Source organism: Odontesthes bonariensis, chromosome 19 (genome assembly GCF_027942865.1).
Source record: "Odontesthes bonariensis isolate fOdoBon6 chromosome 19, fOdoBon6.hap1, whole genome shotgun sequence".
NCBI classification, from domain to species: Eukaryota; Metazoa; Chordata; class Actinopteri; order Atheriniformes; family Atherinopsidae; genus Odontesthes; species Odontesthes bonariensis.
The window spans coordinates 32835103-33098179 of record NC_134524.1 but is presented as its reverse complement, the minus strand read 5'-3'; the positions used below and the strand labels follow the sequence as shown (position 1 = coordinate 33098179).

At 42.9% G+C, this 263077-nt stretch overlaps 3 protein-coding genes and 1 non-coding gene across 8 annotated transcripts; 2 read left to right on the top strand and 2 right to left on the bottom strand.

Moving 5' to 3' along the window:
• Positions 1 to 36406: 36406 nt before the first annotated feature.
• Positions 36407 to 90881, top strand: mtmr1a (myotubularin related protein 1a). Of its 3 annotated transcripts, none has more exons than XM_075450951.1 (19): positions 36407 to 36961; positions 64083 to 64185; positions 67077 to 67100; positions 70142 to 70207; positions 72296 to 72383; positions 72511 to 72605; positions 72719 to 72829; positions 72990 to 73088; positions 76765 to 76848; positions 78621 to 78770; positions 79182 to 79370; positions 79512 to 79697; positions 79810 to 79968; positions 81781 to 81828; positions 82543 to 82635; positions 86377 to 86490; positions 87172 to 87215; positions 87298 to 87430; positions 88385 to 90881. In XM_075450951.1, exons 1-19 carry the CDS (start codon positions 36819 to 36821, stop codon positions 88550 to 88552), a joined length of 2097 nt encoding a protein of 698 aa, XP_075307066.1. In that variant the 5' UTR covers positions 36407 to 36818; the 3' UTR covers positions 88553 to 90881. The 3 variants fall into 3 exon arrangements, with proteins under 3 accessions (XP_075307066.1, XP_075307065.1, XP_075307067.1); XM_075450950.1 differs by having other exon boundaries at positions 70139 to 70207; XM_075450952.1 differs by lacking the exon at positions 70142 to 70207.
• Positions 90882 to 91763: 882 nt separating this feature from the next.
• cd99l2 (CD99 molecule-like 2) lies at positions 91764 to 119817 on the bottom strand. 3 transcript variants are annotated; one of them, XM_075450955.1, is made up of 10 exons: positions 112727 to 112847; positions 112115 to 112179; positions 110220 to 110267; positions 109811 to 109915; positions 100824 to 100904; positions 98511 to 98579; positions 98370 to 98423; positions 98156 to 98275; positions 94536 to 94601; positions 91764 to 94204 (listed from the first exon to the last, which is right to left on the bottom strand). In XM_075450955.1, the coding sequence occupies exons 4-10, from the start codon at positions 109890 to 109892 to the stop codon at positions 94143 to 94145; spliced, it is 534 nt and encodes a 177-aa protein (XP_075307070.1). In that variant the 5' UTR covers positions 109893 to 109915; positions 110220 to 110267; positions 112115 to 112179; positions 112727 to 112847; the 3' UTR covers positions 91764 to 94142. The 3 variants fall into 3 exon arrangements, with proteins under 3 accessions (XP_075307070.1, XP_075307068.1, XP_075307069.1); XM_075450953.1 differs by lacking the exons at positions 112115 to 112179; positions 112727 to 112847 and adding an exon at positions 119586 to 119817; XM_075450954.1 differs by lacking the exon at positions 112115 to 112179.
• A 4724-nt stretch (positions 119818 to 124541) lies between these two features.
• LOC142368768 (peroxisomal acyl-coenzyme A oxidase 3-like) lies at positions 124542 to 195500 on the bottom strand. The gene is made up of 16 exons (XM_075450942.1): positions 195381 to 195500; positions 193548 to 193613; positions 193255 to 193416; positions 192229 to 193034; positions 173706 to 173819; positions 171675 to 171771; positions 168618 to 168800; positions 142552 to 142691; positions 142380 to 142486; positions 142166 to 142288; positions 136209 to 136322; positions 135318 to 135433; positions 129991 to 130165; positions 129840 to 129907; positions 128773 to 128859; positions 124542 to 125233 (listed from the first exon to the last, which is right to left on the bottom strand). Exons 1-16 carry the CDS (start codon positions 195498 to 195500, stop codon positions 125114 to 125116), a joined length of 2598 nt encoding a protein of 865 aa, XP_075307057.1. The 3' UTR covers positions 124542 to 125113.
• trnah-gug (transfer RNA histidin (anticodon GUG)) lies at positions 187702 to 187773 on the top strand. The gene has a single exon. It is a non-coding gene; the product is annotated as a tRNA-His (tRNA).
• Positions 195501 to 263077: the final 67577 nt, after the last annotated feature.

Below are 263077 nucleotides of genomic sequence, written 5' to 3'. Positions count from 1 at the left end.
TTTCCTTTTCTTTGTTCATCCATTTTTTTAAGTCGGCAGCACTCTGATCCCATCACCTTTGTTCAGACGGTGTCTGAGCAACATGCTCAGACGATACGCCGGTCAGAGAAATGCTTCAGGTCATGTCTACATCTGTGCCTTGTTGTTGTGAGAATCACCTTCACCTCCACTGAGACCAACCAGTCCTGAGAGGAACGGCTCTGTAGTTCAGGGGGCTGCGTTTGTTTGTGTGAAGCAGCCAGCTTAAAGGAGGAGGGTGGTCTCCTCAGACATTCCTCACATAACTGCAGACAGTACGTTGCTCTATGTAAAGCACTTTCTGTTGCATTACAGATAAAGCCATATTTATTCCAATCTGATGAAAACAGATCAGCTGGCATAATAACTGTAGAAACACACCTTTACTGCTCCTGTTCACAAAGCTTTCGGTAAGATAATAAGTCAGCTCTGATGTTAGTTTCATCGCTGCGCAGTCCAGGAGTTCTGTGGCAGGTTTCACCTGGCCTGCATTCAGACTTCCAGCTTTGCTTCTTTTGTTATGCATTGGATGGCCTCGCCTGATTCACTGATAAACTTTGCACATGCAACTGGCTCAAGCGTGACCAGATACAGTTCCTAATGAGTTCTGATTTAATGCGGTAAAACAAAAGCACCTGCTGAGTATTAAACTGATACATGGAGCGCAGTTTGAACTCCTTTACCCTCTAAAATGTGCCTGGGCGCTCATCAGAGAATAGTCGGATTCAGTTAAAAGCAACTCTGCTCCTGTTGCTCCCATCCTTTTAGAAAGTGTTACCCAGGTAACACCCAGTAATCATATCAACTAAGCTAGGATGAGGAACAGAAAACTGAGCTGTGTCTCGGTGTTGAAGTTTAGGAGCCGACGGGTCGCACCAGAACATTTTCAAGTGTTCTGTCCTGTCCATCCAAACGTAGAAGCATAATCACGCCACATCTGTCCAAGTGAAGGACCCTCCTGAAGCAGCCCATATCTGCCTTCAGTCCAAGCAGGTGTGCTGTGGTGCCTCATCAGTGTGGACATCAGATTAGCAGCGCTGTGGCTCAGTGCAGGTTATCTCCTCACACTCAGACATTCAGCGTGCTCTGCAGCGTGCTCTGCAGCGTGCTCTGCAGCGTGCTCTGCTGCGTGCTCTGCAGCGTGCTCTGCTGCGTGCTCTGCTGCGTGCTCTGCAGCGTGCTCTGCAGCGTGCTCTGCAGCGTGCTCTGCAGCGTGCTCTGCAGCGTGCTCTGCAGCGTGCTCTGCAGCGTGCTGTGCTGCGTGCTCTGCAGCGTGCTGTGCTGCGTGCTCTGCAGCGTGCTCTGCTGCGTGCTCTGCTGCGTGCTCTGCAGCGTGCTCTGCAGCGTGCTCTGCAGCGTGCTCTGCAGCGTGCTCTGCAGCGTGCTCTGCAGCGTGCTCTGCTGCGTGCTCTGCAGCGTGCTCTGCTGCGTGCTCTGCTGCGTGCTCTGCAGCGTGCTCTGCAGCGTGCTCTGCAGCGTGCTCTGCAGCGTGCTCTGCTGCGTGCTCTGCAGCGTGCTCTGCTGCGTGCTGTGCTGCGTGCTCTGCTGCGTGCTCTGCTGCGTGCTCTGCTGCGTGCTCTGCTGCGTGCTCTGCAGCGTGCTGTGCAGCGTGCTGTGCAGCGTGCTCTGCTGCGTGCTCTGCTGCGTGCTCTGCTGCGTGCTCTGCAGCGTGCTGTGCAGCGTGCTGTGCAGCGTGCTCTGCAGCGTGCTGTGCTGCGTGCTCTGCTGCGTGCTCTGCAGCGTGCTGTGCAGCGTGCTGTGCAGCGTGCTCTGCTGCGTGCTCTGCTGCGTGCTCTGCTGCGTGCTCTGCAGCGTGCTGTGCAGCGTGCTGTGCTGCGTGCTCTGCTGCGTGCTCTGCAGCGTGCTGTGCAGCGTGCTGTGCAGCGTGCTCTGCTGCGTGCTCTGCTGCGTGCTCTGCTGCGTGCTGTGCTGCGTGCTCTGCTGCGTGCTCTGCAGCGTGCTGTGCAGCGTGCTCTGCAGCGTGCTGTGCTGCGTGCTCTGCTGCGTGCTCTGCAGCGTGCTGTGCAGCGTGCTCTGCAGCGTGCTCTGCTGCGTGCTCTGCTGCGTGCTCTGCTGCGTGCTCTGCTGCGTGCTCTGCTGCGTGCTCTGCTGCGTGCTCTGCTGCGTGCTCTGCTGCGTGCTCTGAGTCAGACACTGGACCTCCATTGGCCAACAGCAGGTTGCATTATTATTATTACCTGAAGAAGTGGGAACAGTGCAGGATTTCCTGCAGCAGACACCATTGAGTTTTTGCATGAAATGGAATTTGAAAAGAGATTTTTGGAGTGGAATCCTTTTTTATGTGTGTCCGGGTCAGAGGACGGATAGAAGGATCCAAACATGCGCAGACAAATGCAAACCCAGGCTCAGCCACATGGACGCTTGCTCTCAGTGAGGTTTGAAGGTGAAACAGTTGGCCAACAGAAAATGTGTGGCAGCAACAGAAAATGTGTGCTCCGAGGAGTTGGTTCTATTTTTAGGGCAAAAAGGTGAAAAAAATGTATTTTTTTTCTTTTCTAAACTTTGTACAAGTACCATGATGTGGTTACCTCAATCCAAACGTATTTTACTGTCCCAAGTTCTCTGGTGTAAAATCTTGCTATTTTCTAAAGAAGCAAACTATTGATGAGAAATTGTTGGTATAAATTTTGGATTTCTTGCTCAGTAGTTAAGTGTTGTGTTTTCTAAATGAGGGCATTTTTTGGTTTGTACTGACGAAGGTGAAATAAAAGGAGATGACAGAAGCCTGCAACCTGTTCAGCCGTGACATTTCTCTGTCCTTACTTTGTACTTAGCTTTGGGATCCAGCCTGGCTCTGCAGGGGCGGCTCTGAGAAGCTCCGTCACTGCTCATTTCACTTCCAAAGGGATTGTGCCAGTTATATCCTGCTTTTTAATAAATGCACATTAAATGTGTTTCAATCTTTTGGGTATTAAGAAAAAGGTGAAATGGGAATACATTTTGAATGTATCTCTTTGTCAAGTTATATCCTCTACACGGTTTGTTGAATGCTCCTTTTCTGTAAATATTCCTGAAATTAATGAATTAAATTAATTTAAGGATTTCTGACTTCCTGACTTCTGTGATTATTTATTTTTTTCGATGTGAACCTGGTCTATGCATCAACACTTTATTGTCTTAACTTAAAGGGAACGTGTGTTCTGATGACAACTTGAAGGGAATCCCTGTGTCATTGAAAACACTTCATACCTTACAGTCCCTGATCGGGGATTAATTTGTTCATGATTTCAGTTTTTCATCGTTCACAAATTAAAAAGCACAAATGAGAACTGACACCTTTGGGAGTGTGCTGATAGTTTAGTAAAGCTGCAACCAGCTCATTCACCAAAGCAAGAAACTGAGCCGTCGATAATCCAGAGCCTGTATTTCACCAACGGCTCGGGTGCCGCTCGTTTCCTGTTTCAGCACACGGCATCACAGGATGACATTACCTGTACATGTAAAATATTTAATGGGCTTTTGGCTGAGAACTTGTTGGGTCTATTTTAAGGAATCAGCGCCTTCATGAGCATGATACTTGATCAGGATCATTCTGCTGTTCAGAGGAGTGAAGAACTCCACCAGCGAGCCGTCAGCGCTGTAACACCATTCAGAGGATACCTGTTGGAACAGGGAAACACGAGTTAATGACCACAATAATGTCACATATACATAATATCATTTGAGAAATTAAACGGGGGGGAAAAGAGAGTAAAGTGAGGAAAGGTGTGACAGATGAGGCCCCCCAGCAGTCTGGGCCTATAGCAGCTTAACTATGGGATGTTTCAGGATCACCTGAGCCATCCCTAACTATAAGCTTTATCAAAAAGGAAAGTTTTAAGCCTGGTCTTAAAGGTAGAGTCTAAGTCTGGTTTAGACACTATTCCTTTGATTCTGGCAATGTTTTTTAGATGGTAAAAAGCTGCTGATGTTACAGATTTAATGTCCAATATTAAATCTGATTTAATCTCCAATATTACCCCGAGATTTCTGAGTGTCATCTGCATAATTGTGGTAGGACACATTATAGCTGCGTATTAGCTGGCCTAGTGGAAGCATGTACAGATTGAACAATACGGGTCCCAGGATTGACCCCTGGGGAACCCCACAGGTCATAGCCATTTGGTCTGAGACACAGTTACCGATTTCAACAAAATATTTCCTGTCCTCCAGATAGGACTTGAACCAGTTTAAAGCACGACCAGAGATTCCCACCCAGTCTTCTAACCTCTGTAATAAGATCGCATGGTCAACTGTGTCAAAGGCAGCACTCAGGTCCAGCAGAACTAAGACTGTGACTCTACTTGCATCTGTGTTCAGGCGGATGTCATTTGTCACCTTGATCAGAGCTGTCTCAGTGCTGTGGTGGGGCCTAAAGCCTGATTGGAAAGTATCAAAAGCATTGTTAGACAGGAGAAAGTCACTAAGCTGTTGGTATACAACTTTTTCTAGGACTTTGCCTAAGAATGGCAGGTTTGATATGGGCCGGTAGTTGTTCAGTACTGTGGCATCAAGATTGCTCTTCTTTAGAAGAGGCTTAATGACAGCGGTTTTTAAGGCCTTTGGAAATGTTCCAGTCTGGAGTGAGATGTTGACTAGATGAGCGAGTTGTGGTAACAAACTGCTCAGCACAGACTTTAGGAATCTAGTGGGCAACTCATCAAGGCAGCGAGTTGATGAACTCAGACTGCAGATGGTCTCTGACTGTTTTGTCAGTAACAGGTGTGAAATGTGTCAGCTCTAGGTGTCTAGCTGGCTGCAGAGTAGTTATTTGTGTTGTGGAAATTATTGCATTTTTAATGCCTTGAACTTTGTCATTAAAGAATATTGCAAACTCATCACACTTGGATGTAGAAATGAGTTCTAAAGGCAGTGAAACTGGAGGGTTTGTTAATCTGTTTACTGTAGCAAACAGGACACGAGAGTTGTTACTGCAGTTTTTGATGATTTCAGAAAAAAAACTCTCCCTTGTTCTACGCAAAGTCTGGTTGAACACACATAGCTTTTCTTTGTTAGTCTCATAATGAACCTGGAGCTTTGACTTGCGCCATTTCCGTTCGGCTCTCCGGCACTCCCTTTTCTGTGCCCTGACCGACTCTTCTTTCCTCCATGGCGCCCTTTGCCTACTTTTAACCATTCTAACCTTGACAGGAGCAATGGTATCCAAAACATTTAAGAGACTTGATGTGTAAGAGTTCAACAGATCATCAACATCAGAACACAGGGTTTTCTCAAACCTAATCATTTCCACAAACTGTGTCCCTGTTCTGTCATTTATGAGTCTTCCCCGAACAACTGCAGACCCAGCTGCTGGTTTGGGTGTAACAGATAGGTCGAAGAAAACACAGAAATGATCAGATAAAACAACATCAACGACATTCACGTTTGAAATAACAACACCCCTTGAAATGAGCACATCTAGAGTGTGCCCCCTGCTGTGGGTGGGCTCAGTCACATGCTGAGTTAGACCAAACATTTCAAGGACAGCAGTGAGCTCTTTAGCTTGCTTGTTATGCGCTACGTCCACATGCACATTCAGGTCCCCTGTTATGACTAAACAGTCAAAAGCAGTGCACACAATTGAAAGTAGTTCAGTAAAATCATCAATAAAACAATTCTGTGGTGGTTTATAAATGGTGATATAAAGTATGGAAGATTGTTTTATCTCCATTTTGAATGACACATACTCAAATGATGAAAAAAACCCAAATGACAACTTGTGGGTGGGTATATTGTCCCTGAACATGGCACAAACACCCCCACCCTCTGGTTTTCTCGTGTTTCAGACACAAAATTGAAGTGAGGTGGACTAGACTCAATCAGGACTGCATTTGCTGTGTTTTTGTCGAGCCACGTCTCAGTTAAAAACATAAAATCAAGATTGTGAGAGGAAATAAAACTATTAATTAAGAATGATTTGTTACTTAAAGATCTGACATTGAGTACTGCGTGTTTGAGATTAGTTATAGTTGAACTGGATGCTGTGTTCTTGCAAGGGATATGGATAAGATTTCTCTGATTGGACAGTCTGATTGTCCCTCTCTTCACTCCATCCTTGGACCTCTGGTTGAGATGGTGTTTACCAACACAGAGGCCCTTAGTGTCCTAGACAACAGCATTGACGCTGTTGGAAATGACAGCTGTGGGCACCGGTGGTGGGGGCCAAGCTGGGGGGGCTTTGGTCGATGGAGTTTGCTGGGTCCTTGGGTGGCGAGGCAGGAGCTCTTGTCTGGCTCGTCTTCTCTCTCTGTGGCAGCACAGGACCCGGCCCTGGCCCTGGCCCTGGCCCCTTCTGATGCCTCAGAGCGTGGAGAAGATTATCCGTCAGTCGTCTCACTCCACCTCTGTTCAGGTGTGGGCCTTTTCTTTGAAAGAGATCATCTCTTTGCCAGAAAAGATTAAAGTTCTCGATGAAATGAGGTCCTCTGGACTCACAGACTTTGGACAGCCATGTGTTCAACTGAAGCAGCCGGCTGAATTTGTTGATCCTCCTGTCGATGTTTGGGAGAGGTCCACTTATGAATGTTGGTATTGTCACTTTATCAAGACTCTCAAACAGTTTCTCAAAGTCTTTTTTTAAGATTTCAGACTGATTCTCTCTGATGTCCACTGCACCCACGTGCACAATCAGCTGTTTCACCCCTTGGTGTTTTGCCAGTACCTCTGGTAGTAATCTTGTGATGTCAGAGACAGTGGCACTTGGATAGCTGCATGTAACCATTCTGTTTATGTTTATATTAGATATGGCTCCGTCTCTAAGCACAAGAGTATCTTTGACCTTGACACTCGGCACAGTTTCTCTGTCCATCTGCTTCTTTGTACCGTCTCTCTGTCTGTTACACTCAGTCACATTTGGCTCTGACAGTGGTAAAAATCTGTTTGTTAACTTTATTCCGGGTGATGTTACATATTCTCTGTTGATACCAACAGTTTGACGATTCTTTGGCTTTGCACCAAGTCCATCATACGTGCCTTTACAGAGTCTTGGAAAAGACACAGTATCATTTTGCTTTAAGTTGGAGGTAGCAGTTTTTTCACCCTTTCCTTTGGAAGTAAATGTGGACTTCTTACCACTGGATTCCATTGGGAGCGTTTCATGAAGTCCCATTTCAGTTTCTAAGGCAAAAATCCTTTCTTGTAGCGCCCAAATTTCTTGTTGATATATTCGACAGCTTTCACAGGGCATGTTGAAAGGATTGTAGTCGCTGGCTTGTCAGATAAGATGTAAAAAGAATAAAAATGATTTTAAAAAGTCTTGGTTCACTTAAAAGAAAAAGAATAAAATTATATCCAAGACTTGTGGAAAGAAGTAAAATTATTTAAAAGCAAATAAAGCGATAAGCAGCAGGAGGAAGCAGAGACACGTCTGCACTCTTCAGAAGCAGGAAGCCAAAATAGGCAGGTTGTGGTCTTGACTGGTAAATTCAATTCAATTCATTTTTATTTATATAGCGCCAAATACAACAAATGTCATCTCAAGGCACTTAGATAGTAAGTCCAATTCAAGCCAATTGGAATTCAATTAATAAATGTACATCGAACAACCAGAAGGTTATAAGAAAAAGTCAAAAACTGGTGATAAGCTAATGTGCAAGTTAAAGAAACCTCTCAATGGTCTTAAGCAATCTGGGAGAAAAGTTCTATGCACAACACAAAGGTGAGAAGGTAGTCCTGATCATATGGGCTGACGACTTTATCATAGCAGCTAACTATGAGAGAATGGGCCTCATGCAAGAACATTTTCGTATTTTTATTCTAAATTTATCTCACTTTTCTCGTAAGAAGGTCTCGTACGAACACGCCACGTCAGATTCAACAAACGCTCTTAACTTCAGAAAAAGTGTGTAAACGACCTGCGTAAATGATGAATCCCACTCGTGCGTATCTAAGTTCACGTGCACGAGGATAGTTAATTTGCATACTCCACGCCCAAAATGATACCATATAAGGCTGTGCTTCCTCTCTCCTGTGCCAGGAAGTGTTGAGTGTTGAGTCATGAGAATGGCATCAAGGCACAAAAAGAACAACTTTAGGAGCTCTGAGACTGAATTCCGCTTTTAGAGATCCAGAAAAGAAGATATGTCATTTTCAGCAGTGTCAGCAGTGGAATTACGGGACCTGCTAAAGCCAAGAAATGGGAAGTTATTACGAGTGCTGTTAATTCTGTGTCACCTGTAGTTCGTAATGTCACCGAAATAAAGAAGAGCATACAGAAATTGTCTCCATACAGAAATTAATTTCTGTATGGAGACACACCCACCTGGCCTTCAGCTCAGTGCGCTCCACAACAGCACGGGTGCTCTGATGTGTACATGTGTGCAGTCTATTGCTCCGATTATGTTTGGCAGTCCAGCCACGGCATGAAAGTCCCTCTTAATATGTACTTGTTGGACAGCGGTGTATGGGAATCTGATGTACCATGGGTGATAAACTGATGAGAGCTTTGATGACCAAGGGGAGCGCACGACTCACAGAGGACTGGGACACCCCCGATCTGTCTCCAATCTCCCTCTGAAAGGTTCCAGTGGCCAAAAATCCAAGGGTGGTGATGACCTGGACGTGTGGTGGAACTGGGTTTGATCGGCATGTTTCTCTCTGGAGTTGTGGCTCCAGCAAGCTGCTCCCCGCGCTCTGGTGTTTCAGAGTCCTTTTTGAAGGGAAACATCCACCCACATCCGGCTACCTGGCCTGCTTGCCAATCAGTCTGTGAGCCAGCTGCAGCAGCCGATTGGTTGGTGCAGCTCCTGGTCAGAGGATGCATTTGCTGCCTAAAAATCATAATTGGCCATTCCAAAACATGCATGTTTTGGAATTGAAACGAAAACGAGACATTGAGAGAGAATTGGCCCAGTTGCAAGCAAAGAAGGAGGAGCTAGAATTACAAACAGCTATTGATGCAGCAAATGCTAAACTTGAAGTGCTTGGTTTGCATGAGTCTGAAGTGCAGGAACAAGAACAAGTGAGGCCTCCTGAGGTGAGAAATTTGCATGCTGAATTGGCATTCTCTGAAGATGAAGAGGAAGGTGAGGAAGGTGATGTGGCTTTTCCTGAACAACCTCCAACAAGGCAGCCTCCTCAACCAAGGCCACATTACTATGTGAGTAGAAGCCAAAATGCACACAGCAATGTTTCATCTCCCCCACGTTCACGTGCTGACAGTGGTGCTTATGTTGGTGGAAGACAACGTGACAACATGCAGATTAGAGACCTGCTTGGTGTTATGAAGCATCAGAATGATATCACTGAGCTACTTGTGAAACAGCAAACGTTGTTATCCTTACCATCAGTGGACATTCCTGTTTTTAGTGGTGACCCAACTGAATACAGATTTTTCACTAAAGCCTTTGAGCATGGAATTGAAGACAGAACCTCCAGTAGTAAAGACCGTTTATACTTTCTGGAGCAGTACACAAGCGGTCAACCCAAAGTGCTCGTACGAAGTTGCCAGCACATGCATCCTGACATAGGGTTCAAGGAGGCCAAAAGGCTATTGCACCAGCATTACAGCAACGAATACACCATTGCTATGGCGTATGTGGAGAAGGCTTTGAAGTGGCCTGTCTTAAAATCAGATGATGGAGCATCATTGACTGAATTGGCTATTTTCCTCACAAGCTGTCTTAATACAGTGGAAGGAATGGAGTTTAAAGAAGAAATGGATAGTCCAACTAACATGCGTGCAATTATTGCAAAACTCCCTTTCAGGTTGAGAGAAAGATGGAGGGGATTCGCGTGTGACATACAAGAAAGGACCGGCGTCAGAGCCAGGTTTGAAGATCTGGTGTACTTTGTGGAGAGACAGGCAAGAATAGCTACTGATCCATTATTTGGCAACATTCAAGAGCCTGCGAGTTCAAAGGACAAAGGCATTGCTAAACCTGGCAACCCGCAATGGTCCAAAGAAAAGAAAAGCACATTTGCAACAAGTGCTGAACAGGCAAATGACTTGAGTTCCTCCAGTGATAAATGTCATTTCTGTCAGAAAGAACACAAGCTGGCATATAGTAAGTCAATTGTGCAGAAACCTCACAAAGAGAAGCTTGAATTTCTGAAGTCCAAAGGCTTGTGAGAGAGTAATATACACCACCTTGTGTCAAAAAAAAGATTTATGGGGGTAATAAAGTGTGATTTATGACAGGTGACCTTTTGACCTCCGTATGTCCTGTCACATCAAAGGGTTAGCTCACATCAAAGGGTTAGCGATAACAAGTGGCCAGTGGTGGGGGTTAGGGGTGGGTGTTAGGGGGTTCAATATGTTTGAGTAGTAACAGTATTGACAATCAAATCAAATTTATTTGTATAACACATTTCGTGTACAAAACAATTCAAAGTACTTCACATAAAATAAAAGCAAATCAAGTCAAGTCTTTTGTTGTTAGATACACAGAACAACAGAGTCGGGCACTGAAATTCATGACATAAACAGGCAATATAGATACTATAAAATATACATTTTACGTTAATTACTAGTGCTATACTGAACATATAATACACATAATAACCTATGCTAATCTAAGACCTATACTTACCTAGAAACCCAAGATAAAAATACAATAAAAGGGATGCATTTACGCAGGGAGTGTAAGAAGCATTAAAATATATAAAGAGAAACAAATAAAATAATTCAAATGAATTTAAAAACAAACAAATGTCCAGATAAATTAAAATATATCGTGCAGATTCCATGCATAGACACATGAGAAAAGTAATGTTTTTAACCCGGATTTAAAAAATGTCTCCATTTGGTGAAAGTTTAATCTCCACTGGCAGTTTGTTCCACTTGTTTGCAGCATAACAGCTAAATGCTGCTTCTCTGTGTTTTATAAATAAAAAGGTTTAATGGTTAATAGGAATGCAGACAGGCTGTAGATAGTTTAAATGCTAATATGTTAAAGTTTACATAAGACTGTCAGACGTTTCAAATGGCATTGAGGCAAATCAAGGAGTGAGTTTCCACAGCAGGGGTCCACGGGAACCTGTCAAAATGGGTGGTTTCAGGGTAAGTGATGCATACAGTAAACAGGTTGAGTTTTCAGTCTCATCCCGTAAGGTGACTTGGGGGATGTTGGAGGTGTGATAAGAATCCAGGGGACAGTCAGTTGATAATTAACATATCAGGAAGAGACCGTGGCAGAACCCCCCATACATCTCGGTCTGTGACTTTCCACAGTTGGCATGGCGAGAACCTGACGAAATGGGTGGTTCAGTGTTAGTCATGAATACCCTATTTCTCTCAGTTCAAGTAAACAAGGTGAATAATCACTAATTATCCCTAGGAAAAAAGTGAACATTGTCAGGAAAACATTGTTAAAGCAAACAGACTACGGTATTCCTTCAAATTTCAATTTACCAATGACATACAAATTGATTTGATAAAAGAACAATTATAGCTACTTACAGATCTGATCAGTGATGCGCAGGTAAGTTGTCAGTTAGGAAGGGTCACAGTGTTTCCTTTACACTTCAGCATTCTTTTCTCTTCATCGTGTGTGTTGTGAAAGATTGCAGGCGTCGCAGGTCTAAGAGACAAGACAACCACAGGTGGGAAAAGTCTTATGCAAACATACCTGAAGATATAGAAACATTCAGTTGAATAAGACAATGAAAGTATGCCTACTCTTCTTTTTCTTTATTCATTTTTTTAACATCCAGCTAATTATGAGATTTTGGTTCATATGAGATAAGGAACATAGTGAGAAAAAACAAACAAACAAACAAACAAAAAAAAACTCACTGATATGACAGAACAATGTGATAATTTCACCCCGTTTCTTACAGAAACAAGGTAATTATGTAAAAATGTCAAAAAAAAAAAAAAAAAAAGATTATTCAAGAAAAGCTGTTAATGTAACCTCACACCAACAGTATATCTGCATCCGCACCGGACAAGAATAACTCAATAAACTGGCTTATGTTACCCCTCATACTTTATATTACTTTGCTGCTAAAATATTTATTTATCTCCAGTTGAGCAGTGTAAAGAACATTTACGCAACATTTAATTAGCTATATTCAATATGATCTGTTGTATTCATTGCAATTCATTATTAATAAAGGTAATCACACATGGCCAAAGACAATCAACTAAGTTTTCAGGAGTGCTGACAGTTTTCTATGCGTTAAATCTCAGGGAAACTTCATCTGAGAGCAAATACTAAACCAGACAGATTTGTCAGCCTTCTTCAGGTAGACTACTTCTAAATAGGAGTCTGCACACCTATTAACTAACCCGGGGTTAAAAGCTTACAAAAAACAAACCAAAAAAAAAAAAAAAAAAAAAAAAAACTTACTGATTCTATCTTTTATTCTGAGATCTTGTGAATTTCCAGTTAAACATTTATATCAGATATGTGTAACAGATAGTTAGATGTACAAGTCATATCCTGCATTTACTGTTACAATGTTAACTCAAATGTGAACTAAATCTACATGGAGAGTTGTTCGATTTGATGAGTGAATACTGGAACAAGTGAGCATGCAAAGAAAACATACTGATCTCCTGGAGACTCAGAATTAAATATAATAAAAAATGATCAAAGTCTAAAAAAGACAGAAAAATGAAAATAAGTTCAAACATCAAGTCAATATCCACCATTTCCTGAAAAAATATAGGCAACTTTTCGCATGTGTTTTCCTACTATATGGTAATGATGATATAGTAATATTTTACTACATTATTCTGTTTTATTGTTGCTTTCCTGTTCCCTGATCATTATAGATGATGATAAATAGACAAAAAGAAAAAAAAAAGTTTTAAAAAACAAGTTCATAATCACTCAATTCCAATATTTCCTGAACATAATGAGATTCAAAATGGATGCCACCTGATTACGTCATAATATGCAAATTAGATCAATAATTTCATACCCCACATAAACTATGGATCATGGGCAACATTTTTCTAATGTACAGTAGGCATCTATCTTTAACCCCCTTTCAGCCACCAGCTTTTGAAATATTAATGTCAAAATCCAGTATTTTCAAAAAAACAATCTTGGTGCCTAAAGGCTTAATATTGCAACATTCCAAAATAATGGACCTGAATCCGACTTAGCGTCTGATTGTAGTATTATAAGATAACCTAAGTGTATTTAAGATGTTAACCAGCAAACAAGGCCTGAGTTCATTCAGCCTTAAAGACTTCAGACTCTGCTTAATCCATCCTTCATTTGAAATCAAAACACGATAACCTCAACTGAGATGGCTTTGATGTAAGATTCAAACATGGAGAGTTGTTCGATTTGATTAGTAAATACTGGAACAAGTGAGCATGCAAAGAAAACATACTGATCTCCTGGATACTCAGAATTAAATATAATAAAAAATGATCAAAGTCTAATCTTTCTTGAATTGTTTAAAACATTGGTTACTGCTTCAGCTCCGTTTTGTGTTGTTTTTCTGATAGTTTAAGCCCCACGAAAGAATTGATTAAGCTGAAATTAAAACTCCATGCTTTAGTTTTGCATAAAGACCTCATAAATGTACACTTTATGCCCACCAAACTCTTGTATGCTCTTAGATTTTACATGAATGTAACCTTAAAACCAATACTAATATTATTCTTAAGCTTGATTTGTAAAATATTTTGAACATGAACAACTTTTCTTGATCTTATGTACTAGTAATTTGTAGATCTTAAATCAACTTAAGCTGAAGGCGCTAGCCAAATTCTTTAACTCCATTTCCCCACCTTGGTTTATTTAAGACAACTACGTATTTATCTTAAACAGAATACCGGCACACAACCGGTTCTAGTCTGGAATAGCTACTGTAGTGGATTTTTTTTTTTTATCAAGTGAGTAAGAAGACTACTCAGATAATAACAAGACAAAATCCAGATTTTGTCTTTCCTTATATTTATTCAAAGGCAGAATATAGCATCAAAGAACAAATAAGGCTCCTCTGTTCTATATCTAAGATAAGATAGGTGTCTCTTTATAACCCCCTAGAGTTAATCTCCCCAGAAAGTATCAACCATAAACCCCCCTCTGTCTTCCCTCACTGACCACTGAAGACAGGCAACACAGGCCACTCTGTAAAATCAATATTAAAGGTGATATTTAAAAAGCGAAACGTTATTTCATTTAACTAAAAGAGGGCAGGAGGGTTAAATTAACCACACAATATTAAATATTCTGCATCTAATGATTAATTTCTCACATCTTTGAATTACTACTCGTGCGAACATTTCATGACACAGAAAATGTATCCTAAATTGTACATCCAACCAACATGAAAATTCCATCCACTGTAGATGATGGCAGCAATAACCAGTGTTTCAATCTTATTCTACTTTTTATTACCATTATTTTATAACCAAAGACAAACTATGCCTTTCAACAAATTTAAAAACTAGACTGGATACAAATTAGCACGTTCACCAAATGCAGTCTAACACAACAATCAAAGAGATGATAGATTAATTTCAGAAGTTGGGTATAGGGAGACTTTCCAATAAAGAATATCAATTTGCTATTTGGAGGGACCAACATTGGATATAAATCAGTTAATTTACATGTTGAGGGTCGACTAAGATAAAAGAATCCTAGTTTTTCCCCGTTGTTCTTAATATCTGACCATCCCACACCTGGACTCAAAATAGTGTAACATGATGTGGAAAGTTTGAAATGCAATGAAATTACACACAAACTGTTAGACTGGTATTCAGCATCCGAGCCAATGTCCCACAGTTAGACCTTGTGAGGGTTCTAACCAGAGATGTATAGTAACGAAGTAGAACTACTTCACTACTCTACTTAAGTACTAAAGGACACCAGATGGAAATTAGCATTTGTGCTAAAATCTGGCACATTTACATGTATGTATACTATGTATATGTTCATTAATGTGCAATGTCCTGAAAAAAGAAAAAAAAAGAAAAAGAAAAAGAAAAAATGCTGTATCTATACTCTACTGGAGTATTATTTTTTTCTCCTACTTCCACTTTTACTTCAGTACATATTTTAAAAGAGTTTAGTACTTTTACTCCGATACATTTCTATGTGCTGCATCGTTACTCGTTATTATAAACGCACACACACACACACACACACATAAAAACGTACACTCATTCATGCACAAACACACCCACATGCATACAAACACGCAAATATGCATATAAAAACACACACAGAGAGACACACAAGCATGCACATAGTTTAAGAAGGGGAAAAGTTGTAGAGAAAAAAAAGCACACCGATTTCTTTATTAACTACACTACACAATAATTTTACTTTTACTTTCAGTACTTGAGTAGTAATTTTAAAAATAAACTACTTGCAATACAAAACATGTTTAATACTTTAGTACTTCCACTTAAATACAGTGCTTAAAGAGTACTTCTACTTCTACTCAAGTCTGAATCGTTTGTACTTTATACATGTATGGTTCTAACACTATTCTTTTCCTGAAATAGTTGAAAAGATCGATTCAAATGACTAGTTATTTAGGAAGCTGCAGTTTGGGGTGCTGTTAAACTTTACAGCGTACTTTTATCGCCCAGCAAAAACATCTAGCGTGTTCATGAATGATGGACTGACTCTGCGTCAGTACTATTAGCCTAAGCTGCGTTAGAGCGCAAAGGTGATCCGTTTAAATGTCAAATGCTATCTTCTTGTAGCCTGCACCTTTAACTGAACATTGTCAACTACATCTACACTAACCCAGTTATCAAAAAGCCCAGGTTTCTTTACACTGTTTCTTGGTAGTCAGTCAAGATCAGCTGTAAATCATCCCCACACAGAGCCGTAGTTACACAGCAGCTGAGCAGTTAAAGAAATCTACCCGGAGTCCAGGAGGCTGGAGCCGGTTTGGAAGAGACATTTATATATATATTTATTTACATAACTACCCAGTAAAACAGTCAGGAGACCATCTTATGTAGGCAGCACTTAATATAGAGGAATTACAATGATATGTTTAAAGAAAGAAAAGAAAAAAATAATACGCACATAATTTACAACTTTAAGGACTGCTGCTATTGCGAACAGCGTCAGCCGTGACATTTTCAGTCTCACCTGCTTTTTTTTTTTGCTGCACCAACCGATCAACCGGTCTGGTCTGTAGGTAGTTTAGGGGCCCCGCAACGCTTTAGACCGAAAATGTGTGGAGAGAGAGCGGCGAGGACCGAAAGAGTTTTCCGTGGCACGTGCATGCAGGGACAATCTGACCAGGCCTCAGTAGGACATCAAAGACCCCTCCCACCCACCCCCCGCAGTCACGGAAGATTTTACTCTACTCCCCCCAAAAACAGCCACATTCCACAGCAGCTTCATCAACCGCGCTAAAAATATCAGTGAAGCAGCTTCACCGGGGGATGCTCAGGTAACCTCATCATCACCCTCGAACGTGTCTCCAGAACCCCCATGTGGCTGTTTTCCTGACAATGTTCACTGTTTTCCTAGGGATAATTAGTGATTATTCACCTTGTTTACTTGAACTGAGAGAAATAGGGTATTCATGACTAACACTGAACCACCCATTTCGTCAGGTTCTCGCCATGCCAACTGTGGAAAGTCACAGCCCGAGATGTATGGGGGGTTCTGCCACGGTCTCTTCCTGATATGTTAATTATCAACTGACTGTCCCTTGGATTCTTATCACACCTCCAACATCCCCCAAGTCACCTTACGGGATGAGACTGAGGCTGCGGCTACACGAAAACGTTTTTCACTGTAAACGATACTTTTTCTTATCGTTTTTCTTATCGCCTACCTGAAGAAGGCTGACAAATCTGTCTGGTTTAGTATTTGCTCTCAGATGAAGTTTCCCTGAGATTTAACGCATAGAAAACTGTCAGCACTCCTGAAAACTTAGTTGATTGTCTTTGGCCATGTGTGATTACCTTTATTAATAATGAATTGCAATGAATACAACAGATCATATTGAATATAGCTAATTAAATGTTGCGTAAATGTTCTTTACACTGCTCAACTGGAGATAAATAAATATTTTAGCAGCAAAGTAATATAAAGTATGAGGGGTAACATAAGCCAGTTTATTGAGTTATTCTTGTCCGGTGCGGATGCAGATATACTGTTGGTGTGAGGTTACATTAACAGCTTTTCTTGAATAATCTTTTTTTTTTTTTTTTTTTGACATTTTTACATAATTACCTTGTTTCTGTAAGAAACGGGGTGAAATTATCACATTGTTCTGTCATATCAGTGAGTTTTTTTTTGTTTGTTTGTTTGTTTGTTTTTTCTCACTATGTTCCTTATCTCATATGAACCAAAATCTCATAATTAGCTGGATGTTAAAAAAATGAATAAAGAAAAAGAAGAGTAGGCATACTTTCATTGTCTTATTCAACTGAATGTTTCTATATCTTCAGGTATGTTTGCATAAGACTTTTCCCACCTGTGGTTGTCTTGTCTCTTAGACCTGCGACGCCTGCAATCTTTCACAACACACACGATGAAGAGAAAAGAATGCTGAAGTGTAAAGGAAACACTGTGACCCTTCCTAACTGACAACTTACCTCCGCATCACTGATCAGATCTGTAAGTAGCTATAATTGTTCTTTTATCAAATCAATTTGTATGTCATTGGTAAATTGAAATTTGAAGGAATACCGTAGTCTGTTTGCTTTAACAATGTTTTCCTGACAATGTTCACTTTTTTCCTAGGGATAATTAGTGATTATTCACCTTGTTTACTTGAACTGAGAGAAATAGGGTATTCATGACTAACACTGAACCACCCATTTCGTCAGGTTCTCGCCATGCCAACTGTGGAAAGTCACAGCCCGAGATGTATGGGGGGGTTCTGCCACGGTCTCTTCCTGATATGTTAATTATCAACTGACTGTCCCCTGGATTCTTATCACACCTCCAACATCCCCCAAGTCACCTTACGGGATGAGACTGAGGCTGCGGCTACACGAAAACGTTTTTCACTGTAAACGATACTTTTTCTTATCGTTTCGCTGTCGCGGCCACACGGAGCCGGCGTTCCCACTACCCCAAAACGATAGTTTTTGAAAACGGGTTCCAGAGTGGGAAAGTTTGAAAACGGCCTCGTTTCGTTTCCATTGTTACAGCTAAAACGTTTTTGCGTCAGTCACACGTTGACGCTGTGAGCCAATTTTAACACTTCTCTATTGTTTCACAGCGTGGCGTGACACAGTGGCGTGTTTACTGCATCGTTTCATCGTTTTCATCCGTTTTCGTCTGGACAGCAGCGCGTTTCCATGTGGTCGCAAGAATTTTCGTACCCGTTTTCAAAAAAAACCTCGTTTCGTTTCCGTGTAGCCGTAGCCTGAAAACTCAACCTGTTTACTGTATGCATCACTTACCCTGAAACCACCCATTTTGACAGGTTCCCATGGACCCCTGCTGTGGAAACTCACTCCTTGATTTGCCTCAATGCCATTTGAAACGTCTGACAGTCTTGTGTAAACTTTAACATATTAGCATTTAAACTATCTACAGCCTGTCTGCATTCCTATTAACCATTAAATCTTTTTATTTATAAAACACAGAGAAGCAGCATTTAGCTGTTATGCTGCAAACAAGTGGAACAAACTGCCAGTGGAGATTAAACTTTCACCAAATGGAGACATTTTTTAAATCCGGGTTAAAAACATTACTTTTCTCATGTGTCTATGCATGGAATCTGCACGATATATTTTAATTTATCTGGACATTTGTTTGTTTTTAAATTCATTTGAATTATTTTATTTGTTTCTCTTTATATATTTTAATGCTTCTTACACTCCCTGCGTAAATGCATCCCTTTTATTGTATTTTTATCTTGGGTTTCTAGGTAAGTATAGGTCTTAGATTAGCATAGGTTATTATGTGTATTATATGTTCAGTATAGCACTAGTAATTAACGTAAAATGTATATTTTATAGTATCTATATTGCCTGTTTATGTCATGAATTTCAGTGCCCGACTCTGTTGTTCTGTGTATCTAACAACAAAAGACTTGACTTGATTTGCTTTTATTTTATGTGAAGTACTTTGAATTGTTTTGTACACGAAATGTGTTATACAAATAAATTTGATTTGATTGTCAATACTGTTACTACTCAAACATATTGAACCCCCTAACACCCACCCCTAACCCCCACCACTGGCCACTTGTTATCGCTAACCCTTTGATGTGAGCTAACCCTTTGATGTGACAGGACATACGGAGGTCAAAAGGTCACCTGTCATAAATCACACTTTATTACCCCCATAAATCTTTTTTTTTTACACAAGGTGGTGTATATTACTCTTTCTTATGCTTTGGTTGCCTGTCACCAGGGCATTTGAGCAAAACTTGTGAGCAGAAACTAACATTCAAGGAGTGCTCATTGAAACATCCCACTATTCTGCACATAGCCAGCAGGCCTACTGGCCAAACTGAGAATAGCAAGACAGTGACTGACAGCAGTCTACCATCATTGGATAAGGAAACTTGTGGTTGCACTGGGGCCGGGGAAGAAAACTGTGCCCTAGCTGTGGTTCCAGTGAAAGTGAAGTCTGTGAAAGGAACACATGTTGTGCAGACCTACGCATTTTTAGATTCAGGCAGTTCAGCTTGTTTCTGTTCTGAAGACTTGATGCGTGATCTCAATGTGACTGGAAGAAAGACCAACATCTTACTTCGCACGATGGGACGAGAAACACCTGTTAGCACACATGTTGTCACAGGACTGGAGATTTGTGGATTGGAAGGTGATTCCTATATGTCACTTCCCCAGGTGTATTCACAAAAGGAGATTCCTGTCAAGGATGACTGCATTCCTAGACAGGAAGATGTGGATAAATGGCCACACCTGAAGGAAATCCATGTCCAGGAGATTGAGGCTGGCGTAGGATTACTAATAGGAACCAATGTGCCGAAGGCTTTGGAGCCATGGAAGGTTGTTAATAGCGCAGGTAATGGGCCTTATGCTATCAGAACAGTCCTTGGATGGGTTGTAAATGGCCCACTGCAGAAAGAGAGCCATAAGGAGAAGGACGAGGAATGGCCAGAAGTATCAGCGAACAGAATTTCTGGGGCATGCCTTGATGATCTCATTCATCACCAGATGAAGCTTGACTTTCCTGAAGCTCAGCAAGCAGAGAAAATGGAAATGTCTGTAGAAGACAGACGATTCATGGATTCTGTGTCTAAGACAGTATAGTTGGCCGACGGACACTTTAGCATTGGTCTTCCCCTGAAAGCGGTGGATGGCAAGTTTCCGAACAACCGCGTGAGTGCTGTGCAAAGGGCGGAGCACCTGCGAAGGAGATTCATGAGGAATGAGCAGTTCTGTCAGGATTATGTCAAGTTCATGAGTGACATGCTTGAGAAGGGCCATGCAGAGAAAATTCCTGAAGACGAGGTCAACAACAACGAAGATGAAGCCAGGACATGGTACATCCCACATCACGGGGTCTACCACCCTACCAAGCATAAGATCAGGGTAGTATTCGATTGTGCAGCCAAGTTCCAAGGAATTTCTCTGAACTCACGGTTACTTCAAGGGCCAGACTTAACCAACTCCTTGATTGGTGTCTTGTTGAGGTTCAGGCAAGAACCAGTAGCCTTCATGTCCGATATAAAAGGCATGTTCCATCAGGTACGGGTCCCTGCCAAAGATGTGAATCTTTTGAGATTCCTGTAGTGGCCACAGGGGGACCACAGCCAAGAATTGGAGGAACATAGGATGGTTGTGCACTTATTTGGGGCAACCTCATCCCCAAGTTGTGCCAACTATGCACTCAGGCAGTGTGCTGAAAACTTCCAAGATCACTTCAGTGCAGAGGCATCCAAGACAGTGATGCGACACTTTTATGTCGACGACTGCCTCCGTTCAGTTGCATCGGAGGATGAAGCAGTGGCACTGATACAGGAAGTAAGAGCTCTGTGTGCTTTGGGCGGATTTAGAGTGACCAAGTGGACCTCTAATAGTCGCAAAGTCCTGGCATCCGTTCCAGAAGAGGAAAGGGCCTCAGGGGTCCGAAATTTGGATTTGGACAAAGACTTGCTTCCTCTTGAAAGGGCTCTAGGAGTCCAATGGTGCATTGAATCAGATGCCTTGAAGTTCAAAGTAACCATTCAGAGGAAAGTGCTCACAAGACGAGGTTTGTTGTCCATGGTTAGCTCCATCTACGACCCTCTAGGGATTCTCTCTCCCATAATCCTCCCAGTGAAATGTATACTGCAGGAATTGTGTGTGAGGAAACATGGATGGGATGATGACATGCCAGAACCCCTAGTGAAGCAGTGGGAACAATGGATAACTCACCTGCACAAATTGTCAGAGCTGGAAGTGAGACGATGCGTCAAGACACATGACTTTGGAACAGCTACAGAAGCCAGACTGCATCATTTCTCCGATGCTAGTGAGCGAGGTTATGGCACTTGTACTTACCTGGTCTTGAAAAATGAGAAGCATGAAGAACAGTGTTCTTTCATAATGGGAAAGGCAAGAGTTGCGCCTCTAAAGCCAGTCACGATCCCCAGGCTGGAGCTCACTGCTGCGACAGTAGCTGCGAAGATGGACATCATGATACGAGCCGAGCTGGATATGGACTTGGAGGAATCAATGTTCTAGACTGATAGTACCACAATCCTTAGGTACATCCAGAATGAGTCAGCAAGGTTTCGTACGTTTGTTGCCAACCGGATTACAACGATCAGAGAACAGTCCAAAGTAAGCCAATGGAGATATGTGGAATCTTTCAACAATCCAGCGGACCACGCTTCCAGAGGTTGCACAGTGGAAGCATTCCTGAAGGCCAATATCTGGTTATCGGGGCCGGAATTCTTGCTGCGACCTGAGGTTGCATGGCCTACCTTTCCAGACAGTTTCAATCAGTCTCTGGTGAAGGATCCTGAAGTGAAGGAAGCTGCGGTATTCACCGTGACCACTGAGAACGCAGGGGACATAGTCCTAAAGTTCATTGAGCATTACTCAGATTGGCATCGCCTGAAGCGGGCAGTTGCGTGGTTGATCAAGCTTAAGAACACCCTGAAGCTTCTAAGTCAAAAACGAAAGGAATTTTTCATCAGCCTTGAAAGAAGGAAGTGATGGTCATGGAAAGGATAAGAAGAACGTGGAAAGAAGGATGGCTGAACTGAAGGCTTCTTTGTGTGTCAGTCCTCCGTCCTTGGATGACATCGTGGAGGCTGAGTCAGAGATTGTACGAATCAGTCAGCAGCGCGCATTCTCCAGAGAAATAGCTGCAATGGAAAAAGAGAAAATGGTCTCAAAGAGCAGCCCCCTCTACAGGTTGTCACCTGTCCTGCAGGACAACATTGTGAGAGTGGGTGGCAGACTGAATAGAGCAAGCTTACCTGAAGAGTCAAAGTACCCGGCTATCTTGTCAAAGGATATACACATTGTAGTGGCTATTTCTTTGTCCTATTGATAGCCACTGGTGGCCGAGCTGGAGAGGCTGACTCAAACATCCAAGTTGAAAATAATATCCAGAAGAAAAGGTTGTCTGAAAATATTGAGGGGTTTAATGAAAATAACAGATGATACAAAACTTAGAAGATATATAATGTCCATATGAAGCAGGATTAATAAGATAAACTTGCCCACTTGTGTATTGATCAAGAAAGTACAGCCTATCTGCACTATTGTCAGTTTTAAGCTATATCATATGCTCAAAAGCTCTGATGAATGGCCTATACGACAAAACATCTCCGCTGAAGACTGGGACTTCTCTTTGAGGGAGTTTTGACTGTTGTTGTTGCTTTACAAGAATGGATGTTATGTCATTTTGACGCTGTAGAATATTTGCAAGTCCATCATTAACATCATGCCTTGGAGGTGCTACGAGTTGGTTAGACATGCTTGTTGTGTTAGAGGGGTCGCTCTTTCTAAGTGAATCAAGAGGACTTGAGGTGGTCTTTTTAATGTTTAAACTCTCTCCCTCTCCTACCAAGACAGACTGAAAGTGAACGCCATCCTTTGGGCGAACACTTGGGGTTTGCATTATTGAGAGGGCTTGGGCAACTTTATCTAAAGAGAGAAACTCACTCTCTGATGTAGCACTTTTCATTGACATTTCAGCAAGGTAAGCATTCATTTGATCTTTACCTTCACTCTGCAGTGTTTCATCTGGTAGCTTCACTTGCGTGCCTGGTGCTTGTGTGACTGAGGTTGGATCCCTTGGCATCTCCTCACTTGGTAGTTCCACTGTTGGACTGGACAGCAAGGCTCTTTGTTGTTGCTCAGCAGACTTGAGAACTGCAAGTTTGGATGATGAGGCAGCCAACTGCGTTTTCAGCTCAAGAGCCTCACGTTTCTGCTTTAATGCTCGCATCTCTTTCTGTAATGCACTCTCCAGTTCCTCCAATTCATGCATTTCCTTCAGTGCTGCAGCCTTGGCCTCGAGTCCAGCTCTTTCAGCCTCTGCAACTACTCTGGCTGATACTACTGAAGATGTCCTGGACCCACGTGACCTGTGAGAGACTTGAGAGATGCTGTCCTTTGCGGTCACCTCCACTTCCTCCTCCTTCTCTTCTTCAGGTTTAGGATTAGTAGTCTTAGATGCACCAAAAAGCCACTCAGACACAAGAGAAAGAAAATGATCAATTTCAGCCATTTTGGGTTTAAACCATTCGCATTCATCTTTGTTCATTGCATCTTCACTCAGTTGCCCCTGGTACTCTCTATGTACAGACTTAAACTCTGCACGAAGTTGCATGTACTTTTGAAGATTTTCTTTTACTTCCTGTATGCCAGTCACATCTTCCATTAATTCAAGCATTAAATTCTTCCTTTTAGTCAACTGACTAAGTTTTCCTTTTCTAACATTTTTCAATTTAGGTTCATGTTCACCATCTTCCATTTCCTTTCCTGAGTTTGAGGCACTATTAGCTACTCCCTCCATCACATTTGTTTCCATTTGATCAGCCATGTTTGTTTCAGTCCTTATTTATCCAGTCATCCAAACAATATAGTAGTCCACTCCAATAGCAGAAAACTTTACAACTGGGCAAATTCCGTATAATCCACTCCAATAGTAGACTTCCTTAATTGAATCTTCAACTTCAACATCAAACACGTCTTCTTAAATGTACTAGAGGGAGTACATACCATGCTCTCAAACAATCAGCTCCATGTGCACCATAGCTTCCATCCATTTCTCCTTTTCCATCTTGAATCCACAGTTTGTTGTTTCAAGTTGGCTCACTGGATGGCATCCATCAGTTTGGAACAGGTCTTTGACTTTGTAGTGGCTATTTCTTTGTCCTATTGATAGCCACTGGTGGCCGAGCTGGAGAGGCTGACTCAAACATCCAAGTTGAAAATAATATCCAGAAGAAAAGGTTGTCTGAAAATATTGAGGGGTTTAATGAAAATAACAGATGATACAAAACTTAGAAGATATATAATGTCCATATGAAGCAGGATTAATAAGATAAACTAAGGATTCTTTTGCTTAGGTTTTGCTTGGTTGTTAGGTCAAAGACCATCACTTCCTGCTCCGGCCACGCCTTCTCAGGTAACATCACCTGTTGATATAGGAAAGGTGGATGGCCCCTTTGGCCACAAGAGGGAGACAGGAATGGGCTTGCACAACACAAAAAAGGGAGATGTAAGAAAAAACTCAAATGTGCATTTTGGCTCCTACACACATTACATTGCTTATCCTAAGAGCAGTCCATAAGGAAGTTGGAGACAGTGGTCGCAATTACGTCCTGTCGAAACTGAGGGAAAAGTATTGGCTACCTAGACCTCATGCTGTAATTAGGAACATGCTGTCTCAGTGCGTCATCTGTAGACGCCAGCACGGAACTGCAAGAAGTCAGATTATGGCCGACCTTCCAAAAGACAGAGTCTTACCTGACGAGCCGCCATTTACTAATGTCGGTGTCGATTATTTTGGCCCATTCGAAAAACTACTTTGAAGAGATATGGAGTGCTTTTTACGTGTCTCGCAGTAAGAGCAGTTCATCTCGAGGTTGCAAGTTTGCTTGATACAGACTCCTGTATTCATGCCCTACGAAGATTTGTTGCTAGAAGGGGTCAAGTCAAAGTGATCAGATCGGACAATGGCACAAACTTCATCGGTGCAGAACGTGAGCTGCGACAGGCAGTACAGGAGTTGAATAAGGAACAGATTGAAGCTGAAATGGCACAAAGGAATATTAAGTGGATCTTTAACCCCCCAACAGCATCCCACCATGGCGGGGTGTGGGAACGCCAGATAAGATCAGTGCGGAAGATTCTGAATTCTGTCGTGAAGCAGCAGACTTTGGATGAGGAGGGTCTGCAAACACTTATGTGCGAGGTCGAGGCCGTCATCAATAGCCGCCCTCTCACGAAAGTGTCGGATGATCCTAACGACTTGGAGGCAATTACCCCGAACCATCTTCTTTTGATGAAGACTAAACCTTTCATACCTCCAGGTATTTTCAATGCCAAGGATATCTACTCCAGACGCAGATGGCGCCAAGTCCAGTACATGGCAGAGCTATTTTGGAAACGCTGGACTAAGGAGTATTTGCCAGACCTGCAGCAAAGGCAAAAGTGGCTGCACCCAAGGCGTAATGTTGCAGTTGGTGACATCTTACTTCTGATTGATGATTCAGCTCCCAGAAGTTCCTGGATCATGCGTCGAGTCATCGAGACGATCCCGGACAGTAAGGGAAGAGTTCGTCAAGTTCGACAGAAGACCAGCACGAATCTTCTCCTGAGACCAGTCACGAAGCTGTGTCTCTTACTTGAAGCTGATATGTAGCATATTGCATGCTGCATGAGACAGTGGTAAAGACTGATCTCCAACAGTGAGTCATGTGCTAGGAACCTCTGGCTCCATGTTGTTCCAGTTCATGAAGACATATTGGACATTAATAGAGACTAAACTTTGAACATTCCTTTTTTGAAAACATTCTAAAAAAAAAAAAAAGGGAAGATTGTACAGAATTTGGTTGTTTTCAACTGTTTATGCAAAAAATTGTTTACTGCTATTTTGTCTTTAGGAATTATATAGTTTAGTGTTTATGATAATTGTTTGTTTATTTACAAGACAATTAGGGGCTGGATATGTAAGTGCCAGTATTAATATAAGACTAATGGTATCAGAAATGTGTGTTTCCACTAGGCGCCTCTAGGTGGCAGTAGTCATTTAGATTTGGTGAATTACTGCGTATTTGAAGGTCTTTAATAACAGGCACGTTCAGGAGACAAGATATGCAGTTTTCGGTGATGGAGCCTCACCTTTTCTGACTGCAGTTTTAGGACTTAAGAATAAGCAACATGAAGATAAGAAAATAATTTTCAGTTTATAAACATTTGGATCGTTTTGTTCAGTTTTGTTGTGCCTTCTTGAAGAAATAAATCTTTTGGTTTGGAAACCTAAAACGCGAGTTTGGAATGTGACTCAACACCGACCGTGTGGATCTACAATGGTCAAACAAAAGTGTATGAGGACAACAGGGGTACCATTGCTCTAGCCAGAGACCCGGTACGCTAAGTACCACTGTATAAGGGAAACTGTAAAAAGTGGTAAGATAATTCTACAATATGAGCAATACACTGACCAAATGGTTGCTGATGTAATGACAAAACCCAGCTACTAAGTTAAAAGTGAAAAGTTTTCACAGGGAATGTTTGGCACTTAAAAGTGCAAAAGGTGTTTACTCTGTCATGTTATTTTGCTGTCTGGACGTGCAATTTGAAGAGCTAAGAATGAGTGGGGGGGTTAAGAGACCTCAGTATGCTACTCCGTGCTATCCGCCAATCCGACTTTGTGGTCACGCAGAGGCTATTAAACCTTTCGAAGTTCTCCGTCGAGATGTCGGACATACAGGGCAATTCACCTCCCGATCAGTAGGCGTTGCTACGCTAGACCAGTGGTTCCCAAACTAACTTAACTGCTAGTGAGCCAATGCTTCTGCATCGAACTACCCAAGCATCTCCCACCACGCGATTGAGCAACTTCTTCTTTTCCCCACTACCTCCCTGTGTGAGTTGGCGTTCTCTGCTCTGGTTCACACGAAGAACAACAGGAGGTCACGGCTCTCTGATGAACAGGACTTGCGAGTGGCCCTCTGCTCAGTGCCACAGAGGATTAAAGGAATCTGCTCGCCCCGACAGGCACATGTATCTCACTAATTTGTAAGTAGGCAAAATATTTACAATAGCACATGTTTCCATTCTGATTGCTGAAATGTTGCATTGATAATTTATAATTTAGGACCATGGACAATGAAGCTTCCTTGCATTGACAGTTCTCTCTGCTGAATTTCCTTTGCCCCATGTTTAAATTTTTGTGCCCTGTCTGGTTTAAATGAGTATGTTGCTGCTTTGGTGAAGCCTAATTTGATAAAGTTTCAAATTCATTTTTGAAATATTTCGTTAATAAATATTTCACGAGTAATATAGTTGTCTTTGTCACATTGTATTTGGCATTAGTAAATAATTATGCACATTTACATATATTTTACATGATATGAGTGATAACACATGTTATAAGGGCTATTTTGCACAATAGGTGTGCCTTGAGATTTTTACTTGTCCTTTGGTGTGCCTTGAGCACAAAAAGTTTGGGAACCACTGGGCTAGATGACCTAATCTCGCAACGTCTATGGTGAAAGTGGTTGATTGGTTGATCAGCTTCCGGCTCCGTTCCACTCCTCACAGTGAACGATGGCGACCGAGAGAGAAAGGCTGTTGTTGGAGTTGGAGCTTATTGATGTTGAAATGCAAATCATTTTGACCAAATGTTGCCCGGCACACAGTAAACTCTTTCAAAAATGTCGGTGTTGTTGTTCTGAGAGGAAGGAGCTAAACTGAAAAAGTGAATGTTGTTAGTCGACCAATCACAACCCTTGCGGTCTCCGCGAGTCTCCGTCTCCTCGACGGATAGATAATTAATCATTTTAATAATAATCTTGCCGACGCACGCAAGCAACGGAGAGCATCTCTGGGAGGGTCTCCGGAGCATTTCCCGGACGACTGTAAATCATATTTATGTGATCATACTCTTACTCTTATTAGGTTAGAGACTGTTGGGGTTTTATAGATGATCTGGTAAGGACATCATCACGTTCTGAAGTGGTCCTGTGCCGCTGCTGATGTGATGAACGATGACGTGTTAGAAGAGCAAGATCCACACAAGTGTTCTGTTCACAGAAAAACATTGCTTAGAGAAGACTTAAGAGAGAACGGACCAATATCCAGCCACACACAGGAAATACTCAAGAGGCTTTCTGTTGGTTGGCACGGAGAAGCTTTGGACAGATTGAGTTTTCTCTGGATACATTTTAACTCCATCCGCAGACACAACATGACCCGGAAATGTCAGGGAGGTCCAGAAGAATTGACTTTTTGTCACATGTACATTGAAACCTGCTTGTCCAAACTATTCCATAATGGCTTGGACATTATGTTATCATATCATCCAGGTATACAAGTGCAGTTGAGATCTTTGAGCTTGCCTAAACCCATGTCCATAAGCCTCTTTAAGGTAGCAGGGGCTTTTTTCAAGTTCAAGGGTATTATCTGAAATTGATAGAGCTTCTATGGAAAAACAAACGCAATTTCGCCTTGAGAATCTGGCTCCATCTTCATTTACTAGTAGACACTGTTAAGATCAACAGCTGTGAACCCTGTGGCTCCAGCAGGGACTCCAAACCTCCTGGGTGGTAGGAATGAGGTAAGCATCAGTTTGTGTCTTGGCATTGGTCTTGTAGTCCACACAGAACCTGGGTTTACCAGTTTTCTTGGGTACAATCACAAGTGGAGATTACCTAGCTGACGAAGGTTCAGTTACGATGCTGTCCAACATCTCATCCTCATTTAACACCTTCTGCTTAGGTGCAGAAGGTGTGTACAGTTCTTGTTTTTTGTTATTGGCACATCATCAGTTAGAAATATCTGGCGTTTGAGAGGACTCATACGACCCACCCTGGTTTTGTAGACATTGTAGCATCTCAAAAAGGCAGTTCTCCTCTCTCTTTACTTTTGTTATGAGCTTCTTTCACTGGTCATATTGTGTTTGGCTCTGTTTATCTTTCTCCAGCTCTTGCCCCAATCTGACCAGCTCGTCTACTGTGGACACTCTACCTTGCAGTTGGCTGGCAATCCAGGGATTGATGTTTCTCAAGAGGAGTTTTATGATAGTCTCCTCTGTAATGGCCTCAAGTGGCAACATAGACAACAGTACATGTAGGCAAAATCTTTCCTCCCATCAATCCCTGTCTGGACCATACAGCACATTCCTGACAGTGACCGTTAACTCCTCGTCGGACAGACCCTTCAACTCTCCTCCATTCTACCAAACATGGGGAACTCTAGTTTTAGTGGACATTTTCCCATGAACCTCTGTCCTAGGTCCCCTGAAATGAAATAATCATTGGGAGAAGACAAAAGACCATCTGTGAGTCCAACAATCAGAATCAGAATCAGAATCAGAAAAGGTTTTATTGCCAAGTAATTGTACATCACAAGGAATTTGGCCTGGTCTATTTGGTGCCATAAGAACAAGACAAAAAAAATATAATAATAATAGAATAAAGTAATAATAAATGTAAAAGAATTTATTTATTTATTTATTTTTTTTAAATATGTGCAAAGTATTTTTAAGAAGAGTGCGTTAATGTAACGCACTCTGTACTGACAGAAAGACAAGACAGAACGTTAATATAACGTCAATATATAAAGTGTCAGTGGGGATAAGGGGTCATGTCAGTGGGGGGGTACAGCGGGCCTTGTTGGTGAGGCCAACTGCAGAGGGGAAGAAGCTGTTCTTGTGGCGGGAGGTTTTGGTCCTGATGGACCGCAGCCTCCTGCCAGAGGGGAGTGCCTCAAAAAGTTTGTGTCCGGGGTGGGAGGGGTCGGCCACAATCTTGCCTGCACGCCTCAGCGTCCTGGAGGCGTACAGGTCCTGCAGAGATGGCAGATTGCAGCCGATCACCCTCTCCGCAGAGTGGATGACACGCTGCAGCCTGCCCTTGTCCTTGGCGGTGGCAGCAGCGTACCAGATGGTGATGGACGAGGTGAGGATGGACTCGATGATGGAGGTGTAGAAGTGCACCATCATTGTCTTTGGCAGGTTGAGTTTCTTCAGCTGCCGCAGGAAGTACATCCTCTGTTGGGCTTTCTTGGTGAGGGAGCTGATGTTCAGCTCCCACTTGAGGTCCTGGGAAATGATGCTGCCCAGGAAGCGGAAGGACTCCACAGTGTGGACTGGGGAGTCTGTCAGGGTGATGGGGGTGAGTGGGGCTGGGCTCTTCCTGTAGTCCACCACCATCTCCACTGTCTTCACAGCGTTGAGCTCCAGGTTGTTCAGCCCACACCAGGTCACCAGATGGTCAATCTCCCACCTGTAGGCGGACTCATCCCCACCAGAGATGAGTCCAATGAGGGTGGTGTCGTCCGCGAACTTCAGGAGTTTGACAGACTGGTGACTGGAGGAGCAGCTGTTGGTGTACAGGGAGAAGAGCAGAGGGGAAAGAACACAGCCTTGAGGGGAACCGGTGCTGATGGTCCGGGAGTCTGAGACCTGTTTTCCCAGCCTCACGTGCTGCTTCCTGTCAGAAAGTCTGTGATCCACCTGCAGGTGGAGTCAGGCACGTTCAGCTGGGAGAGCTTGTCCTGTAGCAGAGCCGGGATGATTGTGTTGAAGGCAGAGCTGAAATCCACAAACAGGATCCTGGCGTAGGTTCCTGAGGAGTCCAGGTGCTGGAGGATGAAGTGGAGGGCCATGTTGACTGCGTCGTCTACAGACCTGTTGGCTCTGTAGGCGAACTGCAGGGGGTCCAGGAGAGGGTCCGTGATGGCTTTCAGGTGTGAAAGCACAAGGCGCTCAAATGACTTCATCACCACAGAGGTCAGGGCGACGGGTCTGTAGTCATTAAGTCCTGTGATCCTTGGCTTTTTTGGGACTGGGATAATGGTGGAGGTCTTGAGGCAGGATGGTACGTGGCATGTCTCCAGTGAGGTGTTGAAGATGCCTGTGAACACCGGGGACAGCTGATCAGCGCAGTGCTTCAGGGTGGAGGGAGAGACAGAGTCTGGCCCAGCTGCTTTGCGGGGGTTCTGCCTCTTAAAGAGCTTGTTGACATCTCTCTCTAGGATGGAGAGAGTCGTTGCTGTGGTGGGGGGGGGGGGGGGGAGGGGCTGGTGGGCTGGGGTTGGGATATGGTGTCACGGGGGATGGTGTCAGGACTGTCCCATTGTCTCTCGAAACGACAGTAAAACTCATTCAGGCTGTTGGCAAGGTCAAGATTATCCAGGGAGTGGGGGGTTTTCGGCTTGTAGTTGGTCAGATGCCTGAGCCCTCTCCAGACAGAGGCAGAGTCGTTGGCTGAGAACTGTTTTTGGATTTTCTCAGAGTACAGTCGTTTAGCTTCTCTCACCCCCTTGCTAAACCTGTACTTGGCCTCTTTAAGGCTACGGCTACACGGAAACGAAACGAGGTTTTTTTTGAAAACGGGTACGAAAATTCTTGCGACCACATGGCAACGCGCTGCTGTAAAGACTCAGGTCCAGACGAAAACGGATGAAAACGATGAAACGATGCAGTACACACGCCACTGTGTCACGCCACGCTGTGAGACAATAGAGAAGTGTTCAAATTGGCTCACAGCGTCAACGTTTGACTGACGCAAAAACGTTTTAGCTGTAACAATGGAAACGAAACGAGGCCGTTTTCAAACTTTCCCACTCTGGAACCCGTTCTCAAAAACTATCGTTTTGGGGTAGTGGGAACGCCGGCTCCGTGTGGCCGCGACAGCGAAACGATAAGAAAAAGTATCGTTTACAGTGAAAAACGTTTTCGTGTAGCCGCAGCCTCAATCTGGCTCTGTCTCCACTCCTGAACGCCTCCTCCTTCACCAACCTTAGCTGTCTGAGCTTCGCTGTGAACCAAGGCTTGTCGTTGTTGTACCTCACCGTGGTGCGTGATGGTACACAGCTGTCCTCACAGAAACTGATGTAGGACGTGACAGCCTCAGTAAACTCGTCCAGACTGTTGGAAGTAGCCCTGAAAATGTCCCAGTCGGTGCAGTCCAGACACGCCTGAAGATCTCCCACAGCTTCACTGGTCCACTTCTTGGATGTCCTCACAACAGGTTTAGAGAGCTTTAACTTCTGCCTGTATGCAGGAATCAGGTGGACCATGGCGTGGTCAGCATAGTTAACTGCAAGAATTGTTGCTTCGGGAGGATTGGCTGATTAACTATGGGATTTGTGTGAACTGAAACATCTGCCAAGATAGACTTACGAAGACTGTGATTTTTAATTGTGGTCATGTCCCTGACCATGTCATCAAAATGCAAAGAGCATTTTTCCCCCTCAGTTCTCAAACACTGTGAAACACTGTGAAACACAGTGAACCAAAATAAAAAAGCTGGACAAAGTCTGGCTAGCCTTGATATTTATTGAAAAAATATCTATAATTGAGGAAGATTTTCCTTCTCTTCAGATATAATGATGAACCTTTTCATATGGAAACAAATTTAAGTTTTGCTTAAACATTGAATCAAAGATATACTATATAACTGTAAACATGTGAAATCAAATGTCAAATAAAAGACACATCTGTGGCATTCATTTCTTAAATAAAATGTTTCTAAAAGTATTATGCCCCCTTCTCCATTTGTAGCCTTCCTTGTAGAGTTAAATTTAAATGGTAACCTTCTTTCACAGGCTAACAATAATAATAATATAATTTTTTGTGAACAGATATTCTGCTTTCCATCTGTCCAGAAAGCTCCTGTTTTCCACCTTTCCTTTGGTCATTTTGGGAGGGGTGTCCCGATGCGACTGGGAGCATGAGGTTGCTAATGAACGTCAACAGAGGAGGGGACATTTGTGGGTCCTGATTAACGTAGCAACGCACCAGCAAAGCATTCTGGGATTTGTAGTATTAGCGGTGTAGGCCGGCTCTCATAGACATCTGGTAATATCTTGCAGGCCAAATCCAAGTAGACTGCAGTCCAGATTTGGCTTGAGTCCTTCTTTATGGTTGCTCTGTTCCAAAGCAAGTAACTGGATTTCCTTCTCTAAATCTAAATACTCAGACTCTTGTGCTGATTGTCTGAGTATTGGAGAAGACCCCTCAGCTGGAGTAACTGCACCTTCTTGTAGCAGAACAAGCAGACGCCATGCACGATCAGGGTGTCCACAGATATTCATGTCCAACAAGGAGAAACTGTTTTTTGGTGTATCAAAGATTATGAGTCCTGTACAGTACTTTTCATTGCTTTTTCGTGCCCTTTTGTGGATTTATTCAAGCATTCCTGCAGCATAGAAGGCATACTCTGTGCATCCGGAAATTATTCACAGCTCCACTTTTTCCACAATATCTTGTTACAGCCTTATTCCCAAATAGATTAGTTCATCTTTTACGTCAGAACTCTACACACAATGCCCCATAATGACAGATTGTTTGAAAATTTATTAAAAATAAAACATTTACATTTGTAGGCTATTCCCAGCGTTTGCTCAATTCTTTGTTGAAGCACCTTTGGCAGCAACTACAGCCTCCAGTCTTTTTGAGCATGATGCTACAAGCTTGGCACCTATTTTTGGGCAGTTTCCCTCCATTCTTTGTTGCAGAACCTCTCAGGCTCCATCAGGTTGGATGGGGAGCGTCGGTGCACAGCCATTTTCAGATCTCTCCAGAGATATTCAATCAGGTTCAACTCTGGGCTCTGGCTGGGCCACTCAAAGACATTCACAGAGTTCTGAAGCCACTGCTTTGTTATCTTGGTTGTGTGCTTTGGGTCGTTGTCCTGTTGGAAGATGAATCTTTGTCCTGGTCCGAGGTCTAGAGCGTTTTGAAGCAGGTTATCATCAAGGATGTCTCTGTACATTGCTGCATTCATTGTCATCTCGCCGGCGTCACTCCCCGCTTGTGAAGAAATTTCAGATTGGTAGAAGTGCTCTGCTGAAGTGCTCTGCTGCTTGTGGGGAGTCGAAAGTGTGCCGCAGTGATGGCCAGGGCCGCAGGATGGTAAAGCTGTATTCAATCTTCTCCTCCCGGAGCTTATCTCCGCCGGCAAATCAGGGTGGATATGTACACAGCCGTACGATAATGGGTCTTGGACAGGTTCCTTTTTTGGGTTTCAGCCAGTTTGGAAAAATGCTCTGCCCCCAAAATTTCAGGGATGAGCGCTTCAGCTCCTTTGCTTTCGACTCGTCGTGTTGCTCTAACTGTTGAATTCGGTCAAGAGACTCGGAGAGAGTGTGCGCCATGTCAACCTGCTCGGTTGTGGCCTGGGCACGATCCTAGCGGAGTCGGTTTATCTCCTCTCCCAATTCGTGGCGCAGACCTTGAAAACTTGTCGTAGTCTCCGAACGCGTGGCCTCGCTTTCTTGCCTCAGTTCTGTACGCAGAGTAGACGTTTCTGCTCTGAAGTCTGTCACGATAGCTTCACGGGAAAGTTGAGGTTCTTCCCGAAGAAGTGTCTCAGTTAGTTGGCCACCCTTCGCCATCTTGACTCAATCTTTAGCTTAGCCGTGTAACTGTCGTTCACTATTGTCGCCTTAGTATTATTTCTTTATTGGCCCGAGCTCCGTGTCCGAGTTAAGTTAATTGGGCTATGAATTTTTCAGCTTCACTTCGAAATAATCAAACTTTGGTCATAGAAATGTGTTAATTAAGTGAAAAATAACGGGAGCCTGCAAGATCTACGTCTGCTCCATACCAGGGTCAAACCGCTTGACATCTTAAATTTGATACAACTTACAAGATTTATCATGTATTAATAGTTAAGAAAATAGAGAATTTCTCCATGGAACAACATTGCCATCTGGTGGTTATAACCTGTGAACAATCATGTTGTTAGAAGTACCAAAAATGTTTTTCCCCAAGCACGAGTTACATCATTCTCAAAGGGGGGAATAATTAAGCTCTATTTTCAGAAATGTGTTTTCTTTATGTTTTTCTTTCTTTATCCCTTTTAATATATTAAAATGTATCTCAGCATTACAGCTTGATAAATATTGTGAGATTATGTGTGGTTCAAAACTTGGTACTGGAAATGCTGCTGGTAATGCTATGGAGTGCACCAAGATATGACACAAATCTATAACTCTGAATATATGTGAAGACGAAGAGAAAAAAAAAAATTGGATGTATTTTTTCTTTCTTTGTGAAGTGGAACATAAAATTGTGCCGCGCTCCAATGATCCCAAATGATTGAAAATGAGGCCTCAGGCCTATACAACAGAGAGCTCCACTCCTCTTTCTGCGTGACCTCTGTTTGGTTCTCATTTATGGTTTTTCTTTCTTGTCTCAATTTGGTTTCTCCTATTCTGTTCTGGCAGCACTTCAACTCTGGTCATGTTTTTTCCAGGGCTCCAAGTGGAGCGTCTGTATTGTATCTTTCTCCCATTACTTCTGGTTGACCACATAAGTTTGGCTTCTATTTTTATTCTTCTTGTGGCACCTAATTGTTAGCAGCAGTTTCACACCCTTAAACGTAGTTCACAGAGCATTTGGCACTATTTTGTCTCTTATTACCAATCTGTGTGGAGCCTGAACCAGACTACCTTACGAGATTTGCTCCGGGGATTGCTGAACTAATGAACCAACTCTCCAACTTTTGAAAGTGCCTTTGTGAGGACCCCTTTTGGTCAGTTGTGACACAACACCTGGGACACCAGCTGTGCCACCGTTTGAGTTTTCCATTCTCTGACATCTTCACCCTCTGGTTAATTCATTTCATCCCTTCATGAACATATTCCTGCAATAATCTGAGTGCGGGTAAATACACCCCAAGTCTATTGACCAGTGTGCTGTGTTTGGAGTGATAATAATTAAAAAAATATATAAATGGCTTTAACTGGTCATTGTTCAATGTTTACAATTCAAGCAAGGACTATTAACTGGGATTATGAAGTAGTGTCATGATACTGATTCATATCAGTTCCAGTTGTATTCCTTCAGAGGGAAGGTGATTCCCAGAGGTGTTATTAAATAGTGATTACGTTACAGTTGGAACAGAGGTGTGTTTTTGTGAAACGTTAATACTGTGACGGATGAGTAACAAGCGCAGTCAGAGGTTTGCATCATAATCATGAATGATATCTAATCATGTTGCAGCTTTATCATATGTTATGCAAACAGACATATTTATATGCCTCAGGCTTGTTTGTGTGAATGTACAGCACAATTATCATGTGGGATGTGTTGATGATTTATTCAAAAAGAGTTTTCAATGATTTTACGTTCATGTCTGTGGATTATCTAACTGCTTTGCCATAGATTATTATAAATGAAGCCATTCAATGTTGTGATATCATCAAAGATACACCTAAATCCATACAGTTGACTCTTTCCGTCTGTACTCCCTTCCTGAATTGAAGCTTCACATAATAAATTAAATAAAAAATATGCAATTGTCTGCTCGTCTCGTCTGTAAAATATTCTCTCATCCGCGCGCATCTCTGCGAGCGGCTTGTACGGGGGGGCGGAGCTTCAGAGCAAGGAAGCAAGGCCAGTGAGAAAGGAAGCACGACTGAGATGAAACCGCAACATCCGCCTGAGAGCTTCTAACACATTCCACGGCCACATTTGACAGATAGGCGCGCAGAACGAGCTAAATATAAACGGAGGAGCTGAATGTAAACGAAAGAGCTGGATGTAAACGAAAGAGCTGAATGTAAACGAAGGAGCTGAATGTAAACGAAAGAGCTGGATGTAAACGAAAGAGCTGAATGTAAACGAAGGAGCTGAACGTAAACGAAGGAGCTGAATGTAAACGAAAGAGCTGGATGTAAACGAAAGAGCTGAATGTAAACGAAGGAGCTGAACGTAAACGGAGGATCCATTTGATCAGCATCCAGGCCTGCGTGGAGGAAGTCGCCCCGCCCCGACTGATCCAAAAAGTAAACAGTTGCCTGAAAGATGGAGAAACAGGCAGGGCCTGCCGGCGCTACGGCCGGAGCTACGGCCGGAACTACGGCCGGATCTACGGACGGAGCTGGGCCCAACCGGAGTCCCTGGGGCTCGCCGACGTGCTCACCACCTGCCGGTGACTCCCCGGACAGGTTAGTGGGGTCGCGTCAGGAACCTGTCCGGTGTCCATGTCAAACTTCAATCCCATGAAGAATTACTTCCTTAATTACGGTTATCTTGTGTTTAATTCAATATAGCCTATATTTAAACAATAATGATGCGATTGTTTCACAAATAATACGATTTTGAAAAGTGTCCAAAGTCTTCAGAAATAGCGATGGCCTCAGCATCTAAGTAAGTGTACAGATGTGTACAGTTAGAATACAGAGTTGTGTACAGTAAGTGTACAGTTATAGTACAGTTAGTGTACAGTAAGTGTACAGTTATAGTACAGTTAGTGTACAGTAAGAGTACAGTTAGTGTACAGTTGTGTACAGTAAGTGTACAGTTGTGTACAGTTATAGTACAGTTGTGTACAGTTAGAGTACAGTTAGAGTACAGTTGTGTACAGTTAGTGTACAGTTATAGTACAGTTAGTGTACAGTTGTGTACAGTAAGTGTACAGTTGTGTACAGCTAAAGTACAGTTAGAGTACAGTTGTGTGCAGTTATAGTACAGTTGTGTACAGTTATAGTACAGTTAGAGTACAGTTAGTGTACAGTTGTGTACAGTTAGAGTACAGTTGTACAGTAAGTGTACAGTTGTGTACAGCTAAAGCACAGTTAGAGTACAGTTGTGTGCAGTTATAGTACAGTTGTGTACAGTTATAGTACAGTTAGTGTAAAGTTGTGTACAGTAAGTTACAGTTAGAGTACAGTTATAGTACAGTTAGTGTACATTTGTGTACAGTAAGTGTACAGTTGTGTACAGTTGTGTATAGTTAGAGTACAGTTAGTGTATAGTTATAGTACAGTTGTGTACAGTTAGAGTACAGTTAGTGTACAGTTATGGTACAGTTAGAGTACAGTTGTGTACAGTAAGTGTACAGTTGTGTGCAGTTATAGTACAGTTATAGTACAGTTGTGTACAGTAAGTGTACAGTTAGAGTACAGTTATAGTACAGTTAGTGTACAGTAAGTGTACAGTTGTGTACAGTTAGAGTACAGTTAGTGTACAGTTATGGTACAGTTAGAGTACAGTTGTGTACAGTAAGTGTACAGTTGTGTGCAGTTATAGTACAGTTATAGTACAGTTGTGTACAGTAAGTGTACAGTTATAGTACAGTTAGTGTACAGTAAGTGTACAGTTGTGTACAGTTAGAGTACAGTAAGTGTACAGTTGTGTACAGTTGTGTATAGTTAGAGTACAGTTAGTGTACAGTTATAGTACAATTGTGTAAATTTATTGTACAGTTATAGTACAGTTGTGTACAGTTAGTGTACAGTAATAGTACAGTTATAGTACAGGTAGTGTACAGTTGTGTACAGTTAGAGTACAGTTGTGTACAGTTAGAGTACAGTTAGTTTACAGTTTTGTACAGTTAGAGTACAGTTGTGTACAGTTATAGTACAGTTGTGTACAGTTAGTGTACAGTTGTGTACAGTTATAGTACAGTTAGTGTACAGTTAGAGTACAGTTAGTGTACAGTTGTGTACAGTTATAGTACAGTTGTGTACAGTTAGAGTACAGTTAGTGTACAGTTGTGTACAGTTAGAGTACAGTGATTGTACAGTTATAGTACAGTTGTGTACAGTAAGAGTACAGTTATTGTACAGTTAGAGTACAGTTCAATTCAATTCAATTCATTTTTATTTATATAGCGCCAAATACAACAAATGTCATCTCAAGGCACTTAGCTAGTAAGTCCAATTCAAGCCAATTGGAATTCAATTAATTAATAATAATCATAATTCATAAAATAATCCAATTTGTTCATATAGAGCCAATTCAAAAACAATTTCCTAGCTAAGAAAACCAACAGATTGCACTGAAAACTTTTTGTTTTTCGGTCCAATCTCCCGGCCTGAGCGTGCCTGAGGCCAGTTAGTGTACAGTTGTGTACAGTTAGAGTACAGTTAGAGTATAGTTAGTGCACAGTTGTGTACAGTAAGTGTACAGTTGTGTACAGTTAGAGTATAGTTGGTGTACAGTTATAGTACAGTTAGTGTACAGTTGTGTACAGTTAGAGTACAGTTAGTGTACAGTTGTGTACAGTTGTTTACAGTTAGTGTACAGTCGTGTACAGTTATAGTACAGTTAGTGTACAGTTAGAGTACAGTTTGTCTACAGTTATAGTACAGTTGTGTATAGTTGTGTACAGTTAGTGTAAAGTTATATTACAGTTGTGTACAGTTGTGTACAGTTAGAGTATAGTTAGTGCACAGTTGTGTACAGTTATAGTACAGTTAGTGTACAGTAATAGTACAGTTATAGTACAGGTAGTTTACAGTTGTGTACAGTTAGAGTACAGTTGTGTACAGTTATAGTACAGTTAGTGTACAGTTATAGTACAGTTGTGTACAGTTAGAGTACGGTTAGTTTACGGTTAGAGTACAGTTAGTGTACAGTTGTGTACAGTTCGAGTACAGTTGTGTACAGATAGAGTACAGTTGTGTACAGTTAGAGTACAGTTATAGTACAGTTGTGTACAGTTAGAGTACAGTTAGTGTACAGTTATAGTACAGTTAGTGTACAGTTTTGTACAGTTGTGTACAGTTAGAGTGCAGTTAGTGTACAGTTGTGTACAGTTAGAGTTCAGTTTTGTACAGTTGTGTACAGTTAGAGTACAGTTAGTGTACAGTTGTGTACAGTTAGAGTACAGTTGTGTACAGTTATAGTACAGTTAGTTTACAGTTGTGTACAGTTAGAGTACAGTTGTGTACAGTTGTGTACAGTTTGAGTACAATTAGTGTACAGTTATTGTACAGTTAGAGTACAGTTGTGTACAGTTAGATTACAGTTGTGTACAGTTGTGTACAGTGTGAGTACAATTAGTGTACAGTTATAGTACAGTTAGTGTACAGTTAGTGTACAGTTTTGTACAGTTGTATACAGTCAGAGTACAGTTAGTGTACAGTTGTGTACAGTTAGAGTACAGTTGTGTACAGTTATAGTACAGTTGTGTACAGTTAGAGTACAGTTAGTGTACAGTTATAGTACAGTTGTGTACAGTTAGAGTACAGCTATAGTACAGTTGTGTACAGTAAGTGTACAGTTGGGTACAGTTATAGTACTATTAGATTCGGTTCTTTTAGTAGGAGGCTTAAGAACGGACCGCAGTAATTCAAGTGAAAATGAAGTGTTTATTGGTAGTCACACATCCAAGCATATCAGCGCTGGGCTCAGTGGAACAGAGCTCCCGCAGGAAGTCTGTCAGACTGGCCATGATTTCCGGTTATCATGTTTATTTATAGTCTCATAGGTTGGACTCACATTCGACCGAGTATGATTGGACATGAGTAGGTTCAACATGCTTCGTCATATTCTCTGGATCAGCCCAAACCAATGTGTGTGTGAATCTGCCCTTGCTTTCCCAGGCTTTCCTAATTGTTTTGTCTTTCTACTCCTGGATCACTTTAGGTCATATGGAAAAGTACTGAGCCCTATTTCATTCATAATGTCTAAGAACAAAGCCAATTTTAACAATCCCCCTTTTGAAGTGATTTTATCATTTCAACTAATTCAGTCAAATAACTGCGGTAGGACTGTCATTTTCTGTATTGTGTCACATCTGTATTAGCAGTAGCAAGACTTTAGCAGCCACCCCCCAAACTGCAAGAGCCACTTACCTTTTGAGATGTAGCACAACCAGTTAGGAGATATCTGTCATCCCCCTTTTGACGTGACTTCATGTGTTATTATGTAAGCTTATGTGAAAGCTGTTCATCATTGCAATTAAAGCAGCAAGAAAGTCTTCATTGCACAGGCATGGAAATAGTAAACATAATTCTAATGCTTAAGCTACACTGTCAAGTCAGGACTATTCCATCATTTTACTCGGAACAGAAACTCTTTCCGAGAGGGTTAAGACCTTCATAAGTCACTGATTATAACTCTGCAAATAAGCACATTTAAAAATAATTGTGATGCGTTAGCAAAACCTTCTATATCAGGAGTGTTAATCAAGATTCTAGAAACAGAGACTCTTTTCTAGTAAGTTTAAAACCTTCCCCACTCAACTGATAATAACTCCGCAAATGAGCACATTTCTTAATAGATTATATGTAGAAAATCATATTTTGGTATATGTATTGTGTGTATGTGGCCCTGAAACCATCCTCTGTGTGGAATCTTTGTTCATATGGTCTAAAACATTATGTGGCTAGCAAGGCCTTGCTCCCTCATAAGTACCATAACAACACAACACTGATTTATCAACAATTTTCACATCATTTCTATTCTACTGACACTCAAACATTGCATAAGGCAATTAACATTACCAGCAGGTTCGTCCACCGTTTGCAGCGAATAGGAGCGAAAACCCGATGGCTTAACCGGGAAAAATTCACCTATGGCCCCAGTTCCACTTGGCGACCGACCAACTTATTACCGTTCAAAGTCTAAGGTCCCGCTCCAAACAGCCGAGTCACCCCACTGGCAATTGACATTCTAAAAATGATTCATTATCAGCCTTTAAGAGGAATTAGCTAAACACTTTAAAATGAAACACAACAAATATAAATTTAACCAAGGCTCGACTATATGAGTATATTAGCCTCTTGAACAATTATGATTAACTTTTCTTTTAAATGATATATCTTTCTTAGATGACCACATGACGAGTCGTGTGGTCTCTTGTGGTCCAATCCTGTCGGTGCTCTGTTTTCCTCTTGGCTGAACGTCTGTTCAGCATTCTGATCCGGAACTAATCTTGGAAGGAGAGGTCACCAGTACGTCGCTTCCTTGAGGGATATTCAGCATCCCCTCCCTAACTAATTTTCTTTTGTGACAATTTCGTTGTGTAGTTCTCCACCATCATCTTGGCATGATGGGAAAGGCCTCCCAGAACTCAAGCTTATGAGTCCTCCGGCCGTACGTCCTGTAGTGGTTCTGAATCTGTGGAATAATATTAGCAAATCTCGCAGCGCAGTAGTGCAAAATGTCATTTGCACTTTATTTCTATACTAGGGTATCTCTCTTTGAAAGGTTCAATTTCAATGCCCAATTCATTCTTTATTTATTTATTTTTCATATGGACCCCAAACAAAACCAAAGTCAAAATAAACAAAACAAAAGAAAATCAAAGAAATAACAAAATAAACAGAACCCAAAACAAAACAACTGGCCAGTTGGTATAACCCTTGCTTTTAGGAACCAGAACAGTCATCAACCTGCTGTGCAGCCTTAATGAGAAATCCAGTACCATCTCCTTATTTTGCTGTTTAAAAAATTCAAATTATCTAGGGAACACATCACCACGTTCAACATCAGCACAGTTGATATAATCCTTCTTTATAGGACGACACCAGAATTCTCACCAAGTTGCTGTCCAGCATTCATGAGATATTTTGTATTATCCATTTATTCTGCTGTGGAAAATCATTTAGACAGTTTTGGGATCATGACAACACACAAACAACACTCAACACCAGACACCACAGGTTAGGACAACAGATGACAACAGATGACAAACATATATCGCATTTCTGGATTTGCTCAAGCAAACTTCCTGTTTCCATTAGGGCCTAAGTATACAAACAGTGGTCTTCATATTATGAGTTTGATCCATGTGTTCCTTATCCAGGTCCGGGAAGTCTTAATGCAAAAGAAGACACAAACACACACAGAATTTTTGGGAAAACTTGAGAAGTTTGAATGATTAATTGTTAATTAATTGCCGAACTGCTCCACTGCAGCTTCTCCTCCTGTGTTGTTGTTTGCTGCCGGACAGAAATATTTGTGGTTAGATCTCATTTTGGGAGCAGCACAGCATCAAGAAAGTAGACATTTTTCCAATGACGAACTGATTAACTTGTTTAGGATAAATATTGTCTGTCCTCTCTGAATTCAGGTCAGAGCGTTAAAAAATAAAATTTCAGCATAATCTGCTTTATTCTTACTTGTTAGTTAGTAATAATGTTGTTTAATTTTTACCAGTGGCTGTTTCGTGATGCTGAGGCGTACACAGATAGTTCAGGATCAGCATTAAGTTTTTTCCGGTTCTAATTGAATCAGAAACACCTCCTGTGGTATTAACGGTGTGACATCAGAGCTGTTCCTAACATCACATGATACCATAACATGTTTCCATACAGATATTAAAAGCCTAGTTTAATTTTATTTCTTTATTTATCCTAATTCATCCTTTATTTTTCTTTGAGGATCACATTGTGGTCCCTGTTTCCAGTATGTGTGGCGTGTGTGTGTGTGTGCGTGGCTTTATATGTGAGTGTGCATGTGTCTGTATGTGGCCTTGGGTTTCACTGCTTCGTTTGATCTGAAAGGTCTTTGTTCTATATTTTCTTGGGTTGAGAAGTGCTATATAAACTGCTATATAAATAATGTCTGATTGATCGATTTAGTGTAGTAGATTAAAAACTTTGTGGTCATCTCTAATGGAACGTCTTCCGATGACCCAAAACACCTAATTACAGAACATTTCATTCATCCCATTCATATCCTTTTTCTTTCAACCACAGGCACTGACTCAGCACAGTTTGAATTTCCATCACGCCACCTACTGGCGTCCTTCTCCTTCTCCCTCAGGTAGCCCTTGTCCCCCAAGCCGTTAGTGCCCCCTTTGGGAACTCCCCAGCCCCCACTCACCATGGCTGTCGCTTGGCAACCGAACCTTTTTCCCACATTAACACAAGTCCTCATAGTGTCCTAAAAAAAGCTATGGACAGGGTATTTTCTCCCCGTCCAGGCCTCATGTGGGACAACCTGAAAACATTCATATATAGGTCATATATTATATATCATATAAAATAGTAGGTTAAATAATGCATAATATAATGCATAATAGGGATAGCTTCAGCCAAATTAAGTCTGTGTCTGATTTTGGCTAACCAAGTTGCACTCTGCTCACTGTTTTTAAATGCGCCATAAAAACAAACCTTGACTTGTCTTGTTATGGCTCAGTCTTTGCTGCAGCTGTCCCTCTGTTCCTCTCCTAATGGATTTAAACCTATTTGCTTTTTTGTTAAGAGAGTATATTAATTGTTTCATAGATCTGCTGCAGTTAACTAGTTAAATGATTTAGTTAAATAGTCAAATGGTTTAGTTTGAATCTAAATATTGGTGATAACTATTGACTCCGAATTGGTGACCTGAGGCTGAGGAAATTTAGAGCAGCTAAAATTTTAAAGTCAAGTTAATATCTCCTAATAACAATAAAGGCTAAGCCTCAATAACTTTAATATGTTATCAAATTGTTTGACATCTGACCGTCTGGCTGCGATATTAAATCCTAAATCCTGTTTTTTCCTTTTAACTTATGTCATTTGGTCTGACTGCCTGCTCTCAGTCCTGTTTCAGGTGGAGAACATTTTTTCAGATTGTATTTTAATTAAAGGAGCAAATCTCCTAAACACTCTGCTTGTGTTTATGACTTTCGCTTTTTAAGAGAGATGTTAAATCCTTTTTCAGCAACAATTTGTATGAATGTTTCAAACAATGTTCTTCCTGGATTTATTGTTTCTTATCTCATCTCTGTGATTTTTTCATTGTAAAGCTGTTTTCAGTTTATCTACATACTTTGGTGTCTTTCCTAATCATATGCATGTTAAAATAGATGGATCAATCAATATGATTTGCTCTAGTACAAAATTAAACCCCTATTATAATCATTATATCATTATAAACTCAGGCCAATGATCACCCAGAGTCTGTTTGGATTGTTCTCACTCTCAGGGCTGAATGAGAGAAAAAAAAACAGGGTTGAGAAAAGACAATCTTAGGGTGTGCGCATTTATGACAAAGGGAACAACTATAAATTAAATTGGGAATATTATGGCTCAAAAAGCGTTTGAGGCTTTTCATTATTCATTATTCATTATTATGCATAGCACTTTGAGATTCCGTATGAAATGAAAAGTGCTTTACAAATGTAATTGATTATTCATTATTTCCTGTAATGCTGCTGCACAGCTGATCTTTAGTTAGTAACTTCAGGCCTCAGGTCAAGCCTCCAAATCTGTTCATTTTTTCCTTATAGGTCTCTTATTAGTGGTGAAAAAAAATGATTAACTTTTGTCAAACTTTGGGATCAAATATATCATATATCAACTTTTTCCTTCTGTACTATGCATGTGCTTGATTCTTACTCTCTCGTTTGTTTTGAAAACATTTTGAACACACACACTCAGCCTCAGTGGAGCAAACTCGCACACTCTTTTTCTGCATTTCTCCAGTCTAATTTATCTGTCCCTCGTTTTACTTCTCTCCTCGGGACCATTTCTTCCATCTTTCTAACGTGTCAACCAGCACCGACCCCAGCGAGCCGGATTTGCATTTTTTCCAGTCGTCAATTAATTTTTGTGACATATTCAAAAGTTATACACGTGTTATTCAAAGTATATGGAAGGCCTTAGTTGCCCAAATGCTGAAAGTAGTGAAGAAACTTCTACGCAGAACGCTGTGTTCTGTGCGCTCCACTTATCAAAGCATTTGTTTTTTCCAAAACTTTGGGTCACACCATAAAAATACTGATTTCCCCAAACAAAGCGACTCGTATAGCACGTGCAGCCACTCGTTTTTCCCCACTTTTTATCTATACCAACCCCAATATTGAACAGAAACCACTCGAGATCTGCTGGCGCAGTCAAATTTCTTCGAGCGGCGAACCCCACCCCACAGTTGCATAAAAATTAAAAAATCTGATCCTGTGTCCTACAGTATAAATTTATTCTTGTCAGACCGACTATGTCTCGGAATTATAGACCGCTTCGCACCCCGGAAGACTCAATCCCTCGTTCTAACTTCCGTCAGCAGAGAATCTTCCGTGTCGGATTTCTACTAATTTTATTTATTTATTTAGTTGACCCCCTTCAATTTGGGGATTTTATAAACCACTTCGGTCACACTTAGCTATTAGTGCTCGGTAAAAAATTTTGAAGACAAGCTCCACGCATGGGACATTCATTTATAAAATGAATTTATCTTGTCACTTTGTTCGAATTCACTTGTCAGGACACTTATTTACTTTCCCTGCATGTAACTATGTGTAGTTATACTTCACGTGTTACCATTCAATGCAAACAGACAGTACATTAACACTTGGATTTACCATGACTAGAGGACAACTCAATTCAGACAACTTCATTTAGGTTATTCAATATGCAGAAATTTCACATTTATTCATTAAGTGGTGTTCTGCTCACCTTTTTCTTGGCGCCTGATTGTCTGAAAAAAGCTGTCTCTCCTATCACCTCGAGGCGTCCTCCCTCGGACGGGGTCGGTCTCACGACATGGTGGTCCCTTAGCCTTCAAACCTCGTGTCACGGCACCATTTATTAGATTCGGTTCTTTTAGTAGGAGGCTTAAGAACGGACCGCAGTAATTCAAGTGAAAATAAAGTGTTTATTGGTAGTCACACATCAAAGCATATCAGCGCTGGGCTCAGTGGAACAGAGCTCCCGCAGGAAGTCTGTCAGACTGGCCATGATTTCCGGTTATCATGTTTATTTATAGCCTCATAGGTTGGACTCACATTCGACCGAGTATGATTGGACATGAGTAGGTTCAACATGCTTCGTCATATTCTCTGGATCAGCCCAAAACAATGTGTGTGTGTGAATCTGCCCTTGCTTTCCCAGGCTTTCCTAATTGTTTTGTCTTTCTACTCCTGGATCACTTTAGGTCATATGGAAAAGTACTGAGCCCTATTTCATTCATAATGTCTAAGAACAAAGCCAATTTTAACAGTACAGTTGTGTACAGTTAGAGTACAGTTAGTGTACAGTTAGTGTACAGTTATAGTACATTTCTTGCACAGTTATAGTACAGTTGTGTACAGTTAGAGTAGTTATAGTACAGTTGTGTACAGTAAGTGTACAGTTAGTAGGGCTGCACGATATTAGAAAAATATGCGATACACGATAACATGACTGGATACCACGATATCGATATTACTTGCGATATTTAATATATACATATATTTTTCCCTCTCTACTTGCCATTCTGCATTTTATCATGTATAAAACAACTGAGAGCAATGTTTTATTTGCAACATTTTTTTATTAGGAAAAAACATGGCTGATATACAGCATAAACTTAAAATGTCAACCTTTTAAATAACAGCAAATTAGGTGAATCAAGGAGGAGTTCACAAAATGAGGTCGGGAGGGACTTAAAAGTGCTTAAAGGCGGGGTAGGGGATCTTTTTCTGGAACATTTTTTTACATATTGCTTGAAATACTCTTCACACCCCCATTGCAACCAATTAATTAAAAGTTTTGACACAAATATGAAAAGTTTTAGTGGCCTCTAGAACGTACAATCTAGTAAAAACAGTATCCAATCATTGTGAACGGACCGTTCACAATGATTGGATACTGATGCCGTCTATCAAACTGCAATCTGCTCCTCCCTCCCCCTCCTTCCCCCTGTGCGCGTACCCTGCTCCGTGAACGTCCAGAAGCTTGGCAGGAAGCTAAACTAGAGCCAACTTGGCTAGCACCTAGCATTATTAAACGTATAGTTAGCATAAACTAAATACTAAATACTAAATACGGCAACGATCGATGTTTGCTGTCAGAACAGCGCTCGTGCACCTTCGTGCTCGTGCGCGTTCATGTACTCTAGAGGCGTGCCTTCGAGGGAAAAGTGAAGAAAAGGGTTGGGACTTTTTACCTGTGTATTTTCAAAATGCAGCTTCGCTGGACTCAAAATCCAGGATCTCCTACCCTACCTTTAAATGATTACATGGGGAAAAGACCAAAATGGCTAGTGCAATTAACGGGTAAATATTGAACATAGAACAAACATTGAAATGACCACAATTCAGTGCAGTGCAATAAAAGTGTGTGAGTGTGTGAGTGTGTGTGAGAGAGAGAGAGAGAGAGAGAGAGAGAGAGAGAGAGAGAGAGAGAGAGAGAGAGAGAGAGAGAGAGAGAGAGAGAGAGAGAGAGAGAGAGAGAGAGAGAGAGAGAGAGAGAGAGAGAGAGAATGTGTGTTTGTGTGTGTAAACGGTTTAGACTAGTTTTTGGCCAAGAAAACAAGCATGGCTACACCTGCCATTGTGTCCATCGATTATCAATTATATTGACCCATTAGGTAAGACATTTTCTTCTGTGGTCACAAAAGTGAAGACAACCAGGTCTTAAAAATGATAATGTATTTAAACAAAAGCATTTGGGTGCTTAAACTGCCAACCTTTTCAATAAAAGCAAATTGGTGATCCAAGAAGGAGTCAAGGGTGCTTAAATGATTATATGGGGTAAAAAAACCCATAAAATGACCAAAAACATAATACGCCTTTGTGGTTCATGGCCAAAAGGGCTAGTGCAATAAGAGTGTGTGTGTGTGTGGGTGAGTGTGTGTGTGTGAGTGTGAGTGTGTGTGTGCTTTATTTAGGGCAGATTTTTGGACAAGAAAACCAGCATATTCACTTTGCTTGGTTTTAAGCATGCACGTTGGCACGTCACTATATTCCCTGATGTGCTAAACAGTCGCTCTGAAGGTGAGCTACTAGCAGGAATACAGAGATACTTCCTGGCTAGTTTACTTAGCTGTGGGAAATTGACGTTGTGTAGTCGCCACCAGGCCAGAGGATCTGCTTCACTGTCAATGGTAGGAGACATCAAGTAGCTGTTCAGCTCAGCCTCCATGGATCGTTCCAGTTGTGTAGATGAAACAGGGGTTGGGGCCATCTTGAAGAAGCTGCCAAGTGATTTTCTGGCCTTCTTTGCAGGGGTGCCAGCTGATGTATCTTCAGTCTGGGCCTCAGACTCCTCAGGCCTCTGTCTCTCCTACAATACATAAAATTATAGAAAACATGAAAACACACATCCCCCCCAATACATATTGGTCACATGTCATATTCAACATCATGTAAAATATATGAAATAAATAATATAACAATCACCTTGGATGCTGTTTCCTCCATCTCTGCCAGAACTCTGGCTTTGATGCCTTCCACCTTGCCGTTGTCAATGAAGGTGGCTTTAAATCGGGGGTCTGTCAAGGACGCCATATCCAACAGCTCCTGTGTTGCGGGGTCCTCATATTTTGAGTTCATGTAGTTTAGTATTTTCCCTTTTATGTCTCTTGTGAGCTCCGAGTCGTCTTTCTCTGCCAGCACTGATGTATTCAACAAATTGAGGACTGGTTTTACACATGATACACTGACATAATTCTCTCCAGACAGGGCGTCAGTAAATTCTTGGAGTGGCTGTAAGGCCTGGTTAACTGACTCAAGGGCATCCAGGTCCTGCCAGGTGGGGATCAAATTCCTGGACTTTTTGTCTGCTGCAAGGACATCAGATAAAGCCCAGTGCTGCTCCAGAATGCGCTCAATCATTTTTTGCCTCGACCCCCATCTTGTGGAACATTCAGTGATGAGTTGGTGGTCTGGAAGGTTATGCTCCTGCTGAGCCTTTTGCAGGGCCTTTTTCTCCTTCCAGCTGTGGGAGAAGTGTCCCACCAACTTCTTGCACACTCCAATGGCCCGTGCAATGCGGCTCTCAACTTTCAGTGCATTCTCTAGAAGTAGACAAAAGAAGAAAAAAACACATGGGACATAAAATATTGTATCAGAAAAAAACCAAAGCCTAAATTTATTCCCTACAATTTAAAACCACCACAACCATTCACATTTTTACACAATGCTGTTGTTTTGTTAACATAAAGTATTTATTTATTTATTCATTCATTCATTTATTTAATTACAGCACCCTGTGTGCGTTCTATCACTATACAGGAGTTTATCATTATTGCATTGTTTCGAATCATGGACAGGTGCATGCAAATTTCGTTGATTTGTCAGTAGGTGGCAGCCTGGGCTGGCTCAGAGCAGAGGCGTTCACGGCTCTAGTTTGACACTGACATGTGTCTGACAAGTGTATGACAAGTCTGAGTTCTTCTCGTTCTCGTCGCTTGCAAAGCAAGTTGAGCGATAGCAGAGAGCGATTCTATCTTCTTGTATTCTCTCTAGTGATAGGCTGAAACAGCGCACATTTCATTAAAGATGCCACGTTTCAATTTCGAAAAGGAAAACGGGGGTTTTGGTTAAACCTACCTAAAATATGTATTTAAAAAAATAATACAGCAGGAGCTTAGCAATGCCGAGCAACATGCCCAAGGTAAGCTACTTACCGATGGCGAGATGAAGCCTGTGTCCAAAACATTGCAGTCTTTCCCAGTCGTTTAGCTGAGTGGCCTTAACGATGTTGGCACCGTTGTCCGTGGTGATGCACACTTGACGTTTCTCTGGCAGATCCCAACTCGCTAGTACATTACGAAGTCCTTGTGCAATGTTTTCGCCCGTATGGGACTTGGGGAAGTATACGGTTTCCAGGCACCGTGTCTTCAGCTCAAAGTCATTGCTCAAAAAATGAACAGTGAAACTGAAATAGGGTTCTGATGTACGGCTCGACCATAGGTCGGTGGTACTGGCGAAGTAGTCCACGCCACTCAACTCAAATAACACAGATGTGCGGCATGTGTTGTACATCTGTGGAATCGCTATTTGGGAAAAATAATTCCGCGAGGAAATGTTATAACGCCGATCGAGAATTGACACTATGTCCACAAACCCACTCCCACTAACAGCAGTCATCGGCATCATGTCTTTGGCCAAAAATCTTGCAATTCCTGCCGTTAGATCTTTATGTCTTTTTTACTGTGTTTCATACGGTGTAGTGCTCACAAAGCTCTGTTGGATGGTGACTGTAGAACTAGTGGGTGTTTTGGATGTGGACGGAGGACAACTGCTAGCTTTGCTACTAGAACTAGCGCTAGCTTCTACCTCTTCATGGAGGTGCTTGTGGCGGTGCTGAAGGTGTTTATAGAGATTGGTCGTGTTCCCTCTGGATGTTGCAACAATTGCGTTGCAGGTCCTGCAAAGTACCTGTGCTTGTTTCTCGTCAGCCCTTCTGTATCCGAAGTATTTCCAAATAATGGATGTACTTTTTCTTTTAGGGACCAGCTCCTCCTCACACACATTTTCACCTGAACCAGTACCCTCGGCCATCACGGCAATCAGCAAGAACTAGTAGAAGCACTCTCTCACTCTCTCACCCTCTCCTCTCTCGCACTCAAAGAGGCGGGCTTATCCCCGCAACACTCACTGGCTGTCAAATATGATTGGACGCCGGTCGCGCCAAAAAATTTTTTGGTGAATGTATCTTAATTTAACCTACTTTTGCGATACGTGTATTGCAAGCCGTGGTATCGCGATAACGATACATTTTCGATATATCGTGCAGCCCTAACAGTTAGAGTACAGTTATAGTACAGTTGTGTACAGTTAGTGTACAGTTGTGTACAGTAAGTGTACAGTAAGTGTAACCTGTAGTATTGTACAGACTAATACGTGCTCTATGAGTGTTTTTGTGAATTAGTGACTGTTGCTTGTAGTTTAAATGTGCTTTGAGTGGTCAACCAGACTAGAAAATCACTACACTGTATAAGTACAGTCCGTTAAGTACTTGTGTACTATTTAGTCCAGTACACCACCTCAGGGCCGTATTAAGTCAATGTGGTGCCCTTGGGCACTAAACCTCAAGTGCCCCTAGGCTACATTTTCAAACGTATTCATTCAAAATCAGTAACAATTAAAGCAGCATCCATCTATATACAGTATGTAGGATTATTCAAATATCTCCATTTAAAACCAATCAATTCAATTCACTATCAATCCAAACAGCATCCATATATTAAAATGTACAGATTCAAAATGTGTATCAATTCGAAGAGCATTTGTCTATATTGAAATATATTATCAATTCAAAGAGCATCCACCTATGCAGCACTAACAACACTCCTATTATCCAGGGGGACGTCATTGCCACAGCCGTCCCAGAGCACCATAAGTTGTCTCCCCGGAATGCCAAACCACTTCAAAACTTAATCAGGGTGCTTGCTCTTTTTCCAAATCAAAATTCCAGACTTTTTCCAGACTTTTTTAAAACTGATACTTTTTTTCCCCAAGACCTTAACTTTATGTACTTGTAACTTGTGTGCCTACTGCCTACTTCATTGGTTGAGATTGTACCAACTGTGTTTATTAGAAATGTTAATTTTTATAGGCTAGTATTCAATGAACAAATGCATTATTCACAGTAAATTATGCTTTTACTGATGAAAACGTTTCAAAACATGAAAATCACAAGTACATGAATTTCACATCAAACAAGTGTCACAAAAACTATCTATAAAAAAAAGGATGGATGGATGTATGTATGTAGAATTCAGTCTCTTCACTCACATCTCATCCCATTAGGCTGATACAGTACGTGACCAGATACTAAAATTATAGTTTTATAGCCCACCTTCCTATTTCTCATTTCACAATGCCTTTGAGCATACTGTAAAATTCTACCATACATTTATTTTCCATACTTTATTAAGACTTTCACACAAAATCCAAGACTTTTCAAGGTCTGGAAAACAGTGCTTCAAAATTCCATACTTATTGAGACTTTCAAGACTTGCGCAAGCACCCTGTTCATCACGGCCACAATGCGTCGCAACACCTCTCTCCAATACTTCGCCGCATCCTCTTTTTGTTGTCTGAGAACAACATCAACCGTACACGCATCCCGTGTGACCTCCCGAGTAGTGCGAGCAGACACTCGCGGTGGCTTGCGCTCTTCTCGTGGGCTGTGACTGTCCGGGTGTTTCCAGTCACTGTACCCCGGGCCTCGGTGAAAGCATTTTGCTGCCCGGCCAGGCATTTACACGCAAAACAATACACCATGCCGGTTGAAGGGGAATAGATTAGCAAATCTCTAGACACTGACTGTTTGTTCGGCAGCTGGCATTGGAAGAGATCATTTGTAAGAAACCTGGTTTTCTTACCGTCGTGCCGTGCTGCTGCTGCATATTTAGCCGCCCGGTTGTGGTAGATGGTGGGACCGTTAGCAATAGCCAGCTGGTTGTCAGCAGTTGTCGATGTTTTTATAAAGAAACATCTAACACTGGAACATTTTTAATTGCTGCTAAACGCCTGGAGTCTTTTTATTTTTTTATTTTTCTCTTCGCACAACCACTCAATTGATGTCTATCCATTTATTTTTATTTTTACCGCGTTTTTTAAAAAACATGATGCATTTCACCATAGGTGGACTGGCTCAAATGACAGGTTGAGGGAGGGGGGTTAAAGTTCACATTAGGCCACTATTGCTCAGAATTATGATATATCGTTGCTGTTATTATCACATTAGTTTTAATAATGAATTTTATATGAATATTTATGTCAAGTGTCAAGTGTAATCATTTTAAGTGTACAAACATTCATGAAAAAACTATTTTTAAAGTTTGTCGTGTGGTGTCCCCCCACTGGCTGTGAATGGTTGGTGCCCCTGGGCACTGTCCCGCAGGCCCATATAGTTAATCCGGCCTTGCACCACCTGCATTCACAGTTACTACCTCGCCTAGTGTCAGCTGTGTAACCCTGAAACATCTCCAGGTAGACTGATGGCAGTCACGGCTTAATACAGACAAGGTATTCTTTGTGAATTATTCTGCGCCTTTTATTTATCAGTAATTGTGAAAATATTCCGTGAAATGTTCTGCTCCCTCCTGACGTACATGTTAAAGTCTGCAGGAGCTTAGAGAAGCTTGAAGTTGCCTGGAACTGGCCTGTGCAGGAAAGAAGACTTTTTGTTCAGTACAGACATGTTTTAATACTTTTGTTCAGGTCATCATAATGCTTAATGAAGGTGTTGGAGCCAATTTGGTCTCCTTAGTTAATATTCTTAGTTTGGTTAAGATTTGCTGGCCTTGGGCCATTGACTTTTATTTTGACACAGCCTTTGGTCACCTGACCAGGTAAAGATGGCTGCCTCTCACTTGGTAGTCAGTCTCAGTTAGACAAAGACAAAGGAAAGTTGTAGTGATATAGTTTTTTACCGCTTTAACCACTTTAAGCTTGAACATTTGAACTTAGAAAACATATACTTTAGTTTACTTATTGGAATCCTTTATGTTGAGCCTTTATTCTTGGATTATTTAGCTTTACTTTGGATAACAAACAATTTGGATTGCTTCACTGTGTGCCACCTGCTTGTCTGCCTGCCATTGCTCCCTTCTCCTTGCCTATCTGCCTGCCTCCCATTACCCATCACCGCTTGCTTGCCTGCCATTGCCTCTCTCCCTCTGCCTGCCTGCTACTTACCTGCTTGCCTCCATCTTGAACATCTTCATCCATCTTGACCAAGGTATGAACAACAGCTGTACATAGTGTTTTAAGATAAGCGCGTGACAACAACTATACAACACCTACCCTTTGAAGTTTGAACTGAATCGAAACTGACACTCACATAAAGTAAAAAACTCTTCATGAAGTGCTTACACATGGAGACTCAACTTGAAATGGGATTTGTTTGACAAAGGAATGTGGATTTGTTTGGATTGTATACACTTTGGATACTGGATTTTGGACCACATTCTTGAATTTAAACTGAATTTCTGTGTTAAGTCACTTTATTTGAAATAAGCTCTTTTGGGGAAATTGTTTGAAGATGTCTCAATCTGAGTCAAATGAAGTTGAACTTCAAGTTGCTGATTCTACGGATGATGCTACTGTGCAAATAATGGCTGAAAGCCAGTTAAATCAGCGCATTGCAACCCGAAAGGGGAAATTGAGTTTTTGTACACGGAAACAAAATGAGTTAAAGATATTTATGGACAATGGCAATGTTGCTGATATGGACAAAGGCATTCAAAATCTTATTGATGCAATGAATGAATTTGACAAAGCTCATCTGATGGTGCAAGACATGTTGACTGGTGATGGAAGGCAAGATGACCATGTCAAATGGTATGAACCAAAAAAGAACACCTTCTTGTCTTTTCTTGAAAATGCGCAGACATTCATAGGCAGTCTGTCTCAGCCATTACCTATTATTACTCCTATGGACAGTGTTTCCAATGTAACCAGAAAGACAAGGAGTTCTCACAAATCAAATGCGTCATCAGTGTCATCATCTCGTGCAAAGGCTGAAGCAGAAAGGGAATCTCTTCTCGAACGTGCTGCGGGACTTAAGAAGAAGCAGGCTCTTGAGCTGCAAAGGATGCAACTGCAAAGTGAAATAGAGCAGAATGAACTGGATACTGACATTGCTGCAGCAGACGCAAAAGTGAAAGTTCTGGAGAATTATGAGAAACGCATGGAAACAAAAGCACGCTCTGTTTGTCGATCAGAACCCATGGATGGCATAAATTCTTATCTGGAGGCACATGAAAAAAGTGTAAAGGAAACTTATTTGGATCCAGAGACTTCAGTTGAATATGCTCATATACAAGTTGTCCCCAAGACTCCTCTTCAGGTGCTTACAGCACAAAGACAAACCCAAATCTCCTATCAACTACCTTCTTATCCACCTCAGCCCACAGCTGTCACCTCCAATGCACCTGCGGTAGCAGCAGCTTCAGTCCCTGCTGCTGTCACCTCAAATGCAGCCGGTGTAGCACCCATGTTCATTCCTACAGCTGCCACCTCCACTCCCAACATAGTAGCAGCTACCTCTGCTCCCACTGTGGTAGTAGCCACCCCTGCCCTCATGACTGCAGCAGCTAATCCAGCCATGCACTCTGCACAGCCAAATGTGAATAGTGGCTTAAGTGACATTGCAAACCTCTTCATTCAGCAACAGCGGTTATTTTTGCTTCCCACTAGGGATATACCTGTTTTTGATGGGGAACCTTTGAACTTTAGGCCTTTTATGCAGCCATTCATTCATGGAATCGAAAACAAGGCCATAAGTAACCAAGATCGCTTATATTACTTGGAGCAATACACTTCCGGCCAATCAAAGGAACTGGTGAGAAGCTGTTTGCATATGAGTGCTGATGATGGATACTAGTGCTGGGCGGTATACTGGTTCACACCGAATACCGGTTTATAATTTCATTATGATATGAATTTTTAATATACCGCCATACCGGTGTATTTGATTACACAACGGGGGAACGCTGCGTCGCGCGACTTTAGCCGCTTTCGGACAGACCGTTCTAAGAAAGTAGTTATCAGAACTACCCTCCTTGAATTTCGTTCTGATAACTATCCTTCCCCAGCGGAACTGTTTCAGTCTGCTTTCGCACATGAGTCGGGACCTGATAGGGACTGATGCGCCGTGCGCAGCCGTCTGCTTCAGTGACGTGTTAGCCGTTAGCCGTTAGCCGTTTAGCGCTACATTCAAACACAAAACAAAACGGTAAAAGTAAGGAGAGTAGAAAAAACACCACCAAGAAGCTAATATGGAGAGCGGGAGGCCACCGTGTTCATGGTCTGTATGATGGTGATATTAATCATGGACAATCACATCAGGCGTCTAATATCGAGGCTGGAAAAGCTCACAGAGAGAGTCAGGAGACTATACTTTTTCATTTCATGAAGGAAGAAAGGAGAGCAGAGCGCTGCAGACAAATGAGACCAGTGTAAGTTTAACTTATTAAAACACCCGCCGGTTGTGTCTGTGTCTATGAGGAAACATTTCAGCCGTGATAGCATGACATGGGGCGTAGCTACCGACCACCACACACCTCCGTTAGATTCGTTCTATAAGAACTATGAAAAGACCCGACCTCGGAGAAGGAGCTAAATAGTTATAGGAACTAAGGGAGAAAGCCCCGAGTTCTGTATGTCCGAACACGGGAGAAAACGGCCCCGCGGATTAAAAGGTTATTAGAACTGCCAAAGGTTCCTACAGTCCGAAAGCGGCTATTGTTTGAGACGGGACCCTTTTCAGTGTTGCGCTTCTAAACACGCATGTTTACTGTCTATTTTTAACGCTATTTAAAAAATACTCGTATTCGTTAAGCTGCATTTCCTTTCCCTGCTCTCCCTCCTTCTCTGTCAGTCATGCGTCTCTCTCACATAGCCTACTCACACACACACACTCACACACACACACAGCCCCTCCCCTCCGTGCACACCACGTGTGTCTCCATCAGCGAGATCATCCCTGGAAGCTTGCTAGCTTCAGCGTCGCGTTAGATTAGCTCAACCGAAAGAAGACGGCTGGCGAAATTCACAAAAGATTGGTATCACGTGCAACTTTATAAAATCACACATTAAAAAGTCCTATAAAAATATTTTATATTTTTAATACGATGTTGTCCCGTCCCGACCCATAGCAAACAAGCGATTACTCCTTCTTTATAAAGTTCACTAGTTGCAAGTTTGCCGTTTAAAAAAGAAAAAAAAAATGTAGTTGGGTTGTCGAGGTCAAAACACTAGCAGCAGTGAATCAAATAAAGTAGGTTTTTTAAACTCTTACACTGAATGTTTGCTGCTTCAATCCAGATGAGTGTTGAAAAATATTTTCCGCGATTGAAAAAGAGACGTGCGTGTTGAGGATGAGGACCAGCCTGAACCGGAGGTATCAGTCTGAAACAGATTTGAACAGTCCGACCAGTGTAATTAATGTTATTAATTTGTTTACAATGAAGATGTGAATATTAATACAATAAAGTTCTGTGTGACCAATTATTAACAAAGGAATTATTTTGAAGAATTTTTATTTTAATTTTTAATTCTGTTCTCAATCTGTAGAAAATGCTGTGAACACCTAATTATGCATGAAAAACAAAATACCGTGATACCGTGAAAAAATACCGTGATATGTATTTTTGGTCATACCGCCCAGCACTAATGGATACGCAGAGGCTAAACAATTGCTAGAGTATCATTTTGGTGACAAAATAAAGCTCACTAATGCATACATGGAGAAAGCCTTAAACTGGAGCAACATTAAGGCAGAAGATGGAAAGGCATTGTCCAGTTATGCACTCTTCCTTCGAGCATGCTGCAACTTGACTCAAAGTCTGAAAGACATGGAGTAGCTTAGTCTGCCCTCCAACCTGAGGCTTCTTGTTTCAAAGCTTCCTATAAAGTTGAGGGAAAGATGGCGGTCAAAAGCATTTGACATCCTGGAGCACAGACAGACCAAGGCTACTTTCTCTGATCTCGTTTTCTTCATGGAGAAGCAAGCTAGGATCATGCAAGATCCCCTCTTTGGTGACATCCAACAGCCACTTCCCACAAGGAAGCTCTTGCAACCCAAACACCCATTAGATTCTAAGCTTTCATTTAAAAGCAAAGGTAGTTTTGTAACTGCTGTGACGAATGCATCTGCTCCTACCACTAGTGATGTCCCCAAGCAGCAATCTGCTAATGCCAAGCCTCTTGTGACAAACACTTGTGCAATTTGCAATGGAACACACGCCTTGACTTCATGTGAAGAGTTGCTTTCTAAGACACATGAAGAACGTGTTGAAATGTTGAAGAAGAAAGGTGTTTGTTTTGGCTGCTTGGTCAAGGGCCATATGAGCAAAGATTGCAAACGGCGCCTTACTTGTACTGTATGTTCTAAAAGGCATCCAGACATCCTGCACATTCCGAAGACAGATGATGGAGTCACAGACCACAAAGGAAACTCCAGTGGATCTGGAAAGTCAATAAATAGTGGATTGGTCTCACTAGAAAAGGAAAGCATTGGATCTAGTGACGATCATTGCACACTGGTTATTGTACCTGTTCAAGTGAAGCTGAGTAAGTCCAATCGCGTTGTCCAGACATACGCATTCCTTGATCCAGGAAGTTCCGCCACGTTTTGCACTGAGAGCCTTCGAAGACGTCTGAATGCAAGAGGAAGACACCATAGGATTCTTTTGCGAACCATGGGTCAAGAGAAACCCACTGACAGTATCGTCATCAGTGGCTTAGAAGTAAGCAGTTTGGATGAGGAAACTTCTATGGACTGCCTGATTTATACACACAAAAACAAATACCAGTCAGCAAAGACCACATACCAAGGCAGAAGGATTTGGAGAAATGGCCACACTTGAATGATGTATTGCTGCCCAGCATTGATGCCGACATTGATCTCTTGATTGGTACAAATTTGCCCAAACTCATGGAGCCATGGAAGGTGATAAATAGCCATGGCAATGGGCCTTTTGCAACCAAAACCCTGCTAGGCTGGGTTGTCAGTGGTCTCCTCCATAACGAGCAATCAAGTCTGAATAAGCAAGGCAAACCATATGTTTACAGCCACCGGATTTCTGTGGAAGCTGTACAGGACCTGCTGGTTCAGCAATACAATCATGACTTTCCTGAGACTGTATGAGAAGGAGGAAATGTCTGAAGAGGACCTGAGATTTCTGGACATAATGAACACCTCTGTCAAACTGCAAGATGGACGCTACCAGCTGCCGTTGCCATTTAAAAGGGATCCCAATATGCCCAATAACCGTCTGATGGCAGAGCAAAGGGCAGAATCTTTGAAGTGGAAGTTTGGCAGGAACACAATCTTCAAGGATGAATACACGTTGTTCATGAACGCCATTTTGGAATGTGGACATTCTGAGCTCGTGCCTAAAGAGGAAGTGGCATTTCAGAGCACAAGACGTTGGTACATACCACATCATGGAGTACGGCACCCCAAAAAAGGAAGCTTACGAGTGGTTTTTGACTGCTCCGCCTCTTACCAAGGAACATCTCTCAACAATGAACTCTTGAAGGGCCCAAATCTCACAAACTCCTTGATTGGCGTCCTGTTGCGTTTTTGTCATGGGAACGTGGCCATACTGGCAGATGTGGAGAAGATGTATTATCAGGTGAAGATACCATCAGAGCACGTTGACTTCCTGCGCTTCTTGTGGTGGGAAGATGGAAACACATCTCAGCCGCTCATGGAGTACAGGATGACCGTTCACATCTTTGGAGCAACATCATCAGCTAGTTGTGCGAGTTACGCCTTGAGGAGGACTGCTGAGGACCACAAGGACAGCTTCTCAGCTGACACAGTGAACACGGTCCTCAACAACTTCTTTGTTGATGACTTGCTGAAGTCCGTGGATACCGAGACCAATGCCATTCACCTACAAGGAATTGAAGGCTCTGTGTGCAGCAGGAGGTTTTAATCTCACCAAGTGGTCCAGTAACAGCCGAGCTGTCCTGGCCCACATTCCAGATTGTGAAATGGCTAAAGGAGTGAAGGACTTGGACCTAGACCTGGAAGACCTGCCGATGGAAAGGGCCCTTGGTGTGCACTGGAGTGCAGAAGATGACGTCTTCAAGTTCCATGTGGCTCTCAAAGAACAACCATGCACCAGGCGAGGCATTCTGTCTATGGTCAGTTCAATGTATGACCCGCTAGGATTTCTTGCCCCAGTGACCTTTCCAGCAAAACATCTGCTGCAGGAACTTTGCAGGCTGAACCTTAGCTGGGACGAAGACATACCCAGCACCCTTGCACGATCCTGGAAACATTGGCTGCGGAGTCTTGAGACTCTCACAGACTTCAACATCACCCGCAGTTTCAAACCCAAGAACTTTGGAAAGGTTGAGCATGCACAATTGCACCACTTCTGCGATGCAAGTGAAGTCGGATATGGCACGGTGACCTACTTGAGGTTAGTTAATCGTGAGAAGCAAGTGCATGTGAAATTTGTGATGGGGAAATCAAGAGTGGCACTGTTGAAATTGATGACAATCCCACGTCTTGAGCTGACTGCTGCAGTACTGGCAGTTCGTATAGACCGGATGCTCATGGATGAGTTGAAACTGGACCTGGAACCATCCGTGTTTTGGACAGACAGTACTACAGTCTTGAAGTACATACGAAGCGACAGCAGGCGCTTTCACAGATTTGTTGCCAATCGTGTAAATGCAATCAGGTGGATGTCTGATGTGTCACAGTGGAAACATGTTCCTGGAAAACTGAATCCTGCAGACTATGCATCGCGTGGATTGAATGCTGCAGAGTTCCTGAAAGACAACAACTGGGTCAACGGTCCCAAGTTTCTGAAAGACTTGCCCAAACACTGGCCCAACTCACCTGTCAACCTTGCAATTCCTTCAGATGACTCAGAGTTGAGGAGAAAGGTACTTGAATTTCATGCCACTGTTGCAAGTCCTCATGATCCGACTAGTGTCTTGTTGAATTACTTTTCCACCTGGAATAAGCTCAGAAGAGCTGTTGCCTGGTTCTTGAAGCTGAAGAATATACTTACCCAACGCATTCTCAAAAGAAAGGGAGCCTTAAAAGGAGTTGAGGCTGGCCCCATGGCACTTTCTGTTCAAGACCTAGAAGAGGCAGAAGAAGCCATTGTGAAATTCTGCCAAAATCAAGGATTTCCTCAGGAGATGGAATGCCTGCGCAATGGAAGGAATGTTAGCCGGAAAAGCTCCATCTTCAAACTGGACCCTGTACTTGACCGTGGTGTATTGAGGGTTGGTGGCCGCCTGAGCAGGATGGCTATGCCAGAGGAGCAGAAACATCCCGCCATCCTGCCTAAGAGGGATTTTGTTTCAGAGCTTCTGCTTCAACACATCCATAAGCAAGTTGGTCATTGTGGCAGAAATCACATCTTGGCAAGCTTAAGGAAAAAATATTGGATTCCTTGTGCAAATGCTTTTGCAAGGGAAATCGTGAACAATTGTGTCCCCTGCAGGCGGAACTATGCACGTGCAGGTGAACAAAAAATGGCCGATCTGCCAGTTGATCGTTTGACACCTGACCTCCCTCCATTCTCACATGTTGGAGTGGATTACTTTGGACCAATAGAGGTGAGAAGAGGGCGTGGCATGGTGAAGCGTTACGGTTTGCTATTTACTTGCCTGACTACCAGAGCAGTTCATTTGGAAGTAGCACACTCGATGGATACAGACTCCTGCGTTAATGCGTTCAGACGCTTCATATCCAGAAGAGGCCAAGTCAAGGAATTAAGGTCAGATAATGGAACTAATTTAATTTCGACTGAAAAGGAGCTACGTGATGCACTGAAACATTGGAACATGGATCAAATTGAGCACAGCCTCACCCAGAAAGGTGTCAAGTGGACATTCAATCCTCCAGCCGGTGCCCACCATGGAGGCATCTGGAGGCGCATAATAAGAATAGTGAAAAAGGTTTTATCCTCCATCACAAACCAGCAGTCTTTGGATGATGAAGGTCTAGTCACAGTGATGTGCGAGGTTGAATCCATCTTAAACAGCCGTCCTTTGACAACCGTTTCCAATGACCCCAATGACTTGGAACCATTGACGCCTAATCACCTACTGCAACTTAAGGTCCAACCCGTGCTTCCACCAGGAACATTTAAACAGGAAGACCTGTATGCCAGAAGGCGGTGGCGACAGATACAATATATCGCAGATCTTTTCTGGACACGGTGGATACAGGAATATGTTCCACTCATGCAAGAACAATCCAAATGGTCCCGCATCAGGCCCAACTTCTATGTGGGAGACATCGTAGTGATCGCTGATCCTACAGCACCACGAGGCTCATGGGTGATGGGAAGAGTCATCGAAACCATAGCTGATTCCAAGGGCCTTGTTCGGTCTGTGAAATTGCAAACTAAAACCAACGAGCTCCTAAGGCCCATCAGCAAGATCTACCTGTTGGTTAAGGAACCAACAACCAACATTGAACAAAGACTCATGACATGCGCACGTGCATCCATTTGCACCGCATTCGTACACTGATTCTTGCACACATAGTATAATTGGAACAGTTAGAATTTAGAAATTGAGTTTATTGGTAATTGGCCCCATTGTAAATATGTTGTTATAGCACACGTGGTAGCTATAAGGGGCCGGATATGTTGGAGCCAATTTGGTCTCCTTAGTTAATATTCTTAGTTTGGTTAAGATTTGCTGGCCTTGGGCCATTGACTTTTATTTTGACACAGCCTTTGGTCACCTGACCAGGTAAAGATGGCTGCCTCTCACTTGGTAGTCAGTCTCAGTTAGACAAAGACAAAGGAAAGTTGTAGTGATATAGTTTTTTACCGCTCTAACCGCTTGAACCACTTTAAGCTTGAACATTTGAACTTAGAAAACATATACGTTAGTTTACTTATTGGAATCCTTTATGTTGAGCCTTTATACTTGGATTATTTAGCTTTACTTTGGATAACAAACAATTTGGATTGCTTCACTGTGTGCCACCTGCTTGTCTGCCTGCCATTGCTCCCTTCTCCTTGCCTATCTGCCTGCCTGCCATTACCCATCACCGCTTGCTTGCCAGCCATTGCCTCTCTCCCGCTGCCTGCCTGCTACTTACCTGCTTGCCTCCATCTTGAACATCTTCATCCATCTTGACCAAGGTATGAACAACAGCTGTACACAGTGTTTTAAGATAAGCGCGTGACAACAACTATACAACACCTACCCTTTGAAGTTTGAACTGAATCGAAACTGACACTCACAGAAGGAGAGAATGTATACTTTCCCTCAGTTTTTACGCTGCACCTCAACATCTGCCTGCAAACAGTCTGCAGAAACGCCTTTAACAATCAGAATATATCGTGCTGTTTTCTGTGGGCAGGCTTTGAGGATAAAGCTCCACTGGAGTTGCTGATAAAGATCTTTAGATCTTCATTATTAGAGAGAGATCTAGGAGATCCTTCCTGCCAGCAGTAATAAGTTTTCATAATAAAAGCTTCTCATGATTAATTAAAAAAAGATTTTTACAGCAACTACATCATTTCTCTTTGGTATAAATAAAGTATTTTTTTCATTTAATTCAATTTAATTTCACTTCATTTCATCTCTCAGCTCAGATGAGTGCTATAATCGTTCACCCAGCTCACACAACCAGTGTTTTCTGAGTGTAGCAGGTTATTACGCAGCATTCTGCTGCAGCTTTGCTATCATTGCGTCTCCCCTGATTAATCTTCTCTGCCCGACTGTGGAGTTGGTGTGGGGCCCAAGCTGAGAGGAAGCTGTAGAAGCTGTTATCTTCTATTTCTTCATCAATGAACAGTGACCAGTAAAGACATATCATTTGAGCATGTCACAGCTTTTATTAGGACGTCAGATAAAACCGATCTGTCATTCTCATCTCTTGGGTGACAAAGATTGCAATGCATATCCTTTCAGATGCCAGAAAGTTGAAATGATTTTTATTCTAAAAACGTGTAAAAGAGTTGAGTTTCATGTATAAAAAGCGGTTGAAGCAATTGGTAAAAAAAAAAAGTGTTATTGTTTTGGTGAATTTCGTTATTTCTTGGTTTACAGGGATTGTACACCATTTGAGATGCCAGAAAGTTTTAATGTTCAGGAAAACTTGTGAAAGGGTTGAGATACATGTTAAAAAAAAAGTTGTAATTTTGGTCTGAGCACTTTATTTTATTATTTTTTATCCTTTTCTTCAGTCCCACAGGTTCTCATGTAGAGTGGTGTAAACAGCTGATAGCAGCCACCATCTCCTGTCAGATAAGGTCTGTCCAACCGGATGTTGTGAACCGGGACATCAAGGTGATTATCAGACCAGCACACACACACACACACACAGGTGACTCTTAGAGTTCTCATTAACTTTTCTTTTGGAACTACTTTGCTGGAGAAGATGTGACTTGATGGTAAGGTAATGCCCTTATAATATAATTGAAACTGAGTGTGTTCGTGATAAATGTAAAGTTTGTGGAAGTGGTGCCGTTATTATAGCTGTTATCCATCAGATGAGTGACTGTATGGGATCTCCCCGCTTCTATCGGTCCGCTCCAGTGGCTCGCTTTTTGCTACCATAGTTCTCACATGTCTGCAGACTTTAAAAAGTAGGACTGCTCCAAAAAATAAAGGGAACACCTAAACAACACAATGTAACTGTTGTGCAAAGGGAACAGACAACAGGTGGGAATGAGAGGCAGTTAGTAAGACCACCCCTGTAAAGGAGTGGTTCTGCAGGGGGTGACCACAGAGCATTTCTCTGTTCTCACCCTTTCTGGCTGATGTTTTGGTCACTTTGCATTTTGTCAGTGCTCTCACCCCCAGAGGTAGCATGAGGCGGTGTCTGCAACCCACAGAAGGTGCTCAGGTAGAGCAGCTCATCCAGGAAGGCACATCAATGTGAGCTGTGGCAAGAAGGTTTGCTGTGTCTCTCAGCACAGTGTGCAGAGCATGGAGGAGATACCAGGAGACAGGCCGGGACCCCAGGAGACAGGCCGGTACCCCAGGAGACAGGCCAGCATACCAGGAGACAGGCCGGGACACCAGGAGACAGGTCAGCATACCAGGAGACATGCCGGGACCCCAGGAGACATGCCAGCATACCAGGAGACAGGCCGGGACACCAGGAGACAGGCCGGGACCCCAGGAGACAGGCCAGCATACCAGGAGACAGGCCGGGACACCAGGAGACAGGCCGGCACACCAGGAGACAAGCCGGTACCCCAGGAGACGGGCCGGGACCCCAGGAGACGGGCCGGGAGACAGGCCGGTACCCCGGGAGACAGGCCGGTACCCCGGGAGACAGGCCGGTACCCCGGGAGACAGGCCGGTACCCCGGGAGACAGGCCGGTACCCCAGGAGACAGGTGTGGCACACGTGACGGACGTGGCAGATGTGACACGTGACGGATGTGACGGACGTGGCAGATGTGGCGGATGTGGCGGACGCGGCGGACGCCGTGGAGAAGGTTCTGCTGCCTGCAGCCTCCTCCAGCAGGTCCGGTTTGGCAGTGGGTCAGTAATAGTGAGGGGAGGCATTTCTTTGGAGGGCCGCACAGCCCCCCATGTGCCAGCCAGAGGTAGCCTGACTGCCATTAGGTACCGGGATGAGACCCTCAGAGCCAGTGTGAGACCACATGCTGGTGCAGTGGGCCCTGGGCTCCTTCTGATGCATGACAACGCTCGGCCTCATGTGGCTGAAGTGAGTCAGCAGCTCCTGCATGATGAAGCATTGATGCTGTGGACCAGCCCGTTCCCCAGACCTGAATCCTGCCCGTTCCCCAGACCTGAATCCTGCCCGTTCCCCAGACCTGAATCCTGCCCGCTCCCCAGACCTGAATCCTGCCCGCTCCCCAGACCTGAATCCTGCCCGCTCCCCAGACCTGAATCCTGCCCGCTCCCCAGACCTGAATCCTGCCCGCTCCCCAGACCTGAATCCTGCCCGCTCCCCAGACCTGAATCCTGCCCGTTCCCCAGACCTGAATCCTGCCCGTTCCCCAGACCTGAATCCTGCCCGTTCCCCAGACCTGAATCCAGTCCATCACATCTGGGACATGGTGTCTGGTTCCATCCACCACAGACTGTCCAGGAGCTGACTGATGCTTTAGTCCAGGTCTGGGAGGAGATCCCTCAGGAGAACATCATCAGGAGCCCAGGCGTTGCAGGGAGGTCCTACAGGCCACAGACTCTGCTGAGCCTCATTTCCACTGAAGCTGGATCAGCCTGTAATTTTATTTTGAGAATGATTCCAAATCCAGACCTCCATGAGAATGATTTTGATTCACATTGATCATTTTTATGTTATTTTGTTCTCAACGCATTCCACTATGTAATGAAGAACGATTTTCATCTGGAATATTTCATTCATTGAGGTCTAGGAAGTTATTTTAGTGTTCCCTTTATTTTTTGGAGCAGTGTATAAAAAGGGGTTTAATTGGGTGAAGCAGGAATCACATGTAAGGCAACTTTTCTATATTTAGTTGACCCACAAATCAGTATTTGCACATTGTCACATGTCATCTGCTTATTTGCAACAGGCAGGCAGTCCAAAATTAGTGACCCAAATCTTGCGTGTGAACCTAACCAACCCATCAAGAGAAGATACTCGTAGTAACCAGTGAAAGCTGGACACAGGCAGGTCACGTGCATGCGCTTAGAAGAAACTCCGAATCCACTTTCAGCACACACTGAATGTAATTCACAGAATAAGAGAAGCTTTAGATGTGGCTCCACATACTCCATGATGGCTGGAAAATAGGTGCACCGTACCGCTGCAATAATCCAACAAGAAAAGCCAGCTCCAACTCTTGACATCTGAATGAGAAGCATACGAGGCAGCTGTGACTTTCCTGAAGTTCCAGAAAACAGGAAGGATGACCCTGACGCACCCCTGAGAGAGTTCATGCAGTCTGCACCAAAAACCCCGTCTGATACTCTACGGGAATTAACTTTCAAATCACAGTTGATCGAGGGCAAAAAAAGGCACTGAAAAACATTTGCTGACATTTAAATTGAATCTTTAATCTGCTTAAAAACCAACAAAGGTTTTAGGATGATGGAAATCCCTTGTGACTTCCCTGTGTGTGATTATTTGTTAAAGTGTGGATGTGGTGATTTCCTTTTCAGTTGAATTACATGTGTTCTGTGTGTGTGTGTGTGTGTGTGTGTGTGTGTGTGTGTGTGCGCGTGCTTAACTTCCAGGCATCCAAGAGGTGGAATCCCACGGTAAGAGTTATTGTGTGATTAAAAAATGTATTTTTAAGCCTGCAGATACAAATGAGCTTATTTGTATTGTGTTTATCTATTTTGTGTGGAGTAAAAATGAAGTGATGGTGTGGCTGTGGTGTGTGTCAGTAACCTCTGAAGGCAAAAGCTAATTGTGCTTCCTGTCAGAAGGTTTCTGCTCAGCGTTTCCTACCCTTAATCTGTTTTTTTCTTAGTTCTGTACTCTCATTTTAAAATAAGTATGAAATCGGATCTCATAACGAGATCAGACTTATAAAGAATAGTACTGGCACCACATGCGTAAGATGTGATGTGCAACCATAGTGCCTTACTGGGCAAAACATGCATTAAATTGAAAACATGCATGGGAAAAATTGAAGGTGCAACTTGGCTGTGGATTCTACCAGCTGGGTAAATTCTTATAGCTTACATGTAACCTTTCTCTTTATGGGAATGTTTTTAACCAATATCTATATGTCCATATATGTGTTTGTGTGTGTGTGTATTGCTCATGTAAGTGGAACCTCAGCATATTCTTGCTCGTGAACAGCTCAGACTTTGGGGGATGCTCCTTTTATACCCAATCATGGCATTCACCTGTTTCCAATGAACCTGTTCTCTTGTGGGATGTTCCAAACAGGGTTTTTTTTGAGCATTTTTCCACTTTCCCAGTACTTTGCTGCCCCTGTCCAAGCTTTTTTGGAACATATTACAGGTATCAAATTCAAAATGAGTCAGTATTTGCAAAAATCAATAAAGTTTGAACATCAAGTATTGTGGCTTTGTAGTGTATTCAGTTGAGTATAGGTTGAAAAGGATTTTCAAATCAGAAGCGTTTTTATTTTTATTTGCATTTTGTACTAACTTCATTGGAATTGGGGTTTGTAGCAACAAAATGATGTAACCAATGAGCCCTGGATGTTCAGAAGGTTTCCTGTTTTAAGTCATGTGTAAAAAAACACGAAAGGCTTTTTAATGTACGTGACTTAAGTCAATGGGAAGTTGTTTTTGGATATGCTTTATAAATCCATTTGACTTGACTTGATATGACCTCCACTGTGCAGTTTGTAGAGTAGTGAAAGGTGGACATGGGATATGTGAAGCCTGAAGCACAAAGAGGCCTGATATTCACCTCCTTTTCCTAGAAGACCTTGAATTTCATCCCAAAGAAGAATTGCGTTAGTCTGACCTAAACCATACTTTTGAAATGCATGTAAATGTGTGAGCTGCATGTACATGCTAAACTATACTAAAATGGGCCAAGGCACTCTGCACATGCTCCATAGATGGATCTTTTTGCCCACTTACAAATGTATATTAATACAGCCAAGTTCCCGATAACGCTGCTCTCATTGGCTACTCTCAAGCAGCCCATTAAGACTGTCATCTTGTGGTTGCCGAAAGCTTTTCCAGACTTTTCCAGTCACTTTTCTCCAACAAAACCTTTCATTTCTAACTGAAGCATCATAGGAAAGTATCCCAGTTCAGTCGTTTGTGTTCCGTAACATTTGCATGAACCATGATCTCCCACAGATAAAGTTAAAAGGGGCAGATGGGATTCAATGTTTTTCACAGTTCACAGCGTGGTGGTGTCGGACTGACTTCCATCAGTAACTCTTTTCTGCTCCTGTGCACATATACTGGGACAAGGCTGCTGGTGCAGTTGGATGAGCAAGTGGGGCTGTTACCTTAGCTCAGCTGGGCATGTAACCGTCTGCCTGTCTGTTTTTAACAATCCTTAGGCCTTGCTCCATCTTCCACAGATGATTTGCTGATTTGGAGGAAACTCTCATCTTCTCACTTTGCATAGTTGCCTCTGCTTAAGGAGGCAGCTTTTGTTTAAGCTCCCACACAGAGAAAGAAAATAGCCCTGCGCTTAGTGTCAACTCGTCCTGACATATTAAGAAATATCTTAAGCTAACAGACAGACAGTCTCATGTGATAGAGTAGAAATTTTTTCTGGAAAATGAACTGAAATGTCTACAAATAACCAAAAGGCTTAAGTTAGAATCAAATCAAACTCCTGTATGATCACTCATCACTCACTGAATTACAGTGAATGCGACAGACTTTCTTTGGAGGTTTGCAATATGAGTGGCAAAACTGTTCTTTTTTTTCTTTTTCCAATATTCAAAGATTCTGATGTTACCTTGGTTACAGGGAAGACTGGCATTGATCAGGATCACTCATGCTGACATTGTACTGTTGGGGCTCTCTTACAGCAGGCTGACAGTCCACCACCTGCAGCGTCGGCCAGTGTCTGTCTTCCTTGTCTTTTTGGTGTACGCGCCCCATCACTGTTGTCGGACTCTTTTCTTTTATTTGTTCCTTTATTTTGCCACTTCATCTTGTAGAATCTGCATCCCATCTGCAGTGAGCCTGGGCCTGTGGCACTACATGAATAAAACTCAATCTAATTAAATGGATTGGCCGTTCAGCATTATGAATGTGTGCAGGAAAAGGTCGATAGCAGTGACGACCGGACGCTAACGATTAGCTTGGCATGTCACACGCAATCTCCTCTCATTTGTCATCACTTTCACAAAGACGGGGCTTTGTTGAGTGCAAAAAGAAATGAAAATCATGACTCATGTAAGACCATCTCTGTTTGACATTACAGAAAAACACACCCTTCTTTCTTTTAGAAATGTTTTTCTATCTGTCAGCTCTTGTGTTTCTCTTGCTGTGTAACACTCGCTTGCTCTGAAAAGCTTTGCAGCCACAGATTGAAGTCCTTGGTGACAGCTGGAAGTTGTCTTTGTGGCGCGTTAAAGTGCTCGCTTGTTTGTTCAGAGGCCAGCGACAGTAAGAGACAGCATGGAGCCTCTTGCTGCCTCTGGTTCTTTATGTTGGTTTGGTATATAAGATCCCTTAGAAAAGCTAGAGTTTAAAAAGATTCATCATAAAGATATGGACTGATCTCATCCCTTCTTGCAACTCAACATTGTAGTTGTTAGTGGCAACAATGTCTGTTTACTGCATAATCTCTCTTTCCTTCTCTTTTTCTGTCACTTTCCCACACTGGCTTTCCGATGCAGCAGGATTTATTAGATGATGAACCTTTTAACCATGGAGAAAGTGATCCTGAGCATCCTTCCAGTGCTTTGGCAAGTCACTCCATATCTGTTGCTCATTATGTTTGCCTCCTTTTGGCTCTTTCCTGTCCAAGCCTGTCTCTCTCATGTCCACTGTTATTGGGCTGTCATCAGATACGTCATGTAACCGGTCTGTCTGGAGTTTCTCAGAGAATGAGTGTCTTATGAAAGATGTTACTTTTGGTAAGATGCTGTGTGTTTGGAGCATGCACACAGCATCTGCTCTTTTTGAAACCCTTTCTTTGACCATCACCATGATGGCATACATTTTTCCATTTATGTTTTGAGCATAAACATTAACAGTGTGAAAGATTAATATTCCAATATGAACATTTTTTTAAAACACAATTTTACTCACATGAAATTTGGGGAGAAAAACATGAATATTTACTCTGTAAAATGTGAAGAAATCATAAAATTAAGATGTCCAAATAAAGTCAGTCAGTATCACAGTTTTTATGATGCAGTTACACAAGAAACAGTGCATCACATCAAAATGTGCTCCCCCAAGACCTTACATCCATTGCTGTGGTACAGACTGTAATTGTACTGCTGTCAACGGGCAGTTAATGCAGTGTTTTATATGAGGCATCACATGAGCAGTCAGTTTTTTTAATTAAATGTCTTGGAAGTTAGAAAAATGAGCAAGCACGATGATCCAAAATGAGAAGTGAAATCTTGTCCATGTAGTCTACAGAGGAAGTACTGCAGCAAAACTGCTAAACAGCATAAAGCTGGTTGTGTTGGACAGCTGTCAGAGAACAATGCATCTCATTCCAATCACTTCTCAGTCTGCATGGGACTTATGGATGTGGACATGTACACAGACAGCTTGACAAGCATGCTTGTTCCTGGTTTAGCTTCCGCATGGAAGCCTCTGTTCCATCTGCAGAATGCGCTCAGCACACAGGTCTGCGTGGTCACAATACATTTCTGGGTACAAAGTCACACACACACTGATGTTTAAGACCCACATCTCACCAGAGCCTCAGAGTGTAATACCCCTGTGCGTCTGTTTAGAGTGCATGTGCTGTCCACTGTCTGTCAGTAAAAACACCTGCAATGGGAACGTGGGCCGATGAAAGGAAGGGAGCCTTATTCGATTAACCACATTTCCATGGGAACATCTTATGGGTTTTCTTTTTGGGGAAGAGAAAGTAGCTGCATTGGTTAAAGGTAAAAGTGGTGAGGCGTTAAAGTTCTCTTGGGAAACCATTGGCCCTCTCATTTCTGTAGAGGATGCTTTCATAGACCCACTTGTAGGCCTTTCAGTGTACAGGAGCTGAAACTGATGACTGCAGACACACCTAAAAGTTACCAGTATCTGACTGTGATTGAGTTCAAACTGTTCCGCTGGGGCCCCAAATGGATGGCTCCAAATCTGGCACCAAGACTTTTCTCAAGATCACGGTCCAGCAAGAATCAAGTCTTCTTACGTAAGGTAGCCATTGTGATGTCTCTCAGTATAGGTTATTTAAGTTATTTTGAGTTCTTAAAGAATCCAGAGGCTGTCGACAACAATGATGATCTTCACATTCATTTTCATTCAAAATGTTTTACATAGAGTGAAACAATGAAGGGAATTAAGCTATCCAGAACTTTCTTTTGATCATCAGTCATCATCTCAATAGTGTGTGATATAAGCATATTTCTCAAAATGATATATGTGGATGTAGTTTTTACATTTTTTAGAAAGTTATTTGAAACACTATGTTGCCATCAAAGATTAGGTTGATATTTTGTCCTGAGACTACGTACTATTGTGAAGGAAAGATTCAAATCTTTGCATTCTGAAGACTATCCCAACATATTTACAATTAGTTTGCTGCAACTGTCACTTTCAATAGAGGAAGTAAGCATTACCATTGAAGAGAAATCTCCATTTTGATGGCCACTAACAGAGTCAGGAATTTGTGGTTGAATGGGTGGGAAGTGGAATGGAGAAGGAAGCAGTGGTGCAGGTTTAAAATGTCTTGCATGTAGGTATGCAGATAAACACCTAATCCTCAGAATGTTCATTCATATTCTCTTAGTTGTGCATGGTTCATGTCTAGCTATTGGTCATCCTGAGTGTTACTAACTGGTCTGTGTTCTTTTTAGAACCATCCATCTCTCGGATACCGGGTACAGGTCAAAATGTTACATAACCAGGTGCCTCTTCTGCCAGGAGAGACTATCCAGATTACAGGTATTTTCATCTTCATCATCTTCTTACTGGATATTTTGTTTCTTTCTTGACAGTAAACCATTAATTTCCATTTTTGTGTGTGTGTGTGTGTGTGTGTGTGTGTGTGATTGCCTGCCCTAACATGCAGTCAAGGATGTGATGTATATCTGTCCATTTAGTGGTCTGGTGAATGGGACTCTCACCGTCACAGACTACAAGCTGTACTTCACCAGTGTGGAAAAGGTACGCCACATCAGCTTTATTTAACCATAAATGGTGGAATGTAGAGACAGTCCACCCGTTGTTTCTCTTCAGTATGAATCTTTTGAATGGTGTGTTGATGTCTGTATGTGTAGGAGTGTCCCTTCATTGTTGATGTAAACCTGGGAGTCATCAGCAGACTGGAGGCAATCAGCAGTCTTCCCAACCAGGGAGAGAACACAAAGGGATTGGAACTGATCTGCAAGGTATGCCCTTAACCCCCTTCAACTCCCACCTTCCTTTCACCCCACCACAGACAAAATTAACAAACACAGATATCCAAATCAGGACATTCCATTGGTTGAGATTATGCCTATCCACGATTAGACATATTCTTAATATTTTCTAATGTCTTTACTTGATCAGGACATGAGGAATCTAAGGTTTGCCTATAGGACAGAGGAGACCCAGCCAGATGTGGTAGAGGTCTTGGCCAAACATACCTTCCCTCTTTCACACAACCAGGTAAGTCTCATTCAGATGTCTTCTTTAATATTGGATTTGTCAGGTGTGGGTTGAGGGTGAAGGGAGGACACGGGTGCGGACTTCAAAGGTAAAGGGTGATTTATTTTCCAAAAACAAAGTAACAACAAAAGGCGCGGCTAAGCCGGATTCAAAAAACCAAACTGACAAAATAAGGAACTAAACATGGCACGGATAAATAAATACTTAACTTGGCAAAAACGTGGAACATAGCTAGCTAGCTAGCTAGCCAGGCAGGCAGGCAGGGGGGCCAGGTAGGGGTATCATGGGTAAGGGTAATAATCTCACAAGGAACAAAAAGGACTGAGAACTTAAATAGGGAGTGAGCGTGATTGGGGACAAGGTGCAGCTGGAGGGGAATAAACAGGTGCAGTGAATGAACTAATTACCAGGGTGCAGGAAAAACTAAGACATGAACCGAAAACTAAACATGGACTCAAACTCAAAAACGTGACCTAAAACATGAAACTAAAAACAAGAGTCCATGGGCGTGACAGGATTATAGTGATGAGTATGCTGTGGTGCTTGATAAACCTAAAACAACTTATTTTTCATTTGTTTTTATTCATTTTTAGAGTTTCCACAGCCATCAGTACATGACTTGTATAAATACCTGGTCTTAGTTGAAATGAACAGTACTTCATTCATAATTTGATAACACTTTTTTAATCCCAAAATTAAATGTATTTTTATTGCATGAATAATTAAGAATAAGTTAGTCCAAGTCCAAGTTAGTTTAATCATTAGTTAGTGTAAATGAGTTCTTCCTGTAAAACTGTTTGGGTCAGTACTCTTGCTATTTTTCCGTCTATCGCTGTGTGTCATATCCGTGCATGCAGCCCAGCCCGACAGGCAGAGAGAAACAGATGCTGCTTGCATGAAAAACATGGTGGACTTTTTTTACTCACTCATATCTAATGAAAACACTTCAAAACCAGGCCATCAAAACAGCCAAAGGGAAAATTCAAACATACAGCTGCTAACATTCCACTTGGTAATTAGCGCAGGTAACAGAAAAAAGATGTTCTGATGTGCTCTGATGCACATTGTTACAAACCAGATGCTGGGCATCTCTTCATTTTGTTAGGTTCTGAACTTTGGAAATTCTCAGGATTGAACGAAGGCGTGCATCAGTAAGATGACTCATGTGTGATGTGCAAATCATCCTAATCACAGAGAAAAAATTACATTAGGGCTGGGCGATATAGACCACAAATCATATATTCATATTTTTTGTCTAAATGGCGATATATGATATTATGATACTCAATATTTTTTTCCAGTAATGGAATAACAACAGACATTTCTAAGTCAAAACCACATGTGATAATCATCACACGGGCACTTTTGTTCACACTCAGTGGGTCTACATGGTGAGATTAATTGGATTATAGCTATAGTTGGGTTATGCTCCTAATTTGAGCAAGGGTAATTCTCCTTGGATACATGGCGTTGAATGAATGGAATCATTGGCACAAAGCGTGTCATACCCCGGTATGATAGGTGGCGCTGTACCCATTCCAACTATTGCTAATAGAGCCACTTCCTGTTGACCTCTTCACCACCAACAATAACAAACTCAGGCATTGGAGAAAGATGGCGAACGAAGAGCAAGATTTGGTCTGTGATGAACTGCACAACGGAGCATTCTCCATCGCGTTGTTTCTTTCTTTCTGACGGCGACGACAACAGTTATATCGTCTCCTTTGACTTCACGTTCACGACCCCGGGAAAAAATCTCGAGCATGCGCAGAACGCAAAGTCTAATTCACCACGGGTAACCCCACAGTGGGGTTAAATGAATGCAAAATAAATGGGTGGAGCTGGAATCTGGTCTGACTGAATTCTTTTTCAGATAGTAATTGCTGATAGGGGTCTGATGTGCCACCTAGAAATAACGGGGAAGTTTGGTTAAACCACACTCTAAGAGTATGTCAGAAGGTGACTTCATTTAATATTCCTGTGATATCAACAAAATGTTGAAACTGCTCAGATTGTGTGTCTATGATTCAGAATTTACTTCCAACAAATGTGACAACAGATTTAAATCATGGACAGAGAAAGGCTTCACATTTTTTAATTCAATCATAAGAATTGAAAGGGTCTTTTAATACACTGGAGGAACTTTGAGCAGGGTGACCGCTGTACATACCCCCTGATACAATCTTATATTGAACATAAAGGCAAACTGAGACTAAGTTCTACAGTATTTTGAAATCGTCAATCTTAACACTTGCTAGCAAATCCATTTTTATGCTACAAAAGGCTATATCCCACGCCGAGAACAAAAACACTATGTATATCAAAGCCCTTCAGGGATTGGGCTTTCTGAGGAGGTACAGGTTTAGATTGGGAGCTTCAGGTGTACCACTACCAACTCCATGGCTTGGAGTTTAATAGATATTTTAGTACACTTTGCCTGGAGAAATATAACGATGCAAACAGGCCTACAGACACTTAATGGAGTCTCTCCTGGTAACAAGCAAGACATAAGTCACTAGAAGGTGGTCAAGCCCACTTCCACACACATTAGATGATTGATTCTGAATGATTTTAGTAATATATGGGAGGGAAAAACTAACTTACTTTTAAGTAACCAATAGTGCTCAGAGGTCGCCAACTTTCTGCAGAGTCAGTCGCTGCAGACCTCCAACCTTCATGTGGCCTTCAGATTAGCTCAAGAACAGTGCGCAGAGAGCTTCATGGAATGGGTTTCCATGGCAACTGCATCCAAGCCATACATCACCAAGTGCAATGCAAAGCGTCGGATGCAGCGGTGTAAAGCACGCCGCCACTGGACTCTGGAGCTGTGGAGACGCCTTTTCACGTTTTCATGAGCTGGGCCTGGCCCCTTAGTTCCAGTGAAAGGAACTCTGAATGCTTCAGCATATCAAGAGATTTTGGACAGTTTCATGCTCCCAACTTTGTGGAAACAGTTTGGGGACGGCCCCTTCCTGTTCCAACATGACTGCGCACCAGTGCACAAAGCAAGCTCCATAAAGACATGGAGGAGCCAGTTTGGTGTGGAAGAACCTGACTGGCCTGCACAGAGTCCTGACCTCAACCCGATAGAACACCTTTGGGATGAATCAGAGCGGAGACTGTGAGCCAGGCCTTCTGTCCAACATCAGTGTCTGACCTCACAGATGAGCTTCTGGAAGAATGGTCAAAAACTCCCATAAACACTCCTAAACCTTGTGGAAAGCTTGCCCAGAAGAGCTGAAGCTGTTCTAGCTGCAAAGGGTGGGCCGACGTCATATTAAAGCCTCTGGATTAAGAATGGGATGTTACTGAAGTTCATATGTGTGTAAAGGCAGATGAGCTGATACTTTTGGCAATATAGAGTATCATGACACTATGATTATTTGACTAAACCATTGTTCGGTTGCTAACCTTTACTAATATTCACCATCATATATCTTAAAAGATATTCATTTGAAATTGACAGTCCATGCATCCTCAGAGATAGTGTAGCTCAGCCTCAGTGTTCATGACAGAAGTGTCTCTACCGGCTGCAATTACAACAGACAATGCATGCATGTAACTTTTAGTCCCCCAAAAGTTTGAAATCATCATTCATCAGTGTAATGATACCTTCAGCAGACTGTCTGAATGCTAACATGTCTGAATGCTAACATGTCCTGTGCCTCTCTGTCAGCCTCTGTTTGCCTTCCTGTACAGGGAGCAGTTTCCTGCAGATGGCTGGAAGGTGTATGACCCCGCAGCAGAGTACAGACGTCAGGTAACTGTCCACAGCTAACTGTCCACAGCTCACTGTCCACAGCTAACTGTCCACAGCCCACAGCTCACCGTCCACAGCTCACCGTCCACAGCTCACCGTTCACAGCTCACCGTCCACAGCTCACTGTCCTCAGCTCACTGTCCACAGCTCACTGTCCACAGCTCACTGTCCTCAGCTCACTGTCCTCAGCTCACTGTCCACAGCTCACTGTCCACAGCTCACTGTCCACAGCTCACTGTCCACAGCTCACTGTCCACAGCTAACTGTCCACAGCTCACTGTCCACAGCTCACTGTCCACAGCTCACTGTCCACAGCTCACTGTCCACAGCTCACTGTCCACAGCTCACTGTCCACAGCTAACTGTCCACAGCTCACTGTCCACAGCTCACTGTCCACAGCTCACTGTCCACAGCTCACTGTCCTCAGCTCACTGTCCACAGCTCACTGTCCACAGCTCACTGTCCTCAGCTCACTGTCCTCAGCTCACTGTCCTCAGCTCACTGTCCACAGCTCACTGTCCACAGCTCACTGTCCACAGCTCACTGTCCACAGCTAACTGTCCACAGCTAACTGTCCACAGCTCACTGTCCACAGCTAACTGTCCACAGCTAACTATCCACAGCTCCCTGTCCTCAGCTAACTCGTACTGTTGGCGTCACACTGATTTGGTGAGGCAGTATGTTGTGCTGCTTTATCATTTTGCTGTCAGACATGATTTTACCTGTGTGGATCAAATTTAAATGAGGATTATGTATTAGCAAATTACTCACGGCACAACTACTCACAAATTAAAAGTAAATTACTCGCAGCGTCATTTACAGTTACTTCCCTTTCATTTATCTTGAAAAATATATTTTTGTTTCCAGTGGTCAGCTCTTCATTACAATTCTTGATGTGCTATAATTCTACAATATGAATGTTTTTCAATTCATCACATGAACAATTCTCTTTTGGTCAGAGTTCAGATTATACTGGAGAAATAAAAGCAATAGTGAAGCCAAAAAGTTAATCACATAACTAGGGCTGGGCAACGATTAAAAACGATTTTAATCTATTTAATCTCATGATTTCCCTGATTAATCACGATTAATCGCATTTGTACGCAAAACCCAAAAATGAATTCAAAAGTAGTGTATAGCCTTTAGCATTTAGTTTTATTTTAAATGTGCTGCCATATGAATGAAAGTGCCATAACATTTGTTGTGCAAACACACTTTTAACATCAGCATCTTTCTGTAGTTTTTAATGTAGAAGCCTCGCTCCACTGTCTGTTTCCTTGAATGACTTGGTGCTATCAGTTGTGTGTTTTGCCTTTAAGTGATATTTTAGACTGGAACTACTACGCTGAGAAGACAATTCAACTTGGCAGTGTTTACAGATGACTTTGGTTCTGTCGACTCCGCCGTCTGGAAGAAAAAAAAATGAAAATGGCCGAGTAAAAGTTCCGTACCCTTCTCCATGTTTGGTGGATCCGCCGATTACTTTCTTTTCCTGTTCCACAGCAGACAGCAGCAGACTTTTACAAAATAAAAGCCTGTGAGCGACAGACTTTTACAGAATAAAAGCCTGTGAGCAACAGACTTTTATAATAATAAAATAAATAATAAAACCTGCGCTAATGCATGATAAAATATTTGTCGGCGTAAAATAATTAACGCGATAATAACGAGTTAAGTCACCCAGCCCTGCACATAACAGATGTTACATAGCAATATGTCTTTAAATGCACTTTTCATAAACCCTCTTAATGCGGTTGAATGTGTTTTTACAGGGTCTCCCAAATGAAAGCTGGGCCATCAGTAAGATGAACAGCACCTATGAGCTGTGTGATACCTACCCCTCAATCCTGGTCATCCCCACCAACATCACAGAGGATGATATAAAGCGAGGGGCTTTGTTCAGAGCCAAACACCGTTTCCCGGTAAGTCTGAGAAGCACCTGCTGTGGAGAGACCCATGATGAGGGAGGCTGCCATACTGACTGCTACGGTTTATTCATGACATTTGAAACTGCAGTTGATAAAACAACCGTTTTAAAGATTAAAACAGATGGATTGTTACAGAACTTATACAGGGATTCATTATTTTTGGATTTAGGTGTTCACCAGTTTTGCAACCCTTACCCTAACCCTTAAGCTTATACTCCTGTTCCAAGATGACTAAACCTTGGACTGCAACACATCTAACTGACAGCCATGCCAGGCAACAGTGCTAACCACCATGCAGCCTGGAACTGAAACATAATCCTAAAAAATGAGAATCAAAATGAGCGATGGCACAGGTGTTCAGCGACTGTGGCTCACTCATACAGCTTCTTCTTGCTTCTCCTGCAGGTCTTGTCTTGGATTCACCCAGAGTCTCAGGCCACAATAGTGCGCTGTAGCCAGCCATTAGTTGGACCTTCAGATCGTCGCTGTAAAGAAGACGAACATTTACTCCAAGTCATTATGGACGCCAACGCTCAGTCCCACAAACTCACCGTCTTCGATGCTCGGCAGAGCAGTGTGGCTGTGACCAACAAGGTGCGGAACTGCCATTTTTCTACTATAATGTTGATCAATTTGACTTTTTTCTTGCATTAGATATTTTTTTTTCAGATTTTGCTAACTGTCCCTTTTCATTCACTCCACTCTGGCCCCATCCATGTCTTCACCAACACTAAGGCAAAGGATGGAGGATTTGAAAGTGAAACTTTCTACCCCAACGTAGAGCTCATGTTCCTGGATATCCCCAACATTCATGTAATAAGGGAGTCTCTGAGAAAGATGAAGGATGTGGTTTATCCTACTATTGATGAACCCCACTGGCATTCTGCTATTGACCAGACCCATTGGCTGGAGTACATAAGGGTAATCACACCAATAAAAATCCAAATTAGTCTGAAAAAATGAAATGAAATTCAGGAAATGCATCTTAAATATCCATCTATGTAACACAGTTTTGTATCACGGTTATGTGCAGCTCTTATTAGCAGGAGCAACAAAGATGGCTTACAAGTTGGAGTCTGGGAAGACTTCGGTGGTGGTCCACTGCAGTGACGGATGGGACAGAACAGCCCAGCTCACCTCCCTGTCCATGCTGATGCTGGACAGCTACTACCGCACACTCACAGGCTTCCAGGTCACACATTCAATTTAATCTCAGAAAAATGAAGTAACAAGAGATGACAATAGATATACACATTACTACTCATTGATTCATTTAACAATCAGTCATATATTACAGCTATTACAGATAACTGGGATCGTGTCAACATTTAGGTCTTACCTCACGGCAAGCAAAACGGTTATGCAGATCACCCTCAAAGTGTTTTGTTATTTTTATTGACAGGCTTATAATAATGTCATGAAAATTAAGAAAAACAAGTCAGAAATTGCAATTATTTTTATGTCAACTAAAACTTTCCAAAGTGGCAGCGTTGTATCTGGTATGAAAATGATTGGGACATCCACAGCCATGTGCAGAAATGTCTCCACTGAGAGACTGCAGAAGATATCTGCACTGTGGATTGCATAAGTATGTATGTTACAACCTGTATGTAGACAAGCTAAAAAACAATAGCCCAAAGTGGTGATGGGAAATGATAAAAATGGGTTTTCTTTCAAAAAGATTAAAAAAAAGGAAACAAAAGTGAATAGTAAATCAAATCCGGTGCGACACGTTACCTTCAGAAGTCCCAAAGCTCGTTAAATAACTTACAGCTGTGTGCAATCCAAGTCTCACATGTTCTGAAAGGCCCCAGAGTCTGCAACATCACTCATAAAGAGGCTCCATCAAGCAAGCAGCACCACAAAAACCAAGAAACCCTCCAGAAAGATCAGGGACAAAGCTGTGGAGAAGTCCAAATCAGGGCCTGGAATCCCGTGAAGCACCATGGAATCCATCCTCACAAATGGAGAGATTATGTAGCAATAATTAATAACCAGCACAACAATGACCCTAGGCATGCTACTAAAGCAATACCAATGGAACGGGAGTGTGAGTAACCCAAACCACAGGATCGTTTAATAAAGAGTCTTTAATCTCTTCTTGAATGGTCCTTACAGCAAACAGGCAAAAGGTAAGCAGTCCAAAAACAGGCTTAATCCCAGAGTCTCTTGAGATGTCTAACAAACTGATAACAAGACTGGCTCTGCGTCCACTTGCACAACATTCAGAGTTCTGTCCCGCTTCAATCACTATTTATTTGCCAATCATATCACAGTAAAGTAGGCATCATAGTTGAACTACTAATGATTAGTAGGTTAATTGCAGTTCACTCAATTATAATCTTATTATTATTATTTTATTATTAAGGACCTACTTTCCGTTCCTCGCACCAGACTAAAAACATATGGAGATAGGGCCTTCTGTTCAACTGCCCCTACACTATGTAACAATCTGCCACTTCACATCCGTTCTGCCCCCTCTCTACTACAGGTCAAAAAGAATCTAAAAACACATCTCTTCTCCACGTCCTACTCTTCTTAAACCGGCCCTACCCTTCCCCCCCTTCTTTTCTCTTGTTAAGCGACCTTGGGTACCCTGAAAGGCGCTATATAAGTCCAAGTTATTATTATTATTTATTTTTATTTTATTTTTATAAATGTATTCTACTGAGGCTTGAGTTAACCGTTTCATGAATGCTTTAAGTTGCTCTTGTTGGAAACTCTCAACTAGTGAACTTCAACGTCTGCATTGCAATCAAATCTTAGAATGTAGACATTAAAGATTCAGTCCATTTCAAGCCAATTATGTAATCATAATAGATTCAAATCAAAACATGTGAACCTCTAGTCAGATGTAGAAGTCACAGATGCATGTGGTAGTTTTTTTTCACCACTTTGAGCCCGGATGTTCTGATTCTGACAGTCTCCAGTTGAAATGGGGCGACCTTATTTCATGTGTGGGCTGGAGTCCATAAGCCTCTACTGTGTGTGTTTCTCTCTGTAGGTTCTGGTGGAGAAGGAATGGATCAGCTTTGGACACAAGTTTTCTGCTGTAAGACCCTGTTACCATGACAGTATGATCACAGCTTGTTCTGTTTGGGCTGATATAGTCTCCTTCCAGCTTTGAATATTAGTCTTGCTGTTAGACTTTTCTCCAGACTTAGCAGTTCAGTGAGTGACAACAGCAGGTCTTTTAGGTCATTTAAACCTGCCATTAATAACAGAGCTGTTGGGCCACTCACTTCCCCTTTACATGGAGCATATCAAGCAAACTGTCAGTTGTAGTTGTCATTTCCAGCCGGCTGAAATGGCTCCACTGTTCCGCTGCCTCAGTAACACATGGCGCTGTGAATGCAGACGGTTTAAGGAGCCGGCAGCTTCACTGGAACACAAACAGGAGGGTGGTTATTTACACCTCTGTCAATAACAGAGCTGCCAATGCATGTGGATTAGAATGGAACAGGAATATGAATTCTATTCACAGATGAACAGATGGCATGAATCAGTCTATGCTTATTCAGAGACAATGAGATGAAGGATTTAACACTTTAAAACTGTTTAGTTAAAGGACACTGAGCGGAATTCTTTTTGCCTGATTAAGGTGGAAGTAAATGACATTCAGGGCTTCAGCTATCGGTCAGATATTTTTTTAATCTGGATCAGTATGGGCCAGAATTCTTTTTTGTTTACAAATGCACCTGTCACTGGATTACTTCATACATTTCCAAACTGTTGTGAGTCTAAAGCGTTTGCTCCTGTACGGTAGCGTGTGGGTCACGGGGATGAGAACCATTCCAACTCGGAGCGCTCGCCGCTGTTCCTCCAGTTCATCGACTGTGTTTGGCAGATGACTCGACAGGTTAGTCTGTAACCCACGTCTTCTTTTCTAACCCTTGTTCAATTCAATTTTATTTATATAGCGCCAAATACACCATTCAAAGGATATCTGTTGGAACAGTGAAACACGAGTTAATGACCACAATAATATCACATATACATAAAGAGAGTAAAGTGAGGAAAGGTGTGACAGATGAGGCCCCCCCAGCAGTCTAGGCCTATAGCAGCTTAACTATGGGATGTTTCAGGATTACCTGAGCCATCCCTATTCAAGGTAAACACAAGAAACTTGTGCTAACGAAAAAAGAAATAAATAAATAAATGAAGGACCAGACTCAGTGAGTAATTCCCTATACTCCCTATATAGATCTGCTCCTCACACCACAACAACCATCTTTTTACAGCCACAAGCTACCTCAGCCTCTCACCAACTGCACACCAGTCACAGCGGGGTGGGGATGCAAACCCTGGTTCGGGTAGGGGGAGAAATAAAAGAGGTAAGATAGGCGGGAATGGGATTCAAACCCTGGTTCGGGTAGGGGGTAATGAAAGTATAGAGGGTGCCAGAGGTGGAGGCAGAACAAGACACACTAGCAGACACACTAGCAGATTCAACAGACCTAACTATAAGCTTTATAAAAAAGGAAAGTTTTAAGCCTGGTCTTAAAAGTGGAAAGGGTGTCTGCTTCCCGGACATTTACTGGCAGCTTATTCCACAATAGAGGGGCCTGATAACTGAAGGCTCTGCCTCCCATTCTACTTTTAGAAACTCTGGGAACCTCAAGTAAACCTGCAGTTTGGGAACGAAGTGCTCTGTTAGGAAAATATCTTACAATGAGATCTTTAAGATATGATGGAGCTCGGTCATTAAGAGCTTTATATGTGAGGAGAAGAATCTTAAATTCTATTCTGCATTTAACAGGGAGCCAATGAAGAGAAGCTAAAACTGGAGAAATATGATCTCTCCTGTTAGTTCTCATCAAAACTCTGGCTGCAGCATTTTGGATCAACTGGAGGCTTTTCAGAGAATATGTGGGACAGCCCAATAATAAAGAATTACAGTAGTCCAATCTTGAAGTAACAAATGCATGGAGCAGTTTTTCTGCATCACTCTGAGACAAGATGTTCCTGATTTTAACAATATTACGAAGATGAAAGAAGGCAGTCCTAGTTTTATATGCGAGTCAAATGATAAATTCTGGTCAAAAATAACTCCAAGGTTCCTCACTGTAGAACTAGAAGCCAAGGAAATACCATCTAGAGTAACTATATAGCTAGACAATTTCTCCCTGAAGCGCTCAGGTCCAAAGATAACGACTTCAGTTTTGTCTGAATTTAGAAGCAGACAGTTCTGAGTCATCCAGGTCTTAATGTCTTTAAGACATGCTTGTAGTCTGACCAACCTATTGGGTTCATCTGGTTTTATAGATAAGTACAGCTGAGTATCATCAGCATAGCAATGGAAATTTATGCCATGCTGTCTAATGTTACCTAATGGAAGCATGTATAAAGTGAAAAGAATCGGTCCAAGCACAGAACCCTGAGGAACTCCATGACTTACTCTGGTGTGTGAGGAAGATTCTTCATTTACAAGAACAAACTGAAATCTATCAGATAAATATGACTTAAACCAGCCTAATGCAGTTCCTTTAATCCCAATAACATGTTCAAGTCTGTGTAATAAGATACTGTGATCGACCGTATCAAATGCAGCACTGAGATCCAACAGGACAAGCACAGACACAAGTCCGCTATCAGAGGCTAAGAGGAGATCATTGGGAACTTTCAGCAGTGTAGTTTCTGTGCTATGATGCACTCTGAATCCTGACTGAAACTCTTCAAACAGATTATTTCTGTGTAAGTGATCACAAAGCTGAGCTGCAACTATTTTTTCAAGAACTTTAGACATAAAAGGGAGATTGGATATAGGTCTATAATGAGCCAACACTTCTGAATCAAGAGTAGGTTTTTTAAGTAAAGGTTTAATTACAGCAACCTTAAAAGTCTGAGGTACATATCCTGTCAACAAAGACAGATTGATCAAATCCAATATGGAAGTGTCAATTAATGGGAAAACCTCCTTGAACAGTCTGGTTGGGATTGGGTCTAAAACACAAGTTGATGGTTTAGAAGAGACTATTGCTGTTGTTAGTTCAGAGAGATCAACTGGACAGAAGCCGTCTAAATACAAATCAGGTTCTAAAGATACTTCTAAAGCTGCTGTACTTGATGATACATCACTGATAATAGTGGGAAGGACTCCATCAATCTTCTCTCTGATAGAAACAATTTTATTGATAAAGAAGCTCATGAAATCATCACTGCTGAGAGTTAAAGGAATAACTGGCTCAGCAGAGCTCGGACTCTTAGTCAGACTGGCTACAGTGCTGAAAAGAAACCTGGGATTATTCTTATTCTCTTCTATCAATGATGAATAATAAGCAGTTCTAGCTTTACGAAGGGCTTTCTTATACATTGTTAAACTATCTTTCCAGACTAACTGAGACTCTTCTAAATTAGAGGAACACCACTGTCTCTCCAGCTTTCTTGCAGTCTGCTTTAAAGCACGCAGCTGTGAATTAAACCAGGAGCCAGCCTCTTCTGACTGATTACCTTCCTTTTCAGAGGGGCAACATTGTCCAGTGCTGTACGCATTGAAACTATAGTGCTGTCAACAAGAGAGTCAAGTGTTGCTGGAGTAAAGTTTAGGTAGTCGTCCTCTGTCATATCTGCACATGGCAGTGAAGAAAAGGATGATGGAATTAATTCTTTAAATCTGGTTACAGCATCCTCTGATAGACACCTTCTATACGTAAATTTCTTCTCAGAAACTGTATAGTCAAGTAATGTAAACTCAAAGGTTATCAGAAAATGGTCAGATAAGACAGAGTTATGAGGGAACACTGTTAACTGTTCACTCTCAATGCCATAAGTCAGCACAAGATCAAGGGTGTGATTAAGGCAGTGAGTCGGTCTGTGAACACTCTGAGAAAATCCAATAGAGTCCAATATAGAATTAAAGTTCATATTCAGGCTGTCATTTTCAACATCTACATGAATATTAAAGTCACCCACAACAATGACTTTATCTGTACTCAGCACTAACTGGGATAAAAACTCTGAGAATTCAGACAGAAACTCAGAATAAGGGCCAGGTGGACGATACACAACAACAAACACAAGAGGTTTCTGGGATTTCCACTTTGCGTGGGAAAAACTGAGAATCAGAGATTCAAAAGAACTCAAACTAATCTTGGGTGTGGGACTGATTAGTAACCCTGATCTGAAGATAGCTGCCACTCCTCCTCCTCTGCCTGTGGTTCCAGGAACGTGAACATTTAAACAGTCAGAGGGAGTTGCTTCATTAATGCTAACATGATGCTAACGTGATGCTAACATGATCCTCCTGCTGCAGCCAGGTTTCTGTAAGACAAAATATATCAATATGATGATCACAAATCAACTCATTCACTAACAGACTTGGAAAGGAGAGATCTGATATTCAGCAAACCACATTTAATACTTTGATGTTTTTGTTCAGTTAAAGTTTTTGTTTTAATAATTTCTTTTTGCACAAGAGGATTTGCTCCTTTTGTGTTAATTGATTGGGTGGGTAGCAGTAGGTGGGAAGCTGCAGAGAAGTGTGTAAGACTACAACTCTGCATCCTGGTCTGATGAAGTGCTTTGCTAAGTATGTGTTGGTACATGAACTCATAAAGTCACCCTTCATCATCCTTTCTCTGTTTTTTTTTTTTTACTGTAGTTCCCAGCAGCCTTTGAGTTCAATGAGCTGTTCCTCATCACAGTGCTGGACCACCTCTACAGCTGTCTCTTTGGTACATTCCTCTGTAACAGTGAGCAGGAGCGGGCAGCCAAGGTGATAACACACTTATCTCATTAGCTCAGTTTGTAGCCAGCTTTCCATTCAGCAGCTGTGTGGCAGAAGAGAAACGATTTAGTTTTCTCTGACTGGTTTCAAGTGAATAAACTGCATAAACTGGGCTGTGTTGCCAGATGTTGGTGGTGTAGCTTACGTTGCTATGGTTATATCTGAAGCCGCGGTGGAGGAGAAAAAACAGCAACTGCAGTGGACATTCTTCCCCAGGACTTACTTTTATCTACGGGAGTAGTTTGGATATCATCTCCTAATCTGGAAAGACACTGGGCAGTTATGTCAGTTTATTGTTTGCTGGCTCAATTTTTCATTCATTTGAATTTCCCCAGTGTGTCCTCTGAAAAACATCAAGCAAGCTGATGAAACTTTAGTGAGAGCTTCTATCTTTCCATTTTTACTTTCCATTCACCTTTTCTTATTCTTCCAAATGGGAAACGATGGTTGGTAACCGTTGGGTTGGTAACCGTTGGGTTGGTAACCGTTTGGTTGGTAACCGTTTGGTTGGTAACCGTTTGGTTGGTAACCGTTTGGTTGGTAACCGTTTGGTTGGTAACCGTTGGGTTGGTAACCGTTGGGTTGGTAAACAAAGTGTTCTACTGGGCCTGAAAAGGCATTTCTGTGTAAAATAAATGCCAGATGAAAATGTTTTTGTGTCCTGTGCAGGAGACCCCCGCCAAGACTGTGTCCCTGTGGTCCTACATTAACAGGTAAAACACTGACTGCAAAGATATGACCAAGACATCAGTAATTGTACTGATATGATATGATGTCGGACTCTGCTCCCTACAGCCAGCCCGAGGACTTCACCAACCCTTTCTATGGGAATTATGAGAACCACGTTCTGTATCCACTGGTTTCGTCCAGACACCTGGAGCTATGGAGCAGCTACTACGCCCGCTGGAGCCCGTGTATGAGACCACAGGTATGCTGCAGAAACAGTCCAAAAAACTCCCACGGATTAGTAAAGATGATGCCATCTGGAACATTTAGGCAGCTAAATAAATGAAAATGATTATCACCAATCAACACATGAACCATGAAAGACTTAGAAAAGAGAGATTTCATGTTTCTTTGCTTCTGTCTTAATCTCTCTGAGGTTTTCATGATTTGCTCTGCTGTTTTTTCTCTTCTTTTGGTTCATTTCTTTTGGGTCTGCGGCTGAGGAGCACACACAGCCATGTGGGGTTTGGGAGGGTTTCTAATGCCATGTTCCTGATTATGGGGCCACAAATGACCAAGATTCTTTCCTAAGTTGGTGTGTCGCTGAGTGGGGGAAAATTGGGCGGCTGATGAGATTAGCTTAGCATTGAGAAATGTGGCCTGATTTGCTTGTGACTTGTTTTAAATGGTGTAGAGCCGATGCTCCAGTTATCTTATCTGAGCTGATGTGTCACAGGAAAGTAGATGTTAGAGTGTGTGATCCAGTGTGTATCAGTTTCACAGTGTTATAATGTGCACTGTGTGACCATGGGAAGGGATTCAAAGAGGAGCTGAGGATCCCACCGAGCTGTGATGGAAACAGCACTCCTGCTCACATCATACACGTTTCATTGAGTTTCTCCTGGTAGAATTTTAATTTCATTTCAATTTAGTGTTTTCTTTTACTTTTAAAATACTCATTTATTTACAGTTCTGTAATGCTATTCATGACTGTTTATAATCACACAAAGTTATGGTCACCACCTAACTTTGCTGTGTATCATTACTCACATGATTTTGCTTTGTTAACATTATTCTTTTCCATTTCTTTCAAACAGCTGCTCCAATGCTTGTTCATAGAAAGTCTGATGTGAGAATAAGTGCTTCTTGCCTGAGTGCAGTGAAGATGCTCTTATGGTGGACAGCTTTGGTTGCTCACATGGTGATTGTGTTTCAGGTGCCGGTGCATCAGACTCTGAAGGACCTGCTGATCCTGAGGGCGGAGCTCCAGAAGAGGGTGGAGGAGCTGAGGAGAGAGTCCTCCTCCCAGTCGCTGTTCTTCTCCTCCGAACACTCCCCGCCCCCCCCTCACAGCACACCGTCCTCGCTGCACACCGCCGTCTAACCAACGCATGCCACACATATTTCATTTATGACTCTTTCATTTCTACATTTCTTCATTTGTGTAAAAATAATTTAGTCAAGTAAAGTGATGCCATTCCCAGAAAAGTTTTACATATCAGGACATCGTCGAAAACGTTCACGTGAAAAATGACAAAAGCATCTGGTCCTTACAGATCTTAAAATGATTGAAATACAACCTCAGATGATAAATAACATGTTAAGTGAGATATAATGTGAAACAGATCAGCTGTATGTAGATATGAGACCTAAAAATGCAGCTTGGCAGGATAGATTTGGCCAGGGTGTGCACAAAAACAATGACTGGGCCATTGCACCAGCTCAGTAGATGTGTTGGTGGCTTTGGGATCATTATCCTGTTGCACGGCCCAAGCTGTGGCAAAGCTTTTGCTTTTGGATAGATGCCCTCCTGTCTGACTCTGGAATGGTTCCAACAGTGGCTGCGAAACAAGCTGAAACCACCTCTGCTCTGCCACTGTGCTGGAGCTGCTGTGAGGTGCTGATGGTGTGTACTTCCTGTGTTTGGTTTCCTCCAAACGTGCTGCTGTGCATTCTGAGCAAACATCTCCACTTTGGTCTGCTCTGTCCAAAGGACATTGTTCCAGAAGTCTTGTGGTTTGTTCAGATGCAGCTTTGCACACCTAAGCTGTGCTGCCATGTTCTTTTTAGAGAGAAGAGGCTTTCTCCTGCAACCCTTCCAAACAAGTCACACCTGTTCAGTCTGTTTCTAACTGTGCTGTCATGACCTTTAACCTTTAACATGCTGACTGAGGGCTGCAGAGTCTGAGATGTAGCTCTTGGGTTTCTGACCTTGGGGTGACCTTTAACCTTTAACATGCTGACTGAGGCCTGCAGAGTCTGAGATGTAGCTCTTGGGTTTCTGACCTTGGGGTGACCTTTAACCTTTAACATGCTGACTGAGGCCTGCAGAGTCTGAGATGTAGCTCTTGTTTTTTGTAGTTTCTCTGAGCATTGCACGGTCTGACCTTATGGTGAACTGTTTTTGGCGCAACTGTTTTGAATGTTTGCCGCTTGGGATTAATCTGTCTCACTGCACAGTGATGAAAAACCTTTCCTCTATGGATGGGTAACAGTTGCTACTCTAAGATCATTGCTGATGTCTTTCCTCCTTGGCATCGCGTTAACTTCCACTCGCATGCTAACAGAGCAGCAAACTACCCACACCTCTGTAACCATATGATCAGTTAACAGTCACAGTATTTTCATACACACTCCCTGCAGCTTGGCTCTTTTTGTTTAAAAAATGATGAAATATTAATATGTCAGATATGTAATGTGCTATTGATCACCTCTTTTTTTCACTTCTTATTTATTTTTAGCAAATTTTAACCCCTTAACGGCTATTGTCGCATATATGCTACAAACCGTTTGACTCAATCAACCAGCTGAGATAGCATCTTTATTCCATATTCACTGCGACCGCAAAGCGACGGACTTATTTCCTGTTGCAGATTTATGAAATAAATATGTAAAAAAAAAAGGTGAATAAAAAACATTGTTTTTTCACTGTTATATTACTGTGTTGTTGTTATCTTATTATTGACCATTATGCCTGTTGTCGCAAATTTGCAACATACCAAAATTTCTATTTATTTTTTGTGCAAAAGTGAAATGAATAATCTCAGCATTATTTACCATCTACTTAAAGGCTAAAACACACACAAAACATTTTTTTATATACAGCTATATAAATTCAGGCGTTAAGGGGTTAAAATTCCACAAAAAAAAAAATTTATGCTCAACTTTCTGCAACAATATGAATAAACTCTATGTATGCATCCCTTTTGTCTGTTAAATCCCACCCCACTGAGCTCAGGGGGGCATTGGAGGGATGTGGTGGAGCAGCCGAGGCCTGACTCCCTCATGGCCACCACTTTCACCTGGTTCTGCATGAGTGTGTGTGTTCATATGCCATTCAACTGGAAGTCCGCTCATTGCTACAGATGTCACCATCATCTCTGATAGAAATCCAAAAATCTGCTTTTCCTGAGTAATATTTTGGTGAATTTTCTGGGGATTGCAGAGAGATTCTCTCTGGTGTGCCGATAAGTTTGTCAAGCAAACGGGCTGAGTGCTAGCTGTTCGGCCCAAAGGTCATAGTCCTTAGCCAACTGTTATCAAAGTAATAGAAAGCTTTGAAACAGTGTGTGCGTAGCAGGTTATACATCTTTTAATGTCTTTCAGTGAAAAAAAGAAAAAAAATGCTCCTTGTCTCAGGGCTCGGCACAGTCGCATGTTGTAAATAACAGGAAGTAGCCAGAGTTTTTGAATAAAATAACTATGCCTCCTCATACCTTATCTCTGTGACTTTCTTTAAGCAGATATATAATCAGATGTGCTCTAAAAGTACTGATGGATTTTTCCCCTTTTTCTTTTAATGCCAGAAACTTTACAATGAAAAGGAAAAAATGGGAGCAGGACTTATAGATTCTGGTATTCACAGTTGTTCCACAATTCATTTTTATTTGACACTTCCCAACACTACAGTACTGACTCCCTTACCCGAAACTGCATGGAAGGAGTGGCATATATCAGTTTCATTGCATACTGCCTGTATATGTTTAATCTGCCTTTTTTTTAACCATTTGAGCAACACCACCTGTAAACGTATTGAGAGTTCATTTTTAGGCAGCTTATTTGCAACTTTCCAAGTTTGTCAATTGTTCTAAGTTTCTATTGATTTAGTCTATTATAATATCAATCTGTTTTTCTCAAAACTGCAGACTGCAACAATATAATTTCCCTTTGGAATGAAGTGAGCAACCAAACTATGGTTGATTTCACGCGACTGACTAAAATATTACCTGTGCTGCAGTCTGTTTGATCTGTTTTGGGATGTGCTAAGCTTCATTGATTGTGCACTGTGATGTCTGGATGAAAGACACCTTCTGGTTCAGGTTTTCTTATCCACACAAATCGACTACACTTAGCAAACAAAAGGAGAGAAATGTGAAAACAGATTTTATCTTGTGTTCCATGGGAAACGGGACTGTGAACAACAGCGTTTGAACAAGTTAGTCTTTATCTACCCTTTTGTATTATTCATTTGTAAATTTCACTTAGTTTAATCCAAATATGTGATGTTGAAGTCATTTATAATGAGACTTAAAAATAAGACTTTTTCAGCTGATATTTAATTGAAAATAGATAAAAATGAAACGATCCCCCTAAAGTCAGAGGTCTATGGTTTATTTGACTGGTTCATATTAGAAACAATATGCTGGAGTTTATCATTACACAATCACAAAGTGTCAAACATTCACTGATGAAAACAATTGTGTTTAACACAGAATGTACAACAGTGGAGTGGAAAGTGTGTGTGTGTGTGTGTGTGTGTGTGTGTGAACGGTAGTGTCACAAAGCCACTTCTCACGTATCAGATCAGCTTAAACTTTACTGAGCAATGCACTGCAAGCGAAACGTGAAGGTTTTCTCCAGATTCTCATTCAGGCAACAGACCTTTAGGTTGGCTTTGTCTGACAACGTGCCCACCACGAGGCTGTGCTCTACAGACGGGACCCCCAGAGTCGCATGGCTCCTGTCCTCAACAAAGAGTGCAAATGAAACGGTGCAAATCCCAGACAGACTCCACCCAGGAGAAGTTTTTTTCTGTTTTAAAGCAGAGCAGTGATGTTGAAGCACTTGCAAAACAAGATTGAGAATAAAACCAGATCTCAGGTGCTTTTTAAAAGCATTTGCAGCCCCTTATGGCTGAATGAGGCATTTTCTCAAAGCAACGAGGCATTTGGCTTTTTGTCTGCGTCTCCCTTTCACACGGCCTTTGACTTGCTGTGTGAAAGCAGCTCAATAAACGTACAAGTCTGGCTGTGAGTTAAAGATGGCACTGAGTCATGGGTTGGAATCATTTGATCCGGTAATGTTGTTGGTCATTTACAATAAGAGCACAACGTCATGATGCAGAGCAAGCTGTGCTCGGCTGATCGAGTCTCCGCCAACAAAGTGGTGGGGTGGTGCGCACCGTCGCCTGGTTGGACCTCCACCTTCATCAGATATGGGCTTTTGCTGTTGTGTTGATAGAACTTATATAACGTCTTTACTGCATCCAGTCAGGCCTAAAATGTTGTCACCCGTAGATTTCAGATGACACAGGACTTCTCACAGGAGTCACATCATCTCCACTTTAGAAGCACAGATCATCTTCTCCAGAATCAGGTGGGAATATATCAACGGGTCCAAACTACTCTCCTGAATACAGAATACTTGGTGAATTTGGAATAAAACTTAACATAAGAACTGTTTGATTTCTTTTTTCAAAATCATTTTCTGTTGAGATAAATCACAACGATGTAACGTAAAATAAGCCTGAGTGCGGTGAAGCCCGACATGATTGGGTCACCATGCTGATATGTGTCTCTCACTCTGACGTGCAGGCTTGAATGTTAGCACCTCCATTAATGGAAATGAAAAGCTGTTCTCAGAAAGAAGATCATTGGTAACTAATTTATTGTAAATTGGACCTTTTTGTAAAATTTAGCGAATTTTGTGAACTTTCTTAGCCAACAGTGAGGTCTGCAAAATCACCGTAATGTAATGTAATGTAATGTAATGTAATGTAATGCTACAGGCCATAACAAGGTCAAACAGTAAATAAGACTTAAAAAAAAAAAATGTTCTATGCTTTAGCAGCTGCTGGTTTTAAGGTGTTCATAATACCACAGAGAACTAATACTTACTCAGTATTAATATCATACAATGAAAGTTCACACCATGAGAGTTTTACACCCATCAGCCATAACATTAAAACCACTGGCAGGTAAAGTGAGCAACACTTCTCATCTGGATCCAGGACCCACTGACACCTTCCTAAACATTTCTGCAGGCCAATTGCCCCCCACAGCCGTACAGTCGGGCAACTCTAACGAGCAGCTTGTTGCAGTGGGGCAGCACTGAGCCTGAGCCTGGGATTAAAGCCTGCCAAAGGGCCTGAGGTGTTCCCCCGACCTCCAAACTCTCCAGATACCCATCTGATAGCATCTGTGGGAGGCAAGGCCAACACACAAAGACCCTCCCCACAGCTCACAGGGCCCAAAGGGTCCTCTGCGGGGGTCCTGACACCTTCAGATGGTCTTTGACCACACCTCGACTGCGGAGAGCACACTCTGTATGGTCATAATGTTATGGCTGATCAGTGAATACATTATGTCAAAAGACTATCTATGCATTTTATCATAACAGATTAATAATTACATAAAAAAAATGCCTGAAAAAACAAACAAAAAAAAAAACAAAAAAAAAACTTATGAACAGTGAAAAAAAAAAAGAGGAAGCTATTAGTGTGTCATTAAAAATAAAAAAAAATCATCATACAGAGTATTTTTTTTTACAAGTTTTTTTCTTTTGTATCAGTATCAAGAATCTCCTTATTATCAAAGCAATTCAATGAACACAGTGAAGATGAAAAAATTTAGACTAAGGTCGATTGAATAGGTGTTGCTACATTTGTGATCTCAATAAATAAATAAATAATAGGAAGAAACATAAATAAAGGTCCAATTAACATGTTGACCATAATGATGGTAGCATCCTGTGTGCTACACAGCATTCCCTTCAGTACGGCGCTCAGCACTGGGTGGTTCCAGGAGAATCTGCTGGGCTGCAGAGTACACACATCACCTCTGTCAGACATTACAAACCACAGGACACATACTGCACAAACACAGCTGATTCCAACAGTTCGTCGCTGGGAAGATCTCACATGTTCTGACAATACAGTTACAATGTTTAGCAAATCAGGCAGGAACAATTCAACCCTGAAACAATGTTAAAAAGGTAGCTCATGATGTTGGACAATGTAGCCCATGCAGTTGTGTCCACAGTTTTGATCAATACTGTATATAGTTTCTCTTCTGTTTGGACTGCTAGCTACATGAGGATGATAGAGTACCTCTGAGGGGGGAAATGTAGTGCGGCAGAGATGTGTGTACCTTGTGGTTCTGTTGCCACCACAGCTTCAGGATTCTCAGAACTGACCATGTCAGTGTTCAGGCTCTCTGTCAAAACACAAAAGAACATCTTTCAGCAAAAACATTTGAAGGAAAACAAACACTACCATAACTGTTACCAGGGCTACAAACTTCAGAGTCCAGAGGATTTATCCAAAAAAGAATGAAAAGGAAGCTGAATGAAAAAACCCAACAACTTAGGACTAATATCTGATGTGAGCCAGACAGATAATCAGATAGATATATTATCATATAGATAATCCATTCATTTTCTATACCCACTTAATCCAATTCAGGTTTGGGGGGGGGGGGTGTCATCACCAACACAGAGGCAAACCTAGGGACATCCCTAGGGTCAATTTAGAATCCCCAAGTAACCCAACATGCATGTTTTTGGGCTGCACGGTGGTGTGGTGGTTAGCACCGTAACCTCCCAGCAAGAAGGTTCCAGGTTCAACTCCCAGCTGGAGCCCCTGTGTGTGGAGTTAGCATGTTCCCCCTGGGTACGAGCGAGTTCCTCCCACCATCCAAATACACACATTCGGTTAATCAGCGATTCTAAATTCTCCCTTGGAATAAGCAGGAATTATGAACGGATGATGGGAGGACGCTGGAGTACCCACACCGGAGAGAACCAACGCTTGCATGAGGGGAGCATGCAAACCCTGGCCAGGATTGGAACCAGGAACCCAACTGCTGCGAGGTAACAGTTTTAACCACCACACAGCTCCAAATAATGTCCAACTGAAAAGAGCAGCCAATGTTCTTATCTCGTAGTAAAACACAACAGCAAAACCGGTAACATGCAAAAAGTAGTTTTGGTTATTTCCCAAAAACATACAGCTCTCTTATGCATGATTAAGCTTGGGACTGGAGCAAGTGTTTTATACATTTTCAGATCTCACAGTTAATTAACCTTAGAGATACTTAAAGAAGAATTAATCTTATACTACTGGTGTAAAATAAATAGACAAACTGCGTGTTTTCCTAGTCAAATCTTTACATACAAATGGGATTTTATTATACTTTTGTTGGCTTATTGCATCATGAGTAAAATTTGAGAGTCTAGAAGAGATAGAGGCGAGGAGATGTGCAGTCCGAAAGAAAGAAAGATGAGACAACTAAAGAACAACTGGAAGGAAGATGTGTATGAGACAACATACCAGACCTGTAGGTCTGTCAAATTTGTCACCTTCACAAAAGCAGCTTTCACAGCAACACCATCACATCACAAAGGGAGGGGAAAAGATTGCTTCATTACAAATAAAGTCTAAAAAGTAGTTTAAAAAATAAAAACTCCGTGGCAGAGGCTGAAACTGGACCCAAGAAAACGCTGCGAGAGGAAGTCGGGCGGAAAGTGTAAAACAAGATGAATACACAAGATTGAATTTTACAACAGAGAGCTCAGAGAACCAATAGGATGACAGAGAGCTGCTTTCATTGTTTATTTCTGTGAGGAATAACTTATTAGCTCTTCTGTTCCATAGCGTTTGCTTCGCTTGTCGCTAAAGTTGATGACATGCAGGTTTATAATCATGACCAGAATAAAATAGTGATCATTTCTCCCACTTCTTTCTGTAGGCTGTAAAGGAGATTAAGATTAGATTTATTGTCATGTACAGGGAGATGCACAGAACTTCTCCTCCGCTTTTAACCCATCCAGCTTGGCACCTGTTGAACACGCACTCATGGAGACAGATGCCATACACTGGAGCGGTGGGCAGCCGATCAACCACTTTGTGGCATGGTGTGGGAAAACTGTCCTCAAACAAACAAAAACAAACAAACAAAAAGAGGGGATTTTTGGAGGGCCAGGAATGAGCCAAATACTGAGAGGAGCTGGAGGTGCTTGAATTTATCTGAACAAACTAGTCTGGAAATGCAACATTAGGCTGTCGACAAGAAGGGACATAACCGACTGTACTTCTTAAGGTCCTTCAGTGTTTTCACCAACATCTTCTACATGTCTGCAGAGGGTTTGCTGTTGGGCAGAAGCAGGAGAGCCAGTGACTCAAAGGAAGTGAACAAAGGTAAAGAAGGCTGGCTCTGAATGTGCTTCGGATCTGAATATTCAAAGAAGAAAGTTACACAAGCTGATTAACAAAACTATCCATCCCCTTAAAAGTGATCAAACAACACAGGCTACACAAGCAATGGCAGTAACCAATTTCATCTTTGTTGTGTCGCATTCACTTTGTTCTGAGGCAGTATGTTAATATTTAAATCAATTCAAATCTTCTTGTGACAGATTTTTATATACGTTCATATGTTTACAAAAGAATTTCTGCTCATTCAAATATAGCGCAAGGATAGAATCAAGCATGTTAAGACTGTTCAATCTTTATTTTCATTGTTATTTTTTTCAATGCACGTTATTTTCTCCTCGTCTATAAAGAGAAAAAACTGCAATTAATTGTGTCATGAAGAATATCCGTGTCTTAAATACACACGTCCCACTCAGTTGTAATAAAACATCTGGTCTGATAACCAGTCATTGAGTGAGGGATGTTTATTTACATTCATTTAGTTAATGCGTTAAACACAAGTGTTCAGTCAAAGGCTTCTTCAGCACTGCTGCAACTCAGACCGGGACAGCAGGTCATTCCACCCTGCAGAATGACAGCTTATCATCATCAATCGAAAATAAATAAAAACTGCAACATTCAGGTTTTCTCTTTGGGAATCATTTTTTCATTTTGAAAGTAACTCAGATTCCTGTTTTTGTTTTATTTCTTAGCTACTTTTTTCCAAATTTGCCTGCTAATTGTCTAAGAATGAACTAAAAGAAACTCTTAGGTTCAGATACATACGTAGATACACCGATACTTTATACAATCCACATCTGATGTAATGCGGAGGATTTTGGTGCGATGTCTGCAAAAACTGACCAGAAGTTATAGCAACATAAGTAACGTAGCACCGATGAAAATGCTGCTGCAGTAATGTTGCGTTTTTCTTCTGAGTGATGATACAGAGCGCTAAAGTAAATGTCTGGAGTCCATAAACATATTTCATCAGTTTTATTGTGAGAATTAACCACAGCTTCAATCTCCTCTGATTTCCGGCGTACTCAGAGCTGAGTGAGAAACGATCCTGATCGAATTTTACTTAAACATGCATTTAGGAACTTCGTCTATAGAGCCAAGCAAATCAAAAGCCACAGAACAAGAGAGCTGATCAGTTTTTACTAACAGATAGCAACAGTGACGTTAACTCTGCATCTGCCTTGCATCCACGTCTTCACTCCAGCACTAAAATCCAATCTCTTGTTTGTTCTTGCTGATAGAATGGATCCATTTTCTGTATCTGTTTTTATTCCTATAAACAGTGTATTTTTCTCCCCTAAACTTTATTTGTACTTTATATTTTTTTCTTAATTTTGAAAGTGTGTTGTCATCCTGTGGCTTGCACATAAAGTAGTAGAGTGAAGCTAAATAGTCTTGTGCTGGGGCGGAAAACAATGTTGTGAACTTTGATAACTCCAGGTTAGTTTCAGATCTGGAAATGTGCATGACAAAGACTGATGTAATTCAGAAGGTTTAAGGTTCACAAACATTTTTGGTGTTGCTTTGAAACTGATGCTTCTTGTGTGAGAGCCTTACGTTGTATGCTGAAGCACAACTTCTTCTTCTGGTAGGAGATGTAGCTGCTGATAGCACCCACCAGTGCCATAGTTACTGCACTAGCAATCCCTGCAATGGTGCCCACCTCTTCTATGGTCCCTGGAAACAAACACAGACACAGATACTTTTAAACATTATACTGAGGCAGCAACAGGCAAACAGTACAGAAACCGTACAGAACCAAAACACCTACCACTGTTGTTATCCTGCTGGTTGATCTCACCACTGTCACCACTTAGATGCCCCCCTGCAGAAACAATGTTCATATTGCATCTTTGCTGTAAAGTCTGCATTAAATATTTTCACTCAAATCCTGTCAGGGTCTAGATGTTACCTTTGCTTGGGTCAGGTTTGTAGGATTTGTCTTTACTCACATTACTCAGATCGCTGTCAGAAAATTCACCTACAAGGAACACAAGCACTTACCGATGTGAAAATTCAGACAGACATCTCCCCATATATCACTATATACCTGGAATTACTGGAGGGAAATATAGAAAAATTGAAATATTAACCAAGTAATGTCATACAAATGATCTGCATTTAAATGAATAAGACTGTAAAATTTTATTTTTAAATACGTGAAGAGGATGCACACAAGAGTGTGGAGTTGTTCAAGATCATAAACAATTGTATTCCCTCCTTACTGGCACAGCAAAACTGTCTTGTTGGTGGAGCTACTGTAACCAGCTATAATTTTTTTCTTAATGTACTTTCAAACCTTTGCAAGATGTCAGAAATGCTGAAAGGAATCTCGTCACTCATTCTTTTAAGTATTGAATTCTCGTAATGTTTCATTTAAAAAAAACAAAAACAATGCATCTAGCTTTCGCAAAAAAAAAATTACTTTAGCAAATTTTTCAAATGGACATATGAAGAAAGGTTCTAAAGTTTTGTGGAGACAAAGAGATAATGTTAAAAGCCCTAATCCAAATGAAAAAAGCAAAGTCAGACACTTTTATTTTCTAAATTGTACACACAATGGGCCTCATGCAAGAACCGTTTGTACGAACAGATTTGTTCTTAAGTCGTGCGTACGAGTGATTTAAGAGGATTTGCGCATTCACCAATCTTTTCGTATTTTACGTTTTCTTTCAGGTACGAATTTACGAGTGATCCAGACCTGTCGTAGGAGTCACGTAAAATAGTCCGCTGTTATTCCAATCAAGTTTGCATGACTAATGGATTGTATATTTAATTACTTTGAAGAAAACATAAATACATATATACCCCATAATGATGCTGACATTATTCTGTTTGACTTAAATTATGCACTAATGGTAGATTAATTTGACTCAATGGGAAGTGTAACCAGCAGCTGACTTGCTACTTTTGGATGCCTTAGTGCGTCAGGCTGTTAGAAGAGAGCGTGTGTTTCGAGAGTGTGTTGATATCCTTGTGGAGACAGACGAATGGCTGATATCAAGATTCAGATTGCCAAGGACTGTTTTGCTGCAAATTTACAGCTGGCTGGAGCCACAAATCCGGAAAGGAACTCGCCGATCAAACCCAGTTCCCCCACACGTCCAGGTCCTCACCACCCTTGGATTTTTGGCCACTGGAACCTTTCAGAGGGAGATTGGAGACAGATCGGGGGTGTCCCAGTCCTCTGTGAGTCGTGCGCTCCCCTTGGTCATCAAAGCTCTCATCAGTTTATCACCCATGGTACATCAAATTCCCATACACCGCTGTCCAACAAGTACAGATTAAGAGGGACTTTCATGCCGTGGCTGGACTGCCAAACATAATCGGAGCAATAGACTGCACACATATACGCATCAGAGCACCCGTGCTGTTGTGGAGCGCACTGAGCTGAAGGCCAGGTGGGTGTGTCTCCATACAGCGGGGGGGCAAACTGCTCTATAGCCCAGAAAAGGCATGCCAGATTTGTACAATATTGCCATGAACGAGGGTCTCCACCTGAACCAGCCCAGGCAGACCAGAAGGTGTGGTGCCAGAAGACCCCCCTCATGGACCACCCCATCAAAGAGCCATCATGATGAGGCAACAGCTGATTGCACGGCTTTAGTTGCAGTCAGAGCGCCTGGCCATGGCGAGACGTTTTTTTTTTTAAGCCATTTTCATATCAAACCATTTCTTCTTTATTTCGGTGACATTACGAACTACAGGTGACACAGAATTAACAGCACTTGTAATAACTTCCCATTTCTTGGCTTTAGCAGGTCCCGTAATTCCACTGCTAAAAATGACAGATTTTCCTTTCAGGATCTCTGAAAGCAGATCTTCAGTCTCAGAGCCCCTAAAGTTGCTCTTTTTGTGCCTTGATGCCATTCTCATGACTCAACACTTCCTGGCACAGGAGAGAGGAAGCACAGCCTTATTTGGCATTATTTTGGGCGTGGCGTATGCAAATTAACTATCCTCGTGCACTTAAATACGCACGGGTGGCATTCATCATTTACGCAGGACGTTTACACACTTTTTCTGAAGTTAAGAGCGTTTGTTGAATCTGACGTGGCGTGTTCGTACGAGACCTTACGAAAAGTGAGAGAAATGAAGAATAAGAATAGGAAAATGTTCTTGCATGAGGTCCAATGACTTTAAATCCAAATATGAAGTCATTACACTTAATAAAGACTGATCATTTACAGATGTTATTAATGCAATGGGACAATCTCATACCCACCTCCTTGCCCCTTGTTCTTAGTCTTGTCTTTAATGTCCTTACTGGGGTCCAAGGCATCTGCCAGATCAAAGTCTTCAAGAGCTGTAAATGTGCAAATGCAAAAATGAAGAAATATTCAAATGAAGCGGCGGTCTTTCAAAGCTCACCCTGCTCACCTACTGGCTTATTATCAGGCCCCACAGATCTAGTTTCAAAAGACTGTTCCTGAAACCAATAGTAGCAAAACAATTCTTCCAGTACCGAAGCTATGATACAGATAGACGGCGATAGTTTGTGTTCTCCAAGTCACTGACTGAGTTTGCTTAAAATATAGCAGCTGTTTATAGAGTTTGAACAGACTGCAGGACTGTTTGCACTTAGGCCGTTGTTCTTACTGCAGGTTAAACTTGCCACTAACGCTGCTGGCCTTTCCCACTTCCAGTCTTTGTGGCTGTGTTGTACTGTGTGTTGTCGTGAAACAGCTGTCCCCCCAGACCCCCCAATAAGCATAGAGGCAGAAGTGCATACATAAATGTAAAAAGATAGACAGGTTAATGTAAGGAGAAAATGCACTGGGGAAATAATAGAGAAGTAAATACATCTATAAATAAAATCAATTAAAAATGCAGAATGAAGTCAAAATTAAATAAAATATAATAATTCTAAGGAGATGAATATATCAGGGGCTGCACGGTGGTTAGCACGGTAACAGAAAGAGGGATACAGGTTCAATTGTATCAGCCCGCAGCCCCCCCAGCCAGCCCCCGGCTGGGCCTTTCTGTGTGGCGTTTGCATGTTCTCCCCGTGTTTAAAAGTAAACGAACATTGCCAAATGAAAAATGACCAGGAATAAAGCCTGTCACGCCTCAGGCAGGGATGGACTGTGAGACTGTAGAATGAGCAGATTATCTTTCATTATGTTTTTCAGACAAAAGGGAATCCAGGTCAGACAGGAAGGTCAGCAGGCGGGACAAAGCCAGTCTAATCAGGGTGTACATTTGCAAAAATGTGTTTACTCAGTCTCATGGCCAACATTTTTGTTATTATCCTCTGGTCCCAGTTTAACAGAGCAAATGGCCTGTTATTAGCAGGGTCAGTTTCTTCCCACCCCTTTTTCAAAATTAGGCAATTTTTTTTCTTCATATGAATGAATTAGGCAGTTCATCCTCATGATTACCTTTTTTCTTTTTTCGGAAAGCTTTGTAAATTTTTCAACCAAAGTTTTGTGAAAGCTTTGGTGATAACAGAGTCAACATAGATCCTTGCAGCTTTACCCATTGTTAGGTTTGTAAAGAAATCAGAGATATCTTCTTTTGTACATTTAACTTTGCTAGAGTAAAGCTTGTCATAAAAAAAATACAAAAACAAGTGTTTATCTCTAAGATCAGTAACCAATTTGTGTGATTTATATTTCATTCTATGAGTAGCATGGTTGGCACACCAGGCACAGAAACCCTGGGATCGTTGAGTGTTGACTGGCTTAAAGCTTTTCAGGTTTGTCACCAAGTTCAAAATTGTTCTATTTAACTTTTATTAAAAGTTAAAGGTTATTAAGAACGTTACAGTACTCATGTTTCAATTTCAAATTAAATTTTTTGTTAACAGGAAGCAGGGGACAGAGAGAGGGGGAACAACATGCAGCAAAGGGCCGTCCGATACGGGACTGGAACCGGGGCCAGCTGCAGCGAGGACTGTAGCCTCTGTACATGGGGCGCCTGCTCAACCCACTACTCCACCGACCGCCCCAATTTCAAACTTTTTAATGCAATTAGATTGTAAAAGTGAGACAAGAAGGTCTTCAAGAGTAGGGATAGTTTTTTCTGTCACTGAGGCAATGATAAAGCTATTTTTTCATAGCCAATTCAAATAAAATAACATATTCCATCAGTTTTAAAAGCTTAATTATAGATCAATATGATAATCACTAATCAAGTAATTTATGAAGGAGATAAGAGATATCCAAAATACAGCAAATGTCATTTAATAGTTTTTGTTCAGTTAAATTTTTAATCCGAATATAAATGAGATTTTCAGGTTTCACTCCACAGTCGTTTTAGGGTTCTTTGGAGGTAGCAGCATTTGGCTGCAGAAAAGTGTGTGATACTGCAATTCACATCCTGATCTCAAGACCAGGTTGTCATGGATTTGGATAACTAATAAATTTGGCCATATTTTCTGGATATGAGTTTTTTCTGAATTTTTGAATGGCAATGCTTATCGTAGGGGATGCCTTTGTTCAACGATTCGTTCAGGCTTGTTTGGAGTGTTTTTTCCCCCTTCCTTTGTAGTTTTGAGGTAGTTTGTGGCATCTTCCCGCTGTCTCTGTACTGTTCTTCATGTAATGTCTTCAAGTGACTCGCTAGTAACAACTTGTTGGCGGCATGTTTTGCAAATTACCGTTGTCTGGTCGGTGTCTGACTTTTTAAATTCAAATCAAAACCACACTATGGAATTCCAGTTCCCTCTTTTCAGCACTAATTCTTCCCTGGGTTCTGTTTCCATCATACTCTCCGCCTCTGCCATGTTGTTGTTTGTATCCATGCTCCCTTAGCACAGCAGTAAATGATTCTTTGCGAGATGTAAAAATGCTACCGCAAAGTAGTAGCTTTGCTGCAGCTACATTTAGCCTTCATTCATTGTTCATACGTGTAATTTTAATTTAAAAAAAAACAAAAACAAACTATATAAATAATAGAGGGCTATATCGTTGGTAGACATTTTTATATCGCACAACGACATATCGTAATATCGCACCGCACTAACAGCAACAATCTTAATGTATCTACGTTTATCCTTAGCCAGCAGTTTCAAATAAGATTATATATCATCCGCTCTGGCCCCTGGAATTTAACTATGGTCACTGGTGTCTACTGCCACACTTCTGAGTATGAAGCTGCCAATTACCAAGGTTTTTTTTTACCCCACCAGCGCTGAGTGGAGAAAATTTGTTAGAAAAGTGAACAGGCCACACAGAATTGACTTTGGGACTCCAAACCTTCCAGCCTTCCTCTTCCTGACTGTCACCCAGCCGGCCTGGGGTCCCGACTGCACGGGGTCTGCTGAGAAACAGCTAACAGGATTAGCTACGCTATGTAGCTCCACATGGCTAAAGGGGCCTGGTTAGCTATTGATCTTTTTTTTTTTTTTTTTTTTTTTAAATAAACGGTGTAGAGCCATGCTTCTAAAACTTCATAAAGACTACATTTGTTAGGTGTACATTCACTAAAGGGGGCAGAGGAGTAGATAAACATGACACACAGAACAAGTGTAAGCAGCAGATGGAGGGAAAGCGCTGGTAGCCATGCTAAGCCAGTGGACTTTATATACACCGAGAGAACAAATGTGTCAAAACAGCAAAGATCTCACACACCATGGGAAATATGTCACCATAAAGAGAAACTTTGTGACATTTAGTAATCCAAGAAGAGCGAAAACTCCAAAGCACCAAATTACAGGAAAGCTGGAAAAAATGTCAGAATCTCACTTCTGAAAAGACAGTTTGATAACATACAAGAAAGCCCAAGCTCTTATGATTACCATGACCTCATGATTGAGAATCTTCATCAACATACAATCCCGGGTTTCTTTCTAGCACTGCAGGCAGGTTGATTAAGAGAAGTTACCAATCATCTTTTCTTACCATCTTATATCAGACTTGTGTTTGTGCTTGTTTTGTTGGATCACAGTGCTGCATTTCATATGAATAATAAAAAATTAAAATTCTACTGTTGAGGCTTGAACATGTTACTGGGATTAAAAAAAAAAAAAAAAAAAAAAAAACACATTAGGTTGTTTTAACCCTAATCCCTGATGGGGGACATTTTTGTCCACTTGGGGTGTACTTTCTCCTCTAATTTCACACTGTAGATAGTGATACTCATCATATTTGGTCCAGTTGTGCATTTTTGACTATTTTTTAGAATTTCAAACACACATCATATACAATGCAATTTTTCATTGTGTAGTAAAAAAACTCCTTAATCTAGTCTAATGCTGTATTCATTATAATGGATGTCTATGTGAGCCATTTCTGTAATCTGCCATTGCAGAAAAACTAAAAAGCTGTAAAAACTGATGTTATAGCTCATCAATGACATATCCCAGACCTAATAATCCCCCATAGAATATTTCACTTTGCACTGCATACATTGAAAATACAGCAGTTTTTGTGTGTGTTTTTTAACAGAAATTGGTGTTTACCTCATATAAACCAGTATTTAAAGGGTTAAATTTTTGAAAACTAGGTAGTTATAATCAGAACTGGAAGAAAAGATCTATGAAAAAAAAAAGTGGAAATAAATATTAACATATGATGTTTTTAGGTCGTTTTAAAAGGGGACAAAAATGGCCCTTTTCAGAAATTAAGTGGTGTTTTAAATCAGGAATGAGGGTTAAATCATATTCATCTTATAGATTCCAGTTTGTTCATGTAAATTAAAAATCTTCGTCTAACACCAGATAAAGTCATTGAGTTCCTCAGAGTTCTGCGCTTGGACCGATTCTGTCACGTTGGTTGTGTGTGGCGTGGTGGTGGAGGAGGACCCGGATGTAGAAATTTCAAAGTAAAACACTTGATTTATTATAAACAATCCAAACAAAAGCCAGAATTGAGCCAGAATTCCAAGAACCCCAACTATGAAAACACTTGAATAAAACAAAAACCTGACTATGACTGAAAGAAACACAAGGACTAACCTGACTAGGCATGGGTTGCTGTGACATGGCATCAGTGACGGTGAGGACCTGGCAATGAGCATGAGAAAACCTGGAGACTAAATACTGAGGGTGATTGGTGAGTGAGTGCAGCTGAGGGGAGAAACACAGGTGACGTTGAGTCAAGCTGATGACCAGGGCAAGAGTGACTGAGGAAAAACTAAAAAATAAACAGGAACATAAAACATGATAAACTCATAGACATGACACATTCTTTTCACTTTATTAAATGCTTTTTTTTAGGTCATTTTGTTACACAACATAGCATTTATATTGCTATGCTGGTGATACTCCGCTATACTTATATATGACATCAGATAAAACAGAAACTGTCACACAAATCAGGTTCTAAAAATAACTGCTGGGCTTGATGATACATCAGTGACAATAGCGGGAGGAATTCCATTAATTTTCTCTTTGATAAACATACCAATCAGTTGGTTTGACAACAAGAATGTCTCATAGACATAAAGAACTGAATGACTGAACTTTCTGCTTCTAAACTGAAAAAACTGAAGTTATCTTTTGACCTGAGCGCCTCAGGAAGAAACTGCTAAATAGTTACTCTAGATGGCATTTCCTTGGGTTCTGGTACAACGGCGAGGAACCTTTTGACCAGGATTTGTTCTCCGACTCACATATAAAACCGGTTTCTAGGACTGCCTTCTTTCATCTTCGTAATATTGTTAAAATCCGGAACATCTTGTCTCAGTGATGCAGAAAAACTAATCCATGCATTTGTTACTTCAAGATTGGACTACTGTAATTCTTTATTATTGGGCTGTCCCACATATTCTCTGAAAAGCCTTCAGCTGATCCAAAATGCTGCAGCCAGAGTTCTGATGAGAACTAACAGCAGAGATCATATTTCTCCAGTTCTAGCTTCTCTTCATTGGCTCCCTGTTAAATTCAGAATAGAATTTAAGATTCTTCTCCTCACATATAAAGCTCTTAATGACCGAGCTCCATCATATCTTAAAGATCTCATTGTAAGATATTTTCCTAACAGAGCACTTCGTTCCCAAACTGCAGGTTTACTTGAGGTTCCCAGAGTTTCTAAAAGTAGAATGGGAGGCAGAGCCTTCAGTTATCAGGCCCCTCTCTGTGGAACCAGCTGCCAGTTTGGGAGGCAGAGCCTTCAGTTATCAGGCCCCTCTCTGTGGAACCAGCTGCCAGTTTGCGTTTTGTATGCAGACAAACCTTATACTTACTGATGGCTCAAGTGACTCTTAAACATCTTATAGTTATGCTGCTATAGGCCTAGAAATTGGTCAAGACTACTGGGAGATCTCTCATGATGCACCTTTCCACACTCTGCTCTCTTTCTTCTCCATGTACATATGACATCATTATTGCCATCAAGTTGTGTTTCTCTTTCTCCGCAGGTATCCGCAGGTATTCCTGGCCTGGTGCTTTTGGTTCCCCCTGTCCCGTTCTCTCAACGCAAAGCATGTCATGCATGCACAGGACAGAAGATTGAATTTACGAGATGTTTTTGGTGCAATCTGTTTCCTTAGCCATGCAACCTTTTTAAAAATCGGGCTTTATATGAATTGGAATAGATTGGGGGGCCTGCACGGTGGTGTGGTGGTTAGCACCTTTGCCTCACAGCAAGAGGGTTCCAGGTTCGAATCCTGGCTGGGGCCTTTCTGTGTGGAGTTTGCATGTTCTCCCTGTGTATACGTGGGTTCTTCTCAGGTACTCTGGCTTCCTCCCAACATCCAAAAACATGCATGTTGGGTTAACTGGTGATTCTAAATTGACCCTAGGAATGAGTGTGAGCATCAATGTTTCAATAGTTAAGTTAAGGATAATTCTTTTCCACCCTAAACTCTATCAAACAAAACAAAAAAGCATGAGCAAAGTGGTGCAATACCATTAAAAACAATGGCTGCTTTAGCGGTATTAAAAGACATTGCAAATGGTGCAATTTGAAGAGAGCGTGTGTTCAGAGACAGAGAGGATTTGCTGGCACATGATGGTGACTGGCTCATCAGGCGCTTTTGAGGGAAATCCTCCTGAACTGTGCGCAGAGCTGCGGCCGGCGTTGGAACGCAACACAGCGAGGAGCCATGCGCTGCCTGTGCTCACAGGTGATGTGCACACTGGGGTTCCTATAGCAACCGGAGCATTCCAGAGGGAGCTGGCCAACCGATTGGGACTGTGCCAGTCGACAATGCAGTTGAACAGGCCAACATTAAAGCACAATTTGAAGCAAGAGCCAGTTTTGTAATCGGAGCTATCGACTGCGCACACATTGCTATAAAAGCGCCATCACATGATGAATTTGTATGTTAACAGGAAACATTTTCATTTGATCGATGCACAGATCATATGTGATGCGTAAATGCAATTAACCAACATTGTGGCGAGGTGGCCTGGTTCAACGCACGATTCATACATTCTGAGTAACAGCATCGCTGGGAACAGACTACAGGGTGGCACTGTGCGTGATGGGTGAGTTCTTGGTGAGTAACTTTATTGTGTAATTGTCCTAATATTATTCCCGTGACGTGCATTGAGTATGTGCACCCCCAGTTTCTATCCCGTCTTCACACAGGCTCTCCCACCCACTCCTCTTAGTTTGCTGCTTATGCTGGAGGACAGCGTGCCAAAGAACACATTTTTGCACGCCTCCACTTCAGAAAGTAGCACCGACATCTCGCTTTCCATGAAGTTCTTCTTTTTTCCCGTCTTATTCATTCTTTTTTCTTTATTTTCTGACCGTACACAGAGGGGAATCGCAGGTGCAGGGCTCATTTAAATAGGATTTGCATATTTAAGTAGGGGCGTGGACAGGGAGGAGTCGGGTGCTCCGACATGTGCGCTCAAATCCACGTTGATTGGGATGTACAAAGGAAATGTGCTTGGATTGATGAGTACGACGTTTTCTGGATTTGAGCGTACGCCATGTTTCAGTAGGAAGTCCATGCAAGTCTTTGAACACGAGGCCCCTGGTCCTCCAAACAACTGACAAACAACCTGCATCTGGTGAGGATGGTGAAAGACATCCTCGACAGGCCTTGACACAGAATCATGCTCCTTTAACATAGTGAGCAAGGGGTTTTTTGTGGACACCTCCCTTCTCTGGGAAATTTTTTATTTTTTATTAAATCACACAGTTCATTCCACAAACATTTTCTGACTTTTCAACTGCGCCTTTTCTGGCATTTTTCCAAGTGTTATCTTTATATGGATAAAATTGCCAAAGAATCCTTGGTGTCCGTCTCCAGAAACCAAAAATACAAATTTCTCTCCCTTTCTCTGGTGACCCATATATAAGATGTAGCGCGACTAGAATCTCCAGCAAGGGACTCAATTGTCTCCCATTCCTTTTCTTCTGAGCTACTGAACTTGTATGCCAAGTCTTTCATTGTTGTGCTAAACTCCTGCCAGTCCTCCATTTGATGTGCCACGCATGACGTGACTGATGATCCTCTTTGCTGAATTTTGTATAATTTCAACAGATCCTGAGCAAAGTCGAATTTATAACTCCAGATATTGCCATCCTGCATTACCCATCAGGTGTAAAGTAAGCAGCAAACAGGCAGTTCAAATCTTTATTCTTTTTTTTGTTCTATTCAATCATCTATTTTTTCAGTTTTCAGTTGATGCAGCAACGAACCAAACCTTTGTAGGCAAACCATAAATATCGTTGAGAGTTTGTGGAAGGTTCTCTTTCACACGACTATACTGAGGCATGCGAACACACACGCTTCATTCAAACACTGTAGTAACTAATCTCTAATCAACCTCTGGATCCCTGCACCCCACCCCTATCGTATTCCCTGCTTCAAGGTGTATGAATGACCCCTCACTTGAAGGAGAAAGAAAGAACATCTGAGCCATTCCCCTCAAGAGGTAAAAATTTATAAAAAAATATTTTTTTTCTAAATGCATTTTTCCACATCCTCCTAAAGGTAACAACACTCTTTTAAAAACAACATCACCTAAATATAGTACTTCTTTCTTCAACCAGTTTGGGCTTGCAAATGCCATCTACTCTGTTGTTGTTTGTCATTACAGCAGCATCAGTGCCAGACATGCCTGCTGGATCCAAAAAAAAATGTTCACAATGATGGAACCAGCATCGATCAGATTGAAGCTGGAGTCACTGAACAAAACACTCTCCATCATGGCCAATCCAATAAATTCCCTTCATGATTGCACAGAGTGTGAAATAGTTTGGATTAGTGGTTGGCAATAATATGAACAAACCAACTAAGCAAAACTGAAGGCCAGGGCAAAGTTGTGGAATGCAGGCTACAAATCCAGAGGGAGTTTCACTCTCCTACCTGGCTTGGGGTTGGCCTTGGCTGGATCATTACCCCCAATCTTGGATGTAGCTCTGGTGGTAGTGGTAGTGATATCATCCATGAAAAAATCCTCCAAAGACAATTCTGTGGAAAACATGGTTACTTGTAAGAATGTCAGTCAAGTGTTTATTTTGATTTCATTTAATCATCTCTTTTTAACAGATCAAACTTTACATTTGACAACATGTGATAACAGCTTTTGGCAAAAAAATAATCTAAAATATTCCCTGGCAACAGAATGAAGACAAAAAAAAAATCACAGATTTATGAAAATATTCAGGTCTTCTATTCAAACTTAAAATGACGCTGTCCTTGGGTAATGTTTTAGTGTACATTGTATAACGTAATTAAAACAGAACATTTGTTTTAGCTGCTTTGTGGTTCTTACCTCCTCCTGTTCCGCGTGTTTGTGCTGCTGGCTTTAATGTTGTCACTGCTACGAAAGTAGAAGAGACATAAATTACAAACCCCATTTTCAGAGATGTTGGGATGTTTTATGAAATTCAACAAAAACTTCAATCTTTAATTTATTTCTGAGTTTGAATCTTCAACAGACACATGTACAACTCAATAGTTTTAGGGCTGGGGGTGGGTGCTATAAATGATGCCAGTAACACACTCAAATTAAATAAATCAATAAATACAAGAGGAGCAAATCCAGAAAACCTAAAACAAAAACTTTAACTGAACAAAAACATCAAACTATTAAATGTGGTTTGCTGAATATCAGATCTCTCCTTTCCAAGTCTCTGTCAGTGAATGAGTTGATTTGTGATCATCATATTGATATATTTAGTCTTCCAGAAACCTGGCTGCAGCAGGAGGATCATGTTAGCATCATGTTAGCATCATGTTAGCATTAATGAATCAGAATCTCTGATTCTGACATTTCTTGGCTTCTAGTTCTACAGTGAGGAACCTTGGAGTTATTTTTGACCAGAACTTATCATTTGACTCGCATATAAAACCGGTTTCTAGGACTGCCTTCTTTCACCTTCGTAATATTGTTAAAATCAGGAACATCTTGTCTCAGAGTGATACAGAAAAACTAGTCCATGCATTTGTTACTTCAAGATTGGACTACTGTAATTCTTTATTATTGGGCTGTCCCACATATTCTCTGAAAAGCCTCCAGTTGATCCAAAATGCTGCAGCCAGAGTTCTGATGAGAACTAACAGGAGAGATCATATTTCTCCAGTTTTAGCTTCTCTTCATTGGCTCCCTGTTAAATTCAGAATAGAATTTAAGATTCTTCTCCTTACATATAAAGCTCTTAATGACCGAGCTCCATCATATCTTAAAGATCTCATTGTAAGATATTTTCCTAACAGAGCACTTCGTTCCCAAACTGCAGGTTTACTTGAGGTTCCCAGAGTTTCTAAAAGTAGAATGGGAGGCAGAGCCTTCAGTTATCAGGCCCCTCTCTGTGGAACCAGCTGCCAGTTTGGGAGGCAGAGCCTTCAGTTATCAGGCCCCTCTCTGTGGAACCAGCTGCCAGTTTGGGAGGCAGAACCTTCAGTTATCAGGCCCCTCTCTGTGGAACCGGCTGCCAGTTTGGGAGGCAGAGCCTTCAGTTATCAGGCCCCTCTCTGTGGAACCAGCTGCCAGTTTGGGAGGCAGAGCCTTCTGTTATCAGGCCCCTCTCTGTGGAACCAGCTGCCAGTTTGGGAGGCAGAGCCTTCAGTTATCAGGCCCCTCTCTGTGGAACCAGCTGCCAGTTTGGGAGGCAGAGCCTTCAGTTATCAGGCCCCTCTCTGTGGAACCAGCTGCCAGTAAATGTCCGGGAAGCAGACACCCTTTCCACTTTTAAGACCAGGCTTAAAACTTTCCTTTTTGATAAAGCTTATAGTTAGGGATGGCTCAGGTGATCCTGAAACATCCCATAGTTAAGCTGCTATAGGCCTAGACTGCTGGGGGGCCTCATCTGTCACACCTTTCCTCACTTTACTCTCTTTATGTATATGTGATATTATTGTGGTCATTAACTCGTGTTTCCCTGTTCCTACAGATATCCTTTGAATGGTGTTACAGTGTTTGTTGTCCCTGTAATGAGGGATTCCAATATTTGTATTCAAAACTGGTTGGGAGAATTGTGACCGCTGTGGTGCATCAGTCAAAATGCACAAGATCCATTTCTTGAGGATTTATTAACCATTAAAGGGAATCTTTACATCTACGTGGGTTTTACTGCAGTTACTGTGTGGTTCTACAAACAGAGAAAGCAGGAAATATATCTTATTAACATTACCATGTGGTTGGCTGGACATCACACTTACACTTACTTAAGTTTCACCGTGAGAAGCATGAGTGCTCGTCCGATCCTCCTCCTCACGAGGTAAAAACTCTCCTTCGGAATCGAAATCGGCAAATAGCATGCTCAATACTTCCGCACGGTTCAACTTCTTACAAGCCATGGTGTTAAAAACTCACTAATAGTTCACTGAAAATAAAAATTCGACTCGCACGTCTCTACAGAACAGCTCTGAATAACTGCTTCCGTCTGAGCTCGCGCGGCTTTTTTGCACTGCCTTATAAAAACACTGTGAACTACAAAATGACGTGAGCTTGGTCTTGTTTGAAAGGGTAACATGTTTGCCAACTAGTGGTAGGAGGACTGAACACCTTAAAGCCCGTTTAGTTTATCCACAGACTGTTTTGTTAATGCTGACGTCATGTCGCAATTCTGCGACTTTGGCGGTTAGAGGGTTAAAGGGAATCTTTACATCTACGTGGGTTTTACTGCAGTTACTGTGTGGTTCTACAAACAGAGAAAGCAGAAAATATACCTTATTAACATTACCATGTGGTTGGCTGGACATCACACTTACACTTACCAACTAACATCAAATATACTAAAATATATTTACAAATAATCATATTAGTAGACGACTTACTTCTCATTGGACGCACACAGAACACAAAAACCAGTGGATGGCGAACTAAACACAAGATATCAAACAGATTGTCTCTGCAAACATCCTTCCACTGAGCTGCTATCTTGAGAATGAAGGAAATTAACAAGGAACATGACTGGGCAAGTCTAACCTGCAGTACCTACTACTAACCAAAGGGGGCGCTGATGGGCTACTTTCTACACACTACAAAGTAAATAGGCCTAAATAAATTGCCCAAAAATACCAAGCCCAAGTCCTTCAATACAGTCCCCACTTTTCTGTCCTCTCAAACTCTCGGGGAGCAAAAAAACGTTTTTCAAGAAATTATTTGAATTGGTTGTCTTGGAAACACAGGGAATTTTAATTATTGGTGGTGATCTTAATGTTCAACTTCAACCTAAATTAGATACATCTAATCAGTGCCAGACGAAAAGTTTAACTGCCATCTTAGTCGAGCGGATGCTTACAGAGCTGGCTTTGATTGACGTGTGGAGAGAATCTCATCCAAAAGAAAAACAATTCACCTATTATTCCCCATGCCACTCTGTATATTGACGAATTGATTACTGGCACAGAGTCAGGGACTGCGAGATAGGGATTAGGGTTGTATCTGATCATTCAGGGGTGTATTTAACCCTGCAACTAACTAATAAACGGAAAAATACACTTTGGAGACGAGCATCTTAAATGACAAAACAGCACAAAAAGAGATTCAACAGGAATTTGAAACATATTTACAAAATGATGATAATGGAGAGGTGTCACCAAATACTTTATGAGACACATCGAAGGCAGTTGTTGGAGGTAAAATGATTAGCTGTACAGATCTCTGGGTCGGACGGAGCGGTAGCTGAGCGTCAGGTGGAGGAGAAACAGAGCCAGATGGTGAGCTTCCTGAGGTGAGCAGTGAGAGGCAGAGGGAGGGAGGTGAAGGTGGGGAGATGGAGCTGACAGGCAGTCAGACTTAAGCTTCCACGTCCTTACCATTCTACTTTTCATGTCTCCCAGATTAAACCAGTCTCCTCTGGACCCTTCTGGTTCCCTCTGTCCGATTAAACCATCGTTTGAAATAAATACATTTTTAAACTTATCTGCTTTAAAGTCCTCCTCTTTGAGCCAAGGCACTCACTCAGCTCTCATGGATAAATTAGCTTAACAGGTCTATTCAACAAATTATCTGTAAAAGTATGGACAATAAAGTAGCAAATTAGTCCATCATAAGTAGTAAGTGCAATGTGTGCTTTTCTGACTGACCACCTGTCTTGACATACAACGACACTGTAAAATCTAGCCTGATAACTTCAAAAGGCAGAGACCGTTTCTCTGTTTCTAGGTGAAGGAGCTGTAACCTGCTCTGCTGGTTTCAACCTAAAACCATTCATTTGTGAATTAAACTGGACTTTATTCTGAAAGTCCACGGCTTCCTTTCCAGCTAGCTTCACACATCACACCCCAAGGACTTCTTGCAATCTCCTTCTTTTCCTGGCAGACCTCTGAGGACAGAGGTCACAGGGCTCCTTCTACGCAGCCCCCCCTGCAGGGATTTAGACCTCCCACTCTGCATGCTCTTTCTGTCATGCAGTAGCACATCAGCCATTTGCTTTCCCATACCAGCATATGTGTTTACACAGGCAAAGAGCCCAGAGAGCTTCAGTTAACATGTACGCTACGTGTCCGTCAATATTACAGTCTCTCTGGCTAACACATGACTTGAGCACATGATCACATCTGCCATTTTGTTTATATAGTGTGTTAGCTTAAAGGATAACTGCGGTATTTTCAACATTAAGCCTCTTTTCTGAGTCGTCTGCAATGTTTTAGAACCCCCCTCACCGCTTTTTTGATGTTTATTGCTGTCTCCGGTATTTGCCTAATTTTGATTCTTCTCAACATGCTTCAGAACGGCAAGTCATGTGCATGTCCTAAAAGGTCCGTAAAAGCACCATAAACGTCCGTTTTCAAAATAATCAACTCACCGGAGTGGTTACTGGTGTGCACTGGTAATCCATATCAAATTTCGTGGCGAAAAGTTGCTTCTGTCGTGTTTTATTTGGCAGCTCGTTCATGCTCGCACTATTTTCTTAGCCACCTCACAGCCGTGGATAAACTTCCGCTCAGCAGTTCGTCCGTAGGCCAACTGAGCGACAGGACTACAGCTAGGTATTATCCTGGTTTGCATTTCCGGTGCGAGAGAACTACAAACATCTCCTCTTTCCGGTTTCGGTGGCGGAGTAATATCAACGAACATCCAGTCTTCAATAGAACTCAATGGGATTTACAAAATGTCAAATAAAACACGACAGAAGCAACTTTTCGCAACGAAATTTGATATGGATTACCAGTGCACACCAGTAACCACTCCGGTGAGTTGATTATTTTGAAAACGGACGTTTATGGTGCTTTTACGGACCTTTTAGGACATCAGTGTTAATTTCGTCAGCTTTTTTAATTTAGTCTAAGTCTTAGTCACAATGTCGAAAATCAAATTTAGTCTTCGTCAAATTTTAGTCAACACTGTACAGAATAGAACTTCTCCACACACTGCTTCTCTTTTTAACATATATCACACTGAACAGAATAAAACTTCTCCACACACTGCTTCTCTTTTTCTCTATTTTATTTATATAACACTGTGCAGAATAGAACTTCTCATCTTGGCCACCACCGGCATCGGCGGCATGATCAATCATTATCATGCAGGTTGTTTTGTTGTCCTTCGCGTTGTAAATGAAATGGCTCTATACATCCAGGCGTTGTTTTCACCCAGCTCCAACAAACCGTATACCGGTATCCGAGCCCGACGCCATGACTGGACTGCAAAGTTGAACTAGCTATGGTTAAGTTATAGCTTGCTATCGGCTACGTTACTTGACTGATTGAGCCGCGCGAGGCACCGTGGGACAGGCGCCATGCAGGGACAAACAGGGCAACAGCGCGTAATCTTCTGAAGTTCAAGAAACATTTATATTAACAATTACAAATTAATTATAAACAATTACATTTTTTAATGTCCATTCGTCCATTGCTTGTAAATTTCGTCTTGTCTTAGTCTCGTCATATTTTTATTTTCTGGAAGCAATTTTGTGCGTCATCGTCTCGTCATCGTCACGGGAAAAAGGGGCGTTAACGAAATATTTTCGTCATCGTCCTGGTTGACGAAATTAACACTGTAGGACATGCATATGACTTGCCATTCTGAAGCAGGTTGAGAAGACTCAAAATTAGGCAAATACCGGAGACAGCAGTAAACATCAAAAAAGCGGTGAGGGGGGTTCTAAAACATTGCAGACGACTCAGAAAAGAGGCTTAATGTTGAAAATACCGCAGTTATCCTTTAATAAGATAAGAGAGAGATCAGTTTTATTGGTCATGCATACACATGAAATTGGTCCTCCGCTTTGAACCCATCCTGGTTGACACACTCAGAGACAGATGCCAACCTGGAGCGGTGGGCAGCCATTCACAGTGCCCGGGGAGCATGGGGTGCCTTGCTCAAGGGCACCTCAGCCGTGACAAGGAGGTGGACTGACACCCCTCCAGCTGTCAGTTCCACCAACCTTTTGAGTGGTGACAGTGGGACTAGAACCACCAACCTTCCGGTTATTGGATGACCGACTCTAACCACTGAGCCACGGCCCCCCATAATAGGCAGTAATAGGCATATTGATGAAAGTACCATTGATTTAATGATTTTGCCAACTTTAATACATTCTATTGTAGTATTTTAAAGGGAAAGCTGTTTGTGTTCTTTGTGTATGTTTACTGTAATAACTGCTGCTTGCAAAGATCAGTGCTAGGATTCGTACTTGTTCTGTTCAAATATTCTGTACAAATACGTTTCAGTCTGGAACAGATATCAGCAATATATTTTGAGAATGATGCTGGGTTCTAGTTATTTAGCGTCTGACTTTTGTCAGTAGTGCCTTGTAGTTAAGTATAGTTTAAAATGAATCATTTTATTGTTATTAGTTATTGTTAATACTAATAACTAAGCCCGATTGAGACCCAACAGTTTTCTACAGATGTAACACAGTGGTACCAGCTGCTTGACTAACTGCCCCCCCCCCTTAAAATCTAGAATCTTTCTCTCACCCGGACCAGAGTGTCTCTGATTTCAGAATGCAGAACTCTTTTCATGCTAGTACTGTACCTGTGGTATGTATGTAGCCCCCATTGATGTTGCTGTCTGAAGCTAAGACCTGAGTGCTGTAGTCTTCCTCCAACACTGATAAGGCTGTTCTTATCCAGGAATGTTTCAAATCCTTCAATTTTGAATCTTTATTGATAATTTGGCCAGATTTCAGCTGACGGATTCTTGACTGAAACTGTGCTGTTGTGTGACCTTCACCTATATTCTGCTACCTTAACCTCCTCAGGGGATAGCTCCACCTGCACCCTTTGACTAGAACTTTTTTCACCAATGCAGTTATTCTCAGCACTGCCCTTAACCTGCTGTACCTCTCCAGGTCTAATGGTGGTTTGACTTGCTCAGTGCTGGTAAGCAACTTAAACCTAATTTTAGTGTCCATCTCTTCTGTATCAATACAGTTTTTTCTCTGCTTCATCACTTCTTGAGTTTGTATTTTGACCCAGGCTTTGTCTACGTATCTGTCATATTTGTCAAACATATAAAGTTTGGCCACAATGGGGGACACTGGAGATCTCATGGCACAGCTGCGCTTCCGTCTGCAGAAACAGTCAGGGGATTTAAAATAAGTGGTAGTGTTACAGCCTGGCTCTCTGGCTGCAGCATACAGGGAGACAGACAAGAGGTGGTGGGCTAGAAAACTTCATTTATTTTAAAAGAAAACACGAGTAAATTAACAGAACATCTGAAAATCAGTGATTCAGTGGTGTAATGTATGTATGGACGCATGTGGTGGTGTATGTGCAACAGAAACAAATAAGCTGTAGGACGAGCTCATGCTGCTGAGGTGCTGTCTGTCCAGGTGACAGCAACAAGAGAGCCACCAGAGTCACAGAAGAGAGGCAGAGGTCCAGGTTCACAGAGTCATCTTGCTGCAGTTGGATGGTTTCCACCGCTCCTGAAATCTGCATGCAAGTGAAAAATGAGGTCACATCAAAGGACACAATGTTTTCACCTGGGCCAGGTGTCAGACGTTGGATCTTCTTCCCAGATTCTGTGGCGTTCTGAACATGGTGTGCAGTGTCTCCTTCCAGGGGCACTAAGATGGAGGCGAGGTGTTTGGGAATGTTGTAGGTGACCAGGTTGATGCTGCTGATAATGGGTCTGAGTGGGACTCCTTACTTGTGTATTTTACAGAAATGGACAGTAGCACCTCCCCACAGTAATCAGTAACTTTTCCACTTTTTGGAGGTATCCTGTGTCTTTCTTCTTCTGGCTGCAGGTTGGGTCCCTCTTCAGGATAGGTGGCGCTGTCACTCCGCTCGTCTCTTTCTTCTTCCTTACACTTGAAGGTGCATCTTCTTCTATTTTTCTTTGTCCTTTGTCCTGATATGTTGTTCCTCTGTATGCTATTGTAGGGACTTCTTGGTCAGACAGAAAGCACACTGGACATTTGGGCTGGAATGTATTATCAACCAAACTTAAAACATTTTTGAGACTGAACAGGGGTCCAGAAGGTTAGCTGGCCCGGGGAAAGAAAGCCTTTCCACCATTTAGATCACAATCCACAGAGACCATGAAACACTGGGTGAGGTTTTCCAGAACCTCGTGAGTGAATAGCCTTTGCCTCTCCATATTTAATTTGTATAAAACTCATACAAATATACTTTGTACCAGCATACGAGTCAGCTAATGTTGATCTCGAGGGATAGTGTGTAATTTTGACGCATCATACAATGCTGTAAGTTAAAGAATCGAGCAGTTGAGAACACCGGATCATTTTTCCATGGAAAAACATGACCACAAAGTGGTTACAGCCTCTGAATATGAATGTATATTCATGTTGTTAGAAGTACCCAAAGGTACTGTGATTGTCCTGTGGCCGTGTGTTGGAACACACTGGAAGTGGCAGATTATTAAGTCCAGTCTTTCTGTATTCCTTTGGATTTCTCCCCTTTAAAATCTGAAACTGTGCCCTATGCAACATTACGTGCTGATAATTATCATGAGAATGTGTGCCATTCATGGAGGCATTTCCAGGGCAAAGCTGGTTGGGTTTCATGTACAGATTCTCAATGTGACTGAAGTATGTGCTGGGACCATCAAAAACATTTCAACCTTTCCCCTTAAACCACCAGTGCTGCTTTAGCCATGTTACTTTAGCAGCAGAATTTACATAATCTATTGTTCTTTCAATTCTGACCAATTTACTTCATACAATTACAATTTACAGTTCAAAACATCCCCAGAGCATGATGCTGCCACCACCGTATGTCACTGTGGGGATGATGTTCTCTGGGTAATGAGTGTTTTTTTGATTTGCTTTTGTTTTTCCTAATGGTCAAGAAGTTCGTTTTTGTCTGATCTCACTAGTGTACATCCTCTAATCTTCTGGGTTTTTTTTTTTTTAAACAATGCCATTGGTATTTCGCCTTATATAGGCTAACAGCCATATCTAAATCAATGGCGCCTATTAGAATATTTTGTCATCATCTATTACTCAATGTATTTCATTTGGTAAAAATCTATCAATCCATCCATCCACCCATCCATCTATCTATCCATCCATCCATCCATCCATCCATCCACCCGGCCATGGAGCCACAGTCACTGGACCCTGGGTCTCATGCTAAAATATACCTGCATCAATAGTGTTTGTTAGAAATGTATTAATCAGAATGAATGGTAGCACACGACCCTGTGCCCCCCTTTTCTTTCCTGTGTGCTGCCACAGAAGGTGGGATGGAATGAGGTGTGGGGACAAAGGCTTACCGTGCATGGGCAGGAGCAGCTGCAGCAGCAGCAGCAGCAGCAGACTCAGGGTGCACACAGAGGGATGCAGCATGGCTCCAGCTCAGCAAACACCGGCCGACGTGACAGAATGACTGCAGAACAAGGAAATAACTGGTTTTCTTCTTTCAATGAGTCTAAAGCCGGCGGTCATCACACCGTGTTCAGACACACCCACACTGAAAGCCGCATTCAGGGATCCTCCCAGTGTGCCGCTTCCTGGTACCTTTCAAAATAAAGCTCCCGGCACGTGACATCTTGTATAGTTCCGTTTGATTTAAATTTGAAAAAAAAATGGGCGAGATGTATACTGTAATGCCTTTAAACTCATGTAGACTCAACAAAGCACTTTTCGTTGTGTATCGCACACGCAAATTGTCCCACCCTGTAGCCCTACACCGGAGGCAGTGTTGGATGTAGTGTTTTTTTTTTAATAAACTTTATTTATCTTCACAATATCACAGTAACAGTAGTCATGAAAGAAATGGTGTACAGAAATGAACAAAGGACATAAAATGAAAGAACACAATTAAAAAATACAACGATAGAAAACTGTTAGAACAGAAGAGAGAGAGAAAAAAAAGGAAAAATAATAATAATAATTACACAAGTAAATGCGAGTTACAAAAATAAGTTATAGTCTTTCCAAACACTTATTGTTGTTGGATGTAGTGTTTTGCCCAGGAAACACGTAGCATGACTTATTTAACCCTTTGTGCGGTCTTAACATTGTGTTTACTCCCCTCAAAAATGAGCCGCCCTACCAAAGGCCCAAAATAAAGCAACTTAATTGAATTTTAAATCCAAAATCAATGTTGTATGATGAAACCACCTGTTATTTATCTATTCAACTCAATTCAATACATTTTTATCATGAATTTTTTTGGACACAATACAAAAAGACAATCACCAGTTTTCAGGATTACACTTTTTTTTTTTTTTTACCACAAACCAACTGTCAGTTGGACCAACAGTTTTCTTGTTTTCTCAGTTTTCTTTTGCATAGTAAAGGTTTATTATTGCTATTATATAAATGTGAAGTAATTACTCCTGAATGAATTATATTGAAAGGGAAAAAAAAACAGTGAACTTTTTTCTGCTGTTTAAATGTTTTTATAATTCACGGGTCAAAAATGACCCATAAGACAATCTTTGTACCCTAGTGGTGTACAGCCCACATGGAAACATAAACAAAAATAAAGTGTGACTTTTTCTAATGATGGGGTCCCTTTAGGAAAAGTCATAACATTTCAAGTTGGAAAAAGTTAGTTTGAGGTATTTTTTCTACAGCTAAACATGGTAGTGGCTCACTTTTGACCCGCAGGACAACAGGAGGGTTAAATGATGTAAAACAGCTGGATTTAAATAATGATGGGTATGTTTAGGGTTTAACTTTCTGTTTTTTTTTTTTTTTGGTGAGGGCACTACTCCAACACTATCATCATTCACAGCGGCCCGTTTTGGGTTTTTGTTACCCATTGAAACCTTATTATTAAGCAAACTTTTGTAAGCCTAAATAAACTGAGAATACATAGACTGAAAACACAGAATAATAGAAAAATATCACATTTGAGAAGCAGAAATTAGGATATTTTTTATATTTACTAATAATACTAATATTTTTTAAAAGACTAATCTTTTTTAATGAACATCATAATCTCCAAATAAAAGGGATATTTCTTTCTTTCTTTCTTTTTAAATAAGACTTAAAGGAGAAAGGAACACATTAGGATATTTGTTCTACAGATATACTATAGAAATCTAATTACAAAGCAGTCTAATCTGCAAAACCTGCTCTCTGTGTTATATCTATCTTATTATTAATAGTTTTGAAGTATAAACTTATTTGTATTCTGCAAGTTTAAGAACATTTTTTTAAATTCCCTTTAATGATATTCAATTATTCTCAAAAGGGAAATTAAAGTGCTGTAGTATTCATTATTGTTAATATATACATTTTTTTAATAGATAAAACCACCAACACATCCATTTTATCTGCCAGTGAGCTCACATTCACCATGTCATTTCAGGGAAGAAATGGTTTAAACTTTCATCCTTTCTCTCCTTTTTTATTCTTTCCCTGCTGGATCCATCCTAGATGTCTTTTCTTCAACTCATCTAGATTTGGGTTCAACGGCTCTCCAACCCTGATTCTAACTCTTGGAATTATATGTGAGCTCACTGATGCCAAGCATGAGTGCCCATTAATCACATAATGAACGAATGAATGAGTTTATTTAAAGGACAGCATGCAATACCATAAATCAGCCATTTCATGAACAACAACAACAAGATGGTTACATCGGATTTAGCAGAAGGGCCATTTTCCATCCGTAGTCCTTAAAGGGGGATGGGGTAAGGAACACAATTATCATCATTTTTTTCATTTCTTTGTTTAAAAAAACAAACAAAAAAACAACCTAATTACCAGTGGGTCTATTTTAATCATTCTAATTTGTTCATTTCCGAATTATAAATTTTGATTCATATTTTATTTAATATTTTTTTCAATAAAGTCTTTAAGAAGCCTGATTAAAATGAATAAATAAATAAATAAAAAACAATTATCAGTGAGAGCACGTCTGTTTTAATAGTAGGTGTATTTGAATTTGTTTGGTGAAATCTTTGATGTTTATGCAGGACTTTATGTGTTGGGGGAGTTCATTCCATTCTTTTATAGCTATATATGAGAAGCCGTTTTGTGCAAAAGTGCTTTTTCTTTTTGGGATGGTGCAATTTCCCTGAAGAACTGTTCTGGTTGTTCTTACTGTACGGGAGATTGGACCGAAAAACAAAAAGTTTTCAGTGCAATCTGTTGGTTTTCTTAGCTAGGGAATTGTTTTTGAATTCAGTTCAATTCATTTTTATTTATATAGCACCAAATACAACAAATGTCATCTCAAGGCACTTAGATAGTAAGTCCAATTCAAGCCAATTGGAATTCAATTAATTCATAATAATAATAATTCATAAAATAATCCAATTCGTTCATATAGAGCCAATTCAAAAACAATTTCCTCTATATGGCTCTATATGAACGAATTGGATTATTTTATGAATTATGATTATTATTAATTAATTGAATTCCAATTGGCTTGAATTGGACTTACTATCTAAGTGCCTTGAGATGACATTTGTTGTATTTGGCGTTATGTAAATAAAAATGAATTGAATTGAATATATATGTTTTGGGGCTTTTTATGCCTTTAATGATAGAACAGTTGGAAAGAGACAGGAAGCAGAGAGAGTAGGGAGACATGCAGCAAAGGGCCGCTCGGTGCGGGACTGGAACCGGGGCCAGCTGCAGCGAGGACTGTAGCCTCTGTACATGAGGCGGCTGCTTAACCCACTACGCCACCGACCGCCCCCTTACTGTACGTTCTGAGGCAGGCTGGATGAACTGCTTGAGTGGGGATGGTGCAGCTCCGTGTAGTATTTTGAACATGAGGGTCAGGTTTGATAGCTTTGATAGATGGCTAATGTCTAGTAGCTCGTACTGTTTTAGGAGGGGACAGATGTGATATGATTTGGGCTTCTTTGCCAGTATTTTTATTGCTTGCTTGTAAACTGATTTTAGGGGTTTAATAGTTGTTATGCTAGCTTGGAACCAACTGGTTGTACAGTAAATGAAGCGGGATAGAATCATTGCATGATATAATGTTATTGCTGCTTCCCGGGAGAGTGAGTTTCTGATATGTTTAACGTGAACAGGCTGTATTTCAGACAGAGGGACGGTGATTGGCTAATGTGTTGTTCTCGGTGCTCTCATGTCCTTCTGATCCCTGGGTACGTCTTTTCTGTGTTGGGAGAATTCAGACAGAAACTCAGAATAAGGGCCAGGTGGGCGATACACAACAACAAACACAAGAGGTTTCTGGGATTTCCACTTTGCGTGGGAAAAACTGAGAATCACAGATTCAAAAGAGCTCAAACTAATCTTGGGTCTGGGACTGATGAGTAACCCTGATCTGAAGATAGCTGCCACTCCTCCTCCTCTGCCTGTGGTTCCAGGAACGTGAACATTTAAACAGTCAGAGGGAGTTGCTTCATTAATGCTAACATGATCCTCCTGCTGCAGCCAGGTTTCTGTAAGACTAAATATATCAATATGATGATCACACATCAACTCATTCACTAACAGAGACTTGGAAAGGAGAGATCTGATATTCAGCAAACCACATTTAATAGTTTGATGTTTTTGTTCAGTTAAAGTTTTTGTTTGAATCTTTTCAGGTTTTCAGGACTTGCTCGTCCCGTACTGCCCTCTGGGGGGAGTTTTATGCTTTCTATGATGCTTTTTGTTGGGGCCATTTGGAAGGTCAGTGCAACAGCAAAGTAAGGTCTTAGCATTCTCTTTTAACAGCAGACAACAATTTTTGCAGGTTTCTGCCTTTGAAATGCAAATGAAGGTGATCCCAGATCTTTTCCTCATGAGTCATTCCACAACTTTTTTCCTACTATCCTTTTTGAAAAGAAATGATGTTGCTGGGGCCTTCCTACCACTGCACACACACAGGATATAGGAAAACTATGTGCACATCACACCTCTTTGTTTTCCATGTCTTCCATTTCCCCTATTCATAAATATATATTTTATATTGTGGAATTGTGTTAACACATTCCTGCATGGGTTATGGATTATGTACAGTTTCAGACACATTTCAGATTGATAAAAATGTACCAGATATTTCATTTATAAATTCCTTCCAGTCAACAATTAATTGCATTTCAAATTAGTCAGAATTTCAATCTCCATATCTGTAGAGAAATGTTGTGTAAGCTCCAACAAAGGCCAGGATGATTTGAATACAAAACAGAAAGAAAGAACAAAAAGCAGGGAAAGGTGTCACAAAACAGAAAATAATTCGAAAGAGAGCAGATGTTTGTGATATTTCATGTTAAGATTCTGCTTTGGAACACTGAACACACATAATCACAGTACAAGCAGGACTTTTTCCCCATTTATTGCAACTCAGATTTGACCACAAACCTTTTCTCTACCCATACAGACATGAATGGATTTTTTTCAGTGATCTATGAAATAACTCACACCATACTCAAACCCATGTACACATTAGTGGCAGCAAATACTGCAAAATTACAGTCCCAAGTTAATATTCTCCTTATAGTAATCATCATCATGATTTTTTAAAAGAAGTAAAAAGGTTATCAGTTTCATCCTGGAAGTAATCTGTGTCAGGGTTCTGGAACAGATAAAAGTGGGTTTAAGTGGATCATTTCTTCTTACACCAAAATCATTAACATCAAATATGAATTTAGCATATCAAAAGATCGAAGCTGATCAGAGCTGAAGGAAATGATCCTTTTCTTTATCTAATAATCCGCCAGTTTGGTGTGGAAAAAACTTAGCCGTCCACATTGTTAAATGTCTTGCTTCGTGCATCAGCATCAAACTCAGGGCTATGTAGTGATAGAAACGTTTTTTTACATCACGTTTATTCTTACAACCCATAAAGTGGATCCAGGATGCAGAAATGTTTGTCTAGCCTCTAGAGTTTTGGGCGCAGGGATCCAACGGCAGGTTTGTCACAGCAGAACTCTTTCCACCAGGAGGGGCGCTCCAGCACCTGACTGCCCTGCATCACCGTTGACCACAGGTTCTTGTTGAGCTGCAGAAGAAGAGAATAAGTAGAGAAATCAGAGAAGATACCTCTGGGAGACTCTGTCCACACAGCACAACAAAACCATTTGCAAACTGAGAGAAGGGGCTCTGTTATGATTTGGATTTCTCATACTGGTGCATCTTTTTTTGCAGCTAGCATAAACACACTGAAACAATCAGCAAAAGCTACAATTTAACAATCTTCATGACACCTCCCACATATACTATAAGCGATCATTTGTCATGATGAGAAATACACGGGCATAACATCTAAAAAAAGGAGAAGTATAAAACTATGTTGCTTATCCAGTTAATTCAACTCCAAATGATTCCAATTCACACGTTAAAAAAAGTTCCCCGGCTCAGGAAACCAACAGGTTGCACTGAAACTTCTCTTTTGTCCAGTCCAGCGTCCTGAGTGTGCACGAGGCGACTGGAAAGAAGAAACTCCCTTTTAACAGCAACAGACCTCCATCAGAACCAGAACCAGGAGGGGTGAAAATGACACACTTGCTTTGGCGTAATCTCAGAGAACAGAGTTGGATGTGGTGTAGGCCTGTCCTTTTATTAGTGCAGTGTCTGATAGCCGCTGCCAGAGAGGACCGGCAATATCCGTCTTTCAGACATTTACGGATGCAAAAGCCTGTTGTTTATTTTTCAGCGGCTCAGGAATGATCCTGGCCTGGATAACATCCTGCTGTCTCTCACCATTAGCACTGAACTGAGTCATCACAGGACAGAGCTCGCCTTCCTGATCGTGTTTACCGAGTCACTTCCTCTCAGAAATCCAGATACTGCTCCCCAGGTGGACATCGTTTTCAGTCTTCAGTCTCGTGTAGTCATTTTTGGGGGAAGGGTGCCGAGGTATTTGTAGGTACCAGCAGGTAAGGTTGTCAGACCAGCCCCTCTGCCCCCATGTACTGTGGCTGGTTAAGGAAGTAGTTAAAAATCCAAACAGACAGTTGGTGGTTCACCCTTTTGTGCTCCATAGTGTTGGTGTTGACAGCACTGAAACAAAGACAAACATATGATTCTTCATCCCACAGAGACTTTCATGACAGCATCATCGAATCAAATGCCAGGTTGGTGGGCACACTGAAGTGGGTCCATTAATGAGCCCACCAGGGGAACAAGGTGGGCGAGGCCAGCGCCTCCAGGGTCTTCATCATGTGTGATGTCGGCCTTATCGGCCGGTAGTTGCTGAGGTCCTTTGGGTGTGGACTTTTGGCACCTGTACCATGCATGATGTTTTATACAGTTGTGGTACCCCCCCGGCTTCAGGTTCATTTGGAAGATGTGCTTCGCTGTGCCTCAAAGCTCGTCTGCAAAGAACAGGAGGAGCACGGAGCTGATGCCACCTGGATCCTGGGCCTTTTACACCTTGGACACTGACCTCCTTTCTCAGCCGAACCATTGCGAAGGACATGTTGCATGGGGGCTGTATGCTGGAGATTGTGGGTGGGGGGATGAGTCTTTTGGTCGGGGTGGCTGAAAGCTGACTGTAGTGGAAGGGGGCTTTGAGATGAAGGTAGGGATGTGCCAGGAAATCAGGGTAACTAACGCACTGGAACATCACCATCATAAATGCATTTCCTCATAAAGAGTTACTCATGTGGGGGGTGGTCTGCCTACACCCCTGTTGCCTGAGTGTTGCCTGGGGCTGGAGGGGGCAGGAGGATTCGGGGTCTGGGGTGGCCGGGGTGTGTGGGAGAGAAATGTCATGACATGGCCTAATTACATCGTGTGCTTTGTTGTTCGGTTCATATGAATATTGTTGATAGTTAGAATGAGCTTGTTTATGATTATGGCAAAAGCTAGGCACCTGAGGAAGATTGGGGTTTGGCCACGTATGCATGGTCTGATCCAGGAGCGGTATAAAGGGTTGTCACAAAATGAGGTCGGTGGAGATTTTCGGACAGTTCTGTATGCACATTTGCTGTGACGGCTTGTTCAAATAAACTTCCCCAATGAAAGGCTGACCGACGTGGATTCGACTCCTTTTCTCCACAACAGGTGCCGCTCTCCCTGCTATCTGCAGCTGCACCCACCTGTGGGCATGTCTTGGCTCCCGGGGCACTTGGCCGGGGGCATTGGGGCGTGCGCTGGCCCACTGTGTTCGGCTGTCTGGGGTGCTTGGCCCGCGCGGGTATTGGGCGGGGCCTCTGCCGGGGGGTTTGGTGGCGCTTGGGTTCATGGGGCCCGGGTCAAGTGCTCTACTCGTGTCCGGGTGGCGGGGACGGTGGGCTATCGCCCCTGATTCCCGGGAGGTGTCTGTCCTATGGTCGTGGGGGCTCTGTCCAGGGGCTTCCTCTGCGGTGGGCTGACACACACACACATTCATTTATTCGCCCAGTCGCATACTTGCTCTGCAGCTGCTGTGTCGTCCTGAGGTTTCAGGCCATCCGTATCCACGGTTGTGTTGTATGTGCTTGCTGCTGGTGTTGTTGCTGCTTATGCTTTGTTTGGTGTTGTTTGGTTTTTTTCTCTGCTCACAGGTGCTCCTGATGGTTCTCCGTCTGGATTCTCCACAGAGGCCGTGGGATGTCTTATCTTTGCTTTCTGCAGGTGTAGCAGCTGGTTGTCTGGTTTTTCATTGTTTTCTCCGATCGTTTCTTTCTATTTCTGTCCCGTTTCTTTTTATTTTCTCTCCCTCTTTCCCTGTCTCCCTGTCAGGTTTGGCATAATTACATGTTATTATAACAAAAATAAATAAGCAGTTGATTTGCATCAAGGGGAGCTTTACATTCAGAAAGCTTCCCCTGGCAGAGCAAATGTGTTTGGCACAAAACGGTATTCAGATTACAATTCTGCTGCCATAATGCTGGACAGAACAAGGGAAAAATAAAATAAATAAAAAACACATCCAAGAAAATGAAAGGGAAACCTAACATAGAGACCTTTGGAATTGTGTTAACACACACCTAACTACTCCAGATCACCTAACTTCTTCTTTTACAGAGGTGTTCAAACTTGGTGAATTTGATTAGCAGCAACAGACAGCTGTAAAAACAGGCTTGTGTCACTGTGCAGAGATCTACAGGCATTTTGACCAAATCCTGGCTCATATATCTTAATAAGACCTCAGAAAATTGTGTCAAATCTTCCAAAAGGGGCATAATATATCACCTTTATTGTAGACCTGGTAAGGACCAGATGATTTTATGATATCTTGATACGTTAAACCTTAGAAGTGAAAAAAGGTGTTCTTGTATGTTGACAGTGAAGGTTGTAATAAAATAAATATCCTCTTAGTAGTTTGTTTGGAGGAAAACGGCCACATCTGACATGTCTTTATTTCACTTGGGACTGACAGAATTATTTTGAATTGTTTTATGTAGTATAATATAACTTGGTAGATAAAAACCTAACTTCATCCAATCATTAGAACATAACTTCATCATAGAATAAAGTAAAAGATGAGTTGTAGACAGAGGATGAAACACTTGCCGATCTTATTCAGCTACAATAGTTACATCTCTCTTGAAATATGACACACAACAATGTTTTTCACAAAAGAATTGGCTTCTCAGAGTTTCTGTATCTTACCTGTCCATCAGCACAGCCAATGGGTGAGTTGAGTATAAAATCAGTAGGCGCCAAGACATCCACCAATGCTACAGCATCATCCTTCAGCTGGGTGAAAGCCAGAGGTCAGACGGGGAGCAGGGTCAGCCAGAGCCATCAGTTCATGATGAGGTTTTGGTGAAGAAAGGAAGGAAGAATGGAACGGCAGCAGAAATATTAATATCAAGAAACATTTTTAAGAAGCATGTTAACTGGAAATGAGTTAGATGTTCATATACTTCATTCTTTATGATTACCTGCTACAGTATCACATCTTAAAATGTATGTTTTACCCGTCATCCAGGGCAAATACTGAATATGAACTACAGCTCAGTAATAAAGACGATAGAAATTCAGATTCAGTCATTTTTAATTTTAATTCTTCGGGCTATTCACAGTTTTCTGACCAGTCTGTTCTACACTTCTGATATTGGCTCTAACAGATTCTAACAAAAAAATAGTTCTTCTCTAAAGTGAGCATATTCAATCTATATAAATATATCTATCTGTCTAATATATAACCTATGTAAAGGAGTTTCATTTGGTCAAAGACTTAGCCAAGGTGATTTCCACACGTCAAAGCTAAATGCACTTCTTAAGTATCAAGTTAGAAGTTTAAGGGCTTTACGGGAGCAGTGTGTGAGACATAAAGCAGCAGATGAAGATGAACTACTAACAATTTTTGATCAATAATGTATCGGGCCATCCGTGTCTTTTGTGTGGAAGAATCATCGAATGACGTATTTAAAAAAACAATAAATTATTTTAGTTCTCCGAGAGTCTGAAGAGGAAAGAGGGAGCTTAAAAACGAGAGATCCCAACTAGTGTAAGAATTCTGTTGACTACGCCTGGACTTTTCCTTTTGTTAAGCCAACTAACACAAAGGAAGCCTGGCTGTGCTGAGCCTGCTTCCTATTACAACCTTCAGATGAACAGTCACTTAATTCCATGTATCCAACAGCTTGTAGTTTGTTTGCTTTTCACATGAAATCATTTGGGGAGAACCCCAACAAAGAGTGAGACAAACAGAGGAAAGAATCTTTCCCTACCTGGGAACAAAGAGTGATGATGGCCATCTGGACCAACTCTGCAGGCTTCCTTCCACTAAAGTAACTACCTGCACAGGAAGAATGCTTTGTTACTGAATACAACTCATCCAGAGTTCTTTGGATTTGTACAGTTTAGGGTACAGGAACATACCCTGGTACAAGGTGGCCATATGGCTGCTGAGGCTCCACAGTCCGTACAGGGCGCACAGTTTCCTTAGGACTGCTTTAAGATCAGCTGGTGTGTCCTCATCAGTGGCCAGATCATGAAATCTCTGGAGGCAGTTGTGTTCAATATAGGTGATAGCCAAGGACCTGCAGTAATAAACCTGAACACATAAACACATACAACATTTAAATGAATAAGCTCCCGTCTTATTCAGCCAAAAATATTGACCTGACATCCATTGTCACGAGGCCAGTGTTGTGAAAGTTTTTGTGCTTGTTTGTACTGTTTGTTTCTGTTTTGTCTTTGTCTCTTCCTGTTTGTATGTTTGTTACCTTTTCCTCCCCCTCGCACTCTGTCACCTCTGGATCTGCCTACCTGCCGCTCCACATCTGCCCTGGTGCTAGAATCAAGCCCCCTGGTTCCCATCAGCTCATCACCCGGTCTGCATTTAGTTCCTGTCCTGCCTTCAGTCGCTGCCGGATCCTCATTCTGTCTCACATTTCCTGATCATCCTGTGTGCCTGCCTGTCATCCCACCAGTCCGCCTGCCAGCCCGCCTGCCAGCCTACCTGCCAGCCCACCTGTCATCCCACCAGCCCACCTGCCAGCCCACCTGTCATCCCACCAGCCCACCTGCAAGCCCCCCTGTCATCCCACCAGCCCACCTGCCAGCCCACCTGCCAGCCCCCCTGTCATCCCACCAGCCCACCTGCCAGCCCACCTGCCAGCCCACCTGTCATCCCACCAGCCCACCTGCCAGCCTGCCAACTCGTCTGCCAGCCCACCTGCCAGCCCACCTGTCATCCCACCAGCCCACCTGCCAGCCCACCTGTCATCCCACCAGCCCGCCTGCCAGCCCACCTGCCAGCCCACCTGTCATCCCACCAGCCCGCCTGCCAGCTCGTCTGCCAGCCCACCTGCCAGCCCACCTGCAAGCCCCCCTGTCATCCCACCAGCCCGCCTGCCAACTCGTCTGCCAGCCCACCTGCCAGCCCACCTGTCATCCCACCAGCCCACCTGCCAGCTCGTCTGCCAGCCCACCTGCCAGCCCACCTGCAAGCCCCCCTGTCATCCCACCAGCCCACCTGCCAGCCCGCCCACCTGCCAGCCCGCCTGTCATCCCACCAGCCCGCCTGCCAGCCCACCTGTCAGCCCAGCCATCTCCTCAAACCAACCTGCAGCTATTTCTCCCTGGACCCCCTTTCCAGCCCATAACCCCCTTGGACCAGAGCCCCACCTTCCCACACCTTCCTTGTTCTAAATAAACTTGTTCTTGGTCAGTTGGTGTCATATTTGCGTTCCAAGCAAAGGTGTGACATCCATGCTCTCATTATGCAGTGGTATGATGGTATAAAATGACATTACTAAACACTTGGATTTTAATATTGAAGAGAATTTCAAGGAACTATATCAGTGAACTATTTGACTATTGGTGTTGAAGACAAACATCTACCTGATTCTGTAGTGTCTGTAACATTCTGTAAAGTCCTACATGAAAAAACAAGAAAACCAACTCAAACGCATTTCACACAATCATCACACGCACGCACACACCTGCCCAAGCTCCAGTCGATGTGTCACATAAACTAATTATATCAATACAATGAGTAACTGAACATTTCTATCAAACAATAAAAACAATTATTTGCAAATCTCAGAAACCAAAATTTCATTCAAAGTAAAACCTTTTTACTATTAAATAAAAGATATTTGCTCAAAGCTACAAAAAGTTTTGTCTGATGCATCCCGCCTGCCTGGTATTTTTCTTCCTTGGAATCACCTGAAGAAGCCCAAGGTTCCTTCCATCAGCAGATTATTAAGCAGCAGTAATGGAGAGCTGACATCGACCACTGAAAAGAGCGGTTCCTGCAGTAAGTGCAGCCTTCACCGGATGGATGCACACACATGGAACAGGACTAGTTTGCACTCCTTTTCTTACTTTCTTTTCTTCACTCCTATCATAGAACATGAGTCTTTCTCAGGTAAGAATTGAGTTCTCGTCTATTCCTTTATTGTTCTGTTATTAAGCCTTACAGGAGCAGTAAATGTGTGTGTTTAGTTAGCGCTGCCACTCTTACCCCAGAAGTGTGGACCAGTGTGACCTCTCCACCCTAAGACTGAGCTTGAAACCAAAACTAGTGCACTACCCCCCTCTACAGGTGGGTCTCCGCAACAGCCAGTGAGATTAATGTTTGAATCCTTAAAGGTTGTGTAGGGGATCTTTTCCTGGAACATTTTTTTACATATTGCTTGAAATACTCTTCACACCCCCATTGCAACCAATTAATTAAAAGTTTTGACACAAAAATGAAAAGTTTTAGTGGCCTCTAGAACGTACAATCTAGGAAAAACACTATCCAATCATTGTGAACGGACCGTTCACAATGATTGGATTCTGATGCCGTCTATCAAACTGCAATCTGCTCCTCCCTCCCCCTCCTCCCCCCCGTGCGCGTACCCTGCTCCGTGAACGAATTACGCGTCCAGAAGCTTGGCAGGAAGCTAAACTAGAGCCAGCTTGGTTAGCACCTAGCATTATTAAACGTATAGTTAACATAAACTAAATACTAAATACGGCAACGATCGATGCTTGCTGTCAGAACAGCGCTCGTGCACCTTCGTGCTCGTTCATGTACTCTAGAGGCGTGCCTTCGGGGGGAAAGTGAAGAAAAGGGTTGGGACTTTTTACCTGTGTATTTTCAAAATGCAGCTTCGCTGGACTCAAAATCCAGGATCTCCTACCCTACCTTTAACCAGTTATATAAAAGTAGCAAGACAGCCGCTGGTTACGCTTCCCATTGACCTTGTTATATCCAGAGTCAAATTAACCTTCAATTAGTGCATAATTTAAGTCAAACAGAATAATGTCAGCATCATTATGGGGTATATATGTATTTATGTTTGCTTCAAAGTAATTAAATGTACAATCCATTAGTCAAGCAAACTTGATTGGAATAACAGCGGACTATTTTAGGAAACTCCTACAACAGGTCTGGATCACTCGTAAATTCTGTTCCTACCTGAAAGAAAACGTAAAATACGAAAAGATTGGTGAATGCGCAAATTCTCTTAAATCACTCGTACGGACGATTTAAGAACAAATCTGTGCGTACGAACGGTTCTTGCATGAGGCCCAATGTTTTAACGGGTGAGACCTCGGCATGGAGGTACCTCATTCTGATCATGTTTTACACTGTAAGGTAAATATTAAGTGGCTATTTGACTGTGCAGTTATTTTATCCCCAACATAATGCTGTTTTCACACACATAAATGTCTTCTCATCTATATCATGTTCTGTTAAATAATTAAGCTTATTTACACTAACACAGACTTCTACTGAGCCAACAGAAAGAAGGCAGATGCCCGTAAAACGGGTGGTGCCCAGCACCGCCACCTCTGACGGAGGCAGAGCAGCTGGCCCTAAGCAGAATATTGGAGGGCAGTGGCTGAGGGAGTCCCTGGAGGGAGTCCACCCCCAACACACAAGTGCCTTTATAAAATATAATAGGCCTATATATATCTTTTTTAAGCCTATTCATACAAATATTTATTTGTCTTTTATGTCTTTTTTTCTTTTGTCCCAACAAAATTCTGATGGTACCACTCATAAAGATAATTGTCTGGAAATGCTAAAACATCTATGATAACCATCTCCTGATGAATATTTAATTCTCTGCGCAGTAATGCCGCTCCTTCATCCACGGGATCGTTGTCTAAAGGACATGTTGGTGGAAACAGTCGCCTCCTGCTGTGCCTGATGGACTTCTAGAAGTAGAAGAACTCGCTCTGCTGACTGAATGAATGAGGAAATCAAATGGCTGAAAGAGGGCGGAGACAGAGAGAAACTCCAGGTTCACTGAGTAAAACCTGGTCCCGACCAGGTTAGGTTCAGAGAGTCTGTTACTACGGTAACTGACCGAGAGCTTAACTCCCTTTGTGAAATGAAAAACTCAGAGTTTCCCTCATTTCAGGGTTAATAAACTCAGAGTTTCCCTCATTTCAGGGTTAATAAACTCAGAGTTTCCCTCATTTCAGGGTTAATAAACTCAGAGTTTCACTCATTTCAGGGTTAATAAACTCAGAGTTTCACTCATTTCAGGGTTAATAAACTCAGAGTTTCCCTCATTTCAGGGTTAATAAACTCAGAGTTTTCACTAAACCTGCTTTGTGAAACGGACCTCTGGAGTACGGCATCAGGAACAATCAGTTCTTAGAATAATCACAACTAATATCATCGATACAAGCTAACATTTCTATAAGAATGTCCAACCTGCATCTCCCTCCTGAAGCAACGGATCTCTTCCACAAAAAACTCCTCTCTGACAAAACAATTTATCTCCCGTTTATAACATGGGAAAGACCTCTCTATTGCTACTGACACTGAATTTTGGACTCAAATCTGTAAAAATATTTATTTCATGAACATACAAACCATTCAATGTAAAACTCTCCATAGAATTCATTACACAGGACAAAGAATGGCCAAAATGGGTTTTTCATCAGAGATTTGCCCATACTGCTCACAAACCCCCCTGACACATTCACACCATGTGGAACTGCACACACATTTAAGATTTTTGGAAAAAAGTCTCCGGAACTTTATCTGGTTTCTCGGGCTGCCTCATCCCATTATCTCCATCACTCTGCTGGCTGGGTGATTCATCAGAATGTAGTCATGATACAAGTAAGAATAAACATCTCCTCACAGCCCTAACTGTCGCCAAGAAAACCATCTTCATGAGCTGGAAATCAAGGAACAATGTAAATTGATCAATTTGGAAAAACCTGCTATCAGAGCACATTTCTCTGGCTGATCTATCATCTCCTTCCACGGACACCACTGAACCACAATCTGTCTGCTCAGCTTTCATTGGTTTTTTACCTAAAACATCTGACTTAATATTGACATTAATAATAAAAAATCCCTACCATCTAAGTTTGGATTTATGACTTACTCTTCTTTTGCAGTAGATATTATTATTGTTATCTATTTTCATTTAAAAAAAAAAAGAACGAAAATGATCATTTGCATAAATTGAACTTTCTCCAGTTATCCAAATATTATTTTTAAATCGCTTTGCTTTAGATAAACTGCCTATGTTTTGTGAAAATGTGTCCTTACATTTATTTACCCTAAAAATCACTCAGAGAATCAAAACTCTGGAAGCGGCTATTTATGGTACGAGCAATAGCAAGTGGCAGTTCCTGAGTGCCAGTAATGAGCAAGAGTTTTGGTTTAAGCTTGAACATATCAGCGTGTATATAAAAAGGCATGTGTAGGTATATCTTAACAGCTGTGTAGGTTTGCTTACCTGACTGTTGTTACGGGCCTCAAAATCCTTCTTGCCCAAGGCTCTCTCTTGTTCCAGCCTTTTGTAACTCTCTTCTAACAGGAAACACACCAGCCACCTATAGGCTGCCAGAGGCACTGCAAGCAGAGAGGGACCACAGAAGCAGCCAAGAGTGGATCATGTTCAGCATATTTTGATTAACGGAAAGAAAAGAAATACAGCCAGTAGAATCTGTGTTTCTGTTGTTTCTAAGGAAAATTGGTACACAGTTTGAATGAGTCCACATATCAAAGAACTGGATACAGTTTTAGTGTCAAAGGTGGATCTACACCATCACTGGTCTCCATTGATAGGCTGAGCAGGCAGAGTCAGGGGTGGTTTAGGAATATATGTCTTCTTTTTTTATCAAAACCCCTGACAATGTTGTTTATGAACATTATTAACAGTAGAAATACTGGTGATAGTGAATGCCGCTCTGTGTGGCGCACTGTGCAACACTCACAAACACGATTTCAAATATTATACAGCAATCAAATGAAATGAACACAGAGCTTATGTTCTTCCAGTGCTGTTACAGCATCACATCCACATTGCATTCTTTTTTTCTTAGTTCTCTCTCTTGATTTAGGCAGACTCAACACTTCCCTGGCTCTGGTTTTTACACTGCCACTGCGTATTTTCGGTGCTGTAGCCAGCGCTTTGGTAGTCAAAGCAGGAACTTCTACAGAGCCTAACTTAGAAGTAGAAGTTAGGTTAAAAGATTCTTTGTCTTGTTGTACGACGTGGCTAAAGGTGCAGATGTAGAGTCAGCACAGGTTCAAAAACTCTGCTAACTCTAAAGTTTGGAAAGAGCATTTAGACATTTAGAATAGATCAAATCTAGTTTCTTTTAAAGCTGAAATACTTTAATACCTTTTGAGTCCATACACTCTTCCAATGTTGTTGCTGTAAATCTGCTTTCCAGAATCCTCTTGAAATCATCCAGAAAATCCACAGTGTGAAGGGGAGATTCAATCCGGACTCCATCTGAAACAGAACATACACTGAAGCTTTAGAGAATCAGTTGCATTCTCGATCAATAAAGCTGTTAACCCAGACGATGGATTCTTGAATCCTGCATACAATATATGTTGAAGATGCAGGATAAAATTCTCTATATCAAAATAGATAAATGCATTTCCTGCATAGGGAAAAAAATTGCAGTTGAAAGTGATTGTCTGGAATGCTGTCAATCTTTTGTTGTGGGCCACAGGTGACCATTTCATTGAATAAAAAGTATTCAGCCTAAAATGTGCACTGTATAAAATACTGCTGTGGGTGGGCCCATTGTCTGATCTGAAGCTAAATTTAAACACTTAACAAGGACTAGCTAGAGAACGTATCGGACATTTTCATAGAATTGAATAATCACATGGGGAGACATAGTCGTTTGCCAAATTAGTATACTTTGGAAAAGAATTGAAGAAACAGATCCTAGATGAGGAACCAGACAAAGAACAGCTCACAAAACCCCTATGATGAACACTATGTTTGGACACCGTGTTCCCTTGCCCGGACGCGGGTCACCGGGGCCTCCCCCTGGAGCCAGGCACAGGGGTGGGGCCTGCCGGCGAGCGCCTGGTGGCCGGGTCTGTGCCCGTGGGGCTTGGTCGGGCACAGCCCGAAGAAACGACACGGGTCCCCCTTCCTACGGGCTCACCACCCGTGGGAGGGGCCATGGGGGTCGGGTGCAGTGTGAGCGAGGCGGCAGCCGAAGGCGGGGACCTTGGCAGTCTGATCCTCGGCTACTGAAGCTGGCTCTTGGGACGTGGAACGTCACCTCTCTGCTGGGGAAGGAGCCTGAGCTGGTGCGCGAGGCTGAGCGGTTCCGGCTAGATATAGTCGGACTCACCTCGACGCATGGCTTGGGCTCCGGAACCAGCCTCCTCGAGAGGGGTTGGACTCTCTTCCACTCTGGAGTTGCCCGCGGTGAGAGGCGTAGAGCAGGTGTGGGCATACTTATTGCCCCCCGGCTGTGCGCCTGTACATTGGGGTTCACCCCGTTAGACGAGAGGGTAGCCTCCCTCCGCCTTAGGGTGGGGGGACGGGTCCTGACTGTTGTTTGTGCCTATGCACCGAACGGCAGTTCAGAGTACCCACCCTTTTTGGAGTCCCTGGAGGAGGCACTGGTGAGTGCTCCTCCGGGAGACTCCCTCGTCCTGCTGGGGGACTTCAATGCTCACGTGGGCAATGACAGTGAGACCTGGAGGGGCGTGATTGGGAGGAACGCCCCCCCGATCTGAATCAGAGTGGTGTTTTGTTGTTGGACTTCTGTGCTCGTCACGGACTGTCCATAACGAACACCATGTTCAGGCATAAGGGTGTCCATATGTGCACTTGGCACCAGGACACCCTAGGCCGCAGCTCGATGATCGACTTTGTAGTCGTATCGTCGGACTTGCGGCCGTATGTCCTGGACACTCGGGCGAAGAGAAGGGCGGAGCTGTCAACTGATCACCACCTGGTGGTGAGTTGGCTCCGCTGGTGGGGGAGGAAGCCGGTCAGACCTGGCAGGCCCAAACGTATTGTGAGGGTCTGTTTGGAATGACTGGCGGAATCCCCTGTAAGGAGGAGTTTCAACTCCCACCTCCGGCAGAGCTTCAACCATGTCCCGGGGGAGGTGGCATGTTCCGTGCCTCCATTGTTGAGGCGGCCGACCGGAGCTGTGGCCGTAAGGTGGTCGGTGCCTGTCGTGGCGGCAATCCCCGAACCCGCTGGTGAACACCAGTGGTGAGGGAAACCGTCAAGCTAAAGAAGGAGTCCTATCGGGCCTTTTTGGCCAGTGGGACTCTGGAAGCAGCTGATGGGTACCGACAGGCCAAGCGGAACGCGGCCTCGGCGGTTGCTGAGGCAAAAACTCGGGCTTGGGAGGAGTTCGGGGAGGCCATGGAGAATGACTTCCGGACGGCCTCGAGGAGATTCTGGTCCACCATCCGGCGGCTCAGGGGGGGAAAGCGGTGCACCGTCAACACCGTGTATGGTGGGGGCGGGGCTCTGCTGACCTCAACTAGGGATGTCGTGAGTCGGTGGGGGGAATACTTCGAGGGCCTCCTCAATCCTACCGACACGCCTTCCGATGAGGAAGCAGAGTTGGGGAGCTCGGACGTGGGACCTCCCATCTCTGGGGCTGAGGTCGCTGAGGTGGTCAAAAAACTCCTCGGTGGCAAGGCCCCGGGGGTGGATGAGGTCCGTCCTGAGTTCCTCAAGGCTCTGGATGTTGTAGGGCTGTCTTGGTTGACACGCCTCTGCAGCATCGCGTGGACATCGGGGGCAGTGCCTCTGGACTGGCAGATCGGGGTGGTGGTCCCCCTCTTTAAAAAGGGGGACCGGAGGGTGTGTTCCAACTATAGGGGGATCACACTCCTCAGCCTCCCTGGTAAGGTCTTTTCGGGGGTACTGGAGAGGAGGATCCGCCGAATAGTCGAATCTCGGATTCAGGAGGTGCAGTGTGGTTTTCGTCCTGGCCGTGGAACAGTGAACCAGCTCTATACCCTCCGCAGGATCCTGGAGGGAGCATGGGAGTTTGCCCAACCGGTCTACATGTGTTTTGTGGACTTGGAGAAGGCGTTCGACCGTGTCCCTCGGGGACTCTTGTGGGGGGTGCTCCGGGAGTATGGAGTGTCGGACTCCTTGATACGGGCTGTTCGGTCTCTGTATGACCGGTGTCAGAGTTTGGTCCGCATTGCCGGCAGTAAGTCGGACATATTTCCTGTGAGTTGGACTCCGTCAGGGCTGCCCTTTGTCACCGATTCTGTTCATAATTTTTATGGACAGAATTTCTAGGCGCAGCCAGGGCGTTGAGGGGGTCCGGTTTGGCGACCTCAGAATCGGGTCTCTGCTTTTTGCGGACGATTTGGTTCTGTTGGCGTCCTCAGGCCATGACCTTCAGCTCTCACTGGAGCGGTTTGCAGCCGAGTGTGAAGCGGCTGGGATGAGAATCAGCACCTCCAAATCTGAGACCATGGTCCTCGGCCGGAAAAGGGTGGAATGCTCTCTCCGGGTCGGGAATGAGATCCTTCCCCAAGTGGAGGAGTTCAAGTATCTCGGGGTCTTGTTCACGAGTGAGGGACGAATGGAGCAGGAGATTGACAGACGGATCGGTGCGGCGTCTGCAGTGATGCGGGCTCTGCACCGGCCCGTCGTGGTGAAGAAGGAGCTGAGCCAGAAGGCGAAGCTCTCGATTTACCGGTCAATCTATGTTCCTATCCTCACCTATGGTCACGAGCTGTGGGTAGTGACCGAAAGAACGAGATCGCGAATACTAGCGGCCGAAATGAGTTTCCTCCGCAGGGTGTCTGGGCTCTCCCTTAGAGATAGGGTGAGAAGCTCGGTCATCTGGGAGGGGCTCGGAGTAGAACCGCTGCTCCTCCGCATCGAGGGAGTCAGATGAGGTGGCTCGGGCATCTAGTGAGAATGTCTCCTGGACGCCTCCCCGGTGAGGTGTTCCGGGCCCGTCCCACTGGGAGGAGGCCCCGGGGAAGATCCAGGACACGTTGGAGAGACTATGTTTCTCGGCTGGCCTGGGAACGACTCGGGGTCCCCCCAGAAGAGCTGGAGGAAGTGGCCGGGGACAGGGACGTCTGGGTCTCTTTGCTCAAGCTGCTGCCCCCGCGACCCGATCCCCGGACCAGCGGAAGATGATGGATGGATGGATTGAAATTGAAGAATTAAGGAGCGGACAATAAATGTTTGTCATGATTAAAGGAATCTGTTCTGACGGCTTCAGCAATAAACAAGTGATTTTTTGTTTATAAGCCACGCCCACTTTGTTCAATCATTACCAACATTTATGAATAGCCTCATGACAATGTATTAACAAGGTATTCCAATTTTATACAAATCTGTTCTGTTTTTACAATATAAACATCTAAATTTTACAGCCATGCCTAGTTGTTGAATTTTGCCCAATTGGGTACCAGGGTAATCAGGATGGTGTTTTTGGTTTTTCAAAAGATTTCATGTTGATATATATTACCAAATTAGAGATATGCTCCATTTTCTATTTCGAAAGCTAGCTAGCTAGATTTTTGAACATGCATAACTTCATCATACAGCAATATCAAATATCAAAATTCCGCTTACATAACTTTTTGTTTTCTTCCTTAGTTTTATGTGCAATGTTTTACCCAATAAGGCTAAACCCCTTGGAGGAGTTAATGGAAAATGGTTTTGCATGTGTAGCAATTGTAGCAAAAAAAATCTAAGTAAGCAAAAATGAGCATTGCCTACCTTATACGATTCAGCTCCATTCAAGGAACATATGGATATATGGATTGTTGGTATAAACTTAGAAAAGAATGGCAGATAAAATACGACCTTGCGGGAAGCCCATGTTTAAAACCAATTTAGTGGATTTAAAAGCATTTAAAAATTTGGATAATGCTGGATTCCTTCCATTGCTTAGGAACACACTGAGAGTCCAGAAGGTGCTGAAACAGTCTGGTGGATACCCATCTAGCTGGGTGGAGCAGTCTTTGAGCCCCCTGATTCTGAGCTCATCAGGGCCTGAGGCCTTGTGTGGGTTGACATGGTGCAGGATGGAGGTCACCAGCTGTTGATTGATGGTGACGGATTGGTTGCGAGAGACTGGAGTTGAGCATGTCTACTTGGTTGATGTACTGTTCCTCAAAGTAAATGGGATCTGGGCAGTGTACCATTGCAGGTTTAGGAACTCTATCCATCATGATGTTTAGCTCTTGCCATGCTGCTCTTGCATTTCCAGATTTTCTGCTCCACCTTGTTTCTGTAGTTAATTTTTGCCAGTTTCGCCATCCTTCTAAACTCATTCTCCAGCACCCTCACCCAAACTTGTCTCCTTGTAAAAAAGCTTTTTTTATTTTGAATCAGGAAGATTTTCATGTAACCCATTTCTTGTTGTTTGGGTGGATAGTTCTTTTGTTTAATTCGAGTAACAATTTCCTCACAAAAGAACATATATGAGGTCAATACATCTGTCAACCCCACCGTAGAATCGCCATCTTAACGTGGTGGAAGGGTTTGAGTATCCCCATGATTGTTAGCTCCTGGTAGAGTCCCCGCCCAGAAGAGAGAAACTGGGGCACGCAGGGGGAAGCTCATTGGCAAGCGCCTGGCGGCCGAGCCTTGGCTCCTGGGGCTCGGTTGGGCTCAGCCCGAAGAAGAGTCAGGAAGCCACCTCCTCATGGGCCCACCACTTGTTGGGAAAAATTTGAGGTGGGGTGCAGTGTAAGCTGTGCGGCAGACAAAAGCGGGGGCCTGGTCGTACCAATCCCTGGCGTTGCAAACTGGCTCTAGGGACGTGGAATGGTACTTTCTACGTCGGATGTGGTGATGTCACACCTGTTCAAGTCCCTCAGTACAAACACTGGCTGCTCTCCAATTTGATTGACAGCTCTCTTATAACAGTTAGCTATGTCCTAAGCAGCCAGACTGAAATCATCAGGCCCTGGTACATAAACTAAACTAAATTCTGGTGGTAGATATTGTGGTCTAGACATAAATGGTCTAGAACCCATTTATCACCACCATAAGAAAAACATGATGAACCTTCCTACACTGCCAGTACAAAAAAAGGTTTGCCCTGACTTTACCAGTAAGCATGTACAATTAATGTGCACATACTGTTAATATGGGGGTCTGTGGTTTTAGGAGTTATCATGCCAACTTTGAACCAATAAAGTTCAGATCCAATCTTTATTGCATTTCTTCTCCCTCCCCTCTCTCTTAATACTATAATCTCTAAACAGTGTAAAGGCATAATTTAAATATATTAACATGTAAAAAAAAACAAAAAACAAACGACTAACAACGACAAATCCAAGTGATATTACTTGAGTGTACATAGAACTGACCATGCAGTTTAGTGTGGAGCCAGCCCAGCAGGTAGTTGCTGGTCTGTTGCAGCAGCACGTTGTTGTCTCCTTCATATGTGCAGTTTGGGTCATTGTCATCACGTAGATCACCCAGCCGGTTCACTGAAACACATTTCATCTTTCTATAACATAACTGGTCTCTGAGGGAGTAATGTGCATGTGTGTGCTGTGAATATCTATGTTTGAGACTGACTGGCTAGGTATCCATGTCCACCACATGCCTCCCTGCACTCCTGGATCCCTCTCTGAGCAGTCCAAGAGCCAAGCGGTTTGCTTGAACAGCCAATGGCATGGATCTGCCTATAACAGACACAAGAAAAATAATACCACAGTTTGTAAAGGATAACATCTGTGAACGTACACACGGGTCGTGTTCACTTACTTGTCTGTCACTGCTGTCCTTCATCATCTGTCCGATCTGGAACTCAAGGAAGTTCATGAAGGTGGATTTGGTGAAGTGTTCCAGAGCATATGCAGCTGCCAGGTATGGGATCAGACGCCATTGCTGGAAGAGCGCACATTCCAAACAATATATTATCATTCCATGCATAACCTTTTTTTCCATGAAGGCCCCCTATTTACATCTAGAAAAAAGTTGAGCCCCCAACAACATGCTTATGGCCACCTTTTGCATACTTTATTGCCCGTGGCAGGAACTCAGTACTGACTGGGAGAGTAAGCCCAGAAAGTGTGTGTTTGGTCAGTGGAGGTGCAACAGAGTGTCCTTTGACGGTCAGAAACTTTTTGCTTGAAATAGTCCATTTTAAACTAAACTCATTCTCTAAGCTGAGATATTCCTTGAAGGTGGAAAAGTAGAGGTCCATCATCCAGCGTTCCTTTGAAGCTTTGTGTCAACACTAGCTATGTAGGACTTCATATCTGCTCGAGCAATCATGCACTGGTGAAAGTTGGCGTGTAAAGATGCACGCATGTTGCCACTGGACTATTTGAAATGAACTGAAGAACTGAGTGATCCTGTATTAATCCCGAAATGGAAATGACATTGATGCAGTATAAAAAAAATCAAGCAAGCAAAACAAAAGTTAGAAGGCCTCACTCAGAGTTTTGCTGTAGGCAGGAATGAGCTCCTATACTGCTCATCGTTGCAATTAATCTACAGAAACGTCTGACAAAACGAACCTGTTTCATCACTATGTCATGTAGAAGATTTCCAATGTTGTTCATTATGTTTGGCTCCTCTTTGCATGATCATGTTCTGCCTCGGGATTGCCTTTCCTGTCTAGTCTATGGTGAATAAAGTGAACTTGTAGTTTTCCACTACCACTACCTCTTCTCCTAGTAGGGAAACAGTGTTTGTCTTATTTCTACTACTTCTAAAACACGAAACAATCTCCTTTGTCTTGTTCATGTTCAAGGGGATGGGAATTTTCCCACGGCATGCCACAAAGCAGTCCACCAGTTCCCTGGACTCAGTCTCTATGCTGTGAGTAGGATGCCGCTCAAGATGGCGCCGCGGACGGGCTTAATTATTTAACAGAACATGATATAGATGAGAAGACATTTATGTGTGAAAACAGCATCATGTTGGGAATAAAATAACTGCACAGTGAAATAGCCTCTTAATATTTAAATATAGCACATTGAGTTGCCTGTAGTATGAAATGCGCTATATAAATAGATGCCTTGCCTTGCCTATTTACTTTACAGTGTAAAACATGATCAGAATGAGGTACCTCCATGCCGAGGTCTCACCTGTTAGAACAATGTTTTTATATTTCATCTTAAACTGCTGCCAAGTGCGCTTCTCCCCCTCGGGATTGCACCTAAATGAAATAAATGAATGGGCTACCATTCAAGCAGTTTCCCTGTAATATTATTGTGATTGCAAAGGACTACATTTACACTTACACTTTTGCTGCTGCAGCGGTGTTGCACTTATTTCTAAAAACGTATTGAAACTCGCCGTATGAGCGCATTAAGATTTCCAATTCGAGGTTGGTGAATTGGGGCTCCATTGATGCTGGCTTTTTAAAGTTGTGGCGCACATGCAAAACTCAAGGTGAACCTACTCAGAGTTGATTAAACTCACTCAAATAAGCGTTTCTAGAACAGAAAACTCAGGGTTTTCTATCTCAGAGTAGAGCAACTCAGAGTTCAGGATTAGACTCAGAGTTTGTTGAACCTGCTTTGTGAAACGGACCCCTGGTAAACCGCTTTCCCGGCGAAACTCATTTAGCGCTACTTATACACAAACAAAAATGCAGCGTTTCTTCGCAACTTCGCTGGTGGTTCTTCCAAGGATAACTTTTGAGGATATACACAGGATCGTGGAGTCACACTCACCAACACCACAGTCCAGGCTGAGGAAAGGGTACAAGTTCTTTGTGGAGGAGTATATAGACAGTTATCAAGGTAAATTGTCTAACGTTTTATTTTTATCAGTAGGCTACTCAATAGCCTTGCACATTCATGTTTTGTAATGATAAGCAAATATACGATCCATAGAAATCATCTGAAATATTGTCTGTGTGTGAAATGTGTGTAAAATATTTGTTATGTGTAGACTATAATATTATGAACATAATTTGCCATGGTGGCTATGAAGTCTCCGTGTGCAGCGTTAGCATTAGTATCAGGTTAGCCAAGGAAAGGTTGTGGGAGAAGGATGTCATGACATGTTCATGACTTCTGGCCTAGTTACATCCTGGGCCTTGTTGACTGGTTCATATGAATATTGTTGATAGTTAGAATGAGCGTGTTTATGATAAACTGCGAAAGCTAGGCGCCTCCAGAGAGGGCCACGTACACTTGTTATGATAAAACGGTATAAAAGAGGTGTCACAAAATGAAGACGGTGGACATTTTGTACATTCTGAATGCACGTTTTGCTGTGACGGTTTGTTCAATAAATTCCCCAATGGACTGCTAACCGACGGTGTACTCGGCCCTATTTTCTCCACAACATAATGGTGACCCCGAGTGCGTGAGATTTTGGCAGCTGGAGCCCGACGGGACGCGTCCTCTGTGCGCCGACAGCCGAGATCAGTCGTTAAGCCTGCAGGTACGACATATTTTTTCCTTTTTTTTCTGAAAGCGGCGGTGTCTGTTGCTGGTGTACAGGTGACGGGCCTCCGACAGCTCCACAAATTTAAAAGAACACGGGAGAAGGACGAGTATATTCGGTGAGCATCTCATTGTTACCTCTGCGCAGGGGGGCTGTTGAAATTGTTGAAATTGTGGGCCAAGGGGAGCCAAGTGTTTTAATTGGGATAAAATTGGGTAAACAGCAGCTGATGTGAGTTGTAAAGCAGACAGCTGTGGTCAGTTGGTCTGGCTTGTGTGGTTGTATTTTTTTGTTGGTAATTAAGAAGGACTATAGTCGCTGCGCTCCGGCCAATTGTGAATCGGATGAATTCAAACTGGATTAATTAATAGCTGTAAAGAAGCGGGTAGGTCGTTGAGCGACCACCAATAGTACCTCTTGCATTCTATCAGCCATCCTTCAATGCATGGGGGGAGGAACACTGACGGGAGTACGGGGTACACTAGACGCATTAAACATACGTGAAAATTATTTTCACTAGTCAAGGAGTAAAACGAATACTGATAATTGATTGACTGGCGAACATTAAAGTTCAACGATTGAATCAATCAGGCTTTCAAAAAAAACTCTGAAATGAAAAAATCCAGTTCTATGAGGAGCACATTTTAAGTATATATGTTTATATCATTTTATATATCTGCCTCGAACTCTTTGGAGTTATCCGAGACCTCAGTATAAAGACATTTTGAGAAGAAAATTCAAATTCGTTTATGAAATTGGCCACAGGAGATTATTATTGAGAGGTCACAGCGAAGCTGGTAAAGTACACGTCAGCATCTGTTGCTTTGGTCAAGAAACCATACCACAAGGCTTGTAGGGAAAACACATTTTGTATTCCATATATTGCCGACACCAACATCTACTGAAAAATTAAAAGTCTAAATGAAAGAAATTGATAATTTAAAAATGTGAAGATTTGAACGGTGACTGACAAAACTTTGATCGACCGACTTGGTGTGAGTGCGTGGGACCGGTCTCTGTTGTCTGTCAATGTGTGTGTGAAATCTGATGTTTGTGTGAATCAAGAAAGAGAAGAAAAGAAAAAAGTTTCTGACTCATATCATCCCTTGACTTTTGAGTAGTCGTAGTATTTTAAGTTAAACTCAGATTTGCTTCATTGTCATAATTTGCTTCATTGTTATAAGTTGCTTAATTGTTATAGTTGCCACATTAATAACTTGGGGAGATAAGGAGTTGTTGCAGTAATGTGCTGTGAGTTTTAAACGCTGAGTGTTTATTTCTTTAAGATTCTGTATTTTCGTTGAGTGCATCTTGTTATTATTGAATTATTGAGTACTGCTGTGATTGGTGTTAAGTTTCTAAAGTTCTATTCTTAACAGGCGAGTGAATGTGTTTTGGCTTTCAGGGGGACAGAGGGTGCTGCGCGTTCACGAGGCTGGTGCTCTGTCCTTGAGAGTTCTCTGCTGCTGCAAATGTTCGTGTGTGATCACATTTTCTTTCCTTGTGTCTTCCAGGGGCACTTTATGGTTGAACTGTAATAATTATTAGTTTTCTTTAGGTAATGTGCTAATTGCGGAGTTGTTATCAGTCGAGTAATGAGGGTTTCGCAATTCTAGAGGAGAGGTTCTGTCTCTAGTCAAGTTGAATGTGACAGTCCTGATAAAGAAAGTTTTTCGCTTATGCATTGTTTCTGTATCTTTTGATTTGTATTTTCCCTGTCTACAGCGTGTTAAATTGTATTTCTTCCTCTTTCTTAACTTGTTACAAAGTGTGACAAACGCCATTTTGAGTTTGGGTGTGGTTCAATTGTTATGTCTGGTTCAATTGTTATGCTTGGGAGGAGCTAATAACAGTCTAGGAAGTAGATGTAATGGTGTGTTCATATTTGATTTGTTAGAAATTCACGTGGTTCATTGGAGGCAGGCTTAGAGGTGTGTTCATATTTCATTGGTTAGAAGTTACTGTCGTAGACGTGTTTCACTGGAGTTAGATTTAGAGGTGTGTTCAGATTTCATTGATCGAAATTGACGTAGCTGTGACGTGCATTGTATCATCTGGGATTGGTGGAGAGACATTGTGGGTGGATTGGATCAGAAACATCCGGGTGTGAGCAAGGGTTGGGGCGGCGCCAGGCCTGAGTCACTTTAAACAGAGTAAGCACTAACAGAGCTTTTGATTAGCAATAAATTAGCATTGATTAGCATTGATCAGCAATCTATAGCATTGATTAGCAATAACTAGCATTGTCTAGCATAAACTAGCATTCAATAGCATTGATTAGCAATAACTAGCATTGTCTAGCATAAACTAGCATTCAATAGCACTGATTAGCAATAACTAGCATTGTCTAGCATAAATTAACATTTATTAGCATTGGTTAGCAATCAATAGCATTGATTAGCAATAACTAGCATTGTCTAGCATAAATTAGCATTCAATAGCACTGATTAGCAATAACTAGCATTAAATAGCATAATTAGCATTCGATTAGCATTGGTCAACAAGGAAGCTAGCGTGATTAGCAATAAGAAGCATTGGTTAGCATCGCTAGCATTTGTTAGCATTGGTTAGCATTGGTTAGCATTGGTTAGCATTTCGTTAGCCATAATTCGCATTGATCAGAAATACAATTAGCATTGATTAGCAATAGCAATAAGGCAAATATTGGTTTAAATCTTAATTGGCAATAAGTTAGCATTCATTAACAACGGCTAGGAAGCCAACATCAATTGACATTGGATAGCAAACAATAGCATTAACAGTAAGCTAATAAGAACTTAACTACAAACTAGGAATCAAAATAGCAACAAGCTAAATTAGCTTAACAGTAGCATTGATAATATCCAATAATTAGCTGCATCTAAGCTAAATTGAGCCGAGCATTAAATGAGCATCAGAGTTGAATAATTAGTTAATTTAAATTGATCTTCAAAAGTTGTTTGAAAAAAGGGGGGGGGAGAAAGGGATAATAATAATTAGTATTCCCGGTTCTAAGGAACTAACTAGGTGAGACGATGGATGTAACACCAACAATAATCGTTAGCGCTAGGCATCCAGGACGTTACAAAGACATTCAAAAGTTATCTCAAAAATGGGAAAAAAGAACCAAAAATATGTTCCCACCCTGGCCAAAGGATGGCACTTTCGACGTAGCTGTCTGTGAAGTTATGGAACAAAGAATCAACGACCACAAATCAAAAAACAAAAGCAAAAAGAGACAGAAAAAGAGGGAGCTTGAATTAGAAATTTTGCACTTCTTTGAAACTGAAGGTCGTCGTTACAGAAGGAATTTGAAGGAAGGTGTAGCCATACTGAGGGGGGAACAGCCGGTAGTGGAGAAGGTCAAGCAGTATGAGTCTGCAGGACTATATCCAACACTGTCAGGGGTGATGAACATAAAAGGAGATTTTGAAATGAAAAATCAGGAAGTACCTTATGTACGCCCTGAACCACAGACAGCGGCTTCAAGCAGTCAGGGAGCCCCTGAGCCAGGCGCTGTCGGTGGTTCAGATCAGGTTGCAAGGGGAAACCCCCCACAATATCAGGCAGCGTCAGATCAAAAACCATCATGTGATCAATGTTCATCTTGTACTGAACACAGCAGTCCAACCGCTTCAACATCAGCCCAGGCCTCAGGTTATCCGAAACCACTATCTGTTGTAGAGGTTAAGAGTCCAACAGCCTCAGCTTCAGCAACGGCACAGGCCCCAGATCACCAAAAAGCACTACACCTAGATCGTACCACCACTCCCATAGTAGAAAAGTCTATACTACAGGAAAGGACGTCACAAGAAAAATCCATGTTACATGAAAGGCCTCCCAAACATTGTAGTACGGCCAGGAAGACACCACAGGTTTTAGACTGTTATGCAGAATATGAGGGGAAACTGGCAGAAGATTCATATTGGATAGAGCATACTCATTCCATGGTTGATTTACAGCAAGAGATAAACCAAGCAGAAGAGCAGGTTCAGGAACAGAATCCACCCGGCCAGCAGGGAAACGGCAGGGACAGAGAGTTTAATTTAAGATACCGACCAGGTATTCATGCACCACAGAAATATACTGCGGGTAATTTTCCGATTTTGGTGAATGGGATGCAGGGACAGTATGTGCCGTGGCAGATGCTCGACCTAGCGGGGCTGGTTGCCAGACTGCCGGACATTCACACAGGTGCAAGCAAATGGATAAGAGCTTTTGAACAAGAAACTGTGGGCAAACTGTTGGCTGTGGGAGACATCAAGGCAGTGTGGGCAAGGTGTTTTGGAACTACTACCATGGAGGGCATTTTGAGAAACAGTATGAATGGCTGGATGGTGGGCCATCGAGCAGATGGAATTGGGTTCGATGCACATCGACCTGCATTGTGGGGAGCTCTGCGAGCTGAGTATCCTACGAAAACGGATCCAAAAGCGTTAAAGAGCGACACACTGTTGGATACAGATAATCCAGCGGCGTACGTTGCACGCCAGTTGGAAAGATGGAAACAAGAACTGGAACAAGACATTGAACCTAACACAGTGCTCAACTCTGTGTTCAGAGACTCTATCCTAGAAGCCATGCCCGACCCAGTTCGAGCGAGGCTGGAGGATGTGGTAGAGTTGAAATCAATGACACATGCGGCATTCCGGGATAATGTTGTGCATGCTATTGACAAATACAGGCAAAGTGAACGGAAACGGAAGGAGCAGGATAAGAACTTGCAGAGGAAACTCACACAGATGCAGCTGGAAGGACCAAAGGTGGGAGGCCAGGCCCTGATGACACCGGGGACCACTGAACAGGTACCTCCACCCTTTGCACCCTCTACACCCTCTGCACCCTCTGCACCCTTTCAACCCGTCACACCTCAGGCCTACACGCAACCACCATACACACCACGTGCAGGAGGACAAAGCCAGCCTCGACCTTACCGAGGGTACAGGAGAGGCACAGCCGTAAGACGAAAATCCTCGGGGGCATGTTGGGCCTGCGGCGAGTTGGGACACTTTGCTGACAGATGTCCGCGAGCACCAGGAAACCAGAATGTGCGGCAGGACCGCGGCCAGTCCCCGCGGGGTGGATCAAGTGGCCCGGCAGGCCCATGGGTGAGTCCAAACTTTGGTTATTAGGGGTGCCCACAGAGTCCTAGAGGGGAGGGTCAGTTTCCAGTCGTAATGGTGGGAGCTGATGAAGAACCGATGCTGCAGGTTCTAATCGAGGATGAGCCAACTACAATGTTGGTGGACACTGGAGCCACCTACACTTGTGTAAGTCAACATTATGCCACACACCTCCCCATGTCAAATAAATTTATTGAGACAATAGGATTCTCGGGAATTAAGCAGCTAGTACAAATGACCGCTCCCGTGCGTATCTCCACAGGGGAAAATGAAATCAGGATGCCAATCGGGGTATCACATCAGACTCCCCTTAACTTGTTGGGGAGGGATGCCCTATGCAAACTAAAAATTAAGATTTGGTGTTCACCGCAAGGCATAATCTTGGATAAAAGAGGTCTGGAGTTTCCAGAGTCGACACAGGCAGGCACAGCAAGAATCTATTGGTTGGGAGACATTTCTGAGCCAGTAACAGGGGCTTGGAACAAATGGGAAAAATACATTCAAGCCCAGTGCCCTAAAGCAAGGAAACCCACGCTTGATTATCATTGTACAATGTATTATGATGTTTCAAAAAGTGGAGAGTTCGAAGAGCCATGGGACAAACAAACGGAAAACTCCGAGATAAATTTGACAACTCAATACATTATCATTGGAAAACAAGGGGCAGCCATGAATGTGGAATCAAATGCATTTATTTCAAAATGGTACAATGTGCCAGAATCTGCTCCACATGTTACTTTGTTGGTGAATGAGAATTTCAAAGCAAAGGATGTGGGGCCCATGATGAAAACAGCGTTAGGAGTAAAGTGGGAGCGAACAGAGAATCCGTTAATTTTCCAATCACAGGATGCCACGATGATTAAAATCCTATGCAGCGTAGCAGCATTGGCGAAACCGCAGGCTGTTATGGCATTGGTGAACCAATCAGTCCAGACAGCAAAGCAAAGTGAGACAGAAGGGGTTGAGAGTGATCTGTTGAAAGAAATGATAGCTCATGTCCCAAACCAAGTGTGGTCTAAGAATGAGGCCGATGTTGGTTTGGTGAAATCTGCTAACCCAGTGAAAGTAGAGTTAAGACCTAATGTCAAACTTCCTAATCGTCCTCAGTATCCACTCAAGCCAGAAGCAGAGGAGGGGGTAAGTGGGACAGTAGAAGGTTTTGTAGGAAAAGGAGTGTTGGTTGAGACAGTCAGTGTGTGTAATACTCCAATATTTCCAGTACTGAAGGCAGACAAATCTAAATACAGGTTAGCACATGACTTGCGCATGATAAACGCGATTGTGGAAGATTGGCCAGCAGAGGTGCCAAATCCATACACACTCCTCACCAACGTGCCTCCTGACGCAAAATTTTTCACAGTAATCGATTTATGTTCTGCATTTTTCAGCGTTCCTCTAGCTGAGGAATCCCAGTATTTGTTCGCATTCACATACAGAGGTAAGAAGTACACTTACACCAGACTTCCTCAAGGGTTTAAACACAGCCCTCATGTGTTTAACCAGCTCCTTGGACAGGACCTAGAGGGCCTCGCATTGAACGGTACCCTACTACGCTATGTCGATGATCTCTTGCTGTGCGCACCAACACTTGAGGCGTGTCATCAGGACTCTATGAAGATCCTTGAGAGGCTGGCAGAGGGAGGGTACAAAGTTTCTAAATCAAAACTGCAGTATTGTCAACCTAAAGTAGATTATCTGGGGAGGGTAATCTCGCAGGGAACGATTGCTATTTCCCCAACACACTTGGAGGGAGTAAGTAAAGCACCATGTCCAAAAACAATCGAGGAAATGATGATCTTTTTGGGGATGACAGGTTTCAGTGCAGATTGGATAGAAGATTATGCAATTAAATGCGCTCCCTTGAGAGGGATCATGAAACAATCCAAAGACCAAAGGTTGAAAGCACCACTGGAGTGGACCAGCGAGGCTAAGTTAGCCTTCGAAAGTTTGAAACAGGATTTGCAAAAAGCACCAACACTGGCAATACCAGACTATGAGAAGCCATTTTTCTTATATGTCTCGAACAGACACAACATGTACGCTTCTGCAGTGCTGAAGCAGGAAACGTGTAGTGGTCGAAGAAAACAAGCCATTGCGTATTACAGTACAAAATTGGATAATGTTGTACAAGGCTGGCCACCGTGTTATCAAGGGTTGGCCGCAGTGCAGTATGCTTATGAGAAAGCATCCACAATAACAATGGGGTATCCAGTCAACATCATGACACACCATAACATCTCAGAACTAATAAATCAGGGAAAGTATGTTGTGACTCAGGCAAGGTGTTTGCAGTTTATGCATCTGTTGACATATCCGGATGTGAGAATACAGAAGTGTACTACATTGAATCCGACGGATGTCATTCCACTCGAGTTTGAAGGAGAACCCCATGAGTGTGTAGCAGAAACTATGAGATATACCAAATTGAGACCTGATTTAGAAGCAACTCCGCTTGGGCGGGCTGATGTCACATACTTTGTGGATGGTTCATGTTACAGAGATCATTTGGGTAATCATGCAGGTTTTGCAGTTGTGAAGCAGGAGGGCGGAGACTTTGTGACGGTGAAGGCTGAGAAGTGTGAACAGCCATGTTCGGCACAGTTGGCTGAACTGAGGGCATTAACGGAAGCATGTCAACTGGCGAAGGGTAAGGTTGCAAATGTGTACACAGATTCTGCATATGCTCATGGTATTTGCTATTTGTTTGGAGCAGTTTGGAAGCAGAGAGGATTCAGAAGGGCAGACGGGAGTCCAGTGCGGCACGAGGTCCAAGTGAGGGAGCTGATTGCAGCCATGATGCTCCCCTCGAAACTGGCAGTGATAAAGTGCCAAGCACATCGGAAAGGTAACGAAATGGTCAGTAAAGGTAATAACGCGGCTGATGAAGCAGCGAAAGTAGCATCAGGATGCCAGGTGGCTGTTTTGGCACCAATGGTGTCACTGGAGCCAGTTGTTACGCCAGAGGACATCATTCTAATGCAACAGGAAGCAGGGGTGGGGGAGCACAATGTCTGGACGCGGAGAGGCGCCACGAAGAACGAAAAGGGATTGTGGAGATCACAGGATGGTCTCCTGGTGGCACCAGTGGCTCTGCTGACAATGCTGATCTCTGATGTTCACAGTGTGGATCACTGTGCCAGGGCAGAGGTAGTGAAAAAGGTAAAACAACAAGGTTATTGGTCACCATACATGCATGCAATGGTTGATGAAGTGTTGGGTCAATGTGAAATCTGTGCACAGAACAATGTGCGAAAGGGTGTGAAGACACCAGTGGGACACATTCCGGTGCCAGAAGGACCCTTTAAGTCATTGGTCATAGACTATGTGGACATGATTAAAACAGTACAAGGGAAAAGGTACATGCTAGTGGTGATTGATCGGTTCAGCCGGTGGGTCGAAGCAACTCCATCCAAGGATTTGGGAGCAGAGACGGTCGTGAAGTTTTTGGTAAGAGAGGTGATTCCTCGGTTTGGCATTCCGGCAGAGATTAGCTCAGATAACGGCTCAGCATTTGTTCAGAAGGTTGCGAAAGGCATTCTGCAGCAGCTGCGAATCAAGCAGCGCTGTGGGGCCGTTTATCACCCACAAAGTCAAGGGATGGTGGAGAGAATCAATGGAACTTTGAAAGTGAAATTGAATAAAATCTGTGCTTCAACTAAACTAAACTGGGTAGATGCTTTGCCGCTTGCACTAATGAGCTATCGTATGCAGACTCATAGAGTCACGCACCTAACACCGCATGAAATGCTAACGGGTCGACCCATGCCGGCACCGCAGTTGAGAGGGCCATTTAAAGGGCCCCCACTTGAGCAGCTGCAAACAGAGTTGAAAGCTTACATGAGGCAGCTGACTGCAATCCACAGAACAATCTATCTACGGGAGAAGTCCAGAGGCGTGAGTCTCGAACAGCCGGTTGAGAGACCAGTGGTGCCGGGCGACCAGGTGTACATCAAAGTATTCCGAAGGAAGTGGCACGAGCCAAGACGAGAAGGACCGTACGCAGTGGTGCGAGCAACGCCAACAGCAGTTCAAGTGGAAGGTAGCAACACATGGTACCATTTGAATCACTGCACTAAGGTTCGGGTTAAAGGCACAGACGGAGTTCAGTCCGAGGGGGAGAATGAACGAAAGGAAGATGTTAAGATTTCTGACACTGATGAGCATCCAGGTGTGGGTGTGGGCCGACGGCATGGGCTCCGGAGAGCAAGGCCTGGAGGTGTGGGACGGGATCCCGCATCCAAGAGAGGCGGGAAGGGGTCCAGTGAGGAAGACACCGAGCAGGGGAAGTAGCCAGCCTGGGTCGGATGAGTATGATGCAACAACACACACCCACTCAGGCCATGCCACGCCACAAACTTTGCCAGCATTACACACCAGAGCTACTCATGAAAAGGCAGATGTTAAGCTTGAATTTAAGTATGTTGGAATAAAGGATGGTGAGGAAGTGTGGATCATGGGTCCGGTGGAGGAGACGACCAAATCACCGCCTCCGGACGCTACAACGAAGGGACAATCTGGGAAGAGCAGGGTGTCCTCCGGCCAGAGAGGAGTTGTTCACTATGGTGGTAAGAATAGAAAGATTTCACGGGAAAATCTAGGGGGACTTGATACCATTAGCACTACAGGACGGAAGAATCATGTTAATCCAAGAACATACGGAGGGTACATGCACAGGAAGAGACAGGAAAACAGTGTAAGTGTGGAAGATGGTTTGTGGGGGAAGGCAGCACAGAATATGTGGTATAGATGGGCATGGTACACTACAAGAGAACTAACGGCGACAGAGTGCCTCATATGCGCAGACGCTCCGGGGGCATTGCCTGTTGTTGTTCCAGAGCCACACACCTTCAGGGACTGTGCAGTGGTCCAGCAACGGGAATGCAGAGAAGGTAGGTTTACACCTCAGAAGGATAAATGGTTATTGTTTGAACTTCCTATGTGTGGGATTAAGTGCAGATTGATGTTTGGGGCAAATAAATTACAGGACTTTTTCGAAAAAGGTAGGGGCCACAAATTGGAGTCGTCCTGTGCTGAATTTAATCTTAGTACAACACAGGATGGGCCTCCGACTGATTATAGGGTAGATTACGATGGTGAGTTTGAATGCTTTACGAGTGGTGGATTTACTAATGACAGTGGAACTCACGTAGGTAACACTACCGTTAGATGCAACGTCACATGGGTTTTATCTTGGTTTCCACACGCAAATATGAAACCGATATTTATCAGGAAACCTGTGTGGTATGAAAATCCAGTTCCTTTGGATCAAAAATGTGAGGATATAGAAATGACAATTCCGACTCTCTACCTGTTTGGGGATCAGACACACCCAATAGCGGATAGTTATTGGATGTGCGGAGAGGACGTTTTGTTAAACGTGTTACCCAACAGGTGGATAGGCCTGTGTGCACTTGTGAGGATGAAGACTTCGGTTGTGTTAGTGTACGACAAGGTAAACGAGTTACTGGGGTTGGATGTGGAAAACGGGAGAATTAAAAGATCTAGTGGTGACTACATCATGGATAAGCACGTTTACTTGGATGCAATAGGGCAGCCGAGAGGGATTCCTTTCGAGTTCAAAGCACGCAGTGAGGTTGCAGCTGGGTTTGAGTCTATTTTGCCGTGGATCACGATTAACAAAAATGTGGAGTGGATTAATTACATATACTACAACCAACAGAGAATTCTTAACTACACGAGTGAAGGGTTTGCACCCTATGGAGAACAACTACATGAGACGAGTAGGATGGCTTGGCAGAACAGACAGGCTTTGGATTGGATATTGGCGGAGAAAGGTGGCGTTTGCCAGATGGTTGGGGAAAAATGTTGTACATTTATACCCGGGAACACTGCAGCTGATGGTACGTTTACAACGGCCATGAAGAAGATCAGGGAGCTGAAAGAGGAGCTGAAGAGTAATGCTGGTGGTAGTGAAGGGTGGTGGACTGGTCTGGATGGGATTTTGGGAGAGTGGGGAGCGATGGCAGTGAAGGCGGGATTAGCTATGTTGTCAATATTCATAATGGTTGCCCTATTGGTGTGTTGCATTATACCCATTCTGAGAAGGTGGTTGCTGCAAGTGATGTTCAAACGAAGTATGGAACAAACCAGGAGGCAGATGACCATGCGAGACCAGGTCTGAGGACCAGCGCATGGGAGAGCGGGCCAACGAATGAAGGTTATCAACGGACGGTTCACATGATTCTTTCCTCGAGGGTGGAACCACGGTTAGTAGGATAGGGAGAAGAGATGCTGAAGATCTCTTTGATTGGGAGTGATGTACTGGTGACCTCTCCTCCCAGAGTTAGCTTAGCAGTTCCAGACCCAGCCGGACGGATGTTCGGCCAGAAGCAGATGACACCAGAGCACAGGAGATGGGACGGGACTGGAGGAGCTGCATTACATTGCTTTTTATTACCTTTGTTGTGTGATAATCCATAATTTTATGTATTGTACTCGAGACGAAACTGTGATTAATCGGTTTGATGGTCGTGTATTCATTCTATGTTTATTATCAATCAAAACTGATCACTGATATGTCCATTGCCAATTGTGTCAGTCAACTGTTCGGAGTTCGACCTTGGTAAAGTGGTCGGTCGCCAGGTGGGGTGGGGCCGTAGGTGAGTTTTCCCAAGATAAGAACATGAGTTACGGAAGTAGCAGTCGGTGGGTTTTTCGCACCTATGCACTGCGAACAGTGGACAATTATGTTGGCAATGTAAAACTTGTAGTGTTGTTGAATGCAATATCGTGTAATTTAATTTAATCATTTGATGTGATTAGAGTACGCATATATATATTCCTTTTCAGTTCTTCAAATTGGTCCCGTTGATTGATATTGTAGAATTATTAGAATAATTTAGTGTTGATTATGTTAATTAATTCTTAATTAACTATGTGGGATGATTTTCTTTCATTTTAGATTATTTCTTTATTAAATCACTGATAAGTGATTTCAGGGGGGACTATGTGGGAGAAGGATGTCATGACATGTTCATGACTTCTGGGCTAGTTACATCCTGGGCCTTGTTGACTGGTTCATATGAATATTGTTGATAGTTAGAATGAGCGTGTTTATGATAAACTGCGAAAGCTAGGCGCCTCCAGAGAGGGCCACGTACACTTGTTATGATAAAACGGTATAAAAGAGGTGTCACAAAATGAAGACGGTGGACATTTTGTACATTCTGAATGCACGTTTTGCTGTGACAGTTTGTTCAATAAATTCCCCAATGGACTGCTAACCGACGGTGTACTCGGCCCTATTTTCTCCACAACAAGGTTAAGCTAGTTATTTGCTTGTTTTTTTAGCAACTCCTGAAAATAACATTCTGTATATGCTCAGTGTCAAATGTAGTTGATGGAAAGGTGGTAGTGAGAGGCTCGATGAGGAGGAATGAGGAGCCCCACAGACAACAGGTTTCTGCTCAGTTATAGGGCCCGTTGGCCGAAGTCTGTGTTTGTTTTGATAATCTGTCTGGACTAACAACTGCAGTGGCAGTTGCACTTTTCCCCTTTTTCTGTTGTTCAGATCATTTTCACTGTTCTTTCTTACAAACAGTACAGTAGCGTAATTAATTAACAGTAAATAATTCATGAATAAATACATAATTTCGTATCAGATCATAATGATATGGAAACATGAAATTAAAGGATATCATTTATAAACTCTGTATGCGTTCATCAAAAAAAGGGCAGCTTATTAAACATGACGCTGGAATAGATCTAGAATGCGTTACTTTTTAATGTGCTGGATGGTGGGTGGTCCGTGGGGGGCATAGAATGCATTACGTTTTTTGTCCCCACCACTTCTAAAACCAAACTGACGCCCTTGGCTGGCAGGCTTCCAACTCCTGAGAGCGGATCGCAACACTGAACTCAGCGGCAAGAAAAAAGGTGGAGGTCTCTGTTTCTATATTAACAGTAGCTGGTGTAACGACGTGACAGTGATTCAACAGCACTGTTCTCCTGTTCTGGAAACTTTTTTCATAAACTGCAAACGCTTCTACTCCCCCCGTGAGTTTGTTTCATTCATACTGGTCGGTGTTTACATTCCACCGGAGGTTAACGTGCAGGAGGCACAGCGCACACTCGCCGACCAGATACTGTGTGTGGAGCGGACAAACCCGGACTCCTTAGTTATTGTTCTTGGTGACTTTAACAAAGGAAATCTCACCCACAAACTCCCCAAATACAAACAGTTTATTAAATGCCCGACCAGAGAGGAGAACATTCTGGATCACTGTTACACCACAGTAAGCAGTGCTTATCACGCCGTCCCCAGAGCCGCACTGGGTCACTCTGACCACGCCATGGTCCACCTGATTCCTGCATACAGGCAGAAGTTAAAGCTCTCTAAACCTGTTGTGAGGACATCCAAGAAGTGGACCAGTGAAGCTGTGGGAGATCTTCAGGCGTGTCTGGACTGCACCGACTGGGACATTTTCAGGGCTACTTCCAACAGTCTGGACGAGTTTACTGAGGCTGTCACGTCCTACATCAGTTTCTGTGAGGACATTTGTGTACCATCACGCACCACAGTGAGGTACAACAACGACAAGCCTTGGTTCACAGCGAAGCTCAGACAGCTAAGGTTTGTGAAGGAGGAGGCGTTCAGGAGTGGAGACAGAGGCAGATTTAAAGAGGCCAAGTACAGGTTTAGCAAGGGGGTGAGAGAAGCTAAACGCCTGTACTCTGAGAAAATCCAAAAACAGTTCTCAGCCAACGACTCTGCTTCTGTCTGGAGAGGACTCAGGCATCTGACCAACTACAAGCCGAAAACCCCCCACTCCCTGGATAATCTTGACCTTGCCAACAGCCTGAATGAGTTTTACTGTCGTTTCGAGAGACAATGGGACAGCCCTGACACCATCCCCCGTGACACCATATCCCAACCCCATCCCACCAGCCCCTCCACCCCCACCACAGTAACGACGACGTCAACAAGCTCTTTAAGAGGCAGAACCCCCGCAAAGCAGCCGGGCCAGACTCTGTCTCTCCCTCCACCCTGAAGCACTGCGCTGATCAGCTGTCCCCGGTGTTCACAGGCATCTTCAACACCTCACTGGAGACATGCCACGTACCAGCCTGCCTCAAGACCTCCACCATCATCCCAGTCCCAAAAAAGCCAAGGATCACAGGACTCAATGACTACAGACCCGTCGCCCTGACCTCTATGGTGATGAAGTCATTTGAGCGCCTTGTGCTTTCACACCTGAAAGCCATCACAGACCCTCTCCTGGACCCCCTGCAGTTCGCCTACAGAGCCAACAGGTCTATAGACGACGCAGTCAACATGGCCCTCCACTTCATCCTCCAGCACCTGGACTCCTCAGGAACCTACGCCAGGATCCTGTTTGTGGATTTCAGCTCTGCCTTCAACACAATCATCCCGGCTCTGCTACAGGACAAGCTCTCCCAGCTGAACGTGCCTGACTCCACCTGCAGGTGGATCACAGACTTTCTGACAGGAAGCAGCATGTGAGGCTGGGAAATCAGGTCTCAGACTCCCGGACCATCAGCACCGGTTCCCCTCAAGGCTGTGTTCTTTCCCCTCTGCTCTTCTCCCTGTACACCAACAGCTGCTCCTCCAGTCACCAGTCTGTCAAACTCCTGAAGTTCGCGGACGACACCACCCTCATTGGATTCATCTCTGGTGGGGATGAGTCCGCCTACAGGTGGGAGATTGACCATCTGGTGACCTGGAGTGGAGTGAACAACCTGGAGCTCAACGCTGTGAAGACAGTGGAGATGGTGGTGGACTACAGGAAGAGCCCAGCCCCACTCACCCCCATCACCCTGACAGACTCCCCAGTCCACACTGTGGAGTCCTTCCGCTTCCTGGGCAGCATCATCTCCCAGGACCTCAAGTGGGAGCTGAACATCAGCTCCCTGACCAAGAAAGCCCAACAGAGGATGTACTTCCTGCGGCAGCTGAAGAAACTCAACCTGCCAAAGACGATGATGGTGCACTTCTACACCTCCAGTCGAGTCCATCCTCACCTCTTCCATCACCATCTGGTACGCTGCTGCCACCGCCAAGGACAAGGGCAGGCTGCAGCGTGTCATCCACTCTGCGGAGAAGGTGATCGGCTGTAATCTGCCATCTCTGCAGGACCTGTACGCCTCCAGGACGCTGAGGCGTGCAGGCAAGATTGTGGCCGACCCCTCCCACCCTGGACACAAACGTTTTGAAGCACTCCCCTCTGGCAGGAGGCTGCGGTCCATCAGGACCAAAACCTGACATGACCCCTTATCCCTACTGACACTTTATATATTAACTTTCTGTCTCACTGTCATTACAGAGTGCGTTACATTAACGCACTCTTCTTACAAATACTTTGTACATATTTTTAATTTTTTTTTACAATTATTACTTTATTCTCTTATTATTATATTTTTTGTTTTGTTCTTATGGCACCAAACAGACCAGGCCAAATTCCTCGTGATGTACAAATTACTTGGCAATAAAAGCTTTTCTGATTCTGATTCTGATTCTTTATTGTAACAACCTGGAATCCATCCATCCATCCATCCATTATCTTCCGCTGGTCCGGGGATCGGGTCGCGGGGGCAGCAGCTTGAGCAAAGAGACCCAGACGTCCCTGTCCCCGGCCACTTCCTCCAGCTCTTCTGGGGGGACCCCGAGTCGTTCCCAGGCCAGCCGAGAGACATAGTCTCTCCAACGTGTCCTGGGTCTTCCCCGGGGCCTCCTCCCAGTGGGACGGGCCCGGAACACCTCACCGGGGAGGCGTCCAGGAGGCATTCTCACCAGATGCCCGAGCCACCTCATCTGACTCCTCTCGATGCGGAGGAGCAGCGGTTCTACTCCGAGCCCCTCCCGGATGACCGAGCTTCTCACCCTATCTCTAAGGGAGAGCCCAGACACCCTGCGGAGGAAACTCATTTCGGCCGCTTGTATTCGCGATCTCGTTCTTTTGGTCACTACCCACAGCTCGTGACCATAGGTGAGGGTAGGAACATAGATTGACCGGTAAATCGAGAGCTTAACCTTCTGGCTCAGCTCCTTCTTCACCACGACGGGCCCGGTGCAGAGCCCGCATCACTGCAGACGCCGCTCCAATCCGTCTGTCAATCTCCTGCTCCATTCGTCCCTCACTCGTGAACACGACCCCGAGATACTTGAACTCCTCCACTTGGGGAAGGATCTCATTCCCGACCCGAAGAGAGCATTCCACCCTTTTCTGGCCGAAGACCATGGTCTCAGATTTGGTGGTGCTGATGGTCATCCCAGCCGCTTCACACTCGGCTGCAAACCGCTCCAGTGAGAGCTGAAGGTCACGGCCTGACGACGCCAACAGAACCAAATCGTCCGCAAAAAGCAGAGACCCGATTCTGAGGTCGCCAAACCGGACCCCCTCACCGGACGCCCTGGCTGCGCCTAGAAATTCTGTCCATAAAAATTATGAACAGAATCGGTGACAAAGGGCAGCCCTGACGGAGTCCAACCCTCACAGGAAACATGTCCGACTTACTGCCGGCAATGCGGACCAAACTCTGACACCGGTCATACAGGGACCGAACAGCCCATATCAAGGAGTCCGGCACTCCATACTCCCGGAGCACCCCCCACAAGAGTCCCCGAGGGACACAGTCGAACGCCTTCTCCAAGTCCACAAAACACATGTAGACCGGTTGGGCGAACTCCCATGCTCCCTCCAGGATCCTGCAGAGGGTATAGAGCTGGTCCACTGTTCCACGGCCAGGACGAAAACCACACTGCACCTCCTGAATCCGAGATTCGACTATTCGGCGGATCCTCCTCTCCAGTACCCCCGAAAAGACCTTACCAGGGAGGCTGAGGAGTGTGATCCCCCTATAGTTGGAACACACCCTCCGGTCCCCCTTTTTAAAGAGGGGGACCACCACCCCGATCTGCCAGTCCAGAGGCACTGCCCCCGATGTCCACGCGATGCTGCAGAGGCGTGTCAACCAAGACAGCCCCACAACATCCAGAGCCTTGAGGAACTCAGGACGGACCTCATCCACCCCCGGGGCCTTGCCACCGAGGAGTTTTTTGACCACCTCGGCAACCTCAGCCCCAGAAATGGGAGGTCCCACGTCCGAGCTCCCCAACTCTGCTTCCTCATCGGAAGGCGTGTCGGTAGGATTGAGGAGGCCCTCGAAGTATTCCCCCCACCGACTCACGACGTCCCTAGTTGAAGTCAGCAGAGCCCCGCCCTCACCATACACGGTGTTGACGGTGCACCGCTTCCCCCCCCCTGAGCCGCCGGATGGTGGACCAGAATCTCCTCGAGGCCGTCCGGAAATCGTTCTCCATGGCCTCCCCGAACTCCTCCCAAGCCCGAGTTTTTGCCTCAGCAACCGCCGAGGCTGCGTTCCGCTTGGCCTGTCGGTACCCATCAGCTTCTTCCAGAGTCCCACTGGCCAAAAAGGCCCGATAGGACTCCTTCTTCAGCTTGACGGCCTCCCTCACCACTGGGGTCCACCAGCGGGTTCGGGGATTGCCGCCACGACAGGCACCGACCACCTTGCGGCCACAGCTCTGGTCGGCCGCCTCAACAATGGAGGCACGGAACATGGCCCATTCGGGCTCAATGTCCCCCACCTCCCCCGGGACATGGTTGAAGCTCTGCCGGAGGTGGGAGTTGAAACTCCTCCTTACAGGGGATTCCGCCAGCCGTTCCCAGCAGACCCTCACAATACGTTTGGGCCTGCCAGGTCTGACCGGCTTCCTCCCCCACCAGCGGAGCCAACTCACCACCAGGTGGTGATCAGTTGACAGCTCCGCCCCTCTCTTCACCCGAGTGTCCAGGACATACGGCCGCAAGTCCGACGATACGACTACAAAGTCGATCATCGAGCTGCGCCCTAGGGTGTCCTGGTGCCAAGTGCACATATGGACACCCTTATGCCTGAACATGGTGTTCGTTATGGACAATCCGTGACGAGCACAGAAGTCCAACAACAAAACACCACTCTGATTCAGATCGGGGGGGCCGTTCCTCCCAATCACGCCCCTCCAGGTCTCACTGTCATTGCCCACGTGAGCATTGAAGTCCCCCAGCAGGACGAGGGAGTCTCCCGGAGGAGCACTCTCTAGTGCCTCCTCCAGGGACTCCAAAAAGGGTGGGTACTCTGAACTGCCGTTCGGTGCATAAGCACAAACAACAGTCAGGACCCGTCCCCCCACCCTAAGGCGGAGGGAGGCTACCCTCTCGTCTACCGGGGTGAACCCCAATGTACAGGCGCACAGCCGGGGGGCGATAAGTATGCCCACACCTGCTCTACGCCCCTGGAAAAGCCCAAACACAAAGCATCTTCTAAGTCTTGGAACTGCCCCGGAGAAAGATATCCCTGATTCCCCAAACAGACAGTGCTCTGACCGCTGTCTACTGCAGGCAAGGTGATAGCTGCTCTTTACCACATCATACAACCCCACTTAAAAAACCCAAATGATCTCTTTAGGCATTTTTAGGCACTTGCCCAGCTAAAAAAGCTTCTCATAAGGACATGTCAGGCAAGTGAATGCCATGCTTGACTTGCTCAGTGGCCATGGCCAATCATTATATTCCATTAATGTAGAAAACATGCTATGTCTGTTCATTTGTTGTAATAATTTGTGCATGTGTAATCTGGTGAAATAAGATCATCAATAGGAGTATTTGAGTAAATTAATATTTCCACAACTGGTATCTGTTCAACAAGAGCCGAGACAAATCAAATCCCTGTATGATGAAAGGTTTGTTTTTATACACAGCTCTGTGAAAAGCCTCCAGCTGATCCAAAATGCTGCAGCCAGAGTTCTGATGAGAACTAACAGCAGAGATCATATTTCTCCAGTTTTAGCTTCTCTTCATTGGCTCCCTGTTAAATTCAGAATAGAATTTAAGATTCTTCTCCTCACACATAAAGCTCTTAATGACCGAGCTCCATCATATCTTAAAGATCTCATTGTAAGATATTTTCCTAACAGAGCACTTCGTTCCCAAACTGCAGGTTTACTTGAGGTTCCCAGAGTTTCTAAAAGTAGAATGGGAGGCAGAGCCTTCAGTTATCAGGCCCCTCTCTGTGGAACCAGCTGCCAGTTTGGGAGGCAGAGCCTTCAGTTATCAGGCCCCTCTCTGTGGAACCAGCTGCCAGTTTGGGAGGCAGAGCCTTCAGTTATCAGGCCCCTCTCTTGTGGAACCAGCTGCCAGTTTGGGAGGCAGAGCCTTCAGTTATCAGGCCCCTCTCTGTGGAACCAGCTGCCAGTTTGGGAGGCAGAGCCTTCAGTTATCAGGCCCCTCTCTGTGGAACCACCTGCCAGTTTGGGAGGCAGAGCCTTCAGTTATCAGGCCCCTCTCTTGTGGAACCAGCTGCCAGTTTGGGAGGCAGAGCCTTCAGTTATCAGGCCCCTCTCTATGGAACCAGCTGCCAGTTAGGGAGGCAGAGCCTTCAGTTATCAGGCCCCTCTCTGTGGAACCAGCTGCCAGTTTGGGAGACAGAGCCTTCAGTTATCAGGCCCCTCTCTGTGGAACCAGCTGCCAGTTTGGGAGGCAGAGCCTTCAGTTATCAGGCCCCTCTCTTGTGGAACCAGCTGCCAGTTTGGGAGGCAGAGCCTTCAGTTATCAGGCCCCTCTCTTGTGGAATAAGCTGCCAGTAAATGTCCGGGAAGCAGACACCCTTTCCACTTTTAAGACCAGGCTTAAAACTTTCCTTTTTGATAAAGCTTATAGTTAGGGATGGCTCAGGTGATCCTGAAACATCCCATAGTTAAGCTGCTATAGGCCCAGACTGCTGGGGGGCCTCATCTGTCACACCTTTCCTCACTTTACTCTCTTTATGTATATGTGATATTATTGTGGTCATTAACTCGTGTTTCCCTGTTCCAACAGATATCCTTTGAATGGTGTTACAGTGCCGCCAATACCCCCTCTCTCTCTGTCTTCTTCCTGTCTTCTTCCTGGTTCTGCCAGAGGTTTTTTTCTGTTAAAAGGGAGTCGTTTCTCTACGCACGCTCAGGACAGGAGATTGGACCGAAAAAGAAAAAAGTTTCAGTGCAATCTGTTGGTTTCCTTAGCTAGGAAATTGTTTTTGAATTGGCTCTATATGAACGAATTGGATTATTTTATGAATAATTATGATTACAATTAATTGAATTCCAATTGGCTTGAATTGGACTTTATTATCTAAGTGCCTTGAGATGACATTTGTTGTATTTGCCGCTATATAAATAAAAATGAATTGAATTGAATTGAAATGTCCACCACAGCATTTCAGCCGGGCTGAGATCTGGACTTAGACTGGATCATTGCAACATCTGGATTTGTCACGAGTCACATATTCTCAGTGTAAATGTGGATGTGGGCATGATTTTCCTCTGCTCTCCCAACTGTTTGTCATCTTCTCATCAATGGCCCTGCTCATCAACCCTGGTTGGAACTCCACTCCTCACAAGGTCGTTTAGTTTCCCTCAGTAGTAAACATCGGCCAACTCTCATGGTTGAGTTTATTTCTCCAAGAAATCCTGTCAATCATCTTCAGCTGCTCCTACCGGAAATATAATCCACTTACACCCTGCCACGTCTACACCCACAAGCTCCCTGGAAGACTCGCCCGACCACCTGGCTCCTGTTTGCCTGGAATCCTCGTCCCAACGCCATCACGGAAGAACTCACCTGCACCCCCCCTGCATGGCCACTGACTTCTGCTTCATCTTTTGCCCAGAGATTAATAATTCCAATTTCACGTTTATTCCAGTAGTCTGTCTGCACTTTTGTGTCCAAATCTCCAGCATTGCAACACCTTGCTTCTTCTCTTCTTCACACATTGTGCTGTAGATCTGCTGCTGTGTTTGGGATCTTTGTCCTGTTGATGAGCCAGTTTCAGCCCAGCTTTAGCTGTCGGACAGACGGCCTCACATCTGACTCTAGAACACTTTGGTATCCAGAGGAGTTCATGGTGGACTCAATGGCCCTCATTTATCAAGCCGTCGTAGAAAGCATTGTATATATGAGCGGAGAACTCGTCGTACGCAGAGGCTCAAGTGAGATTTACAGAACATGCGTACCACACCAATCCCATCGTAAAACCGAGCGGCTGTTGATAAATCCGGCGGCCGAAATCCATCGTAATGATCCTAACCACGCCTTCTACAAAAGGGGGTTGAGAGGCCGCACCTCTAGAATTTGCGACATGGATAGACGTAAGGCGGCAAAGAAACGCTGTCAACGCTGTTGACAGCCGTCCCAGCTGTCAACAGCGTTGGCGGACGAGTTATGTATTTTCCCCTACTGTGATGGTCAATAAAATGTGATAAACTCCAGATTAAATGAAATCTAGAATTGAACGATGTTTTACTTTTTCTCCAATAAGATCAGGAAGAAGTGGTCCGATATGAAATTGGCCAAAAAAAGAAGGTCGCAGCTGTCCGACGCAGCATGTCACAAACGGGGGGGGGGGATCCGATCCAGGTTTGGATTTGAGTGCCTTGGAGGAGAGGGTGGCTGGCCTGATCGGAGCTACGTCCTCATCGGGCGTGCCAGGGAAACTTGACACTGATGCGCCCATGTCAGAGCTCGAGAATGGTAAGAATGACTGCACACCCAAGACGTTTAAATAAAACAGTTGCTTTAATATTCAACACAAATGAGGTTCCTAATCAAACTAATATTTTTCATTCACAGATGAATCCGAAGTGGCATCCGGGCAACCTGACCCGCGCGACGAATACGCGGCCCCGTCAACATCCGAAGCCTCTGCCTCTGCCTCTGCCCCCCCGGTCTGCAGCGTCACACCGGCCAGCCGTGATAACCACAGAGGTCCTAGAAAGACAAACAGAGATCGTGAAGTGGATGATGGCTTTAACACACACCATGCAATCTATCGACAGTAGCCTACATTGAAAGACATAAATGAAACACTGAAGTCACAGAATAAATGCTGAAAGAAATCGTTGTTCTCCTTTCTTTTTTCCTTGAATAACAGAATGCTTACCAAAAGTCAGAATCGCTGAATAAGTTCCTCTCTGCTCCTGAGCGCTCTTGGCTGTGCAGGCTGGTGGTAGGGATCTCTGGGTACGGGGTCCTCTGGATGTACATCTGGAAATGGCACTCCATTTTTTTGGGCAATGTTATGGAGATCCCCGCATGCAATAATAATATTGCATACCTTTTCGGGCGTATAGGGTTCCCCCCGCAGCCGAGAGACAGATCCAGCTTAGGAGCCCTGTACACCTCTCCACAGTGGCACGCGTGCGCGTATGCGCAGTGTTAAAGCGCCTCTCCTGTTCGGTGTGAGGGTGCGCGGTTGAATAATGAGCCATCACTCTTCCAATTACGGAGTTGTACTTGTTTAATTTATTTAATTTGCGTTTATGTTTATATTTATGTTGAAGTCAAATAAAACATGGGCCTTCTTTGAAGTGATAAGTCTGTAATTTTAACCTAGGGATTTGTTGCGACTCCTGAGGCACGCACTAGTGACGCTGCTGTGTTGCAGTCACCGCAAGTCAAAATGGAAAAGTGCGTACACCGGCCTCAGACCTGTCGTGGCGATTTCATCTTTCCTGCGCTCACGATGGATTTGATAAATGCCAACCTTTGCGCAGAAAAGAACGTACACACGACCTACGCACGTTTTTCGTCTTACGCAAGTTTGATAAATGAGGGCCAATGACTGCAAGGTGCCCAGGTCCTGTGGCTGCAGAACAAGCCGTAAAGTCGCCGTGGCTTGGTCAGCTGAGAGGGGTCCATGCAGGCTTTGTGTGCCGCAAGGGGGAGACGGAGAGGGACGGTCAGGGACCAGGGCCAAATGCAGATTGAGCCGAGGTTAGCAGGCCTTTTTTTGTCTCACCTGTGTGACCCTAGAGGTCTGGCAGAAAGAGAGTGGGCAAACAGTCTCAGGGGGTTTGCATGAGTGGATGAGAGGGTGCGGCTACCTGGAAAGGAAGCCATGGACTTTCAGAGTAACGCCCACTTTCCTCCAGAGATGAATGCCTTTAGCTGGTGGTGTCCCCAACACTTCAGATCAGAACACTCACAAAACTTCTGCTTTTACAGAGGTATTTACCCTTCTAATTCATATGGGCTAACTTCTTCACAAACTGCTTCTGTACTTTTTTTTGTCAAATAAATGACACAGTGTTATATGTCATGTGCAGTTGTTGAAGTTCAGCTAAGGACCAGAAGCATTTTCATGATGTTCTGATAGTAAAACCTTTGGTTTGAAATAGTTTTCTTTCTTTCTTTTTTTACACGACTGTATGAGCTAAAGACCATATACTATTTCTGAACTGTTGTATCTTCCTGTCCATCTCGTCATCCTTTGACTTCAGTCCTACCTGTAACTGGTACTCCAAAACTGGAATCTCTTCTGTGTCTTTGGGTCCAAACTGTCTCCTGGTGGCTGAGAAGCGTATGGCCACAGTCATAGCCAGTTTAAGGTTTATGAGAGCCATCCTGCTGATATATATCCTACCACCTGACAGGGCACCAAGAGATGCCCCAAACCGCTTGTTGGGATCCTGAGGAGAGAAGCATAAGAAAGACAGACAGAAAACACTATTGGAAAAGTCAATGGAACAAAAATAGGATGACAATTTTCTCCCAAGCTTCACTAAATTCTTCTAACCTTTGGCCTTAGACAATGAAAATAACTGAGCTGGTTAACTATAAAGTTCTAAGCAGATTTTCTCTATCATACGCACCACATCCAAACCATGGCCGTCAAATAGAGGAACAAATGTACAATTACAAACATGCCACCAATGAAACGGTTTGATATCCCAGTGGGATTTTGTTTTGTTTGCTTGTGTTTATTCTGCACTATGGAAATGCACTTCTACTAAACTTGTCTGCCTAACTGTCGATCTTGTTGTAAGATCGGTTTATTCAGGTTAGTGCCTGTATCTAACATGATTCTTTTAGTATTTATTAGAATTACTGAAACTATAAACTTTTTGTTTCCCTGATTTTTTTTGTCTTCTTTCACTAACGCCGATGTGACTGACAGAAGGTTACTGTTCCTCTCACTGTTCAGTGGCTTTTTTAACAGGTGTACTTTACTATCTCAGGTTTCTTGTGTTGTAGACATCAATCACTCCATCCATCCATTTTTTTTGGAGCCTATCCCAGCGGTCACTGGGCGAGAGGCGGGGTACACCCTGGACAGGCTGCCAGTCCATCACAGGGCCACACACAGACAAACCAGACACACAACCATGCATACTCACTCCTAGGGTCAACTTAGAGTCACCAATCAACCTAACATGCATGTTTTTGGGCGGTGGGAGCAAAGGAAGCCGGAGTACCCGGAGAGAACCCACGGTTACACAGGGAGAACATGCAAACTCCAGGAAGCTTCTTTCTGCGAGGTGACAGCACTAACCCCCACACCACCGTGCAGCCCAAGTACCAAACTGATGTTATTTGCCTTCGGATAATATTGATGAATAAAAAGTTTAACGCGGCAGAAGGGGTTTGCTTTACTTTTAGTTTAGGAGCTTCCACAGCGTTTAAAGATCTTCATCAGGAGGCTGAAAAAGCTCAAGAGGAGCAGCTCCCGCAGTGTGTGCAGGCTGTCTGACAGCAGAGAAATGCAGATTCTGCAATTCACTGTGGTTGTAAAAACCGTCTCTGCATTCTGTTGGTAGACAGATGTCAAAGTGCAGCGGCGGAGACAAATTCTTTCCTTAACATTATCCTTTTTTGAATGGTAGGAAAGCGAGCTTTTAAAGGTCAGGACTGAAAGGGGCAGGTGGCACCTCATAGTTTGACAAAGCTCTACAGATACAGAGACTGTTTGATAGTTTTTAAAGTGTGCATCCTTGTCATGGACACGGATAATCAGATGATGCAGGAGTGACATGTGAAGTAAGCCCCCAGTTCTGGCCATGCTGCAGCTTCCTGCTCAGAATCCAGAGCTCACCGTGGATCTTTGCAGTCAGCAGCATGTTCTTATATGAGGTTACCTTCAGGTACCCCTCTGTCCTCATACGATGGATGGAATGTGGTTTAGTTTATGTATTCCCATTTCTGTTGCCTTAAGAAATGTAAAATGAAATGTGTCAACTGCTTCTGTCTTCATGGAAATGTGCTGACTGAGCACAAAATAAATAAATCCTCATAATCCACTGGTGGCTCTGGGAAGATTTAAATGTCCAGTTCTGAACTGTGGCTTACAAGTTCTGCTCAACTGAGCGTTTTTTCACTTGTTCATACGTAAATGGTGGAATCAACAATCACCTCCTCAATGTGCCCATAACGCCTTATATTTCATGCTTATAAACGCAGAACAGGCAGCGGCAGATGATAAAACCACCAGCTGAGACGAGGCTGCGGTCGCCGGGGTAGACTCGTGTAGACCAGGCGGGCAGCAGGCGCCACGGCCGGCGAGCCTCCTCCGTGTAGGCAGAGCAGGAGGCTGAACACCCAGCTCTTTGGACTGTTCTCGTCTCGATGTGTATTTTAACCGAAACAGTTCTTTGGCTGCAACTGAAGCCATTTCACAAATAAACAAGAATACAAATATCCAGATAGGAAAGCCCGCTGAGAGGCCCCCCAGTTAAACACAGGTAGAAAGACCGGGAAGACGTCCTGTTGATGCAAACTGTCCACAAAATGTCCACTTCTGAAGCCTGGCTGAGAAAACCGACCCATTTGGCAACATTTATCACTCTTACACAGACTGTACTTCTGGCGAGTGTTGACGCTAAAGCTTAAATAACCAAACTTTGTCAGTGGTGCATGTTATGAGTGGTGCATTCATAAGATGAAATGAATGAAACTTAAATTCAAACTGAAATAACTGCAGTTCTTTTTAATTTTCAATAAAAATTTTGATTCTCAAATTCCAAGATCAAAATCAGACTTTCAGTTTTGTTTGTTTCAAATGAACAAACAGCATGGATACCTAAAGTGGAACCCTGAAGGACTCAACATTAAATGGAAGCAGAAAATGATTAAGTTAAGTTGTCTATTTGAACCAGAAAAAGTTCTCTCTGACAGGTAAAAAATAAACTATTTTAATATTGGCTCTAAAAAGCAGTGTCTTCCAGGCGTTTGTGGTCTACAGTACCCGAAAGCTGCACTAAGATGAAGAAGAACTAAGATAGCATGAGAGCTCGATGTCTTCAACAAAGCATGGACTGGAATTTATCAAGAATACTATATGAATTCAAATATTGGGAAACCGGTGTGCATACAACTTTTTCCAGGATTTCTTTTAAATGAATAGTGATTTTGAAATGGGCTTATAGTTGTTGAGGTCATCAAGGTTTAGCTTGTTCTTTTTTTTCAGTAAGTGATGTACAGTCGCTTGCTTGAAACTGGTGGTGACAACACTACTTAGAATACTTAAAATTATGGTGCAAAATGAGGCAAATATAATCTGTATGAACCTTAAATGGTGTCACATAGCGACCATCAGGAGTTACATCTCCTGTCCGATTCAGCAGGCTCTCCCGTGGGATTCTCACATTGTGGAAAAATGCAAACCTGGTTAGAAAGAGAAAGAAAGGAGATATTAAGAAATATCATCTTTGACAAGACAGAGGCATCATTTATGGGTTATAGAAATGCAGAATAATCGTTGCAACTATGGTTTGCCTGCTTTATTGAAGTATTTTCAAAAGCTTGATACTATATTTAGTTGCTATAAACCAGCTCAGGATAAATTAATGTTTCATCCTACACTTCAAAGACCCACTCCAGCAGTAAATAATACTTAAAAGTCATCTGTGTTTCTCAAAATTGTATATGTTAAAGTTTTTGCCACAAACCTCCCACAAAAAAAAACAAACAAAAAAGGTCTTAACATTGCTTGGCACAAGTTTCCAGCCAAGCTTTCACCCCGGAGGTGGTTTAGCTTGCTGGTATTTCGGTAGAACAAGCCTCAATCTCCAGAGCAGTGGAAATCCATCAGATGGGAGCTGCTTGTTCGGCTTGGCAAGCTTTGCTAGCTTGCAACTCTGGATGTCCCTCTCATTCTCACGAGTTCTGGGCTCCCTTCTGGCTCCTGAGCTTTTGCTAAGTAACCTTGCTCAACCTTGCTTCCAATAAAGCCTGTCAGCATCAGTCTGTGATTTGGGAATACATAGCAGGGTGCTATCTGTGGATCTCATTGGTCAGGAGGGCACACGCCAGTTCAATATGTCTAAGATGTATTTGAGGGCGAGGCTATCTAAGGTTTTAAGGTGAGCAGTAACGTTTTTAACTCAATAGGAAATCCAACGGGGAGCAAGTGAAATACCGCTGTGATGTATTCTTTCCTTTTTGTGACTGTAATTAGTCTAGCTCAAGCGTTTTGAATCAACTGGAAACATTGGAGGGGCCTTAGCTGACTTTGTAGGCAAAGAGTTCCATGAGGGGGCCAAGGACAGAGCCATGTGGTATGCCATGAGTCAGCTAAGTCGTTGTGGAAGTTAAGATATTCAGAGTAACCGAGAAGGTTCTATAGGAGAGATATGAGTATAGTAGAGGGGGATAGACATTTGTACAGGTGCAACCAAGGAAAAATAGTTTGTCCCCCTCCACAGATTCATTGTTCTCGTTCAAATATCATTACAAACCAGTTTTGACAAAGTTGTTAACTCTTTTGAGATTGTGTTTAGAATTTTCAGAAACTGAGCCACATTTTCTGAAAATGTGTTGAAACGCTTGCGGAAAAGGGTAATAAGCCCCTATAAGACACCCGTGCCCATTTCTTTAGCTTTCTTTCCATTTTTTGCACCACTCCCTCACAATTTTTCATAACCTCTATATAATCCCCTAAATGAACACCTAAATCTCTCTTTGTCTAACTGATGCCTTCAGGTAAACTCGGCATATCTTCTCACCATTTACCTACCAACAACTCTTACCCCAATTAAAGGAGGAGATTTTTCCAAAACATTTAAAAATGTGTATAAATCTTTCCATATCACTTTCCCCTGTTACAGCTACCATAATATCATCTACATAGGCAGAAAAGTTTTCGTTCAATTTAACTTCAATTCACTATTTTCTAATCTAACACAGCATGCTTCAATACTTGCCTTACATGACAAGGCACAACCTTGTCTAATACCCCTCTTAATGATAAAAGGAGCACTTCAAGAATCAAGCGTCTTTATTGTCATTACTCACGGCTTAAAGGCACACATGAAAGTAAAAAACTGTACATAATAAAATAGAATAAAGTCGGATGTAATGAAATGAGACTGTACACAATAAATTAGAATATAATAGGAATGTAGTGAAATGAGAATGTAATAAATAAGAATGTATAGCTTCTGAGAGGACGCGATCCCTGCAGAGGAATTCACTTTGATGCAAACCTAAACGGAGGAACCAGAAACAATACAAACAACCAAACCTGGCATACCATAAAGACAGAAGAAAAACAGTCAGTCGAAATAAATAAATAAATGTCTGCCACAGCGGCTACCTACCCATTATCCAGTCCATTCTGGCCCAACTTCTTGCCCATGTCTCCAACAAGCACACCAGGCAGAGCCAGCAGGGTTTTTGGATCTCTCACCTGCAGCACAAAGGTTTTACCTTTACTTGAAGTGTGGGATCACTTTTATCAAACTATTATTTCATCTTTCCAAAAAGAGCGCTGAGTCAATAATATGAAAACAAAGCAGAGCATCTCTGCTCTGGGGATGGCAGTAGGATCCATTGTTTTAATGTCACAGCACCAATTTACAATGAAGCTTTATATATAAAGCAAACAAGTTCTATCGGAGTCCAACTCAATTCATATTAATCCACTCCAATTAGATCCACTTGGAGAAAACTGAAATGAAATTCAAACTGGTAATTAATAAAGGAATAATCCTTTATTAATCCCAAAATGGGATTATTTACAGCTTAAAAAAATCCAACAACATTTATTAGCCATTAGTGCATTGTAAGAAAACGTCATGGAGTAGGGCTCCAGTAACATTCTTTATCAGTTTGTTCAGTTTCTGTGAGTCTCTGGCTCTGATGCTGCTGCCCCAGCAGATGCTGCAAAGCAGACTGTACTCTCTAACAGACTAATCCAAGATAAATGATTAAGATTCCTCAGGAAGTTTCTTCTTGTAGACAGCCTCTGTGTTACACTTCCTGTGCATCTGGAGTCCTCCACCACCTCTTCTCTTGAAGAGAAAAAGTGTTCCCCTGCTTTGTCTTGTTTTTATTCTAAATAAGGTGGCTGTTCCTGCACCGTGCAAAAGTGGTGACTCTGTGGAGGACTGAAACTGCAATCGTCCAAAATAAACACAATAGTGCTTAAATAAAGAAGTTTATATGATTAGAAATGTAACCGAAATTAAGTTGTAAATTCATTGATGCAATAATCATTGTATATAATGTGAAATGACTACATTTATCTGCTTTCATTTCCAACTGTATTCATCTATGTTTGGGGTTTTGTTTTCGATCTCATTCATTTTGTATCCTTTTACTCTTACTACATCTTTTTTCTCCTTCTCCCTGTATTTATTTTTGTAGCATTTTCATTTATATCATATTGATCTATTTATTCCCTCCTTTCATTTTATTTCACAACACATTTGTTATGTACGGCTCCACTTTCACATTCCTCTAGGCATTTCTGCTCGATTACTGTATACAAATGGGCCCAACTTCTCCTCTATTGGTTGGCAACCAATCCGTCTGCAGAGATCAAATGACAAAATATTGCAACTGAAGTGGCAAAAACGGTACTTCCAGTACTGAAGCTCCCACACAGAGGGCTTGTTAAGTCAACAGACTGGGACAGCTTGTGTTCTTCCAGTCACTGATCGTTCTGCTTGTTCTGCCGTTCATGAAGTTTGAATAAAAAGCTAACTGCATTTAGGCCCTTTTTGAGACTGCAGGTTTATCTGGCCACAAACGCTGTTTGCCTTCCTGTGGCTTATTAACAGTACACAAGATTTACACAGAGCCCGCATCACTCTGTCAATCCGTCTGTCAATCTCCTGTTCCATTCGTCCCTCACTCGTGAACAAGACCCCGAGATACTTGAATTCCTCCACTTGGGGAAGGATCTCATTCCCGACCCGGAGAGAGCATTCCACCCTTTTCCGGCCGAAGACCATGGTCTCGGATTTGGAGGTGCTGATTCTCATCCCAGCCGCTTCACACTCGGCTGCAAACCGCTCCAGTGAGAGCTGAAGGTCACGGCCTGAGGACGCCAACAGAACCAAATCGTCCGCAAAAAGCAGAGACCCGATTCTGAGGTCGCCAAACCGGACCCCCTCAACGCCCTGGCTGCGCCTAGAAATTCTGTCCATAAAAATTATGAACAGAATTGGTGACAGAGGGCAGCCCTGACGGAGTCCAACCCTCACAGGAAACATGTCCGACTTACTGCCGTCAATGCGGACCAAACTCTGACACCGGTCATACAGAGACCGAGCAGCCCATATCAAGGGGTCCGGCACTCCATACTCCCGGAGCACCCCCCACAAGAGTCCCCGAGGGACACGGTCGAACGCCTTCTCCAAGTCCACAAAACACATGTAGACCGGTTGGGCGAACTCCCATGCTCCCTCCAGGATCCTGCGGAGGGTATAGAGCTGGTTCACTGTTCCACGGCCAGGACGAAAACCACACTGCACCTCCTGAATCCGAGATTCGACTATCCGGCGGATCCTCCTCTCCAGTACCCCCGAAAAGACCTTACCAGGGAGGCTGAGGAGTGTGATCCCCCTATAGTTGGAACACACCCTCCGGTCCCCCTTTTTAAAGAGGGGGACCACCACCCCGATCTGCCAGTCCAGAGGCACTGCCCCCGATGTCCACGCGATGCTGCAGAGGCGTGTCAACCAAGACAGCCCCACAACATCCAGAGCCTTGAGGAACTCAGGACGGACCTCATCCACCCCCGGGGCCTTGCCACCGAGGAGTTTTTTGACCACCTTGGCGACCTCAGCCCAGAGATGGGAGGTCCCACGTCCGAGCTCCCCAACTCTGCTTCCTCATCGGAAGGCGTGTCGGTAGGATTGAGGAGGCCCTCGAAGTATTCCCCCCACCGACCCACGACGTCCCACCCTCACCATACACGGTGTTGACGGTGCACCGCTTTCCCCCCCTGAGCCGCCGGATGGTGGACCAGAATCTCCTCGAGGCCGTCCGGAAGTCGTTCTCCATGGTCTCCCCGAACTCCTCCCAAGCCCGAGTTTTTGCCTCAGCAACCGCCGAGGCCGCGTTCCGCTTGGCCTGTCGGTACCCATCAGCTGCTTCCAGAGTCCCACTGGCCAAAAAGGCCCGATAGGACTCCTTCAGCTTGACGGCTTCCCTCACTACTGGTGTCCACCAGCGGGTTCGGGGATTGCCGCCACGACAGGCACCGACCACCTTACGGCCACAGCTCCGGTCGGCCGCCTCAACAATGGAGGCACAGAACATGGCCCATTCGGGCTCAATGTCCCCCACCTCCCCCGGGACATGATTGAAGCTCTGCTGGAGGTGGGAGTTGAAACGCCTCCTTACAGGGGATTCCGCCAGCCGTTCCCAACAGACCCTCACAATACGTTTGGGCCTGCCAGGTCTGACCGGCTTCCTCCCCCACCAGCGGAGCCAACTCACCACCAGGTGGTGATCAGTTGACAGCTCCGCCCCTCTCTTCACCCGAGTGTCCAGGACATACGGTCGCAAGTCCGACGATACAACCAAAATGTCGATCATCGAGCTGCGGCCTAGGGTGTCCTGGTGCCAAGTGCACATATGGACACCCTTATGCCTGAACATGGTGTTCGTTATGGACAGTCCGTGACGAGCACAGAAGTCCAACAACAAAACACCACTCTGATTCAGATCGGGGGGGGGGCGTTCCTCCCAATCACGCCCCTCCAGGTCTCACTGTCATTGCCCACGTGAGCCCATGGTTCCCGGAGGAGCACTCTCCAGTGCCTCCTCCAGGGACTCCAAAAAGGGTGGGTACTCTGAACTGCCGTTCGGTGCATAGGCACAAACAACAGTCAGGACCCGTCCCCCCACCCTAAGGCGGAGGGAGGCTACCCTCTCTTCTACCGGGGTGAACCCCAATGTACAGGCGCACAGCCGGGGGGCAATAAGTATGCCCACACCTGCTCTACGCCTCTCACCGCGGGCAACTCCAGAGTGGAAGAGAGTCCAACCCCTCTCGAGGAGGCTGGTTCCGGAGCCCAAGCCATGCGTCGAGGTGAGTCCGACTATATCTAGCCGGAACCGCTCAGCCTCGCGCACCAGCTCAGGCTCCTTCCCCAGCAGAGAGGTGACGTTCCACGTCCCAAGAGCCAGCTTCAGTAGCCGAGGATCAGACCGCCAAGGTCCCCGCCTTCGGCTGCCGCCTAGCTCACACTGCACCCGAACCCCATGGCCCCTCCCACGGGTGGTGAGCCTGTCGGAAGGGGGATCCGTGTCATTTCTTCGGGCTGTGCCCGACCGAGCCCCACGGGCACAGACCCGGCCACCAGGCACTCGCCGGCGGGCCCCAGCCCTGGGCCTGGCTCCAGGGGGAGGCCCCGGTGACCCGCGTCCGGGCAAGGGAACACGGTGTCCAAACATAGTGTTCATCATAGGGGTTTTGTGAGCTGTTCTTTGTCTGGTCCCTCATCTAGGATCTGTTTGCCATGCGTGACCCTACCAGGGGCTTAAAGCCCCAGACAACATAGCTCCCAGACTCATTGGGGCACGCAAACCCCCCCACCACGGTAAGGTGACAGCTCACGGGGAGGCAATACAAAAAAACTAAATTCTGACAGGTTTTCATTCACTTCGGGAATTCGACACATTTCCATGGAGGTGAAGACGCAGAATTACGATTGGTTTTTATTCTGTAAGAGAAGTGGTTGTCCTAACACAGAACAGACTGCAGTGCACATCCACAGAAGGGGGATCCAGAAAGCGCTTCAGGAGTTGGTTTCTTCTTCTTAAAATATCTGGGATATTATATATCTGTGAGGACACCGAATATTCACGTGAGTTAATTGTTTGCCAGCTCAGACTAGAAATCCGATGAGTAAAATCATTTGATTTTTGGCATGTCAGATGCAATTTGTAAGGCTGTTTCCAAACCTACTAATGTGCATCTTGTGGATTCTAATGTGCCTTCTTTGAAACTCGCAAAAACCACTGGCATTAGAGGAAGCTTTTTTCATTTTTTCACCCTTTCATCTTTACTTATTCATATCTTTTGAATGCAAATCAAAGACGGTAATGATATAGAATTCTAGCTACTCACCAATCCTCTTTGTTGTGCTTGTTTTCAATAGACAAACAGCAACAATGTCGCAGTGCATTGTATTCTGAGCAGCGGTCGCCACCTTGGAAGTTCAATTAAATTTATTTCAGTTTCCTATATACAGCGCCAAACTACAACAATGTAATCTCATGGCATTTCAAAGATACAGTCCAATTGAAGCCAATTAGAATCCAATTCATTCTAATTCATTCCAAATTGGTCCAATTCAAGTTACGGTAACAAACTCCAGCAGTAATTAAATAAGACGGAAGTGGAGAAAGTCATGTCCAACATAGACACATGTTATGAGACTAAAATGTAAGAAAAAGAAGAAGATTCATGGCAGGGGAAGCCAGGAACAAGTATTTGGAGAAGATGCAACTTGAATGGAAATCGATTTCTCGTTGATGGTGGGAGCCACAAACTGCAGTAACAAACAAGTCTGCAGCAGGTGGCAAAATCATACTGCACAATCTGCTGCTAAACAGAAAAGAAACAAGCCAATGCAGTGGCTAATCTAATTACGATTGGCATGCTTGTGCGATAGATGATTCATTAGGTTGCCAGCTTTGACACGATGTTTTGCCAGCTTTGACACGATGGTTACCAGACTCTCCATGCAGCTACTCCAACCGAATGGCCAGCCAAGGCACGGTCTCATCCATAGTGAAACAGTAAATCAAATCAAATCAAACTTTATTTATATAGCACCTTTCATAGTAAAAAAGCAGCACAGAGTGCTTTACATAATAAAATCAGTAATCAAATCAATTCATGCATAAATTCACACACAACATCACACCGACAACCACACTGCACACATACTACCCCCCCACCACCCCCAACATGAGCAACATCAATATCAACAACAATCAACATTAAAATCAACATTAAAATCAACATTAAAATCTGGCTTGACGCTGAAGTGAGGAAACGGTATCTTGGGGATCTGTCCACACCGGGAGCCAGCCCACCAATGACCACAGAGGCCGCCACCACGGGGAACCGCCCAGATCAGGGCAGGCCGGCATCCACACCACAGCCAGGGCTGCAGTGCAGGATTCCCCAGCCACCCCGAACCAGGGCGATCCCCACAGTAATGACCCCACAGACCGAGTGGGCATAGTCCTCGGTGTGGAAGATCCCCATGAGGAAAAACACTGGATAAATAAGTGTATAATAAGTATATAATTAAATAATTTAAAAATATATATATAATAAAATAAAATAATAATAAATAAATAAAAAGATATTTTAAATAATGGATAAAAAGATAAAAGTAAACTAAAACAAAACAAACAAACAAACAAAAATAATAATAATATATATATATAAAATAATAAATTAATTAATTAATGAAATAAAATTCAGCTGTAAGCTAAACTAAAAAGGTAGGTATTGAGCCTCTTTTTAAAAACATCAACATTCTCTGCAGCCCTGAGGTTCTCTAGCAGGCTGTTCCACAAATGAGGTCCATAATAGTGGAACGACGTCTCACCATAAGTTTTTGTTCGAACTTTAGGAACAACTAAAAGGCTGGTACCAGAGGACCTCAGGGTCCGCGAGGGCTCATAATTTAAAAGCAGATCAGATAGATAAGAAGGCCAAGACCATTAAGACATTTATAAACAACTAAAAGAACCTTAAAATCAATCCTGAAATGCACGGGGAGCCAATGGAGCGATTTTAAAACTGGTGTCATGTGTTCCTGCCCTCTGGTCTTGGTCAGCACACGTGCAGTTGAATTCTGTATTAATTGTAGGTAATGAATACTTTTTTTGGGAAGACCAGAAAGCAGGGCATTACAATAATCTATTCTACTAGAAATAAAAGCTTGCATCAGCACCTCCGTGCTGGCAAGAGAGAGAAATGGGCGTACTCTGGCAATATTTTTAAGATGATAAAATCCTGTCTTTGTTACATTTCTAATATGTTGGATAAAATCCAGCTCAGAGTCAAAAAGAACGCCCAGATTTTTTACATGTTGAGAAGATTTAAAATTTTGTAGTTTGGGTAAAATGATCTCTCTCTTGTCTTCAGGACCAATAATTAAAACGTTTGTCTTGCCCTGGTTGAGCTGTAAGAAATTCTCTGCCATCCATGACTTTATATCTAAAATACAGTTTAAAAGAATGTTAACTGGTTCTAGGTCATCAGGAGACACGGCAATGTAAAGCTGTGTATCATCAGCATAGCTGTGAAAACTAATGCCATGTTTCCTGACGACATCCCCAAGTGGCAACATGTACAGATTAAAAAGCAATGGGCCTAAAATTGATCCTTGGGGAACCCCACACTTGATTTTATGAATTCTTGAGTAGCATGTATCCATACTTATAAAAAACTGTCGATCCGTGAGATAGGAGTAAAACCATTTAAGAACAGTGCCAGAGACACCCACCAGGCTTCTAAATCTGTTTAATAAAATGTGGTGATCTACTGTATCAAAAGCTGCACTAAGATCCAACAACACCAGGACTGAAAGCTTCTGTGAGTCCATGTTACACCTGAGATCATTTACAATCTTTAAAAGGGCTGTCTCTACTGTGGTTCTTCCTAAAACCAGACTGATGTTTCTCAAAAATATTGTGTTTGTTTAAAAACTCATTTAATTGGATAAAAACAACTTTTTCTATAATTTTACTTAAAAATGGTAAGCTGGATACAGGTCAGTAATTATCAAGAATCTTGTGATCTAAATTGCTCTTCTTCAGAAGGGGCCTCACCACTGCAGTTTTACAGGCAGATGGGAAAACACCCGTCTGAAGAGAGCAATTTACAATATTTAAAAGCTCACACTCGAAGAAACCATAAAATGTCTTTAAAAGAGATGTGGGAATGGGATCTAAAAGGTAGGTTGTTGGGTTTAGTTGGGAGAAAACTCGACCAAGCATCTTGGCATCAACCAGGACAAAACTATCCAGTGTTTCCTCGGGTAAAAACAATGCTTCAGAAATGTTAAAATCAACATTTTGTTGAGATAAAAGGCTGGATCTAATAGCATTGATCTTACTTCTGAAGTGGTCTACAAAGTCCTCACATGCAGCGTCTGATGCTGGGATGGAGGACTTTGTTAGATTCGGTTCTTTTAGTAGGAGGCTCAAGAACGGACCGAAGTAATTCAAGTGAAAATGAAGTGTTTATTGGTAGTCACACATCAAAGCCTTGCGCTGGGCTCAGTGGAACAGAGCTCCCGCAGGAAGTCTGTCAGACTGGCCATGATTTCCGGTTATCATGTTTATTTATAGTCTCATAGGTTGGACTCACATTCGACCGAGTATGATTGGACATGAGTAGGTTCAACATGCTTCGTCATATTCTCTGGATCAGCCCAAAACAATGTGTGTGTGTGAATCTGCCCTTGCTTTCCCAGGCTTTCCTAATTGTTTTGTCTTTCTACTCCTGGATCACTTTAGGTCATCATGGAAAGTACTGAGCCCTATTTCATTCATAATGTCTAAGAACAAAGCCAATTTTAACAATCCCCCTTTTGAAGTGATTTTATCATTTCAACTAATTCAGTCAAATAACTGAGGTAGGACTGTCATCTTCTGTATTGTGTCACATCTGTATTAGCAGTAGCAAGACTTTAGCAGCCACCCCCCAAACTGCAAGAGCCACTTACCTTTTGAGATGTAGCACAACCAGTTAGGAGATATCTGTCACCCCCCTTTTGATGTGACTTCATATATTATTATGTAAGCTCATGTGTAAGCTAGTCTTCTTTGCAATTAAAAGCAGCAAGAAAGTCTTCGTTGCACAGGCATGGAAATAGTAAACATAATTCTAATGCTTAAGCTACACCTTCAAATCCGGACTATTCCATTATTTTACTCGGAACAGAACCTCTTTCCGAGAGGGTTAAGACCTTCATAAGTCACTGATTATAACCCTGCAAATAAGCACATTTAGAAAACAATTCTGATGCTTTAGCAAAACCTTCTATATCAGGAGTGTTAATCAAGATTCTAGAAACAGAGACTCTTTTCTAGTAAGTTTAAAACCTTCCCCACTCAACTGATAATAACTCCGCAAATGAGCACATTTCTTAATAGATTATATGTAGAAAATCATATTTTGGTATATGTATTGTGTGTATGTGGCCCTGAAACCATCCTCTGTGTGGAATCTTTGTTCATATGGTCTAAAACATTATGTGGCTAGCAAGGCCTTGCTCCCTCATAAGTACCATAACAACACAACACTGATTTATCAACAATTTTCACATCATTTCTATTCTACTGACACTCAAACATTGCATAAGGCAATTAACATCACCAGCAGGCTCGTCCACCGTGTGCAGCGAATAGGAGCGAAAACCCGATGGCTTAACCGGGAAAAATTCACCTATGGCCCCAGTTGCACTTGGCGACCGACCAACTTATTACCGTTCAAAGTCTAAGGTCCCGCTCCAAACAGCCGAGTCACCCCACTGGCAATTGACATTCTAAAAATGATTCATTATCAGCCTTTAAGAGGAATTAGCTAAACACTTTAAAAAGTGAAACCCAGCAAATATAAATTTAACCAAGGCTCGACTATATGAGTATATTAGCCTCTTGAACAATTATGATTAACTTTTCTTTTAGATTATATATCTTTCTTAGATGACCACATGATGAGTCGTGTGGTCTCTTGTGGTCCAATCCTGTCGGTGCTCGGTTCTCCTCTTGGCTGAACGTCTGTTCAGCATTCTGATCCGGAACTAATCTTGGAAGGAGAGGTCACCAGTACGTCGCTTCCTTGAGGGATATTCAGCATCCCCTCCCTAACTAATTTTCTTTTGGGATAATTTCGTTGTGTAGTTCTCCACCATCATCTTGGCATGATGGGAAAGGCCTCCCAGAACTCAAGCTTATGAGTCCTCCGGCCGTACGTCCTGTAGTGGTTCTGAATCTGTGGAATAATATTAGCAAATCTCGCAGCGCAGTAGTGCAAAATGTCATTTGCACTTTATTTCTATACTAGGGTATCTCTCTTTGAAAGGTTCAATTTCAATGCCCAATTCATTCTTTATTTATTTATTTTTCATATGGACCCCAAACAAAACCAAAGTCAAAATAAACAAAACAAAAGAAAATCAAAGAAATAACAAAATAAACAGAACCCAAAACAAAACAGCTGGCCAGTTGGTATAACCCTTGCTTTTAGGAACCAGAATAGTCATCAACCTGCTGTGCAGCTTTAATGAGAAATCCAGTACCATCTCCTTATTTTGCTGTTTAAAAAATTCAAATTATCTAGGGAACACATCCTCACGATCAACATCAACACAGTTGGTATAATCCTTCTTTATAGGACGACACCAGAATTCTCACCAAGTTGCTGTCCAGTATTCATGAGATATTTTGTATTATCCATTTATTCTGCTGTGGAAAATCATTTAGACAGTTTTGGGATCATGACAACACACAAACAACACTCAACACCAGACACCACAGGTTAGGACAACAGATGACAAACATATATCGCATTTCTGGGTTTGCCCAAGCAAACTTCCTGTTTCCATTTAGGCCTAAGTATACAAACAGTGGTCTTCATATTATGAGTTTGATCCATGTGTTCCTTATCCAGGTCCGGGAAGTCTTAATGCAAAAGAAGACACAAACACACACAGAATTTTTGGGAAAACTTGAGAAGTTTGAATGATTAATTGTTAATTAATTGCTGAACTGCTCCACTGCAGCTTCTCCTCCTGTGTTGTTGTTTGCTGCAGGACAGAAATATTTGTGGTTAGATCTCATTTTGGTATCAGCACAGCATCAAGAAAGCAGACATTTTTCCAATGACGAACTGATTAACTTGTTTAGGATAACCATTGTCTGTCCTTTCTGAATTCAGGTCAGATCATTCAGCATAATCTGCTTTATTCTTACTTGTTAGTTAGTAATAATGTTGTTTAATTTTTACAAGTGGCTGTGTTTTTTGATGCTGAGCCGTACACAGATAGTTCAGGATCAGCATTAAGTTTTTTCCGGTTCTAACTGAATCAGAAACACCTCCTGTGGTATTAACGGTGTGACATCAGAGCTGTTCCTAACATCACATGATACCATAACATGTTTCCATACAGATATTAAAAGCCTAGTTTAATTTTATTTCTTTATTCATCCTAATTCATCCTTTATTTTTCTTTGAGGATCACATTGTGGTCCCTGTTTCCAGTATGTGTGGCGTGTGTGTGTGTGTGCGTGGCTTTATATGTGAGTGTGCATGTGTCTGTATGTGGCCTTGGGTTTCACTGCTTCGTTTGATCTGAAAGGTCTTTGTTCTATATTCTCTTGGGTTGAGAAGTGCTATATAAACTGCTATATAAATAATGTCTGATTGATCGATTTAGTGTAGTAGTTTAAAAACTTTCTGGTCATCTCTAATGGAACGTCTTCCGATGACCCAAAACACCTAATTACAGAACATTTCATTCATCCCATTCATATCCTTTTTCTTTCAACCACAGGCACTGACTCAGCACAGTTTGAATTTCCATCACGCCACCTACTGGCGTCCTTCTCCTTCTCCCTCAGGTAGCCCTTGTCCCCCAAGCCGTTAGTGCCCCCTTTGGGAACTCCTCAGCCCCCAGTCACCATGGCTGTCGCTTGGCAACCGAACCTTTTTCCCACATTAACACAAGTCCTCATAGTGTCCTAAAAAAAGCTATGGACAGGGTATTTTCTCCCCGTCCAGGCCTCATGTGGGACAACCTGAAAACATTCATATATAGGTCATATATTATATATCATATAAAATAGTAGGTTAAATAATGCATAATATAATGCATAATAGGGATAGCTTCAGCCAAATTAAGTCTGTGTCTGATTTTGGCTAACCAAGTTGCACTCTGCTCACTGTTTTTAAATGCGCCATAAAAACAAACCTTGACTTGTCTTGTTATGGCTCAGTCTTTGCTGCAGCTGTCCCTCTGTTCCTCTCCTAATGGATTTAAATCTATTTGCTTTTTTGTTAAGAGAGTATATTAATTATTTCATAGATCTGCTGCAGTTAACTAGTTAAATGATTTAGTTAAATAGTCAAATGGTTTAGTTTGAATCTAAATATTGGTGATAACTATTGACTATTGAATTGGTGACCTGAGGCTGAGGAAATTTAGAGCAGCTAAAATGTTAAAGTCAAGTTAATATCGCCTAATAAGAATAAAGGCTAAGCCTCAATAAATTTAATATGATATCAAATTGTTTGACATCTGACCGTCTGGCTGCGATATTAAATCCTAAATCCTGGTTGTTTAACCTGTGTCATATAGTCTGACTGCCTGATCTCAGCCCTGTTTCAGGTGGAATCATAAAATTTCACTTTGTAGAACATTTTTTCAGATTATATTTTAATTAAAGGAGCAAATCTCCTAAACACTCTGCTTGTGTATTTGACTTTAGCTCTTTAAGAGAGCTGTTAAATCCTTTTTCAGCAACAATTTGTATGAATGTTTCAAACAATGTTCTTCCTGGATTTATTGTTTCTTATCTCATCTCTGTGATTTTTTCATTGTAAAGCTGTTTTCAGTTTATCTACATACTTTGGTGTCTTTCCTAATCATATGCATGTTAAAATAGATGGATCAATCAATACGATTTGCTCTAGTACAAAATTAAACCCCTATTATAATCAGTATATCATTATAAACTCAGGCCAATGATCACCCAGAGTCTGTTTGGGTTGTTCTCACTCTCAGGGCTGAATGAGAGAAAAAAAAACAGGGTTGAGAAAAGACAATCTTAGGGTGTGCGCATTTATGACAAAGAGAACAACTATAAATTAAATTGGGAATATTATGGCTCAAAAAGCGTTTGAGGCTTTTCATTATTCATTATTCATTATTATGCATAGCACTTTGAGATTCCGTATGAAATGAAAAGTGCTTTACAAATGTAATTGATTATTCATTATTCCTGTAATGCTGCTGCACAGCTGATCTTTAGTTAGTAACTTCAGGCCTCAGGTCAAGCCTCCAAATCTGTTCATTTTTTCCTTATAGGTCTCTTATTAGTGGTGAAAAAAAATGATTAACTTTTGTCAAACTTTGGGATCAAATATATCATATATCAACTTTTTCTTTCTGTATTATGCATGTGCTTGATTCTTACTCTCTCGTTTGTTTTGAAACATTTTGAACACACACACTCAGCCTCAGTGGAGCAAACTGGCACACTCTTTTTCTACATTTCTCCAGTCTAATTTATCTGTCCCTCGTTTTACTTCTCACCCCGGGACCATTTCTTCCATCTTTCATTCAATTTTTGTGACATATTCAAAAGTTATACACGTGTTATTCAAAGTAGCCTATATGGAAGACGTAATTGCCCAAATGCTGAAAGTAGTGAAGAAACTTCTACGCAGAACGCTGTGTTCTGTGCGCTCCACTTATCAAAGCATTTGTTTATTCCAAAACTTTGGGTCACACCATAAAAATACTGATTTCCCCGAACAAAGCGACTCGTATAGCATGTGCAGCCACTCGTTTTTCCCCCTTTTTATCTATGCCAAACCCCAATATTGAACAGAAACCACTCGAGATCTGCTGGCGCAGTCAAATTTCTTCGAGCGGCGAACCCCACCCCACAGTTGTATGAAAATTAAAAAATCTGACCCTTAGTATCCTGCAAGTATAAATTGATTCTTGTCAACCCGACTATATTTCGGTTTTACAGACTTCGTCGAACCCCGGAAGTTTCAATCCCTCGTTCTAACCCTCGTCAGAGGAGAAACTTTCCGTGTCGGAATTCTAATTAGTTCAACCATTCAAGATGGGCTTTTATAAACTACTTCGCATCACTTACCAAAAGTGCACAGAAAAAATAAATTTTGAAGACAAGCACCACAACTGGGATCTTCATTTATAAAATGAATTTATCTTGTCTTACTTTCCGAATTGACTTGACAGGACACTTATATACTTTCCCTGTGTGTATGTGTTTTTATATTGGACGTGTCACCATTCAATGCAAACAGACAGACAGTACATTAACACTCGAATTATCATGACCAGAGGACAACTTAATTCAGACAACTTCATTTAGGTTATTCAATATGCAGAAATTTTACATTTAGACATTAAGTGGTGTTCTGCTCACCTTTTTTCTGGCGCCTCTGATTTGTCTGAAAAAAGCTGTCTCTCCTATCACCTCGAGGCGTCCTCCCTCGCACGGGGGTCGGTCGCACGGAACGGTGGTCTTTGAGCCTTCAAACCTCGTGTCACGGCACCATTTTGTTAAAAGGCTGTGATCGTATAGTGGTTAGTACTCTGCGTTGTGGCCGCAGCAACCCCGGTTCGAATCCGGGTCACGGCACCATTTTGTTAGATTCGGTTCTTTTAGTAGGAGGCTCAAGAACGGACCGAAGTAATTCAAGTGAAAATAAAGTGTTTATTGGTAGTCACACATCAAAGCATATCAGCGCTGGGCTCAGTGGAACAGAGCTCCCGCAGGAAGTCTGTCAGACTGGCCATGATTTCCGGTTATCATGTTTATTTATAGTCTCATTGGTTGGACTCACATTCGACCGAGTATGATTGGACATGAGTAGGTTCAACGTGCTTCGTCATATTCTCTGGATCAGCCCAAAACAATGTGTGTGTGTGAATCTGCCCTTGCTTTCCCAGGCTTTCCTAATTGTTTTGTCTTTCTACTCCTGGATCACTTTAGGTCATATGGAAAGTACTGAGACTTATTTCATTCATAATGTCTAAGAACAAAGCCAATTTTAACAACTTGTTAAAATCTGTGTTTATTAAAAGATCAAATGTTTTGAAAAGGAATTTAGGATTATTTTTGTTCTGTGTAATAAGATTTGAAAAATGGAGGGTTCTTGCCTGTTTTACTGCACTGTTGTAATTTTTTTGTCGTTCCTGAAAAATCTGTAAGTGAATGGTTCATTTTGTTTTCCTCCATTTTCTTTCCGCTCTCCTGCAGTTCCTTTTCATTTGTTTGATTCTCTCATTTCTCCATGGTGGTATGGTTTTAACTTTTACGGATTTTGTTTTAAGTGGAGCTGCAGCATCAATGGCTGACTTCAGTTTGCTGTTAAAATAATCAACAATAAAATCATACGATGCAGGTAAAAACTGTGCAGGGGTATGATGTAAAATGTCAATAAAATCTGCAGCCACTTCAGAAGTAATATACCGCTTCCTTCTCACCGGGGCCTCCTGTTGGATAAAACTGGTGACATTAAAAAACACACAGTAGTGGTCTGACACAGCCAGGTCATCAACAGAGGACACACCAGTGGACAGGCCATAGGTTATGACCAAATCTAGGGTGTGTCCTCTGTTGTGAGTAGGCTGTGTGATGTATTGTTTAAAATCCATGCTGTTCAACAGGTTTAAAAACTCATTTGCATAAAAATCACAGCTGTTGTCAATATGCAAGTTAAAATCACCAGTTATTAAAATTTTGCTGTATTTTGAGTGTATAAATGTTAAAAAGTCAGAAAACTCTTGAATAAAACAGGAAGGAGGCTTGGGTGGTCTGTAGACTGTGACACATAAGACAGGTGGGTTGCTAAAAACAAAGGAATGATGCTCAAAAGAAGAATAATTATTTAAAAGAACTGTCTTTGTTAAAACTGAGCTTCAACCAATAGATGCAGTTCCACCGCCTTTTTTGCCCCCGCTGATAGAAAATAAAAAATTAAATTTTGATGGGGAAGCCTCGGTGAGAGTAACTGGTGCGTCAGCGCCAAGCCAGGTTTCAGTTAAAAAGAGACAGTCGATATTATTGTCTAAAATCAGATCATTTATGATAAAAGATTTATTTAAAAGAGATCGAACATTTAAAATAGCCATGTTAAGAGTTGAGGAAAACTTCTGTTGTGGGGTTGTTTTTCTCAGAGGTACTTGGTGTATGGGGCGGAGACATCTGGAACTAGTGTATGGATGTGACTGGAGGTGTTTGTAATATCTGCTGGTGATGTGAACTGGTATAAGGTGTACTGTAGATGAGGGTTTGGCTGGAGGAGATTGGAGTTTGACTGAGTTGTAGCTGTTGTACCGTCACTCTGAAAATGGTTTATTTGATTGAAGAGTCAGTTTAATGTTCATGGATAAAAGATGAGATCCTGTATGATTTGGATGTAAGCCGTCGTGTTTGAAAAGGTATGGTCTATTGTAAAAGGTTGTAAAATTGTCCACATATGGAATATTGTTGGAGTTGCAGTATCCTTTGAGCCAGATGTGAAGTTGTTGCAGACGGCTGAATTTGATGTCCCCAAACCGAGGTGAGGGAAGTGGGCCGGAGATGATGCATTGTTTCTGTCAGCAAGGTTGGGTTTGAAGGGGATTAAAAAGAGGACCCAAGAGGATTAAAGCAAAACTGTGAGTTTATTTCACAAAAAGATGGTAAACAAAAAGCGCGGCTGAGCCGGATACAAAAACCTTAACTGTGGAAATATCTATGACGAAACAAAACAAAAGCATGGAAACTTATCTGTGGCGTGGCGTGGCGTAGCATGGATGGTGACGGGGAAGGATCTCACAAGAACTGAAAAGAAACCTGGAAACTAAATACTGTGGAGGGTGATTAGGGATTGAGTGCAGCTGAATGGGAAAACACAGGTGAGGGACGTGAGGCTGATTGCAGGGAAGGAGAGGGTGGCGTGACATGAAAACTAAACAAGACCTGAACCTAAAACATGAGAAAAAAAAAACCAAACTAAGACATGAACTATAAACCAAAACATGACCTAAAACTCGTGACATGGCGTTACAGAGCCCCCCCCTCAAGGGTCGGATCCCAGACGACCCTAAAAAAAAAAAAAAAATTCTGAGGGTGGGAGGGAGGGGCTCGAAACCGGTCCGACGGGGACCAGACCTCCAGGCTGCGTGGATGCAGTGGCCAACCAGGCCTGCAGCTCGTACCGGGTTCGGGCAGCAGGAGACGGTGGTCTGGCGGACGCCCAGACCTCCCATGGCGTGGCGGCAGGAACAGGCGGTGGTCTGGCGGACGCCCAGACCTCCCATGGCGTGGCGGCAGGAGACGGTGGTGGTCTGGCGGACGCCCAGACCGCAGACGGGGTAGCAGGAGCAGGAGGTGGTCTGGCTGGCGGCCAGACATCCTTCGACGTGGCAGCAGGAGGCGGTGGTCTGGCGGGCGGCCAGACATCCCGTGGCATGGCAGCAGGAGCCGGTGGTCTGGCGGGCGGCCAGACATCCCGTGGCGTGGCAGCAGGAGGCGGTGGTCTGGCGGGCGGCCAGACATCCCGTGGTGTGGCAGCAGGAGGCGGTGGTCTGGCGGGCGGCCAGACATCCCGTGGCGTGGCAGCAGGAGGCGGTGGTCTGGCGGGCGGCCAGATTTCCCGTGGCGTGGCAGCCGGAGGCGGTGGTCTGGCGGGCGGCCAGACTTCCCGTGGCGTGGCAGCCGGAGGCGCCGGTCTGGCAGGCGGCCAGACAGCCGACGGCAAGGGGAGAGCCCCCCCCTTAAGGGATGGATCCCAGACATCCCCAATATCTGGGGGTGGGAGGGAGGGGCTCGAAAGGCCTGCGCTGTGGTTGTGGCTGTGGCTGTGGCTGTGGCTGGGTCGGGCCCCGCGGCCTCTGTGGCTGTGGCTTGGTCTGGCCCTGTGGCCTCTGTGGCTGTGGCTTGGTCTGGCCCCGCGGCCTCTTGGTCTGGCCCCGCGGCCTCTTGGTCTGGCCCCGCGGCCTCTGTGGAGAGCTCAGGCCCCGCGGCCTCTGTGGAGAGCTCAGGCCCCGCGGCCTCTGTGGAGAGCTCAGGCACGGCTGGGGCCGGGGCCAGCTCTGGAACGGCTGGGGCCGGGGCCAGCTCTGGAACGGCTGGGGCCGGGGCCAGCTCTGGAACGGCTGGGGCCGGGGCCAGCTCTGGAACTTCGGCATCTGCGACTGCTGGAGAGATGAGGGAGGGGGTGTACAGCACGCTTACCCTTTCTGGTTCCCTGCCGAAAATGTCCAGCTCAGCAGCGCGCCGTACACTCCACGCCTCTTCCCAGATGTGAGATGTGTTCACTATCCAAGTCTCAAGAACCTGTTTTGCCATAAAGAAATCCAAGAGTTCATTGGAAACTCTGTATCTTTCCTTAGAGCTGCTCTCCCGTGCCGAGCAGCTCCATAGATTACCGGCCAGCTCCCAAAATTCCTCAAAGTCTGCCGCGTCCATGTCTGGTGAGATCCTTCTGTCAGCATCGTTGGGTTTGAAGGGAGGACGCGGATGCAGAATTGAGGAGTAAAGCAAAACTGTGAGTTTATTTCACAAAAAGATGGTAAACAAAAAGCGCGGCTGAGCCGGATACAAAAACCTTAACTGTGGAAATATCTATGACGAAACAAAACAAAAGCATGGAAACTTATCTGTGGCGTGGCGTGGCGTAGCATGGATGGTGACGGGGAAGGATCTCACAAGAACTGAAAAGAAACCTGGAAACTAAATACTGTGGAGGGTGATTAGGGATTGAGTGCAGCTGAATGGGAAAACACAGGTGAGGGACGTGAGGCTGATTGCAGGGAAGGAGAGGGTGGCGTGACATGAAAACTAAACAAGACCTGAACCTAAAACATGAGAAAAAAAAAACAAACTAAGACATGAACTATAAACCAAAACATGACCTAAAACTCGTGACATGGCGTTACAGTTTCTTTAATTGTTTAATGCTGTGGATGATAAAGTCTTGCTTAAGGGTCTGTGATTGCTGCAGCTTGAGATCGTTTATGCCTGTGTGAACTACTATTGTGGACACGGATGATTTGTTCTGTGAAAGTTCATGGGTGGAGTTGGTGATGTCATTGACCAACGCACCTGGGTAACAGAATGTGCGGCACCTGGTTACCTGGACATGCCTGACCATGGATGTTCCCACGATGAATGCATCTGGGCCACGTCCGTGGGAGCCAGACCCAGCCGGCGAAGCACTCCGGGTCGTCGGTCCAGCAGCGACAGGAGATGAGGCGGAGGTTCCAGCAGCGGCGACCGCAGGTCCGAGCCCCCACGAGACCATGCTCCCGGTCCAAACGGTGATGAGTTTCGGTGTGTCCACTAACCGCATCCCTGAGGAGCTGCCGACGTTTTCCTGAGGATGACAGTGAGCGTCGAGCCTGTCTGTTAGCACGAGCACGGGTAGCAACCGGCCGGGCACTGCTCGGCGCCAATCCCTCAGTCCCGGCAGCTACAGGGCCATAGCTGGGTGGTGGAGCGACCAGGGCCCCGTCCGACGTGAGCGTCGACAGAGCCTCGAAGCGGTTGGAGAGGACAAGGTCATCACGATTCGACGCTTTCTTCCTGCGGCAGACCACTTCAGACCAAAGTGTGTGCCTTGGTGTTGAGCTCGAGGAAGGCCGGGGTGAGGTGCCAGGATCCCAAAGAACTGTGTCCTGTAGAGCTGTTTTCAGTGAGGCGATATGCATAGACTGCTGGTGGTCCAGGTCCAGAAGTGAGTTCAACATTTCATTCTTGGATTTCAGTTCATCAGAAAGTTTCCGGATGTCTTCCTTAAGGTTAGTAATATCCTTGTTGGTGTATGTATGCACCAAGTTGTCATCCGTAGGCCCCAGGGCAGGCATGTCCTCAAAGTAACAGGGTCCCAAGGACCGCAGGCCGCAGCAGCTCTTCCTCCAAACAAATTTGCTGGTGGTAAATACTCAATTCTGGAGTACTCTGAATGTGTTGATCAATGTTGTTTTAGATATATCACAGTGACTGGAGTGAGGTAACAGACAAGGTTGCGTTTCCTCTGTCCTCTCAGAGCTTAATTTGCGATGCCAGACACTCGAATGCTCTGCTCTCTGTTTACTCTGTTCTCAGAGTGAACAGAGAGCAGAGACTCACCTTTTTGTTGAGGAAGAACTTGACAACCATGGCCCAGTCATACATCCCAAGACAGTCATCTAGGATCACAGCCTTCCAGGGGTTGCCCATTGCCTCTTCCACTGTCAAGAAGTTGTACCGAAAGAGCTGCTTTGCCCTGCACATTTGGAGTTTCATTGTTTCCTTATGCATAGTGTCAAGTTAGATATTAAATCTATCAGAAGACGCTGTAAGTACTTGTTGAATCGAATTGTACAGATTGTAATAATCCATAATGACTATAAAAGTAATCAAAGAAGTTGCCAAGTTGATACCTGAGGAAGGTCTCCAGGCTGACGGGCAAACAAAGGATCGTTCTCAAGCGTCATGAACACATGTTGCTGCAGCAAAGAGAAGACAAGACAAAGTACAAAGATGACACAAGACACTAAAATATTCATTTAGCACTACAAATTTAAAAAATAAATCACTTTTGCTTTCATAGATTTTAAAAAAAAAGCCCAAATGACAAGTGTAACACATCAAAATGTCTCAAGTTAATTCAATTCAGTTTATTTATAGAGCATAATCACAACAATTGTCATCTCAAGGGACTTCAATGATACAGTCCAATTCATTGTAATCATAATCCAATCAAATCCAATTAATCCCCCTGTTCCTGAGGTGGCCCAGCCAGGCTCGCAACCTCTTCGCCGGTCGTCTGGCCGTCCGCCAGACCGTCTCCTGGTTCCTTCGCCTCCTGGCTCCTTCGTCTCCTGGTTCCTTCGCCTCCTGGCTCTTTCGTCTCCTGGTTCCTTTGCCTCCTGGCTCTTTCGTCTCCTGGTTCCTTTGCCTCCTGGTTCCTTCGTCTTGAGATGGGAAATTCTCATTCTGCCCATCTGGTTTTAGAATGGGTGTTGACTTTCCTCTGACCCCACTCATCCTGTGATCCTTTTGTTTGGTCATTCAAGGGAAACAGGTTCTAAATTCATCAGGAGGAGGTTTATTGTTAAGGGAGAGAAAATAGGGCCACGTGATTGTGAGGTCTGACTTTTTCCTGGAGAACCATTTTGTGATGCAAATGTATTACTCTTTTGAACGCATAGTGTTTTGAGAAGCAAAACGTCCATGATTAATATCACTATCATGCGGACCGTGAACACGGTGGCCTCCCCGCTCTCCATGTTAGCTTCTTGGTGGTGTTTTTTTCTTCTCTCCTTACTTTTCCCGGGTTTTGTTTTGTTCTGTTTTGTTGTTGAATGTGGCGCTAAAGTAACACGTCGCTGTCGCAGACGGCTGCATCGCATCAGTCCCTACCTGGTCCCTACTCATGTGGGAATGCAGACTGAAACAGTTCCCCTGGGGAACGGCAGTTCATAGAACTGAATCCGTTCTAAGAACTGTGTTCTTAGAACTGCTCTGTCCGAATGCGGCTATGGTTCGTATCTCCAACACGAACAAAACAAGAGATGATTGTTGATATTAGGAGGACCAGTAGTAAGCCAAACTCTACCTTCATCCTGGGAGAGAAGGTGGACATGGTTGAGAAACACAGACACCTGGGAGTGTTAGCTTCTCTGTAGAACAACAGCGAGGTACAGGAAACCTAACGAAGAGAGAAGGTCTCTTCTGAACCATCAAAAATGTATTGATGCTTTCCAGTTTTCCAAGTGGCATGGTGTGCAACATTATGCAGTGCTTTTTCTCTACAATCACGCACCGATTGACTTATGAGGCAAAGCTGGGCTCACTGTCTTCCCCAAGAATGCATTAAGGATCAAGTCACTAACCTTCCAGAAGACCAAAAGGTCAGTGAGCAGATTGGTGACCTGGAAGTCCAGCTGAGGAAGAGTGACAGCTCATGACAAGGATTTGGGACCATTTCTTTTCTGCAATGCAATCTTGATCTTTGAGGTTGAAATGACTCCTTGCCATTACTCTGCTCTTAAGCTCCCTCCATAGAAAAAGAGAGTTTCCACCTGGTTACAGCTATCATCTTTAACACTAGATGTTCAAACACACTGTACCTTTAAACCCTCATTTTATCACCGATGTAGTTTTTAGATTATATCGACAGAAGTGGCTTCCATCAGACCTTTCCAAATCCTATAAAGTGGGGTTTAGATAATCACTTTAAAGCAGTAGAATAGCAGGGAATAAGATGTTACCTTGAACTGCAGCATTTCCTCTCCATCTGTGAAACGAAGCATCTCCTTCCAGTTGAAGGAGGCTTTTCTCCTGTATTTATCAAGCGGTCCATTGGGGAGATCTGCCACTTCATGACCCATTTTATGTTGTTCAGATTGAAGGGGTATTAATTATACAGGGTCACTACAGGGCACTTTGCACTTTCTTAAAAAAGAAACAAGAGAGGGACTGTCAGTTAGGGTCGTGTTAGAAGGACACGGATGCGGATATTGAAAAAAGCAAACTAGATTTATTATACAAAAACAAAGTAACAACAGAAAGCGCGGCTGAGCCGGATAACAAAGAAACTTAAACTGTGGAATCAAAAGAAAAATTAACAAGACTAGGAGCAAAACAAAACTCTTGGCATAGCATGGAAAAGTGACGTGACGTGACGTGGCGTGGCGTGGCGTGGCGTGGATGGTGACGGGGAAGGATCACACAAAAAATTAAAGGGAACCTGGAAACTAAATACTGTGGAGGGTGATTAGGGATAGAGTGCAGCTGATGGGGAAAACACAGGTGAGGGACGTGAGGCTGATGGCAGGGCAGGAGAGGGTGGCATGACATGAAACTAAACACAACCTGAACCTAAAACATGAGAAAAGAACTAAACTAAGACATGATCTAAAACGTGAAAAACCAAGCATTCAGTTGAATTGAACTTTCATTCATTTTTTTTCTAAAATATGTTTTCATTTCAAATTTTTTTTCTTCAGTTTCAAACTATTGCCACTGTTCTGGTGTGAGGGGCGGAGCTACAGATGACAGGGGTGTGGAGTCGTGAGTGGCAGCTGGCTGACAACGCTGCCTTCAGGAAATGTGGGAACTGCAACAACTTATTTGACGATTTCGTCAGTACACTGGAGTACACGGTTCATGGACAAATGATAGACACACTGGGTACCAGTGAGATCACCTTCTGCCTGGGCCCGACCCGCTGGCAGCACACTTTCCATGTGCTAAGAGAATCCACCCAGTGTGTTCTGCTCGGATTGGACTTTCTGGCTAAGAATCATGCACTGCAGGACTTGGGGCGAGGTGTGTTACAACTATGGGACGTTTCTGTGCCCCTGCTTCAGGGTAAAGAGTTGGTCCCACGTTGTTGTAACATGTCCCTCGCTGACGTCATGACCATTCCCCCGCTGATTGAGGCTCTGGTACCGGTGACATTCTCCCTCCTGCTGGAGCTTGTCAGTCTGCTGCAGATTTCCAGGGCTATCTGGAACCTAACATTCCAGAAACAACAGGATTGGTTGTTGCTCGTACAGTGAACTGTGTGAGGAATGGTGTGACCTCAGCCCGCATCCTCAATCCCACAGGAGAGGCGGTTGAACTCAAGCGGGGACTACACCTGGGTGAGTTTTACCCAGTCGAAAAGAAAGACATTTTAGCGCCGCCTTGGGTCGATGGCGGTCAGTCAAGTCAACTTTATTGTCAAATCTGTGACAGTCACCTAAGTTACCACTCAAAACTGTGCATCCTGCGAAATGGCAGAGGGTGAATCCTCGAGTAAAAAACGAAAATATAAGACTCATTTTACAGCAGAATATACTAAAGTATATCCATGTCCAGTGAAGGTGAAGAATGATGACACCGCGGCGAGGTGCACTGTATGCAGCAGTGACTTCAGTATTGCCCACGGCCGACTTAATGACTGTAAAAGACATGTGGAGGTAGGCTAAGTTGAACGCGCCATCATCTGCATTTTATTTCTGTAGATTAAATGCTGTTATAAAATAAACGTATCAAAGACTTATTTAAAGGGGACATATTATGCAAAACTCTCTTTTTGCGGGTCTTTGGGTTCATATTTGAGCCTCTACTGTTCCTTTAAACACTCCAAGCGTGAAAAAAACCCATACATCCATTTTCTGTAGGTCAGTAGAAAGACTTTGGTGTCAAGAAAAAAATGCTGCTGTGAGCCATTTGGATGGCTCCCCTATTGTGACGTCACAATAAGGGAATTTGTATATACCTGTCGAGTTCCCACCCACTACATTAGTTGAAGATCCGGCATCGTGTATCGAGGATAAAGGATGGCGCCACGGTCACCTATCTGCTGGTGGCCGGGAGAGGCTCGTGCTCAGGGGGCGCGGATGTTTTCTCAACTTATTTCAGGTGGCTGGCCCGGCGCGGAGGAGCGCTCCCCCCTCGGCCGATGGAGCAGCTCACACAGGCTGACCTGTTCGTGGCTGTGAAAACCACCGGGAGGTATCACCGGCAGAGACTGAAGCTGCTGCTGGACACCTGGGTCTCCAGAAACACACCACAGGTGAGTCAGGCTGGAGACTGCAGAAGCTCTGCACTGAAAACAAATGAACCCTTAATTCATAGGGAATAGATAGATAGATAGATAGATAGATAGATAGATAGATAGATAGATAGATAGATACTTTATTGATCCCGAAGGAAATTCAAGCATCCAGTTAGCCTGGGAATTCCCATGCTGCTTTGCGCTCGATTTCATTCTCACTGCAAATTCAGCCTGGAAACCACCGCCCTTATTTTTGCCAGAGTTTGGGAACCAATCACAGAACGGGGGGGGGGTCAGCAAGACGATGACGACGTCCATGCGCTACACCGAAGCTTGTAGAGTGTTAATCCAACATGACAGCAGACACAACGTTACCGTTCGATGCAGGAAAGTGTTTCGGAGTAGATTCACCCTGGGGTCATTTGAACCGTGATATCCAGCCAAGTAGCCCACCCGAAGTTTTTCCGATAATAGGCTGAACATCAGCTGAGTTACTGAGTTATCCCGAATAGCTTAGTACAAGCGCTGACGGACCCTGGCAGTATCTCCAAAATTACCACACTAAAATCACATTGTCATGACACCAAACTTCTACAGTAGTACAAATATGGTCTGTACTCACAAAACGATGCATTTGGAAGTTTGTACATAGTCCAGGAGTTTATTATTATCATCAACACAAGCCTGATAGCTTTTCTGCTGCTAAAGCTACGTTGACGTCACTTCTGGGAGCTGGGAGCTTCAAAGTTAGATGAGGGTTGATCTGCTACTGTAGACAACAAAGCAAGGCTGCTCAATTTCTCCATTATCAAAATAAATTCACAACTCTACAACATAAAAATTCATGTAGAATATAGCATATAGGCCTACTTTGTTGTTAATTTAAGTAGCTTAGAGCGCAAGTTTACTTTTATTTTACTTTTTTTTCTTCTTCCTCGTCGAATTTCTGTGGTCATCTGGTATAAGTGATACAATTGGCTATGAATCGCGCGCAAAGCAGCATGGGAAGAACCTGACGTCATTTGATAGACATTCGTAGCGCCCAATAAACGGCTCTAGGCATTCGTAAACCACGCCTCAAATACGAGAAAATGCACACCTAGTTCCCAGACCACCATCTCATCGAGATGTGGACGCGTCAGCCAGGCTAGCATCCAGTAGCAAAACATAATAAAGCAATAAAAATGTTTATACAATTATAAACACTTTTAAAACAATCTAAGAATTTAAAAAAACAGTTTAAAAATACACTCTCAGAAAATAAAGTACAGAATTGTACCTTTAGGGGTAAGATGGCTTGTCACGTGCAGTACCCTCTGAAGGTATAGTTTTGTACCCTTATACTGAAGTAGCCTAACACAGACTGTCTATTGTACCCCAGCATGTAGAAAAAAAGGTACATGTACCTTTTACCACTTGAGTACATATATGTACCTTTTGGACCCTCAAAACAAAAGGGTAAACAGTACATGCAGCCAGAGGCTTCTCATGAGCGGGGCGTGGCCAGCAACAGCTTATTTGCATAAAAGTGACAGAGCCCTTTAAAAGGCTCAATTTGGGAGAGACTGAAACTGGCAAGATTAGAGCTGGTGAAATCTTTTTATGTGAGAGTGATTTTGTGCAAAGAACTTCATGAACATGTTTTGTATAGCACATAGACCAATTCTAACTTGTTTAAAGTAGGGCTGCCACGATTAGTCGACGTTGTCGACAAAAATCGATAATAGAAATAGTCGACATTGCATTCCATTGTCGCCAGATGTGTTTTTCCAACAGAGTGAGGCATCTCACTTAATTACAGTCTCTGCCGAGAGTCGCACATGCACTCTCGTACACAGAAATGGCGGCGTCCAACACATTAACTACGCGTGCCAAAACTTCTTAAGCTTGGGAGCATTTTAGCCTGGATACGGCGAATAAAAAGATAACTTGCAAGGTTTGCAAAGCAGACCCTCGGTGATGCCCGAACATTTAAAGAGAAAGCACGTCGGGCAGTTAAAGTTGAAAATGGTGGAGAGAAAATGAGAGGCGTTTTCCCACACTGTCAAACCTAGCAAGATCTCTTCTGTGCATTCCTGCAACATCCACCCCGGCAGAGCGAATCTTCTCAGCAGCAGGAAATATCTGCTCCCAGAAGAGAGCAAGCCTCACACGAGAGCATGTGGATATGCTGACTTTTCTTAGTATGAATAAACTGAACAACATAGCCTGAGCCTCATGTTGATTTTAAACCTGGTCTGTCCACCATGACAGGTTTGTGTCCAGGTTGTATCACACAGTCCATGTTTACTGGAATTTGGACAACTCTGAATGCTTTATTTTCAGCTGTGTTGTTAAAACCGTTAGATTTCAGACTGTTGAGAATTGTAAAGTTCTTTTGCAACAGACTGTGCAGTTGACCACTGAATGTACTTCACAAAATGCACTTAATATTTGTTTTATTTACTGTTTTACTGCTGCTAATGTGCCTGTCCTTGGTTTACAGGAAAAAATGTTTACTTGATTGTAATTAATTATTTATTTTTTATAAAACACATTTGCCTGTCTGCACATGGACAGAGGTTTATTTATTTATGGATTTATGTCTATACTGACAGAGCACTGTGCCTAATTGGTTTTAGATAGGACATTTTTATTTACTTTTTTATGAATCAGCAGCAAAGTTGAATAAAAGATGCATTTTTCATTGAAGTACCCATCTTTCTTGTGTTTATTATCATTTGCCACATAATTAAAGCAACTTCATGCTAAATTTAAGAAAAAATTAATAATTATCCGATTAGTCGACTAATCGTTCGATAAGCATCTCCCTGAAATGAGTTTTTGGAAATGGGATGTCTGAGATGGTCTCCAACCAGACCCATGGAACAACCAGAACTTGGCCAACCCCACGCACCCCATCAGAGGTCAGGGCCCTTGTGGGTCTATGCTCCTATTATATTATTTGTGCATGATTTCTCCCAACACGCTGCGCCACTGAACCGGCTGGCAGGGAAGAATGTACCCTTTGAGTGGTCAGCTGAGTGTGAGGCTGCGTTCTATCTCAAGCAAGTACTTATATCCTCTCCGGTGGTTACACTACCTAACTTTGCACTTCCTTTTGAGGTGTACACCGATGCCTCTAAAGACTGTCGGGGCAGTGCTGGCGCAGGATGAGGAGAGTTGTGAGAAGGTGATAGCCTATGCCAGCCAAGCTCTCACACACACACAGAAGAGATGGTCCACCTTCGACAGGGAACCATGGGCTGTGGTGTGGGCAGTGCGTGAGTTCAAACACTATGTGGGACCATCTACATTCTCCATTATCACTGACCATCGCCCTCTGCTGGGCCTCAGGCGCATGGCTATTGATAATGACCCTACTGGACGGAAGAGTAGGTGGGTGCTGGAGTTTGGACCCGTTTGACTGGGTCATGGTCCACAAGGATGGCTCCCGCCACAAAAATGCTGATGCTCTGTCCCGCCGGCCCGTGTTCCCTGACCCAGTTGAGCCAAATGCTCCTTCAGATGGACTGTACACCGTGGACTCAGTGGAGGCATCTGACTACTCTCCGCCTGCAGACGGGGCACAAACAGAGCCGGTCCCGGTCTATTCACTCTGTGGTAGTGGAGCTGAATTGCAGTCACTGCAGCGTGAAGATGCTGACATTAGTACTGTGTTGAGTTGGTTGGAGCAGGGCATGGTGCGGCGGCCTCGGAGACTCCCCAGGGGTTCCTCTGCCAGCTTGAGGAAGCTATGGTCTCTCTGTGGTGGAGGGGCTGTTGTGCCGCACGGCGTTGCCGGAGACCACGTGGAGAAGCGAATTCAGGCTGTTATTCCTGCAGCCATGGTGCCGGAGCTCCTTCAGCAGTTGCATGGGGGGCCAGCTGCTGCACATTTTTCCGCTGAACGTGTGTGGGAAAAGGCCAGGCAATCCTGCTACTGGCCCTTCATGTTGAGAGACATAAGACAGTGGTGTGAGCACTGCAGGGCCTGTCAGACTCGCAAGAGCCCAGTTCCAGGACCAAGGGCTCCTATGGGGGGGTCCCAAGTTGGCCGTCCTCTACAGAGGGTGGCCGCAGACATTCTGGAGCTGCCCATGACGTCTTGTGGGAACAGGTACATCTTAGTTGTAGAGGACTACTTTACTAATGGCGCATTTCCACTAGCTCGGTATAAAGGGCACGGCTCGATGCGGCTCGGCACGGCTCGGTTTGGTTGTGTTTCCATTTACAACCGAGTATCACTTTGTGCCTCCTCGACGTGGGCGGGGTCGTCGTGACACGGCTGCGCGACCAGAACAACAACAACATACGAGGAGGATAGCATGGAGGACATGGAGGCGCTCGTGTTGCTGCTCACCCTGTGGTTTTTTGTCGCACAGAAGGCAAGAGAAGAGAGCCAGAGAAGACTCCTGGCCTCCAGACAAAACAGGATTGAAAAGTGACGACACTCATCGGCCAATCAGTGGAAGGCAGTCGGCTGACGTCACGTTTTAGTAACGCTTCGGCCCACTTGGAACTAATCTACCCGGTTGCAGGTACTGCGTGCTAGTGGAAACACCCAATAGCACACCGAGCCGAAGCGAGCTAGTGGAAAAGCGCCATAAGTTTGTTGCCCTGTATTCTTTGCCGAATTAGACAGCGCACACAGTCGCACGCCGCCTTTTTGAGGATTATGTGTTGGTGCATGGTGTCCCTGAAATCCTGCATCGTGATCAGGGCCGTCAGTTCGAAGCGGAGGTGATTCGGAGCCTCTGTCAGTGGCTGGGGATTAAGAACACACGCACCACGGCCTATAATCCCAAATCTGATGGCATGGTGGAGCGTCACAACCGGACTTTGATCGATCAGCTGGCTAAGATGTTGCTTTCTCATGGGGGTGAATGGGACACTTATGTGAGGCAAGTTGCCTTTGCATATAACACCTCTAAACATGCCAGCACCTGGTTCACCCCCTTTTACCTCATCCACGGACGTGAGGCACAGGTTCCCGCTGACGTGTTGGTGCCTGCTAGTGCTGGTGGAGAAGCTGCACTAACATATCGCATCATCAACCCTCTCGACCCGATGGAGCGGGCTCAGGTGGTTCATCATGACAGAAACCTTACACTCTGCCATTGCCTACACAGACTGTTCCTGCCACTCCTGTTGCCGTTATGTCTCCTTCTGCGGTCGAGTCTTTTCCAGTTCACCGGCTCCCACAAAGCGGGGATCAGCCTCAGGCTGGTGAGTTGGACAATGGACTGTGTGGGAACTCGCCGGAGCTCAGGACCGGACAGTCTCGCAAGTGGGCGAGTGATGCGACTTCCGTCCCATTTGCAGGACTTGTTTTGAAGTTACTGTGTTCTGGGTTGAACACGTTTAACCTTGTAGCACCCACAGTTGCAGATATGCAACAAGCTTTTTATTTATTTACATTGTATTTTTATTTATATTTTTATTTACATTACATTATTTGATTTTTTTAAATTTACATACATTATTTACATTCATGTGTAATATTTTTTTACATTACATTTTATGTGCCGACAGTTGTCACAGCATCATTTTCTTGGCTCAGTGAATTACACTCTGCTTTGCGGTGGACTGTTCTAGTTGGTTCTGGTCTCGTTTGGTGTGGTCTGCTTTGTCCACCTTTCACAGCGGTAATGGGAGCTCAGAGGTCCGTTTCACGTAGCAGGTTTAGTGAAAACTCTGAGTAGGTTAACCCTGAAATGAGGGAAACCCTGAGTTTTCCGTTTCACAAAGGGAGGTAACTCAACCCCGAGAAAGAGGGGTAACTCTAGCCTGTTTCACAAAGAGAGGTAACTTAACCTCACGGTCAGTTACCGTAGTAACAGACTCTCTGAACCTAACCTGGTCGGGACCAGGTTTTATTCAAGAAACCTTGAGTTTCTTTCTGTCTCCGCCCTCTTTCAGCCACACACGCCATTTGATTTCCTCATTCATTCATCAGCAGAGCGAGTTCTTCTACTTCTAGAAGTCCATTTGGCACAGTAGGAGGCGACTTTTTTCACGAACATGTCCTTTTGACAACGATCCCGTGGATGAAGGTGCAGCATTATTGCGCAGAGAAATAAATATTCGTCGGAGATGGTTATCAGACCGCGCACAGATTTTTGCATTTACAGACAATTATCTTTTTGAGCGGCACCATCAGAATGTGTTGGGACAAAAGAAAAAAAAGACATAAAAGACAAATAAATATTTGTATGAATAGGCTTAAAAAAGACATATATAGGCCTATTATATTTTATAAAGGCACTTGTGTCTTGGGGGTGGATTCCCTCAGCCACTGCCCTCCCGTTAGAGGTGGCGGTGCTGGGCAGCACCGGTTTTACGCGCATCTGCCTTCTTTCTGTTGGCTCAGAAGAAGTCTGTGTTAGTTTAAATAGGCTTAATTATTTAACAGAACATGATATAGATGATGACTCTAAATTGTCCTTCGGAGTGACTGTGAGTGTGTATGGTTGTTTGTCTCGTTTGTCTCTATGTGGCCCTGTGATGGACTGGCGGCCTGTCCAGGGTGTACCCCGCCTCTTGCCCATGGACCGCTGGGATAGGCTCCAGCCCCCCCGCGACCCGACTGACGGATTCAGCGGTGTATAGATAATGGATGGATGGATGGATGGTATATGAGAAGACATAGTTTATGTGTGTGAAAACAACTGCACAGTCAAATAGCCACTTAATATTTACCTTACAGTGTAAAACATGATCAAAATGAGGTACCTCCATGCCGAGGTCTCACCTGTTTGAACAATGTTTTTATATTTCATCTTAAACTGCTGCCAAGAGCGCTTCTCCCCTGCGGGATTGCACCTAAATGAAATAAATGAATGGGCTACCATTCAAGCAGTTTCCCTGTGATATTATTGTGATTGCAAAGGACTACATTTAAACTTACACTTTTGCTGCTGCAGCGGTGTTGCACTTATTTCTAAAACGTATTGAAACTCGCCGTATGAGCGCATTAAGATTTCCAATTCGAGGTTGGTGAAAAACGTAGCCCCTCCTCTTCCCCGTTGCCATGGTGACTCGTCGAATCGGGGCTCCATTGATGCTGGCTTTTTAAAGTTGTGGTGCACGCGCTAAACTCAAGGTGAAACTACTCAGAGTTGATTAAACTCACTCAAATCAGCGTTTCTGGAACCGAAAACTCAGAGTTTTCTATCTCAGAGTAGATCAACTCAGAGATCAGGAATAGACTCAGAGTTGGTTGAACCTGCTACGTGAAACGGACCCCAGGTCTCCAAATTGTATTATTATGATTATTTTTTTGCGTTTTTTTATTTACATTACATTTTTATTTACATTACATTTTTTAGCATTTTATATGTGCTTCACTTTTTCACAACAAAGATCTGTGAAATCTGTTTGATTTGTTGTTGAATGGAAAGTTTATGATGGTTGCGTTCCGCACTTTGTATTAAGAATGTTCAATAAAGGTTTATTATATACATTTTATTGTGGTCGCAGCAGTTACTGGTGAACTTTCACTAAAACCTTTTTTGCCAAACGATCTGCAGAGAATGACTTGGTTTTGTGAACAAAATTAATCAGGAAAGCCCACAGCTGCAAATATGCAACATTGCCTAAAATCATCAAAAATAGCCCAATTCCAAAAATTCCAAAAATATTGGTTTATTCCCACCCAAAAATATGCAAGAAGAGCCAAAATGATTTTTTTCAATGATTATTCATATGCTTGGGGGCTACAAGGTTAAAAAAAAAGATTTGATGAAGAAGTGGTTTGAGGTTTTGTGAGAACACAAGTTTTTTTTAAAAGAAAATGTATAGCCTCCAGATGTTGCATAAATGTTTGGCAGTATTCGTTATTAATTTGGATCACTTGTTACAGAGTGATGGGATAGTTTACACCTAACCACTGCTTAGAAGATTTACAGTCCAGGTACTTTGATTTGATTTGATTTATTTTGATTATCTGTATTGACTGTATTATGGTCCTTTTGGGATTACAGGTGATAGAAAGTTGTGGGGGTATTCTCCCCATGTGTTTTTTTCAGGTGGTGTTTGTTTTGTCCCTGGTTCTGTTGTAGGTGAAACGTGGATGTATTTGTGTGAAAAGGAGGTGTGTGTCCCTCTGGGTTCCTGTAGGGGGATGTTATCGTGTTGAGGCCGGTGTCTCTCTCTCGGTGTGGAGGAATAAAGAGTGAAGCAACAGTTGCATTGCTGGACACGCTCTCTCGTCTCCTGTCCCGTTCATTGTGTCTTATAATTACACAATAAAGGCGAACCCAGAACGCTCGGCTACAATAACATCTTTTAGCAGAGGCTCCAGATATGACGCAGCCTTGAACTCTGCTCTATTTTCGATAGCAGCTGATCTATGACTGTTACTTTTGAACAAACTAGTCTTTATGGGCAAAATTCAGTGTTGTCTTAACTCAGCTGTAAACCTGAGTAACCTGTAAACCTGAGTAAACTCTAAGGATGGTAAAAAAAATCCCAAATGTGGACAGTTAGGACTGCTACTATTTGTGAACTCCAGAGTATTTCTTTGTGGTCTCATATTGAAACATCCGTTTGCTTGTGGCATGCTCAGGACAGGAGATTGGACAGAAAATAAATAAATAAATAAAATTTCAGTGCAATCTGTTGGTTTCCTTAGCTAGGAAATTGTTTTTGAATTGACTCTATATGAACAAATTGGATTATTTTATGAATAATTATGATTACAATTAATTGAATTCCAATTGGCTTGAATTGGACTTTATTATCTAAGTGCCTTGAGATGACATTTGGTGCTATATAAATAAAAATTAATTGAATAGAATTGAATTGAATTACAGCTGTCCATTTGCACAGCTGCACTGCTGGCAATGAGTGGACTGCTTTTCTCTTACTGAGTATCATTTCTATTGAGAAATTATAAACAGTGCAAACATGAATTTAACATAGTGGTGTACAGGGAAACAAGTATATAAGTACTGTAAATTAACATTTATATTTTCATAACTGACTTTTAAGTCATCACATTGTTTCCAGTATGAAAGTATTTGAATAGCATTTTTTGTGAGAAAAAGTGAACGATATCTTTATATGTTGTCTAGTTCTGTACCAATATTTGTAATACAGAATAAGGCTATCTGCAAATTGTAATGTCCTCTGAAATTATAAATAGCTAAACAATAAGCCGTTTGCATTCAAGATTCAAGATTCAAGATAGTTTTATTTGTCACATACCCAATCATACACAGTACAATGTGCAGTGAAATTCTTCCTTGTCCTGCTACCAATAAAAAGATACATGAAATATGAATAAAAATGATTTAATTGCATTTAATAATTACTACTAATTACTCTACTTGTATGACGTAAGCCCACCAGTGACGGCAGTACTCAGACATAAGGCAGCTCTTTAGCTAAGAAGCTAAGTATCTGAGCGGTTCTGTCTTACCTTACAGCTCCGTTAGTTATATGTCTCCCCTGTCTCTTTCTCCTTTATTCATTATCAGAGTGATCTGTATTATGCGCTCAAGGTACTTCCTGTTTTTCCCTCACCAGCAACAACATCCTGTTCATACCTTCCAGAATAAGAGTGCCCACTTCAATCACCGAAATGATTGTTGCCCATCTTTTAACCAACACCAACAGACGTGTGCACATCACTCCTGTTCTTAACTCCCTCCACTGGCTTCCTGTCCTTTATAGAATTGATTTGAAACTTTTAATGTTTGTTTTTAAAGTTCTTAATGGCCTCACTGCATCATATTTATCTGAGCTTTTAACAGTCCGAAATCCTGGTAGAGCTCTGAGGTCAACAGATCAGTTTCTGCTGGAAGTGCCCCTGTAGTCGTTTGTTCTGAAAGTTTAAGTTTTTGTTTTTTGTCCTGGCCTGTCATGGAAAACCTTTCCCCTTTCCTCGGTCACTCTCAAGCTTTGTTGCTGAGAAAAGTGTCTATTTCTGTGATGTTGCTGCATCATAGTTCTACATAATAACTTTTTTCCTACACGAGTATGTACATGGTGACAAGAGTGAAAAGGAAACCCTTATTGATGCATCCAGTATTTATTCAGTTCTTAAGTTTACACTGCTGTGACTTGTGATCCAATGGAAAATCTCAGAGTGAAGCCATTTCCAAAGATCAAACTCTGTATCTAACATTGTATTTTATATACCATAAAGACAACCTAAAACTTCTCAAATAATATCTAAATAAAGCAATGAGAAGTCAAACTCCACTACACAAAAGGTGCATCCTAACATGATAACCTTTCATCTATTCCACTGCAGACCTGTTTGAGTTTGTGTATTTGTGTGTACTTTGGTTTGTTTTTGTCTTATTTTTTCTGGGTTTTTGTTTCTTTCCCGTTTGGGATTTAGTCATGGCTTTATTTTACGTTTGATTCATGTCCCGTATTGAGCTGAAAAGGGACGCACTTTGTCTCGTATTACTGTGGGAGTCTAAAAATAGTCAGTATCATGCCAATGGAAATGAATAACGGGGCTTTATATGAAAATGTACGGTAAACTTGTTCCCAGGCCCTGTCCTGCTCTGTGACCAATGAGCTGACAGCATATTCACACCCGAGAATACGCTGTCAGCTCATCGGTCGAGGAGGTACTGTTGCTCGCGGAGAAGATAGCAGAAGACAACAAGGCATCATGCATGGGTGACAGTAAGCAGACACTGCTTTAAGCAGTGGTGGACAAAGTACTCAACTCCAGTACTGATACTCATGGAGAATCATACTCAACTACAAGTTCAAAATTTTACTCAAGTTAAAATACTGAAGGATTTACTTTTAAAAATACTTAAGTATTCAAAAGTACAAAGTGTGTTTTCTAATATCAGTACATTCCTGTATTGTTTTATGAATGCTTTTACAGAACCATGTAACTCTCTGAAACCACCTAATGTAGATTTTTGCACCACTCTGCTACAAAATAACAACAACACGGCAGCTCTGAGCTAACAGCTAACAGTGCAATAGTACGCGTTCATTCATTCAGTGGTCGTAAATATCTGTGAAATAAAGACAGATAATAAACGGATATAAACAGATCTCTCCAATGACCTAAATATCTTCTGAAGGACGCCGACTTTCACCAAACTGTTATCGGTGAGTAGATGAACGTATTTTATGCCAGAAATAAGGTCCAGGTTTAAAAAAATGAACTTCTCCTTTAAGAAAGATACTTATTTTATTCAGTTAATTTTGTTATTTTGTATTAAAGTGAATTCCTGAATAATAATTTGTTTTCCATGTGTTCATGTCACTCAAAAAATACGCATCTAATTCAATTCAGGTTCAAGTTAAATAGTTAAAAAATCGTTTCACTCACAAAAAAAGGGGCTAAAAAATTCACCAGGCCAGGAAAGGTGAAGGCAATCGGGTCGGCCGGCCCTTTCAATGAGGTGTCCCTTATTCATTTTTCAGCGAGGTGGCAACCCTATGCTCAACACACCCTTGTCACCACACGCAGGTTCTGTTGGTGACAGCAACTGTAGTATGTTGATATGTCAGAGAGACAGTCTGAGATTCATGCTGAGACCTTGTGGTCGTCAGGTGGGAATGACAGATAGAGCTGGGTATCATCTGCATAGCAGTGGTATGAGAAACCATGTGATCGGATGATCTGGCCCAGTGAGGTGGTGTATATGGCAAAGAGAAGAGGTCCCAGTACTGAACCTTGGGGGACCCCTGTGGCGAGGTGGCTGCAGAAGTGTGACCAAGCCAAGGTACGTTGAATGACCAACCAGTGAGGTGCGATTTAAACCAGGAGTGTGTTCTCCCTGTGATGCCCATGTTAGAGAGTATGGACAAAGGCATGCCGTGGTAGGCAGTGCCAAATGCAACCGATAAGTCGAGCCGGATAAGTACTGAGGACTTAGCTGTCACTCTGGCTTCTTTTAAGGCTTCTGTCACAGCCAACAGAGCCGTTTCAGTGGAGTGGCCACTTTTAAACCCAGATTGGTTTGGGTCAAGGAGGTTGTTTTGTGAGAGGTATTCTGTGACCGCCCTTTCAATTTTCTCAGACAGAAACGGGAGGAGAGAGACCGGCCGATAGTTCGCCACGTGAGTCGGAGGGAGGGAAGGTTTCTTGAGCAGCGGTGTGACCCGAGCTGGCTTAAATGTGATAGGAAATGTACCAGTGAAGCATTAATCATGTGTGACTGCCGCATGGTTGTCTCATGGTCACTCCCTCTTCTCCAATACACACAATGCACACAACAAGAATCTGTCTCTAATTGCTTGTTTTTTGTTTTGCAGCACAGACAATAGTTCTTATTGATGAGAGTACCATTTATTTAATCACTGTGCCAACTTCAATAAATTCTAATATACTATTTTAAAGGATAAACTGTGGTTATTGTGTGTGTTAACTTGACAATGGCTGGCTGGATAGCTTCATATATGCTCTGCATGTGTCATATCTGCCCTAGATTGACACATATAGACCAACGTATTTTGAGGTTTTAGTTATTAGGTCATTAATAATTTGGCTGAATATGAATAACTTTCCTTGAACACTTCTTAATTTGCTGATAACTAATCCAGCTCCTGTTTGATCCCCAACAATATTACTCACCATCACTCTTCCTCCCATGTAAGCAGTTACAGTTTTCCCATAGCCAGGGAGGGCTTGAGGATTCTACCTAGTATCTTAGCTGTCCCTAGGCCTACGCTCTTCTGGACAGAGATCTCTGGAGAAACTTTTTCAAAACTTAAAGGGCGTGGGCGTGGCGACGCCTCAAAGTTTGATGACTCGCCATCACTCGCCACAAAAATTTAAGTCGCTTATAACTCCCACATACATTATCCAATCTGTCCCAAACTCCATACGGTGAATGCTGGACCCAGCCTGAACGCGTACATATTATCATAGTGACATCCACCTATAGCGCCACCTGCTGGTGGTTGGAAACGTCTTTTTTTTTCCATAACTCACATTTTATTGAACTCCTCCTAAAGATTAATTGGTAACAGCTCCAAACTTGGCCAGGTTACTCTTAAGACATGGGGGAAAAGAATCATGGAGAAACTTTTCCAAACTCTGAACGGTGTGGTTGTGGCCAGGTGGTAAAAATCGTTTGATGGCGTTTGTGATTTGAAAGCCTTATCATCATCGCAAAGTCATGATACTTGACACACACGTCCACCCTGACGACCTCGTACGTATGTAAAGGGTATCGTGTGTGGGCGGAGCAAAATGGTTAAGTGGCGCCACCTAGAAATTTTCAAAAACCCCTCCGCATTGGAGTTATTATGTGCTCGTACGTACGCAGAGGGTATCTTGCGTGTGGGCAGAGATGCAGCTCCAGCGTCCAGCACATGCTGGAAAAAGTTGCTTCTGTCGTGTTTAATAATAATAATACACTATAAATATATTCCTAGGATGTATCTCATCCCCAGAAGGCGTTATTCCATGAAGATTATCACATCTCCGAATTGTGATCTTTGCTCACTTAATGCCCAGGGGTCATTCTTGCATGTTTATTAGGAGTGTGGTTGGATTTTGGAGGGAAATATCTCTAACTTTAAGTGATATTCTTAAGATCAGGATCCCTGTTTCCCCAGCCTTATTTTGCTCAATGATGAGTCTTCTTTAAATTTGTCCCTACAACATAGTCGTCTTCTATGGGCGGGCCTCACAGCAGCCAAGAAAATGCTGGCCCTTAGATAGCAATCACTACATTCCTTGGCTTGGCAATTGGGCCAATTCATTTCCTGAAATCGTCCTGATGGAGTGCTCTGTTGCCCGAATGCACGGAGCCAGCCATAAGACTTTGCAGGGCTGGGAAGCAGCATACAAGTTAGTTAAAGAAAGGGTGCAGCTAGCCTGGGTGCCAGCCGAACTTAGCCCCGCCCATAAAAGTTTTGGTCGGGAAGTTCGGTCTGGCTCTGCTCAGTTGGGAAATCATTACGCCCTACCAAGAATCGGTCGACCTAATCAGATTGCCAGGGCGGGCTTTATACGATGATGGACAGATGATCAACAGGGACATTATCGACTACGTCACTAAAGAGCGCTTGGTTTGTATTCGTTTGAAACAAACATGGCCCCCGCTGGAGAGCTAGGGTGTGTAGATTCTGCCATCGAGTCTGTTCTACAGGATCTCCACATTGCATTCATTTTGAAAGACGAACAGAGGAACGCGATAAAGGCTTTTATCGATAGAAAATATGTTTTTGCCGTCCTTCCTACAACAAGTGTGTGTCGCTTAATCTACGTCACATACTACGTTGCTCTGATTGGTTGTAGGTCTATCCAATTGAGCGAAGAGGCATTTTTTCTCCTGGTTCGGTTGAAACATGTCCCATACTCAAAACTCTATCCAGCGGTATCAGACTCACATTCTGACTAGAATCGTGAGTATGACGTAGTCAGGCTAGGGTGCAGCACCACTGACCTTGATTTCTTATTTATTTATTTTGTTTAATTTTTTCTCTTGTTTGTTTTATTTTTTGGGAGAGATCCTGGGTGGGAGGTTCATACTGAGTCGCCAGGGGTATGGAGGGTTGTTATATTGTTGTTCCTCTGAAATATGTAGGTGATTTCTTGTTAAGGAATAAAATAATGTATTTGATGAGAACATATATATAGTTGTACATTTCTTAATAAAGAAGTTGATCAAAAAAAAATAATAATAATAATATATAAGTTTTATATAGCGCTTTTCCAAATGCTCAAAGACGCTTTACATAAGGAACAAACAGAAGGGACTTCCGGGGGTGACGCGACCAAGATGGCAGCTTAGGAGAAGCGGGCCGAGCCAGCTCACCTAATTTCCCCGTTATTACATAAATACAAATTGCAAAAGTACTTATACCACTGGCGAATCAGCAACTACAAAGGATGATGTCGGTAAAAAGCCACTATTTTACCCGTAACCCCTCTCAAAACCAACGTAGCAAGAACACCCGGGAGACTGCGGATGCAGCTAAGATGGCGGAATCTTCTCCACAAGACGCCGCAACCGTGATGACTGAACAGGGTATCAAGAATAACCTGGTTGCGAACATCTCGGGAGTGAAAAGAAGAGTTGAGACGGTGAGTGAGTCAGTGAAAAGTCTGGGCTGCAGAATTACCGAGGCTGAATCCAGAATATCCAAACTGGAGGACGAGGAAGAAAAAAGGGCCCCGGTGGAGAATGATCAAGCGAGACAGAACCACATACTGAAGGAGAAAATAACGGCGCTGGAAGTCTTCTCCCGGCGCCAAAACATACGTATTGCAGGCGTAAAAGAAGGAATGGAAGGTCGCGACTGGGATGGCTTTATGGAAACTTTACTATCAGAGGCTCTGGATATTGATGTCGACGACTGGTATGAAGTTGACAGGATCCACCGGGTCGGCCCCAGAACTGCGGTCAAGTGAGCCGCCACTCGTTCATCCGCCGTTAAGGCATCCGCCACTTAACTTTCAGATGAGCTCATATTCTACTACTACGGTTTTAAATGGCGCGTGAGACACAACGTTATTAGCTCTAACCTAAACGACGTGTGAAAGAGTGGCGGCTGGGAATGGCGGCTAGCTTGACCATCGTAAATGCACTGCCAGATGAGCGAGTGACAGCAGAGTGGCGGCTGGGAATGGGGGCTAGCTTGACCATCATAAATGCACTGCCAGATGAGCGAGTTACAGCAGGCTTTAGCACAGTGTAAACGTAAATAAACCACTCCCACACTCGAAAATGCGTCCCCAAATATGCTTGCTATATAATAATAGGCCTATGTGAATAGATGGAATTCTCTCTCTCTCTGTGTCTCTCTCTCTCTCTCTCTCTGCCTATATATATATATATATAAATATATATATATAGGCTATATGTAGCAAATAATAATTAACGTTTGGATCAGAATTTCACTTCAAACATCTTGCATAATAAGTTTTGTCAAACATCTTGCATATTCAAGTTTTTGTCGTTTAGAAATCATGATATGTGAGGTTTTTGAAGGACCTTAGCTCCAAAATTGTACAGTAAAATCTATTGGTTCTTTGTTCAGGCATGACGGTGGCACCAAATATATGTCCATGTACTCCATTGCCAAGAATAATTGACATTTGGGTCAACATTTCACTTCAAAGTGCTTACATATGCAAGTTTTGCCCATCCTAACATTATGTGAAGTTTTAGGACAATTACTCCACATTTTTACAGTAAAATCTACTAAGTCCTCTTCCAGGCATAACTCAGTGGAGCTGTCAGTATGTCCATGTGATTCATTGTTAACAATAATGAACATCTGGATAAGCACTGTGCTTCAAAATACTTGCATATGATTTTTGTGTCTGCTAAAATGCATTGTTGTGTTTTTGAAGGACCCTAGCTCCAAAATTGTACAGTAAAATCAACTGGTTCTTTGAAGAAATGGAAGAAATGGAGACAAGAGTCTGAGGGAGAAATCGAGAAGAGCCCAGCTTGGGTGACATTGTTCAGAGTTTCCATCAAAGAGGCTCTGCCTGCCCCAGTTCAGGGGAGGCTGGAGGATGTGGTGGGGTTGAATTCAATGTCACATGGGCAATTCCGAGACCACGTGGTGCATGCAGTAAACAAATTAAAAAACTATTTTAAAATTAAGAAGTACTCATAAAAGCTACTCAATTGCAATACTTGAGTGAATGTAATTAGTTACTTTCCACCCCTGCAGTGTAGTGTGTAAATGTAGTTACTTTAGTGTTTGTTGGACGACACCTCCGATTGACCCGCATTAGACTGAGAGGGGGTTGGAAATTAAGAAGACCCTAAACTGTGTCCGCTGTCTCCGTCGTCCTCCTTGGAAGTGGCTTCAGTCGCCGCTACAATATATATGGGTTTTAAAACAGCATAAAAAGCCACTCAGGCATTCAATTTCGAAGGGAGGCCTTCAATTATTGCCACATGATGAGGGCACATTGTATTTTCTGCTATGTTTCAACAGATTGCTCCATCATAGGAGCAGTAAGGTGCTAAAATGGCCAGGTTGTGGTCCAGATCTGTCACATTGTTAGCCCTATAGAAAGGAAAACATGATGAAGAATACACCTACCATTGGAGCTGTTGAAATCATGTCCAAGAAAAAAAAAATGCAGATTTAATGTAAAACCGTCTCCTTAGTTCATGTTCAATTCACTGTCCCCCTTTGTGTTGTCTGTAATCTTCTTAAATATATATACTAGTACTATATACTAGTCAGTATTACAGTAGTATGTGTGCGTGTGTGGAAATCTGAACTTCAAGAGCACCATCATGAAAACCCATCTATTACAAAATAGAAAAACATTGAGGGAAAACAAGCATACTTAAAAACAACATGTAAGAATATAGCTATTGAAAATGAATACCATTCCACTTGTTACAAAACAAACCAGTTGTAGTTTTGTTTATATTATTTTCTTTCACAGGTTACATGGTGCAATGACAACTGTGATCTAAACAATCTTAACAACATTAAGCACTCTTGTGAAAAAGTAATGGAGTAGAGCGTGTCTAAAAAAGATGGGGTGAGATAGGCCTCACTGCGGCAATAGAAGGGAAAAAAAACTTCCAACAGCAGTACTTTTTACATTTTCACTTTAAAGCTTCAAGTAAGTTCTGAAACTCAATCAAGGTACTCAAACAACATAGTAATTGCACTACAGAATAGAGACTGCTTAAAAAAAGTTTGACCATCAAAAAAAGTTTAACCATAAAATATTACTTTGAAGAATCATTTTCAGGCAGTGTGTGTGTGTGTGTGTGTGTGTGTGTGTGTGTGTGTGTGTGTTTTGAAATATAATACACAAAATAGAAAATACAAATAATAAAATACAAAAGAAAAGAATAAACAATAGAATAAAGACGGTCTGACCATCAAAAATAAGGCTATACATGCCACAGTGTTTGATGTATAATATTACTTTGAGAATCATTTTCAGGCAGTGTGTGTGTGTGTGGGGGGGGGGGGGGGGGGGAAGGAGAAACAGGCACTGTACCATAATCAGAATTGTCTCCACCGTGTGTGTGTGTTTGTGTGTTTGTGTGTGTGTGCGGAGGGGGAGAGAGGCACTCTAATGTGGTGAAGATAAGCTAACCCACTCTGTGTCACCTACACGCACAAAATACATGGCCAGTCCGCCTCGATGTCCTCAGGCCCATCTGCTAAACATTGCAGGTGGTACCAGCGGTTGCAGAGGTCACACTGGATCTGTATGAAGATCAGAAACATTCTTTTAAGACAGTGTTACAGAGATTTAGCTACCTACAACAGACATTTGTAAAGAAGGGGTTTTAAGTGTAAATTTCAATAACACACAACAATAATGGGCCTATGCAGTTGCTCAAACACGAAACATCTGTGGCAGCATTTTAAAGACAACCGCAATATCTATGACGCTCTGCATTTAGGAGATATAAAAAGGTTACGTGTAAATAAAACGTAAAAAAATCTGCAAGAACCCCCCCCCCAAAAAAAAGTCAATAGCAATATATACTGTATACAGTATATATAACCAAAAGGATTTGTCAATGTAACTATTCACATTCGCTAGACATTTATCCACATTTTTAAATTCATAGATGTGGAAACAAATAGTAGAACACACAGATGACAAATTAACAACCAAAAAAAAAACATTGCCTTACCCAGTGTATTGTTTGAGCGTCCCCTGGTGGCTTCGGTCCACCACACATGGCACAGGTGCTTTCCCTGTCAAAAACTAATGAAAGAAAATTGTTATGTAAGATATTTCCCACTGAAGGCTTCCGATCACAGGAATGTTTACAGTTTTCACCTATTGCTATAACCAAAGTACTACAATGTTACAGTGTTTACCTATTGCTTGCACACATATAAAAAATGTGCTCATGGTGTCATTTCTCTACACACAAGCAAATGAGACACTTGGTCCTAGTCATGACTCATGTATGACTAAAATCTGCCATTAAAACTTAACAATCTTTGTCAAAAGGTCACCGATGAGAAAAAACACACTAGAACTTCGGTGTATGCGAACACTGTTGGATAAGCATTAAACAATTCTCTTCTTTATTCAAAACAATGTAGTTTCATTTTAACTGTGTATTTCTGTCCCACGCAATGTATATATTTACAAGAACCAAATAATCAATATTGTCCATTGAATTACTGTAGTTAACAGCACAGTGTACTGTTTTCAACCAAAGCAAAAGTAAATTGCTAGTACATCACTCTTTACACAACTACACCTAAATGAGTTTATGGACCCTGCCTTTTTGGGGGGTTATGGGGTATGTCTTTACAAAATATATATTTCAACTAATACAAATAAGCCGTTCACACCAACATGCTCTCCTCAAAATAATGTCAAATTCAGTCCATATGATTAGAGACAACAAACTACTCTAAGCTACTATCATGTCTGTCCAATTTCACGGCATGTCTCAGTGTAGGTCATACAGTCAGTAGAGTGTAACACTCCATACTCTGCTCTCGAGTCATTATATCATTAGTTTTTTTTAAATGTATTTATTATTAGTAGTTATTATGTGTAGGATATCAATATTTTAATATTGATGGTATCATGCAAGCGATTAAATAGAAATTGAAGCAAGAACACTATTTAAAAAAACTGTTGCAAGTGGCAGACTTGTGTATAGTTTTTTACAGCAAGTGTTTTCCGGTTTGTGTCTTGTCATTTAAATTTGTTCTGGAAATGCCAACGGAAGTAATTGAAACAGCACACCAATTATGGCATTTGCCGAAGCGATTATTGAATTGTCCTGCCAAGCATCGCGATGCATTGCTGAATCGATCATTGTTGACACCACAGATAGTTACTTAGTTACGTGTGAAACATGCAATAATTGTAAGTTTGCCGCTTGCCGCTGCTGTGTGTGGGAATTGGTGTGTGTGTGTAAGGTCAAGTGTGATGAGGAGTTTGGAGATATTGCTGGTGGTGTGTGTGTTTGCGTGCGTGTGGTGCAGCGGGGTGGGGGAGAATGGCTCTGAAGGTATTTGTACACAAAATGTCCCTTTACCGGACTTTCTTGGCTGTTGACAGTCCTGCTGTTCTGCTGCATTTTTGGCTGGGTCTATAAGAAAGACCTTGCGATCCGCAGCAGTCATAAACTAAAAGCAATTATGATATAAAACATAAAAAATATTCATTAAATGTTTATAGGAAACAAAGCTGTACTATTAGTTAAGTTTTTCCGTAAAAAAAATGTTTTCTTACGAGGAGCTTCCAGTGAACATTTCCAATGTTCACAAATGACATGACGGCGTCGTAGGTGTCGAAATTCACCTGTAAAGAAAATGGTGTTGAATTGAGACAGACAAAAAGGTACCCTGTATTGACATATCAATTTGCACCCATTTGGCAAAACATGGCTAATAGTGTCAAAACTCCACACAGTGGCAAATGACACAGCACTTGTAAATAAACCCTTCACACTGACGTCATATTGGAAATCTGCTATGAAAACACATACTGCAAAATGTCAATCCTTTTTCCACAAATGTTACTTTGACAAGAAAACAATACACTCTAGCACACACGTAGAACATTGTTAGAACAGCATTGACACATTTGTAGTTTTTTGACTAAACACTGAAATGTTTTGTTTCTACTGTAAGTTATAGTTTCCCTTTCATTTTTTTTCTAGTGTCTGTGTGTTGTGTTGATTTCAATACATTTTGTATCATGTTCCCTCCAGTGCAGTGTTTGTGATCCATGCCGCTTCCTCGCACCCAAAGGTGCAGTAGTCATGATGTCATAACCACCCGTTCATGTTGGGCCATCTTTCATAGACACGTTTCGGCCTGAGGCCATCCTCAAACTGTTTAACCATGGTGGACTTGGTGCATTAAACATCCACTTATTAGAATGAGTAAAATACTGTGGTATTTTGTTATTCTGATGACATTTATTGGACACGCACCCAAAGAGTTAATGTGTGCCCACCTTCGAAATTAAAATAGTGTGTAGACAGCAGGATTATGTGTGCTGCAGAAAGGATCATGTGTTTTGCTAAACCAGTAGATAGGCTATGAAGGATTTGCAGCAGACTAAGGAGATGGAAGATGTATCCCGCTGGCTCAAAGACAACCATCTCACTCTCAACATCAAAAACACAGTATCTACAGCGCTGTGCGAAAGTTTTTGCCCCCCTACTGATTACTTTTTTGCACATTTGGCACACTTAACATTTTCAGATCACCCAACAAATGTAAACATTAAACAAGGATGACCCAAGCAAACATAAAATGCAGTTTGTCAGTGATTATTTCATTTGCTAAGAGATTAATGCCATAAAACCTGCATGAGCCTGTGTGAAAAAGTAATTGCCCCCTGAACCTTATAACTTGTTGTACCACCCCCAGCAGCAACAATTTTAGTCAAGTGTTTACAAGAACTGACAAGCAGTCTTGCACATTGCTGTGGATTAATTTTTGCCAACTCTTCTTTGCATAATTGATTTAAAATCAGCTACAGTGGAGGGTTCCCACACATGATCAAAAATGAATGGTTTGAAATGGATGGCTGGACATTATCCTTCAGGATTTGTTTGTAAAGAGCTGAATTCATGCTTACTTCAATCATAGCTGGTCATCCATGTCCAGAGGCAGCAAAACAGCCCCAAACCATGAAACTCCCACCACCATGTTTCACTTTTGACATGGCGTTCTTTTTATCAAATGCAGTGTTCATTTCATACCAGATGTTACAGGAGGCTATCCTTTCAAAAAGTTCAACTTTTGTCGCATCTGTCCACAGAATATTTTCTCAAAAGCTTTTTATGCATTTGTCAATATGTTTTTAGCAAATTTGAGACACGCCTTGATGCTCTCCTTGTCAGAGGTGGCTTTGGCCTTGGAACTCTGACATGCATGTAATGTTTGCCTAGTCTCTTTCTTATGGTTGAGTCATGAAGACTTCCATTTTATGAGATAACTAGAAATGCACTCAGAGAGTGCAGACCTCCGCCAACCGCCAACCTACCTGTGGATAGCGAGCCATGTATGGACATACGTTCCTGATGTGGGCTACTTGTTGTTTGGCGCTGTCAGCAGAAGAGGCATTCCCTTCTCCCTATTCATTATTGAACAGCAGTGTTCGCCGTTATTAATTATTATTAATATCATTATTATTATAATGTTTTGTCGGGAAGCAGTGTTCTGTCGGGAAGCAGTGTTCGCCGTTATTATTACGCTATATGCAGTTATGCACACTGGCTTGCCGTTGCAATCTTTTGTTGTGCTAATTACAGCAAATCCGTGCAATATGCATTCAATCCGCGCACTATGCATTCTGTCTGGCTTTGGCTCTATTTGGCTTTGGCACCTTGAGGTCGCGCCACCTTGTGGCAGGTCGCAAGATTGCAGCACGAACAGACGAACGAACATCCAGACAAACATCCAGACAAACCAACAGACAAACTCGGGCGATCACATAACCTCCTTGGCGGAGGTAATTAACACCTCCAGTTGGTAAGATGTTGTTCTGTGTTCCTTTCTGAACTCTTGGATCCACCGTCACTGTCTTCTTGGGGTGATTTTAGTGTGACAGCCATTCTTAGAAATGTTCACCACTACATCATGCTTTCTCCATGTGTGGATAATGGCTCTCACCATGGTTTGCAGATGCCCCAATGATTTAGAAATGGCTTTGTAGCCTTTTACAGTCTGAGACATGTAAATTATTTTTATTATAATCTGCTCCTGAATGTTGATGGATCACAGTGTGATGTCATGGGTTCGATATGACCTACTACATATTGTCAAACAGGTTCTATTCAAATGATCTCTTGATCTCTCTTTCATACCATGATACTCTCTCATCTGTCCCACTATACCAACGCACAGAGCCAAGCCTCCCAGACATCAATCAAACCTATTCTATCATTATACAAACAGGCAATATTGGTTCAAAACCCAATAATGTGGCACCGCTGCCTCATAGTCAAGAAATATAACCTCTTAAGCTTTGAAGTTTTGTTTTCTAAAAATAATTTTTTAATGTGCAAATAATCTTGCTCTGCTGTACTATGCCATTTTGTAACAAAAATACGCACAAGAATAGCCACCAGGGGAGAAGTGAAAGGCAACTGTTTAGCAGATGTGCGCACAACCAGTTTTGGTCAGTCCAGTTTTTCAGTTATTGGAACTCAAATGTGGAACAACTTACCAACTGAACTGAAAACACAAACTGAGTTTAAGACATATAACAGAAAAGTGAAACACTGGCTGAAGGAGAATCAAAAATGATATCATGATCAAATAAGCTAACTTTTTGTGCATTGAAAAAAAAAAAAAAAAAACAATACAACAAACCCCCGCATCCTACCTGACGCAACGTCTGCTGCCATACCTCCTCCCTCTTCCCATGCAGAATTACACCTGCAGTGTAAGGGTTCATGACGTAGATCCTCTCCTCAAGGCGTAGTTCACACACCTTGTGGTGCATCAGAGACTCGATCACCTATAGACATTGGAGGGGTTGAAATATTGTTATGCTTTGACTGAAACACAGTTAACAACCATGCAGGTTTCCCCCAGGACTTTATAGTTAAGACAGTCACCTTGACAAAGTCCTCTAACAAGATAAAGACTTTGTGTCATGGACGTAATTTTACATCATATTTCATATGAAACTGCAGTGCTCAGCCTTTTTCAATGATGATGGTCACATACCTTATATATGATATACTGGCTAACACCCCACCACCTTGACTAATGAAAAGTCTGTGGGAAACACTGCCCATGACATTTTGGCCTGGTTTTAGAGGAACTTATCAACTACTTACATCGCCCACTAGCCACTGATTTGGGGAGAGACTGTTAAAGTCGCTGTGGCGAATTGTGAACCTGTGCCCTCTGAGCTGCGAAGGAATGACAGCTACAACCACCCATGTGTCTTCTCTCCTCCACAGTGCCTGTAGCTGCAAATAAGAAATAGTATTGGTATTATATTTAGTTACTGAGTAGTGGATACAAAGGACGTTTCAAGTCCATGAACCAAACATAACAATGGGATTGATTTGTTTTTAAATAAGGATAATATATAGCACTTTTCATGACACTCATATGCTTTTGGACAAAGCAAGACAACATTAATTATAGTTTTGCTAACCTCTTCATCTGCCGGTTGGACGTCTTCGTGCTTTTAGCTAACTTCACTAAACAGATTCCCGTAGAAGAAAGATAAGAGGAGGAGAGGAGAGGTACCTGTAGTGTAGATTGGGGGGGGGGGGGGGGGAGGTAAAGTAAGGGTAGAGTAGAGAGAGGCAGCAACAGCAGACAGAGAAGAAGAGCTGAGTAAGACTGGAGAAACATGCTGAAGCTCAGAAGAGGGTGAGGGGAGGAGAGAGTAGTGTAGCTTGGGGGAGGTAAAATAAAGGCCGATTTATGCTCAGAAACGAACTCGACTGCGACATGTCGCGGATAGCAGCCGCTGATTGGTCATCTTGACCAGGAATTACACAGACTGCTTGGAATTGAAAAAAAAAAGTATCTCCACATGTCTACAAGACTCTGGCGAACTAGGGAATAGGGTCCAATGTCAAAAATACCGGAGTGTTGCTTTAAGGAGGAAAAAGTGGTATGGTTGAGAAATTGAAATGAGAGATACCGATGTACCCGACATACTGTGGGGACACAGGAACAGAAGTAAAGTGAGAAAGAGAAAGACAAAAATTAACTAGGCAGAATGATAAGACAGAAAAGAGAAAAAGAAAAAGAGCGTGTCTGTTTCAGTGTACCTGAGAGGCCGTGGCTCCCCCATCCTCCTCCACCTGTTCAGTCTGGTCGTCCAGCTCACACGTCAGGTCAGAACACTGCTTCTCCACCCAACACACACACACACACACACACACACACACACACACACACACACACACACACACACACACACCACTAACATAAACCAAGGATGTATGTGCACAAACATACACATATAACATGTACTGTAGGGGTGGGCGGTATGTATCGTCTGCGAAATTATCGTGAACGTTGCTTTGACGATGTGTAATTTTGCCATATCGAGATATATTTTTATTTATTTTTTTTAATTATTATTATTAAGTCGCCAACAACAATAGGCAAGGCAAGAAGTGCGGCGATAGTGCTCCTCATCGGCGCCATAGCATGCCACGGAGCCAGCCTTAAAAGAAACAATAAAGTACTGCACCATGTGTATGACTTGTAGCTTATTTTAGCACAAAAATGCTTGCATCAGGCCCTCTGGCAGCTGCAGTAGTTCTACTGTAGTTCAACACGCACACGCAGTCGTGTGTGACTGACGTTACATGCAGAGCCTCCCGGGGGAATCAGTTTGTGTCCCGTGTGCGTAATTGTCCCAGAAAGTGAGTAAAGCCCCGTTCACACACGTCGCTGCTATTTACTCGCTCACTCGCCACTCGCTCATGGAACGTTCGCTAAACGTTCCCGCGGCTTTAACTGCCAATGCACAAGCAGGTTACTCGCTCACATCGCATCGCTTGTACTCTGGAACACATAGACATTCTGTTGACTTCACTCGTTGAGCGAGTAACTAGCAGCGACGTGTGTGAACGGGTCTTAATTCTGTGCTATTGTTGAATGTTTAGCGTTCATTCATTGTTTATGTCATGAGCTGGATGTTTGTGAAAACGAAGTCTAGAAACCCAACCGTTTTGGCTGTAGTTTGTAAGCTAAGTTTCCATTCACTGTATATTTCAAAATTCCTGCTGTCTCTACCACAAATGTTGTCTTATTTTATGTTTAGAGCAAGTAAAAGACCATTTCAATTCTTAATCCGACCGTTCTCAGTCGTTTTTGGCTCAGTATTTAAAGTTGGGATGAAGATGGGTGACTCTCGGAGATATAGGTCATTGAAAAGATCAAGGACAACTCTGAAATCAATCATCATTCATTCATCTCTGTATGCGACATGTCAGTATTCAGGCATTTTAGTAGGCAAACCACATCATTATTCCAGCCTTAAAAATGTGTGTTATTTGCCGTGTGTACAGAGAATGATATGTACCTTAGTGTTCTTAAAGGAGAAAGGATTTTGCCTCGGAGCCATATACACCCCTGGGGTGGTGTCACTGTCAAGTTTATGGTAGGGGGTAGGGGGGACTTCTCTGTGCTTTCCTAGCGGGGTGGGAAGTGGCCAGATTGGGACCCAACTCGAGTAGCTGGCAATGTGAGTCCTATATATAAGTTGTGCATGCGCTGTTGATATAAATATGAAACAGCTGGTCCGAGTATTGACTCAGCTACCCAGTTAGAGTCTGAAGATGGAAGGGACAATGGCGGCCTCTGATGGCTTTTTTTTTATTAACAGGTGACTGTTGACAGGACATTTCAACACTATTCAAAATCAACACTAGCCTATTCAGTCCCAGATGCATCAAACAAAATATCAACATGTCAAAAGATGAACCCCTTTACATGTCACTGACCTGTATCATTCATAAATGCCAAATTTCTTCTTTCAGTTTCTGTTGTTCTACAACATTCATTCAAGTGCATTGTTTAAGAACTAAGTATCAAAGTGCTCTTGTGGTGTTCATGTAGGCCTAAACTATAATTCATTAAGTAAGTAGGTAAACAAACTGATACAATAAGGTAGCCTATGAAGGTGGGGGTGGAGGTTTGTCAGTGTTTTCTAAACCACTGTGTGGCGCAGCACCACAGAATAAAAATCGAGCACCACAAATTGATCATAACACTTAACTTCTTTGCCTATAGCACAACACAATGCCACTCGGTTTCTGGGAAACTCTAGCCAGGCTACATAGAGGCGTGTTCAAAGCAGTGACATGGTTTAAGCAGAGACGTTCTATTGGGACTAAGAAAATGTTTGGTTTAAGCTTCGGCACAGCCTCTTCTGGCCTCGACCAGTAGCAAACCAAGGGAGGTGAGTCAACCATGCCGTTTGAGAAACGTTAATTGTTATGCTCTAGGTCAGAACAAGTCTCGAAGAGATTTGAAAGTCAATGGCTAGGGAAACTCTGCAATGAGTCATGGGAATATAATTATTAGGGCCCAAGCACCGAAGGTGCATAGTATCAAATTGTTTTTTTCTGTTTTTTTATTATTATTCCTTCTTTTGTTTTTCTAATGTTTATTATTATTGTTATTATTATTGTTCTTGTTCACACACATTTGGGCCATTTTGAGGTGGTTGCCATAATTTCACTCCGGATTTTATTTGACAGAAACTTCAGGTAGGGTGGCAGCTACGACTACAAAAGGAAGGCCGGGGGACTCTATAGTGCCTCTAGAGGTTCAAAGGCATGCAATGGAAGCTATGGACTAGTGGAGCTATGGGAGTGTGTATCTCACAAAGACGAACAAAAAATATAATACCATGGCCACGCCCAACAGGAAGTTAGATAAATTGACTTTTTAAAATGTTAAATACAATGGCATTTTAAACACTGTACAAGGCCTATATCAGATCTGCCTAATTTCGGGCTGTATGCTGTTAGATAATGAATTACGGCCTGATTTTGCAGCATTATCAAAACAATGTCACAGGTGTTTGTATATGATGGGGAAAAAACACATTTCTATATGACTGAAATGGCAACTTAATATCGCGCCACCAGGTGGTAGATGAATGACCTGCTAGATGGACTGCTAGAAATGTGGAATGTTAGACAATTGTCCTAGGCCGTATATCAGATCTGCTTAATTTCAGGCACACATGAGTTCAAGACAATATAGATGATGAATTGAAAATGGATTTTAGATATGTTGTAAGATAAGAAAATGGCAGCTAGTTGAATTTAGGTGTCAAATATAAAACAGGAAATGTGCCACCAATTCCTTTTTTATAGTGTTTCCCTAACAGGAAAGCCTCACAGGGAGATGCATATAATGAAATGGCAACCTGTTATAGTACCACCAGTGGTAGATGAATGACCTGTTAGAAATGTGGAATGTATAACATTCATCCTTACCGTACTGCAGTTCTGTCTCATTTTGGGTGTACAAGAAATGCACCACCAATTCATTATTCAGCATTTCCCTAACAGGAATACGCATACAATGAATACAAACATTTCTATCTCAATTGAACTGCTAGCAATGTGGAATCTAAAACACTTTTCCTAAACTGTACACCAGATTTGCACCATTTTTGACGTACATAATATATAACTTTACAAAGAAAGGGGGATGCATCACAGGGTCAGAAGTCAAAGTTTATTAAAAACAAAATTGTGCTCATCAAAAAAAATTCAGCATTTGCAGGTGAAGCAAATTAATCAGAGAGATAGAGTCAGATGACAAAATTCTAAGCTTTTCAAACCCACTCAAGATAAATACAAATCCATACATTTTCTCCACCCAAAACAAACCGGAATCGAACCCGGGTCAGCCACGTAGCAGACAAGTGCCCTACCCTACCGTTAGCCACGGCAGGGCCATTTTTATGAATTTAAAAAAAAATGTGTGTTCATGTGGACCACAGTCATGCCAGGATTTGCACCTAGAATCTTTCACCAACAGAATGGATGTGTTTCTAAGACACCACATGAGTTGTGTCGCAAGATTGTTAGAGTTATTAAAGTTGTGTTTAAATAGGCCTACCTTGGAGTACACATCACAAATTGCTAAACGTGGACAGATAACACACAACATATTATAAAGAAATCCAGGCAATGACTATACATTTTTCAGTTGTTGAAAAAATTCAAGGTTTTACCATTAATCCTGAAAGAATTCTATAACTCAGTGGTGAGCGACCTGAGAGGGTCCTTCGCCACCTGGTCGCCAGAGTGCGAACACAATGCACTACAAGGAATAGTGTGCTCTGCTGAGTGCTGTATTCTTGCACCTCTAACTTCTGTGAAGGTCATCTATGCAAAGACAGTAAAATCTATTGTAAAAAAGTGCTATCATAGACAACACTTGCACATGCAAGCAGTTTGAAGTGAAATGTTTACCCAAATGTTCATTATCATTGGCAAAGAATCATATGGATGGACTAACAGTTTGACTAATGCCTGGAACAAGAACCAGTAGATTTTAATGTAGAATTTTGGAGCTATAGGCACCTTCAAAACCTTACATATGTTTTATCATAGACAAAACTTGCTTATGTAAGCACTTTGAAGTGAAATGCTGATCCAAATGTTCACAATTACTGACAATAGGTCACATGGACATACTAACAGCTCCACTGAGCCATGTCTGAAAGAAAAACAAATACATTTGACTTTAGAATTTTGGAATAACTGTCCTTGAAAAAAATTACATATCAGATGTTAAGACAAAACTTGCATGTGTAACGACTTTGAGGCTTTGAGGCCTACTAACAGTTTGACAGAGTCGAGCCTGGAAAAGGAACCAATAAATGTTACAGTATAGAATTTGATATATGGGCCCTTCATAGGGCAGTCGTGGGTGAGCAGTTAGGGCATCAGACTTGTAGCCCAAAGGTTCCCGGTTCGACTCCCGACCCGCCAGGTTGGTGGGGGGAGTAATTAACCAGTACTCTCCTCCATGACTGAGGTACCCTGAGCATGGTACCATCCCGCCGGACTGCTCCCCAGGGCCGCCATTGAGGGCTGCCCCCTTGCATGGGTGAGGCATAAATGCAATTTTGTTGTGTGCTGTGTCACAATGACATTGGGAGTTGGAGTTTCCCAGTTAGCTTAGCTTCATAAATATCACATTTTATAAAAGACAGAACTTGAATATGTAAGCACTTTGAAGTGAAATGTTGATACAAATGTTACTTATTATTGGCAATACATCACTTGGATATACTAACATTTCCACTGAGTCATGCTTGTGTAACCAAGTGGTAGTGTTAAAAAGATTTTTCAAAATCTGACTACGCCACAAAGGGGCGCCAAATCCCCCTGGAAAATAAACTAATTCACCATCAAAAAGCACATAAGTAAGTGAAGGAGAACAGAGACAGGTTGCTGTGGAACAATGTATTTTCTTTTATTAACACTGACTGATATCGTTCCAGTATTTTAAAATGGCAGGGTTATGAAATAGTTGGACATACAGTACACCAATGTGGCTATAGTAGCCAAAAGAAAAAGAACACTGAGAATAAACAGGTTTAGTTCGAGTAGAGCAGTGGTCTCCAAATGGCGGCCCGCGGGCCAGATCTGGCCCGGGCATGGCAAACATTTGGCCCGCCATGAGGTTGGAACAAATGAAAACATACATACAAACTAATTGAGAGACCACTTCGAAATTTCCTATAAGCCTATACTATAGCACTATATAAGCTTCCGCGTCACACTTCACAAACACACACCACACACATCATTCATTCAGGTTAACTGGGATAACAAAACAGCACCCCATACTGGGTGATGATCAGGATGCCCAAGCTAGCAGGTCACAGATCATCAAAACGCTTCGGCAGGGAGGACGCTCTGACACTCATCCCAATGCCAAAATGAGTAACGAGTGGAACATGCCAACAAGCCAGCAGTCATGATGGCACCACGGTCACGCTCCAGGGAAGCAGGCCATTAACAGAAACCACAGCCACAATACTGCCACTTTTCCTTGAAGTGCAGGGTCATGTGGGCTTGGGCTCCCCAGTATCGACCGGGCAATGCTGGCGAATTTGTTACAATAAATATCTGGCACCTCTAAGGGGTAGACGGCCCCGTGCTTTTAAGGACACACAAGGGTTGCCAATTGGTGCCCATCAGTCACCTGACGCACCTGTGCCACCGCAGATTGCTGCTGTTTAAAGGCACATAGACTCATTATGCTACACTTGCAAAAGGAACAAATAGATTTTACAGCACGGTTTTGGTAATAAGGTTTTTGAAGGACCCTATCACCAAAATTCTGCTGTAAATCTACTTGTTCCTTTGCAAGCATGACTCAGTTGAAATTTAAGTATATCCATGTGATGTATTGCCAATACTAATGAACATTTGGATTATTATTATTATTATTAGGAGCATTTCTCTTCAAAGTGCTTGTATATGCCAGTTTTGTCTATGATAAAATGTGGTTTCTGAAGGAACCTATCACATTTTATCATAGACACTTATCATAGAAACTTGCATATGCAAGCACTTTGGTGTGCAATGCTGATCCAAATGTTGATTATTATTTCCAATGAATTATATTGACATACTATTAGTTCCAGTGAGTCATGCCTGGAAAATGAACCAAGTTTTGGATGTAGGGTCCCTCAGAAACATAACATTGTATTTTAGCCAAATAAAAGCATGCAAGCAGTTTGAAGTGAAGTGTTGATATAAATGTGAATTATTTTTGACAATGAATCACATGGACATACTCAAAGTTCCACTGTTTGCCTATAGAGATAACAGGTCAAGGGACGATGCCATCTCAAACTTGTTGCATACCACACTGTCGCATCTAGACAGAGGAAAGGGTAATTATGTGAGAATGTTGTTTATTGATTATAGTTCAGCATTCAATACCATAATTCCCCTCACTCTTGTCAGGAAGATGAAGTCACTGGGGCTATACATATCTCAATGCAACTGGGTTTTAAAATTTCTAACCAGCCGCACGCATGTTGTTAGTGGGTGGCACAAGGTTGTGTGTTAAGCTCCCTACTCTACAACATTTACCCCCATGACTGCAGAGCCAGCAGCAGTTAGACTTCCATCATCAAGTTTTCTGATGACACTGTAGTGGTGGGACTGATCAACAACAGCGATGAACAGGCATACATAAACGAAGTTGAAAACATCTCACAGTGGTGCCAGCTCAACAACTTGGCACTTAATGTCAGGAAGACTAAGGAAATGGTGGTGGACTTCCGGAAAAAGAAGGGAAACTACACTCCACTTTCCATCTGCAAACAACCTGTTGAGAGAGTAGAGAGCATTAAATACCTGGGGATACATATCAAAAATGACTTAACATGGACAAACAACACGCAACACATTAAAAAGAAATCCAGGCAGAGATTATACTTTGTTAGCCTGTTGAGAAAGTTCAAAGTTTCAACACCCATCCTAAAAGCGTTTTACTCCTCAGCAGTGGAGAGCACCTTGACAGGGTCCATCATCACCTGGTACGGAAATGCCACAGTGCGTGAACGCTGTATTCGTATAGTGTCCATCAAAAACCTTATTACGTTATGATAGAAAAACTTGCATATGTAAGCACTTTGAAGTGAAATGTTGACCCAAATGTCCATTATTCTTGGCAATGGATTACATGGACATATATTTGGTACCACTGAGTCATGCCTGAACAAAGAACCAATAGATTTTACTGTACAATTTTGGAGCTAAGGTCCATCAAAAACCTCACATATCACGATTTCTAATCGACAAAACTTGACTATGCAAGATGTTTGAAGTAAAATCTTGACCCAAATGTCCATTATTCTTGGCAATGGATTACATGGACATATATTTGGTGCCACTGAGTCATGCCTGAACAAAGAACTAATAGATTTTACTGTACAATTTTGGAGCTAGGGTCCTTCAAAAACACAACAATGCATTTTAGCAGACACAAAAATCATATGCAAGTATTTTGAAGCACAGTGCTTATCCAGATGTTCATTATTGTTAACAATGAATCACATGGACATACTGACAGCTCCACTGAGTTGTGCCTGGAAGAGGACTTAGTAGATTTTACTGTAAAAATGTGGAGTAATTGTCCTAATACCTCACGTTATGATAGAAAAACTTGCATATGTAAGCACTTTGAAGTGAAATGTTGACCCAAATGTCAATTATTCTTGGCAATGGAGTACATGGACATATATTTGGTGCCACTGAGTCATGCCTGAACAAAGAACCAATAGATTTTACTGTACAATTTTGGAGCTAGGGTCCTTCAAAAACCTCACATATCATGATTTCTAAACGACAAAAACTTGAATATGCAAGATGTTTGACAAAACTTATTATGCAAGATGTTTGAAGTGAAATTCTGATCCAAACGTGAATTATTATTTGCTATATATAGCCTATATATATATATATAGGCAGAGAGAGAGAGAGAGAGAGAGAGAGAGAGAGAGAGAGAGAGAGAGAGAGAGAGAGACAGACACACACACACACACACACAGAGAGAGAGAGAATTCCATCTATTCACATAGGCCTATTATTATATAGCAAGCATATTTGGGGACGCATTTTCGAGTGTGGGAGTGGTTTATTTACGTTTACACTGTGCTAAAGCCTGCTGTAACTCGCTCATCTGGCAGTGCATTTATGATGGTCAAGCTAGCCCCCATTCCCAGCCGCCACTCTTTCACACGTCGTTTAGGTTAGAACTAATAACGTTGTGTCTCACGCGCCATTTAAAACCGTAGTAGTAGAATATGAGCTCATGTGAAAGTTAAGTGGCGGATGTCTTAACGGCGGATGAACGAGTGGCGGCTCACTTGACCGCGGTGGCCCCAGACCAGGAGACAATGCCAGGCCAAGACACATCATTGTCCGGTTTCTACGGGACAAAGCCAAGGCTGCCGTGTTAACGGCGGCGAGAAAGAAGAAACAAATCACCTGGAACGATAGGAGGATTTTCTTCTTCCAAGAGTATGCGCACAGGAGATACAAGAGAAACGCAAAAAATACGAGGAGGTGAGACAAATTCCCCGTAAGCGTAATGTGGAATATGCCCTGCGATACCCAGCAAAAATGACTTTTTCACTGGACAACCGGCGGTACGAGTTCACGAGTGCAGCAGACGCCAAAGCATTTCTCACCCGCCACGAAGGTGGGGGGACAACGGGGACCAGCGGAGAAGAGTGTGACACCGACAATGCATGAAAATATCACATGGAGCAACGCTGGAATGAGGCCAAAGATACACTGAAAAGTTTGATCTGAACATGAGCGGTCATCAGGCCTGCATGGATGAACAGAGTCAGTGTGGTAAAAATGAATCCCATGGATACTGGCATAAGCAAAAGCGCTGGATTGAGCAGGGAGCAACTGCCAATGCGGATGAAAAGTTTATTTTCTGGATTTATACTGATAACGTGAGCATTGATTTTATTTTTTGGACTGACGTCGATTTCCAGGGTGTGCGCGTGAACAGGGATCCTATTTGCTGGACTAATGTGGACATTCGGGCAGTTAACCGGAGCAGAGAATTTTCTTTCTTTTCTTTTTTTTTATTTTACCCCGGACCGAGGACAATACTCCGATCTTCGAGCTCTCAACGGGAGCGGGGTTATCCCCGGGTGGATGACTGGTAATATTCCTAATCATTGAACATTTTTGAAAATGTCATCATTAGATCTGTATGGTATGAGGTCGGAGTCTCTGGTAAGATATATAATTTGTTTCCTTTTCTTATTATAATGGTGCGCGCATGTGGGTTTGTGTGTGCGCGTACTCTCTTTTTCGTTGTCTTAGCTCCTTGTCTGTCACACCACTATTACCGGATAATACGCCTTTAAGTTCAAGCGCTCTTACAGCCACTTTGCAAATTTATTGTGGATAATGTGGTGGTTTAGTCAAGCTTTAATAACAGACCTACAATATATTGCAATGGAAGTGATAAGTAAAAACTCAGGGGCACTGGCGGTTTTAGGCACTTTTTCATGAGACGTGGGGGGCGGCAAGAGCGCTTAAAAAAAAAAATAAAATAAATAAAAAAAATTATCTATCATATCACTGTGTGGGAAATTGCCAAATTAGCGCCCCCTGTGGCTGCAGGGGCTGCATTAATATAGTTCCTCTGGCCTGCATGCGGCCCCCCAGTGGCTAAAAATGACGATAGACCTAAACCATGCACTGGAAATTATTCTCCGCCTTTGGAAATGTGACCATGCAGATGGCCTGATCGGGAAAGCCGCCGCTTATGACGTGGAGGTTGTTTCCACCCAGAGCCAATAAACTGCCTTTCCCCGCCCACAGCTCTTTGGCCAGCTCATTGCGCTGTACATGGATGTAAAAAATCTGTTCAGAGCTCCTGCATCAGAACCTCTAAAGAGCCAGTGGACACATTTTATTTTTTTCTGGGAAAGTGACGACAGAACCGAAGAGATTTGTGTGTGCGCCAAATATTTCACAGACGAATGTTTTCAGAACTTGGGCTAATACCGAGCCCAAGGGAGAGCCCAGACACCCTGCGGAGGAAACTCATTTCAGCCGCTTGTATTCGCGTATATCTCGTTCTCTCGGTCACTACCCACAGCTCGTGACCATAGGTGAGGGTAGGAACATAGATTGAGCGGTAAATCGAGAGCTTGGCCTTCTGGCTCAGCTCCTTCTTCACCACGACGGGCCGGTGCAGAGCCCGCATCACTGCAGACGCCGCACCGATCCGCCTGCCAATCTCCTGCTCCATTCGTCTCTCACTTGGGGAAGGATCTCATTCCCGAGTAAGTCATTTAACGCTCTATTATTGTGTTGATTTCCTGTATGTACAGTATGGTTACACAGCTTGTTACCACAGGAAAGGGTTTGTATCGTTAGCAGCTAACGTTAGCTAACGGTTAGCTATGCAGCTAATAGCATCTGCAAGCTCTTATCTCTGCCAACTGGGCTGTTGGAGGTGTTTGCATGCCCATGAGATGGTTAGCTCGCTCATTTTAGACCAAAACCCCCTACTTTAAGCTTCCTGAAGAAGAATGAATCCGCAAATTCAGTGCATTTCATCAGGATAATGATTCATTCATGGTTCCAGAGTCAAAACGGTCAGTCTGTCTGTGTCGTTAGCTCTGCAGCTAATAGCTCGGTCACTGTCGCTAATGTAACGGTAAATAGCATGAGGTATGCAAGTGGACACCTCATTTACTGTAACACGAGTGTAGTGTACTTATTTGTTGTTCTGATAGCCGTCCTGCTGTTGGTGTTATGGCGCGCACGATATCTGCCTTTCCCCTGATTGAAATGACTCGCGCTACGTGCATCTTTGCAAACCAGAGCAATCAGCTGAGAAAATGAGAAAATCCTCACTCCTGCTTTCCCCTTCACGCACGCCTTTTTTGCTGTGTCTTGTGTAGCTTGATGTTTGACTGTGTTAGGAGAGTTGTTCAGTAACTAGTTCGTCATATTGTCAAAGTAAGCTCATATCAACAGGTTTCGCTAGTTTTACGGCATAGGGCTGCCGTGCCATCTACGTGCCATAGCGATTCACAAAACATTTGCGCATGGTACCACGGGCGTAAGTAAGGCCACACCCCCACTAAACAGCTCATTCTGAGGATCCTAAGGAAAGCTCATTTTTTGGGACTGGCTGTAATTCTGCACCAAGGCAGAATTTTGGGGAAAAAAACTCAGATACAGTATTAGGGGACCACTAAAGCCTATAAAAATATATAAAAGCCTCCATTTATTTTCATGCCATAGGATCTTTAAAGTCAGTCACACCTTGACTTTCTTCCAAATAACGCACATTCATAATATTATAATTACAAACAGACCTATAATCCCTACACGTTTTAGTTTTCTGAATTGTGTGAAATGGCTGGCTCATACAAATATGTAGAACGATTCTGTGGTCACCAATGGCAAGGTGAATTGGTTTAGTCTTGACTTCTGGACGAGTGACAGTCTGTCACTCGTCCAGAAGTCAGTTGTCACATGTCAATGTCGAGTGACAAATAAGCAAGAATGGATAGGAAAAGGCAAAAGCCCTCAGGTGCCCAATTTAGAAAAAAAAAAAAAGAAGAAGAGGAGAAACGTTCAAAAGAACAAGGTAAGCCACTATGTTCTCTCTGTATGATTACGGTATCCATGTCATGAATGAAGGGCTAATGTTAATTATTAATGTTAAGTCTTACGTTTGTTAGCCTTCTTGCTATGATGCTGGCTATGCTTATACTAGTGTTTTTCAACCACTGTGCCGTGAGAGATCATCAGGTGTGCCGCGGGAAATTATCCAATATCACCTAGTTAAGGGTTTCCTCCAGTGTATTATAAGCCTGGCGGGCCGCCGTTTATTTTTTTTATTTTTTTATACAGTGGTGATACCACAGACGGTAGGCTATACAGTGGAAACCGCTTATAGTGATCATGTTGGTCCAGAGCCAATTTGAACACTATAAGCGGTTGATTACTAAAACCGAATTTGTATTATTTTATTTTTTGGGCTATTTTATTTTTTACTCCCTTGATTCCTTTCTGGACGTCTGCTTCTGCCTCGCTAGCTAAGCCATGATTTTCAATGAAAAAAATGTACCTTGGCCCAAAAAAGGTTGAAAAACACTGACTTATACAACAATAATCCGGTTTTAATTCAACAAACACAAGATCTAATTTCACCATAAGATTGCGCTTTGCAACAAAACTTTTACAAGTTCAGTTATTATTTATTTCCATCATTTGGGTTAACGTTGGGCCCTGTAATTAGCCAACGGAATGTTCATATCTTCTGTAGGCAGTTTCAAAGACGAACATTTAACATTTGCTACAACTCTATTTCGTGACAAAGTATAGTTTACCTGTCATAACTTTAAGCGTGCCATGCATAGAATTCGAGGCAGTAACCAAGCAGCTAATTGTTCCTCCCGGAAAGAAAGGTTAATATGGCGTCTAATGACAGGTATTTAGCAAGTGAGGCAGTAAGGGCATGTTTATTTAAATTCTTACTATTTTATATTATTGTATCTCTGCTCTTGTTAAATTTCTACTTTTGTTATAATAAAAAAAACTGCTGTTTGCGCAGAATGTAGTTTTTTTTCTTGGGGGGGGGGGGTGTAATTCTATGTAGAACCGCCACTGCTCAGGGGGAATGGAGAGTCGGCTGGCCTTGAAGGCGTAGCCAAGGGGACCTAACGGAAGGTTTGATGTTGGAAAGTAACATGTTCGTAGCCTGCTGTTGCAGTGTGTTTCTAAGTTCGTATGTGTTTGTTTGATGTTTAACCCTAGGTATCTCATACAGATATAGCTTCAATACGTCTAATCCTGTATTTCCGAAAACTTATAATATTAGAGGAGGGGCAACCATGACAGTGGGATGCTTTATTTGGATGGTAGAGCAATATGGCGCTGTTTAAAATTGTAACCTGGAATATATCAGGGTGAAATAATGTGGTCAAAAGGAAAAAAATCCTCACATATCTGAAACAGAAAAAGGCTGATATAGCCCTCATTCAAGAAACCCATCTTAATGATGAAGAAGCGTCAAAACTCAAAAGAGAATGGGTTGCACAGGAATATCATATCGTACAGAGAGGAGTGAGTATTCTGATAAGGAAAAATATAGACTGTCAGGTACATAAACATGTCTCACACAAGGAAGGTAGATGGGTTATATTGGATGTTACTTTAGAGGGTCAAAGGATGACTATTGCTAATATTTATGCTCCTAATTCTGTTAACCCAGATTTTTTTTCACGAAGTCTGTAACTTAATTAGAAACATGGGGAACAATAATATAATTCTAGGCGGGGATTTTAATCAAGTCAGGGATTTAATAATGGATAAAACTTATCACTCCACTCAAGCTAACACTGCTGGCGTTATGGCTATGGATGTGAGTTGGGCCTTGTTGATATTTGGAGACTGTTGCATCCAAGTGAAAAGAACTTTACTTTTTTTTCACATCCCCACTCAAGTTATTCTAGGATAGATTACTTCCTATTATCCCGTAATATGATCAGCCAGGTGCTGAGTTCCACAATTGGAAACTACTATCGGATCATGCACCAGTGGATTTAGTCCTCCATCCTCTAGATCAGTGGTTCTCAACCGGTGGGGCCCGCCCCCCTGGGGGGGCGCGGACACTCTCCCGGGGGGGCGCGAGTAGACTACAGGATGAGGGCAAAAAAAAAAATCTGAAAAAAAAAAAAAAAAAAAAAATCTGAAAAAAAAAAAAAAATCACGAAAATTCCCTCCTCGAAAATGCAAGAAGTTGGACTATTGTTTGACTAGTTTCATTTCAAATTTACCAGGGGGTAGTATTTTGAGCCTGCGACGTCACGCAACGTAACGTAACCTATATAAGCATCCGCACACAAACGTCAAGCTTCACTCTACTCTAGTCTAGTCTCTTGCCAAGTTCACTTGTGCCAGCTCTCGCTAGTCTATCTGTTATCAGTCTTGATATCGATATACTTTACTAAACATAAACAGTCTTTTTAAAGACTAATACCACAAATAGCCTTTGTAAAAATTATCCAAATCGCAGCCCTAGCTATTTTTTTTAACTGCTAGGCGTGCACTTAGCTAATAGGGTAGCCATACCCTCTGGCTTTTTAACCGTGTTCAACACATGACACGCGACAAAAGACACTCATACACTCACTCACTCACTACAATCTTATATCTTAAAATAAAATCTTTATTGCCTGCAAAATTGTTAAACACTTGCATTAAGGAACGTACAAAAGTTCCGTCTGAGTAGTCCCAGATTCTCAACATATCCACACTTCCAAATTAGCCTAACAAAAATGGAGAGATTTCTAGTGAGGGCCAACAAGGCAGACGCGCCACCAGCTGCAAAAAAGCTTCGAAGGTATGACGAAGCTTACTTGCAGTTTGGATTTACAGTCACGGCTGATCTGAGACCTCAGTGTGTCGTGTGTGCCGAAGTGCTGGCAAACGACAGCATGAAACCTTGCAAACTTAAAAGGCACCTCGAAACAAAACATGCTGCCATTAAAGATAAACCGGCAGAATATTTTAAAAGAAAGCTCGATGGCCTCCATCAGCAACAGGCAACCATTTCAGTGCAGAGCACTGTGTCTAAACAGTGTTTGGAGGCATCGTATGTAGTGGCTAAAAGAATAGCTAAACTGGGTAAACCGCATACAATTGCCGAGACTCTCATTTTGCCGGCCGCGCAAGACATGTGCAGAATAATGATAGGAGATAGTGCAGCTGCCAAACTCGGTGCAGTACCACTGTCCAATGACACAGTAGCTAGGAGGATTTCAGACATGTCTAATGACATCAGAGAGCAACTCATAGAGTTAGTAAAACAGAGTCCCTACTACGCGCTGCAGCTGGACGAATCCACTGACATTGCTGGGCAGGCACAGCTCCTCACCTATGTCAGGTATCTGCGGGACAAGGCGATTGAGGAGGATGTCCTGTTTTGCCGGCCTCTTCAGTCGCGCACTACAGGAGAAGCCATCTTCAATGTTCTTGATATTTTTATCCGTGAAAATGGTTTGACTTGGGACCGATGCGTTGGCCTATGCACGGATGGTGCACGGGCAATGACGGGCCGCGAGCGTGGCCTAGCTGCTCGCGTTCAGCAAGTAGCACCTCTTGTGAAATGGACACATTGTATGGTCCATCGCGAAGCATTAGCTGCCAAAAAAATGCCTGTTCTCTTTGAGTCCGTGCTAAACCAAGCCGTGAAAATGATAAATCTTATTAAATCACGGCCGCTAAACTCTTGGTTGTTTGGGATCCTCTGCCAGGAGATGGGCTCAGGGTACGAACAGCTGCTTCTGCACACTGAAGTTCGCTGGCTCTCTAGGGGGCGGGTGTTACAGCGGTTGTATGAGTTGCGAGAGGAGGTGAAGTGTTTTTTGACAGATATCAAATCAGATCTGGCGAAGCATCTGGATGACACTATGTGGCTTGCGTCTCTGTCCTATTTGGTCGATATATTTGATCGTTTGAATGGCCTCAACCTGTCTTTGCAAGGCCGCGAAACTCATATTTTGCTCCTTGCAGACAGAGTGGACGCCTTCAAACAAAAAATTGAGCTCTGGCATGGCCGCATCAGTCGAGGGAACTGCGACATGTTCCCCAGCCTTGCAGACTTCATCACTGATGCAGGCACGTCACACAATTTCTCGTCTCTGTTTCAGTCAGCGTCGGAGCACCTGTCTGCAATGAGGAAAGAATTTGCAACGCATTTTAAAGAGGATTATCGCTCTTTTGCGTGGGTTCGAGATCCATTTGTGTGCACAGCAAAGGAACTGCCAGTTGATATGCAGGAACAGCTTATTGAGCTGAAGAGTGACAGTAGGCTGAGGGAACTTTTTACCTCCTGCCCTCTGTCGTCATTCTGGGCATCATTGATGCAGGAATACCCTCAACTCTGTGACGTCGCCTTAAAGATTCTCCTCCCTTTCGCGTCCACATATTTGTGTGAGGCAGGATTCTCAAAAATGACTGCACTCAAGACGAAATACCGCAATCGTGCACAAATCGAGGATGATTTGAGGCTGTGTTTGTCAAACATTGCACCAAGAATTGAGGATCTTTGCAAGGCAAAGCAGGCTCAGGTCTCACATTAAAGCTTCTGTAAAACATGCAGATGATATGCCTATTATTAGGCCTAGTAATAATAATAATTAAGAATAAATTCATATCAGAGTTCTAGTGCCAATTCCCAGTTATAGCAATAGCCTAGTAATGTTAATAGGCCTACTGATGATAATAATAATAATAATAATAATAATAATAAGAGCATGTAACCTCATATCATATAGCTATAGCCTAGTAATGATAATAGGCCTACTACTACTACTACTGATAATAATAATAATAATAATAATAATAATAATAAGAGCATGTAACCTCATATCATATAGCTATAGCCTAGTAATGATAATAGGCCTACTACTACTACTACTACTGATAATAATAATAATGATAATAATAATGATAATAATAACAAGGGAGGAGGGGGGGGCCCCGCTTGCAAAAGGTTGAGAACCCCTGCTCTAGATAAAGCAGAAAAAAGCTTGAGATGGCGTTTTAACAACTGTATGTTGAACAGGGAACAAAATTGCAGCTTTATTAAATCTGAAATGCAGGAATTCTGGGAGCATAACGAAGGTTCCATAGAGGACCATGGGGTAATGTGGGATGCTTTCAAATCCGTTCTGAGGGGGCGTATTATTCAAAGAAGTTCACTTATCAAAAAAGCAGAGAGTCAAAGGTTACTTAGATCAAAAAGCTTGAAAACCAACACATGGAGCAACAAGACTCAGATACATGGGGTAAACTGAATTAACTTAAATGTGAACTAAATGGCATTCTGAACAGAAAAACGGAATTTGCCCTGTTCTGTACTAGGCAGAAACATTTTGAGCAGGGAGAGCGAGCTGGTAAAGTACTGGCACATAGAGTAAAACAAATACAATCTCAAAATATTATCCCATCGATTTTTGATAAAGACAATAACCTTATCACGAACAAAAGAGACATAAATACCACATTTTGGGAGTTTTATCAAGAATTGTATACATCTCAAGGTGGGATAGACAAAAACAAATTATAATAAATAATTTGATAATGTTCAGAGTAAAGCTCACACTGGGGTTCAAGCTATCACCGTCAGACCTGTAGACGACTAACACCCATGTGAACGTCAGGCCTGGACGAGCAGCAACAACACAAAGTGACACTGGCCCAATAATGAGTCAAACTCAAACAACACAAATGGTTCCTAACGCTCTGAATCTCACCAGCAACAGTAACTCATGCAACAATATTGTGAACATTATGCAAAGGCAGAATGACATCACTGCATTGTTGGTTCAGCAAAATTTGGCATCTACTTTGCCAGTGAGAAATATCCCTGTGTTCAATGGTGATCCTCTTCTGTTCCAGTCTTTTATGAGAAAACTGTGTAGAAGGAAAAACTAACAATTTCAGTGACTGCTTGTCATTTTTGGAACAGTACACCAGGGGGCAGCCAAGAGCCCTCATCAGGAGCTGTCAGCGTCTGCCCCCAAGCGTGGGTTATCAGAGAGCCAAATTCCTACTTATGGAGCATTTTGGAAATGAGCATAAAATTTCTTTGGCCTACATTGAAAAAATTCTCAACTGGCCCCCCATTAAAGCAGAGGATGTAGCAGCATTGCAACCTTTTTCCCTGTTTCTTCGAGGTTGCTCCAATTTGACACAGCAGATAATCTACATGAAGGATTTGGACATGCCCTCCAATCTCAAACTTATTGTGATGAAGCTTCCTTACAAGCTACGTGAGAAGTGGAGTGTTGCATGTGATCTGCAGGAGCAAAATGGATGCAGAGTAATGTTCACTGACCTTGTGACATTTGTGGAAAAACAAGCCAAAATAGTCTCTGACCCGCTCTTTGGTAATATTCAAGATCTGCCCCTTGTCAGCCGGAGCAAAGACTCAAATGTCAGTTACACAAGGCAAAGGAGAAGTGGAAGCATTTTTGCCACCAGTGTCGTTACAGTGAAGGAAGGCGACAGAATGGACAGGAACATCAAGTCCTCCTCTGATCAAAGCTATGTCAAATGCTGTTTATTCTGCAAACTTAACAGTTACTCTCTGGATAAATGCTCACAGTTCAAGTTGAAAATGCATCGGGACAAGATAAGTTTCAGAAAGGAAAATGGAATTTGTTTTGGTTGCTTGAGAGTTGGTCACACAAGCAAACATTGCAGGAGTCGTTTGGTTTGTGTCGTGTGTGATCAGAAGCATCCATCAGTCCTTCACATTCAGGAAAAGGAGAAAGGTGCATCCTTTAAAAATGCACAAGCTACTGTGAGCCCCCCACAGAGTGTTTCGCAGACATGTGGAGCTACTGGGGCCGGTGCTGAGGATGATGCTGTCTTCTCCATTGTTGCAGTACAGGTTAAATGCCACACGAGTGATGAGATTGTGCAAACTTACGCTTTTCTGGATCCTGGGATTCAGGTACATTCTGCACCATCCGTGCAGGAGACTGGGCCTGAGAGGCAAAGCTGAGAGGCAAAGCTGAGAGGCAAAGCTGAGAGGCAAAGCTGAGAGGCAAAGCTGAGAGGCAAAGCTGAGAGGCAAAGCTGAGAGGCAAAGCTGAGAGGCAAAGCTGAGAGGCAAAGCTGAGAGGCAAAGCTGAGAGGCAAAGCTGAGAGGCAAAGCTGAGAGGCAAAGCTGAGAGGCAAACCATCCAACACTTTATTGAGAACCATGGGGTCAGAGGAAAATTGTGAGTACCACTGTATTGTTTGGTGTGGAAGTGTCTGGCATGGATGCAAATGATTTTATTGAGTTGCCCAGTGTTTTGACACAAGAGACCATGCCAATGTCAAGATTGAACATTCCACAGCAAGAGGATATTGCAAAATGGTCTTATCTGAGGAGCATAAACCTTCACAACCTGGATGCAGAGGTTGATCTGCTCATTGGGAACTGAATAAACTGATAAAGAAGGCTGGCTCTGTGCTGGGGACTGCTCTGGAGTCCCTGGAGCTGACTGACACCATAAATGTTAAATGAGAGATTAAATGAGATGATAAATGAGAGATTATTTTTTAATTATTTGACTTCAGCTGCTATCACAGTGGTATGCAACAGAATGGGAATGGGATAATCAGTTACTGTAGGCTGTAATTTTGACATTTGGGCTCACCTTTCTTGGGAAAGAAATCAGTCAGCAGTTGCTTTCCTTCATTTTGTTTCCTCTGTCTCTCTTGCCTTTCTTTTCTTTTCCGAAAGCCTGATTTTTTTTTTTTGGATGACATCTTTCATGTGCCGACTGCTGCGTTTAATCCCTAGTAATGAAGGAAGTGAAATTTATTGCACATGTACAATCAAAAGTTCGCCAGAGGGCGGACTAAACCAACACGCACTGATAATGGGGGTGTCTGATATAGATTATAGCCTATTTGCAGGCTGGGATATACATTTCAACAGATGTATTTCCAGAGAACATTGGATTTGCATAAATCACCAACATATATTGACATTATTTAAAAAAGAATTTTTAAAACACTCAGCCAGTAGACATGAACTAGTCTCTGAACCTGACAGGAAGTCTCACTACTCTGCCCCTCCTGGTGTGGTATTCTGATGAACTGTTGCTCACAGGTGGCAAAACCTGTGGTGGTGGGTCCTGGGGGGACAGGTCAGTAGACCTGCTCTCAGATTGTGCTTCTTCTGATCCTTCACTCAGGTCAGTGTCCTTGAACAGACTCGGATGTATCCTCCTCAGATGTCGTCTGTTCCTCCTTAACGCCTTTCCTGCTGGAGTCAGCACGTTGTAGGAGCGCGGCTCACGTCTCTGGCCCGTCACTATGGCTGGCTCCCAACCGCGTCGGGTCTGCATGTGTACGGTGGTACCTGGGTCCAATGCAGGCAGTGGCTTGGCGTTCTGGTCATAGTACAGACGCTGGCGTTTTTGCAAATCCTGTATCCGGCCATGCATGTGCTGTGGGGCAGACTGCTTTAGCAGAGCACTGGAGCATGGAAGCGTGCTGCGCAGAGCTCTTCCCATCAACATCTGTGCAGGTGTCATGTTCAGCCCTGTCACTGGTGTGTTCCTCAGTGACAGAAGTACAAGATGCGGGTCTGTGCCAGTCTGCATTGCTTTTGTCAGTGCAGGTTTTACAGTCTTTATGGTCCTCTCTGCGAGTCCATTAGACTGCGGCTATCCAGGGCTGGCGTGCGTGAGCTTGAGTTCCCATGAGGCTGCAAACAACCTCATCTCGTAGCTGGCAAAAGGAACATGATCGCTCACCGGCTCTCTGGGAATCCCGTGCCTGGCGAAATCAGACTTCATTTTCCGGATTACTGTTCGAGCTGTTATATCAGGCAAGTTCAGGAAATGAAGTCCTGGCTGGTGAAGCACAGGGGAGCCATGGACCCCAGAACGCGCCCCTGCAAGGCAGAACCTGACTAGCGGACAAGGAGGCCCTCTGGGCACTACTTTAAAAAGCATGCATACTAACACACACACACACACACACACACACACACACACACACACACACCATATCTACTGTAGATAGTTCTTACTCTACACATACTTTTCTTTACTGTTGAAATTTGAAATTTAATAAACTACAAACTACAAACACATTTGTTGACTGTCATTGATTTAATATGACTTTAACTGATAATGTCATGGAATATGGCCAGGACAGCCATACAGATTCGCGACACCTTGCGTTGCTTTGTGCTGTGTCGCGTCACGTTGCGTCGCGTCACGTCACGTCGCGTCACGTCGCGTCACGTCGCGTCACGTCGCGTCACGGTCTGTCTGATCAAAAAATTCATAGTTTACCCACCTCTAATTTGACCACTACAGCCCTGCTCGTCGTGGCTCGTGATAGTGCGTCTGCAATGTACATGATGTGCAGATCATACCTCTGCAGTTGTAACAACATTCCTTGTAGTCGAGCTGGTGCTTTATTCAGCGGCTTTCTGACTATGGCCTCCAGAGGCTTATGATCTGACTGCACAGTCACAGGTCTACCAAAGACGTGCTGATGGAATCTTTTGGCCGCGAAAACAATGGCCAGCAGCTCTTTCTCTATTTGAGCGTACCTCTTTTCCGTATCTGTGAGTGCACGTGAGGCATAGCAGAGAGGCTGTCCTTCTTGTAGCAGACATGCACCGAGTCCATCCTTGGATGAGTCTGCTTGTACTGTGAGTGGCTTCTTGTGGTCATAATACCTCAACACTGGTGCCTGTGTGAGAGCAGTTTTCAAAGTCTCTAGCGCTGTATTGTGGTGTGGACACCACTGCCATGCTGCATCCTTCTTGAGCAGCTGTCTGAGTGGCGCTGTCAGTGAAGCTTCATTTGGCACATACTGGGCCAAGAATTTAGTCATACCCAACAGGCGTTGGAGGCCTTGTTTGTCCACTGGGGGCAGCATGTCGACGATTGCTTTAATCTTTGCCTTGTCAGCCTTCTGGCCGGCTGGAGTGATTATGTGTCCCATATTTTTCACTGTGTCGACCTTGTACTGTATCTTGTCCTTGTTGAACTTCACTTTTGCTGCCTTTGCTCTCTCCACCACCTTATGAAGGATTTTGTCATGTTCTTGTTCTGAGGCCGCAGCTATGATCATGTCATCTGCAACAATCTGCACACCTGGGATGTCACCAAAGGTCTCACAGTTCTTCTGCTGGAACACTTCACTGGCTGACTTAATCCCAAACGGAAGCCTGAGAAAGCGATGTCGGCCCCATGGTGTTTTAAAGGTGCAAGGTTTCGAAGATAGCTCGTCCAGTTTGATCTGCCAGTAACCGTCTTTTTCATCCAGGATGGTGAAGGTGTTTTTTCCGGCGAGCTTGCTGCGCACATCTTCAGGGGTAGGTATGGAGTAGTGCTGGCGTTTGACAGCTTCATTCAGGTTAGAAGGGTCCAAACACACCCTTAGTGAACCATTTTTCTTTTTTGTGACGACAAGACTGTTCACCCATTCAGTCGGCTCGTAGACAGGTTTTATCACCTCTCTCTTCTCCAGGTCTTGTAGTGTGTGTTTCAGTGAGTCCATGATCGAAAGAGGTACGTTTCTGCAGCCATGAATCACAGGGGGAACAGATGAGTCAACATGTATGTGATGTACTCCAGGAAACTTTCCCAGACCTGTGAAGACCTCAGCATACTTTTCAATCAGCTCCTCTTTGGTGGGTGTGAGGGCGTCGTTGTCAGTGCTTCAGCCCTCTTCACCAGCCCCAACTCTGTACACGCTTCACCTCCCAGAATCGCTTTGTCTGCCTGTCCGGTTACGTGGAACTCTACAGTGGCTGTGTGTCTCGCAGTTTCACACTGCAGGGATGCAACCCCGCAGAAGGCAGGCGGGCTCCACCAAAAGCGATTAATACAGTCTTTGTGGGCCGCAGTTGAATGGGCCCTGGTAGCTGCTTAAAAATGGACATGGGCAGCTTAACCTAGCTACAGATACAAGCAATCAATCACAGAGCCTGGCGCGCCGCAGGCCAACATTGTCGAGTACGGAGTGCTCGATCAAATACACCACACCTGATTGTGGTCATAACGTTATGGTTGATCGGTGTGTATTTAGTGATAGACTTATTCACCACGCTGCACCACAGAGCGCCACGGGAAACTCTTCACTCGATGTACAATAATCCAGCTCACCTGACATTTTATTTTATATCTTTATTTTATTCAATGCTTATATTCTATTGTACATTGTTTGGAGGGGGGGTTGCAAATTTGGGTCATTTTGTCATTTTTAATTTTGTTATATTCAATCTTTTGTAATTTCCTGCAGATAAATAAAGAGATAAATAAAGTATATTCAATTCAATTCAGTTACAGTGCCATGTATTGCAGGTTAGCAGAGAAGCTGTTTAGTTTTAAGGCTCACAAACTTCTCTAATGTTGCTTTAAAAAGATAAACCAAATAAACAAGTAAACATCACATGTACAATCATGTATACTGTTACATATTCAGAGCATAAAATGTATAGCATAGGAAACTTCAGTGCCTGATTGGTCACTGATCACTGACATTTGTTGGACCCACAACAACTGAGGTCCCATCCACACGTAGCCGGGTATCTGCTAAAACGAATATATTTTTCTACGTTTGGACCTGTCATCCACATGAAAACGCATAAAAACGCATCGTAAACGAATGTTTTTAAAAACTCCGGGCAAAGTGAAGATTTTTGAAAACTCCGTTTATGCAGCTGCGTGTAGACAGAGATAACCGGAGTTTTGCGTTTTCGAACGTCACAATATGCGCCAAAACAACAACAAATCTGCTTTAAAGTCTAAAGTGCGACCTTTGTTTACTGAAGAAGCATGGATGCCTTGAGAACTGTGGTGGTTATTATTGTGCAGGCGCTGTTTACAGCCTTGATTTTACACGCCCAAGTCGTACTCCCAGAGGAATGGCATGACAATTTCCGCATGTCCCGATCCTCACTCCTCTCGCTGTTGGAATTATTACGTCCTCATATCGAGGGTCCACTGTCATGCGATCACCTGTCAGTGTGCTCAAAAAAGTTGCATGCACACTTTATTATTTAGCTGACGAGGGCAGATTGCGCAAAACAGCAAATGTATTTGGGTTGTCAAGACAGGTCAAAACGCAGATGTTCGGTTATGTGTGGAAGGTGTTTTTTTCGAAAACGAGGTAATGTGGATACAGATTATTTTATAAACGGAGGGGGGAAACATTTGGTTTTAAAAATACCCGGCTACGTGTGGACAAGGCCTGAGCCAAACTCATGTCAAATTCTCTTCATTTGCATATAGATCTTTGCAGTGATTTGTTTGTTAAATCTTGGCAAACAAACACTATGACCAGCATTGAGGAGACAATTTAAAGAAACACAGAGCACTATTTTAAAAAAAAAGGCTTTGATTTTATGAATAGATTTAAGATGAAACTGGTGACTGGTCTAAATTTGGGGGATAAAATTGACCTAAACGTTCCCAGGCCAAAAAGGTTTGTGTTCGTTTACACCCAACACTGTTTTCAGTGATATGTCAGACTGACTCTTGACCAATGCCTCAACCGCATACCCACAGATCCATCATAATCTGGGGAACACACACACCCACATATAAAGAGTCATGTTATCACTGCAGTGATGTGAATCCTGTGAGAGTGAGCAAGCAGCACTGAACAGACACACTTTTTTACACAGTTCATGTATTGAGAAAGAAAGTCAGTGTGCTGCGCAAAAACACTACTCATTTATTCATGTCAGAGCTGCCAAGCTGACACACACACATACGTACACACGTTACACACTTGTAAACTGCAGCCTCAAATCCACATCTTACATTCCGACCTGGAGTGGCTAAAAATAGCACAGCAGGTCCTCTGTGGGCCTCCTTTGTGTGAGGTTGGTTGGACATTATTGAAGAGAGGAGGTGTAAGTACCCACTGGCCACATGACTTCACTACCAGGGCTTCACTGAAAAACATTTTAAATGTTTCTTACAGAAAAATAAGAAAACAATATTAAAAGTTAGAACTGTAACGATAAAATTTGAAAATTATAAAGTCATGTCATGTTTATTTATATAGCACATTTCATGTACAAAATAATTCAAAGTTCCTTACATAAAATAAAAGCATTGCAGTGTAAGACACATTAAAAATACATAAAAGAATTTAAAGAGAAACAAATAAAAATAATTTAAATGATTAAAAACAAGCAACAGTCTAGATACATTAAAAGATATCGTGCAGATTTCATGCATAAACACATGAGAACAGAAATGTTTTTAACCTGGATTTAAAAATGTCTCCATTTGGTGAAAGTTTAATCTCCACTGGCAGTTTGTTCCACTTGTTTGCAGCAGAACAGCTAAATGCTGCTTCTCTGTGTTTAGTCTGGACTCTGGAAAAAGACTGAATTGGAAGCCTGATTCTTTCATTGGAAGCCCAAGAACCAGCTGGAGAAATCTGAAGTGAAACACAGTATTTTTTATTGGTCACAGGTAAAGTATGGCAGTGCTGGACTCGGAGTGACAGAGTTCTGGAGGGAAATCCATTGACCCACTTATTTAGTCCAGTTATGTTATGCTTAAAGTCTTGGATCATTTAAGGACATACATTGTGTAGTATGAGCAGAGTGGACAAGTAAAAAGTACAAAAAAGGAACATAGATTATCTAGAAAAATACAGAATATGAATACCTAATGTCAAAGAACAAAGCCAATTCTAACAGATTGTAATTTGAATTTATTTTTCCCACTGTTATTAGCCAACAACAACAACATGAAAACATAACTGTGCATACTTGTGATTAAAACCACAGAACAACACAACAACTGTATAATAAGCATGTGAGTCAGTGAATGAGTATGTGTGTGTGCAAAATATATGGCATAGGTCTGACATGAATTGTGTTCACTAATGGGTTCAGAGGGCTGCTACCGCGCCGCCCTCCAATGATTAGAAGCAGGCAAAAAAGGCCCCAAGGCCCAGGCAGCCAGCAGCCCCCACAGAGCATGAAGCCCAGGCAGTTCCCCACGGGGACAATCACCCAGAAGACAGCCAAGGAAGGTCACATACAGAGCCCTCACGACCCACTGGTTAACCAAGCATGAGTCCAGTGTGGGACCTGGAGCTCTGCAAGTCTGAGAACCACCCAGCCCCCTGGCAGAGGCCCCACCCAACACTCAAGAGGACCAGACCACCCCAGACAACCAACCAAAGTGGGCCAGCACCTGCCCCAATGCCCCTGGAACCAAAATGCACCCACATGTGCATATAGCAGCAGCAACAAGCATGGGGGGGTGAGCCCCCTACCACACACAGACAAACCCACCAACACTCCTACAACACTCAAAACAACAATAAAAAAAAGCACAAAGACACACGGATTCAAGCAAGCAGCTCCAGGGAACTCCCCCCTTCCGATGTCTGGCCGAAGCAGCCAGTCTAGACCCCAAACCGGCAAACCAATTCCTCCTCCAAATTTTATTTTATTTTTTAATTTTAAAGGTGTTTAAAATCTATTTGAGTTTGAGTTTGAGTTTATTTATTTAAAGCAGGGACAATACATATTAATGAACATATACATGTAAATATGCAAGATTATAGCCAATGGCTAATTTCCATCTTTAGTCCCTTCGGCAGATTTGTGACCAGACATTTTGATTAGAATTGATGGATAGATCTGTCTCCCACTTCAAGGTCGGTAGAGAGATTAGGTCACTTATCTTGTGCAGTGAGCTATATATTTTTTATTTGAGATACAGAGGATACAAATTCTGCTACCCTAATAGGACGTTGTAGGTCTAGTTGGTTGAGGATATATTTCTTACTTATTATGGTTCGTGAGTCGTTAATATTCTAAAAAATAGTTTCGGACGATCCCATATTGTGATGTGAGTGTGTCGACTGCTAAAAAAATCTAATTCACAACTGTCTTTGGTCTGCTGTACAGTTTTTTAATTAATAGTGGTGGTTTGTCTTTCCAAAGAAATTTGGAAATGTTTGAATCTTGTAACAAACTAAGTAGAGGACATTTTGATGGTATGGTAGCAACTCTCCCCATCAGTGATATGGGTAATGACTTTCACCGTATGAGATCATCCTCTACTGTCTTTAAAAGCTGAACACAATGAAGAAAATAAAGAACAATAAAGAAATATTTATGCCTAAATATCTAATATTTCCTGACTGTAATGTAGTAGTGGGTATATTCTGGAAATTACAGTTAATGGGCAGAACTGTGATCATAGACAAGTTAATGCAGTGGCCAGAAATTGATGAGAATTTATTTATGAGTGCAACTGTGTGTGAGAGATTTCTGTGAGTTCTGAATGAAAAGTAATACATCATCAGCATAAAGGCTTATCTTATGCTCAATTAATTAGTCTGCGTGTGTTAGTTGGAAGAATGTCTACGCTTTATCAAACCAGGATCAGGGTGTATTATTAGAGGGGTTCTGTTTTTCTAATCTATTGAGAAGGACTTTGCAAAGTCTAAATTTATCAGTGATAGTGGGCGGTAGCTGGATGGAAGTATGGGGTCTTTGCCTTGTTTCAGTAGGTGGGTAATGGGAACCAGGGTTTGCATCCCCACCCCGCTGTGACTGGTGTGCAGTTGGTGAGAGGCTGAGGTAGCTTGTGGCTGTAAAAAGATGGTTGTTGTGGTGTGAGGAGCAGATCTATATAGGGAGTATAGGGAATTACTCACTGAGTCTGGTCCTTTATTTTATTATTTATTTTTTCGTTAGCACAAGTTTCTTGTGTTTACCTTGAATAGGGATGGCTCAGGTAATCCTGAAACATCCCATAGTTAAGCTGCTATAGGCCCAGCCTGCTGGGGGGACTCATCTGTCACACCTTTCCTCACTTTACTCTCTTTATGTATATGTGATATTATTGTGGTCATTAACTCGTGTTTCCCTGTTCCAACAGATATCCTTTGAATGGTGTTACTGTGCCGCCGCCCCCCCCCCTCCCCCCTTTCTGTCTTCTCAAACCCCAGCTGGTGGAGGCGGATGGCCACCCTTCCTGGTTCTGGTTCTGCCAGAGGTTTCTTCCTGTTCAAAGGGAGTCGTTTCTCTCCACAGTCGCCTCAGGCACGCTCAGGCCGGGAGATTGGACTGAAAAACAAAAAGTTTTCAGTGCAATCTGTTGGTTTTCTTAGCTAGGAAATTGTTTTTGAATTGGCTCTATATGAACGAATTGGATTATTTTATGAATTATGATTATTATTAATTAATTGAATTCCAATTGGCTTGAATTGGACTTACTATCTAAGTGCCTTGAGATGACATTTGTTGTATTTGGCGCTATATAAATAAAAATGAATTGAATTGAATTAATGTTAACAGCCTTCATGTTTGGGGATAATCTGCCATTCTCCTTGATGTGTGATATAATTTTGCAAAATGTAGGTGCCAGTGCCTACTTTTTACTGGACATATGCTGAATGGCTTCATGGAGTTTGCCTATTGAGAGAGGTGATTCCAAAGCCATGACCTGTTCATGCTGTAATTTTGGAAGGTTGATGTTACTATGAAACTGATAAATGTTATCGTCTGGTGGATCAGTTTGTGATGAATATAAGGTTTTGTCAAAGGCCTAAAAGTGGTATTTATTGCATCCGGTTCATGAGTGATATTCTCTGCCGAGTCCTTAACAGAGGTAATAGTTGTTTTCTTCTTGCTTATCTTTAATTGATTGGCTAGGAATCTCCCAGATTTGTTGCCATGTTCAAAATTCTCCAAGCGAAGTCTTTGCTCCAGGAACTGTGTTTTCTTATCAGTCATTTCATTTGACTCGAGTTTAGCTTTCTGTCATGAATCACGCCTGATCAGTCATGCATACATACGCTTCAGCCTCTGCTGCACACCTGTGCTAATTACCCAGACTCAGCTCACCTGCGCCTGGCTGTATATAAGCTCCTCTCAGATTGTCCACTTGCCCTGTCACAGTGATCCAGAGGTTTTGTCATTGTTTCAGATCATGGAGTGTATCGACCAAGCCTGCTTTTTTGCCTTGCCCCTGAACGGATTTGGAGAAAATGAAATCTGACCGTTATGGACTTTCTGCCTGCTCAAATGATTACCACTCCAGCCTGCTCCCTATCCAAGTCTGTAAGGTCAAGTCCTATTCCTGCTCAGAGGTTCTGACTACAGCCTGTTAACGGACAGAGTTTCTGGATCACGTTTTGGAGTGGATTATTTGGATCTCGAATTCACCTGCTATCTCCTGCAGATTATACAAGCTGTGAAGCTTACCGTGGATACCTTCTTGGATCAGACATCTTTTGCTCATTCTTATTCTGTAACAATAAATCCTTTTCAATTGCCACCTGTGTTTACCTCTGCATTCACGCCCTGCTTTAAACACACTCATTACAATTTCCTTATCTTGTTCAGTATGTGTTCCTCTGGGGAAGCGCCGTAGGGATCTTCTAATGTTCTAATTCTCTTTAACACTCCTTGTTCTTCTTATGCAACGAAAAATAATAATTTGCCTTTCCTGCTTCCCAGAAACACATGCTGACATTCCTGACAGGTAAATGATTTAATTAAAAATAATGAAATCAGAATTTTTTTGTTATGTATTAAGTCTCCAATTTGTAGTTGGTGGTGTGACTCTTATTGATCAGAGTGATAGAGAGTGATAGAGACTGGTGCATGATCGCTGATAGTGATGTGGTAGATTTTGGTTTCTGAAATATCATTCATCAGAAAGCTGCTAATTTAAAAAGTAATTAATCTGGAGTGTGAGTGGTAAATTGATGAGGAAAATGGTGCAATTCCAGGATTGTTAATTCTGCTGACTCCCTGTTGTACTGAACCTATCCACTCCTGAGTCAAATTGAAAGTGGAAAAATTACATTTGGGCCATGCATATTGGTAATGCATAACTTCATATTTTTAATAGATCATTTAACTATTATAAACCTGCCCTCTGAGTCTAATTGTGCTGTCTCTGGTAAAACATTTTTTTCTGCTCATCAAAATGGCAATACCTCTTTGGCTGGAGTTGTAAAAGGTTGAGCAAACATGAGGAAACTGTGCTGGTGAGAACATCAGTTGCTGTCTTTGACATATGAATCTCCTGTAATAAGACAATGTCTGCATGTAGATCCTTCAAAGGACTCAACATTTTTAATGTCTTCTCCTTGGCCCCAGCTCCATGCACATTCCATGAAATAAACCTTAAGGTGGTCATGATCATACTAGCGGAGTAAGTGCTGTTTACTTGCTACCGTGTGCGTGTGAGCATAAAGGAAGTTTCAATGCAATCTGTTTTTTTTTCTTAGCAAGGGAACGTTTTTGCAGTGGACCAATTGGACTAATTTGAAATTTATTATACAGAGAATTGGATTGTAATTGGTTTTAATTGGACTGTATCTTAGGGTTGCCGACACGTGCAAACGCGTTGCAAACGGTAAAACAAATCCAACCGTAAAACGCTGCAAGACAAAAATTTCTCTCTTGCATGTGTTTTGAAGTTTGCAGCGTTTCTCTCTTGCATGTGTTTTGAAGTTTGCAGCGTTTCTCTCTTGCATGTGTTTTGAAGTTTGCAGCGCGTTTCTCTCTTGCATGTGTTTTGAAGTTTGCAGCGCGTTTCTCTCTTGCATGTGTTTTGAAGTTTGCAGCGCGTTTCTCTCTTGCATGTGTTTTGAAGTTTGCAGCGCGTTTCTCTCTTGCATGTGTTTTGAAGTTTGCAGCGTTTCTCTCTTGCATGTGTTTTGAAGTTTGCAGCGTTTCTCTCTTGCATGTGTTTTGAAGTTTGCAGCGTTTCTCTCTTGCATGTGTTTTGAAGTTTGCAGCGCGTTTCTCTCTTGCATGTGTTTTGAAGTTGCAGCGCGTTTCTCTCTTGCATGTGTTTTGAAGTTTGCAGCGCGTTTCTCTCTTGCATGTGTTTTGAAGTTTGCAGCGCGTTTCTCTCTTGCATGTGTTTTTGGCTTTTGCAGCGCGTCTCTCTTGCATGTGTTTTGAAGTTTGCGGCGCGTTTCTCTCTTGCATGTGTTTTTGGCTTTTGCGTCGCGTGTGCTCCGGTCATTTTTGTGATTGCTGCATTTTTCTATTGCAGCGTTTTACTGTTGGATTTGTTTAGCCGTTTGCAACGCGTTTGCACGTGGCGGCCACCGTAGTATCTTTTAAGTGCTTTGAGATGATATTTGTTGTGATTTGGTGCTATATAAATAAGTTTGAACTGAATTGAATTAGTGACATGTCTTGACAGCAGCAGAATAGCCTACATTGTTGGCAGGCTGCCGTCTGTCTTCTGTTTCATGACAAGAACCTAAATAAATGTAATAGACAATGCAGGTACAAATTTGGCAGAGTTTTATTTTTTAAATTGGTTGCATTTTTACCTTACAAAAGTTGTTTTCAGCCACATTAACATTCCACATTAGTTTAAATGTTTGTGTGGACAGACGGGACTTGAATTTAGTTTCCTACCTGAATAGAAAAATGTTTTTGACAGGATTTAATCTTAGTATTGTGTGTTGTATTGACATGAGGCAGAAGACGACCAAAATGAATAACACTAGAGACAGCTGGATGTGAAACAAAAGATTTCATGAAACTGTTGAAGAACAATCAAAAGGCACAGACCGAGCAGGCAGGCGCGTCATTTCTGCCGGGGACGGTGGGGACGCGTCCCCGGCACTTTGTCTGAGCAGATTTGTCCCCACCACTTTCAAAAAGTAGAGAAAGTGCAAACGCCGCTTTTTCTAAAAACTATAATTTTATATCATGGCATTCTCCTAACCAAAGACTATTTGATCCGCTCTGCTTTCACTCTCCTTGTATGAATGCGCTTGCGATCAGCCCCCATTGCTGAATAGCAACTATGTTGAATCCGCTCCGCTCCCACCAGGCACGGACTGAGCAGTCACGGTCGGTCATCACGCTCCCTCGTCACCCTAAAAAGTTCCTTCTTACTGACGTTTCAATGGCACCTTTTCGCTATATATACCACTGAAATCGCTATACATTACACACTGACGGTGCGACCTTGATGATGTGTTTTATTATGGTTAATTTACATTACATTATTTTATTTTATCTGACTATATCTTCGTACGATGTAAAAATGTTTAAAATAAAATAAATGTATATCTATCTATATTTTGTATGCGTTTGAGACAACTGGAGTAAAGCACTTACGTTGAACGTAGAAGATTCAACATTCTGTAGCTTGTTGGTAAAAGTAACAGATAAACGGGGACGGTAGATGTCGCGGATGGATTACAACAATTTAAAAAAATGAATCGAGGACCAGGAGGAGGTATGAAACGACAGAAGGGGGGAGCGGAGAAAAAGAGGGACAAATTGAACAGATTTGTCTCTGCAATCGCCAAGAAATACGTTCACAATGGGATAGCAACTACACAAATATGGATATTAACAAGATGTGTTGCACAGACGCTACGAACAAGACAAGGTAGGGGCCAAAGGATTTCCACTAATCATTGTGTCCGCCGTGGCACTATTTTTTTTTTTATATTTCATCTTATCTCCTTCACGTAGGGTCTGTCTGTATTGTCACTCACTTTTCTAAATCAGTGTGTAGCCTACTGTCATAAGCTAGTCTGTGGCTAGTCTGGCTAACCTAAAGAGTAATACAAGGCACACTTTTCACGATGTGTAAACCTGTTTAGCTTGTGGTAACTGCCTGGTAATCTATGGCAGGGCTGTTGTAGTTGTTCTTATTCCTATCTTCATGACTTGGTAATGGGTTCTCGATTTAACGGCTGGTCTAGCTGACAATTTTACAGTATCTCCATGTTGCTTTGTATTTAGATACAATTCTGGTTAGCATAGAAGTTGGACTACCATAACTGTCTTGTCATGAAGTATTAGCTGGGTCTCTCTCGAGTGGACAGGGCTCTAAAGAAAGGACTTTTGCATATAAACACAGGGTGCAGGAGCGAAGTGGACATAAAAAACAAGTGGACGAATGTGTGTGTGTGTGTGTGTGTGTGTCTGTCTTTCTGTCTGTCTGTCTGTGCGTGCGTGCAGGCAAGTTTGATGCCCGGTGCCTGTTTTTTCTAGTTTGAAGCTTAATTTCGGTTTCTGAAACTTGAGTTTTGGCAAATGCTGGTCAACGGGGCCGCTTGTGGTTGCAAAATGCCAGGGCCGTTTTTTTTACCCCAGTCCGTCACTGGCTCCCACACACTGCGCTTGCGGTCTGCAGTCTGTTACAGTGTAACGAGCGATGAAAGACGTCGCTGGTGTTGCAGGTAAAGATTCGTCAGTGTTTATGATGCATATCAGGCGAGATAGACAATGAATGAAAACTTATTTCAAAGAGGGGTTGCTGCTCGTTCACTCTTGCCCATCGTTTCATAGCCTGGCAATGTTCGAAAACTTTGTCAGGGCAAGGGCTATTTGTAGCCAGGCTACGTCTCCTGATGCGCTCTCGCTTGGTCGAGGTTTGTCTGAGATTTGTTGGCGTGTCAAGGGCTGTGCAATAACCGAACAGGATGTTTCCGACAGCCTAAACAAGACCGCGCAGATGGCTTTTAACTTTTAATATGGGGACAATATCGCGTCAATACGCATCATCTAATGCAATGCCTATTATTTATCATGAAACCTCAATTCGGAAGTAATGGGCCTAGCTTGTAATTGTCCCCAGCACTTTTCAAACCTTACTCAGGTTTATAGTAATTGTCCCCAGCACTTCTGAAATCAAACTGACGCCCATGCGAGCAGGTACTCCAATAAAATTCAATAGATCCAAAGTCACCCACAAAAGCTAATACAGAACTGGGCAGGAACTAACTGGGCAAAGGAAAATGCATAAAAGTAATGTGGATAGATTATATACTGAGGGAACTAATGACAAACAAATGAGAGGTGAGATGATAATCAACAAACAAAGACCAGGTGTGACCATTCAGGTAGAAAACTGTTATGTCTCGTCAAATTTGTTAATCATGTTTATGTTATGTCATGTCTTGTTTAGTTTCATGTGTGGGTCCTGTATGTTTTAGTTTAGTCAAGTCACTCATGCCCAGTCCTGTCATGCACTTCCTGTTTTATTTTGTACTCACATTTTCCCCTCTCGTTTCAGATCCTGACTTCCTCCCTTTGTGTGCTTTCTCTCATTGTGATTGTCAACCCCGCCCCCAACCTTGGCGGTCTGATCCTCGGCTACTGAAGCTGGTTGTTCCGTGCCTCCATTGTTGAGGCGGCCGACCGGAGCTGTGGTCGTAAGGTGGTCGGTGCCTGTCTTGGCGGCAACCCCCGAACCCGCTGGTGGACACCAGTGGTGAGGGAAGCCGTCAAGCTGAAGAAGGAGTCCTATCGGGCCTTTTTGGCCAGTGGGACTCTGGAAGCAGCTGATGGGTACCGACAGGCCTCGGCGGTTGCTGAGGCAAAAACTCGGGCTTGGGAGGAGTTCGGGGAGGCCATGGAGAACGACTTCCGGACAGCCTCGAAGAGATTCTGGTCCATCATCCGGCGGCTCAGGGGCGGGGCTCTGCTGACCTCAACTAGGGACGTCGTGAGTCGGTGGGGGGAATACTTCGAGGGCCTCCTCGTCGGGCCGTGACCTTCAGCTCTCACTGGAGCGGTTCGCAGCCGAGTGTGAAGCGGCTGGGATGAGAATCAGCACCTCCAAATCTGAGACCATGGTCCTCAGCCGGAAAAGGGTGGAATGCCCTCTCCGGGTCGGGAATAAGATCCTTCCCCAAGTGGAGGAGTTCAAGTATCTCGGGATCTTGTTCACGAGTGGGGGACGAAGGGAACAGAAGATTGACAGGCGGATCGGTGTGGCGCCTGCAGTGATGCGGGCTCTGCACCGGCCCGTCGTGGTGAAGAAGGAGCTGAGCCAGAAGGCCAAGCTCTCGATTTACCGCTCAATCTATGTTCATATCCTCACCTATGGTCACGAGCTGTGGGTAGTGACCGAAAGAACGAGATCGCGAATACAAGCGGCCGAAATGAGTTTCCTCCGCAGGGTGTCTGGGCTCTCCCTTAGAGATAGGGTGAGAAGCTCGGTCATCCGGGAGGGGCTCAGAGTAGAACCGCTGCTCCTCCGCATCCAGAGGAGTCAGATGAGGTGGCTCGGGATCTGGTTAGGATGCCTCCTGGACGCCTCCCTGGTGAGGTGTTCCGGGCCCGTCCCACTGGGAGGAGGCCCCGGGGAAGACCCAGGACACGTTGGAGAGACTATGTCTCTCGGCTGGCCTGGGAACGCCTCATGGTCCCCCCAGAAGAGCTGGAGGAAGTGGCCGGGGACAGGGACGTATGGGCTTCTCTGCTTAGGCTGCTGCCCCCGCGATCCGATCCCCGGAAAAGTGGAAGATAATGGATGGATGGATGGATGGATGGATGGATGGATGGATGGAAATGTTGTGGAAAAAAACCAACCAACATTCAAGAGTTGTAGGAGTTCTGTTGTACTTAAGGGTCATACCTGAAAAACAAGGCTGCCCCTTTCAGAAATGTTATTGTGAATCCTTTTCCTCTGATTTAGGCAAGGCAAGGCAATTTTATTTATAGAGCACAATTCATACACACAGGGCAATTCAAAGTGCTTCACAGCTACATAAAATCACAAGAAGGCAATAAAACCATTAAAAAGGAATAAAAAAAATAAAAGAAAGAAATTAAAAAAGAAAGAAATTTAAAACCCATTAAAATAATCACTAATTAATTAAAAAGCAAAGAGTGCAGATAAAATACTTTCAGGTGTCATATGCACAGCTAAATAGAACTGTTTTCAGCCTGGGTTTAAACATTGTCAGAGCTGAGGCCTGTCTCACATCTTCTGGAAGACTGTTCCAGATTTTAGGAGCATAAAACTGAAATGCAGCCTCACCTTGTTTAGTCCTGACTCTGGGCCCCAGCAGGAGACCCCTCCCTGAGGTTCTCAGAGCCCGAGTTGGTTCATATGGCTCTAACATGTCAGAGATGTACTTTGGCGCTTGACCATGAAGAGACTTGTACACAAGCAGAGCTGTTTTAAAGTCTATTCTCTGAGCGACAGGAAGCCAGTGCAGAGACCTGAGCACTGGACTAATATGGTCGTATTTCCTGGTTCTAGTCAGGACTCGAGCAGCAGCGTTCTGGATGTACTGCAGCTGTCTTACAGCCCGTTTAGAGAGCCCAGTGAGCAGGCCGTTACAGCAGTCTAACCTGCTGGAGACAAACGCATGGATTAGTCTTTCTAAGTCTGGTTTAGACACTATTCCTTTGATTCTGGCAATGTTTTTTAGATGGTAAAAAGCTGCTGATGTTACAGATTTAATGTGGCTGTTAAAGTTCAGGTCTGAGTCCAATATTACCCTGAGATTTCTAACTTGATAGTTAGGTTTTAGAGAGAGAGTCTCAAGGTGACTAATAACACTTTCTCTTTGTTTCTGTTGGCCACAGACAATGATTTCAGTTTTGTCTGAGTTTAGCTGGAGGAAATTGTTTTGCATCCACACACTGATCTGTTCGATGCAGCGACACAATGCATCTACAGGCCCGTGTTCTCCTGCCGTCATTGACACGTAGATCTGAGTGTCATCTGCATAATTGTGGTAGGACACATTATAGCTGCGTATTAGCTGGCCTAGTGGAAGCATGTACAGATTGAACAATACGGGTCCCAGGATTGACCCCTGGGGAACCCCACAGGTCATAGCCATTTGGTCTGAGACACAGAAATGCGGCCCGGGGAACCTTCCGATTGGTGGACGACTGCTCCTCCCCCTGAGCTATAGCCGTCCCAGTGCCATTTCAAGATTCAAAGTGCCAAAGCTTCATTAAAGTGCATAAAAGCAGTGTTCTTTATGGTTATCAGTGCACCAGATTCAGCCCTCTGTGTACTTCTGTCCTTCACCTCTCTCCACTTTTAAGCTGGAGTTGTGAACCTTGTTTTGGTGCAACACAACGGAGTCTCTATGCAACTCTGGCAGGGCTGGAGGAGGTGGGAGGAGGTGAAAATGGATTCTTCCCTAGGGAACGAGCTACTGCTGTGGACCGCATGGTCTCTGATGTCCAGCAGCGAGATGCACCAAGTTGCTCGGTCTCACCCACGCTGAGCGAGCGTCTGATAAAGTTTCTGTGTGTGTATCTTTAACCTTTTCTAAATCTTTTGTCACTTTTAAAGTATCATATTCTTGTTTTAATTTCTTAAATTCCACAGTAACAAACTTCAAATGTAAAAGTACCAGTATGTGAAAATATCTGATAGGTAGTAACAGGCATTGAAAGGAAATGAGCACCAAAGTCATATTCTCAAAAAGAACATTCCCTTCAGAACTTAGAAAGAGCTCAGCATGATGATGCAAGCAAACTAACTGTCATAATCTGTAGTTTTTGTGTTCTGTTTTTTCCTGTTCTTTCAGTTTATTGTCTTTTTGTGGTTTTATAATTTAGTCTTTTGGTTCTTTGTTTGTTTCTTTTGTCACTGCTTTCAGTCCTGTGTTTGGATCTTTAGCTGTTAGGTTGTCCATGCTTTGTTTTAGTGGGTTTCACTTTGGGTCAGTTCGTCTTGTCTCATCTTTGTTCTGTTTTGTTTCTTGTTCCACCTTCTCTCTCATAGTTTTCCTCAGTTCCCTCCGGCCTGGTCATTAGCTCCACTGCCACACCTGTGTTCAATCTGTCTCTGCTGCAATCATTCCCCCACAGTATTTAAACTCCTTGGTTCCTCTCAGACGTGGCCAGCTCCTCGCTCTTACCTCCTCGTATTTTCACTGTCGGATCTTGTTCCTTGTTATGTTCACAGCCGGTCAGGTTTTTGCCAGGCCTTTGGTTTTGGCTTCTTCACAGTTTAGTTTTCTGGTGTTTCAGCTTGGCCACGCTTTCTGTTATGGTTCTTAATTAATCAACTTTAGTTTTCTTAAACTTCCTGTCTGCATTTGGGTCCTCTCATCTCCACCAACTGTGACACTAACATTCCCATGAAAAGAAGTATGGATAATTATGGTAGCATTGCTCCATAGACTCCAGTAAATGTTCAGATTTGCTCCATGCAAAATACTTTTTTGGGGTATTTATGATGATTTGTCAACATTTAATTGTAATAAGATTTATAAAAGTTTCATAAGTTGCCCACATGATATGATAGAATCATTGCATACATTACATTACCCTTACTTTGAATTATAAGTATATGTTAAATGCATTCTACGTCATTTTTCAAAACTTTTTCTATATGGAGTATTTGGACATGAAGTCGAAGGAGATGACTATCCAAACATTAACTCTGTGTGCTTGTGCGACCTTCTTTAAATTGCTTAATGATAAATTATGTTGAACTATACAAGCACACAATGGTTGTTAGCATCTGAGTCAGAATCATCACCTCACATCATGCCAAGTAGTTTCTGCTCAGCCATTGTTTGGAATTGTTTTGTTTTGCCTAATCCATGAGGGAAAAAGCAAAAATCTTACACACCTACAATGTTTACATTGTTCTAAACTGTGGTCAGATCTCAGTAAATATTTAATCTACAGATACAACCAGCAGCTTGTCCCAGTTTATTCAACATTCCCACTGAGAAAAAAGAATGCAGAAAGGCCCCAAGGCCAGTTACCAAGCAACAATTAATGTATCAATCTGAAACTACTTAACAATTTAAAACAAGCAAACGTGCCACCTATGACAAAAATGTTGATTTTGAATGATTTTTTTCTCTCTTTCTTTTTTTTGTTTACTTCCTGTTTTAATTTGAAACAGATTTTTTTTTCTTGTTTATAACCATTACTTTTACTTCCTGTGTTTGCTCCTCAGCTGTTTTGTATTTAGTATATTCACTCTTTGGATTGTCTAAGTTCCTTTCTGACAAGCTCATTTATTCACGTGATCTTTTTTAGTGAGACTGTTGTTTTTCCCTCACCAGTACCTGTATAGTTCTCTTTGTTTTAAACACTCGTTTGTTTTTGTCCCAGTCTTTTGCCCTGCATGACCTGATGACCCGTGGACTGATTACCTTGTGCTTGACTTCCACTCTGGTTGATAAACCTCAGCTTTTTGGATTTTAACTGCCACTGCCATGTTTGGCTCCTTCTCTAAATCCAGCTGTAATAAACATCCTTTTTCTTCTCGTACTTGACCACAAACAAAGTATCTTTGCACGCTGGAATGCTGCTTTTAGACGTGCTATTTTCACACATGCAGCGCAGGCCTGAAATTGTTTAGACGTTACCCAGATGGATAGTACGTGGGAGAGGAGAATTCTAACTACAGAGTTTACTATCCCAGCTTGCTGCTATTAAGTCTGGATTATATCATGGATCAGATCTTGTATGAATGAAGCAGGTAATTGTCCTGAGAATTCAGTGAGTGCAGATGATGTTTGCTGCTTCTCTGTGCTTACTTGAATATTTCTTCACTCGATTACCAAATACAATTTGGTTTAGAAGTAAACTGTGGCATGTATAGACTGTACAAGAGGTTCTGGAAAGAATGTGTATGTGTGTGCGATTGGTTAGCTGATCCACATCTGTCCAGCAGCGAGACATTTGACCCAGGGCTCTCTGGGTCACAGACAGGAAATGTGTGGATGTTACTGGAGTGGAATTAATGATGAAAACTGCACAACATCTGTAGCTACCTTTGTCTCAGAGACTGGAAAAACATTTATGTGGTATCCACTGCAAAGTAATAGCAAGAGTAAATTCAACACTGAAGCCCCAAAAAGTGAGTAAAAAAGAAAGGAAATGGGGGCAAATAAGGCATTTAGGTGATTGCACCAACATCTCAACACTGTGACTAAGAGTGACACCTGATGACAGCTTCAGAGTGCTGTTTGCAGCCATGCATTATAAGACTTCACACTGAACCGCAGAAATGGTCAAAATTTACAAGGTAGTGACAGCATTTACACAAACTCATACCAACATGCCTTTATTTCTGCAGCATAGGAAACAAGGTTCCTACTGGCAGATGGAATTTGTAACTATGCAAACATTTCTCCATGACGGAGGAGGGTCATCTCATTGGTGGAGTAAAACCACAGTGGGTGGAGCCATAAGACTCTTTCATATATAAACATAATTATAGACCATTTTGCATGGGGATGTACTTTGGTGGAGAACAGTTTCCTATCATTCCTGTTCTCCTGCATCTGCTTCATCGTATCCACCTAATGAAGGCAAAAAAGCCTTCATGTAAAAAGCCTTCAAACAACTATTTATTTTTAGAAATATTCTTATTTCTACTGGGGTTGCTGCAAACAGCTATATTAATAATATAAAACATGCTTAATCAATTGGATTTTGGTATTTGAAGTGGAGCTGTACTTATGTCTCGTCAGTATACCTGCAGTGGACAGCACTCTCCCAGTTTGTAGAACTGTAACTGTACGCTGCATATATAACAGAACCATCCAGTCCAGCAAGGAGCTGTCACATCCTTTGTGTCGTTGTTTGTATTATTACCTACACCACATCCATTACCCACATTGAGCTTGTGAGAATACTCTTAAATTCGCTGCTAAAATCTGGATAGCTGTAGTAACCATATGGGCAGCTTTAGTACACATCCACATGTGTGGGATTGTGGTCTGCGGAGGAAATCTGTGGCTTCGATGAACTCAATTCGTATGGCCTTATCCAAGAGATTGGATCCTGTACAGAACCACAGGAAAAGCTGAATTCCCAATGTACCTTTTCAGGTAATGAGAAACTGTTGACCAGTCTTGCTGATGTCATCTCCTCTGGAAAGTTTTGAAGCTCCTTCACTGTTTTTGCAGTATTTTATTTATTTATTTATTTTTTGTGCAATGAAATGATGCAGTCCTTCTGGTGGTTTTAAACCAGCTACAGAACCCACAACAGGACACCAGCACTTAATTACATACATTGGGGCCTGAACGATTACTTTGTGTCCAATCTGTGCCAGAACAGGGAGCAGTGTGTCCTTGGTAGGGACTGGCTTGCATTCATGTGCATCAAGTACATCCAGCAATTCATGTGTCCACTGAATTAAAGTCCTCCAAAGCCTTCAGGAGCACAGATCTTTCTCCCTGTAATGCATACAGCAAAAAGGAATCCTTGAAACTACTGGTTGGCGAGCCATAC

Excerpts from the sequence above, each read along its gene's own strand:
- mtmr1a (XM_075450950.1), top strand. The coding sequence starts at position 36,819 with ATGGAGAAACAGGCAGGGCCTGCCGGCGCTACGGCCGGAGCTACGGCC. Across the intron at positions 79,371-79,511 it reads GTGTGGCTGTGACCAACAAG|GCAAAGGATGGAGGATTTGA; the intron begins GTGCGGAACTGC and ends ACCAACACTAAG. Across the intron at positions 79,698-79,809 it reads ATTGGCTGGAGTACATAAGG|CTCTTATTAGCAGGAGCAAC; the intron begins GTAATCACACCA and ends GGTTATGTGCAG.
- cd99l2 (XM_075450953.1), bottom strand. The coding sequence starts at position 119,658 with ATGCTGCATCCCTCTGTGTGCACCCTGAGTCTGCTGCTGCTGCTGCTG. Across the intron at positions 109,916-110,219 it reads AACACGCGGAACAGGAGGAG|AATTGTCTTTGGAGGATTTT; the intron begins GTAAGAACCACA and ends TGTTTTCCACAG. Across the intron at positions 98,580-100,823 it reads TAAGAACAAGGGGCAAGGAG|GTGAATTTTCTGACAGCGAT; the intron begins GTGGGTATGAGA and ends TGTTCCTTGTAG.
- LOC142368768 (XM_075450942.1), bottom strand. The coding sequence starts at position 195,500 with ATGGGTCATGAAGTGGCAGATCTCCCCAATGGACCGCTTGATAAATAC. Across the intron at positions 173,820-192,228 it reads CCGCACATTCTGTTACCCAG|TAAAGGTAAAACCTTTGTGC; the intron begins GTGCGTTGGTCA and ends CCACACTTCAAG. Across the intron at positions 142,692-168,617 it reads TTTTGGAGTACCAGTTACAG|CAATGGCGTCTGATCCCATA; the intron begins GTAGGACTGAAG and ends GCGCTCTTCCAG.